General features: G+C 41.3%; 6 protein-coding genes across 10 annotated transcripts; 3 read left to right on the top strand and 3 right to left on the bottom strand.

Moving 5' to 3' along the window:
* Positions 1–4,659: 4,659 nt before the first annotated feature.
* RNF125 (ring finger protein 125) lies at positions 4,660–8,562 on the top strand. Its single transcript, XM_032181130.1, is given in 3 exon segments — positions 4,660–4,754; positions 6,059–6,212; positions 8,443–8,562. Coding segments are annotated over 3 exon segments (369 nt in total).
* A 7,299-nt stretch (positions 8,563–15,861) lies between these two features.
* On the bottom strand, positions 15,862–16,845 carry LOC116485637 (skin secretory protein xP2-like). Its single transcript, XM_032181129.1, has one exon. It carries the CDS (start codon positions 16,843–16,845, stop codon positions 15,862–15,864), a length of 984 nt encoding a protein of 327 aa, XP_032037020.1.
* Positions 16,717–27,010, top strand: RNF138 (ring finger protein 138). Of its 2 annotated transcripts, none has more exons than XM_032182489.1 (7): positions 16,717–16,950; positions 17,736–17,901; positions 19,443–19,558; positions 21,255–21,320; positions 21,812–21,917; positions 22,757–22,864; positions 24,284–27,010. In XM_032182489.1, exons 1-7 carry the CDS (start codon positions 16,844–16,846, stop codon positions 24,350–24,352), a joined length of 738 nt encoding a protein of 245 aa, XP_032038380.1. In that variant the 5' UTR covers positions 16,717–16,843; the 3' UTR covers positions 24,353–27,010. The 2 variants fall into 2 exon arrangements, with proteins under 2 accessions (XP_032038380.1, XP_032038379.1); XM_032182488.1 differs by having other exon boundaries at positions 21,252–21,320.
* A 9,235-nt stretch (positions 27,011–36,245) lies between these two features.
* Positions 36,246–61,364, top strand: MEP1B (meprin A subunit beta). Its single transcript, XM_032181128.1, has 16 exons — positions 36,246–36,308; positions 40,874–40,892; positions 41,079–41,129; positions 41,254–41,296; positions 42,335–42,414; positions 43,555–43,672; positions 48,131–48,309; positions 49,238–49,456; positions 51,847–51,999; positions 53,162–53,377; positions 55,539–56,006; positions 57,753–57,932; positions 58,455–58,557; positions 58,588–58,731; positions 61,017–61,224; positions 61,326–61,364. Exons 1-16 carry the CDS (start codon positions 36,246–36,248, stop codon positions 61,362–61,364), a joined length of 2,283 nt encoding a protein of 760 aa, XP_032037019.1.
* A 19,612-nt stretch (positions 61,365–80,976) lies between these two features.
* On the bottom strand, positions 80,977–182,218 carry GAREM1 (GRB2 associated regulator of MAPK1 subtype 1). 2 transcript variants are annotated; one of them, XM_032180949.1, is made up of 6 exons: positions 182,040–182,218; positions 159,468–159,608; positions 104,624–104,754; positions 95,766–96,944; positions 90,208–90,374; positions 80,977–87,054 (listed from the first exon to the last, which is right to left on the bottom strand). In XM_032180949.1, the coding sequence occupies exons 1-6, from the start codon at positions 182,158–182,160 to the stop codon at positions 86,139–86,141; spliced, it is 2,655 nt and encodes an 884-aa protein (XP_032036840.1). In that variant the 5' UTR covers positions 182,161–182,218; the 3' UTR covers positions 80,977–86,138. The 2 variants fall into 2 exon arrangements, with proteins under 2 accessions (XP_032036840.1, XP_032036841.1); XM_032180950.1 differs by lacking the exons at positions 104,624–104,754; positions 182,040–182,218 and having other exon boundaries at positions 159,468–159,514.
* A 6,565-nt stretch (positions 182,219–188,783) lies between these two features.
* On the bottom strand, positions 188,784–219,185 carry LOC116485517 (ras-related protein Rab-10-like). 3 transcript variants are annotated; one of them, XM_032180952.1, is made up of 6 exons: positions 218,992–219,185; positions 213,876–213,936; positions 212,554–212,692; positions 203,480–203,569; positions 197,968–198,069; positions 188,784–189,126 (listed from the first exon to the last, which is right to left on the bottom strand). In XM_032180952.1, the coding sequence occupies exons 1-6, from the start codon at positions 219,134–219,136 to the stop codon at positions 189,052–189,054; spliced, it is 612 nt and encodes a 203-aa protein (XP_032036843.1). In that variant the 5' UTR covers positions 219,137–219,185; the 3' UTR covers positions 188,784–189,051. The 3 variants fall into 3 exon arrangements, with proteins under 3 accessions (XP_032036843.1, XP_032036842.1, XP_032036844.1); XM_032180951.1 differs by lacking the exon at positions 188,784–189,126 and adding an exon at positions 189,916–190,238; XM_032180953.1 differs by lacking the exon at positions 188,784–189,126 and adding an exon at positions 196,872–196,934.
* Between the last annotated feature and the right edge of the window lie 28,776 nt (positions 219,186–247,961).

Here is a 247,961-nt window from a genome sequence, read left to right as displayed (position 1 = left end):
CAGTAATTCCTGAAAACTCTAATGCAGTCTTACCACTGTCTTCATGAGACTTCCATTCTCCATAAGTCAATGATGACAACACCGTTTTTATTTTCACATATCATTGACAAGCACTTAAGGGCTTATTTGCTTTTTTTTATGCCCTTTAAAAAAAGCATTTTGCTTTTATCCTTCATGATTTAATGTTTTCCATACATTATTCATATTTACATTGTCAGACTGTAAATTCATGTGTGATTTACCAGAAAAACTACAGTTTTAGTCCCTGATTGATTTTCTTTCATAGCTTTAGTACTTAATTATCGTACAGCAGTTAGTGACATTTTATCACATTGTATTATTAATGCAGTGTTAGAAATTAAACTTGGGTATAACTGAGATCTAACTCTTAACCAAGTAACAACAAAAATAACCCAACAACAGACAAGAGTGGAGTTCAGCCAATGGCAAGGTGTTACAATTTTCCTCATGTTTTATTTGATGCTAAAGATAAACAGTAACTGACAAAGGAAATTCATTGATTTGATTCTGGCTGACAAGATTTCACATATGCTGGAACATACTTTGTTGCAGTTTCTGTAAAAATACGTAGTGTTTTTTGATTTTTGTTAATGCTGTTGTTTTACCTAAGACAAAATACAATTCTTCTTACATTTGCTTTTATTGCTCATCAGTAGGTACCATACGAGTAAATAGAAAATGCACAGGAAATATTGCTATCCTTCTGCTGCCGTTACATATTTGATTTGGCAAGTTAATAACATGACTGTCAAAGCTGTTTATATTTAAATGTTCAGTGGAGATAATCATCACTGTAGATTCTGGGTCCAGAAAAGGGTGATATCTTCCTTCAGAAGCAAATCTGTGATGGAAATTTCCATGAAAATCACTTGACAGAAGATTACGAGTTTTACTGCAGGCCAGACACAAACCGAAAGATACTGAACATGCAGATGCTTTCATCTTGGAGTTGCCAAATCTACTGCCTTTCCTTTTTTATTTCTTACTCAAAAGTGGGTCATACTTGATTTTGCTTCAGTAAAAAATATTTAAGTTACAGAAAATGCATTAGATAGTGGAAAATATACAATTATCCTGAGACATGCACAGATGTCTTCAGTCAGTCTTTCTAACTGAGTAATATTCAGATTTGCTCAATATTTAGATTTCCTTAATATTAAAAACAATAATTTTTCATAATAGATAACACTGCCCCAAAGATACTGGAATACATTCTAACTGTCCTTAATATAGCATGTACAACTTTTAGCCAAATGAGAAAAACCTAGAGAGATTCCAATTAATTTATTTGCATTACCAAATGTGTTACAAATTTTCCAATACTTGTAGAAATAACTGGGAATACTACTACTGTTCTTGAAGTGTTCACATAACTGGGGACACCTAAAAGAAATCTGGTTTAATTTAGCTCATCACAGGCAAAAATAACCTGTTTCTTTAGTAGGTTGCTTTGACAGTTGTATTAAGGCCACTGTGTGATGTTTGTAGGTGTTCAGCTCCTACCAGGATTTTCTCCTGGGTCTTTCAAAGTCATCCAGCAGTCATTTCCACCAAGAGTAGAAAAGCTCCATGCATGGGGACACATCTGTGAGAGAACATGGCAAGAATAATCACAGCTTAGTTTCTACAGCTCAGCACTCCATCACCACTTTAGCTTCCACTGAAATTAATCCACTGATGGGGAATGTGGGCTCATGTCCATTGGCTAGCAATCGCTAACACAAGGATATGCCTCATGGCTTCCATTGCCCTATGTTATTTGCCACAGACATCCTCAGTGTCACTATCACTAGAATACCAGGTGAAGAAAGAGGATGCAAACAGGTAAAACAGAAAATCAAGGCCTTTCATAACCTTTATTAAAAGAGACTATATTTTTTAGCCATCAAGTATTTCCCTATCTTTTTTTTTTCTTTGACAATGGTACTAGAGGGTCCATCATGCTAGCAACAATCAGTTTGGACCATTGCTGTCCACATCTGAGACAATGCCATCTCCAATGCTAATGGAACTTTGTTTTAGATAGTAACAGCTGTCCGATTTATCAGTCTTGAGATAAACTTCTGCTGCCTACCACTATTTCAAGAAAATTGTGGATTACACTTGTGCTTAATTAGTAGTTAATATAGCATCACTGCAAGCTTCCTAATTCAGAAAAAGTCACAGCATCACAGAATGAGGTTGGAGGAGACCTCTGGAAGTCACCTGCTCCACCACCCCGCCCAAGCAGGGCCACCCCAAGCAGGTGGCCCAGGCCCATGTCCAGGCAGCTTTGGAAGATCTCCGAAGTGATCATCAAAAAGATCAAGAAGATCCACAGCCTGTCTGGGCAACCTGTGCCCGTGCTCCATCACCCACACATAAAGTGCTTCCTGGTGTTCAGAGCGAGCTTCCTCTCCTGTGTGCCAATTTGTGCCCATGGCCTCTTGCCCTGGCACTGGCCACCTCTGAACAGAGCCTGGCTCCATCCTCTTGTCACCATCCCTTCAGTTATTCACAAACCTCGATGAGATTCCCCCGAGCCTCCTGTTCTCCAGGCTGAGTTTTCCCAGCTCTCTCAGCCTCTCCTTAAAGGAGAGGTGCTCCAGTCCCTTATAAAATTATCATTTTGTAAATGCGCACCACAAGGAGTTACAACAAACACACTGGGCCTATTTCATTTTGACACTTGCTACACTAAAAAACTCAAGACCTAAGACCTTCAATGACTTCAAGACACATCAGAACTTCAAGACCTCAGTGTCCTGCCCATAACAGGAGACTAATCACGCAGTCATATGCAGGTAGTAAAAGGATGAGCCATCTCTCCTTGGCACCACCGCTGCTCTGGGTGGTGCTGAGCCGGGGCTGTGGAGCTCTTGCTCCATGCTTCGACATCAGCAGGGTGGGCTGGAGTGCAGCGGGCACAACACCAGCCCTGCAGCCTCCAGCCCACCCTGGGTATCCCCAGGTATGCCTGGTTTGGGTGAGGCAGATTTTCTCTGAGGTAACAGGGCCATTTGGGGCCAGTGGTAGGGAAATGATTTGAAGTGCAGACACCTGGACTGGATAGAGAGGCCTGAGGAAAAAATAAATAAATAATGGAAGGAGATGGGGAAAAACCTACTTTGAATCAACCAGGTAATTGTTGTCATAGGTAATTTCCAGATATGTAAGGGTAATAACACTGCACGCTTGCCTATGAGGACAGAGCAGAGGTAAGCAGCTCTGGATTTAACATTGAATTACATTGAGCAAGTTGTGTTTGCTTCTCTGCTGACTGCAGAGAGAAGGTGCACCCATACATTTTTCCTGTTAAATGCCAAGAAATAAGTCTAGATTCATCCAGGTAAGTGTTATTTGCTTAAGGTCTTCCCTCCATTCAGCATTGGTGAGGCCACACCTGGAGTGTGTGGAGGTCCAGTTCTGGGCTCCCCAGTACAAGAGAGACATGGAGCCACTGGGGTGAGTCCAGTGAGGAGCCATGAAGATGAGGAAGGCACTGGAGCACCTCTCCCATGAGGACAGGCTGAGAGCAGAGACTGTCCAGCCTGGAGAAATGTTGGGTTGGGGATCTCATCAGTGTCTATAAATATCTGAAGGGAGGCTGCAAAGGGGATGGAGCCAGGCTCTTGTCAGCAGAATCATCTGCTACTGACTCCCTTTACAGTCGTGGCCTCTGGCACAGACATCCTTCTGGTGATAATAACAGTCAGAAGTTAGGCTTAAGCCAGTGTTTAGGAATAATTTCCAAAAATTGTAACAAGCATCCTACTGTGTTCCTGTGCCCTTTCTTGTTTTCCAGGGCCACTTGTTTGTGCCAGAAATTACAGGCAACTTTGCAGAGTTCCTTCTATATAGAAATGCAGCTTAAAAAACAGCACCTTTTCCACTATTCATCTGGGAAGACTTGCTTTTACTATTTATTCCAGCCACAGTTCCTGGAAAATTATGTGCTTCTGGGCAGAGACATGCACACATCTGTGTGCCTAGAAATGCAGCTATTTACAACACCCTCAGTATCTTCAAGAACTAGTGTATTAGCTTTTGTTGGATTTGAGAAGTGTCCATGAAGCCTCTAACTAGAGCCTTGAGTCAGTTATTTGGAGGCCATACAGAAGGGGAAAAAGTGGGGCTTTATAGTTCAGGGGAAATATCCTGAGAGGCTCAGTTTTAATTTTTCTTCATGAACTGTTTTTTTGTATTATTATTATTTATTTAATTATTTATTTATTTACCTCTAGGTATGCAATGAGCAAATACATTAGAGAGATACACTGGGTTAAAGGTGGAAAATTTTTCGTTGGTGGTGCTGAAATTCATTCTAATTGTTTTTACAGTCAATAGAATAAATCACTGACTAATAATAAAAGACTATGTGTGTATAGTACATGGATGTAAGTGTTCTTCATCTTTCCTTGTATCCTTTACATTACTTTTTTTTTTTTTTCATGTTTTAAGGGGAGGATGAACAAATTGACAAGGGTAATCTGATTTTGTTTTGTGACATTAAAAGGGGAAAGCCGTCAGACAGCATGAGTGAACCTTGTACAGGGTATTTAGAGAAGACTATTTCATTTGGCGGAAAACAAGGAAACCTTTTCAACCCCGTCTAAAGTACAGGACTAATCCAAGTTAAAACCTGCCCATGGGCAAACCATGTATAACAATTCAGTTTATCCTTGGACAGAGAGCATGTTGGGTCCTGGCTGTACTCTCTTTGCACTTTGTGTAATCATTTATACTCCTGTGAGGTAACTGCAAAATACCACCTTCTGTCTGACTTGGTATTTGACAGGGCTCCATGGAGCTATTTGAAGAAGGCTTCCAAAGAAGAGCTCACATCTGGAATCCTCCTGGAAATGGATCACAGGCTGTTAGACATGTTAGAAATGCTGTTGTAGACTTCACTGGCAGACAAGCTTTGGAAAGCTGTTTTATAGTGGCTCTAGGTTTTGCCTCAGCTTCCAGCTTCACTTCTCTGCTGGAGTGGCTGTCTACACAGCAGGGCTGGCAGGAGGAAGGCAGACTTGTGACTGTGCAGCTCTAGTGCAAAGATCAGCATTTTAGCTTTAACTGCGAAAGCAGGTGGACTTGCACTAAAACACCAAACTGAGTAGGAGTATCAGAGAGAGAAGCACTTGAAACCTTTTGCTGCTTTGGAAGATGGGGAGAGGTGACAGAAGGTGGGTGATCTTCAGCACAGGGGCAGCACAGGCAGGTGAGAGTGGCGGCATCTTAAATTGACTCAACATGACCACTGGTACTGGCTAGTTTGTGTACGTGGCAAATGGGCACAGTGATTTATGGCTTTAGGTGTCTGCCTTCTGAAAGCTATTGCATTTAAATCTTCAAGCAGAACTACCTAAACAGGAGATGTTCCTGCTTTTACTTTTTAACCTGGTTCTGTGCAATGCCAACATCTTACTGGAACACACGTGAAGAATTATCGCAGAGGTATAAGGACTTCTGCCACCACCCTGCTCATCTGCTCATTGATCCCACACTCATCCAGGTTGAACAATGTGCTCGCTGCTGGTTGCAGTCTGACATAATAGCATCTTCCAGCTCTGCCAAAGCCAGGGCGGCTGGCAGTCAATGTGCATGCTTGCCTTTGTCCTTCCATGCAGCCCCAGGCTGCGACAGTCCCTGAGACCCCTCTGATGCCTATCTTGACTTGATACAAATCACCTTGACAATTACTGCAAGAATTGTCTCCTGTCCCATTAGCACTGAGGCTCTCCAATGGTGCTCAGATAGTGAAAAAGCAGTAATGTCTTAAATCTCTACAGGAGGACTTGCCAAAGCTCATCTGTCATGTCCATAACTTACAAAAAGCTTTCTAAAAGCAGCTGCAGTAACCAGTTCCACAGCCGCTGCAGGAACAATACCTGGAGTTTTCTTAACAGCATTTCATAAGAAGAACAAATATCCTGTAATGTTACACTGGGATTGTCATTATGTGGTGAAAATTTTTGATTTGTTTTTATATATACTCAATGATTTTAAGCGTGTTTTGGGGTGACTATCACATTTGGTTTTGTTTCTTTCTATATAGATTCTGTCACTCCTTTATTTCTATAAGTTTAAAGAATAATGCATGGACATGCCCTTACTGCCATGTTTAATATCCTTCTGAAAAATTTCCAGCTCCTGATAGTGCCAAGAAAATGAAGAAGATATACCAAAATTGCTCCCAATATCAAACACTGGTTTGCAACCTTGAACTAATTACTAAATAATTCCAGAGATTTACCCATGCACAAGAACCAAACATTATTATGACTCCTTTTAAAGCAAGTCTAAACAGAGAATCTCCACCAGCATGATGACGGAAGAATAAATGTTGTGATTTTTGCTAGACTTACCAAGATCCTTATCTAAAAGTGCTCTAAAGCATACTGCCAATGCCACTGCAAATATTAAGCTCAAGCCTAAACTTACAGGAAATGAATCTTCTTGACTCCATTAGCTTGGCTGGAGAAAGGGCAAATGGCTTTTTTTAATACTCCAATTGCCCAATTGTAAAAATCCTGAATCTGCTAAAATTGGGAATCTGCTAAAATTGGGAATAATGATATAGAATGTTGTGATTATTTTTTAATTTATTATTTTTATTCCTACCTTTCTGTAAAGCTACCTACACTGAGCCTTTTCTCTTAAGGCCTGTGAAACTTCATTTACTCATGCAAACAAAGTTGAAAATGCTGCTCTTTGAACTGGGAAATAACACGTTCATCAAAATGAGGTGCAGACCAGAAATGTAAAGATGACTTTGTGGTGAAGGACAGGGCATATATCAATAGGAAAAACAGTTAACTGAGATTTAATTCACACTCTTATTTTTTATGCCTGGGCTCTTTTGTGGGAGGAGATTGTGCAGCTTACATCTTACTTCCTCTTACTTTTTTTTTTTTTCTCTGACTGGATTCATGTCTGGCTTTTATCATTTCCTTTGTCTTGCTAACTGCGAAACAATACCCTTCAATCTTTCTTGTCTGTCAGCAGCAGTGTGAAAATAATGCAAAACGTAAACCAGCAAGTAAACATGAGAACTTCAGGAAGACTATTTCTAGGGTTGTGGGGAATAACAGAGAGCATAAGGAAAGCAGCAAAAATGGGGGGTTTGTTTGTTTGTTTTGTTATTAACACTGTTGGTTCTTTACCATGGATTTTGTAACAGGGAAAGATTTGTTTAAAACTAACAATGAAATGCATGAACTCCAATACCTTTCAACAGTAGTTAAATACTGACTTTGCTTTCAATGCTTTAAAAATCAGGTTTGGCAGAAGCACACAAATGTAACAGGGGGGTTAGGATAGTGCTGAGCCCTGTATCGCTTAGCTGAGCTTCTCTGTACTTGGTAGAGTTTGAGCACTGCTTTTCACCGGTCACTGGTAGAGTATAACAAGTGACCTGAGTATGGATATTTGCAGTGGTTCATAATCTTTATTATGGCTGCAGAAAGTGTTGACTGTATTTCTTGGGTAAAACCAACAGTGAGGCCACTAAGGTATGTTGAAATGGAGAGTGCATTTAATAGCATCAAGGTATCTCTGTGTATTGTTTCTGATATTTGGCAGACTACCCTTGGCAAATGCTCATGTGTTGTCTCAGACATATCAGCGCAGGGACTGCTGTTTTGGTATAAACCTAATTTCATTTGCAGTTTCCGCGTGGAGAATGGAAACTGCAATTAAGTGACTGAGGCAAGAGCATGTTTCATTCTGCTGCATCTGGAGTCAGAATGATCATCTGTAGTGAGGAGATGGCACAAGCATGTGGGTCAGGGTTATTTGAAATTTCTTCATTGAGATTCAGCAAGGCCATTCATTAATGTTTAAAGGTTATGAATATAGAATAACAATATTATACTTAGTATTTATTATCTCAGCAAGGTGAGTATGTATAATTTCATATTGTTTCTCTTCATGGGAAATACCTCATGACTGTGTTTCAAAGATTTGTTATATAGAAGTTCTGAGTTAAAGGAAACAGGAGAGCTTGTAGCAGCAGCAATGAAAAGCTTCACTGAGGTCAGAACTGGGCCTTTGCTTTGGAAAACTTTTGGTTTTAATGGAGTTGGTCTAGATTTTCACCATTAAAAACAGAAGATGTGAAACGGGAGCTCTCAACAAACTAGAAAGGTATCCCTACTGCCTCCCAGATTTAATTCCAAAATATTAAGGGCCAATGTAAGGAACAAATAAAATCACCACAAACTAAAAATTATTTCTGTCTAACTCCCTTTAGCCTCTTAAACTGAATGCTATTATCATAAAATATATTTGAATAAAACTGAACCAATAGCATAATGCTTGAGGAATTGCAGTAGTAGAAGGAAATGAATATTCTTCCCTAGGTACAGCCACAATAATGCTTTGAACCAAAAAAACATTCAGAGCAATACATGAAGAGTGCATGGTATAAAACTTAACAAGCTGCTGCTTCTCATTTCTTTGGTATGTCTGAGTAAAATTAGAGCTCATTGGAGAACTTGTGAAAAATGTATAGAAAAATATGGACCTGTACAGGAGCTTGGAGATGCTGTAACAAGATGATGACATTGCAAAAGTGCTTTTGAGTTTATTATCCCAATTTAGTAAAGTCAAACTGGCAGAAGAATTCTCTAATTTTTTATTTAATTTTTATTAGAACCTATTTTTGTTTTGTAGAATTCAAGATGAACTACTAGTATTTTAAAATCATAATACTTAAATGGTATATAAAATGGATGATATTTCTAGCATATGATCACAAAACAATACATTTTGTTTGCAGTTGTTACGTTTTTCTTCATAGAACTTAGCTCCGTGTGACCTGTTTTGTAGAAACAACCGTGTTTTGGCAAGTGAAGTAGCTTTTTGTTATTTTTCTTGGGGAGAAATAGGTTTGCTTTCAAAAAGTCCTTGAAAATGTTAGTTATTTCCAGAATGAATAAGACATTAATAACGTCAATGCAGTTGGTTCACTTCTAATAATCCATTCCTCAGAAGTAGCTTTCAGGTATAACCACTGTTAGTAAGCAAAATAGTGAGAGATTGGTGGAATTCCCTAAAGAAGACTGACAGCTTTTCTTATTTACATATTTACAGCATACATTTTTATAAAACATATTTATATATATTTATATACACACATTTATGTCGAAAGTTCAGATTTTCTGTCCCATTCATTCTCTTTCAGGGTAGGACCTGTTAGAGCAGGTCAGACATGTAACAATCCTAGACTGATTGAGGTCTTGAAGTTCAAAGGGCTTTAGTTTTGTCTATTAAATATTAGGAGCAATTTTGACATCATCATTAAACTGTTTTTCTGATTTATAGAATTTAAAGTCCTTATATTTTTTTGTTATTTGAATTCTTAAATGACACTTTATTTAGGTTGCTAGCTAAGAAAACATATCTGCTCTTCAGTTACTGCTCTTTTGATACTCAGAAAATCTTGAGGTTTTATCTGCACAGATTTTGCAATTTCAGTAACCTGAAAACTGTGCCTCCACCAAGAAACAAAACCGTATTTTGTACAGAAAATAATGTAGAAATCCTCTGCGAGGAAGTGTTGATGCTTAATGTGGGCTCCTGAGAATTGGTAGTTTGGTCACACATGCTCCGAGTGTATCACAGCAATTAAATGATGCATTTATCAAATGTCTATAGTTGTAGCATTCAGTATTTTCACCCATTCTTTCCTAATGTCATGAATGTTCAGAATGCTTTTTTGGATCAACATCCTAACATGCTGGCACAGTGTACATTAGCAAAGCTGACCTTTTGCTAGCACAGCATACGTCACACCTAGCTACATGTCATACACCCATGCTACATTTTAGCGATGGCAAAAGAAGTGTATAATGATGTCTTGCCAAAGAAGTCTAAACACATTTGTTATTACTTGTACTACTAAAAATGTATCTTGTATCTGCTGCCACAAACACTATCCTACCTCTTATTTCCAGATATTCTTGTTCTTTATGCCAGTGTGACATAGATGAGGATGATCTAATGGATCTTTGTCTCACTGCACATCAGAAAGGAGAGCAGTGGTAATGTGCATATTTAGATATTTTACTGTATTAACATGCTAAACTGATTAATTCTAGCAACCATTACTGATAGGAGAAAATAGACAAGCATAAAATATATTAATTACTTAATCCTTTTACACAGTGCAGGAAAACGACACCTATCTTTTCCCTTTCCCCTGCTGTCACAGACAAGCGTGGATGCACATAATATTTAAAATATTTACTTACAGCCAATACAATGAGTATTATTAGCTACAGTGACTTGTTTGCTTTAAAATCACGTGTGTGCTATTTCTCTCTAGTGACCTAACTCAGTTTCCTGTGCAGCATTTGCTGTGTATTCTAATCTGGGTTTTGGGGTTATAATTTGAGAATTTGAGAATTTGAGAACTGCTTAAGTATGCAGTCTTTCATAGTTTTTTTTTATTATTATTATTATTTTTTTAAGGTTAAGATAGCTTCACATAAATAGCTTAATTCTGAATGTTTATGAAGGTTGAAAGGTCTTATTGTGACTGTCTTTGTAGGATTGAGGCCAACTGAGTGTACAGACTCATCTCAACAAGCATGTGGGTTATTTTTTACTAATTTATTATTGGGATGATAAACAAATGGATGATAAACAAATGGATAAACAAATGGTTTGGGTGACAAACAAATGTTGTTTGGTATAAAACAAAAGTATTTGCATGTCTAATCTCTTGTTAGCTAGAGGAAGTAAATACATTAACCATAAAATGTAGAGACCAGCAATCCCTGGGATGTCTGGAGGCACAAATTACACAGCTGAGTTTAGCATAATTGATGTTGACCTGAAAGTGCATTGTCCCTAGCAGTATTCACGTTGCTCAGAGAATGCCATTTGGCCATAACAGACCCACTTATTTTACATTTGTGTTTTTTAAACACTGACTTGTTCTTTTGTAAGAACTCCAAGATGGAAATTGAATACTTCCTTCCATTTATTTAGAGTGTTGTCCAATTTATTGTTTGACACCTGGGACAGATCCAAGTAATTTCAGCAGAAATTTTATAAGGCATCTTCAACCAAAATATATATTCCATTATGAAGGCTACATAGTGAGTCTTCATATTTTGAAGCTACTGGGCTTCATTTCCGTATGTATATCTTACCTTTTGCAAACAAGAGGTCATGAAAAGTACCGAGCAGGTAACTGCACCATGAAGTCAAAAAGTGTGGCAGATGCTTACAGAGATAGCATAGTCAGGTACTCACAGATACCAAGATATGGTTTCTGTCCTCTGTTCTGTTGTTGCCTAATGGTGTGGCAAGGCAAAGGTTCTTGATTATCTCATTTCTTAAACAAGTATGAATATTACTTGTGTTTATAAAGTATTTGGAGATCCTCAAATGAAGCCCTACACAGTTGAAATGAAACTTGTTTAAACAATCCATTTGTATTCTGTAAGAACCAAAGATGACACAGTTGTACTTGAATTAAGAAAGGAGTTTCAGCTGTTGGCTGCATGGGCTGTAAGATAGAAAATGCATCACAAGCATTAACATGCTCTTAGAATTTCTAAAGGATATTAGTTAATGCTTCCCTATATTTGTGTTTGATACTCATGTAAACAAAATGCCAAAGGAAGAGATAAATATTTTATTTTAAAATGAGGCAAAAGCATTAAATAAAATGATGTCCAAGTGGAGGGCAGAGGTGAAGAACCTTTTTAATACTTTGAACCTATAATTAAAGCACATAACAGAAGCAGAACTATGTATGATAGCATTTTAATGATAGCTCGTATTACTTGAGTATTTATTTATATACACAATAATATAACATGCATCACCAAATTGGACTCTAACAAATAGTGTTAGCATTGTTTGCTTTTGCAGAATCACTTAATTCATCTGTTTCTGTAGCTGACATTCTCATTTATTTCAAGTTGCATAATGATTTGTCTTGCTCTGTGTTGTATTGCTTACGCCTACAGAGCAGAAAGTTAGACAGTAAACTTTGAACATGAATGTAAACCCATTGACACCAGTATTTTGTTGACTGGTAACCCAAACAGTCAAAATGAAATATATTAAAACATTAATTAGGAGTATCTTGATTTTCAATATAATATCCCTTTATTCTTTATTTCTAAACAGTGTCAGAGTAGTTCTGTTTGCAAGTGTGCTAGATGGGTCATTCTCAGAATATGTGTGTGTCAATACTCTAAGCAGCACATAAGGAGTACTGAATAGCAGTGGAAGAACATGTTCTGTAGATAAAAATTGAAAATAACATTTATCCTTTTGCAATGCAATGCTGGAGGTAGATGAACAGTTTTTCAGATGCTATAGTACTAAACAAATCAGAACACACAAACACACACACACACACACACAAAAAAAAAAAAAAAAAGCAAAACAGTATCAGACATACTACCTACTGTCAAGAACAGCATTACTGACCCTGTAAGCATGCACGCATGTTTCCATTTCCAGCATATGAAAGATAAGGCTCACAACTTGCAAGGTAAGTAAGTGAAAGACATCTTGAAAGAATAGCAAGGAGTGAATATTATGTTCACGATTGGAAAATAGAAATCCATTCAAGATATCAACGGGGTAATAAGACTATAAGATTAATAACACTCTTTTTATATGTGCACTTTAACATAGTAACTTTCACAGATGCAGTTGACCTGTAAGAAATTAAAATTCATGTTCATGCACAGAAGCATGAATGCACAGAAGCATGATTAAAGTAGCTCAGCGGTAATATGTTAACAAGGAAAAGCCTGGCAGGCTTTAGGTCCTTGCAAGTTCTTCTTGAAATCAGAAAGGGACTCTTTCTGGGCAGAGAAAGATTCAACATTTCATGAGGTTGAGAAATTTATTTCCCTTTCCCTTTGAGAACTGTCCTTGGGTGTGAAAACTTCCTAGTCAGAAAGATGGACAGTGCTGCTCCAAAGCATGAAATTTGTGGGAACATTTGAGTAGTTACTTAAAAAAAATATATAAAAAAATATGTTCTGCTAGAAGCAAAGTAGTCAGATTGATTAGTATATAAATTATTGGACTTACAGCTTCTACATATCTAAAAAAAATGTATGGAGAATTCTTTGTATGTAGGAATTAAGTTCCCTCTGGAGGAATGTTCTTTTTAATTTTGTCAGAGGCTGCAAGCATTCTTTGTAGGTAGTGATAGACAGCTGGCAAAAGAAAAGGATTTGCACATGGCACCTCCTGATCACTGTGCAGCTACACAGTTTTCTCTTTCCCCTCCTGCTTATATGTCTTGTCTCTGACAGCTCCCACAGAACTCCAGATAGCTGCCCTTTTCATACTGACAAGGAGATGCACTGTTGCAGCAGCAACATTGCCAGGAAAGCAAAGAAAATAACAGTTACACAAAGCAACAACTATACAAAAAGTAGTTGTACAAAGTTGTAAAACAGCTGTGCAAAGGTGGTCTAAAACATACCTTTTCAGTGAGAGTTGCCCCCAGCAAACTGCAAAATTTTATGAGCAATTCTATAAGTTTTCACTGTCAAAATTTCATTTCACAAACACGCTTTATCTTGAGGAATAAAAAGTTGGCAGGACCATTGATTTCATTTAATCTAAAAATTCTGATTTAAAATGCTTTCCTTCAAATAAATGTGTTTCATAAACTTCAGCTGCCTGATTTCTTTTTACATGTTGTCTACGTCAATGGCAAAAACTACGTAAGATTTACAAGGCTGGTGCCATGCTATATATTGCTCCATGGCATACTAGTTGTCTACTCCAAGGTCACAGCTTTATTAAAGGATTGAGATTTACAATAATGTTAGCAGCAGCATGAATGCCTTCAGACACGTCTTCCTGTGGTTTACTTCTCTGAGGTCACCAGCACAATTTCTCCCCCTGCCAAAAGCTACTGATCAATAAATACTGCGGTCTCCTGAACAAAGTTCAAATGGACCTATCATGTTCCTTTAGTAATAAATCTTTGCTTTTGTTTAACACCTGCCTTCAGAGAACGTAACCCTCTTTACCTGTGGTAATTAATTTACCTTCACATCAGACTTATTTGGTGATTAAAAGCTGTTCCCCTTTTACAAATTGAGGAATTGAGGCCTGATGACACGCTTACCTGAAGTCCTACAGGGAACCTGAAAAGGCTGGGAGGCCCACGGCTGTGTGGAAGCCTCACCTGCTGAGGCTGAAGGCCATGCTACCTCCCTCCCAGCAAATAACACATGGCAGCTCTGTAGTGCCTAAACTGGGCCTTCTATAACTCTTCCTGTTTAATGTAGCTTCATGGCATGAGTAAGGCCTATCTCAATTTGGTTATGCAGCTGTGTACAGCCCAAACAGGTGCACAGAGACATATAAAAAGTGTTCTGCAGGCTTTTTACCACTCAAGGTGTAGTCGGATGTCTTCTTCTGGCTGTTCTTACACTACCGAAGAGGTCACTGCCACCAACTGCTGTTTCCTCTGGTTCCCTCTTTCCTCTCCAAGCCATGGGCCCAGATGACAAGGGGGGCATCGCCTCTTACTGCTGATGACCAAAAGATACAACATAAATAGCTCCGATGGATGTCTGAAGCCTAAATTGTTTTGAAGAGCTGGAGGCATATGTGAACCACAAGGCTTAGTGTTTTGTACTCTCTCTTCCCTAAAAATTTAATCACGGGCTAGAGAGAGCTCCTAACTAGCAATTTCTTCTAGACATCTACTTGTGGTAGAGACAGCTGCAGTCCCAAGGAGAAAAGGAACATGAAGGTGAAGGAAACATTTATCTTCAGCCCAGAGAGACCAGGCCCAACCTGAATCTTAGTTTTATTACAAATTAATATAATATCTACAAATTAATATATTCTCAAACAAATACAATCTCTATGAATCTGTTTCTTTTTAAAGCATTGCCGGCATTTTGTTTGCTTTTTATCTGCCAAGAGGAGGTTTATGTTTCAGAGGAGGTCAATGCTAGATGGGCTTAGCAGGTCCAAAGTCTTCTCAATACAGAGTAATTTGTTGGCATAGTTGTATCACTATAATTATATTCTTACAACTTGTTATTGTGGAATAAAAGCGTGCAGTCATACTGCTGGCTTACTGCTAGAAGTTTCTGTCAGTATGATTCAGTAAGTAGAAATTGTGACCTAAATATTACTAATGCCAGTAAAACTACACATAGAAATACTGCTAGTGTTAGTAAATCTACCTATCTCTCTCTATATATATATTGTACTTGCCATTTATTTTTTTCCTATCACAAGAAATTAATTCTTAGACATAACACAGCTTTTTTATTTATTTATTGATTTATTTATTTTTTATAATGATGGGTACGTGTATATGGAAAGCACTCCATACACGAAGTAAAGTATCACAGAAAGTAACTAATTTTGGGTTATCCTGATGGTCTTTCTTGCTCAAAACTAAAGAGCTGATGTGTTTCTCGTGCTGGATGACATCCAGATGGCCACAGTGAGGGGTCAGGTGCCTTCCTGAATAGCCTGTGTGAGGTCGCATGGGGCCACCTCTATAGGCCATCTTCTGAACCTTGTTCTGCAGCTGATGCTGCTGGCGCAGTCACCTCAGCACTAGGCAGTGTGTTCCACCAGCAATGCCTTACAGCGGAGCAAAGGGCACACGCATAGTTTTTGTTTTGCGTAGGCTACGAGTTTCGTTAGGCAGAGGTATTAGCAAAAGCCAGCTTTGTCAATATACAATGCTGAACCAGCTGCAGAACATTCAATACCTCAAGAGTTTCCTAATGCAAAGTCCCAAATTTATTAGTGCTAGTCAGCATAACTGGAAAGCGTTCACCTAGTTAATAATTGAAGCTCCTGAATGTTATGACATGGATGAAATGTCTGCACTTAGCTGGGTTGGCTGTGGGTTTTTATTATCTCCCGGAGACTCAGGGTGCCCATACAAGACCTGCAGCGCTTCCCCTCGCTACTTGGGGGGCCAGCATTCGCTTTATGCTTTTCCACACCGCTGTTTGCAGCCGCACCGTACTCAAAACAGGGGTGAGGACAGGAACATGAAGCTCGCAGCACCCCAGGGGCCCAAACCCACGGCCACAGAGGGGCCCGGCGGAGCCCCCTGGCGTCGGGCACAGCCCCGCGGCCGGGGGCAGCGGCTCCGAGCCGCCCTTCGCCACCACAGCCCGGGCACCAGGCGGGGGGGGAGCCGTACTCCCTGGGGACATGGGCACCGTCCCCAAGCCCGGGGCCGGGAAGCGCGGGGCGAGAGGTGAAGGGTGAAGGGGCGGCCGTGCCGTGTCGTGCCGTGCCGGGCGGAGCGGAGCGGAGCGGGGCGAGGCGAGGCGGCCCCGCCGTGTCACAAGAGTCCCGCCGGGCCGGGAGGCGATCGCCATGGAAACCCAGGCCCGCCCCAGGCCCCGGTCCCGCCCCTGTCCCCCGGGCGAAGCCGTGGTGGCGGCGGCGGCGGCGGCAGCAGCGGGGCCTGGGCGCAGCGTGGAGCCCGGCCGGGGGAGCCGCGGCTGAGCCGCCCGCAGGCTGCGCGGCGGGGGCGAGGGCGAGGGCGAGGGCGAGGGCGGCGGCTGCAGCGCGGGCAGCGGCGGGGAGCGGCGCGGCCGGGGGGCGGGCAGCGAGCGCTGAGGGGCGGCGGCGGCGGCGGCGGCGCTTCCCGAGCCGGGCCCGGGCCGTGTCGGGCCCGTCCCTGTTCCCGTCCCCGTTCCCGTCCCCGTTCCCGTCCCCGTTCCGCCGCCGCCCACCTGGCGCCAGGTGCCCGCCCGCCATCTTCTGGTGGCCCCGCGGGGGGCGCCGCGGGGGGTCGGGGGGTGCTGGCTCCTGGCCCCCCCCGCAGCGCGCTGCGAGGCCCCGGCGCCTCGCCATGGCCGGGGAGGCGGCCGCGCAGCGCTTCGACGAGGATGATTTCTACTGTCCCGTGTGCCAGGAGGTGTTCAAAACGCCCGTGAGGACCGCCAACTGCCAGCATGTGTGGGTATCGCCGCGCTTTATTTCCCTGCCCTCCTTCTTTCCCTCCCCCCCCCACCACCTCCAGCCCGGTTTTCAGGCAGCGCCCCGAGGTAGGGCAGGTTGACAAGGGCTCGGTGCGAGGCTGGCTCCTGCTGAGGTGTCCCCAGCACTTCTGGGCTTTGTTTGTGCCGCCCCCCGTTCGCTTTCCCGACGGGAGCGTGGGTCAGCTATTCCCTCTTTCCCTTCGTCCGTTCCCAGTGGAAATCCATGCCTTCCTAGAGGAACGTTTAATCACAATTTACTCTACTAACCATACAGGTTACATACAGTAGAAAGGCAAGATACTCTTGATAGTTGGTGTACAAGGCTTCGCGAAGAAGCCTGAGGAAAAACGCAGAAGTGAACGAACTGAAATCTTTGGGAAAACTACAGAAACGAGGCTTGGCGGTGTTTTTGGCTCCACTTAAGGACAATAAACAGGAATTAACTATGATAAGATTTTCCAGTGTCACGTGCCTGCTGCACCATTTAATATCTCATTAATGATCAATCCAGTGTACAGCTCGGGAGCACTAGACAGAAAATAGTAAGATCTTTACCTGAAATTCATTGCCAGCTTCCCCTAATTTCCATATACTTCTTTGTAAGCACTGTTCATTTTTCTTATGTCTATCTTCTAAAGATTTTTGTTCAGTAGTCTGCGATGTATCGCTTTTTTTGCTAATAATCACTCATTTCTTCTGAAGGACAAATATCTAACTTTTTTCACTTTGCTAATCTGTGTTTGTGGTAACTTTTCAATTTAGATTTTGCAGGAAGTGCTTCTTGACAGCTATCAGAGAAAGTGGAACACATTGTCCTCTCTGCCGGGGGAGTGTGACTAAAAAAGAAAGATCTTATCCCAAAAGGGCTCTAGATGTTGAAAACAATATGAAGAAAGCTTCTGGGGGCTGTAGATGCTGTGAGAAGCAGGTAGAGTAAAACTTTACAAAAAGTTGAATAACCTTGTTCTTATTTTTAAACAGACACACTTGTACTGTGTGCTTTTCATGTCTGGGAGCTAAAAAAAAAAAAAAAAAGCCTGTAGTAGTTTGGACTTAGTTTTATTTGGCTTGTATATATGAGGCACGCGATGCCTACCATTAGCTACCTGTTAGGTATGCTTAACATGTAAACTGAAAGAAGATCTTGTATTGTCTACAGTGACTTTCTGAGTGGGGTGCCAGTTTTTCCTCCAAAACAATGAGAAAACTGGATATAGCTATAAAACTGGCAAAATAAAAGTTAGGTGACTGAAAATGAAAGTTAGAAATGTATGGAAAACCTCAGACACTTTCAGTAGGGAAATGAAAGTGCATAGGGTTACTTCAAAACTTAATCAAGTTGTGTTTTTTGTTTGTAATTTAATTCTGTACATAACATACAATCATGTGGATGTTTCTCCCTGCACCACAGAACATTAGTCCGTTTATTTTGTGATGGGGGCATTATCATCAGAACTTTGGGTGAAATCCTGACCCCACTGAAATCTAGAATAATCTGCCTTCTGCTATAACCGGATCCAGGATTTTAGTGACCCATTTTATTTACATCAGATTTCACCCGATCCAGGTAGTCTTTATGTTAGTTGGGTTTCAGCTGGGACTTGGGTCTGCCAGTATGTAAAGGTAGGCTTTTTGCTTTGTTCCACCTGATATGTCCAGATGGAACAACTGGGAGAAAAAAACAGTAACAAGTTGGTAAATCAAGAGGAAGAATGAAGCAGATCTTCAGAAGAATTTTAATGAAATTTAGGCACAGGCTCATGAGATGTGGTCTTGTTCAGCTTGTAAACCTGTAAGCATTTCTGAGAGTGCTGCTGGACCTGAGATTCTGATTTAGGCCATATCCAGTGCAGCTTTGTTCTGACAAAATCTAGGCAATTCATTACTGTCTTACTTGCATCTAAAGTGGATAGGCAGCTATAAGCTGTTGTTCATCTACCTCCATTTATGTTGTGTTTTTTTTTCTTTCTTCTTAAGTAGAAAACTTGTATATTGTCAGAACACACCTAATGCAAAAAGATTTCGCTCTGAATAGAGTAACAGTGGTCCAGAGAAGACAAGGAGCGGTGGTGCTGACATCCTCAGGGCCCCTCCCTACAGTGGCTCATCAGTAATTGATCTTGGATGTGAGAGGTGTAGTTCCCATGGTTTTGTTTCAGTCAAGTGGAGTTCACTCACATCTTGCACTCCTGAGAGAGCTTTCTCAGTTGTCTGGCTGTAGAGGGTTTGGGGAGTGGAAACATTCTCCAGTCTCACAGTGATAGAAGCTCTATAGGAAAAAAAGGAGTTGAAGATCTTATGCGAGGGAGGAAAATGTTCATCCTGAGAGGGGAGGCACAAGTTAAGAGTTCTTGCTGCATATCATGTCTAAATAATCCCTGCATGCATTGCTTTCTGTTGGCAGAATTCTCTTCCTTCTGTCCCTGGATTATTCAGTATAATATGAATAATTTGGCATTTCATTTACAGGTTAGATTTTCATGGATGAGACAGCATTATAAAACGTGTAAGAAGTATCAGGATGAATATGGTGTTTCTTCTATTATTCCAAACTTACAGATTTCCCAAGATTCAACAGGGAACAGGTAATCAGGGTATTTTATGTATAACTATGCATCTTTCTTCCCCCCAAAGGAATTTTTTTTTTCCCCAGGACATGTTTTCTTTTAGTAATAATTATTTTCTGTTATATTACACTTCAAAAAATTACAGTTTTTCCAGATGTTTTTCTTTACTCAGCACACAGGAGAAAACCTTTCTACATGATGGCTTGGAATGTCTTTTAGGGGCTCTTTAAAAAACAAACAACAAAAACATGTAGTATTTCCAACTTACTTTCCTTGCTTTGACAGCATTTGAGCAGCTTGCTTTGCAACAGATCTGATAATATCTAGCCCCAAGGAAGTTCCCTTCTTTTATTCCCCCCTCCCTTTTCATAAGTCTGTTTTAGTGGTTATCCTGTTTCAAAACACTACTGTGCAAGCTTTTGTTTTCAGGTTGAATTTGTTTTGAACAGATCTCTTATGAGAGGTATAAGGAATGCCAGCATGTTATACACCATAAAATCAAATGCCATTTACCACTTTGCTTTCAGACAGTAAAGCTAAAGAGCTTTCTTCCTCATACCTTCTGGCTGATGCGCTTTTTTTTTTTTTTTTTTTTGGGGGGGGGAGAAGGGACAGTGGGAGGGAGGTTTTTTGAAGACCGTTTTTACATACTAGTTTCATGGAGTTTTTATTGCATGTAGCTTGTGCTTTATTTACTGTGTGTATTGACATCCTCTTTTTAGCACACTGAACTTCTGTGTGTTTGGTTTTCAATCCACCAGTATACTGAAAGCAGAAGTTCAAACTGTTACCAGAACTAGTTGTAGCAATGTTTAACTGTAGCTTCTGGATACTGTTATACAATTATTGATTATGCCACTGTAGAATACCTTTGCCTGTAACATTATAGAAGTACGAAAAATGTACTGTGACCAGATTTGTGATCATAAATATTCATGTTCTTAGGGTGGTCAGTATATCTGAGCAGCTTCTTCTGGCATAACTTGAGGTGCATATATGGTTAAATGTACTTTATAAAATGTTCCTGTTTGTCACTCTTATTTTAGGAAATTGATATTGTGCACCACATGAGGAAATTTTTCTTGCTGTAGTTGAAAATTTTAAATGACTTGGACAAACACGTGATAGTTAAATGATTATTTACGTAGCCATAAGTCAAAAAACTTATAAAATGCTATCTGTCTTATGCTGTTATAGTTCAAAATGCCTTTTGAGTTATGTGGCTGTAAACTCCACTACCATTCATGTTGACTAAATGCTTATTTTATGGTATACCAATTTCCTATAAAATTATATGGTAGTCCACTAAGGGTCACCATGGTAACTAGATACTGAGACATGCTTTGATCCAAAAGAAAAGTTGTAGAAGTTAACATATGTGCCATTTTGTGTTTTGCCTTGAAATTCATGGGACTATACATGGATGTATATGGATATGGATATATATATATATTACTAAATATATATAACTATATATTACCATGTATATATTTATTACTACCTAGTAGTCAATACGTAATAAATACATAATAAATAAATAAATATTATTAATACTACGTGGTAATAAATATATAAATATAGTAATAAGTATATAACTATATATAATAAATTAATATATAACTATATATTACTATGCTATTACTAAATTTTAAGAAATCTTGATAGTGGAGGACAATAATAACCTAACTTTTTTTTTTTATTTCACATAAAGTAGCAGGAACGATTCAATATCTGATAACGGAGGGATGGCTAATAATCAAATACTTCAAGGAGATACAAGGTAGGCTGCTTTTTTTTTGATAGTTAATATTACAACAGATCCATACAATCAGTGTAAGCTTCTACTAACTAAAAAAAATAAGCTACAGAAAAAAAAAAATCAAAAACCTTTTGTTTCTTCTTCATTTGCATCCATATACCGGAATTTTTCAGTACTTTCCTGAAGGATTTGAACTAAAAGATATTACCAGTAAGTAAGAACAGGATGCAGTTGCAATGCAAAAAAAAAAAAAAAAAAAAAAGTATTCTCTGAAGTCCAAGTTTCAAAAGAATGCATTTAGATGTACAAGTAATAAATTTGATTTCAATTTGCAGTTTGGAAGTATCAGTGGAGCTCCGTTAGGTCCAGAGTTATGTTATTAATGGCATTTTTTTGTTGTTGATTTGTCATTATTTTCCCAAGTTCTTATAACAGATGAGTTAAGCTTTTCATAACACTATTTCCAAAACATTTTTTTTTTGCTGTTTAATGCTGTGTATTTTTGTTTACAGTGGACATCCAACCTTCAAATGCCCCCTGTGTCAGGAAGCCAATTTTACCAGGCAGCGCTTGTTGGATCACTGTAATAATAGACATCTTTATCAGATAGTTCCTGTTGTAAGTAGTCACACCCCCCCCCCCTTTTAAAATATATTTTTACTAATGATTAATGCTTTAATACTTTGCTACTTTCATTTTAATTATGTGAAAATTAATTTAAGTGTGCAGTAACTAGTCTGTATCTACACAGGTTGCTGTAGTCTTCAGAAAAACACTGTATTTTACTACAGTGTGTTTAAACTCAAACACTTGGCCATCTTCTGGTCATTTTTAAGACATTTCTCACATGACTGCCTCATTTATCTCAAGTTGAAACAAACTCAGTTTCTAAGCTTGACATTAGTTCCTTTTCACTTAGTAATTCAGATCTGTTTTTACAGAATCTCAGTTGTAACATAGTTATTGTTTCATGTGAAACCTACAGTTACTTGGGAAGTAATCTAAGGTTACTTAGGTTATCAGGAGTGGAGGAGAAAAATCTGTTTGGTTTTCCAGTCTTCTCATCTGTTTAGGAACTGTTGTTTTTTCTTTTCACCTACTTGGTCATCTCAGCCCTATGAAAATCCTTCCAAACAATAAGTAGGATTCAGTGATTGCTTAAAATTTAGTAAAGAAAGTAATGGAAATTGGCAAAGGGAGTGACAGACAGAAGTAATAATCCTTCACTTCTTAGAGAAACACTAACAAATTTGGCAAGCTGAAATTTAATTTTTGAATGTTACACTATTGAGGAAAGGATCACATCAAACTATATTTTCTGTAAACAATTTTACTGTATTTTGATAGTGGATGAGTAATAGTCTAGTTATTCCTATAGAACATGTTTTTAATGCATTCTGCATTACCAGTAACTTTTTTTTTTTTTTTTAACTCTTCTCTTTTTCTCCCAAATTCAGATCTGTCCTATTTGTGTATCTCTTCCTTGGGCAGATGCTAACCAGGTCACCAGAAATCTTGTTAGTCATCTAAATCTGAGACACCAGTTTGACTATGGAGAATTTGTGGTAAGCTTTCTTGGCTTTGATATGTCTGGGAACAAATAGTAACTTTTTTTTTTTTTTTTTTTCTCTAGAAATACAAATGTCAATTAAATTTCTTAAGAGCAGTAACACACTATGCTGCTGCTCTGGGCAGAAGTCTGAAATAGGCCTGTCTGTTGTTAACTTTGTGCTGTCTGCATGGAATGCTATTGGGAGTAGGTGTTGTCAACAGTTAAGCTATGCTCCAAACTGGTCACTTAAGTGTTTAGCTTAGTGTTCTCAGTCTGAACTATTTGTTCTTTTAAAACAGTCTCTTGCTTCTGAGGGAATCATAGATGCTACTCTGTTTTATTGACATTTTGTAGCTATTGTGGCAGAAGTGGCTAAACCATTGTTCTCAGGACTTAAAAGTGCAGCTTTACAAGCTGCTGTGCTGCTACAGCCTCTCTTCCAATATGTTGTGAGAGGGGCTGCATCATGAAAAAGAGACGTGACATTAAATCACTGGTCTGGTTGCCTTCTTTCAGGGCTCACTTGGAGTAAGGGGCCTTGGAGTAGTTGCAAAACTACATAAGCAGATTGTTAGTCACTGGGCTGATAGTAAGTCAAGCCAGCCAGATGAGTCCTCCATGTGGGATCAGGTCTCTGGAGAGTTCAAGCTGTAGTTTCTAGAGTATTTAACAGACTTTGGGGTGCACTGCTTTAGCCTTGTGTGGGATAAACATCGTAGTTGAGGCATAGGCACCCTCACAGGTTAATGAACACAAAGATAAGGTATGTTCTTTGTGTTGAGTGATCTGTGACAAAGATAAGAAGAGCTTGGAGATTGACTTGGGACTGGGCTCTTCAACATGAGTGCATCTTGCTTGGTTGAGGATATAGAACTGGTGGTTGGAATTATGGTTTGAGGAAGCTGCCAGAATTGCACTAAAAAGGTGTATTACTCTGGCATATTAACATCTTGGAATACAGCTCTCCAAAAGTAGCAGGGTTAACCACCCATCTTTTGTGATACAGGTTTGCTTTCTCAATTTAAGCAGTATATTCTTCACAACCTGTGATTACTGTTGTCTGGGGATCACATTTAGTGTTTATTAATGGAGAAGGTTATTGCTTGTTGGAAACCCTGGTATAAGAATTGTATGACACAGTCAGCTTTCCTGAGCTGACTCTTCTGCAATGTAATTGAGCCAGGAAAAGAAGATGGACCCTTCTGTTTAATGAGCCTTGTCCCAATCATCTGATTCTTCTCATGTCTCGTGGATCTTGTACTTACTTGATTAAATAAAAGGTACAGTGCAACATAAACAGTCAAGTACCACCAAGTATCACATGCCAATTCCTGTGTTAAACTGTGGAAAATGAATGATTAAAGTAAAGACTCTGGTGCATCTTGAGTATTTGAATATTTGAGTATTTTGATGATGTTTTCATTTTGTTTAGAATCTTCAGCTTGATGAAGAAGCCCAATACCAAAACGCAGTTCAAGAATCCTGTCATGTGAACTTTTAAAGTATAGGCCCCCTTCATCTTACTGACTGAGAGAAAAAAAAATGCATTAATTCTGTTGGTAATCTGAAGCATATATTAATAAAAATAGAATCCAGTAACTAGTTTTCAGGCTTAATTTTTCCACGCCGATAAGGACTTTTCGTAAGTGATTTTACTAAAACTCAAACTAGACATTTTTACTGAGATCTGTCCCTGTGGAATTAGGGACCTTTTTGGAACATCTCACAGTTGTCATGATTGTCTTTAACTTTTACTACTCTGTTAATTACACAGTTTCTTATGTTAATGACAGATATTTTAACTGACCAGTAACAATTTGAAAACAGCATGTTGGAAAGCGATGCAAAGATGCTCTGTTGCACTGCTGAATTTTTTTTAAGTTCATTTTTCATCTACTAAGATAGCTGTGAGATAATAATTTTTTCTTCTTCCTGCCTAAGGACAAAGTTTTATTTGATGTTGTGGTTTGTTTTTTACCATTGCTATGTAAATGAAAATAATGCCAATGTAAGAAATCAGAATACTTGTTTTGCGTAGATCAGCAGTGCAGAGGAGGTTTCTTTCACTTTCACTGAGAAAGAATGATGCCATTGCCTGGGAATAATTACATCTGTGTTTTCCCTTTTTGAGCATAACTAAAGTAGGACACTTACTTAGTAAACTGGATGAAGAGTTTTCTCTGTACTCCCAACTATTCCTGAAGACCGTCCTCCTGATATATTGGGTTTGCTTCTGTCCTGCCTTTCTTGGGAGACTGTGTAAGTAGAGAACTAATTGGCTTCAGACCTACCAGTGCTCAGAAATGAACTTGTTTATTTTGGTAAAACTGATGAGAACTTCAACACCTACTGCATCCAAAGACTTGAAAAAACAGTTGAGAAGAAAAACTTCTTTTAAAATAATTACCAACATATTCCTATTCTAGATAACCATAACCCCAGCAAGACAGTTATTAAAATCAGAGGAAAAAAATTACCTAGGCAATTTTGAATTTAAATAGAAAATCGATTTTTTTAAATAATGTTCAGATATTTAATACTGATGGGAGGAATGGGAAATAAAGCTGCACAGATAACTTTTTTTGAGATTCAGACAGAGAGAGTTCTGAATATGTACCTTTTAGGAGTGACTCTTCATGTTGCATTACTATCATCCATTGGCAAACTGTTGTTCTTATGTGTACTGCAAATGTGGTGAAGAGCATACCCAGTAATTTTTCTGGTCTAGTTAATGAGTTATATGTAATAATATCAGTAGTGCAGCAGAAGTACATTCTGCTTCTTGTACCCTCTCTCCCATTTGCTCTCCAAGGTTTTGATTATTCTTTAAATACTAGAACATTTCTTATTCTGTTAAGGTTGAAATGCCTCATTCTACAATGTAATGGGTTTCAAAACTGAACCCTAGTTATAGTATGTTGAGTGTTGGAATTAAAACGCTAATACACTGTAACTTGAAATTTCTATCTTCTATTTTCAAAAAGTCTAAAACATCACTGAAGGAATCATAGCTGGCTAAAATACAGCTAAAATCAGCTATTTCAGAGATCCCTTTTATAAAACATGAGTGGTATTTTTTTACTGTCTTGATATGATATTTTGACAAAAGGCCAGAATTCGATCTGGTGCTCCACCTTTCTTGTTTGCCTTCGTATTCCTATCTGAGTGTTCTCACTCTGTAAGCTCTAGTGCTTGTTCTGACCACATACTGTTTTGGTGTGGTTTTCTCCAAATGTGATCTAACTGAAAAGTTTTAGATTTTTTTTTCTCTGTTCCTCTATAAAGCTAGCTGTGAAATAGCGTCCTTAAACAGAAAGAAATTTCAAGGTAGCCTGATACTAAAGTTGTAATTTTTAAAGATAAAATGACCGTGGTGTTTGGTTTTTATTGCTGCATAAATGTTCTAAGGGATTTAATAGTTATATTAAACTTTTTTTAGATTCAGTGAAATATTTATCTGATCTGGCAAAAAATGCGTGTAGCCAATACAGATTCAGAACACCTCTTGGACACTGGAACTAGTTATTTCTGTTACTTGAACATAACCTTGAGAATTGCAAATATATTTACATCTACTTTAAAACTCTGGGAAAACGTGTTTTTCTATAGCAATAATTAGTTGTCACTCGGTGAAGAGTTGCTGAAGTAGCATTTTGGTCATGTTTAAATGCTGAAAGACTCAAATGCACATTTTAAAGCACCAAAAGGCTACAAACAAAATATAAAAAACTTGCAAACTGTTTATCCTCTTTATTTGTGTATACTAAGATCTGTACTGGTAGGCGTTGCCTTGCTTAATGTTTTATACTTCTAATATGAAGATATTGCATCCAGTACATTCACTAGGTAAGCGTTTAATGAAAATGAACCATCTAATTAAATATGCTGCTGCTGGTCATGATCTTTCTCACTGAAACTTAAAACGTGCACAAAAAAGCTGTGTATTTGTAATAGGTCATGCTTATACTCAGAACATAAAAAACCTTTACTGGGACATTGCTGTTGAACAATGTTTTTCATGTTCATGTTGCCTTGTGTATGGTTTCAATATGCTACATTATGTTGGAATTTTACCTTCTGTTTTTTTTTGATTAAAGTTATTTTATTTTCTATTTGTCTCTTTGTTGCATAATAAAGATGATCATTTCCTTTGGCACTACTTCTTCCTTTCCAGATGCTTTCTAAACTTCAGTTAATTGTCATTCATATGCCTTCATAGTATGTTGCTTGAACTAATGAGTTTGGCCTTGGCTCATGATCCTCTCATGAGCTGACAAGCTACCTTAAATCACATCATAAGATATTTCCACGAAGCAAAAATGATGATAGGTTGGACAAAACTGTTACTCATGCATCTTTTCCTCCCTCTCATATTAGTATGTTGCTGTCCCATGTGATGTTAACAGAAAAATAACCTCCTAAAAGAAGGAAAGATGTACGTAACGCTTGGCACTGGTAGCAAACCTTGTTATCTGAAAGTAGATTTACTGAAAAGAGTTAATGTTTCTCTTAGGAACGACTCGTTGATAGGTTTGGGCTGGCTGACTTACTGGACCAGCTTGGTGGCATGCAGGTGGTTTATCCTTCTGCCCCTGTATTTTTGAGCAGAAAAACTTGGTTATTTTTTGTGTTTTTACATTCTAGGATCATACACATGATAAGATGGTTAAGACGTTTGAATTAATATCTTATTTTGAATGATAGAATATGGCAAAATACATACCTTTTAGTTTTTATTAGTTTATTGTTTGTTCTCCTTAGAATGTAGTTTTGTGAGCTCTAAACAGATTATTGTACCACCTAAATCTGGTTATAAGCCCTTTGCTAGAGATTCCATTTAATTTTCTTTTACTGTAGCAAAGTATATTTCATTATGTAGAGAGAATGTACTCCATTGTGTTTAGCTCTCATTGGCAGCACGTTCATAATAGGATAAGTGAGCTCTGTAGAACTCCTCCTTGTCCTGCTCTAGTCCTAAATCAGGACTTCATTCCTGAGGAGAGAAGGGATCAGTTGTGTACCCAGGTTGTCTTCTGACAGGTCGTCAGGGCTAGCATGTATTCTGTGCTTGGAAGGCATTTTTCAGTCCCCTCTTCAGATGTTGAGACCAGTGATATTTGAACACGAGTGTGCTATAAATATTTCTATAGTATTTTTTAATATCCTGTGTTTTATGCCGAAACACACACATGAATTCATGGATCTTTAATGCACATGCTCTTTGCTGGGCCTTGTAAATGCTATGCACTTTGTGAAATGACACTAGAACCTGCAGCCAAAGTTGTTTTATTGCAGACAAGCAGAGCTACAAGGATATCTTGCAATAGGAACCTCTAAGTTCAACGAGCAGAGGTGTAAAGTCCTGCACCTGTGGGGGGAACCATCCCTTGCACACATAAAGGCTGGCGGCCACCAACCTCGAAAACACTTTGCTCAAAAAGATCTGGGATTTCTGGTGAACACCAAGTTGAACAGGAGCCAGCAATGCGCCCTTGCAGCAAAGAAGGCTAACGGTATCCTGAGCTGCATCAGGCAACGCCTGGCCAGCGGGTCGAGGGAGGTGATCCTTCCCTTCTCAGCACTGGTGAGGCCACGCAGGGAGCACTTTGTCCAGTTCTGGGCTCCCCAGTCCAAGACACAGACATACTGGAAAGTGCAACAAAGGGCTGTGAAGGTGCTGAAGGGCCTGGAGCACTTCTGTGTGGAGAGGCTGAGAGAGCTGGGTGGGACTGCTCAGCCTGGAGAAGAGGAGGCTCAGGGGGGAGCCTCCCCCCTAAGTGTCTTATCAGTGTCTGTAAATACCTGAAAGGAGGTGCCAAGAGGATGGAGGCTCTGTTCAGCAGTGCCCAGTGCCAGGACAAGAGGCCATGGGCACAAACTGGCCCACAGGAGGCCCCCTCTGAACACCAGGCAGCACTTCTTTATGTGTGGGTGATGGAGCACTGGCACAGGTTGCCCAGAGAGGCTGTGGATCTCCTCCTTGGAGATCATCCAAAGCCACCTGGACATGGGCCTGGGCACCCTGCTCTGGGTGGCCCTGCCCAGACCAGGTGATCTCCAGAGGTCCCCTCCAGCCTCTGCCATTTCTGTGAAAAGCATCTTCAAGGTTCTTCTAGAATTGTAGGAAATTAGCAATGAAAGGACAGAAACACTATATAGTTTTTTCTCAGTAAGGAACACATTTAAACTCACTTTTAAAAAGCTCTTCAATGTCCTGTTACATGTATAATTGAATACATGTCGAAGACAAAATTCAGGGCCTCTACTATAAAAAGGCTTTGCAATAGTGTTAAAACTGCCACTTCCCAGTGAATTACCAGGCTCTGGTTGACTTTTTTTTTGGAGTGTTACTGTGCTTAAACTGTAAGGCTGCTCTGGAAAGGGCCACTCTTTACCTCTTCATTTTCCCTCCCCAAGCAGCATTGTTCTGTCTGTAACACTTCCCCCCACTCACTCCCCTTTCCCAGTTCTATAGCATTGTTTCTGTGGACAGGAAAGAGCTTTAAAAAAAATAAAATTAAAATAAATATTCATATGTTTACTCCCCACCCCCCAAAGATGTTAGACTGAAAGAAAAAAAAATCATCACTGTTAAATACATTCCACAGAAATCACCTAATTCCATTTTAAATCTTTGTAGGAAATTGTATACGTTCGAGATGCGTTCCTCAACTCCATGAAGCTGCAGGTCATTGCCCAGGGCTTAGTGACAAAATACTGTTCGTATGAATTTGCTTAAACTTGTGGGAACACTTAGTCACCGGGAAAAGCATTCCTCACTATTACTTTATATTCTCTTTCTGTGTTCTTGGATGTCTCTCTTTCTCTTTTACTCCCTCTATGTCTTTCCCTGCAGCAACTCTCTGAAGTTTTCCCCATGTCAGTATTCCTCCCACTCTCCTTTCTGTCTCTTAAAGTAATCAACAATTAAATAGCTAAGATTATATTACTTAGCTACTGAGCGTTGTCTCATATTCTGTATACTTTATAAGTACCTGTGGCTCTACCCTCAGTATCCTGGGGCTGATGTCTGCCTCAGGGGTAAATAGAGTATCTAGCAAACTCGACATCAATACCTCCCAGAGTTAGCCTGCTACATTTACTGCTACGGCTGGAGCTTTTATTTCTCAAAATGTGTTTGCAGTTTGAAAGACTCAGAAAGTCTTACCAGTCAGATTTGATATTCAAAGTTGTCGGTCCTGTCCCCTCATCATGCTAAAAGTATTTGCTTTGTTGTTCTCCTTGGGGGGGGGGGGGGGGGGGGTAGGTGGTGATATCTTTTTAGATTAGGATTAAGTTTAAAATCAAAGCATCTCATGCAGACCAGCTCATTCCCCATAGCAGGCACTTGTTTTTCAAAAGAACTTGAACTGGATTTTGTGTTTCTGCAGGTACGGACCAAAGAAAATAAGAAGATAGCCCCTGCTCAGGCAGGGCCACCCAGAGCAGGGTGCCCAGGCCCATGTCCAGGTGGCTTTGGAAGATCTCCAAGGAAGGAGATCCACAGCCTCTCTGGGCAACCTGTGCCATTGCTCCATCACTCACACATTAAGCAGTGCTGCCTGGTGTTCAGAGGGGGCCTCCTGTGGGCCAGTTTGTGCCCATGGCCTCTTGTCCTGGCACTGGGCACCACTGAACAGAGCCTGGCTCCATCCTCTTGGAACCTTCCTTCACATATTTACAGACACTGATGAGCTCCCCCTGAGCCTCCTCTTCTCCAGGCTGAGCACTTCCAGCCTCTCTTCACAGGAGAGGTGCTCCAAGCCCTTCACCAGGCCCTTCTCCAGGGTAGCTGTTGAAGCTGCGGTGCCACAGAAGGTGCAATTTATGTGCCGCTTCAGTTGTGAGACTGTTCAAACTTCAATAGCTTCTTTTATGAATTTTTCTTCTTTCATATTTCAAGCCACAAGAGGGCACTGAATATTTTTGAGTTGTCTCTGAGTAAGTGTAGGATTTAACGATGCTAATTCACTAAGTAGCTGTACTCCTAGACACTTTTAGATAAATTTCTATCCAGACATTTCATAAAACATAATAAATCTTTTACACATTTTAGGGGCTGAGAGGCTTTCTGTAGATTGGAATGATTCCACTAAGAATATTTTGAATTTACTTGAAATCCTGCAACTCATAAAGTGTGTTTCATCACCTGGACAAGTAAGCTGTACTCACCCAGGACAGTGCCCTGGGAAGAACCGAGTGCTCCCCAGGTGACAAGTGGACACAGAAAGTAGCGTGGTCATGCAAGCTCTTCCCTTGCAAGTCCCCTCCTTCCCCGAATGCCTTTTTTAGAGGTGTTTAAAATGAAAGTGTTGTAGTAGTGCAGCCAGGAATCACAAGGGGGCATCTGAGGACTGTTGCTTTCTGTGCTAATGAGCAATATCGCTGATTTTTGACTCCTTGCTTTATTAAACTGCACCCATGCCATCGACCTCGCCCATCACACCTGGGCTGAGCTGCTCACAACTGCTGCGGTGGCCAGGTGCAGGGAGGCTTCGATACCCCCTTGCACTACTTAGGCCTGGTAAGCTGCTCTCTGCCTGCATGCTCAATAGTTTGGGTTTGCCACAGGCCTCCGGAGTGAAGAGAAAAATTCTCCCAGCCACGTCTCACAGTCTGCCATCTGAAAGAGAGCAAAATATCCCTGGAGTGGTCTCCCCGAGCGGCGTGATGTTTCATGGCCAGCTCCAGCCACTGTAGGGCTGCACGCAACTCACTGTTTGCTTCGCACGGTAACATCATTTGTGCTTACCTTAAAACGCACGTGTGTGAAAACATGTCAGATGTGGCTCATGAAATGGTGTACACCCAAGCTTCATCTGGGTGCTTTTTAATGTCCTAATTCCCCTGTAGCTAAGTAGTGGGAGGAAGCTGAAGGTTTGTTTCATGTTCTCGGTAACTCTTAATGAAAGCAAACATTGTATTTCATAGAATCATAGGAAGGTTTGGGTCAGAAGAGACCTTAAAGACCACCTGGTTTCAACCCCCTGCCATCGGCAGGGACACCACCCACCAGACCAGGCTGCCCAACGCTCCATCCAGCCTGGCCTTGAACACCTCCAGGGATGGGGCATCCACAGCTTCTCTGGGCAGCCTGTGCCAGGTTTGCTCCCCTGCAAGAAGACAGAACACCTGTATTTGGTATCTGTTGTAATTTTCACTTTCTTACATTTATTTCCATTAGACACCTGCTGGGTTTGTAGACATTGGAGTTTCTTAACTTGAAATACCTATGTCTTCAACTTGAAACATTTTGGATTTGGATGAAGGTCTCTTATCTTGCAGGTTTATCTGACAGCCCTTATCTTTATTGGTACTTGTGCCTCGTCAGCCAAGGAGATAGCTTTTCAGTGTTATCCCCTTTCATGAGTTTAAGTGAAAAAGTGAAGCTAATTTGTGTGAGATAACACAGGAAGTTTGAGATGGGGCAAGGAACAATCTGCTATCTGAGGGTAATAGACCATTTGAATATCCTCCTGCTCTTTAACAATAGCTCTACAAGCACTGCTAAATGCTCTACAAGCCAGCAATTTTTAAGATAACTTAATTAATTCATATCACTTAAGTTCACACTGAAACCCACAGTCAGTCAAGTTTCACCCAAATGTCAATAAGCAGCCACAAATCACAGTTGTTCACTGAGCAGTATACTGATAGCAAAATTATCAAAGCATCTGTGCTGAAACACAGATCAACAAAACTAACCAAGTATAAAACGGCCTATCAAAAATGCTCGAAAATCTCTGTCCATCTAGAGCTGTTTTTTATTGTTTTTATGGTTCTTTGTAGTTAGCTGAGATTGCATTTGGAAATTAAGTTCCTTTGGCTTTATAAATAGCACCTGCAAGCAAAATAGGACTTTTTATAGCTCTCCTGTACTTCACTTATTTTTTTTTTTCCAGTATGTCCACCAGCATTACTGTCTGTTCCTGGGTTCTTACTCCCAGATACAGCTTTACTAAGCAGTCTAAAGCAGGTGCAGCTTTCCATCTGCACTGGGCAAACAACGCCTGGTGAATGTTCCTTATTCTGCAACAAGGCAGCAGGATAAGGACTGCAGGATTACCATTACTACCTGTGGTTCAATAGTGCCCACCTGTGATGGTGCTGCCGTGCAGACACCAGGAGTCACTGCCTGTCCAAGGGAATGTGCAGCTTGCTCTGTGATGATGCCCATCTGCCTGCTGATAGAGATCCAAGAGGTCACTGCAGGACTTCTGCAGCAACCTCCACATTGATTTCTGATGTCTTTCCTTGTCACTGCTTGTACTACCAGCACAGGAGCATGTGGGTCTATGGGGCAAAATCTAATTGACTAGAATCAACCAGACCTTCTCATTCTGTTTTCTTTCTTTTCCTCAAATACAGAGCTTCTAGTCAGTGGACACTACCTGCAGATTAAAATAGGATGGAAACAACATCCTTTGAATCCACAGTTCCCCGACTGTGTCAAGAAAGGATATGTGTTACTTTTGGCTGTTATATGTCCTGGTAATTGTAGAAGAAATTCATAATGTAAGACTGCCATTCTTCTTACATATCTGAAAACTCACACCACCTATTCAAATAAGTTTCACTATCCCTCATTAATTCTTCTGAGTAATACTCAGTTACTTCCTACTGTGGACCTCGGTCTTAGAAGTATGATACAGCACATAGTGCTTTTCGTCTTTAAAGTAAAATACAGAGTCATGTAGCAAAACCCTTATGTAAAATAAGGGGTAGGTATATTGCCTGAACACAGGAAGTCAATGATAAAGCAAGGTGTTTGTCATTGTAGAGAACATGGTCACAAAAGTAGATAAGCTCCATAGAAAAGATTTTGCCAATTAGATTAAAAAACAACAACAAACAAACAAACAAAACCTTCATGAAGACTTCCCACTTATTACCATTGTCTCAGCATGTATTAAAAATCCATTAAAAAGCATGTATTAAAAATCCATTTAGCTACTTTACATTGTCAGAACTTCTGACTTAGAATTTCACACACTCTGTTGTTCACCTATTGTTTAACTATCTATTGTGTCTTGTTTTATTATACTAGATAACTGGTTGACAATCTGAATGAACTGTAAGAAAAACATATATATGGGCTGTATAACAATGCAGAGTTAGCTGCATTGGTTAACTGTGTGCAATGGTTAACTTTGTCTGTGCCTTCTCTCTTTCATGTTACCATACGCCAATTCCAACACTTTGTAATGTTTTCTTTGGGTAGCACACTTTTTATCCAGTCCTCCAAGCAGATTTATCATGACATAGAGGTTTATTGAGCCCTTCTTTGTGACCAGAAAATCATCCTTGCATCTCCTATTGTAAAGAGGTTGGTGTGAGGTCTCAGTGCTGGTTGATGCATCTTACAGGTGGGGATGTGGGAACAGAAAGCAGACTGTCTTGATTAGTTACATGTAGGAGGTACCAAAGAAGTAGAAAAACAGTCTTCTAGGCTTTTTTCCAACACTGTGACCAAACCAAAAACTGTTGTTTTTTTTTTTTTTTTTTTTTTTTTTTTTTTTGAGTTCATTACAAGGCATCTATAAGGTACTATAATCAAGGAATAATGGCGGTAGTCTTTTACTTTGGATCAGAAGTGTATTTTTTTAAACAAGTATCATAATCATCCTCACCATACTTTAGTTCACATCACAAAGCAGTGTAGGAGCATACAAACTGAATTCCTTTGGTCTGAAACTAAACCAGAATATGTGCTTCAAATCCTTGCTTAATACAGTCCAGTTGCCACCACTGAATTGCAATCCTTGAGATCAGATCAGAGCTCGGCTGGAGTAAAACCCTTTGAAATGTGTACAGCATAGATGCCAGGTTCTTAGCACCAAATCCTTCGATTTAGAAATCTGTTCCAGTTGATTCAAAGTGGTTGTTACTATAGCCATAGCCAGTATAACCTACAGAGCCTCCAGAAGGGGAATTACTGGCTTCACCCAGCAGCTGCAGAAGGCAGCAGGCAGAATTCAAGGACTGCTGAACTTGAAAAAAAAAAAAAAAAAAAAAAAAGCTTTTTAGCCTTCCAGGTACTACTGATCTGATAACAACTGACAGTGTCATTGTTGGTGGCTAGAGAACTACAATATTTAGTATTAATTTTTGTAGAAAAAAAAAGCTAATCCTGTAAGAACAATGATAACAACTGCTGCTTCCCAGTGAATCAACAGTGTAATAAGCATGGATCTGGGCAGCTAAAAACTGGCTTGGCTTGGCAATTGCTTGCGATCAACCAGTTGTTTCTTATCAGTTCTGATACTAGTGATGCTAGTATGAGAAATTTTTATATAATCATGTGAAATTCTTTTTTTTTTTTTTTTTTCATTTACATTACAAAATCTAAATGCCATTTTAGTTTTCATGAAATTCTAGCCAGATAGCTGTTCTGGGAAAATAAACAGCTAGCCAAGTTGATCATACAATAACTACAAGTACCTAAAATTTAAGCATAAGAAGGAACTTAAGTGGCAATTTCAGCCCTCCCTGTCTGTTAGTAGAGAGGAGAGAAGAATGAAGTTGGAATAAGCTAAAACTGCAAGCAGTGACAATGGTGATAGTACAATAGCTATAGCAACATTAAAAAAATATATATTAATTTGTAAGGAATTTTTACATAAAGACAGGAGAATGCCACCACCTGATTTACTGACAAGTACAGTGTCTCACATTTATCAACAATAGAAACAGCATTTCCTTTTCTGAAAGCAAGATTCTGAAACCATGTTACTGGCAGATTTTTTTACATGCACACATTTACCATTTTCACTTTCTGTCACAAACCACATAATTCATATATTAAAGATTTCCCTGCCAAGTGTCTTACTAGCTTTTAGCTTTTCTGAGTGTTTTAGTGCCAGCTTTATTCAGAGACATGTAATGGTGGGAAGGCACCTCTGGAGATTGCCGTGACCCCCCCACTCAAAGCAGGGTCACCTACGGCAGGATGCTCGGGGCTGTGGCCATCTGGGTCTTGAATATCTTCAAGGATGGAGGCTCTGCAACCTCTCTTGGCAACTTGTTCCAGTGTTTGATAATCCATATAATTAAAAAAAAAAAAAAAAGAAAAAAGTTTTCTTATGTTTAAATGTAATTTTCTGTATTTCTGTTTGTGCCCATTTCCTCTGTATTTCCATTTTCTTGTGTTCATTTCCTCCCATATTTCAGTTTGTGCCTGATAGGTGTTCTCACAGCAGTGATTAAAAATAATTAAAGAATATGCTAGTTGCCTTGATGTACTTATGATGGACTTAATCTTTAAAACAACGTAGAGGGAGGCAAGTTAATCATTGATGAAAGGACAAAGGTTTTGATTTATGATATTTGTCATCTTAAGTACCAAGTTGGTCTCAAATTCTGTCAATGCACCTGCTTGCTGACTGGATAACAACATGGACTGGATTTCTGTGCCTGTGCTCCTAACGTGGCTTCTCCTGCAAGTGGTCTGGAGCCAGGTAAGAAAACAAATCCATATCCTTTATATGCTCAAGTAAATGATGCAGCTTGAGGTGAGATTGAGAGGAAAAGACTTAAGTATGGCTGTTGCAAAATAAGAATTCTGTTGTCTTTTGTGTGGAGCAGGAGAAGATTTCTGTTTCCTTGGGATCCTAGAGCTGCTGTTTTTTATAGGCTTCGCTATACATTGGAAGAGCCAATTTGCACTCCCCATTTGAGCAAAATTTCCATTAGCATTCAAAGTAGTCTTACCAGAATGGTAAGTCCAGAGTTAGAGCCAAGATAAGTATTAAAACTTATTTTTGCTACTCCATATCTGAATAGAAATACAGCGTGCATTTTTTTTTTATTTTATTTTATCTACAACACAATATATTTTGTATTGAAATTGATGCATTTTTAGCTGCTGGATTTGCTTTTTAAAGACCGCTCTCTGTTCCTCCAGTCTAGCTAAACTACTTAATGCCAAAAGATAACAATGACAACTTTGAGATTTTGTATTTCCTGTCTTTTGTAGAGAAGGTAGTATTTTGCTGATCTTGTGATAATTCATTGTAGAGGCCAGGTGTTTTGGTGATACATAATCAATTAGTTTGGACAACAAAAAACAGTGGGTTTTTGTAAGCTCATTTCTGCTGTTAATAGCTTCAGGGTAATTTACAGAGTAAGATGTTCCATTAAGTGGAATAATCTTATCTATTTTAATTTATGCAACTTAACTGTCTGATTTTGTGAATCCAGCTCCAATATCTTGCTGTGGCGGTCACATATTCTTCCTCTCCATTAACAGATGTTCATATATCTCCCTAAGTCAAGAGTTTAACTCCAAAATCCCAAATTACATAGTTCCCTGTATTTCCCACTACCTGAGTCCTACACTTCTATTTCCCCACTCATCACAACTCCTTCTTCCCCTGTTCCCAAACCTTTGGACACTCAACCCTCAGCCTTGTTTAGATTCCTCTGAAGGCCTTTGTAAAGCATATAAGAGGCAGTGCAGACTGATACCAAGATCTACAAGCTATCACATCAAGCTGACTCCTAATACCCAGTTCCTCTGTGAGACAGGAGCTTAATATCACCAAGGCTACTTACTTATTTTACATGTTCATTATAGCCAGGAAGAGCTCCTTTTGTATTTCTGGATGCCAATACTATAAATTATATAGTCTGAAGAAAACACTAGTAAGTTAGGACGTCTTGTCCAAACTAGCTGACCATATCCCATCTGAAATCTGTGGTGAGACCAGGAAATTTTCATCAGGTGATTCATCACAACTTTGACTAGAAGCTCAGTGAGGTACATCATCTTTTAGACATGCCAGGACATCATGGTGGTGCCATGCCTATTTTCAGGAGAGATGAATTATATATACAATTACCCATTTATTTCTCCACTGATTACATGTCTAATTTTAATGACTAAAATAGGTGAGGTGTTTTTCCCAGCTGTTCAAGATGCACTTGAATTATTAAACACTTAAATGTGCTGACAAGCCATGGTTTGACCCACCTTTAAAGTAACTTAATTCACATGAATCATGTTGTTTGCCAAAGTTAGGGAAAAATATTATAAATGTTCAGAAAAAAATGTTCTGGGTAGATTTAAAAGTAACATTGGTTAGACTAAATTATATTCCTCTTTGGTAAACCTGAGTTACTGTAACCTCCTGTATGCAACTGTGAACTGTGAATCTGTTTTTTGTTCACAACATTTTCAGAGACTAGAAATTCATCGTATAGGTCTCAGTTGTCATGCTGGTGCTGAGACTGAAGCTGTTACTACTCGAACAAGTAATACACAGATATTCCTTTGGGAACTGAGTGTTTTGCTGTTCGGATTCACATGCCTAAAGACCTAATTTTGTTCAGAAACAAGTAGAAAGGAATGATGAAAGGAATTCCTTCTGCGTAAAACATTCAGCAACAGTTTTCAGATATGGGGGACCAGCCTGGATTTCAGCTGATTGCTGAATGTGGTATTCACATTCAGTAATGGACTCATACTTTGGTTTATGCACCATAAATACCACTGGGCTTAGCTACAGTTACTTCAGTTTATGAGCTTTGGCTGCAGACAGAGGAGCTTCTCCATGAGCTAGCCAGTTTTTATCTTTAGAGCAATTAAGTTTTCTGATTAGCAGATATGGGAACATTGTAGCTTGTAATTATTGAAACTGTAAAAATATTTTACTCCCTGTTAATGGTTAAAAGGTTATTCAATACATATGGCCATGATCTGATACGACCTCCGTCAACAATCTTTAGCAGAAAAGACCACAATGTGTTTTAATTTTTTAATATTGCAAAGTTTACTTCTCAATGTTTTTCTTTCACATTACCTGGAAATCTGTATGAGTGGGAGTTTAAAAGCAAATAAATTGCTCAAAGCATGCATGACACATTTTGCTTGCATACTTTCAGCTTGTTTTACAAGCTTCAGTTTCATTTAAAATCTCAAATACATGGATTAGATACTGTCTTACAGATATCTTGTGATAAAGGAACATAATGATAGGATATGAATGCAATAGAATTTCAGGATGTAAGAGGCATCTATTGACATTACATATTTATGGGTGATTTGTCTGGAAAATGTATTTTGGTTTATTGAACTGTATCCATATGTATTTACATGATTATTCTTTTGTTAAAGTCACTGTCCTTATTTCTCATGTGTCAGTGTAAACCCGAATAATACCAATTAACTCAGTGAAATATGAGATCAAATATCAATCCTTCAGCATTTGTGCTTTTGCATTTGCACAACTCTAGCAAGGGTTTTACAATGGACTCATTCACTTTTCCATGATGACACTAGGTTTTTAAGAGTCAGGTATGTTGAAACCTACCAAAATCTGAAACAACCCAAAACTGTGAGGTACTTGTTCTCTAATAACGTGGATGCTTCAGGAGAAATTGGGTTAGGAAACAGATTCTACTCAATGGTTTCTGGAACTGACACATTCAGGTAAAAAATCTTAAACTTCTAAATTATAGCCTCCAGTTGGTTAGCCAAAAAAAATGTTTTTCCACCCTTAGGCAATCAAAATAAATGATTAAAATCTGAGAAAAATGGTGAAGCAACAATTTGAAATCATTTTAGTTCAGATGAGTCAAAAGGATAAAATGAGATTTCAGGCTTTTGTATTTGCAGTAATTTTTATGCCATTTACTGACATTTTTACAAGACAGTCATTTCAGATTGAAAAAGGAATCTTTCATTAAAAAGCCAAAACAGGACATTCTGGCAATTTCAATGCTTTCTTCCTGAACATTCCCAAATGAAAAAAAAAAAAAATAAATCATTGAAATTATTTTTTTTTTTTCTGCATTTGGTTACTGTTTTTATATGAATCAAATCAGTTTTAGGGCCCTCAGTTATGTTTGCCTTCAAAATTGTTCCTATCATTATGTGCCAAAATTCATGTCAAAATGAACACATGTATTTAAATCTCTCTTGAATATTCTGGCACTACAGTTTTCTTATCCACTATACAGATGGAAGAACTGACCAAAATTTAATGTTTTTGTGGACTACATGGACTTGATTTTTGAAGTTTTTCAATATTCTGAGCTTGTACTGCTCATTGCTTTTAATGGAGGCTGCAGATATATATCACACTGGAAAAATACATTCTAAAAAGATGTTACATGCAAAATACATATAGGAAAGGTAGCAAATTATTTATACAGAGAAAGAAATCAGTCAGGAGTAAGGGGTCAAACTATAGCAAAAAATGAATGTAAAAATCCCACCCTGCTATATAGAACTGCAGTTATAACTTACTATTTGATGTATCCACAACCTATATTGTCAGGTCTTAAAATTTAAGAGTGTTGTTCATTTTCAGTTTGTGAACTTCTTTTCAAACATACAAATATAAGAGTTTTGATGAGAAACAGGAAAACCCACCCAGCAAGAACCGTTTCGAGAGTTTATTCATGATCTTACCACCTGCATGAGGAATAGTTGAATAGTGTTGTGTTAAAGAGTCCAAAACAAAGCATTTAGTCCAAGAAAAGAATATCAATTATATTCCATGGGCATGGTAAGGCAAAAAGAATGCTGTATGTTTATCTCACTGTGGTCTTGCTGCAATATGGAGCTTGGATTTTGCACGTTGCAGGAACAGTCTTTAAGTTGGTATTTCTCAAGGCACTGAAGACTTGCTGCATGGTGCTGGACCACTCACCCCCAAATTCAGCTTTACAATGGAATTCTAGGCATAACTTCCACAGGTTCTGTACAGGACCTGACTAACAGCAGTATTTGATTTCATAGAAGTAATAGGTTGAGAAAACTTCACAGGATCAGTACTGGGTGACTTGCTTTTTGGGCAACCTGGAGTGAGGAGAGTGCAAAGCTGTCACAAGCAAATGAGCATCTCCAGTCAAATGAGAAGATGGTCTGATCAGCCCAATACAAAGCATGGGTTAAGTACTGTTAAGAGCATAAAACTTATACTGTTATACTCAAACTGTTGAGAGAGTAATAGTTGCATTTCATTGTGTACCTTTCTAATAATACCTTTTTTTTTTTTTTTTTCTTCCCTCTCCCCAGCCTGCTACAGAGACTATTGGTGAGTTCTGCTTACAGATCTATTTGTATGCATAGGAGGCAGTCAAAAAAAAACAGCTGGTCATAAACATCACTAGGACAGATGCAGATTTATAATTACTGTTATTGTTATTGCATTGATTTTCACACATCATAAAGAAAACAGCAAGGGCTAACATCCTACCTCACTTGTCTTTTTCTTTTTCAGAAATAGACGTAGATGGAGGAATTGATCAAGACATCTTTGACATCAATGAAGGTTTTTTTTTTTTAATTCATTTTCTCTTTAATTGTTTTTTTTTTTTTTTTTTTTTTTTTGGGGGGGGGGGGGGGCAGCTATAGATCAATAGAATAACTGTATGTTAATCTCCTCTTCCCTTTAGCTTTAGGACTAGACCTTTTTGAGGGAGACATCAAACTTGATGGGGTGAGTTCAAATATATATATGAAACAAGAACTGTGTCATCAACTTATGCAATGTAAAGTGTTAGTAGCATGAAAGTGATTGATGCATCCTGCTCATACTAACTGTAAATACTGTTTATGTTACAATAAGCTGAAAATGTTTGGGGATAGATTTCTACAAATGTCATAGACAATGAAGGATTTGGGTGCATTTGCAGAAACATTATCCAGAATAAGGTCAGTCTAGCCATTACTCATTATTATTAGCATTGTGTTTTCTTCACTGTGGTTTTCATATTTTTACTTTTAAGATATTCAGCAGCACAGATCACATCCAGACAGGGTTATATAAAAGATTCTTAATTTATGTGCACAATATTTATTATAAGCCAATTAACTTTACAGACCAGTGCTGCAAAACCTTCATCATATAAGTAGATTCACCAAAGCCATTGGAAAATTAGATCTGTGAGTAATACCACATTTTAAATCATCTGCCCCATATCCCTGTCCAATCAATAACATCAAAAGTATTTGCATAGCTAGTCATATCTCAAAAATACCTAGTGAAAACACCACAATTGTCTTATACCCCTAAAAGGGGTAGAGTTTTCCTCTCCCTTTTGGTGAACTGCTTCTGCCCAGGCATATCAATGGAAGCAAAGAAAGCACTGGTTAAGGGCACAGGAACAAGCCCTTGCATTATGAAAAATTAGAGAGTTATTGATGTCTGTGCTCATTTCAGGACTTTAGATCTTAATGCTTCCCACAGGACCTAAAGTTCTGCTCAAATGTATCAAAATCTCAGGAAATCTGTATGGAGAAAATGCTGCAGAAATCAGAGTCATTGGTAGAAGAGAGTAAAAGGACTTTAAACCCGAGTCATAGACCTCCGAGTGATCTGTCAAACTTTTTGGATTCTTTGATTCCTTATATGTCTAAAATGGACTTGTAAGAGACATAATGCATGCTTTGCATTAGCATTTTGCATTAGCACTGTTTTCGTCTTGGATTATAGATCAGTTTGTACTGAAAACTGCATGCCTATTTTCTTTCTCATATGCAGGAGCGAAACTCCATCATTGGTGACAACTATCGGTGGCCCCACGTTATCCCCTATGTCCTTGATGATAGCCTGGGTACAGTATTTGCTCTTGACAATGTGTTTAAGTCATGTTGATTGAAATGTTAAATACAGGTCAGCAAAGATCTGTGGCATCCTTTCCTCTTCCCACTGCCATGCTGTAAGTCTAGAGCAGGGCATTTCCCACTGCAGGATTAGGCCTCTGTATGCACCAGCAGGATATATCATCTTGGTCTTTGTGCTGGGGTCCCACCTCCTTTCTTAACCTGGATGCTTCTTAACCTGCCATAACCCAGCAGATTGGTTTGCTTTGAAGGCATGTGTCTAAGACATGAAACTGTACTAAGCAGAGGAAATAAAATGGCACTGAAGATCTGTTTAAAGCCAGAAAGCTCACTTGGTCATTTATATCACTTAGAGCACTGATGGCATCTTGGTATTCTGGCCTGCAATGAAGTTTGCAATGACACATTTATGAGCACCCTACTGTGGGGCCTGGCACACATCACAAGATGGAGACCCTGGTCTCCATCCCTTCACTTCCACCCAGCTGTGGCATTGCATGGCAGAGGTGAGTGGTGAGATAGGGAGTACGAGTCCTTGTTGTATACCAGGTGAGGAGACTGTGCCCTCACTACATAGTGTGGGGTCATCCTTCTGGTCTATGTCAGAAAAAAAAAATAAATCACCCACCCTCAGCTTAGGTTAGGAGCTAAAACACTGAGGGGTTTGAAACCATGCAAGGTGCTCAGAGGAGATAAGCAAGACACAAAGTAAGCATGTTCAAGGCCTGGGGAGATTCCTTGACAGATATGTAGCTTGCAGTTTGCATGAGGTGAAATCCAATGTCTTCGTTCACTGTTTATTTAACACTTGCTCAGATAAATCTCAGCAAAGTGAGAGAATTTACAAAATTAAGATCCACGTGCTATGATGTATTATATATCCAACATATCATATTTTATACTGAAGTACCAAAGCAAAATTACAGAGAAACAAACCAGGAAAAAGATAAAATGCCACAACAGACTAATTTATGGTTTTTAGGTTCCTACTCAGGTCCTAATCTAGCAAAAAGCTTGGCTATTTTAATCAAAGATTGCTGAAGCAATATCCACCCTTAGGACTTGCTCTATATGGGTAGCAGGACAAACCAATTGGCTCAGTATTGACAAGAACTCTGTTTGCTTTGCAGAAATGAATGCTAAGGGACTCATCCTCAAGGCATTTGAACAGTATCGACTCAAAACCTGTATTGATTTCAAACCTTGGGAAGGAGAGGAGAATTATATATCTGTGTTCAAAGGAAGTGGGTAAGAGGAATAATATGATTGTAATCCTTTTTGGCTACAGAATGTTTTGATGACCAATATTCACTATAAAACTCATCTGATTGCTATTTTCTAGTTTTGTTGTGTCCTATTACTAGTTTCCTTTCCTTTCCTTTCCTTTCCTTTCCTTTCCTTTCCTTTCCTTTCCTTTCCTTTCCTTTCCTTTCCTTTCCTTTCCTTTCCTTTCCTTTCCTTTCCTTTCCTTTCCTTTCCTTTCCTTTCCTTTCCTTTCCTTTCCTTTCCTTTCCTTTCCTTTCCTTTCCTTTCCTTTCCTTTCCTTCCCTTCCCTTTCCTTTCCTTTCCTTTCCTTCCCTTTCCTTTCCTTTCCTTTCCTTTCTTTTTTTTTTTTTTTCTTTTCTTTTTTAACTTGAAATCATAGTAGCATCCAAAACAGGTATTACCTTGGTGGTAATTAACAATTTCTGGCTGATGTTTATTTCTAAATACAAGAAGTAATTAAGTCCTTAAAGAGGTAATTTTCTTGGCATGACAAAAGATCTGAGACAAGCCAATTACTTTCTTGACTGATCTTTGACTATATGGACTGTCACTTTCACATGGCCATAAAAAGCATGCCTTAGTTTTTTTTAAAAAAATAAATATTCCCAGTGGAAATGTGATAGTTTTAACTGTGGGACAACAAATTTGTTTCACTATTACAAATGGAATTGCATTTGAACAATGTCAGGTCTGCATTCATATATTTTTAAATGCTGCACAACATTGAGACATTTTATGGAGATTTCAGTTTATTTACCTATTTGATCAATAGTTATGCAATTTCACCTCAAGTTTTACAAAATAAGATTCTAGAAAAGGTGTCAAAATTGTATCCACTTTCTCAGTTTCTAAGATAGTCTCCACCAAATAGTGCAACAGAACAAATATATTCCCCAAGTAATGCTGGAATATTTCTCTCATGTTAGAAAAGAGAACAGGGAAATCCTGATAGCCTTGTGAGGAAATTTACTTTCAGAAAATAATTTCCTGATACAAGAATGCATTCATAAATGGGAAAAGGTTTTCTGATAATTGAAACATTTCCCATTCCCTTTATCTCATTCTGAGATATTTGTAGCAGATAATTGTTTCAAAATTTCTTCAGTCTCTGTCTCTTTACATTTTCTACTCTTTGCGCTATGCACGTGACATTGAAACTCAACCCTAAAAGATGTATAAACAGAGATTTGGGAAGCAATGTGTTTTCCCTGTTTAATTACTCTTTAAGCCAAATGGAAAACTCATGTAGCTAAACTCTAGAGTTCTTTGTCACATAAATCACACATTTTCTAGTAATTGTACATGAAAAAAAAAAAAAAAAAAAAAGAACCACAATATTTAGCCTATGGCAATTCAGAAACTTCTGCACTATGGTTCATTTATTAACTTATTATTTATTTCCTATTAGAAGTAAATGAGTCATGGTGATTAAAACAAGTCACATTATTTGGGTAACGTGTCTTGCCTTCTTGCCTGGCGTGTTGCTTGCCCTGAAATGATTCTATTATCTCAGTTATCACAGTTATCATAGCACTAAAATTATCCATGGTCACCATACTTTTTACAAGCCTGAAGCTAAATCTGCAGACTCCTGAAAATGGCTGTCCAGTTTCAGTGACCTAGCTTTGGGCTGTACAAAGAAATTACCAGAACAAACCCTGTATTAACTGCCTTACATTTCATTCCATTCCTATGGTCTGGTATGGACAATTTAAAGAATACATGAAACAACCCATTTCCACTCTGCCATTCCTACTTTTTTTTTTTTTTTTGTCTCCCCTGGCTGCACGCTGAAGAACTCAGTCCAGAGGGTACAGCACACATAGAAGCACAAAGGTCCTGGCAACCACAGTTAGATTCATAAAGCTTTATTGCACCAACAAAAAGATGATAAATTATTTTCACCTTTCTGATCTGGCTTGCATCTATGAAAAGTACAGAAGGTGGTGAGGAAACTTTCCTAGTACATCACAAAATCCCCTTATGGATTATCTTTTTGAATTCAAATGAAGTCAGCCACAAAGGAAACCACTTGTCATTTTGTTGTCTGCCCTGTATAAAAACAATCCTGCAGTCTCTGGTATATATACACAGTGTCATCAAACCCTACATAAAAAGCCCTCCCCTTGTCTACATAGTTTATCTAACATATGGTAGCATGTGGCTACCACTTCTATTATGTTTACAGATTTATATATTTATATCACTAAGCAAGTAGAGTTATATGTAAGGTTTTCTATCATACAGTCTGTCAACTCATCCCTCTATTCAGGTCTATGCATTTGCAGCAGAGGTTAGACTATGGATCTATTTAAAGATCTTTTCTTTCTTCCTTCCCTGTGGTAAGCAAAATACATGAGGAAAGCTTGTGAATGACAGAAATGCAGGAGCATCAGATGTGGCATGTACCCACAAAGCTCACATAACCATCTGGAAAATTGCAATGGATGTGACATTTCTACTCTTCTCATGAAAAACAGGACTTATTCAGCAAGAAAACTAGCACGGTTTGGTCAAATGATTAGCAGACCAGGGAGGATCAACCCTTGTCTCTAGTATTTCCAGATGGGAAATCAGGTTTTCATGGAGCTGTCCTAGGAGTTCACTTCAGCTCTTTGCCACTGTGGCACAGGACAAAGGAACCCATACGAAAGGGGATTGATACAGATGGTAACCATCTGTAAGAAGCTAACCAGCTTGCTGCTGGTAAGTCAAAGAGTCTGTGTGCTGACCTGGTGATCTGTGATGCTACAGGTAGTCATTTGCTAGGAGGACGTTGGTGTAAAAATGTGCCTGGAATAACTGATACTAATAATTTGTAGACAGTATCATCACTCTTGATGGCATGTATCACCTTATCACGTGTCTTCCAAAAAGCAGGCTGGTGATATTAGTGTGATCAGTTATATCCATGCTCTTCTAGCAACTAGCAGTGCAGAAAGCATCAAATTGGTGAAACAGGCTCTAACAAGCATGGAGAAACTGGCATTTTCCACCATTTTCTCCCTTCCTAAAGACATCGCTCCCATGGGGCGGCCCCAGGTGTCCCTTGTCCCACTTGCATGGTTTTATTCTCAGCACTGAGTGATGCAGAGTGCACATTTACTTCTGTGGTTGCAGAATGATGGTGGTGTAAGCATTTGGCAGACTGAAGGCAAGGCGATACTGCATCCTCTGGTGTTTGGATGCTGATATCAACAGGTGTCCAGGATGTGCTTGTAGCCTGCTGTGCTCTGCACAGCAGCTGCAAAGCCAGAGGTGTCTGCTTTGGTATAAAGTGGGCCCAGAACTATAATGGACTTCTTAGACTTTTGCACAATCAGAAAAAAATACATAATCAATATGAGGCCATGTTCAAGGGAAGCCAGTGAAATTATGTATGCTGTATATGCTCCCTCCCAGGCCTCGTGCTGTGATTTTAATGAGTAATCAATAGCTAAGGCCTGTGCTGGTTTGTGGAAAGAGAAATCCTGTAGAGTATTTTGCACTAATAAGTTGCAGGTTCCTACAGTGCCTGGTGTGCTTGCTTTTTACATTTCTGGGGTGATGGGACTGCAAATTCTATGGTGTATTTTGTGCCCTATTAATTTTATGGACTTCATTGGGTAGGTGTTGATTTATTTGCTGCGTAAAATATCAATTTAAATGTGTTTGCTAGTTTGTGGACATGGGGTGCCATTTTATTGGCTTGTGCAGATAGCTCACAGATTTATTTATTTTTTTATTCCTTAATAAAAACTTCTAGCATAGCTGTGGTTTTGCACTGTTTTGCGAGTGTGTGTCACCAACAAGTGCCCTAGCACCACCTCTCACAAATAGCAGGAAAGAAAAGAGGTTATGCAAAGCCCTGTCACACCCACCAGCCTTTCAGAAGTGCAATCCCCTGGGGTGGACCTGGCTTGACAGTCGCAACACTAAAGCAGAAGGCCAGCACAATGTGGAGAGGCAGCTGCAATGGCAGGGGTGAGAAGTGACATGGCCATGGTTTGCTTGGCTATAAGGCAGGCCCAAAGTGTGCCTGCAGTCAGTTGTGGTGGTCCAGCTTAGTAGCAGCAACTTGGTAATTTGCAGATTTACTGCAAATTGTTTTAAATCACGTTGCCATAGTCTTTGATGATTGTCCTTGTTGCTTTTTTTCTGTTACAAGTAGTTAGGCTTTTTTTTTTTTTTTTTTTTCTTTTTTTTTTTTTTTTCTGCTGCTAAAGAAAACCCATTAAAAGCATTCCAGACAGAGTGGGAGAACTACTTATTCATTGAAGCAGAGCTAAGTGTGGGAGGAAGGGATCCAGTAAGGAAAAGATCAATGAAAAAGTGCTCACTGTAGAAAATGTAACTTTAGCACTCAAAATGTACCTGTTGAACAGACTGAATCTGGAGTTCGTGTGGCACAGGGGTGGCACGTGCTTCACAGATCTATCTTCAATTTTATTTCCACATTAGTTGCTGGTCCTCGGTGGGAAACCGCCAGGTGGGCTTGCAGCAGCTCTCGATCGGAGAGAACTGTGACAGGATTGGGACCATTCAGCACGAGTTCCTTCATGCGCTGGGCTTCTGGCACGAGCAGTCGCGGTCTGACCGGGATGACTACGTGTCCATCATCTGGGACAGGATTCAGTCCGGTCAGTCACTCCCATGGGTTCCCATTTGGGTTCTGGTGTGATGCATTTTGGGTGTGGAACATCTCTTCCTGCCTTCATACCATGGCTGAAATATTTTCCCACCTTGACTTATTTTTCAAGGCCAGCATATCAAGAAATTAAATGTCAAGTGGCATCTGTCTGGGACAGACAGCCTCATTTGTTGTTGCTGTGGTTATTACTCATGTCACGGCAGTTCCCAGGGTCCTAACCAGAGATTTGAGGCCTACTGTGCTAAATGCCATACAGGCAAGCAACAGAGAAAGTAATTTCATTTGTTTGATACCATAAAATCGCTATTAGTGAGTGTAACCAAAACCAGCAGAAAATCTGGAGGGAAGGGGTTGTCTTTTCTCTTTCTCCCCTGCTTATGTGTCCGGGGAGGGCATGCAGCCTGGAGAGACCCTTTTTAGGTTCCCATCATGCAAGCTGTTATTTCGGCAACACAGCTCCCTGTTACAAGCACATTGTGGCCCATTTGGCACAAGCCAGCCTGTGGTACAGGGTTCCTTAGGGCTGTGATCGATGCCTGCTTCTTCAGCACACCACAATCCTCTGTGGCTTCCAGACAGCTTTGAAAACAAGCCTGAGCCTGGACATGGTGCTGGCTTGGCTCAGGCACACTCAGAGGACTTGCAAGCCCATCAATGTTTATGAGTAGCTTCATGGTGAAAAGATTTCTGATAGGAAAGATCCTTCCTTCATGCAGCAGAAGTCATCATGTTACATTCCAGTGGTTGAAAAGGGAAGCTAAATAAATCTAGGCTAGGAATAATATAGTTTTACAGAGTAAATACAAGCAAATGATTACCAAAATTCACTTGGGAGATTCTCTGACACTTAAAGTATGTACACCAAACTTGGTCATCTTCAGCAATAAACAATTTTTCCTTTTATTTTTCCCATTCAGGTAAAGAACATAATTTCAATAAATATGATGATAAAACATCAGACTCCCTGAACGTTCCCTATGACTATACGTCTGTGATGCACTATAGCCAAACTGCATTCAGGAACGGGACTGAACCAACAATTGTAACGAACATACCAGACTTCATGGATGTAATAGGGCAGCGAATGGATTTCAGCGATTATGATCTCCAGAAACTGAATCGCCTGTACAATTGCTGTAGGTTTCTCTATTTCCTTTAAATTCTTTGCTTCTGGTAGTTGAAAGAAATAAGGGTGATACCTACATGCTGGACTCATCCAGCCACAAGTAAAAGATATGCAAACATATTTGGAGAAGTGAATTGTGTTAAAAACACCAGAAATAACGGTACAGCTAGAAATAACGTAGCCCTCCTGTGGAAACACTGCTGTGTAGCTGAGTTTTCTGTGCAGTTCTATTTGACCTTTAGTTAAAAACCAGCTTCTCTCAGCAGCTAATTTTGTTCATCCCTTTGGTGGCTGTTTAAAATATGTGCTTCTGAACAAAGGTTTTTTTTTTTTCTTCACCCCTGTTATTCCACAGCTGTTGTTCAGACAGCATACAGAAATGAGTGTCTTTGCTGTGGCTCTCATACCTACTCAGCTCTCATGCAGTCTGTGAGACAGAATATGTGTCCATGCAAACAGCTTATGGATGCTGTTACGAAGAAAATGTGAGCATTGAAAATTTTTGGTCTTAGTTTCAAATCAGCCCCTTAGAAAAGTGGTCAAAAGAGTGGTTTTGCTTGCATGGGACTTCTTTTAGAAAGTTGAGTGGAATATAATTCCACTGGGGAATATAATTCTGAATGTGTGAAAAAATTCTATATTGGGGAATATAATTCTGAATTGTGACTGCATCAGTTGTGCCTTGGCACTCAGATTAGAACATTTACTTCATTACCTCAGTATACTGAGAAGTGAGTGAGGTCTTGCAATTACAATTTAAACCTCAAACTGATACTTTAAATATTAATCAAACCAGTTAATTAAAACAGTATACTTTTATGAGTATATGGTTCTGATGGAAATATTTCTGTTCACAGGGTCTAAACCAAACACACACTTACACGCAGCCTTAGCTTCCAGCACTTGACGCACAGTCAATTAGCTCTTACGTAAGTGCTTAAAGCTAAGGATGTCTTTAATAGCAGACAGGGTCCTTCTTACTCTCTATTAATCTTATATGCTCTCCATCATTCTCACATATTATGTAAAAGCTTCATGACATTATGTCCTGGTTTCAGTTATAAACTGAAACCAAGACACATTATAACTTTATTCTTAAACAAAAATCACATTTCCTTAGTGAAAGAAGCCCCATACATGCTGGAACTAGTGACAAAACTCCCACCACCTTCAGGGCAATCAGGATTTGCCCTTCTCCCTGTTCTGTCCCTTAGCATAGTATAGGGTGTCTGATATTCACAGAGCCATAAGTGGTCTTCAGATCAGCCACTGTTTGCTCAAGTGGCCCTTGTGCCATGGAAGACAGGTTCTTCATGGGTCCCAGCTCTCACCCACCCAGCTGCTAAACTGATACTTTCAAGTTAGAGGAAAGATCAAGAATGTTTTCCCAGAGGAATCAAAAGATTGCTTTTTTTGCTGAGCAGGATTTTAGGAAAACTTTAAGCTGAATTCCTGATAAATGCCTTTGAGGATAGGAATTTATATTAAAAATCGAAAATTTGGTTCTTAAACTGAAACAAACAAACAAAACACAACAACCTACAACCAACAGCATAAATATTCCTGACTAGTACTTTAGTTCTGCTCTGGTTTCTTCTTCAGGACATATGATAAAGATATATTTCAGAATGTTTTCCCTTTCTAGCATATTAAGTAACAGAAAAGATCATGACATTCCTCAGCCACTGGAAGCTAGGACTCATCCCCCCATGTACTGTCTTCCAGTCCAGCCTTTCACTAAACAGTGAGAAAGTATCTGTGTTTTAGTGCAGTTGTCGTTCAAAAAAACCCTTCTCCTGTGTCATTAATTAATCTAAGAAATGGATCAAATGCTGTTGGGTCTTGCTTTTCTCTCTTCTTGTCCTTCAATGCCATGCCAGCCAGCATTTTTTAATTAGTTAGGGTACAGCTTTCCTGTTTGGGCAAACTGGTTTCATGTTTTGATTTCAAAGAGTTCTTTCATTTAATAATTCCCAATTGTTCTTACTTTCTTGCTGACACCCTTGCTGGTTTTTTATTTATTTTCCTCCTCCAACCTTCAATATAACATTTACTGTGAAAACCTCCTTCCCCCCCCCCCCCCTTTTTTTACAGCGTTGTATAAATACTGTATCTTAAAAAGTACCAGTTAACAACACTCCTGATAGCCTTGCTATCTTACAGAGTATTGTTAGCTTTCTATGAGGACAGTACAAAATAGCTCAGTACAATGTTAATTGTCAAATGCTTTGAGTTCCTGAACATTAGATGTATGAATACTGATGGTATCTGAAGCCACTGATTATTTTGTGTTTGCACTTCTTAGTCTGTCTCTGCTCTTGACTTTGAATATCTTGTACTAAATGTGTGCCGTGTAACAGAGATTCACACTTTCATTTATTTATTTTTTTAATATTATAGCCTCCTCCCTAAGTTTCATGGACACGTGCAGTTTTGAACTTGAAAACATCTGTGGCATGATTCAAAGTTCAGATGATAGCAGTGATTGGCAGCGTTTGTCTCAGGTTCCTACTGGGCCTCATACTGATCATACTAACATGGGAGAGTGCGAAGGTATGAAAAAACACTGTTCTTATCTCTCTGGGAAGTTTTTTTCTGCAAAGGCAAGTGAATTGACTTTGCTCTTGGCCTTGTTCTGTGTTTATTAGTTGACAGACTACAGTTAACTTTTGAACCAAGCAATATAAAACTATATAGTTAGGGACACCATGTGACACATTCTGTTTTCTGCTTATTAGAGAAGATTCAATGCTCTTATCTCTTTTGCTCTGTTCTTTAGTCTTAGTGTCACATCCTCAGAAGAGAATTATGTAAAGTGTCCTATGGTACAGGCACATCAGAAAGACTGCTGCTTTTCTGAATAATTGCTCAGTAAATTTTTGGAAAGGATTGGGATTTAGAAATTACATATATTATCAGGGCTCAGCTGAGCAATCCACAGAGAATCATAGAATCATAGAATCACTGAATGTCCTGAGGTGGAAGGGACCCACAAGGATCACTGAGTCCAACTCCTGGTCCACACAGGACCACCCAAAACCAGACCATGTGTCTGAGAGCATTGTCCAAATGCTTCTTGAGCTCCAGCAGGCTCAGTGCCATGACCACTGCCCTGGGGAGCCTGTCCCAGTGCCCGACCACCCTCTGGGTGCAGAACCTTTCCCTAACCCCCAGCCTGACCCTCCCCTGTCCCAGCTCCATGCCATTCCCTCGGGTCCTGTCGCTGTTCCCAGAGAGCAGAGCTCAGCGCCTGCCCCTCCGCTCCCCTTGTGAGGGAGCTGCAGGCTGCCACGAGGCCTCCCCTCAGCCTGCTCTGCTCGGGGCTGAAAAGAATGTACCAGTTATTTCCTAACTTGTCAAATAAAACTGTGAGTTAGGAGCATAAACCAGTCCTCCAGAGAGAATGTCAACTGTGAATCACTGGCTCTGGGTGAACAGTTAAATGAGAGCACCCAAGTTTTGAGTACAAATTTCTAGAGACAGACCAAAAAAAAAAAAAAAAAAAAAAAAAAAGTTTGAAGAACAGTTCTGCCTCCGAAGAACATGAACAAGTAATAGCCCTTGGTCAGAAGATTTGTACAGGATCTAGCTTACCATAACCCTAACTTTACTGTCTTGTAGCATTGTTACAATATGATGTTAACACTACACGTGTACCAAGGAAAATTTTGTTTTCACTCCCCTCTACCATTCATTTCTCATTTAATTTTGACAGGTTCGGGCTACTTCATGCATTTCAATACCAGTGCTGTCACACAGGGAAGCACAGCTTTCCTGGAGAGCCGGATTCTGTATCCCAAAAGAGGCTTTCAGTGCTTGCAATTCTATTTCTATAACAGTGGAAATGAAAGCGATCTGCTCCGTGTCTGGGTCAGGGAGTATTCTTCAGCCGATCCAAATGGTACTTTGAGATTCATTGAACAGATAAAAGGTATGGAATAAAGTTTCATTTTGGTTTAATCTATACTCGGTATCCTTTTCAAAGTTTGGGAGAAAATATTGTATCAAAGTGACTCATCTAGTTTTATTCTTTTGCTTCTTCTCTGACTATGTAATTGAAGCTCTGCTGGTGAAATTATACTTGATGGATCCTCAGTCAACCATTTTCCTATAATATAATCAATTACAACAAATTACAAACTCTTGCATTATGAAGATAGTTTTCTCACCAAAATAGCTAAAATTCCATGAGCAGTCATTTTGACTGTTATAGAATTGCTGGTATCAATAGCAACAGATGAAGTTGGTCATTAGACTAAATTACAATGAATAAGAAAGAAGTAATAAAGAAATGGAAAGTATAAGTGCCCTGGAATACCTAACGTACAAAGATTAAAAAAAAAAAAAAAAAAAGTAAAATTCAGCTTACTTTTAAAGCATGGTTTGGAGTGACTTATCTGAAATACAGAATCATAGTATCATTTTAGATCATTTTAGTTGGAAAAGATCCATAAGATCATCAAGTCCAACCATCACCTAGCACTACCAAGTCCACCACTAAAGCATGTCCTTAAGTGCCATATCCAAGTCTCTTAAATACTTCCAGGGATGGCGAGTCTACCACCTCCTTGGGTGGCAGACCATGATTTTCACTATATTTTGAAGAAAATCAAGTTCTTGAAGTTTTAGGTGCCTATGGTCTTCAAAATGAGCAACAGATGTCAGTTAATGGATAAGAGGTCCTTAAGCTTAATCCAAAGTCACCTTTTGATTAAACCATATTCTCTGATATTTCACTATTATTTGATCTCCACTACAGCTACAACTAATTCAGTCTGTTAGTTACACACAGGTCTTGGGGAACTCTTTTGCACAGTAGATATAAAGTCTGCTTCTTCTGCCTCTTTCTGTGCCTTTAGGCTCAGCTACTACTCATACCTGTTTACAAACCCCAGTTTTTGCTGTTCTGCAGCAGCTTTGGTTGCCTTCAGCCAGGAGCAGGGCAGGCAATGGGGGCAGGACATTTTACACTGCACTAGCTGTTTTGCTCATTGAACATGAGTCAGAAACACCAGTCGTGCATATAATCCGTGCACTTCAAATAGGTGTTACTTAGTGCAGAAGAAAATGTGATGGAAAATAGCGGGGTGTTTTGTTCTTATTTCTGGGTTTATTTTTTCTCCTCCTAATTAAAACAACAATAATGAAAAACAGCAAAAAAATGAGATTCGTATCGGAGATGAATTATATTATGTTTAGAACTGTTAGGAAAGTGAAGTATGAGTTCTGTACTTGGGATTGGCACTGCCTAGTCCAGAAATGTAGCTGAAAACCTCACCTTCCATTCAGGTGAACAGAAACCAGTCAGCAAAAGACATTATTTTGCTGCATGTACTATTAACAAAGGATGTCCTACTTTCACTTCTTTCACTTGCCTTAAAAGGCCTGTGTGCAGAAGTCTTTGCTGCTGTGCAAACTGGTCTTGCAGTCAAGTGGGATTTACTAGTGCAGGTACTTCTGGACACACCATCAGATTTGCACTGAGGTTTTATCACATGAAGTAGGTTTTACAATTGCCTGGCTCTAATTTGAACTTAATATCATTTGATGGGTGAATACTGATTCTGCAGAGGCAAATTTCCAGCAAGCTATTTAAATATTAAAAAAAAAAAAAAAAAAAAAAAAAAAAAAAAGTAATAATGAATGAACAAATCTTGCAGTTCTAGGTACCAAGAATCCTCTGCAGCTTTTTTTTTTTTTTTTTTTTTTTTTTTTTGATTGATATCTGTTGTTATTCATTTATTTAAATATATTTGGCTCTGATTTTTTTCTTTACAATACTACAGGTGACACTTTATAAATTTAATTATCACAACATTTGGACTAATTTAATGTAATGCTTTTTAATAATATAAAAGAAAAAGCAGTCTGAAGACATTACCATTGTTTTCACTCTAACTAAAGAGCTGCTAAGCATAATAAATCTGGTGAAAAAATGAAATTAAAAAAAGTAACATCTAGAAGAAAAATGTTCCATCACTTCAGCACCAGTGGAACTGAAGAATTCATACATAGCATGGGGATAGACTCTCTAGACCCATACAGTGTTTGATTGTACTGCTTACTTAGAAATCCCCACTCTCGTTTTTCAGGTGCACCTGCAAATTACTGGCAGCTCCATCACGTTTCTTTGAATGTCACAAGTAAATTCCGGGTGGTGTTTGAAGGTGTGAGAGGAACTGGCTTGTCAAATGGAGGCCTCTCTATTGATGACATCAACTTGTCAGAAACACAGTGTCCTCACCACGTCTGGCATATCAGAAATTTCACTCATCTCCTCAACACGAGTCCTGCAGGGACAGCAGGACGAATATACAGTCCACCTTTTTACTCTAGTAAAGGATATGCTTTTCAGGTCAGCTTGTATGTAAATGGTACCGCTGATAGCCCATTTAATTTAGCAATCTACTTGCATTTGATTTCTGGAGCAAATGATGATCAGTTGCAATGGCCCTGTGCATGGCAACAAGGTACCATGATTCTGCTTGACCAGCATCCTGATATTCGTCATCGGATGTCAAACCAAAGAAGTATAACAACAGACCCTCAGAAATTATCAGGTTAGTTGAATTCAGATGTGCTATCCAATACATTTAAAACACAGCCAAAAGATAAGGAGTCAAATTTTCTCTTTGTGTAAATTAGTTCAGCTTTTTTAGCTTCTGGAACGGATCATTTCCTTGCAGCAGCAATACAATTGATCCACAGGCAAGAAAAATTTGAACATGTAAGTAGGTTAAGCTGGGACCCTCGGTTTTGAAGTAGATTCACATAAAAAAGAGATGGGTCATCCAAGCCTAACAGTTTTTTCATATGCTCCATGAAGATGCATTTGCATCTGCTTTAATGATAATGCAAATCTTCCAGAAGGCTTGAAGAGAAAAATACTGCATTAACAATATGCACAGTTGATAGCACATGAAAGTTTAGCCATTAAACACATCACCTCCCTCCTTGCAAAAGAAACTGGTGTCAGCGCAAATCCAGAAACCAGATGGTCAAAGTACTGATTCATATTACATAATCTGCACTTGGTTGAGGTGTGACAAGATAAGGAGCAATTGCCCACAATAACTTTGGAAGGAGGCAGTTTAGGTAAAGGTGTAGCTCTGAGAAATGTTAGGAAACTCTATAAAGAGAGATATTAAATTAAAGCCACATATTCAGCACTGGATAAAGATTGAATTTAAGCCAAAATGACTTTCTGCATCAATATAAGGATTTTGCCAAAAGAAACCACCTCCACCCCTGAATTAGTTTCCTGGTAATTCTGACTACAATATTCATAAAGGAAGGAATGCACTAAAATTTCTGTTTCTTGGAATTATTTGAAAAATAATAAGCCATAGATGACATTCATTATTCTCTGACACTGTTTCTACATTAAAACAATGTGGGTAAACTAGAAAGACTAAATGACCTCCCCCTGATCACACCAGGTTCCCCACAGATGGTTTGCATTTTCCCCGTGCTCTCTGCTGTTATGGCCACAGCTCTCAGCCCTTTTTGATGCTGTGGATTTGCAGTCTGTTTGTGCTCTGCCTCTCACCCCTTGTTTATTTATGTATTGCTTCTAGCCCCAGATTCCCGAGATAAACCTTGTAACTCTTACCCTTTCTCTAACCAGTAGACCTACTGGGGCAAGCAGTTTGATCTCCTTGTCAGATACTTAGACAATCATGCTCAGCTTTGAGATTTTAGATTTAAGGTCTGATGAAGACCTTAAATGTCTGGGACATCAGCAGCTTGTGACCACTTGTGTTGTTCAAGGACCCTCTGTCCTCCATCCACATCAGCAGATGCTTTTTTTTATTTTATTTTTTTAGAATCACTGAATTAATACATTTTACAGATGACTCATGTGCTACTCATCTTCTTGCCCACTATACTTGAAATGGACTAAAAGAAAAAATAACACAATAGGTTTTCAACCAGCACTCCAGTAACTTCATCTCCAGCAGGCTCTTTTCTCAATACCTCAGACCAACCCACTGAAAAACTTAATTTCCTTGTGTGTCTCATCCATGTGGAATCTCAAACAAAAAAATCTACAAATTGTAGGCAGTTCCAGCATTGTTTCTACTCCTTGAGTTTCAGGTAATTTATTCTCATCTCCCTCTTCATGACATCCATGAGCAGAACAGGCAAAATAGGGGATGGTTTGTCTTGAGTGTTGAGAGAGGACTTACTACTACTTTGCAGCAGAGATTAACTGAGAAGGAAAGAACCCTCTTGAGAAAAAAATCCAGAGTGATCACACTCTTTTTATTTATTTATTTATTTTTATTTTTTTTTCTTCTTTTCAGGGTCTTCAAATTATTTTTGGGATAGGCCAGATAAAGTGGGATCAGCAGCTTCCTTTCCCAATGGAACTGCATTCATGAGAGGTCCAGGAAGTGGAACAAGTGCATTCTTAACTCATCAGAGACTCAGAAGTCGCAAGTTTATTAAAGAAGACAGTATTTATATTCTTTTAACAATGGAAGGTATGTGAACATTAATGGTAACTGATATTCTTAATAATATAGAAGATACACAGTGTCACATACTAACTAGTCACAAGTACTGTAGATATAAATACATTATGTACTTTACACATGAGCAATTTTGGTGCTTCTTATGTATCTAAAGTCAAATCATGTGTAAATAAATGTGTGGGTAGCTACATCCTTTTTCTAATCCATTATCTCATGTGTAGGTTGAAATCTAAGTGTATAAAATGATGCTACTCCTGTGCAATTATTTTGAATAGAGTACTTTAAATAAGATTGTCTGTTTAAAAAATTAAAGAAATCAGGACATTTCCAAAATACATCATGCTCTTGAAAGTTAAGACTTTTTATCCATTATACTAGAGGAAGATGTAGGGTAGTTCGCAGGATCTCTGCTCTTTATTATTAGAACTTACAATTAAAATAAGAAGGAAAAAAAAAAAACAAACAAAAGAAAAAAAAAAGAAAAAAAAACACATAAAGTAAATGCCTTGTTTCTTGTGTTTTCTCATGCAGATATATCACATCTAGTATCAACTCAGCCAAGTGTTTCACCAACCTTTGTCACGAATACTTCCACTGCCAACACTGTTAGACCTACCACCACCACCACCACCAAGCCCACCACCACCACCACCACCACAGCTAAGCCTACCACCACCAAAACATCCATCCCAACAACCTCTGGCAGCCAGACCGAGGAGCCAGACATAGATACTCCAGAATCCTGTCCAGACAACCCATGTGAAAATGACGGTGTCTGCGTTATTGTAGATAGAAAAGCAGTGTGCAGGTAAATGTTTTTATTCACTCAAATACAATTTTAGTAATGAAAGCTTCTAGACAGACAGCTAATTAAAAATATATATATTCAAAATCTATTACTGCAAGAGACTTATGACCAGTTTGGGCAACAAAGTTCCTATCCCTAACATTTGACCATTTTGATGTACTTTGTTTGACTTTTCTGTAAATTATATTTATAATGTACTTCTTATTTTGAGTGTTATGTTAGTCCAATGTTATAAAATGGACTGCACTTCTCCTCAGAAGTCTATAGCAAAATCAGGAGTTCAATATAAATACACTTGAAACAAAATAGCATTTGTATCAGGAGAAAGTATTTTTAATATCTCTCAGGCAGTGTAAGTAAAATAACTTTATTTTAAAATTTTATTCAGAAATATTGTGTAGAGCAAATTATGACAACAAATTAACCAATTCTAGTTGCTTGCCTTTTAAACCAGTGATGAAGGCTGAGTACCAAAATGCTTGTTTACCCTGCAAGAAAATGAATAGCAACTTTTATTTAATCCTCCATGGATTCATTTATGCAACCCACCTGGCTGATTAGCATTGTTCCTGCTCTCAGAGAAACTCTAAGACTGAAGATAGTAACAACATGCTGTGAAGCAGTGCCAAGGCAGGTAGACTGGGGGAGTGCTGTGAGGCAAATGTCTAAAGGCCAAGAGCAACAAGAGCTGGTATGACTCACTGTTATATCTCCCCATTTAGGAACCTTTTAAAAAACAATTCTGTAAAGGGGCTTGTGCAACACATCAGAAAGAGGTCATGAGTGTGAGAAAATGTCAAGAAGCTGTTCCAAGAAGACAAAAAAAAAAAAAAAAAATCTGAACTTTATGCTTGATTTTAGAATTTTCTGACATCTGTGGTCTGTTTGAAGCTCAAGTGCCTATGTATCCTACATGCCATGCTGGAGAAATGTGTGACCAGCAGTCACTTTATGCTCTAGTTTTCTACTGGAAAACTGGAGGGGATGTGATAATAACTCTCTTTAAGCCTGATCACATAAAGTCCAATGGAGTCATTTTCAGGGCTGAGCATATAGTTCTGAATAAATGATTTAGACAGACAACGGAAAAACAATAACATAAAGAACAATAAAGGGTTAGAAAGATGTGAATTCATGTGTGAATTCAGCAGTACTGCACATATATTTTTTCAGTTACATCATTGGGAGCTTCACATGCTCATGATAAAAAGTTTCAGAGCTGAAGGTGATACTGAGTGAGGTGAAGGACTCAAGGCTTGGAGGCTGTGTTTAGTACAAAACCAGAAGATTGCTAGAATGTTAATCTTGCCTTCTTTAGGGGAAGGCAGAGACAGCTCACACGTTCTTAGAAAACAAGCCCCTTCTGGCAATGAGAAAGTCTGATCAGAACTTACCACATCTACTGACAGAGAAGTACTGAGCAGGGAGAGGGCAATGTGATGGGTCAGTCTTAGAAAGGGGGAATTCCTGCACCTAAATTTTGCTTCAGTTACTATTGATGATGCAGAGTCTGGCCTGTGGTCTTGACCCCATTTATCTTGCAAGTTCGAATTGCTGCATAAGGTGAGTTGAGAATTAAGAAGGCAAAGATCATAAGAGGAATCAGGAGGATGAGATTTCGTGGAGGGTGGTAGATGTGACCTGATGGGATAAGAGCAGTTTCAAGCTTCTGGACCAGTTTCCCTTGGAGTTTATTCAACTACTACCTATAAAGGTTTTCTTAACTGACTGAGTGATAGATAGAAGGGCTTTGTGTAAAAGCTGAGCGTGCCAAAAGGCAGAATTGCATCTGGATAGGAGGGCAATTAGTATGGTGAAAGCAAATATTACAGTGGTAATATAGTGGTCCTAGTGACAGGTATCAGTTTCATGGAGCGGAAAATGAGCTTTCTATCAGCAGAAGTGCTATAAACTTAAAGGAAAAGGAAGCAGATGAGTGCACTGAGTGATCCACAGGGCTTGTCTGTTGGTAGCAAAAGAAGACCATTCTGTAGCAACAGCTCTGTAGATCAGCTGTGGCCAAGCCTGAAAAAGATAAAAAATAAAATAAAGTAAAATAAAACAGGCTGAAGCTTAGGCTTTCCAGCAAAGGCTGTCTTTGTCTTGTAGAAGAGATGACCTGTAAAACAGTGGGAAGCTGAAGAAAGGGCACAGTCTATCCAGATATGTAATCTGGATATTATTTGGGATATAGAAACAGTGCATCAGATATGCAATATTTTAGGTAGTCTTTTCATATCTTCATTCTTTAAGTGAAGCCACGCATTTGTTCTTTTACTTTCTAGATGTCCAGCAGGGGACAACTGGTGGTACATGGGAGAAAAGTGTGAAAGGAAAGGCTCAACTCAAGAAAACACTATAATTGCTGTTTCTTCAAGCATAACTGTATTTGTTGTTATGCTTATTGTCACTATCACAACTGCGGTTTGCCTTAAAAAGAAATACATCAAAGGAAAGGAAAAAGTAGAGAACCTGGCTCTAGAAGAAGAAGAAGTAAGTGCTTTGCCTTTTCAACAAAGATGATATATATATTTATTAAAAGTAAGCAGTCAAATTCAGTAAAATGTAAACTGGAGTATGTCACATTTTTGAAGTCTGAAGACTCCAGTTTAGGAATTAAAGAGCTCTACTAAGTGCTACTAATTTTTCAAACACCAAAAAGCCACTTAATTCAAAACTCCTCCTCCACCCCCACCAATCTTACTGCCCTGATGGGAGCCTACATCGAGTGGGAGATTGTGAACAAATGTATTCATTTTCAGCTTGTGACTAAATTATGTCTTTCACTTAGTGAACTAGTATTTCATCTATTACTGCATTTTCTACTAAAGATATCCCCTAAAAACACCTTGATGTAACAGTAAAAGAAACCAACTCCAAATGCCAAAACAAAGATGCAAATTAATATCAATTTCCTTATTCAATGGACATTCTGTATGCAAGGAACAATGTAGCCATGGAAATCATGGCTTAAGAACAGGTAAAAATAAAGACAGCAGGTTAAAAAATGACTGGATCAGAAGTGAATAAGACATTCAGACTGGTTTTAATAGGAAGTTACATAAAGTCTCAGGCATCCAGACCCCTAGTTTAAACACTGACTTAGTCTTGGAAATAGCAAGAATGACATATCTTAGAGGGTCTTACAGGGCCCAGGAGAAATTTTGTAAGCAAATTGATGAAGAATAGCCTTCCAGAGATCAATTTGAATTTTGTCCTAACATTGTTCATGTGATGTCCTGTTGAAGTACAGTATCTCTTTGGAATGCCAGATACTGTACTGTTAATTTATGTCTTCCAAAAAATTATTTAATTTGCTTTGAAAGTAATATTATACACATACTTCCCTTCCCTATGTACTTGTCTTTTAAGATGTTTTTTTTTTTTCCTATTTAGAATAAAACATCCTTCTGAAAATAATTCAAACAAGCATCAAAGACACAAGATGAAGATCACTGAAAAACCCCAACTATGTCATCATTCTTTCTGTTGTTTTAATCTCAGCCATCATGATAAAGGTTTGTAAAGTCTGGAAGATAATGCATCATCTGGATAAAATACTGGGCTAATGCCAGTGAAACTTCTGATGTTGTGTGTTGTTGCCATGCAATGGAGAAAGATATAAATGTGTTTTGTGATATGCCTGTCTTGTCCTTTAAGTCTATCTGAACATGAAGGAAGCGTGTTAAACTGTGTCCTGACTTTGAATCTACACAGTAAAGTCCAAGTTTGCCATCTAGAGTTGCCCATCATAAAAGGGAACTGGGCTCTGTGATCAAGGGACACCCAGGAGTACTAAGTTCTGCTACAGTTGTCAGCAGTGAGAGAGTGTGGGGGGTGTGAGAACATCTGTTTCACGAAGTCATTTGGTTTTGATCTACCAAATAAAATAAATAAATAAATAAAAAGAAGTAATGAGGAAAGTGCTACATTAACCGCACAGACACACAAACACAGGAGACAATAATGAGGACTCAGAACTCTTCAGCCACCGATTGATGGGCCATTGAAGGAACTACTCAAGCATAGTCCTGAAGAATGTGAACCTGAACTATAAATAACAGCTGATAAGAAGGGGGAAACACACTTTGCATGAGTATTATGGTTTATTTGAGGCTTCTTGGGATATTGGCTATCAGAAGTGGATTATTGTGGGTTTATGTAAAACTTGTTATGGGACATTTAAGGGAAGGACAAAAGGGTCCAAAGGAAAGGAGAGGATCATGATGGATCAGAGAGGTATACATGTGAGAAAATGGTGCCAGCAACTGCAGAGACCAGCATACAAAAGAGATCTGTGTGTCAACAACTGGAGGTGAGATCACAGGTCTTAGGGCACATGAGTCTGGATGCTAGCATGCGGAGGGATGGCAATGCAAGAAGTCTGTGTGCCACTTAATGGGGGACTGTGGGCTGCAGAGCTTGGAGGTCTGAAATGCCAGTGATTGGAGGGACTGGTGTGTGTGTGTCAAAATGTCGGAGCGCCAGCAGCTGGAGCCGAGGCCATGGGAACCATGGGTGTAGGTCTAGGTGGCAGCAACCAGAGAGCCTGGGGTGCATTTGAGGGTGTAAGAAGCCTTAAGTGCTAGCAACTAGAGACCTGTGCTTTATTTCCTCATTTAATTCAAGCCTTTATTTGTGTGTGTATAATTAATTAGCAAACCTCAAGCTGGACTAGCTGGCGAGCAGGAGGAAATGCACATATGGAAAGACTTTTAGTGTGAGCCGGTGGTTAGGTTAGGGAGCCCAGGGTTCAGACGTGGATATTAGGCAGACTAAGAGCTGCTGCCTACACTGCTCTGTGTGTGTTGCAGTCTGTGAGGCCAGCTGCATTAGGGATATGCCTGTATGTGTACTATGTGTCTTGGATGCACGGTACCCTTGCTATAGGCAGACCTGCCAGCTGGAAGAGGAGCTGCATCCCTGGGACTAGGATGGAGAGATCATCTGGGTCTGGGACTGCTCCTCGCTGGGCACAGCATCCAGGCAGGAGGGGTCCCAGGTCTGATGAATTTGTTGGCTCCCTTAGCACCCTTAAAATGGGTGGTCTGCAATTCAGGTGGGGGTTTGAGAACAGGGCAGGCTTGGAAATGGAAGGGACAGAGGAAGCAAATTGTTCTTTCCAAGGATATTTTCAGGGTAAGATAGCAGTCACCATGGACAAAGATCATCACACTTGCAGCAGTTTGGAAGGGACTCCAAGAGACAGGAGTGCTAGTGATAGAAATGTCAGGTCACACCAGATGGTTGGTAGACTGGTATGTGAATATGTTCACATTTAAAGGTCAGCAGCTACTTTGATTCCCCAGAATGGATGTTGATTATCATAACATTTATTGTGTAATTTACCCTAACTCTGGGCAAGAGCAGTTAAAATATGTGGAATATATGGAGCTAGTCTTCCTCTGAATGCTACTGCACAATACAAAGCAACAAATTGTATGGTTCTGTACTGACATTACTTTTCTAGTCCTCTGATTAATATTCTGTGAAAAGTAGTTATATTTTAAGCTTTCATAGCTGGTTGTATTAGCTTTTGTTGGAACCCAAAGATTCATGAAAACAGTCAGACAAAATTAACAAAGATTTGTCAGAGCTGACAAACATCCTGGATAGGGAGATACCCTACTATAGCTGTCTTAAAATAACTTTCCTATTTTGACATGTCTTCATCAGCAGTTTTCATGCAAATAATTCTCCAAATGTGCCTTCAATTAAGATATGCACATAGATTTACATGGAGTTAAGAAGACACAAATGAGACTGTTCATAAATTCAACCCTGGCTAAAATACTTAGCATTATAAACAGTGAGCATTTCATCATTTCAAACACGAAGTACTGGATTTGTGACTGCAGAGACTGTTTGATTTTTTTTGGAATCCAAATTATATGAAGTAGCATAAATACTACCTGAATTGTAAAGGCTTTAGTGCTGTCACGAGAAGAAAGCTTAATACATAGAACAATACATTACAACACGCTGTCTAAGATACAAATTCCATAGAGTATATCCTGAAATGGTGAACTTCCATGGAAAAAAAGAAAAAAGAAAAAAAAAAAAAAGAACTTTAATCTTCTGCTTATTCATTTCAAACAGGAATCAGTGAAGAGCACAAGCTGAAACTGAATCTCAAAGTCCAAATAATAACAATTCACTTTTCACTTATTTTCTGTGCAGATTCCGTAGAGCCAAAAAGGACTGACATTTTATTAATGGCATTAACTGAGCTAAGGGTTTAATCAGACTCTGATTTTTGTGAAAAAGAAAGAAGTCTAAAAATATGCAAAAGAAAAATACATTTTTTTTCTCACTTCCAGTGCAGAAAAACTACTCAGGAAGTCTTGTATCAGATTCAGCGTTGCATTTCTTTGTATATCAGAAAAGTTATACTACTAGCTCAAGTTCCTGAACACAGAATTGTTTCTTACAAAAGCTGTAGCACAACTGAATTACAGTAATGGCATTTTCTGTGAAGAAAAGTGAGACATTAAAAATCCATATAAGTGGTTCAGCTGGACTCTTCTTTAAGAGCTGATGTTTTACTTGGATTTGTGATTTAACTGGTTGACATTACCATATCCCAGTAGAGGTCACCACATGTAAAAACAAGATTCACCAGCCTGTGTCATAATGCCCTCCTCTGGAACTGACTTCTGTGCTTTACGGAGACTTTGCCTACATGGTTATTAGGTCTGTGTTTATTATTTCTAATGTAACAGCTTAAGTTTGGAGACATACATATGGCCCCTTTATAGATGACATGGACATTTACCACAGCTCAGGTACTATGTTAGCCAGTTGGAAAGCCATCCATGGGGTAGCAGCCCTTTGCAGAAAGACTGCGTGTTTATTTTTCCTAAAGCAGATTAATTCACAGAATCTTTATTGTAACCTTCTCTTTATGAAAACAATGAGATGATAGATACCAATATGGTGCCAAACCCCACCAGCATTAAGGCTCCATAAAATTCCACTTCTTTTTTTTCACATCCTTCTCACACTTTGATGATTCAGGTTAAAATTTTTAACAAGGAATTGCTCTGCCTGTGTCCCTGGAGCCATGCAAAGCAGACACACTCCACTCTCTACCCATCAGGACTTGTGTAAAAGTCTACTGCTGGGCTCTCATCATGTATTTGAGCTGTGGATGTTGATGTCCTAGGTTGACCACCTTGCTCCTGTTCCTCATTCAAGTACAGGTCTCAGCTGGTACCCAGTGATGAACCCCCTAGCAGAGACCCCAGCTTAAAGGAATGGTAGCTTCTCTGCTCTTTTCTGCTCCTCCTGCTCTGGGCTCGGGGCTGTCAGCACAGCCGGAGCCAGCAGAGTATATCCATGTTGTACTTCGAGCTGTGTTTGTGACTCATCCCCCAGTGTGGAGTCTATCAGGAGTTACAGCATGAGCTTAGAAATAAATAAATATACAAATACATACATTTCTAGTCAGTGGTTCAGGTTTAGAGGGGAAAAAAACATGCATACATATACACACACAAAAGCAAAGGTAGGTTGCTCTATCTACTCGTCCGTCTTCAAGGATCTCAGCATTGCAGAAAATCTAGTCATGCTACCTAATATCAGTGCAAAGCATTATGCACAGCCTCCTATTCCCGTTACAGGCAAACCAGGCCAATTTCAGTGCTATTTGCATCACACAGATGGATTGGCTTGCTCAGTTTAGCTTTTGCACTAGTAAAGAAAACTGAATCATAATGCTCTGGCTGGCACTGCCCTGCCTAAATGCAGAAAAGGGACTGATCCTAGACACAAGTTATCTTATGTCAGCTAGGAATTTCAGGTGTCTAGCACCACACTTATCAGGTAGTCGAGGTTCCAGGATGCAGGGCTGGAGTCAGGAGGTGTCATTTTTTTAGGTGCAGACTGCCTTGTGATATCAGAACAGAGAAGTGGTATTTCTCCATTTTTTTCGCTGTTAGAGCTCAGGGACTTATCCTAAGACACAGATGCTATCCATCTGTTAAAAACAAACAAACAAACAAAAAAAAAAACCCTTTGATTTTCTTAAATATAAGCTGAAGTCTCCTATCTACTTGGACTGCACTTTCAGTCTATCTGTCTTTACTGCCAATAGCACAGACAGTCAGGTATCAAAAGAAGACAACTGCCAAGCAACCTGCCTTTTCTGAACAGTCATCCTGTCAATTGCTGTTTCTTAAGTCTAGAGTGGTTGCTTAGAGACTTTTGTAGCATTTGATGCAGCAATGGCAAAATATCTGTATTATGCTCTGATTGTATTTGGAAATTATGAAGAAATTAAATATATGATGATCTCATTTTCCCACTTCTATCAATTTCATATTCTAGTTTATTACAAAAAGAGAGAGCTAAAGTCAAGCATTAGTAGTTCCCTTTGTGCAAGGAGATTAGGAATTCTTTGCAGCAGACATATTCCATGTGGCTGCTATCCTTGTCCTCTCCTCTTTCTGAGAATCAACAGAATGAGCTGGGTAAAAATAACTATTACCACGCCAATTCAGACTGATCAACCCACCTACACACTAATAATTTGCTGGAGCACACACAAATTGGTCTCCTTTGTGTTAAAATTCTTCAAAATCATCCCTGGTGCCTTCTTTGTCTATTTTCCTTATTTCTTTTTCAAAAATCATGTTTTAATTTTGTTTTGCCAGTCAAGCTCATTACTTACGCCAAGCACACTGTAGCTGGTATCAAAAAGGTTGCAGACAGGTTTTCATTTTCACTTGCTCGTAATTCCTAAACTCCCTCCAATTGGGATGAAATGTTCTGTGCTTGATCTCTGCCTTTGACTTCACCTTCTGTGAAGACAAAATAATGTCAAAGATGTTTAACTTGAATGTCTGGAACTTAAAAGAACAAAACCAAACTTCACTGTTTCCCAAGGTTGCAGTGCTTAATCATACAATACATAAACATTATTGCTCTTCCAGTGAAATACTCATGGGAAAAATGTAGTTGTGTGCTCTTTATCAGATTTGAATCTTATCTCTGAACAATTTGATGGAACATTTTGATTAACATCTTAATGATAGCATTTCTGCTGAGAGGCTACTAATATGTAACTAGAACCAGCCATCTTGTTCTGCTAGAGCTCTGTGTGTGCATTTGTCCTTGATTTTTTTTTTTTTTTTTTATTTTAGCACCATCTGGATCCATGTCATCTATGCTGGAATTAAAAAAAAAAAAAAATCTCAAATCCTGTTAGCAACACGTCTCCCTCTTCATCTGTGATTGCTTTTTTTTCATACATTTCATCATGTTGTGAACACCAGAGCTTGGCTGCAGCTTTCACTCATGTAAATGATGTTTGCTCATTCAGAACAGAGAGTGATGAGTTACACAAAATAACGTCAGGACTTCAGCTCAGTTTGTTAAGCAAGCTGTTAGTTTATTAAGCCTGGTAGTTATTACGTTGTTTGGTAAACTTCAGTTTATTAATTGTGGTAAGAGTTTCTGTTGCCACTTGGAAAAGTCAGACTGCTACTTTTATGCCTTCTTCCCTAGCAAAGATTTGTCTGTGTAAGGTGGAATTAAGGAGAGGAGCAGAAAATGAGTGTATCTATTACCTCAGCTGGGTAAAGGGTCATCTCTGCAGGCACTTCTGACAACTGCAGGTTTGCCTTGGCCGAAAGAATAGTGATCATGCTTAAGGTTTGGCATCTGTGATTGCATGGATGTGGAAAAAGAAAAGCCACTGGGAAAAGAAAATATGTTTTTTCTTAAGTGAAAAAGAGAGAGACAGAGAAAGACAGACATTGAGAAAGAGAGAGAGAGAGAGGATAAAATTAAGATAGCAACCCACCACTGTGGGTCACTGCCTGGTAGTTTATGGGCCACTTCTCCCAAGCAGACGCTGTCTTGCACTGTGGAGCACAAACAGTTCCTGCTACTCAGGAGCCTGCTGGTTTGGTCCCCTTTCCATAAGTTCCCACCTCACAGCAATTGACACTATGCACCTCCATTTTAAACCCATTTCCATTAGCTTCTAGCAAAGCACACCTCTCAGGCTTGCAGGCACCACGGCTCGAAGGCTGCACTGGTACAAGCATCACAAAAACATATTTCATCCTTGGAAGCTGCAAGACTGAAGAAAAACTTGGAAGCCTAACACCTTCCAAGGCCTCTGCTGAGGAGAAAGCCAGTGGTGGCACCCTGTGCTGCCAGCTCTGCTGGCCTTGAGAAGCACCCTTTCCTCCGCAGGCTGCTGCAGGGGCAGATATAAATATTTGTCCTCTGTGGGAGGAAAGCCACCATCCCGCTCCTACTCCCCCTTGCCAGACCCTGAGCTGTCCGCCTTTCTTGGCCGTGTCCCTGAGTGGTCACACAGGCAGCCCTGCGTGGGTTGCCATCAGCCCTCCTCTGCTGCCCACAGCCCTGCCCACAACAGACAGGCAGAGCACCAGTGTGCAGCCGCCTTCCCCCCGAGAATGGAGCCTGAACTTTGGAACAGATTTGAATTTCTGAGAAATACAAATTGCCACAGACGCGTTCATTTTGAATGCAGTCCCAGCAACCTCAAAGGTACTTCTGAACTGAGCTGTGGGGAAAGGAGGAACAGAGGTTTACTTACCTTTTTTTCCCCCAAGGTGATCGGGATGAGCACAAGAATAGCTTTGAATACACGAGCAGGCTGGGATTCAGATGAGCAAGATCCAGACCTTTGTGCTAGCAGAGCTGTATAAACGCCTTCATTTAACTACAGTCCTGCCCTGGTGCCCAGACGTGATGGTGCCACTTGCTTTTCTAAGTGCATGTCAGATCACTCTCAGACTGGCTGTGGATGGACTTGCACATTTGCTTTTTGTCTTGCTTCCCACAGCATCTCAGCGACCTGGTGGAATAGGGCTGGGCTAAAAATGACATTTTTTTTTGCTCCATTCCACAGCTATTCTTTGGCTGTAAAATCCTTTCATCTTCCTTAATAGGGTGGCACTGGGACTATTTCAAGGCGTTACACAAAATACCAAGGACACGCTGCCAGAGAATAGCCAACAAGTTTAGCATCCAGGTCTGGTCTGGTGACATCTGAGACTGAGCCCAGCTATAACTTTCCTTCGTTGGGGCAGAAACACCACTGTGGGTGTAGCAAACCCATCCCTACAGCAGCAGCAGCCCAGGTTTTCCCTGGGCAGCATCTCCATAGGAAGGGATGGGCACTCTGGTGGCACCAAGACAGGTTCATGGTGCAGGAGCCAAAGTGTGCAGCCATCAGTGTGGGGCCTGGAACACAACAGGAGGGCTGTAGAGCTCAAAAGGCAGAAAGTTTGCTATCTTTGGAAATGCAAGGCTGAGAATCAGTTTCTTAATCAGCAGTTACAGCTGCTGTCAACTGCCTTCCTGGGGACCCCCTGCTCCCGGTGGAAGCGATTTAGGGAATATGTTGCCATGCAAAGATCACCTCTTAAAGGGGAACAAAAAGCTCTTCGCCATCCCTCAATTGCAGGGTCAAGGCCTTTTGCACACTAGTCTCAGAGCACTGCAAAAATGGAGTAGCCTAGTAAGCGGTAGAGAAATCCTTTCCTTTCTTTGCTACCATTTTATTCAGCATATATGTGAAAGATTATTTTCTGCTGAATGGCTTGTGGAGTATCCATGAGTGCACCATTTATTTCTCTTATGTCATTAAATATTGCAACATGTTCTCCCTCCCCACTGTGTTAGGTTTTTGTCACAAGAGATGCTGCAAGCATTTGAAATATAAGCAGGCACCAATGAAGTCAAAATATGTTTTGCATGTTTTCACCCTACCAATAGTCACTGTGTGCAAAGAGGCCACGAACTCCTGAGGGCCTGGGTAGTATCAGATGGAGCCACACATTAGCAGGACTCCTGCTGCCAAAGGTCTTGTCCCAGCTGCAGCAGGGCTGTTTATCTTCAAACCTGAAGCTCTGGTGATGTTTAACAACCCAGCATGCCCTATGCAAACACACAGGAAGCTATTATGGAGAGGGAAACATTGTGGGTCCCAGCAGATGGGGCCCTGAATCCTCTCCATGGATGTGCAAAAGAGACACAAATGGGAGGAGCATCCCAGTCAGGGACTGCAGGATGCAGGCCCAGACCTCTCAGCTGGGAGTGAGGGGCAATCATCATCCACTTGCTGATGACGGCAGGGGCTAAACACTCCAATAAACATGAATCAGGACATTCAAGCTCTGGAAGGAATGGACTTGAATGAGATAAATGTTCTTTCACTTACAAAGTATTTTTGCAATTAATTGTCCAAGTGCCCCTGGGAAAAGGGAAATCAGTTTCCTCAATTTATTGGAAAGACAGCTAAGTCAGGACTATTTGGAGATGTAAGTAAGAGCTCAGAGCAACTCAGATTGAGAAAAGGCAACGCACCAGTGCCTGGTTGTGCATTTGATCCTTGCTGCCCCAGCAATGCCTTTCAGCCCAGGCATGCCTGCACAAGCAGGGACATGGCCCTGGCTGGCCCTGAAACACTTCTTGCCCCTTGTCACTAAACCCCAATGGCCAGTGGCTCTGTCCCTGCTGATGGGTCAGGGGATGCTAACCCTGGTCCTGCAAACTCCAGAGGAGTTTGATGCAACCAGCATGCAGTTATCAAGGCAGCCAACATCGACAAGCTACCACTAGATATTTGTCATAAGCATTTTTTTACTTAGTGTTTCTAACCACCCTCCTGCAAGGAGTTATATGACTCTGAAAGTGTTGTAAGAACATCATTAGTATTAGGTGAGAGCTGAATGTTGAGATGGATACTGAGAAGTGGCAGAGTTTTTCTGTTTTTCAAGTAACAAAGATCAAAACTTCTGAAGTTTAAAGCATTCACTTAAACCTTGTTAATAAAACATTATTGGTACTTCTTTTTTTTTTTTTAAAAAAAAAAAAAAAAAAAAAAAAAACAAAAAACTTGCAGCCTTTTATTTCATATGTTATTTGAAAACACAGCTTCCATATAAACATCATGAGGTATAATTTTCAACTCCAGCTGAACTTCAGAACAGAAGAAAATTGCAAACAAATTAAATCAGCACCTTTCATTACTGCAGGTGCAGGAGCCTGCCAGGCTCCACCAGGATCTCCAAAACCACAGGTTCAGGCCATTGGAAGTAGACAAAGTATTACAGAGATACATGCTTGAGCCTTAAAGTTCCCAAAGCTGAAAGGCTCTTGTAAGAAATCCTTTGCATTTAGAGTTTAAGTTTTAGTTTGTTTTCCCATCATTTCCTCCCCAGAATGCTCCCAATTTTTAACAAACTTGAAAATCTTGCACTGCTGATTAGTTTCTAAATTGCATTAGCTAATGGTAGGGTTACACCAACACTACTGGAGTATAAGAAATATTACAGTTGCTCAATTTGGCCTCATACTAAAAAAAAAGGAAAGAAGGAGAAGCTGGCATTTCTAAGATAAAGAATATAAACATATATTTAAAAGGACCACAGCTGCTTTCTTAAGTATTTATATTACTACACTATTTTTATGTAACTACCACCCCTCTAGACATCACTGCAATACAGGTAGGTAGTACAGACTTCCTCAGAACCTGCTGTCTCAATAAATTGGAGAGAAATGCTTTCTATAAAACTATACTTTTCAAGTTCTTGCTTCAAAATCCTCCCAGAATAATATTTTTACCCTCTTTTTTCTTTAAGATCTCATTCCAAATTTTGAAGAGGTATGTCGGTGTCCAATCCAACACTCTGTTTTATTAAGGGATGAGCTTTTGGCTTTATTAAGCTTTACTAGATAGTCCTTTGGATTACAATGCCCAGCATGTCATTGGGTGCCAGTCTATAAATGTGGCTCTCTGCACACTATTTTTGGAGACATGGCAAGGTAATTCAGGCACTCAGTGAGCTCTTTTGACATGAAGTCATTGGGTAACAACAGATCATGGCAATTTCTGTCTGTACTGACATGTCTAAAATGTAGTGCAGAGTGGATAAAGAGTTGTTTCAGTGCTACCAGTAGGTCAGCATGTAAGTTGTTCTCTTCAAGAGAGAAAGGGGGTATTCAAATAGAGGATTTTGGTTTAGGTTTCTCCCTTTGTAAAGCAAGTTCTCAGAAATTTGACTGAATCTCAGTAGAACTTGATTTCTGCAGGGAAGCCAGTACATCTGCCAGAAGTTTCTCTGTTAGCAGGTTAGCATTGACAGGTTAATGTAACTCAATTATGAGTACTGAACACAAAGCATTTAGAAATGAAGTCACAACTGAACAGCCAACATGCCTACAAGTGACAGAAGCAGAACAGTTCCATCAACTTGAGCAATAAACCAAAGCCCATTCGTGAAAGCAGTGGGTGTCTTGCCCGAATAAACAGTGCAGGATTAGACTCTATTGCACTTCATGCCAACACTAGCTGGAAACATAGAACAGATGTCAAGTAAATAGGGAAGTGTGGGACAAAACAGAAATAATTGTAAAAATGTGCCCAAGGATAAAATAAATTGATCCTAAGACACTAACAAACATTCTTGTATGAGACAAAATGAGTCTTTGTACTGGTTTGGCTTTTATTTTCTTGCTAATATTGCATAACAGAACTACACTGGCATGATGAGGAGGGGGGATAATAAAATAACTTATCAATGCACTATTAACTCTACATGCTCTTACCTAATAATAAGATATTGATGTCTCCTTTAATGCGTGTCCCATTGTTGAGAACTTTCTCATTACCCTGAAGTAGCATACACAAAATAGCTTTTTTAATATACTCATGGCCATGAATGTTTGGTGCTAAAGACTTGCTTAAATGGTCAAAGATATCCTATTTAAGAAACAGCAAACACTTACATTGCACATTACCAACATTAGAGTGGAATCTCATTATCCATTAGCTGATATTAGTGCAATTTATAACTTACTTTAGTCTGAGCTTTGCAGAATTTCTTGATCTTTGCCACATCATCAGCTGAGAATGTGGGTGCTATTTCTTTGCTCATCAGTTTGATATTATTAGCCAGCATTATTGTCCCGGGTATTTTCCTTCGGATTAAGAGAAATGTCATGAGATTAACTATTATATAGGTTAACTATTAAATAAATACTGGACCATTGTTTTCATGACACCGAAAGCTGCTTAGGAAAGAGAATGTACAAGTGGAATCAAATTCAAAGAAATTATTAGGTTTATCCATTTTACTATGGCTTAGCAAGTGAAATACACACTAAAAGAGGATTTAATGAAGTTTCGACATCAGAATTCAAAAGAACCAGAACGATGCAGCACAACTGCAGAGTACAAGCGATTTCCTTCCTTCTGTACCCCTAAATGCTAGCAGATTGGTTATCTGTATTCGGTGAAGCATGGGACATCCCACCAAAGGATGTATTTTGGAGTTAGGGTTAACTTTGAGGGAATGAGAGAAGACAACTGATTTTTTTGTTTTGTTTGCAAAAGGTTGATCGGGCTGCTGGGCTTTGTCAGACGCTTTCCTAAACACTGATTGGAGAAGTCTGGTAAAACCCGCAGGGTGAGAAAAAAATAATCATCTTGGAAATTTAATTTGTAAAACAGAAAACAGGGAAATGCCACCAATGGCACCTCAGCTTCTGCTTTGTGAAACCATCATCCTGCTCGGGCACTGAGCTTGAGGGACCTGGCTCTTGGCATCCAGGTTGTCCCAGCCAGACCCAGCACGTCACCCTTTCGAACAGGAACCAAGCCCTGTTTCTGGCTACAAAACATATGGGGTCTTTGTGAGTGGGTCCTTAAGAGAAAACTCTCAACATTTTTTGGTAATAATTGACCTATTTGACACCATGGTCCTCATGGAAAGCTGCTTTGCTGACATGCCCACCTGCGGTGCCATCCGGCAGTGCCTTGGGAAGGGCTGGTCGGCCAAAAGCACCTGCACTCAAGGAGATATTTGTGATCGTGTATTCCTCCTGCACATTCTCCTAAATAAATTTAAAGTCAGTACCTTCCATGCAGTCTGTGCAATGTGGTAAGCAGATCTGGTTGCTCTTGGGATAGGTGATATTCGGATATTTCCCTGCTTGTGTCAACGAGGGCGGATGTCGGTTCCCATAGTTGTGGTCACACATATGGCGAGGAAAGGAGCAGAGCACATGATGGCATTTCAGCTGCCTGTGTTGTTATTTCCATGCCTACATTACCCTGATCTGGAACTCACCCCAGGAACAAAATGGTCCCAAGCCTGTAGGATGCCCTCCCACAGGGACAAATGCCAGCTCCCTTCTTCTGGGTAGGACCAGCGGCAGCAGCAGCGCAGATGGAAAGCGCCACACCAACACTCGTTGATTAAAAACCCCGACAAGTGGTGCATATTGCCTTTACACAGCTGAGAGAAAAAACACAGACGGAGCTACAACAAAGCTTAAATCCAAAATAATTACATTTTGTCACAATTCCTTCCACACGGCCCAAGCTACCAAGGAAGCGAGCTGCTGGCGTAGGAGGAGAGACATGATTTGCTCCACAGCTTCTTTCAATCCCAACACGACCATTTCCAAATGTTTGAAATAGGGAGAGACTAAATCTTTTAATGCTCTCTGAAAAGCAATCAGCTCACCGAATGCATCATTCAACAGCCTCCAATATAAAATAATTAAACCATGAAAAGCTGCTACAGTAATCTTACTTTAAAATCCTAAATTCCTTTACATTTTGAGGATCTGATGGCATTGAGCACAGTCAGGCACAGGCAGCCAGCTTCTCCCCACTCAGCTACACACACCTCTTCCACTCCCTGAGCAGAGACAGCTTAACTTTATGAAGATTTGTTGTTGCAGCAGAACTATCCAGGAGATACAGCTAAATCCAAATTCATTTCGTTTCCAGCCAAATTAGATTTTGACGCAGGTCGCCAGAAGCTAATCTTTCATCTCTATTTTTCATACGTGAAAATGAAAAAAAAAAAAATCAGATTCAAAAGCATTTATCATACTAAATAGAATTAAATCAAATGGAGAATTGCATGAAGAAGCTCAGTTAAAACAATCAAATTAAAAAGCCCTTTACCTGTGTGAATGTAATCTTTGATTTCTTAGAAGAGAAAAAAACATTATTAAGCAAACTTGAAAGGGAGGCTGGATCAGCCCTTTCCTGTTCCCCTGCTCTTGAACTGTCAGTCTGTCTTCACAAACAGATTTTGCTTCCTGTCTGTCAGGCAGGTTCACTTGCTTGCTTTCACACACTAGAAAAACTCGTGTTTTCAGTATTGCAGAAGTGGTCGAGCTGCACAGCAAGTAGCAGGCAAGCAGCATTTGATTTTTTATTCATGCATTTCTTTTACTTACATGCATATGCACACATACGTTCAGGTGCACACACATACACACACCTGCAGTCAGCAATGCAACACAGCTTTAGCAGAAAATGAGCTAATCAGGGGCCAGCCAGCTTTTATTGATGCTCTGACTTTTAAAGAGCTCTCATGTCAAACAGCTTGTGGTAAGTATTAAAAATTAAGAACTTGCAAAGCCTTCTAGACAAAAACTATTTAAAACGATATCAGAAATAATATTTCAGCAAAATTGAAGGAATTATAATCCATTTTTTTCAAAAAAAAAAAAAAAATCCGAATCTTTCATTACATCAATTAAAATGCATTTATGAACTTGGCTTGCGGCAAAATGGAGAGCAATAAACAGTGGCTGCTATGGAGAATGGCTCTCTGGAAACAATTTTCCTGATGTATAACACAGGCCTAAGAGGTTCAATAACGTCTTGGGTCAGAATTTGCTGATGAACATTGTTTCAGCTTCTTGGCTGGAATCCCCTTTAGCTTCAAAAGATCCTATTTCATTTCAGGGTGAATTTTGTCAGAGGAAACTCATGCAGAAAGTTTGGTTTCACAAACAACTTGAGAAGTGCTGAGGTTGGGGTCTGGGACAACGTTTACGTTGATCCTTGTATTTGGGACATTTCCTTCAGAACCACATGAATAAGTGGGTATAAAGCACCTCTCTTGAGAACCGGGAGGGCTTTTTTCTCCCCAGTCATACAATCATAGAATCATCTAGTTTGGAAAATACCTTCAAGATCATCCAAACATCAACCTGACCTACTGAGTCCCAGCACTAAACCATGTCCCTTAGTGCTATGTCCATGCGTCTCGGGCTGGGCCTCCATTGCTTCTCCTAGGCTTGTTTTTCTTCTGTGTGGGGGTCCTTTGCACTCAGAGGTGGCAGTGTGGCAGAGAGGTCTCTCATCCCTCTTAGGAAGTTCCTCCTCACTGCTGGTCTGCCACACTTCAAACATAAGACTTTCCAAAAGAAATTGCAAAGTTGCACCTTGTATATGGAAGTCCATGGCTCCAGGAAGGTTCTGGATCAGCCTCGCGGATTCAGGCATAAGAATAAGAACCTGAGGCCTAAATATAACCTTTTCATTTATGTTTTGTCCTTTAATTTTTCTATTTAAAACCGTCAGTTGGAATGATATCAATTTTCATGGGTCATCTATATGGTTTTACTTCAGGTAGATATTTTTTCTTGTAAAAACACTGGTTTAAGGAAATATGAACACAAGCTATTTGGCCAAGTTACAAAAATCAAATTCCAGCTGCTAGCTATCAAAGATAAATGAAGTGATATGTGCTTGTGAAACTGAACACCATGCAGCTAGATGGTAGCAGGGGACGACTCGATATTCCCCAGAGTGGGGAAAAAACAAACTGCTTTCAGGGCGGTAGGAGCAAAAATATCATGCCATATAGCAGGCTTGGGGATGGGTTGATTTTTTACATGAAGAACTGGGAAAGAAGTACTTTTTTTTTTTTTTTTTTTTTACTGTTTTGTATTGTTTTGTTGCTCTCCCAGTTAGAGGGCTTTGTATGCTTGGTCCACTGCACTCCTGCAGAGGTTCAGTTTCCAAGCCCTAGCTTTTGGCACTGCACAAGCAGATCAGATTGAGCTCTGTTAAGCTCAAAGCTCAGTTCATGGGGAGATCACACTTTCTTCTTTCAAGAAAAATAAAATAAAGCTGTAAAGCTGTATTAGAGAAGAATCAAAAGAATAAACAATATGTGCCTAAGATTTTTTTTTTTTCCAGGAAGGAAGGAATGGTTATTGCAAAGCTTACTGGATAGGTAAGAGAAGACTGCTTAACTGCCATTGCCTTTCATTTCAGGAAAGAGAAGAGACAAACATTCAAGTAATCAATAGTAAGGCAAGAGGACATCCATGATGTAGATGTAGATATGCTAGTCCCTATTGCAGTCCCACCAATTTGCTAACAAAGGGAGAAATGCTAATCCAGTACAATTTTCCAAACTGTTTGAGGAACAAGAATATACCCTTTGTCTTCAGGAGGAACCTGGATGGGAGGCTACAAGGATGGCCCATGCTTTGCCTGCCAGGAACAGAAGCTGTCTGGCACTAGCATTTGTGATCATTTTTATCTGTCAGATGTTTCTCCCGTTTGCAGATCTGCAGTTAAACAAATAAGGTTAGCCAAGATATATGCAGTTCTTCAGGGCTCTGCCAGTGTCAACCCATTAGAGTTTCCTCCTGCTTTCTGTTTGCATGAACCCACTGGAAACCCGGCCCTGGCATCCTGCCTCACTGACCCCTGTATTCATTAAGAATAATTGTTGCTGCTGTGTAATGGAACAGCAGCAGCACAATTAAAACAGATCCTTCTTGTGGCAGCGCATTTATGGGATTGGCAATGAGTCCTGATGAGTTCCCTGACCCCATCTGTCTTTTTCCACCACCCCTACTGCAGGTTTCATCTCCCGGCAGCCGTGTGCTGGTCTGACCCTGCGTGGCACGTACAAGTAATACATGAAGCAAGAGCACGCTTCCCTCCACTTCCTTGCCACCTCCTCAGACTTGGCATATATCATTTTTTCTTCTTCCTCCCGGTTTTCTGTTCTTTTGTTCTTCTTCCTCCTACCCCAGACTCCCTCAGAGGAATGGTTTTCATTTAATCCAAGAGTGTTTGGCACTAGATTTCTTTTGTCCCGCCTGCGAGTCAAGGGCATTTTGAGGTCTCGTTGAGCAATACATAAGGACTTGGGTCATATTTCTATTGCTCACATCGTGGTGGCCTGGATGCCCATCTTGAGCTTTCTACCTTTGAATTTCACAGTGAGAATGGGGAGAAAGACACCCTTCTGTCAAACCCACTCTTCATATCAGTTTTTCACTGCGTTGAGTGAAAATGGGTAGCAATGCTTTATCTTGGCAAATGATAAGCACTGGTTCCTGGCAACTGAATAAAAATATAAATACTAACGACGTTCAACAAAAACTGGCCTTATTTGAACATAGAGGGGGAAGAAAAAAAAAAAAAAAAGGAGAAAAGGAATATATTAAAATTAATCTTGACTTTTTGAGCATCCACCGGAGTTGCCATTTCAATGCCCACCATACAGGCAGAGGCAGCATTTAGCAAGGGATCCCAAGGGAATCCCTAAAACCCATGCTGGAGTGAGAGCAAGGCTGCCAGGGAGCTGGTCCAGCAGCACCAAGGGCCTGGGCAAAACCACCTAATGGCAGCCGCCCGGGCAGCCCAGATTTTCTGCTGTTCATTCAGCAGCTGCAAATCCCACCATCTGCTCGTGGCATGGAAGAACCATAGAATGGCTTGGGTTGGAAGGGACCTCAAAGATCACCTATTTCCAACCCCCCTGCCATGGGCAGGGACGCCACCACTAGGTCAGGTGGGTCAAGAAGCAGAATTAAGGATCGCTGTGTCCATGCTTGCAGCTATCAGTCGCACAGGAGAAGGCAGTTGTGTAGGCTGCGGGCGTCTGGAGGTATGCAGCATCTTCGTACCAGGGCAACAGAGCATGATGATTTGTGTCCCAGGCTGGCGATGACCTGAGGGAGCACAGTCAGACACAGAAAGGCACTTGAGCCTCTAGTCATGGTGTGGTATGATGGGACGGCTGGCTCCTGCCACATCCTGAAGGCCACAGCATCACAGCTCAAGGATAGGAGCCCCTGCAAGAGGGACAATGGGTTAACTGTTCTCCTGAGAGACCTAGAGGAGGTTTACTTAGCGAGTGTGCTGTACCAAGAGGGGAGGTATGCCCACAGGTGTTAAGCTTGCACTTCCCCAAAGGAAGAGGGCCACATTTTCAGGTCGCTCCCCAGCCTACAATCCCAACTGGTATATACAGGTAGACACAGTGATGAGAGGCAGACAGGAGATTGGCATCAGGGCTGATGACAGCCGTAACACACGTACACAGAAAATGCCTCCCTCCGAACAGCACTTTCCTGACAGGGAGACGGCCACATCTTGCAGCGGGTAGTCTTTCTACTTCATGCACCGAACACTTCCCATCAGACCCTTTCACACAAGCCTGGAGCAAACTGGTGGCAGCATTAAAAAATCTAAATATTTTCCTTCCCCCTCTTCAGAGATGTGTCCTAGACAGCTTTGCTCTTGGTGAGCAAAGAGGTTTTAGTTGACTTCCGAAAGCAGTTCTGCCTCCCGCCCCCACACTGCGCGCATCCTGCCTCCACACATGCTGCTCGCCTGTCCCAGATGTGAAGGTTGGAGGCAAGCAGACCCCATCTGTCTCAAATCTGAGGGCAACCACCGTGGCAGATCCTGCCCTGCTTTATTTCTCATAAACATATATTAACGGGTCCCACCACAAAACCCTCCACAACTACCGCTGTGCTGGAGAAAACTTTTCTTTTGGCCTAGCATCAGTGAGCTTTGTGCCGAAGGGGAATTTGGCACGACAAGCAGCTTATCCGCACGACACATGGATGGCTGTGGAATTGACGTTTTCCCCTGTTGCTGATATTGGAGGAAACATAAACAGGCAACCTAGAGGAGAACATTGCTTTTTCTCTAATTCTCTCCCCAGCCAATACATGATTTAGAGACCATGCAAATCAGAAATACTTGTACATGGTCTCATGCTTAAAAGCGTATCCAAACTACAAATGAATACATTTTCTAAAATATAGATAATAGACCGAGGGCTCAGGAAAATACTGTTTTAGGTGAGTGTCTGCTAGAAACAGGAAAGCTGTGTGGCAACAAATTCTTCGGGGAATGCACAGCTCTTCTTGATGCGCAGGGGATCAAGTGAAATTAAAAGACAGGGAAAACCAGCGATGCGTCCTGAGAGGTTACACACAGAAGCCTGATTGCACTTCTCAGTTGCCCCCATCCTACTTTGTGAACTCAGTGTTTGAGAAGCGGTTATTTCTGACTTACATTGAGATGAGCAGGAGGATAAGCCAGTGAAATTACTGAAGGAAAAACCACCATTTTATGTAGCATGTGCAACCCAAATGATTTAGTATAACAAACTCAGTACACGTTTAAAGTATCATGAAAATAGTGTCTTTAATATACAGTTTATATACTTACAATACACGGTTTAAATTTGTTCATATACATTACAGGGATATTTATTTGCACCTGGTTTAAATAATAATCTGCCTTCAGCCTTACACAAAAGCCCAAAACAGCACAGAATTCCACAAAAACCATGCTTTGTTTTATAACGGAAATGTACTAAGCTGAAGTTTTGGGGCTTTCTCTTTTCTTTTTGTTCTTTTTTTTTTTTTTTCTTTTTTTTCCCAAATGTTACTTTTTTGACCTACCCAAAGTGAATCTAAAGAACTAAGAACTAACAGATAATTTTAATATAATTCAGAAGATTGTCCAAGTCAAGAGAATCACTCTGCAGATTTTTGCTCTGAGAATTTGGTTATTATGCACAGAAACGGCGAAGTCTGAGCAACTTCCAGATTATCAGAAGCTTAAGACATAACAAACAAAGAGTCACTTATTGCTAGGTCTCGACAAGGGGCCTGAATTTCCTTACTGCCCTGACATCCCTAACACCGCAAATAAAATGGACAACCCCTTGCTTCGATTAAGATTTCATTCGTACCTTCCAGTTCGCACACGGAAATGCTGCAGCTTGCAGAGCATCAAAGAAACAAGACAGGAGAGCAGGGCTAAAGCCCTTGTCCTTCCCCAGATGGCTGGTGCTTGGATTTTAGGCAGCCTGGCCCATGGGCACCCCACCGGGAACTTACAGCCTCCACTCTCCCCCTGCACACAAGAAACTGGTGCCAGCAGGCTTTATGTAGCGGGGAGGCAGTCGAGGAGTTGATTCAAGAAGAAGACAGAGGAGAAAACACTTCAAGTATTTACAGACAGAATGAAAATATGCTGTTTTTGAAACAGTATTGCTATTTACACTGTTTTTCTTGAAGCTGTTGTGGAATAAAGTCAATTAAAATGGCAAATAAAACTGTTGTTTTGAAAAAAAAAAGTGCGATACACATTTATTTCAAACCCTTGCTTCTAGCTGCAAGAACACCTCAAAACACATTTTCCTTCTAATTTTGATGGACCAAATGTTTTCTGTCTCTAAATTTCTAGCCGTAGGCAATTTGCACAACACAGCAAGAATGCAAATAGGCATTTTGAGTTGATGTCAATATAACTTTGGTTAGCCAGGCAGGCAGCAATACAAAGAATCTTAATCCTAGGCACGAGTGTTTAAAGGAAACAAGCATTTCCCCTCAAATTTTCTCCCCGTTCCTTCTCCCTGTTGCCCATTCTGTTTCCAATCCAGAAAAGCCCCTTTGCTAGAATCTAGCTTTTGCAGCTGAGGGCGACATCAGTACTTGTGCCACAAGAATGTTGCATAGAAAGGATGTGTTTCCTGGTGTGGGATAACGAGACAACTCCTTACATAATGACAGGCCAGAATTTTTGCTACCAAGCCCCAGACAAGCAAGAACCCTGACAAAAATACACAACTTCAGATACCACTAATGAAATAAGCACCAGAGGCCTTGCATTTATTTAAAAGGAGGAAAGAAATCCAAAGTTAGGACTGGCAGGGCATCTCTAAAACATGAGGGATTTTCAGCCCACTGCGGCATGACAGGCATTCTCTGAACACAATGGCTACACCTCTAGTAGCAGACCAAACAGGCCGGAGCCCATTTTTGGACCCTGAGGACACCCAGCACAGCTCCCCCACCAACCTGGTTGAACTCCACTCTCTGCAAAGCAAGACTTATACCCCAGGGACCAGTGACTGCCAGCCCCGGGGCTGTGCTGCCTGGGATCACCCCGTGCATGGGCTGGTTGGCTCACACCAAAGCCAGGCAAGAGCCCACATCAGCACCTCAACAGCAAGCGGCTGCCATGAGGGTACCACTCGGTTTACTGGCACAGATGTAAGCTGGAAGCGCTGCTGGTCTTTGAGGTGAGTTACAGACCACTGGATGGCTAGGAACAGAGCTAGTACCACTTGCCAATGACAAACTGGAGTCATTAATACCGTTATGAACTTGTGTTCAAAGCACAGACCTGGCTGAGTGCGCTATTCAGGTTAAACACCAACAGGGCCACAACCTGCATCTTGTTTAGACTCAAAACACGTCAGTAACTTGCATGAGTGCACGAATCATTAAATGCCTCTAAAATCATGAGCGCCCTTAAAGGCACGTGTGGAACTAGGAAGCAGACCGGCTATAACCAACACAAGGCGACCAACACTACAATCACCAAAGGCGAGTCTGATCAAACGTGGAGTGCTGTCTCCTCTACTCGCATCAGCTGGCAGAAAGTCCGTACCACAGGGATACTCCTCAGAGCCTGCAGATCTTTCCAATCACAGTGGGAACACTGAAGTGACTTTCCATCTTGAAGTACCGTAAGTAGTGCAGCATTTTGTACCTTTTATAGATTGAAGTCTCCAGGTTTTACACCCCACCTTTATGAAGAGACTGCGTGCTCCTCTGCTGCGGCCTGAAGGACTTCTCTGCTCCTCCCCCATCTCCAAAGTGCCACCTTCTCCTTAACACTAGGGACTTGCTGTAGGACTGATGTAGCTAAGTTGGGCTCCTGTATTCAGGCCACCTTTTACAGTGCCAAAGGCACCAGAACAGAAGCTTCAGTCCTGCCTGGGCATTTGTGCAGGTGGCACGATGCTGCAGTCCCATCATTCACACAACACACTGAGGTTGGGAACACCTAAATAGCTTTAAGGGGTTTGGAAAGTTAAGCTGATGGGCTGCTCAGGGTTACAGTAAATGTCAAATGCTAACACACTATTCATAAAAGTAAGTATGCAGCGCCAAGCCAGAACAAGACTACTGGGAGGACATCGATAGCAAGTGTGCAATTAGAGGTTTCAGCTGTAGTTTTGTACCTAAGATCTGCTTCTGAAATCGTGGTACACTGCTGTGCCTTTCTACAGGTCAGCTTTATTTTGGTCTGTGGATACAGGATGTCAGTGCAGCAAACTCATGAATGCAGATTCCACCAAGGCTCTTTTTTTTTGCATGTTGAATGTTCATTAGACATACTGAGGGTTAAAAAACAAATCGACTTTAATTTGCATGTGCCTACCAACAAGCACACACATCAGAACAGTACTTGAATTTGACTTAGTCTTAATTGAAGTTAAAATATTTTAGGACAGTAATTAAAAAGCATCCAGAAAAAGCTATCGATCTGTTGCTAAAAGTCAATACATTAACAAAAAGATTAAGATTATGAACTCTTGGGGTTTTTCTATTGGGATAGATTTTGGCTCACTGCCTTCTAGTACCCACATCCAGTTGTGCTTTATTCTCTGCTTGGGAACTGGTGGTTTGCATTATTGCAAGACAAATGATGCGTCTTGGCTTCGGCATGGAGACATGACATGAAATTTGCCCAGGCAACAGAAAGCTCCACTTGCTCCACATTTGTTTTAATGAGTCCACATTTTAATTGAGAAAACAGGCAAAATTAGACTGTCTTTTTTGTCCCTGCACTCTATTTTCTCTTGACGCTCCCACTGTGTGCCCTGGAGGAAGAGACACTCTTTGTCCTTCCAAACAAGAAAGGCAGGTGATGGTGTCACCCCAGGCAGGGCTCTGATCTGCAGCAGGTGAAGGAGCCAGAGCAAGGTGAAGCTGCTCCAGCTTCCCTGGCTCTGACTCCTGAGGACCTGGGATACGCAGCTGCAGAAGATGGACTCTGCAGACTTTCCTGAGGGCCTCCACAAATCCTTGCCTTCAGCACTACAAAGGCGGGGGATCCTGGGGTTCTGAGGTTATTTAGACATATTTCTGAGAGCTCTGCCAACCAACAGCAACAGACTATCAAAAGTCAATCCTATTTCTAGCCTTCTGCATGTAAATTCAGAAGGTCTCCAGGGGCAGTGTCATACCCCCTTCCCATGTCTGCCCTCACTTCTGACTGCAACTTCTGTGTGGTGTCTATTGCAGCGAGTTTTTGCAACTGGGCAATTGAGTTGACACGTCTTAGTGATGCTGCAGTCTTTCCACTTTGACACCCGTGTTCTCCTAGCCCACTGCAAGTAAGACAGGTGAACATCACAAGCATTTCCTGAGGCATGGCCCAAGCTCTCACTTGGCCCCTTCTTATCAGCGTGGCATGTACTGCTTCTGTTCCTTCCCACCTCTCCAACGTTTTATTTCAAAGGCATCCTACAGGAGTACTATCACCTTCCCACACAGATCCGACTCCAGGAATAGCACAGCACATGGAGCACATTTTCAGATGACTGTAACAGCAGCAGAGGAAACGTAACAGGTTTCCTTTGGCCAGTGTGGAAGGGCCGCACTAACAGGCTCCTCTGATGGATGTGCTGGCAGCTGCGAGGGGCAGGATCTGCTGGGAAGGGTCTGTGCAGGGAACTGCCTTTCCCATGAGAAAGCTGCACGACCCGAAGTCGTGCTGCTGACTGCAGCCATCTGACTACAAAAGCAACTTTTGAAATCCACAGGTCATAAACTTTTAATTGGCCAGGGCAGAGTGGCTCAGTAGGAAAATCCCCCTTCTCCCTCCCCTTTGGGCACTGAGCTAAGCAAGACTTTCTTTTTTAAACAATTAACTCTTTTTGTTCAAAGTAACATGGAAAACGTCCACATTACAGGTAGTCAGGAAGATACTGTTAATAAAAATATGCTGCAAGAGTAATGTATTAGTGGCACTTCACAGCAATTCTTAACATTTTCAGATGTAGTGTCAAAACCATGTTTTTGTATATCTGAACATGCTTTTTGTTAACAGAAAAGGAAAAAAGTCACAGCATGTTGCCAAATATTATTTGAACAGAAACAATCCTGTAAGAAATACATTTTTTTTGCAGTTAACACAAAACTGTAAACTGGATTGGTATGTGTCTTTCAGCATCAAATTGTTCAGTAATAAATACGAGTAAGTCTTAACAGACTACAGAGTAAGTTCCTTTAGTGTCCAGTTTTTAGCAGCTGTTGAATGTTCAGGGATGCACAAGGCACACCTCTGCAGATTCTCTACCTTTATTATCGACATACCAAAAAAAAAAAAAATCCGTTCACCACTCAAAAACTTTTATCTGCATAGTAAGAATTTTTCTACTACTATTTACAGGAGGGGCTTTTAGTGCAAAAAACAGGAAGTGATGCATGAGCTGAAGTGCATCTAGCACATCTTGTACAGTTCCACTAAAAACTAGTCAGCATCACATCTTGGGCCTCCAGCCGTTTATGAACTGCAGTATTTTCTTCACCTGCAATTTGCTTAGTTTAAAGTCTTCTGACAGGATTTCTTCTGTAAGCTGAACCAGTAAATTGCCATCAATCTTCTCCGTAACAAAAAATGATATGACATCTTCTGACAGCCCAATGAACCTCAGCGATTTAGACACTTCCTCTATCGAGAGTCCAGAAAGGTCTGTGGGTGGCTGCCAGGGAGAACCATCCCCGCAAGACCTTGGTGCTAACTGGAGGTGGAGGGGAGACGAGAAGGGATAGGACACAGAGAATGTGTCCTGCATGCCCTTTTTAACGAGATACTGATCTTCCAACAGGTCCGGAGAACCAGTTTTCGATTCCTCCTCGGCACCATCTATTTTTAGTGGCAAAGGACCCATGTCTGTAACTGGTTTCTCTTCGCTCGGCTTCGGTGCCCGAGGAGGTAAGGCAGGACATGAATGACTCTGCTTTGTGTTGCTGACTCCCAGAGTTTTCTCATCAGTGCAGTCTAGAGAGTAACTTGCTGACTTTGGGCAGCTGGAGATGGTGTTAGTGAGCTCTGCGGGAGTCAGCTGGGAGTACCCCGCAGGGAGCTCACACCCATCGAAGTCAAAAGTCAAAGGTGCTGGACAGTTTCTCTTTGGCGTGCCTGGAGTCTTCTGTCTGGGGTAACTGTAGCTCCTGCTTGGATCGAGCAGGAAATCGCTCCTATTCAGGCCCTCCGCAGTTCCCGAAAAATGGTTTGGCCAAGATAACCTAGAAGGCAGAGCTTCAGTTGAAGGGCTTCCAAAAGGCATCGTGTTCTCAGGCTCTTTGGATTCGGTTTTCATCATGGTACAAGGGTAGCAGGAAACAGGTGTGCTGCTCTCGGCTGGGTTCGCGTTGTCGTTCTCTGTGACATTGCTTAAGGAACAAAGCAGAAAGGATGTAGTTAGTACAAAAAATAAATAAATGTGGCATTTGAATAAATTCATAAATCATCTGACAAAATCAGAGGGTGGCTGTCACAAGGAAAGAATCTTTTTTCCTCCAGCAAAATGTTTCAGATTTGAATTAACAATACGTTTGAATTCCACGCTGACAGGTCTTTTACTCTTCCTACAAGCCTGACAAGATGCTGATGTACCCAAAAGCCTCATGAGGAAGACTCATGTCTTGCTTCTTCAAGCTCAGAAAAAAAAAAAAAAGAAAAAGAAAAGATGTCTCAATTCAGTTTTGTGTCATCTCCCAAATAATTTTTTCCGCTGCTCAACTCCTGAAGGACATCACTACGGTAAAGGAACAGCCTCATGTATACTGAAGATTTTTTAATCCTGCATTCTATATTTATACTCTGCAGATGTGTCACAGTAGACAAAAGTTCACCATAGGGAAAGTTTACCATTGTGCTAGACACAAGCTTGATTAACCTAAGAGATGACCAGCATTCTGGGGCCAGCATTTTCATTTGGAATTGCACCAGTGTACAGTACAGTAACGCAGAGGACATCGTTGTTTATCGCCAGAGGAAGATTTTTACCCAGAAGGGCAAGTAGACCTAGCTGCATTTGCTGAAATACCAGTCTTTAAGCTTAACCCACAGTAAGTTGTTTGTCCTCATCTTGAAAAAGTCATGACAAAGAAACACTTGCTTTTCAAAGGCACCTAAAGAAAGTTCGCCTGACCTACTTCCAGACAGTAAATTAAGCTCAGCCTGTCCAAGGAAACTGATGGTTTATATCCAGGTTTTCCCAAAAGACTTAGATGCTAACAGAAGCATGCAATCCGTCTCCAAAAGCAAATGTTTGCTGCTTTTATGCCACTTTCTAAAAGAGAGTCTGAAGGATTTGGTTGGTCTTTGGAATTCTGGCCAATTAAGCCAGAACACCACAAAACCAATTAACAGACTTATAAAATCCTTACCTAACACAACAGAGGGAAAACAACAGTTGAAATAATTGTTTTAATTACTCACCTCTCTCTCCTGGAAACTAATTACTCAAGGAATAAACTAGGCAGCCATTCTGTGACAGCTCAATGAAAGCTGCTTGAAGAGGGCAGCAGCTTTCAAAAAAGAGCATGGTTTTGAATAGATTGCCACAGCTTTCAGAGAGTGAAAGAGGCAGCCAACCTGGACTTGCCCAGCTCAAATGCTAAGGACAGACACATAAAAGCAGATCTAATCTTCATCACTGGAAAATTAGTCATTAAACTCAGCTCCATCATAGGCAGTTTCCCTCTCTAACCACTCACTCTCCACTCCACGCTCTCCAAACTTTTCTCTTTTTCTTGCATAAGGCTGCCAGTTAAAAAAGTTGAACATTAAGAATAGACCTTTTTTAAAACTCTTACGAAGGATACGCCATCCACTGGTCATCTCTGGCATTTAAAGGCCAGTTGGTGTAACATGCACATTCAAAAGCATTTTATCACAGATCTGGGTATTGGGCTGTTCAATTCAGAGTAGATAGTCAATGAGGTGTTATAAACAACATTCACAGGAATTAAAATGATTGATCCTGCTTCTGTTCTCTAATCCAATATTAGAATTGGGAATATTTAATGATTTAAAAGATTAATGGAATCACCAAAAACTGATGAAGTAACATAAGTAACATTTTCAAAGTGCTTCCTTACTCATCCTTCACCAGAATTAACCCACTGGGACTCAGTGCCAAAGGACACGAGAAACCTTACATTTACAGGCATTTTGGTTGCAACCTTTCATGATCTAGAGAATAAATCACTGATCAAAATGGCAAGACTTGAAAAGCAACTTTCTAGCAGCTTCATCTGCAGCACTAGGTCAGTGCCACCAAAATGGAGATACCTGGACTGGACTGGACTGGACCCAAGCTGCAGATGAACATAATACAAATTTTGTGAAATCACAGGCAAATAATATCACCTGCATTCCTGTGAAACCGTACTTCTCATTGTTTTCCTGGTTTCTTGGGAGGCAGATGTACTGTTAGCTATGAGGAGAGAAAACAGCATTTGGTGGGCCCCAAATTCTGGGAGGTCTTGTGCTCAGCCTCCTGTGGAGTAGACCTTGACAGAACTACCCAACAGACTTTCATAAAAATAAATGAGTAGCCTTGATCTAGAGTGATCGTTGCCAGATACACAACACTAAGCTGCAAATATGCAGTATGGCTTAGAAAGGCAATTCCAGTACAAGTTGTTATACCAATTGCATCTAGACTGAAACAACTGTAGTGGCACTTCTGATCAATTCATAATACTTGGACAGGCATTATCCTTCTACTTTCTTAGAGACAAAATTGAAGAGGTACCAAAACTAATGGCAGCAAGACATTAAAGTCTAAAAGGAGGTAAGGCTTCAAAAGGCATATATGCTTTCTCAAGGCAAAGGAAGAACACTGCAACGGTAAGGAAAGACATGCAGCCATGTAATTCAAAATCCACCCTCAATTTTCGACTAGCCCGAGTGGATTTTCCAGTCTGTGGTTTAAGTTTGTCCTGAAGTGGGTTTGATCTACAGGCTGCGTGGCTGCATTTTGCTTTACGTCGCTTTGCATTCAGTGGTGTCTGCTGACCTCTCTGTACTCCATCACACCCACCTGTAGGTTCACATATAGCTGGCATTAAACATTTCCTGATTACTATGCCCCTCTGTGCCCCCAGTTAGCAAGAGCTGGTTGCACTGGATGCATATAGGACTGAATTTCTTCCTGAAAACTACCTTTGAGCTGATCTGGTTGGAAGATTCATGCCATTCAAAAATATACATAAACTGCAAGGGATTTTCCACTCAAACAGTCTCTGCCATCGTATGGTGAGATTAGCTACAGCAGCATGTGCAGGTATTTAATATAAATTGCTATGTTGTATGTTATAAAACATAGTTTCCGCTGGAGCTCTGCTTCCTCTTCAGTTTTTAGAAGTAACATGATAGGTTAACCCACTTCAAGAACAGTCAGCAACTCTGCCTCAGTACTGTGCCATAATAAACAAGAGCCTTCAGGAAGATTCCCCCAGTTTCAATACTGCTAAATGTAACTTTCTCAAAATGCCAAGTGCTAGCATGAGGCTTCTCACAGCTCACACACATACATGTTGTGCAGTCCTGAAGAATAGTAGGACAGAGTAGGGCTGGGAGAGCGGGTCTGTTGTCGTGCAGGTTTGACTGTGCGAGGAGGGATGGAAGGACTGGTGGAGGATGGCTTTGAACTCCGTGGAGGGACAGGGGGAGCATTCAGGAGCCTGCATTCCTCTTTCACCTGTACAAAAGAAGAACACGTAAGTAAGCAGCTAGAAAATCTGGGCAACAGCACTCTCAGCCAGATGAAGCACATCTGGTTCAGGCTTATTCTATGAAAGGAAATAATTAAAAAGGGAGAGGAAAAGAAAAATGATGCTAAGTATATACATTTGCAACAGTATGTGGCTGTCATAAGGAAGACCAAAAGAATGCCTTATTACCAGCAGAGCTACTAACAGTCCTTTTGGGTACTTTGAAGTTGTTTGATATCCACTCATTTAAAAAGCAGCAGCAATGAAACTATATAAAAAAAAACCTTCCAGTAACATACAAAACCAGACAGACTGTTCCAGATATTTTACATTCTGTAAGAAGCAATTCATTAAGCTTAAATTCTATTAGTGTTGTTTATTTAGATGTAATAAACCAAGCTTACGTAATGAAAAGATCTCAGCAGACTCCGATGTTTCCTGACTTATTTAACCAGCGATACGCAGCCATCCAGCTCTAGGATAACTCCCTGCATCCCTCCCCAAGGACTAGCACATGCATCACGTATTTACCAGATGCACCCAGGACTTATCTATCTGCAGGAGAGCGCTAAAACAGACTTGATCTTGGTGGCTACTCTCAATTCTTGCCTTTTGCTCCTCCTGAGAGTGCTGTGGTGGTTGGGCTGCTCCTCCCTTCCCATGGGCTGCTCTTCCCCTCCCAGCAGAGGCCACGGCACCACTGGCCGTGCTCCCTGTCCCTGGCATAATTCTAATGCCAACCTGATGTAGCAGGCGTGTGGAGCTGCTTTTCACTATGTAAATTATATATATATATATATATATATAACACACCACACAACAAAAACAACGAAAAGTCCCTTTTCCTTCACCCTCCTCTGTGTGTATAAACCATGAGCTCAAACTGGGAGACTGCAGTGTTCCAGTTATTTGGATGCTGGCATCCAAATCTGGAGCTTCAGTCCTTCTGCCACTGCCAAAGCAGTCCAGGATAAGGTTAACTACAAACTGTACAAGGTAAAAGGTGCGGAGTGGAAAAGGCTGCTCAAATAAGGCACCCGAAAGGATTTCAAGCAGAAGGACCTCTTGTTGCTAGCCACATTTCCAGATCTCACAAACCTTGCTTCTTGGTAGCAGTGGATGGTTTTGGTAAAGCAAACAAAATGGATTGGGGACTACAAGGACTTTTGCTGAAAAGCTGTATAAAGCAAAAACTACTCATGAGTTGCGTTATGAAAATAGAGCAGGTCTTCAGTCTACATTCCTTCAGAACTGACTTTAACATTAAACACTAGGAACAGAGCCAACAGGTCTACTTACTGTAGCCAGCTAACTTTCCAGCTCATGACCGTAGACTACAGAAAATGTAGTTTGGTCCTGCCTAGGGAGGAACAAAATGCCAGGATCTATCCCCACAATAGAAATGATGAAGACTTTAATCTTGTCAGGACATACCAAGGAGAGCAGCTTTACTTAGCAGGGCTAGATGTGTGTGAGGGTACTGAGAATTAGGCAGCAGCAGATCTCCATGGTCTCCTTGGTTGACATCATCTCAGATGCACCAGAACGGGGAAACTCTCTTTGAGTTGAAAAGTTAGAGTTTATTTTTAAATTTAACAACGCTGCAGAACTAAAAGTTATCTTAGCAGTTCTGCAACACATAATTGGCAATTAAAGTGATTTAATTTATTTAAAAACAAAATAAATGCGGAACCTTTTGCAATCCACTTCAGTGCTTTCAGAATGCAACAACCCATTTAGTGCTTAAGTAAAATGGAAAATCGGGGACTGGGACATTGTAGTACATTTTTCCCTAACTCAGAACAAGACAAAATTAGAGGAACTGCCTGACAACAAAAAATACTGACATAAATCTTGCTCTGAGGGTTCTTATTTGCTCTTTCAAGAAAAAAAAAAAAAAAAAAAAAAAAGAATCAATTTTATTCATGTTTGTTATTGAATTCAGGCATAAAACTCTTCAACCATTTTAGTGCTGTGCCCCAAGGATGCCTAAGGACTTCTTTTTTTCTCCCCAAGTCAGACTAGGCAAAGTTAATATTGCGTGCTATTGAATATATGCCCGTGGGGTTACAGAGACCATTCAGGGGAGCTCTTGGAGCAGAGCGGACGGTCAAGGGGTTAAAGAAATTCTTTCCTGGGAAGACTACTGGCATTCAGAGGTACTGGCAGAGCGAACTGTGCCAAGCTCCTCCGCTGACCTAGATTGCAGATCAGAACTGGGCCGTAAATAATACCAGTTTGCAGTCCCAGTTGGTCCCTGTCACAAGACTGCAGTTACAGCTGCCAGGCACAGCCCTCGGGAAAGGCAGCAGAGGATTGAAAAGGAGATTTTGCAGATTAAACCGACAAGAGCAAGGGGAAACTTCGCAGGAGATCCACGCTTGCAGGGTCCAAACGAGAAGTAAGGACACCGAGGAGGGAGAGGAGGGGAAGAGCGGCGGGGTGACACGACGACTGCCTGGGTGACTGCTGTTGCTACACCGAAACGCTCTTTCACCCAGCAGCACTCGATGCCATGCGGCTGCCAGACACAGATAAAGTGCATGTGCAACGATATCCCTGGGACTTTCACTCCCAGCCTCCAATGCTCCTTTCGGTGGCGATCCCAGTGATGGTGATCTATCCCGATGGCTCAAGCTGCCGCAAGGATTGTAGGCAGCACTGCAGCTCGTCTCATCCTCCGGGGTGCCACAAGCCCCCAGGGAGCCGTCTGGGTGACCCCCCCACTGCTGACACTCGCCTGTGGGAGCGTGAACCTCCGGCACGGCATGCTCCAGCCCGGACACGCCGTAAATCCATCAGGAAAACAGCCTCTGGTTTTATGCAGATTAGTGCTTTGGGACTGCAGCAATTGCTGATTTACAGGCCTGAATTCAGAGGGCATTTTCGTTCTCTCTTCCCCCTTCATGCCACTTTGATTTTTCTGAAAGGTATTTCGGAAATACTCATTGTATCAGGCCGCTTCACCCAGCAGGTGAGCAGAAAGACAGAAGAGATCCCGAAACACCTGGACCTCCTCTTCTCCTACAAATAGCTCCTGCATGCATATTTTAAATTTAGTGCATTGCAAGAATACAATTGCCTGCCAACCTTTACACAGAAACACTATGGAATATCATTCTGGAGGGAGTGATGACTAAACCTCATGTTCACCAGCAGCTACCGAGATCTACTTATTCTATAAATACCCTGCAAGAAAAGCAGGCAAGCATCTTGTCAGCCCCAGCCCACTGATGAACTCGGTCTGTCACTGATACTCACTCCAACGCTGTCCCAGGAAGCCACAGAACTAATTCTGAATTATTATCCCATCTACAGAGGCGCGATTCTTACTTCATTTTACGAGGTTACAGCCCTGCCCACCTCTAAATGCCATTTAATAGCGTTAGCAGAAATCAGTTCTCCTGCATGGCGAGGAAGCTGTGCAGAAACTGCTGACAGCACTCACAGCCATCACCTCATCTTTGGTAAGACAGACATGACAAAAATGCAGGAGACAGGCGTGTACCCCAAATGCCACCCCGTGCCCCCAGAAGAGCTCGCTGTGCTGCAAGCCGCCGGCCTTCCTCCTCGCCCTCCTCTCTGCTCCTCGGCCCTGGCCCTGTCGCTCCTGCGGCCCCACGCCGAAGTGGGTCAGCTCGCAGAAATCAGCGGGGAACTAATCGTTTTCCAGATCCAGACCTGGCTCCTTGCCCAGGCGCAGGGGTGCCAGAGCCAGTGCAAAACAGAAGCCAGGACCATGAGGCTGGGAAAGGAGGAGGAGGAGGAGGAGGAGGAGGGTAGGATCAGCCCCGTGGCGGTTCACATCAGCGCAGGCTGCCGGGGAGCCTCGTCCCAACACGGTGCAAGCGGGCGCTCCTCCAAAACCATCTGGACAAAGCTTCGGCTCAGACCTGACCTCAAAGGCAAGGAAGCACTCTTGCGCTCCAGCACTCAGATATAACACGTAAATGCTCTTTGTGCTAAGAAGACATAGCGTCTTGACTTCCCTGTCTTTGCTGAAGCTGCTGCGGATGCTTTTTGGGGAAGCTTTGAAGGGCTGCAGTTGTGCTTTCCCCACCTGTGCTGGCTGTTGTGCCTCCCCTCTCCTCACCGCAGCTCCCCAGCGGCTGCACAGCCTGGTGGTGGGAGCAGCACGTTCGTCCACTGAAAGCAAACCCAGCACAAAGAAATAAAACGGTTTTCAGCCACATCAGGTTTTCAGCCTGGGTGTGACCTGCCTGACAATGGAAAGGCTGCTGCCAGCACTGCCGAGACTGTGAGATTGCAACAGCAAAGGGATGGGGTCACCACAGTGTGCTGCGGTTTGGTAAGCCCCAGCTTATTGTTCAGCCATGGTCTTGGAAATAGTGCGAAATTTGCAAGCGGGATGTTTTTATTTAAACTCCATCAAAAAACTGCAAAATTGATTTACCGATTTGTTAAATAATAACTTCTGTCAAGATTCATTTGATCTGAGTGTGTATCATTTAATCTTGCTAAAGATCCCTAGACGCTCTTTTCTGGGGGAAGTTTTCTTCCTTTTTTTTTTTTTTTAATTTTTTCTTTTAAAATAATGTGTAGGACAATACCAAGGGACAATGCAATGGGTGGATTTTCCACCAAACCCACACAAGCTCCTATAGGCACAACATTTTTATATTTTTGCCACTGAAGTCTCCAAAACATTTCAGGTTTGGAAAAGTGATTTCTCCCGAGTTTTCATTTGAAACCCTTGGGCAGGAAACACATTCTGTTTAAAACTGAGTCTTCTATAAGGCTAATTTCTGAACTCTGCAGAGTTCCTATTTATACATACTTTCCTTCAATAAACACTACAGAGTGATTATGTTAGCTCTGTTTTGGTAAAATGTGGTTGAGGGTAACGACACTTAGTATTTCCTCAAATTTAGCAGGGAAGACAATCTCTCATTGACAAACATTGCAAGTCTGTAAAAATTCTAGCTGTCATTATTACAGCCCGTTAATCAGAGACGCACACACTAAGGTAACCTGTGGCAGTTCCAAGTGGTTTCGTGTCCCACACACATATTCATGTCTCACACACTTCAGCCATGGAAAATATGAGAAAACAGAACACATGCAGAGAGATGATGTTGAAAGAAAGGGAAGGCAGTGACCTTAAAATTCTTAGATCTTGTTTGTAGAAGCAAAAAAGCAGTAAATATCACTTGGAAGTATCAGGTTTAAGATACAAGATCACTTATATTAAATATAATCTGATGCTTTATAGGACTTACAGTTGGTAGGAGAGTGCACATCTCTTACCATTTCCTTGCCCTGCATGTGCCCCAACCCCATCGAAGTCTTCTCTAAAGAATTCCCAAGCAAACATCTGCTGAAAAAGAAACAAACCAACATAAACAACCCTGACTTACTGCTTCGGATTTGGGAGGCACTGGAGGTGGAGGTAGGGAAACATCCGAAGACTTTGTTGTTGCTCCGACGGTCCCAGGCACAGGAAGAGATGCAGTACCGCACTTTGATCGGAAAGACCCTCTGTAATTGTCACATTTGCTCTTCTCACTTAGTGAGCGAATGAGAGGCTGCTCTCCAGGCTTTCCAGAGCCTTGGTCCAACCACAGCTCTTCGTAAGGAAGCTCTGGTTTCGTAGGCAGAAACATCGATTCCTCGCTAACCTCAGGAAAAAGGTAGTCGCTGCTACTGTCCCCAGAATCCTGGTACTGAAGAGCATCGTGAGAAAAGAGGGCCCACTCGTTACACAGATCCCTGCAGCCGTGCAGGTTTACCTCGCTATTGCCGTGCAGGTTGTTTCCGTAGACACACACCGAGAGCCGATGGAAGGACTGCGTGAGCTCGTCTCGCGCGTAGCTGAGCGAGTTGGGCACGTGGGTGTGCCCGCTGCACCGGCTTTTCTTCGGGCTCTTGCAGTCCTCGTTCCAGTCAGCTTTCACATCGCGCACGGCCCGGGAATACTCATCTATGTCGAACTGTTCCTGGCATATATTAAACCAGTGCTGGATGAGGGATTCATGCCACAGCTCCCCCTTCACAAGACTGTCAGGTAGGGTGAATTTTGGAAGCGTCAAGTGCAAGGGAAAATGCATGGGAATAATTTTGTTGCCACGAAGCACGCAACAAACCACCACAGTCTTGGTCTGAATGTTGACGAACTTGTACCTGTGCCCTTCACGGATAAAATGCAGGTCGTAAGGGTTTCTCGGTGTAGGACTCGGCACAGTCACGTTAACAGGCAGCCTGGTTTTTTCTACTATATTGCGAATGGTGTGCTCACCTTCTTGCATCTGCACCTCCAGCGGGCTGCGGGTGCTGAACTTGCCCTTACACTGGAACGGGAGACTGATGCTTTCATTGGTCCTGTGGTTCATGCAGATGAGGCAGGGCATTTTGCCTCTGCCGAGCTTGCTAATTGAATTAAGTTTCCCAATTTTTTTGAAGATGGTGTTGAGTCGGGACTTCTCCTTAGAAGATTTTGCATAAAGGATTTCTGCTTGCCCCATTAAAGTCAGCTCATCCCCGGTGCTAAGGGTGATGTTGTAAACTTCAGTGTCTTCATTGCATTCACCTGAAGCCACCTGCAAAATAACAATAAAAAATTGTTTTTCCCTCGCTGAAGACAATATTCCAAATCATATCAAACCTACTAGGACTGGACTTAGGAGAAACCAATTTCATTTGAACAGCTGAGTAGTCAAGTGTGTAGTGTTTAACCCAAAGCTTGGCCCAGTAACTTTTTTATTGTTTTACACTTTCTTGCTTTTTAGTTTAGGAGAAGCAGCCACCTGGAACTGTCAAAGAAGGCATGAGAACAAACATATCCAACTTCTAAACAAAAGACATATCCCAGCAATTCAAATTCATTTGTATCATACAGCTTTGAGAGAGCCTGTCTGGATTCACTTGCATATCTTTTTCCACCCCCCTTGTTTTTGCTGTAACTTATTTGCCAGGCTCTTGAGGGAAGCAAACATTTTTCTTCCACCATCTTCAGCTCCCTGAGGAGCAGAGAAGGTGATCTCATCATTACAGATGAAGCATATCCCTTTGATATAATCTCTTCCAGGCTAGGGCGAATGACAGATGACATCTAGTCCCTGAAGGAGAAGTGAAAGATATTGGTTCTGTCCCACATGCCTAACTCCCCCTCTGCCTTGCTCTCCCAGTCATAGACTTCCTTCCTCATTTTTTGATCATAATTACAATTTGAGAGATTAAACAACATATGCACAGCCATGTGTGTGCATTTCTACTATGGAAATTGTACTGGAAAGGAAAAAAAAAAAAAAGCAAAACAGATGTCCAAGGCTCATTTGCTCCTGAAGTTATTTCCTTAACACTGGAATAACTCTTTATGCACAAGATTGCTCTGCTTCCTATTTGAGTGGCTTAATGTGAAAGGCCTTTTTCAGGGACCTAACAGAACTCGCCCAGCTCTTCCTCAGCAGCTGCAGCTGCTTAATCATAAAGGAAGGTGCGTCAGATAAGTACTTCTGGCCTGTTACAGACTGTTTTATTCAGGAATACTGGCCATATTAAAAAAAATGCAAGTGCAAAAATAAGGTAGAATAACATATTCCTTCCTCATCTACACCACCACTAGAGACTTCATGTAGCTGTGTGAAGTCCAAATTCCAGCCTTCAGAATTGGATGTCATCACAGGCCAGCCACTGCATGAAATCGGGGCTGTAATTCCAATTAGTTAATAATTGAGAAGTGCTGTAAATAATCTTCCCCTTGTAAGACACGATCTGCATATTTGTAAAGTCATGGTTATCTTCCGGAGACCTCGCCCAGCAAATGGCCAGAAGAGGTGTGCCTCCCGAGCCGTTCAGCTTCAGTGCTTCCTGACAGGAAGCCATTCAAGCCCTGAATTATCTAAACAAACACTGGTTGGTCTAATCCAGGAAACCACTAGGATTTTATCGTACATAATACCCATTCACAGCTTACACCACCGGCCAGACAATATATTGAAACGTGGAGACATGAAAGGAAGGGGCTCGGATGTCTTTGCCGATAACAGCGGGATGACGCTTATTGCTGTTTTCTCCTCAAAACCGTGACTGAGCGCTGCTGCTGGTGAGGTGGCCCTGACCTCGGAGGGCTGAGGACACACAGGGCTCTGTGCACGTCCCATTCAGTCCCCCCTTCTCCTCTTGCAAGGGCACGTTCTGTAAGAATAGTGTTTTTTAATAACTACAAATCCCCACAGGTGGCTTCTCCGGGCAGCGCCGTCTGCAATTTTCACACGAGCCAGCAATGTCCCGGCTTCTTCTCGCCCTCTGCATGGAGCGAGGGAGGTATCACCACCTCCAGCTTTGCTGCTCTGCTGCTCTGCTGACTGGTGGTTCCCTAGCAAGCCCCAAACAAACAGCCCCTGCACAAGGACGCTGCCGCGCAGGCAGCGAGCAGATCGACTGGCAGAGCTTCACCTCGAAGGGCTCCTCAAGCGTGGGCTTTATTAGAGGCATCCGTTTCTACCAGCTGGGAGCATGGGGATTTTTACGTTGGACATGTTTAAAGACAAAATTTCTCTAAATCCCCAAATCTGGAAAATATTATTGTCTTTTTTGCAATGCAAAAAAGGGTAATAAGCAAAATGTGGTTGAATGTTACCGTGCTGGAGCAAAAGAAGAATCGTGCCACTATTGTAGTTTGGCACGCTGAGAAAAATACTGTTGTGCACTCTTCTTAATGAACAAAAATCTGTTAGGCGCCAGCTGCTGTCCAAATCTGTAACAAAGAACTGAAAAAGTGAAACCAAAAGTCTACGAGTGCACAACTCTGATTTCACTTCGATTCCCAAAGCCTTGCTCTGCTGAAAGTAAGGCTACAGGTACGCCTCAACAGGCCAAGGATATTTTAAAATTTAAGTCCTGAAAGTCCAGCAAGCTAACTCCTCTCTTCTTGTCCGAGGTTGTTTAATTTTTCATTTTTATATTTACCACATGCTAGTTAACATCTACAAACAATTCACGGTAGGTAAATATTTGTTGCAGAACATTAGCAACAAACACATCCCTCATTCATACCATACATAGCAAACCCTCGAAAATCATCTAAAGACATATGAAAATCCAACTTGATCTGCCTTGCTCACTCAAACATTTTAATTTACTGGTGGCCACAAAATTTTCAAAACTATTAAAAATAGGGCCATGGACTTCAGCACAGGTTATTGGGTAAGACTTGCAGAATCCTCTAGGTTGGACAGGACCTCCAGAGGTCACCTAGTCCAACCTGCTCTTCAAAGCAGCTGTAGTTACAGCAGACTGGTCAGGGCCATGTCCAGTTAAATGTTCAGTTTCTCCAAAGATGGAGAATCCACATCTTCTCTGGGCAACCTCTTCCTGTGTTCGACCACCCTGATGTTAATAATTTAGCCTTGGGAGCATCCTGGAATAAACCCTTCCCCAAACATACTTCTCTTCCCAGTTGTTCTCTCTACAAGTGCTGCTTTACACATCAAACCAGTGAGTCTTTTAGTTTCACTCCTCCCTTACCTCTTTTTTGCCCTTCCCATCCAATCTTCACTTTCTGGTAATAGGTGAGAGCAATCAGTGCTCCTAGCTCTGAGGCAGTGTCTGCCACATTACCCTGCAAAGCCATTTAGAAATCACTAGATGCTACGATCGATCAACCCCTAACAGAAGAGGGGACCCACACAACCAGAAGCAGCCTACTCCATACCATGTTTACCCTCCACCTTCCAGATGCTGATCCATACTAATGGTCCTGTACCGATGCCAAGATGCTGACCAGAAAGGTTGCTGGCTTACAGACGTCTTGTCAAACATGTTCCAAAGCAGCGGCGGGTTCAGTCACTATGATGCTCTAAACTTGCAATTCAATAACCATTCAGAAGCCAATTTTATATCTACTGCAGAAGACAGGCATCAGCAAAATGATGAATGATTATTTAGGCAACATGTTCTTTTGGGAAAGCTCAAGCATATTGTTTCTTTTGCTTAAGGAAAGGTTAACTCAGAAATAGATTTTGATAACACCTGAGTCAATATCCTGTCTCGAGCTCCAATTGTTCTAATTTGTTATAGTTTGAAGCAGAAGTCTTTAATCACTTGGGCATGTAAGAACTCCTTATAAAAATGATTTGTAGTTTTATACAGCTTGTTATACCTGCTAGATCTTATTAGAGCAACACAAGCATCACATTGCCAGTAAAAATCCACAGTTAGGACTTCTTAGAGCTCTTTCTTTTTTAACTATGAAGCCTCTGATGCACAGTTACTGCATACAGTTTTTACTATTAAAGCCAAGGGACCAATTAGAACTTTTTTTTTTTTTACAGGGCGTAAGAAGTGGATAAAGATTTTAGTTTAATATAAAATAGACAGTGTTCAGAAGACCTATAAGCAGCAAAAATAAGCAAACTTTTTCAAGGAAGATGATTAAACTCACTGAGACAGCATTTTCCTTTCTTTTGTAAGTGTTTGCCTCACAAGACAGAAGCAGCAAGCACAACTCTCTGTGGTAGTGTATGTGTGCTTCTCTCTCAGCTGGCAGGGACTTTGCCCTGATTACTATGTTAAAAGCTGGCTTTGGTGTTGTTTTAAGGGTGTCTCAAACAAATCAATGTTCCAAAATAATGACCTGAAATGTGACAGATAATACTGCAGAGCTCTGACATGACACACCTCTCCACGTGGGATGTCAGGAAGGCCAGCACAAGGCACCACAAGGCAATGGAAGCAGCAGCTCTGCTTCTCTCTCAACCCATACTATGCACCAGGCCCTGGAGGAAAGCGGTTGGTGCTGACGCTGACATGAAGCCGCAGGGCGGTGAGGGGACTGAAGCATTCATTCCCAAGATGCAGTATTACCAAATGCCTGCAAACCTGCACACAGGCTGATTTCATAAAGCCACTGTTGCAGCATTTCAAAACGCCAGTGTAGGTTACTGCCTTCTGAGTATGTGCTCCTTGGAAGCTCAGGGCAAGTTTATTAGGGCCAGCAGGACTACAACCAAATCAGGAGATCACCTATACACTGTACGGACCAGCACAGTCAGATCAGTGTGAAAAAAGGATTACATCAAACAAATCAGCTATCAAAGTTCACACCAGCCAAATATCTTTGATGGGAAAGAAAAGAATCCCGATAGGGCTAGTTAACTCAAACTCATGTACCTTTTCCATCCTGGAAACGCTCTGCAAACAGTTTCACAGCCTCTCTAAGGAGATGGAGTGGTATCTTCAGGACAAAAATGATATCCCAGAATATTTAAAGGATCCTGGAACACTGAGTGGGATGATTAGAGAGCATCTTTCATGACTTGTCTGATGTTCTGTCAGACATACAGTTCCTTTTTAGGAGAACTTTTAGTGAATTACCTCAGTATGATTTGCAGTTTTTGTTCTCCCCCTGTCTTAATACAAATAGTTTCCTGGATATCTGCACGGACTGCTGTCTATACGGGACCCCAGCATCAAACCACAGAAACCTACTGTTGTTGGTTCAGCAAAAGCAAGGGCCCTGGGGTAGCTCAACTTCCTTCTTTCACTATTTTTCTTCCAAGCATAATGAATTAGAAAAACTTCATCTTTGTAGCGTAATGTTATTATGTACACAAAATTCCCTGCAATTATGCATTGACTATTAACACAAAAAAGGCCATCAGCTATCTGTTCAGTGAAGAATCGACAGAATGCCTCTAATTTTCAACCAGGAATAGATCAAATACCTATGGACTGAGTGCCATTAGCTTATCCCCAGATCACTCTGAATTACTGTGCCTGTAGATGCCGCTGGCTACCAGGTACTTGAGGCAACCAATTGGGTATACAAGCACAGTACCGATATATATGCACCTCCAAAGGACCTAACAGAAGTAGCCCTAGCTGTTACAAAAATGTTGGTTTAATTTAAAATTCTTGTTTGCTTTTTTGTGAAAAGTACTTGGGACTCTACCTTCTACTCCCAGCTCTGCTTGAGCATCCATTACAGCACTCCTTCAAAAATAGCACAGGTCCTAAATGTCCTGCCCCAGCACACTTTCCAGAAAGCCTGCCCAGCTGGGAAACAAGGAGGGAAAGGAGATTCATCTCCTCTGCCTCCCCTAGGGTAAGGTGGCTCATTCTTCCCTTTAACAATGAATATACAAATTAAAATAAAACCATACCCATAGAGAAGATGCCACAGCACATCATAATGAGAAGGTAGGTCTCTAAACTACAGAGCTTGCTGCAAAATCCTGCCTAAGCAGCAAAGGATTTACAAGGAAGAGCAAGGTTCACACAGAGTCAACCACAGCAGTGGCACATTGCCATGTTCAGGCAGACCTCAACAAGCACAGACAAAATTATACAGTGACTGTCCGGTGGCATCCTGTAACTCTACAGGCTCTTTCTTCAACAATTATCCATGGAAGTTTTGAGTGTTTCAGAACAAGAAAGAATTCCCAGACTTCAGGGTTCCTCCTCACCTTAAGTGCTTCATTAGACATCTTAGACATTTTTTGTTTTTGCATCAGATTAGCTATCTTCTGACATGCTTCTCTGAATTTAAACCAGCACACTGCATTGGACAGAAATCAACTGCACTCGGTATTCTTCCCTTGGCTCAAATCACTTTGACACCATCTCCCTTATACTAAAATTTTAGTGTATGTCATTCTGTTGCATATAAGGAGTTATTAAACACTTAACAAGTCTGGTTATGTTCATTCATTTTTTGGAAGATGACAACCTTGGAATAGACTTTTATGAAACTGGAAAAACTGCCAGGAGAAATACTGCCAAGATAACTGTTTAACTAGGTTAAACCTGGATTATTATTGCTGTTATTTACATGAAAGAGTATGACTATAATATCTTTTAAAATGGATTTGATATCTAACAGTAGGCTATGTTTAATCCTGAGCTTGCTAAATGAGAGAGATTTAAGGACACTTGTGCTAAACTCAAGACACAATGTTTTAAACTTTAAAACAGCCTTATAAAATCATAGATGTGTATTTTATTGTGCCACACTCTTGATTTGGTCATAGATCAACTGAGAAGTATTGGCACAGCACTGGATAGAGCTAGCAGCTCCAAGATAATACTGTTTTCCTGGGTAGAAATGAAATTTTCTTGTTGCCTTGATTTGGCTAATTATATCCTAAAATACAAAATAATTTTAACTTTCTCCTGGAGTCTTCATTTGTGAAAGGCTCCGTTACATGGCTCCAGGTTAATTGACAGCATAAATGAAAACAACCTACTGTCATGAAAGGCACGAGTCTGTGTCACCAAATGAATTAACTAATGAGCTTTTACAGTTACAGCGGTCTTCAGTAATCTTGTTTCACACCTATAAAAATTGCAGACTAGCTGATGTCCCCCAGCTCTAGCAGTGCAGGAAAAAGAAAAAGACATTAAAAGATTGTTATAAAACCCCACATCACTACACAGGAACGAGGAACTCCGTACTGGTTTTGTACCAGCAGCATCAGCAATTTTCCCTCGTGGAGTACGCAATGCGGATATGCACCAGTGCATCCTGGCTCTAAGATGCTGTTCAACCAGCCTCAGGTGGTGTAACAACAGAAGCAAAACAGGTGAATTTGAAGGCCACTCTGCTCTGTTCCCAGAGCTGACCTACCTCGTGTGGTGTCTTACTGGAAATATAGGTCAGGCAAGGGAGAGGAGCATGTTCTGTCATTGTCTTGTGCCACCTCACAACAATGTTTGGTGACAGGAAGCCCTCTCGTGGGCTTGCTGACCCTATGACGAGCCCAAGAGGTGTGTGTGCACAAACACACACACAGAACAAGCCTGTCTTTTTTGGAGTTGTTGTTTTTATTCATAATGTCACTTAGCTGCAGTGATTTTGAGAGAAGCAACCCCATCATTTCACTCTGCAGGCTATCTGAGAATAAGGCTTTCTGGACAGGGATTTGAGCAGCTGCTGCTAGCAGAGAATAAAATTCAGACTGCTGGAGGGGGGAGGAGAAAAGGGGCAACAAGCAACATTTGTTTAAAATCTGGCAGCAGCATCCCAATTAGATGAATTATTGGATAGATCATCAGGACTGCTCCCCGAAGTGCCATAGGATAGGAGAGCCCTTAGAGGACGTGTTGATTTAGCACTGCAAAAATGATCCTGAAGAGCACCACTGCAGAAGGCAAAACTAAAGACTCGTTTGTCTTAAAAATCACACTTCCCACACAGTGCCGTTGCTCTCTTGCCATGTATATAAAGGTTGTAACAGTTAATCATTTAGACAGAGATAAATATTTATTCAGGGACTACCTTAACGTTGAATGTTATTTCCTCCATGACGTAAACTCGTTCAGGAAATGCTTTAGCCACCTCCTCCACACTGTTAAAATACTGCACTGGCTCCTTAATATCTCGGTCTTGTTCCAGCAGCTTAAACTGCCCTGAAAACAGATGATAAACAGAAGAGTTGTAAGATATTTACATTGGACAACTGTCACTGTGGCAACTGCTGGCTCAACTTCTTCACTATTTTGCTCGGTCAATTTTTCCGGTTATTAGCAGCCAAAATACGAAATGAAAGATTGCAAAGAGCCTTCTGAACCTGCCATGAAAGGCACCCAGTTCCACCAGGGCAGGCTGAGAAGAGCGTGTGGGAGTTGAACTCAAATTTAAAAAGGCCCTTCTATCACATGCTGTCTAGAAATAGTAAATAACTATTGAGGCGTCTGTGTTTGTGTACTTAATTCCCTCTCGCAGTATCTATACAGATAGCATTTTTGGCCCCAAACATTAGAAGCTTTACAGAAAGAAAACACACCCATTACAATAAAACCTCAAAACAGTAAACATATTCCTTTTTTTTTTTTAATATATATTTTAGCATCATCAAACAGCTATGAAAAAATGTGGGGCTACAGCCCTTTTCCCTTAGGTTTCCCTAACGCTGGAACAGCACTGAGCTTTCCTTGGTCATGAGCTAAGGCCTTTGAGGACTTTTAACACAGCAAGAAATGAAACCTTACACGCTTAAAACTCTTTTGCAGGTGGTCACCTTTGGAAAAACATTAGGAAAAGTGTTCCTCACTGCCTTCCCCCCCAGCAAGGCCATATTCTCAGTGTTGGGAACCAGCAGAGAGGGAAGCACCATGGGCTCGGGACAGCAAGGTACTTCAGTCACTCCTGGCATGTCATGAACATGAAGTTTAAAAACTTTCTTTTATAAATACAGTGTTAATGGAAAGCTCAGGCAGATACATTTGCTGTTTGTATGACACAAATCAGTGGAGGGATCTTCCCAAGTTCAGAGACATTAGCTACTACTAGGCTGAAGGATGATCTCAGTAATCGAGCACAGCAGGACTCGTTGTAAGAAATAACTTGAGAAAATGAGTAAAAGTCTGACTGAAATTTATGGTTTGCACACCTTCTGTAAATTGCGTTTTAAAATTAGCAAGGCACCCAGCCCCTGGATTATTATTCACAGTGTTCAACTCCATGAAAATCCACCCAGTACGTCAGGATGCCAGCCACCTACAGAAATACCTTCTCGCTCCTTCAGCATTTTTGTGCACCACACTCTGCTGCTCCTACGTATCCCCATCAGACCTGAGGACTCACCCACACCCAAGGATTTCGGGAGCTCAGCAGGTCCCAAGGCCCCATGAGAAAGGCTTGTCCCAGCCCGGCCAGGCATGGGCACAGGCACGCACCCGGACAGGCCAGCAGTGCCCTGCTCCTCACCCAGCTCCAGCACCTTGCTGGCCGAGGCACACTTAACTGGTATGCCTGAACGCTGTGGTTGTAGCCTGAATAGCAGCTTTTAAGCCAAAAGACTTCCTTTAATTCCCTTCTCTACATTACTTCTTTCTGAAGTGACCACAGTAACTTTAAGGTATTATTAGCAGGGCTTGGGGTGCTGTATAGAACAGCTGAAGATGCTGACATCTCCCACTTGCTGTTTTGCAAATGTTAATAAGCTTCACCACACTTCAAAAATCAGTTGCCTTGGAGTTTTCCTAACTAACTCCGTGTCTGCTTCAGGACACGCTTTTATTTGAAGTTCAGCCAAGACAACTGAAGTACTTCAAAGACCAACGCTAACGCTTCTGTAGCAGGAACAGGCAGACCTTTGGTCTGACCTGGTGAAGCCATTCCTGTAGTGATCTACATCGCTGTAATACAGCGAGGAATGGCTTCACCAGGTCAGACCGAAGGTTTGCCTTATGCAAGATCTGTCTTTGACAGAGGTCATCAGCAGATGTGCAAGGAGGGCTCTGAGAACAATTACTCCCTCTTCCATGCCTCTAGGAGGAACCTGTGGCTCAAGGATGCCCAGAACAGGGAATAGTTACCTTTGGGCTTAGTAGCTCCAAATTTCTTCCCTGTAAGCTTAATTGCTTACTGAAGGTGTCTAAAACTTTCACCATACACGGGCTCTCTACCTGAAAATATTATTGCAAACTCTTCTTCCACAGGCTTTACAGTGCCTCTAACATAGAGGGCAGAAACTTCAGGAGAGCTAATTCTGCCCAGCAGACACTCCAGATAGCCCAAGAAGATCTACAGCAGATGGGCACTTGAAAAAAACACCTCACATGCTCAGCAGAAATCTGTCAGCATCCTCCAGCTGAATTCCTTAGTGCACTGCTCTGAGCCTGACCTGGTGCAGAGCAATCGAGGGGCTGTACAGATGCACCCCTGGACAACAAGCAGGGAGGTGCTCTGGCAAGAGAAGCTGAACTTGTGGTGTGACTGATGCACGAGGCGTGGAGAAGGAGAGATGAAGCGAGGAGAACCACACTGTTTAATCCCCATGCCACCATACAGACAAGGCAGGCCTGGTTTGGGGATTTCCCTGTCAGCCACATCCTAGCTAGGAGGAAGATGCTTTCCCCAGCTCCGCAGGTCCTCCTCCCTCCAGGATGGAGGAGAATTTCCTATAAAGGAAATTCAGGTGTGTGGGGGAACCGAGTGCAGGCACACCTGCATGGATCCAGGACATCACGCAGCAGAGGGGCTATGAGTTGCACCAGGGAAAGCCTGATAGCACAGAAAAATAACCACACCAGAGCACAGAGCCCAAGCCCATATTTCATGGATACTCACTAAGGGCAAGACATTCTTAAATGTTACAGAGGTTGTCACATAGCGGTCTCCATGGGTTGACCAGAGGCTGTTGCTCTTTCCTGCTTACATCTGAATTACTCTTCAGGGAGCACTGTTGTCCTCTTCAGCTAACAACCTGGCTGCGACCCTAACTGACTGCCCAGTTTGGGATCTGGCAGTCTGATTTGCAAGATTCCCAGCTGTAGCCACTATTCAAGGCAAGCTGTGATTACAATTTATAACAGTGTTTTATATTTAAAGTCCCCTGAGGAAAAACACAGACAACACCACTGCAAGTTTTAGTCACCTCAGACAGATCTAAACCCAGTGGGGTACCTCTGATTTAACACCCTTACAGACAGAGATGAGTTGAATACAAGACTGCATGGAAGCTCCAGAAGTTTTTGAAACTGTGAGATATTGCGGTGATAACATTTTAATAGTCCAGAAATGAATTAGGAAGTCTCACTTGAAAGTTGGAATTGAGTTGGGTGCAGTAAGAAGGAATTCACATGAATAATGAAAGAAAATATCATCTTGAATAATAGTGTTATCCGAGCAATATTCACCCAGCACTTTGAATAAGGTCTTTAATCCTAGGTTTCCTAGTTCCTCTGTCTGGAAGCATACTAATATTATTTTACTACAACTGTGATGTATTTAACAATAGATAGTTTGGTGGCAAAAAAAAAAAAAAAAAGGCAGTCAGCCACCACAGCCTAAACTTCTCTACAGAAAGTCCCAAATTCCTCAACACAGAACAAACTCTTTAGGGCTGTGAGCAACTGGGAGCAGGGCCTGCTAGCTACCGCAGACTTGCACATGTCCTCATAAAAAAAAAAATCAGCTGGAGCTTTGCTTCGTTACAAAGAGATGCTCAGAACCATGTATGTAGCTATCTGTGTCATCCTCCCCTTCCTTCAGCTGAGCTGCACAAACACAAAGCTGTCTGTGCCTTCACTGCTAATAAGCAGCAGTTCACGAGGGGGTTGACGACAGAGGAGTACATACAGATCCCAAAGCACATAATAGAAGGGCAGCATTAATCTCCTCCTGTTATGAAATCAAGAAGCATTCTGTGCATGGAAGCTGTCAGGACTGGATGTTAAAATGCTTCGCCTTTGGAAAAGATCATTTATAACTCCAGATTTTCTGTAGATGCTTTTTTCAAATTTATATCTTCACTGAAAAAGGCAGACTGTTTTATTGGAAGGAAAGAAAGAAGGGCAGAAGAGGGGCCTGCAACACACATTTAAGCCAGATGTCAAGTAACTAACTAATGGGGAGGAAGGAGACAATTTCTGATTATGTTCCTCCCCAGCCTCTACTCAAAGTGCCATAAAACCATTTGAAATACAAGTCAAATGGACGCAAGTCTGTCTCAACTCCAAGCTGAAGTGAAATTTTATCATCCTTCACCACAGACAAGGTTTCATCAAGAGACTTTACAAGACTGACAGCAAGCTTAAACAAATCACGGTACAATTTAACTGTGTCAATTTGGAATTTAACAAAAAAAAAAAGAAAAATCTAAAATCTATACAATTATAGAAGCACCCCTCCCCACTCTTACTGGTAGAAAAAGAGTAATGAAATGTTCCTCTAGTAAATCAGGGCAGGTTCAGAAAGATCAAAGATTTGTTATATCTGCATGGTCCACTGAGCAGGTATGGCTACCCCTTTGCAGCCAAGTGCAAGGGAGTAATGAACTACTACTGCAAGCTTTATATCTCTTTATCTTTCAGTCTGGCCTCTGGCAGACAGGTTATTGGAACAGTTTCATTCTAGTATATATTATCTACACAGATGATGAAATCTTATTTCCGTGTGAAGGTACTTACAGCAGAGATGGTAAATCCACTACTGATGGAAATGAATATGGAAAGATAAAATGTGGGTAAAGATCTAAACCGGGGCTTTTCCCCAGTTTATGGAAGTGTTTATTAAAAATGAGTAAGGAGATCAGTCCATCTTCCTTCTTGCCACAAGTCAGACATTTGTGAGCAGGATCTGCCCTGGGTCATTAACTAGCCTCTTCCAGACTTTCATTTGCTTCTGCCACTTCCACTGCTTAGGCTCTTGCAAGTGCAATCCATCTCATTCAGGTATTTCTGTAACATAAGGTCTGCTGGTTTTAGCCCCAATCTACTCTTCACACCCAAACAGTCCAGCTGTTATACATGCTCTCACTTGTAAATCCAAAAAGAAAATCTCCCTGTTCTGTAAATAATAAGAAAAAAAAAAAGTAGCTGCATGTCATCTGTAGAAAACATGGAAGGTCACCAAAACATCTGCTCAGCTGCGTTCATGGGTAAATGTTTCTCTAAGGAGGCAGGAGTTGTATTGTCTTTCAGCAGCTTTGGTTATTTAGCAAATCTCACATCTCTCTATGTGAGACTACACGCACAGCCCCGTGCTTCCCAAGAATGTGCAGACAGCACAGCAGGGTAGCCAAAGTACTGCAGAGGTTTATGTTTCATACTATTTGTTGACTGCTGACTGCATTTCAGTATTTCAAAGAATAGCAGACTTGATTCAAAGAGAAAAGGCTCTCTACCTGCCAGAATACCACCATTTTGGAAAAAGACAATTTCTGTCTGCATCTTTTAGCATTCCCATGCATCACGATAATAGGAAATAACTGTCTTCCACTGCAAAAGGGTGATCTTTGATAAAACTCGGCAGATATAAATAGGATAAAGCTAGAGAGTAAATACGACATGGTAAAGGAGGGTGCACAGAGGTGGCTCACTAGATGCCAGGGAGAACGTCAGCTTATTTACTCACTTTTCACCCCATCAGCTGTCACATGTTAGAGTTATTTGTCCCTACCTAATCCTCAGACAAGGCAGCCGGTCACGAATGAGCATGGCAAACCAAGACTTTAAAATAATAGACTGAACACAGTCTCAACCCCAGCCACTCCAGCCTCCTTATATATTTTTTAAACCTTTTTTTTTTTTTTTATTTTAATTTGACAATTGCCCAAATGCTCCTGCACAGAGCCCACATGTTGTTGTTTCAAGGAGCGTTGGTGTGACAGCGGTTGTAGGTGTCTAGACCTTTGAAAAGGGAGAAACAAAAAGAACCTGTCTCGATCTGTGATGCAGCTATTGTGTGATTGGAACCACAGTGTAAAGTTAGTATTGTACCACTTTTGGGGATGTGTTACTAAATGAGAAATGGTTTGGCAGACATGCAGAAGTGAGTGGGAAATTAATGCCTTTCTTTGACTCTGTCATCTTCCAGTTTGCTGTAATCCAGAGCTTGTTCACAGTTCCCCACAGGACAGAAGATTACTGCTGGGTTCAGGTGTTGTGGAGCAGAAGAACCCCCAGACCCCACTGCAGAGGAGACAGCGGAGGGAGAAAAGACTCATTATGGAGAGGAACCCCAAGTATAAATGGAATTACAGAATGCTTTGTTCAACAACGGGAGCAGACAGTAGTCCTCAAGTCAACTTGTTCAGACAGGCTCAAAGCTCAGTGCCCACGGAGAGGACAGGAAAGCTAATCCCCTGCTGCCTCACCTGGGGTTCCCATCAAAGGAGCTACCAGCTTCACCTCAGACTGGGACCTGCCAGCAAACTAACATGGGTATGATGCTATGGTAAGTTAATTGCCTCAATTAAAAAAAAAAAAAAAAAGAGGAAGTCAATCTAATGATATGGATTCATCCCTATCTGCCACACTGACAGGTTCCGAGAGCTATATTAAAAAAGGCAGGAAGGGAGGGTGCAAAGAGGGAAGAAGTTTTTCTGAGTTATTCATAAGAATTTATTTATTTGTGTATTGTGGCCTACTGAAAGCATGCAGGAGGCTTTGGAAGGGTAGAGGATACAGTGGGAAAAAACAAGAGTCTCAGGTACACAACTTCCAAAGACTAACAACCGGGCCGCAAACCAGAAAGCTACAATTGATTCTTCCCTTGTAATCACCATAAAATAGCTATCCAACAGGCTTTGAAGTACTGCCTCTGTTCTTCAAGAGCTGCCTGTCTGTACTTTTTCTTGAGGGGAGGAGGGGGTAGCAAAGGACTTCCTGTGTCCCCATCTGTCCCCAGTCTTTTGGAAATGTTGGGAATGGATTAAAAAAAACAACAGATGAAACATGAGCTAGGGCCATATCTAAGTAAACACAATACAATTAGAATTCATCAAGAGAACTGGAGCTAAACTTATGGCCCTGCAAAGCAGAGGGCAAGGCACAATGGCACATTCAGTCAGAGATTGTGCAACGCTTTATGGGGAAGGAGACCATTGGATGAATAGTTTTACTTCTCGGAAGTATTATCGAGATTTCGAAGCCTTAAATGCCTTTATTCCTCTCTGTGTTATGTCTGCTGTACAAATACACTTTCAACCATGGCAGAATGAGTCAAGCATCACAACCTAGTGAGACATGTCGAAGCAGAGCATCAGCACACTGACGCATCGCCTGCACGTATGCACACCATTTGAGAGATCAAGGGAGGGAATCCAACCAAGTTTCCCACACAGCAACACAATGCTTGCATTTCTCATCAAAACCTCTAATCCTGTGCTGCTAAAGTGAAGGAGATGATACAGTCCAGTGTTTTTTTTTTTCCAAATCTTACTTCTATGATTCTTAAGTGGAATAGCAACAACAAAAAAATCTGATTCTATTGGCAGCATAACAAAGAAAAATCAGTTCAAATGATGACTGATGACACTTTAAAGTAGATTTAACTAACAGATACTGCATGAGAGGGAAATTTAGGTTACTGATTATGTAAAAAGACAGACAGGGAAAACAAGTCTAACCTCTAACCTTTGTTTCGTAAGTTATTATCATCACAAATACTAGATTACCACAATGAAACGTTCCATTTTGTGGGGCCACATGTTGGAGTGTCTGGACTGCAAGAAGTTAACTAAATTCAACTTACTCACTGGGTTAGCATCGATCTAACTTGTAATTAACATAATTTCATTCCTTTCCCACGTGCTGCCAACAGACACCATGAATACTCCATAGGCAGCTTTCTGTCTGCGTGTGAGTTCACACACTCCAGTGGTCATGCAGAGCAGTCTGGTGACTACTGCACTGTCTGACTTTCTTAATTGTTACTAACAAAAGCTGTTGCTGGCTTCCTGTTGAAAAGTAAGATCGTACACACACAAAGATGGCATGCTCTCCTGGTGAACATCAGGGCGAACTCAGATTGCAGCACAACAAGGCATCAAGAGAAAAAGTTACAGAAAGCCCAACTGAAACAACCCAGAGCTTATGTGACACAGTGTTGAGATGACTTTATTTAGAAGCAGATGTCTGTTGACAAAAGCTTTTCTTATGTGACTGTTAGTGCTGCTCCTTCCATGCTGCAGTGGAGGCCCACCTACACCTCAGTTGTGAAAATGGTAAGTCACCAAAAGCTGACAGCTCAGATTACTGCAGTAGCATCCAGAATCTTTATGAGAATGTCTGCTGGAACTGCCTGCCACCAGAGGAGATGTGAAACGAAGGTAAAGACAACGTGTCCCTCACTTAACAGAAGCCTCCACCAAAAATTGCTGTCTTCTATTTGAAGGACTGGAAAATGACTTAGAACCAAAGGTGAAAAAGTATGTGAGAATAGTTCTTACTGTACTTTGAATCACTTGTCTTACTTAGCAAATACATCCTTTGTTTATACATTAACACTGATTTAGGGCTAAAGATCAGTCCTAACGAGTGGTGACTCAGCTCACATATGTCAAGTCGGAGTTTAGGATCGAACCTTGCATTGGATGGCAGACAAGTCCCTTAACAGACCCTTGCTTGGCTCAGAAAATTGAACATGACAGATATGACACTGAATGGAAAGAGAAGAAAAATCACCAAAACACACACACAAAACAAAACAAATCCACCAAAACCCTGTATTAATATTTATTGGAAAATATGGATGATTTTTGAAACTGTAACTTCAGAAACTATTTTTTGCATTATTCTGCCCAAGTAGATTTTTCAATTTTACTGAAAGAAATTACCTACATTTAAAGTTAAGGGGCAGCACAGACTTAATCTCCCTTTAGACTTGTTCTTAGCTAGGTGATCTCTTCCCCAGTCATCAGTATACACCAGTCTCAAGTCATTCATTAAAAGAACAGGGCTGTCTACAATAGATTAACATTTAATTAATGCACAGAAGAAAGCTAAGATGAGAGTAACAGAATAAACTCCTGGTTAACATTTGAAATGAATATTACTAGTTTCAAGCAGGCTTCAACAGGCCATATTAGAATACCTGTTACAAGTTAGCCAGGCATGCTGGAGGTTTTGTATCACAGCTGCATCAAAAAAAAAAAAAAAAAAAATTCTACCTTTATCACAGATTTCCTCATTAACATTGATTTGAGCTGATACTGCCACCAGCAATGGTGCAGCCATAGCTCAGAATCTGTGTGACTCCAAGTAAAAAACGAGTGCAGAAACCCAGCTCTCTCCTTCCCTTCAGAGGACCCCTTCTCATGGGAAATCCACAGGGGAAGAAGTTTTTCTTCCCTTCCACTCTTACCATCTTGGTTGGTATAATGGACTTTGGTTTCTTATGCAACTGAAGTGTCAAGACGAGAAACTACAGTGGTTTTTAAAAGCAGCAGTATTTCCCAACCTGAGCTCAGTTTATTAGTGTTCTTCTACTTTTGGTATCTCAATTTGTTTAAAAAGCGTAAAGAGGAATTTTGTACTGATAGTGAATTAGAGTATTTTAAACACAGACTGTCCTTACAAATAGTTCAATGTATATCCTTATTACTAATGGACACAAGTAAGTGAGAATGTTTATTTGAGGCTAAGAGAAAAGACAGCATTAAAAAAGAATTTTGCCCACCACTGGCCGTGAAGATATCTTATATGGACATATAGAAGAGACATCATTCCCAGAAGAACAACTGAGTTTGGAAAGAGGGCTAATCATTTTAGAGGACCAAAAGTTTATTGCACTGTGGAGAGCAAACTTTTGCAATAGAAACTACCAGGTCCCAGTCGTCGTATGAGGCTTGCTTAGAATTGTATCACAGCTGCAGTTACAAGGAAGAAATTAAGATGTGCTGGAATGAAGAAGCACATTTTTGGTCACAACATGGATTTGAGAGACTCTAAACAAGCAACTTGTGGATTTACATCAGACGCAAGTTTCAGGATGTGGTAGCCATCTCTGTGCATTTGACAGAACTGAAGTGGCTTTTCCAAACCTCATACATGATCTTCTTGGCAAGTCAAAGCTTTTGCTGAAGTAACAGCAGCAACTGCTAAGCTTAATCATTAACTTCTTGTTACTCAAGAACGGTTTTTATTTATTTTACAAAGCTAACGCTCACCAACATGCAGCTACACTGCTACGAGTGTTTCTGCCCCAGGTCAAAGACACTGCCTGCAGTCACAAGCCCACCACCTTCTCTTTCCGCTCCTTTTTCCTTCTGCTACTCCCACACCAGGATCTCAATTTCTATGGCCTGACTTTAACTTCATTCATTGCTATCTCGCTTGCTGAGCAGCCTTTTGTGCCCTTCAGGTTTTGACCCCGTCCCCCTCTACACAGGCCGTGGCTCAAGTGTAGGCCGGTGCGCAGCAAGGCCTCCCGGCTGACAAGGACAGCCATGTAAACAGCCCGGCCTCTGGCAGGCACGTTCAGTGCGAGACACAAAGCTAAAGAAAAACTGCATTCACGGAGCAGAAATCTTGAAAATGTACATAGCCCAGTACCGTATAAAAAGTGCTTTTGTTTCATGTTCAGGAACAGGTTTTTTAATTAACTGAATGGGAGGAGTTTTAAAAACCAGGAACAATGACTGAGTCAGCAGCTCCAGCTCTTAGTAACTTACAGGGCTTTTTATGAGGCAGAATAAACATATTTCATTCAGAGTTAAGACTTTTTTTTTTTATCAATGTGGAGAGAGACTTCAGAGCTTGGACTTGGTAGCCTGAAAGAACGTCTGTGCATTATAGAGCAGCTTATTGTTTCAAAGCTCGTATCTCATTTACTCGCTGAATACACATGTGGTTTACAATCTCTAGCAGAGTCTCTGCATTCCACCCCCCCCTCCACCGGACCCTAACTTAAATCTACCGAAATATTTCACGCAAATTACTGGAGAACCTGTTGCTCAAACAGTTCCAAACATTTGGGTATCAACAACAGAAGGCAGGCAATTTGTTTTTCTAGGCAATTTTCCTATGAAAGACACTATCACTTTTTATTTTTCAATGTCCAGCACAGCCTGTATCTTAGCTTATATATTTACAAAGTGTATAAAATAGGAGAGAATGCAATTTATTATAGTTCTGACCACCAGCAATCATGAGCAAACTCTGAAAAACAAGTTCACTTCACTTCTGGAACAAATTAGACAAAATATTTCAAACTGAAAGGAAGCCAATTTCCAAAGAAACTCCTTATTTACACAATAGATCTGGTTTATTCAGCTGAAGTCTTTTGTCAAAGAGAATATTCAGTGTTAAATATATTAATGCTACAGCTAAAACTATATTACAGTGAATTTAAACAAGCGTAAAACCAAAATAATAGACAATCTGAAAATCACTGTAATGAAATACATGTAATAAAAATTATGCCCCAAATATTTTGTTATCCGTAAACTGTAATATCATCTATTAAGCATGCAATGTAACTTACAGCAAACATTTCTAACGTTTTTATTTACAATCAGCAGCCACATTTACTTTATCACCTCAGCTGAGAAGCAGAAGGTGCTTTGCCACCTTGTATTTTGCATGTGGTAAGCCATCTTTTCAATCACTCTGTATAGACGCAGTAGAGTCTGTCAGAATCGTTTGTCTGGTTTCCAGTATAAGATAACACAGATTCAGGGTTGTACAATTTATATACAAAGTCAAGAAAGCTCAATGAAGGCAGCTTTTAAGAATGAACATTTTGGCGTATGTTCACAGCATGTATGAAAGTGTCACCAAAAAAAAATATTCATATGGGCTGAAAAGATGGGTGTAGAGATGGTGAATAAGAGCATACTGCTTCAGCACTGTCACCTCACTTAATTTCCATTTCTCCTTAAAAAAAGCAATGAAGACAATAAATCTAAAATTCAGATCTAGGCAAGATATGCATCTGCCACAGCTCTTCTGAATGCATTCCGTCACACACATTTTAGTTCATTACTTGGTTCAATAAAATTTCTTAAATAAGTTGGTTACCATCTAAAGCTCTCTTTTGCAGTTCACATGATTATAGCTGAACCCAAAAGGTTCAGCTACAAACAGGATGCCCAGCAAATTTTTCCTTCTTGTAAGATGTCTGCCAACTTGCTGAGAGACAAATGAAACCAGTGAGCAGAGTCAGCCTGGCCTAAAACTGCTTGACAGAAAATAAATGCTACAGACTACACACTGGGTGCTTTAATTTTTACAATTGCTTTTAGAAAAGCACTCAGGTGATTTTGCTTTTTCCATGTAAATGATAATTCATGATTTAAGAGTTGTACTATGCCTTGCTAATGCTTTCTGAAATTATATTGAATATTTATCTTGTCTGTATTTCCAATGAAACCTTTTCATTAATACTGGCTTGGGGCATCTCTGTCTGAAAGCCATTTTTGCACCAGTTCCATTTTGTAGTCTTTCCCAGAAAGGGCTGTGAAGTGGTAATTATCAAGGTGGCTGGTCCCCTACTTGTCTTTGAAATCACATGGACTTCCCCAGCTGCTAGACTATCATGAGATATGTTATTACATACTAATTTCTAAGTACACAGGCTAACATTAGCAGCTGCAAATACTCTACAGAAATTCTGTGCATTAAATTTCTATGAAAGAACTTTTCCTTTAAAACAAGGTAATCCTAAAGCTACCTCTTGGACTACAAGAAATACTATTAATACCTTTGGATTGCAAAAAACGTTAGTCATGGAACAATGAAACAAAACCAACACTAGGCAGTTTATGTGAGCCCACAGATTTAAAGTGGTGAAGAAGCCATGAATGCAGAGGGAAAAAAAAAATAGAGTAGGATTTCAGACACTTAGAATTGGTTACTGTATGTGTTGTGAGAGAGAAAGAGAGAACAGGTTATGTTTAGAGACCAGAAAGACTGGTACATCAAGCTAAAAGCAACTCAAAACACGGAACTGTCAAAAGAGCAGTCTTTACTAGTGTTATCGCAGAGTATCATAGTTTCCTCACCAGCTTAACACTCCTTTCAGAAAAATGACTATTTCAGTTTAGTTTTCTGAACATAGGGAGCAGAGCTGCAATGACACAGTAAGAAACCATATCTTTCAAGTGACATGAATTGCACTCCTCAAAGCAGTAATTTCATAAAAACGTCCTTTCCTTTCTTTTTCAAATACACTCCTGCACATCCAGCAAGAGCAAAGCCCAACAACACACGTCCTCCCACGCACTGAGTCTCCACAGACGCGCAGCAGTACAGAAATTACCATGCTGAAAATCATTTGGAGAAGGATCACCTGCTTCAAGAAAGCACCCCAACACTTTTCTCACAGTTTCATAGAATCACAGAGTGGTTTGGGTTGGAAGGAACCTTCAAAGACCATCTAGTCCACCCCCGTGCCATGGGCTGGGACACCTTCCACTAGATCAGGATGGGGCTTTGAGCCCCATTCAACTTGATCTTGAACACCAGGTATCCAGGGATGGGGCATCAACAACTTCTCTGGGCAACCAGTGTCTCACCAGCCACTGAAGAATTTCTTCCTTATGTCTAATCTCTTATCTTAAAACTGTTACTTTGTCCTGTTGCTACATGCCCTTGTAAAAAGTGTCTCCATCTTTCATATAAGCCCCCTTTAAGTATTGAAAGGCTGCAGTGAGGTCTCCTCAGAGCTTTCTCTTCTCCAGATTGACCAACCCCAGCTCTCTCAGCCTTTCTTAGTGGAAGAAGTGCTCCAGTCCTCAGATCCTTTTTGTGGCCTTCCTCTGGACCTGCTCTAATATGTGTATGTCGGTCTTGTGCTTAGGGCCCCAGAGCTGGATGCAGTCTACTACACTGAGTAGCCTTGGCACCAAACCCTGCCATTGAAAGTTAGTCTACCACCAGTAAACTTGGCCAGCAGTACTTGCTGGGTTCACAGAAAGTAGTCAGAGGCATGGTAGTCAGTTAGCATGGCCTGTGCCTACGGCCAACAAGTTTATCAACATACAGTTTTGATGTCCATTTAATTGATTTAATTTTACAGCATATTTAGGTCGGTCACTGGACAGACAGTGACCAGCTCAGCTAAGTCAGGTACAGTCGGACCCGTGTCACCTTACGAGCAGGATGCTCTCTGGCTGAGGGAAGTCAAAGGGCGTAATTCCAGGGTCCTCACCTCTCTTCCTTGCAGTCGCTTGCTCTTTGTGCACATTATGCAAGCTTCCCCAAATACTTTTTAGTCTGAATTGCCCAAGTCATTGGGAGACTAAATACCTTTGAAGTTACTTAAACTCTTATGGGTTTTTCTTCATCATAGCCTGGTGTTGTGCTACAAGCTCTTCACAGCTGACCATGCATCTCAGTTGGCAGCTCCAAGAAGGCTCAGCTGAGCCAACGTTCACAAAGCTGTATGCCAGCTGACCCAAGATTTTTCTTGGACAGGAGTCAGGAAACCACTCTATGTACTTTCCATCTGATTCACATTAAACGAGCCTTATGATAGCCCAACACCACAAAGTGACAAACGTCTGCAATGTGATAGGAAGGTGGCTATTTTCCATTTTCCACAGCAGAGATGACTGGTGTATCTCAACAGATTGAAGGCATATAAGCGTCACATACACTATCACAGACATCTGCTTCCCTGAACTAGCATGCCTGACAGCAGCAACGCAGATACAGCAGCACGGACTTTAATCCTCAGCAGTGCAGTCAGTCTTCCAGGGACTCCAGGCATGCAGACCCTGTTTGCTACCACACACTGAGCTGCTCCCGCTTCACCACTATTGTGAACCAGGCAAGCCAGGACATGCTGTGATCTTCAACGTTCATTGTGCTGTGTGGGCAGACCCAAAACGCCTCACTTTCGGGGTTTACCAGGGGAAAGTCTAAGGCCACATCAGAAAGCTGATCTGTAAAGCCTGCACACATCTTTGTGCAGAGCTGAAGGCCTAGCACTGCCTTTTATATGCTACTTCTTCCCTGAAAGACATTATGGGACATGCCAATTGCCCCTGTTGCCCCTCTCCCTCATGCAGAATTATTTTCCTCTGAAGAAAATGAAAAAGTAAACAAATGAGTATGTTGAAAATACTGTCTGTGATCCTCCTCTAGAAGGTGTATATCTGGAAATTGGTATGACACAAATTTCATAGTGAAAGTATGTAAAAGTATGAAATTTACAGTGAAGAAATCTATGCCACTAAAAAAGTTCTTTCTCATCTACTATTAAAAAAGTTTTAGAGTTATTATTTCTATTGAGAGTAATAAAAATTAAAAGGCTTTGTTCCCAGATAATAATAGAGAATGAGTTTATCTATGACCATATCACCCTGTAATGATCAACAAAAATAAACTGAGCCAGATACTAATCCTTCACAACAGAAAACCTACAGAATTAGCAGCTTACATACAACAGAAATAGCAAAACCACACAATTAAAGTCTTTATGCAAGATTATAGCACGAAGCACTATGGGCTAATCCAGGAACACCAAATAATTTAATTACACTTTCTACTGAAAAATTAAACCATATGCATAGCTCATAAGATCAAGCTTTCTAACATGTTTCTGCTTTTGATATCCAACATCTGTCTGAAAATGAGATTTTCACTTCCCTTATGAAATCTGATCCCACCTCCACGGCTGAACTCAGACAGGGTTGATGGAAATTACGTGAGGGAAAATGAGCAAGTGCTGGATCATCTGATCTATCCTTACAGCAGAGTTCAACCTCTAAATAGTAAAAATGTGTTAGAGTAGGACAACTCTTTCTGTACAGGCGAAGGCACTATGGTGATGCGAGAATAATCTGAATTTCTTTCCCCCGATATCATAAATTTTCTTCAGCTTCTTCCTTCACAATTAGGAGCTCATTCCTCATTAAGTAATTCCTCCAACACTATATAGTGCTAGCTCATCAGTTCGGGCTGTGTCCTCGAGAAAAACATGTAGAAGGACTGCACATCTGCAACGTAAAGACAAGAAAGAGACAACATTTCTGCTGGATCAGCTCACCCGTCATCCTCGAGACCTGCTGTCACTGACCAGCTTTAGAAGCCTTCCCATCATGAGGGTCTGGGCAACGCACAGCACTCCAGCTCCTACGAGCTGAACACCCACACTAAGGCGAACCATATGAGTAGATTCAACCAACAATTCTTTCTGTAAGTGTTATTTTTACAAAGTTTCTACACCAATAAAAGTAATGTTTTTCTGAGGGAGAAAAACAAGCCTGCATATCTCATCTGTACTTTACTCTGGCAATTTGTTTGTCCAGTTTTTCAGCAGTGTCCTTCCAAAGGATCTTAAGCTTCCTATGAAAAATATTTTGCTGAGTGCACAAAATTCAGGAGCTCAGTTAAATGTTTTTGCCCCTTGTGCAGATGCGAAGTTTTAGTGTTCTGCTGCAGAAAACAAACTATTCTGAGATGCTTTCTCAGTCCCCACAGAAGAGATGCATACTTGCATGTGCACTTGGTGCCCCCAAGTAGGGCTAAATAACTTTAAAAATTGTTGAGCAAGTTGCGTTTGCACTACACCTGTACTGTTTGCTTTGAGATGGCAATTTGAATCTAGTCTCTCCCATCCCAGCTACAGAACCAATCTTTCTGCCCCAGTCAGAACCGTATATACACAAATAGGGAGGGAGAACTGCTCCAAATAATCCTTGGGGTAGAGCAGCTGATTACACAACCTTATGGTCAGGGAACCGTGAATGTGGGAAGCAAATTTCAAGGCACTGCTTCAAATGCAGCAGGGCAGGAAATGCCTGAGTACAGACATCTTACATGTTACATGCAGCTTGCAGTCACTGATTATTGTGTGGAATTTCCATTATGGATCTGAGAAGCCTTTCGATTAAGATGGAAACAAAACAAACAAACCAAAAAAAACAAACACCCACCCAACTTCAAATTGAACTCAATACGGTCCTTCAATAGTTTCAACAGGCCAGCATGCCCCCAAAAAGATGGTGTGGCTGAAATTAATTCTGCCAACTCCGATTTCAAACTGCTATGAAGAGATCATTATGTATGTTCACTCGCAACATTCACCCATACTTACACGAATAGCCTGCATTTGACTACAAATTTCCTGGTGATGGAAATGCAATACAAAGCAACAGCAAAACATCTTACCCATGACGCTGTTGATTTAGCAGAAAAAAAAATTAACCTGCATCCCTCTGGTTAAAGAAAAGTTTCATCAATACATGTCAGGCAGCAGTATCCAGAGCTATGTATATGTTCTTTTAATGACTTTCAAGTAGTGTTTGCTCATTACAGTAATTAAAATAATAGTTCAATCCTCTCAGGGTTGACAGTTTTCTAAAAATTAAACTGCTTTATTCCAGCACCATCCATTATCCAGAGTAGGAGATCACTCTTAAACCAGAAGGGGGTTCCTTCTCACCAGGCAATGTACAGGATAATCCTCGGTTTTGCAGCGCGAAGAGCAGGCAGCCAGCACAAGGGGGACATTGTTAGAACCCCCCTGCCTCGCAGGGGCACTCTGGCTCCCCTTGGGGCAAGGGTTCAAAGGCCTTGTACAAAGCAGTGGAAGGGGCAAGCTGCAATTCATCCTCAGCCCTGCTTTTCTCCTTGCTCTGGGTGCCAGAGCTGACGCCTTGGAGACAGGTTTCAAGGACCAGGTCTCGTCCTCAACTTTCTGGGCTCTTCTGACTGGACGACAAACTCACCCCAAGGCTGGTGGCAAGGAGAGGGCTGTGGCTGCATCTCCCACCCTGTCAGGACTCTTCCTGCAGGAGCAGAGACACGGTTATGCTGTTACACGCACCAGAGTTTTGTTTTCACTTGGCATCAGAACTGATATGGAGAATCAAAGGGAGGAACAGCACTGAACATTTATTTGTGTATCAAGGGGAAATCCAGAAGCCACCGAAAAAGTTTAAAGCAGGCTGTAATAAAAAAAAGAACAAGCATTGCACTGACAGAGAGCATTTGTAGTCTAACCTCAATGCCTTTACCCTAGTTAAGTTTCATTAACATTTACATATCTTCCCAGAATTTTATTCCTAATATTTAAAATCACCAAATAATGAAGGTTTCAGAGAAACACGGGTCATTGTGACTGACTGCCACATTCCCCCCATGCCAACTTTGTTCTGTGACTGAATTAAATTTACCTGGCAAAGCAAAACAAGGAGAGACACTTTTTATTTATTTATTTAATAAACTTTGAGGAAAAATGTTCAGGGAGCATGCCAAGTGCAGTCACAACTGCAGGGAAAAAAGCAGCAATATACAGCAGAAAAATACAGACAAAGAGGAGAACAGAGTAAAAGGTGGAAGTAAAGGATGCTGCTGCACATCCCCAGGGCTTCTGTGTGACCGTGCTCCACAGAGTCCCTGCAAAGTTCCTGGCTGCCAGGAAGAGGCAAGGGAGAATTTTCGAAAAGGCAAAACACCTCCAGTAGGAGAGAGTGTGTCCAGCCATGAAGTCCATCACCTTTTATTCAAGCACTTAATTCTTCCAATTCCTCCTACATAAACTCACCCTGGCAACAGCTATACTCATTTGAAAGCCTTGTGCCTAAGAAGGTGATGACAAACCACAGCAAGGCATTTTTCCATACCAGGTACAAGAGGAAGCCAGAAGAATGTGTAAAGGGAAGGGCTTTCAATAGTCTGTAAACTTGTTTTAAGACAAAGAGTTATGAAAGCTGAAAATATCCATCCAGCAATCGTATGAATTAAGAGTTTACCAGGCAAATGCTCTCTTTCCACTGTCTCATTTTGTGATTTTCTTTACTTCTGTATCAATGCATTACCTGCTACATCACTGACAGGTCTTTTCATGCACTAGGTATGAACAGTGTAGAAATACTTCACATTTTCCCCATCCTCCATTACAGCCACCTTTTCATTCACATTAGTGTGAGGTCTGTATCTCAGACCTGTTTGATACTCTCATCCCTCAAAAACAAAACAAAACAAACACCACAAAAAGGTTGGGGGCAGGAGATGGGGAAACCAGCAAGTTTTTGAGTCTGGCCTTTTGGGTTCAGGTGTCACTCATGGAACCCAATACCCAGCATTGCTGGCAGCTGCACATCCAGGAGTGTCACCGTGCACGTTAACAGCAGGTTGAGACTTCAGATAAGATGGCTGCTAATACTCACATCAGGCTACTCACACAAACATCCCCTGCTAAAGAACACAGGGCTACAACCTGAACCTTCCTAGCTTGCTGCAGGAGGTAGGAAAGGACCAAAAAGCAGTACCGAATCTTTTGCTTTTGTGTAGTAGCACTGAAGCTAAAAATAGATTTATATAATATTTATAATCCTTAATCTCCCTTCAAATCAAAGTGATGGCTAGATTCACTAGCGATTAGAGACCCCCAAGAGATTTATTTGTAAATGGCTGGCTCAGACGCTGCTAAGTCCTCCTTGCTTCTATTTAGCCAGTTTGCTGACCTGGTAAGTATGCAAAACATAAATTTTAATGAGAAAAATATCCAGCTACCTCCAGCACAGAAAGCCTCTGTAACAAACATTAATAAGGGAAAAAAATAAGGTGTGGGTTCACAGAGCACTACTGGAGGGGGAAGGGAGAGCTTTAGCTGCAGTTGCTGAATTCAATGTTGAGAAAAGGCCCAAATCTTCCATATAGGCAGTGTATTTAGTGGTTCCCTGCACAACTAATCTGTTGTTACTTATTCTTTTTCGTTCAGTATAGATGGACCCTGTGTAGCAGGGAATGGGCTCCGGAGAACAGCCCTCATTTTGTTCAGCACAATACAGCCTTCTGAGGCCTTCGCTGCCACTTGAACTGTCAAGTTGTACGCAGGCGAGAGAAGGACAATTTTGAAAGGAATAAAGCAAATAACTCATCTTAGTCCCATTGGGGCATAATGCCTCGTTCCTGCTAAGGGATGATAAAAACTTTTTACTTAATTATTTCCACTCCTGGTGTTTTATAGAAACATGCAGTATGGGCATTTCTTCGCTTTCCAGGAAAGAGACAGTTAGCAGCATACCGAACAGATTCCCAGTCAGACGTTGGGTGAAGGTCGGAGAGGAAGGCACCAAGGGTCTGCTTCACAGGGCTCATTAGCATCCACTGCAGCCTAGTGGATAGCTGCATTTGTCTGAGCACAAGGTTTTAGGGTTCATCAGTGACATTTTAGATGACAGTCAAGGGAAGCTTGCTGATCTCCCATGACTCACACAGATTAATATTCCCCATAGCAAAGTCAGTAATACAGAGAGAAATGTAAAAGCACCCACAGGGTCCCAGAGAAAAATTCCCACCAAAATCCATTTCTGGTGCACGTCAATAGTTTTATATCTAACGCCCAAGGACACAATTCACATACTAAATGTGTTCCACTTCGATAAAGTTTTAGCAGATTTTTATCCATCAAGGCCCAGAGAAATGCGAGCGCAATTCCCAGATGATGAAGGAATTCTCATTCTCAGAGCTGGAAGTGAAAGGAGTGGGCTGGAGAGGGAAGTGCCTGTAGTTAAAATTGTCAAGGAGCCTCCAAGAATGAAAATGCATTGCCTGACCTGAACCTATTCCAGTTTCACATGGTACGAGAACAGAACATTTGTTTCCAGCTGAAGAACAAAAAAATAAAATGTTTCCATGGCTTTGCTGGGTAAAGCTATATTTGAATCTGTTTTGTGATAGGACTTTTAGTAAAATGGTTCAGTTAATATTAAATAGTTCAGGGCACTTCTAGACGGTAAAGGCTAAAGTTAGACTGCCGGCTTACTAAAATGACACTGCTTTCAAGTACCGTACAGTAAACAGGTAAAAAAAATATCTTAATTTCAAGCAAAGAAAACCATAATTATCAGGAGATCTCTGTTCATACGTCATTAAACAAGATGGAAGGTGCTGCTCAACAAAAAAGTTCAGGATGTCACACTTCTGCCATTTGCTGCAAAGCTGGATTTTGGTGCACAAAGCAGGTGTGAGGCAGTGAAGAGCTGTTCAAGCGTGCTAAAGCAAGCATGTCCCGTGAACACCTCCTGAACACCGAGATTTCACTTAAGAAGCTTGTCATCTTAAAGTGGTGCTTGTGAGCTCCAGGTTTCAGAGCCCAAATGTGCCAGAACATGGTTTTGGCACTCCACACACTCACCTCAGAGGAGGATGTATGTCTAAGCGACCCCATGGCCGTGAGACATGGGGCAGCACTCCAGAGTTCACTCTTCTGGGAAATTCTGCACTGAGAGATATTTTGTCTCATTTTCTAACAATTTTTAGCAAGTGGTGTTACCAGCACCGTAACAAAGAAATCGTGGAAGATAAAAAAAGGGGATAAAGCAAGATTGGGGATATTATTGGTAATACCCAGCAAGGAATTAAGTTCACAAACTAGAACCTTTACTATGAAGCTCTGAAATAACAATCCTTCAGCTTACAAAAGGGAAGTCTACACTGCCTGGTGGCAGTACATCTATCATACCCCAAGGGACAGGGCTAAAAGAGAGGTGAGGACTCAGAGGAAGGAAGCTATTTGGCATCTCTTCCAGACGGCCACTGAGTCTTCTCCTTCCACGCCTGCCTGAAGCCCCAGGCCGCCAGATCACACTGACGGGCTCCCAGGGAACTATGTTATGTCCTTGTTTAAGGGAAATACAGAACAGCAAGGAAGAAAACCAAGCTCATTGGGACAACTGCTCGGGTGAGCCTGAGTGTTCCTGAGTTGGGTGCTGGAGGACGTAAAGCCGCAGGATCCAGCTTTCACAAGTTAGCAGCCACGAGCACTGAGACCTTTCGGAGAGGAGGGGAAGGAGGGGGAGGAGAGCAAGCAAGTTAGCCAAGGAAGGCCATCTGTTGAGTGAACCTCAGCTATGAACTCGAGACCTGCCCATACTAGGCTTAAAACATTCATAGAAATGGCTGGAAAACACCAACGGCTAAGCAGAAAAATTCCTTTACATCAACAAAAGTGACTAAAAATCAAAGCATCTCATTTCAAAATAGTTTCGCCATGTGCAATAGCCAATTAGTCACAAATTACATAGAAAATAAACCTTACAACAAACTGCAAAATGAGAACATTCTTAGTATTTTTAAAAGCATATTCCTGTCAATTAGGAATAAGCGAACAGCTAAATTATATGCATATGCCAAATTTTCTCCTGGCAGCATTTGTAAACTTTAGAAAGCGCTATTTTGGAGGGATACAAGGAAGGAGAAGGGAGGGGGAGAGAAACCTCCCACACAAATCCCCAGCTCCTAGCAGAAATAGAGAAAGAAAGTGAATCTGAACACAGACACGTTCTCATGCATTGCCTCTTCACTGCGCACCTCTGAGAGGAGCCTGACTTGGCTTCTCTACAACCCCCCTTTGGCGGGTGGAAGACCGCCCCCGACCTTCCTCTTCTCCAGGCTGACTTTCCTCTGGCTTTCCTCAAATTTCACAAGCTACAGCCCCTGGCTATCTGACTGACTGTCCTGGACTCTGTGGGTCACTAATCCCAGGCACATTAAAATCTGTGGAGAGCTCTCCATGGCTAAAGAAGCTTGCCAACGAGATCATTTCGAAGTCAACAATCTTCCTGGACATCCCCCAGTTTCCTTTATACAGTATGTTGTTGCCATTTCCCTCAGGATGAAGTGGTCATAATTTCATGCTTCTATCTATAAATGGTTAACAAACACTGGAAATGTAAGCCAAGCCTCCTCTACCCCAAAATAAGTCATGATATATATTTAACATGAGAAATATCCACACCACTGACTGCTTGGTTCCAGGTTTTCTTTAATAGTTTATTATTATTATTATTATTATTTTTTTAGCTTTCATGATGCATTTGTACAGTATTTTCTTGCTTTTCTTCATTAAGAATGATTTAAAACTTGTATTGGTAGTTTCGTGACTCCAGAAACTGTGGTGTTAGACAAAGTAAAGAATGAAACAATTATTGAAATTAAAAATAAAATAAATAAAGCAAGAGAGCTGACAGGAATTTCTTTGATGGTAACTGAACAATCCCCTCCTTGCTCTAAGAAGAAAAGAGCGTAAAGATGCTCCTCTGACATCGCAATCAAAAAAAAAAAAATTACTTAAAAGTACAAGCAGAAAGACTGAAACAGACACTTTTAGAGAGATATTACAGAATGCCAGTCATGGGAAAACCCTCTTTCTACTCTCATGAGAGCTCCTAATCTCTCATTTAACTCCCCCACCATTTTGCAAAATAAATCATGTAACCAGAAGGAGCCAATGTAATCATCTAAGTCTAATCTCTTTGATAGCAGAAGCCATAGGATTGCAATGAATTATTTCTTCGGGGTTAATGCTTATGGATTTTTGCTTTTTCCAAAGTGGAAAAAAAAAATTCCTCCTTCAATTCTGATTGAAATATTTCCAGGGAAGGAAGTTCTACACTCAAAGTCACATTTTTTTCAAGTTCATTGCTAACATTTTGTTCACTTTCACTACTAGTTCTGCCATGACTTGGTATAACAGGCACACTCAGCTCTTACATTACATAGCTTAATTTCACAGCTTTGATAAGGGAAAGCACTTGGAGACCACAGCTAAATAAAACTAACTTCCCTTCCAAACCCCTGGAGTCTGCAAGCAATGTATTATTTTCCAGCCTATCATGTTTATGCCTCTTCTAGGAATCCTGCTTTTCCCCCAGTGTCTCTTCCACTGTGAAAATCAGCCATAAATTGTATGCCAGTTGCAGTCACATTGGTCCTAAAGAGAGAAGGAGATTTGTGTATGCCTCTGTTTTATATACCCATTGATTACATTAGGGCCACTTACCACAGAAATCAGACAATCTCACAGTGGGTAATCAAGCCGTTTTTGGAACTGGTGCTTCTTAAAATAGCGTTCCACTGTTCTGTAAGCATAACTTGCATTTCTTTGTTCCTGGACATATAATTTTTATATTTGTCTGTACTGAAATAAATACCGTTTTAGTGCAGATCGATATGTAACCTGATTTCATTTACTTCTTACGTCCTGTTCCCCAGCCATTAAATTCATTCATAAAAAATACTAAAAACACAAAGATGAGAACGAATGGGTATAAACGCAGCTTTATAGAACCCCAGTTCTTAAACAACAGAAGACCAGATGTCTACAGGTTCTCTGTTCTATCCTTTCACTTCCCTCCCTTCTCTCACTTACAATGCAGAATTTATTGTCTCTAAATTAATTCTGGTAAAAGTTGGACCTCTTCTTAAAAACATCCAGTATGGAGCATTTCTCAAACTGTCTAGACAATTCATGCCAGTATGCTGCATCATCACATTTGGTAAAGGTTTTGGAATACCTGGAATAACTCAGTTCCATCTCCCTTGCTAGAATTTAAGTCCTCTGTGCTGTCTTATGCACAGCAAAAGGAAGGGGTGGGGGAATAGTTCCTCTGACATCCTTGAAACCTCTTCACAACTCTCTCCTTCTCTAGAAGGAGCAAGCCAAAATCTCCCTCAGAGGTTGCATTTCCTAGTCTGTGATTATCCCTGCTGCTGTGTTCTGGATTTTCAGTTCTCTGCGTTTTTCTGGAGGTTAAGTGTGCACAGTGAACACGCTACTGAGCTGATGCCTTGCCAACAGCGAAGAGAGCAGAATGATATCATCCTGCAAACCAAAAGTTTTATCTCAGACACGTCACCCCTCCCCTTTCCTTGAGGCAACATCACGACTCCGTTGACTCATGTTCAGATTTATAAACAGAAGTAAACTATTACTGAATTTGTTTTCCATACTTAAATATCCAGCTTAAAATAAGGTCTTTGAAGTCTGCTGCCAGCAATGTTCTTGAAGCCTGCCTTTCAACCTTTTTTCACGCTCTCATTCTAAAGTGGATTCCCTCTCAGCTGTCAACAATTTTCCAACTGCAACCATCAGTGACTGGGACGGCTGATTTTCAGACATATCAGAGGGTCATTTTCCAAATAAATAAATGCATAGCAGAGTGGTAGACACACACCACAAATACTACTTGCCTGAATCCCAATTCTCTGCATGGGTGAAAGGGAAGGATTTACTTTTGGTTACCCCCAATCAGCTCAGCATGGCCAATGTCTTTGACACTTCTTAAGGAAAAAAGAAAATTTACCATTTAAAACAAACAAACAAACAACTAACAAACCCAACAACACAGCAGCTGATGGCAAACACAGCTTAAAAACAAACAAACAAAAAAAAACCTCAAGTGTTGTATGAAACAGGAAAAGAAATGTGTTATTTGCCCTATTCTTTGAAGTTTCAATGAGGTAGAACATCTTAGAGAACTGGACCATAATTGGGAAAAAAGTCACCTGCAATGATCACTCTGGTAAACAAGCAAATGGCTCAGTTGCACACATTGATTTCCGTCTTTGTAGCAATACAAAAATAGACTGTAAAAACCCAGTCAGGGAGCACTCAGACTACAACTCCCTAAAACATTCCTGAGTTTAGACAGCTTCCTTATATAGAAGAACAACTGTCTTCATCCCACAGATACTGCCCATCTTTTAGAAAAGCTTATAAATAATATTCACTCCAAAACTGTTTGGTAGAATAGATGATATCTATCGCTACAATAGTTTTCCATACGGGGTGCCGACACACAAGAGCAGTGAAGGCAACACAAGATGTGTAGGGAGCTGAGGAGGAGCCAAAGGAAATGTTCTGAAAATGTGAAGCAATTGGGCAGGAGAGAGATTATGCATCTGTTAGTGCAAGGGTCCTGAAGACCCTAAAGAACAGATGAACAAAATCTAGGAGGCAAGTCTTAATTTTAATAAAAAGGTTCCTAATTTTTCTGAGTGCAGTTGGACAGACAGACTGGTAGTGAATGACAATCTGTTGCTTGAAGTAGTCAAATATATGTCTTTACTTGTCACCTCCTAAGATACACTTTAAGCTCGGACACGGGCCTTGAATTTCACAAAGTAAATTAATAGAAGAAATCAAGAAAACAAAGAAAGCTCTGTTAATATCCTCCTTCTGAAAGGTGTCAGGCAAATATGTTTCTTTTTCCCCTCCTAAGGAAAGAAGTCACAAGCAGTATTAAGAATACGTAAGAGTTTATAGAAATAAACACTGAAGTAATACCATAAAAGGCAGAAATGAGCCAGAAAATTAAGAACTACAAAATGTGACATCTCAGTGATGCCTCCCAAGTAATGATTAATCTTTTCCTTGCCTCATGTATCTATCGAAGCTTTGGAAGGTGCTCTGTGCCAGGCTGTAGCCTTCTTTCTGTAAAGAAATAAAATCCCTGTATTTCTCTTTTAAAAGCAGTAAGCCAGAGGAGCAGGAAGGAGTGTAAGTGAGTCAACTCCTGCACTTGGTACATTGAGTGCAGAGGCCATCCTTAAAACAGCTTGCATCTTCAAAGCTGCTTTCAAATATTAGCAATTAGGGTAGTAGTCCTCTTGATTCTAGAAAGGTACAGCATTTAAGAAACAGTGCAGCCCGGCTGATTTCTGAATGGCTAATTAAGGCAAACGTCATTGAATAGCTCCAAACAGAGTATTTCATAACAGCATTCAAATCTGACAGGGCAAGGAAGGGCAATTTTAAACCGTAGTAAATCCCATTAAAACCATACTCATTCATAATGGAAGATGCTACTATCTTACATGAGAGCAGCAGACATGAATTGCACTTTCTGTCAATGAACGTCATTTATCCTTTCCCTCAAACATGTTTTTCTGCATGTTACTAAACACTGCTTTCTACTACAAACATAATTTTTCCAGTTTGCTTCTTGTGTTCCCAGGCTCAGCTGTAGGACAGGAATGACCTAACTTTAGCTAAGGTTTCAGAGTCCTTCATGGAAGCAATGTTATTTTGCTAAGTATACCAAGAGAAACACTTTACTAATTTCAACAGCAATCCTCTCTAGTAACAACATACTAAAGTGCTCTGAGTTATAAATATTTATAGATGACTAGCCAATATTCTTGTAAATCAAGCGATTAGCCCCCCTTCTTTCCCCTCAAAATCCATCAACAACAAGCTTTAAGAAGCTTTAGGCTCATCAGATGTTTCAGGATGCTGCCTAAACTTCAATACGACTAAACCTACGACTCCCAGTAAAGACTAATGAAAGAAATCTAGAAAGGTCAAATACTTGCTTTCTGGCATAGACTCACGACTGTGCTTTTTCCTGTATGGATACGTTAAGTAGCTCTATATGCCCATAATGCATCTTTACACACTCATCTTCACACACTTTACACACTTCATTCCCTCGTACCTAATGCTTATCACAGCTATAGTGTTTCCATTTGAATTCAATCAGAAGTAAAACAGTGCTAGGGTGCTATTTAGAGAACTGAAATTTTCTTACAGTAGATTTAAGTTCAGACTCATTAGAAGACACCAATAAGGTTTTTCACAAGGTTAAAGTGCCTAAATTAAACTCTCGCATTTGTGGCCTCTTTAATCCAGATTAATCAAGAGATGATGAATGCATGCAGTGTAAGATCATGCACCTAGCTCACTCTATGAGCCCTTCTTTTACTGGTAGCTAGTAAATGAATGCTTTTGAGAAGTCCTTGAAGAACAAAAGTCCTCTTTAACCCATTCTCAATCAGTTAAGTGTAAAATTAAACTGTAAACAACCATCTTCAACCTTCTGAAGCAGGAAGTGGTTTAGATTAGAGGTTAGGAAGGTACATCCAGTTAGACCAGGACATATTACAGTACAGAGATAGACTAGTGGTTGTTCCCCCTCCACTCCCCCAAAGCTATTAGAATTAATGAAAAAAAAAAAAATCTCTAACTTCAAAACCAAAATATAATGTGGTTATTTCTAAGAAATCTTCACTGTATGTTTTTACTACAGCCACTGGGTCCCAAATCCTACCACATCCTTCCTCGCAGTACTTAGATCTGAGACTACAGGCTACATCCCTCTTCCATGCCTCTAAAACCAGGCAGTCAGTAGGCACACCTGCAATACAAGAGGTCTACGTCTCCAGCCTGCCAGAGCAGGGACTGTGATGTAGATAACTTGTGTTCAGGTGAGCACTGCTGGCTACTCTCTACAAAGGTCTCTAACAGGGCTTTTTTCCTGCCCATAAAAAAAGGAAGCCTCCCTTTCTCTCTTCCTCCCTCTCACAAAAGAAAAAATTCCCAGATGTCAGAGCACCAAGAGTCAGAGAAATCCGTAGCAGAACGCACTACGACAAAAATAAGGGGGTGTGCAGAGCACTGACCTGAGCTCTTTCCAAACTGCTGTCTGTTCAGTAGCAACAATGACCAGTTACACAGAACCAGCGTCAAGTCTTACCCTTTAAGATAGAGATTTAATTTAGGTATCTGAATTGGCAGCAGGCACGTTTCATTGCCTCTGCAAGCTGTACGTACCCACTGGCACCACCACGCATTCCTCCACTATCTGACACCAGCTCTCTGCATGCACATTCCCAAATTTCCAGAGGTCCCCCACGTACTCCTTGTCTCCCCCACCATGCAGTAGAGGCTGTTAGGAGCTCTTAATCTTCCTAAGCCCTCCTTTTCCCTCTGTATCAGAGGCTACGTGCAAGCACCTCTTTTTCCATCTCCTTAATACTTCCATCCTCCATTTCTTCCTTCCACCAAGGACTCTGTGTGCCTCATCCCACCCATGCACAGCAAAAATAGCTGTTCCTCCCTAAGGACTGTGTGCCCAAAAATCTGCCTGCTTTTTCCAACTGTATCTTATGCAATTCCAGCTGGTCTAACAAAAATATTTTGCCTCACTGCCTAACTTGTTGTTGCAGAGAAACAACGTACCTACAAACACTACAGCTACCAGCCCTCTTCTGCTTGTATTTTTCCTTCCTTCTCACTCTTTCCACAGAGAAAGAAGAAAGAAGTTGTTCCAGGGTATCCACGTTTTAACTTTGTTAGGGCTCCGAATGCTATGCAAAAATCTGTCAGCTATTTGACCAGAGAGCATGGACCAAAGCTGCTCAGAGCGCTACCCAAAGGCCTTCTGCCAGCTGTTACCTCAGGCATCCACCAGCTAGATGCAGCATCCACAGATACATGGGGCTGAGAAGAGTCACCTGAGCCATTAAAAGTTCAAATCTTTGAGCAACTATGGAGCATCACAGCATCGTAGCACCTGCTTCTCTAAGACCAGCAGAGAACTACCCTATAGTTTACAGAAGGACCCAAATGATTCTCCTGGTCATTTTGTTGGAAAGCGTTACCAACCTCTGTTTTCCACAGAGGTAATTAGGGGATGTAGCTCTCGAACAGGGAAGTAAATGGCTCAGGTTTATGCTCCAAATTTCAGAAGTGTATCCCCCCACATTATCCCAAGGAATCTCTTTGCCTCCCAGAGAGGAGGAGCACTCTCCCTGCAGAGCCACAGTGATTTCACGGCCTGCCTGTGAGCAGCCTGCCAACCCTAACTGTGTGACCCTTCAGAAGGGGGAGCCGACCAGGGTTAGAGGGTCCTTACGGTAGGGTCCCTACGGTAGGGTCCCTACCACTGTTACCAGACCAGATGTACCTCCCTAAGCCTTATTTTCACACTGACATCACTCTTGTCCTACAACCAGGCCAAGTAAGAGTAACCTGTCAGCATCCTGAAGTCTCAGCCCCACACATAGGGCTGGAGTCTCTCCTGTGACCACAGCAGGCCAAGACCTCCTCACCTCTTCCAACAAGGTGGTGGCCACCCCTCAAAGGCTTATTTTCCTGTTAATATTCACTATGGCACATATTCCTCAATCTGGTTCACCTGGACAGGATCTCCAGCCTAAGTGCATGAACCAATGCATCACTTTCAAGCCATGACCACCCAGTTTCAATTCAGACTGAGGACAATCAGTGAATTTAAGCTCTTTGTGGATGCTCTAACAAGTCTACTTATATTTATCCACCCATGCAAAATTGTTAGACATCTTTCTTATTTGCTGCAAAACAGTTGTAATTACCTATAAACCTTAGGTCCTTAGACAGATTTTAATTAAATGTGTTTATAAACTGATTTATAAGACTACAGACACCATTTCAGTCTCCAGCAAAGCCCTTAGCAAGCATTTAGTAAAGTAAGAGAACTCACAAACAAAAACACACCTGGAAAAAGCTAGATAACAGTGTTTTGGCTGGCCCCCAACAATTCCTTTTACTGGCAGCAATCAACATACACCACAGACTGCCTCATCAACTACACCTTGAAAGTCATAAAGCCAATCCAGTATCCACAAGTACCACCTTCAGCTAAAACCCCTCTCAAATGATTTTTCCAGAAAAACTCTGAGCTAGGAAATGTACCCTTATCCATTCCTGTTAAGTAAAAGCTAGCACACACACTACAAAAACTTTATGCTTCAGAGTACTGACGTGACAAAAATCAAGTACTTGGTAGTTAAAGCTATCCTTGATTAGTCCGGAAGTAATATGCAAATACTTTAATTTGGTATAGTGTCATCTCAATCAGCTAGGCATAACTGAGTCAATATGCAATCAAGAATACTCATAAACAAAAGTTTCATGATCCAAGACTAACGTAATCCTTTTCTTGATGCAGGCACACTTCAGCCTGCACAGCAGCTACAGTTTTGATATATTAAATACTCTAAAGAAGAATGAACTCTACATCCTACTCCCACAGTAAGGAAGAATCAGACTAGCAGAGAGCTTGACAGCAAACAACATATTTAGCAAGTGAAATCTGGTTCTGTCCTCCTACTCTGCCAGGCTTCCTATTCTCACCATGTCAACATTTAGTATTGCCAGTTTTTCTCCATCTCCATCACTATCTCAACTTGATTATCATTTAAATTCTCACTTTGATACAGTACTGTAGTGAAAATCTACCCAACGGACACAGCTGGGGATGGTTTTCAGGACTGTCTAAAACTAAATAGCTCACACCTACCACAGGAGAACAGGGGGGAAAATACCCTACTTAACTGGCTTGAGGATGGGCTGATGAGTATCATGTTGCTTAACGATAAAATACTTGTTTCAAGTATGCTTAATCAGTGAGGTGTGACCCTTAATTTTTGCTTTGTATTTAATTTTCTACCAATTACCTATATTCTGCTGCAGAGGCGTAGAGAAGATGCTAGATGGGAGCATGAACAGTTCAATACACAAGTGAGTTCTAAGGAAAAGGGAAGATTTCCAAGTTTGTACTGTTTGCAACAAAGGCTTTTAATGGTCCATTGGCCACATTTAAGACAATTGTGAAAATCAGTTTTTTTGTGTGTCATTAGGCCTAAACTATCCACAGAAATACCAGGATCTTCGCTGAAAAATATTCAGATAGGTCGACAAAGACACAACATTAAGAGGAGAATCCTGTACAACTTCAGCAGCAGGTAAGAGGTCAGGCCATGCTGGTGAAGTTACAATAGCCATATCCAACTCCACAAGTCTGCCCGCCAACTTAATGAGTTTGCTGTACTGAAACAGCCTCCTGGGTGGCCCTCACGGGTTTGATGAAAGATGCTTTTCCTTAGAAGGGAAGACAGGCCATCCATGAAGGTTTCACAGAATTAAAATTATATGCATGAAAGTCAAACAATTCACTAGCTACATTGGGCAATGGTGCAAAATGGTCTTACAATGGTAAAACAGGCCAATGCCACAAAATGGGTAATGCTGAATGTAGAAAATTATCCCAGACCAGTTTCCTATTGCTATCTTGTAGAATACAGCAAGCATAGCTGCCACTTACAGGTAATGAGACGATCTACTGTTAACCTCCAAATGTTAGGTAAAGTTTGGAAATGAGGAACATGATGGTGTCACCAACCTGGTAGCTCTCCAGAGACCACCAAGTCAGTGGTGCCACAGGCTGTAACTTGAAAACCTTTTGCTTTGGAACCAACAACTCCCAGAACTAGTTAACTTGGTAGATTAGTGAAGAGTAGCAATGAATGAATGAAGTCTAAGACACCCGGTTCCATATAAGCATAATTAATGTATCCAACTATCATGCTTAGGACTGACATTATCTTGGAAAAACTCCAAGGGTCACAGGCGTGATACGGGAAAGGAAGCTACAGAAGGAGCCACTGTATTTGCTTACTAAATCTACTGCATAGACTGCTGTCAGTGGATTTTGTTCCAAGAAACTATACAAACAAAACAGTCTTTACAGACAGAAGAGAAGGAAGGGGGTGGGAGAAAGGCAAGAAGGATTTGATCTCGTGATCTCTAACAAAGTTGAACAGCTGAGCCATTCACAGACAATGTCTGTGGAACTCACGAGTTTTCCGAATTATTGTGACAAATTTCAATTTCACAACTTGGAGATGAAGACTACCGAGATTACTTTTTTTCTTTTGAAAGATGTCAAGCAAATGCCACAGTTTGTCATTTAGGCATGAGGATGTCAATGAAAATAACACTTATATTTTGTTAAGCTGTTTGCATTATGTGGTATATTTTCCATCTTTTTTTCCAAGTTAAAAGTCATTCACTCACTGTCTTTAATAGCTTTCCTAATGGAATAAATGGAAAAATTTTATACAGTCATCTTTAAGACTGGTGGAGAACTTGAAACAATCTAACATATGTTTTTTCACATTACTTACTCAAATCATTTCAGTTTAACTAGTACACTTAACCTATGTTCTCTCTGCACAGAAAAATAAATGTTAAGCATAAAAAAGTGTCTTCATCACAAGACTTCTTCAATTTAAGACCACATACACTGCAAATATAAGGGTGTCTAAAGACTAAAAAAAAAATTCCTCTTCAGTCAGCTGTAGAAGTGACAAAAGTGCCAAAGAATAATCAGTTTTCATTATATCATTCAGCTATGCTGACTTGCAGAGAAATTTAGCTAATATACCCCCAAATTGCTACTTTCATATCAGACTTGAAAGTCTGTTTGTAGGTATGACTCTTCTAGGAGTCACTGAAACCCAGCCTTTAACCTTTAACTAAATTAATTTTGTACAAATAGGGTAAGTGCTAATGGCTCTCCCAAAGTAGTGCTGAAAAAACACTTTAGACAGAATGCTCAGAAGTTCTGGTAGATGGCAAAATTCTGCATACTGCCAATTATTAATTGAGGCTTACTTTACAGAATTAAGCTCATATCCAAGTGTCTTTTGTAACTCAAACTGTCTGCAACGAGGCTTTAGCATGTGATTCTGCTGCTGATTACCTTCCCAACAGCTTTAATTGTTTTACAGAAATACTTTTTTCCTTCACTTGTTATTATTAAGGAAGCTCTCGGTATTACTACCCTGTTATTTGTCAGTTCTCTGTAACAAAAAATTGGTCTTCAGCAGCAGCATCACACAACTGCAAACTGCTAAGGATCGCTAAAAGAGGTTGCAGTAATTAGTAATCATAGTTACATATATATATATATATATATATATACAAACTTAGATATTTTTATATATGCACAAGCATATATACACACACACATATATATAAAAACATAGACCTAGCCCTTCGACCAAATATCCGACTTCATAAAACCCTTAAAAAAAAAAATCCCCCAATTTTTCCCACCTCCACACCCACCGTGATATGCTTAATTCATCTGTAGATGTCAGAATAGCATATCCCTCCCTCCTTCAACACATAACCCTGACCCACTTCACTGCAGCAAGCTAGTGAAACAGGCTCCAAATATTTCACTCTGCAGCTGGTCGTTAAGCCCTAATAACCAAGGGAGGTTGAAGTCACTCTCTAATCTCCTAATGTGTAAGAATCAACAGAGCTCCCCTTTGAGCACCCAGCCTACGCCAGAGCACAGAACAGATTGTGTCAAATGACAGCTGCTTTCTGGCAGAACACACAGATTCCCTACCAAGAAAGGGAGGCAGGAAGCATCACTCAGTTGTTGAAGAGGTTGCCAGCTTTAAAAAAAATATATATATATTTTTTTATATCAAATTATACAGGCACTCAAACAAGATCTGCGCAGCACCCAGAGCACTACATTGATGTACTCTGTTGCCACCTCCTCTTCCATGTCATGTGCCTTTAGTGGGGTGGACATTTCTCACAAGGACTATTTGGCTGTGTATCTGAGTGGTGCTCAAGATACGGCTGCTCCACAAGGACTATTTGCCCATGTATCCAAATGGTCCTTAAGATGTTATGACTGCTCTGTGAAGACAAATAATAAAGCTTTGTCCAACTCTCTACTAAAATCCAGTTTGAAATCAGATGTGATACAGATGCTCACTTCTCTTTAAAAAGAATAACTACATATTATGGCACAAAGGGTCCACACGTCGTTAAAAACAGCTTCATAGCTCTATCTTCTAACCCACTTGTGAAAGTACTATTTTAATTTGAAAATTGCCACTACATACAAATTAAGACCACTCACAGTTTAATTAAAGAGGTTTCTGAAGGTACATAACCATACTTTTCCAGGCAGCCTTAATTTTTCACAGCACAAGGTTAGAATGTTTTCAACACTGTATTTGTACTTCTGGGTGTATTAGGTTCCAAGCTGGGGGGAATAAAATCTAGCCCAAACACCTTTCCCGTTAAGGAAATCCTGAACTTTCTGTTGTAGAAATAAAAAAGTTCCTCAAGAAAAACTTGCAAGCAAATCACCAACATTTTTTAAAGGGTTATTTAAAAATTACGACTACAACTTGACACCTTTTACATTCATATACTTTAGCTGTATGATTTAAGCCCTTGTTGGGTAGATTTTAGCACTGCTTAAAAACTTTGTCAACATGTTTGGCATAAGGCAGGCTGTAACTAACTGCTACATCAAACAGTTTTTTATTATTTTTGCAAGTGCTCCATACAGACTCGAAGGCTTTTTACTGGCCAGCTTCAGCAGGAGGAAGAAAGGGATGGAAAAGGGTCTGGAATTAAGTATTTTTAGAGGAAATTAACAGTCTAGATTATTTGTTATTCTGAAAGCAGAATGTCGTATATATCAGACTCAAACCAGTTCTGAAGCTACGTGGTTGGTGGACAATGTTAAAGCGCAGACTGGAATCCTCCAAGAACTCAGAAATGGCAAAATGGGTGTAACCTAAACACACCAGACATTAACAGTTTAATTTGTGGATGAAAGAAAAGTTCCAACCCTTCAGAATAAACACACCTACAAACAGATGCTGTAATAGGAACAGTTTTGCAATACAAGATAATACTAATAAAACAGGAAGCACGGTTACAAAATCCCCTCTTGTATGTGTCCTCATTACATCATGAATTCAAGATTATAAATTATTGTCTTTACTACTTCCTCTAGTGATTTACATTCTGTTTACCAAACAGAAATAGCACACGAAGGTTTTGTAACAGGTGTCCTACTCCGGGCACCTCTGCCGACCAGTTGCTGCAGGATGCCGATGGAGATGAGGCGCGCCAACGGAGCTCCGATCCAGACCCTGGGGCTGCGCAGCCAAAAGCTGCTGCTGCTTTTGAGATGTTGGTGGCTGGACAGACATTTTCTTTCTCAGCTATGTGATGACAATGCTAGTTTTTCATTTGTGTCCATGAATGCTCTGTGACTCGGTGCCAGATTGTAACTGCTCTCACAAATATTCCCCTCTAGACTAAGCGCTTCTACATCAGGTCTCCATTCAGATCAGGCTAGTTTAGTTGCTATCCTTAGTTCTGGGTCTCTCCAGCACAAGCACACATAAATACTTCAGTTTAAAGTCAGAAATTCCTTCTCATCTTTCACCACCTGCTGTACAAAAATACAGCCTCTCAGCCTCAAGAAGCCACATCTCTAGATATGGGTTATGACCCTCCCTTGCTACAAAAGTCCAGCCTTAAGGGATTTCAGTTTCGTCCACCCTCCTGCTTCCCCTCGAAGTTCTCCATCTCCTCCCACTGGCTGAGACACATCCACATCCAAACCTCCAAGGCAGGCTCCCTGTCAGGAAGCAATGCACCCGGCAAAGAGCATCGAGAACGACCCCGTCCCATCCCTGCAAGACTGCACCAACAAATAGTCTCTTACTAGAAAGCCTGACAAAACTGAACAAGCCACGGGAAACCTACTGACAACATCTTGGACCAGAGCAGGTTTTATTCTAACACAAAGCAGCCTTTAAGACCATATCCCTGTATTTATTTATTTATTTTTACTAGGGAAGTAATAATGACCTTTGCCCAAATAACCTACAGGTCTCGTTAACTGCACAGTGAAAGGGGGAAGTGTTTAATCTTTTTACACGTGAGAGCGGCCTAGAAACCACTCTCACACTTAACGGCTATTCAGAAAGATCATTAAAAACTTCTCTAATCAGCCACAGTGTAAAGATATTATTTAATCTGTGACCTTTCACAGTTCTCAAGGTAATGCCTTTACTTAAAACCTAACCAGTAACGTACTGAACGTGCAGGATGGTGGTGCTTAAGAGATCACAGCAGAACATACATCCCTGAACGATTTCAAAACAAACGGGAGAGAACAGTCTAAAAGTGACTTTGCTATATTTAGGAATAGCACAATCGATACAATACAGACAGCAACTCCACAAATATAACTCGGGTCAGTCGCAGATGCCTGAAGGCAATACAACTGCAGGGAAAAAAAAAAAAAAACAAACAAAAACAACAACAAAAAAACAATCTGATAGCATAAGGTGGAAAAATTCTAGTAAAAGGGTCTGCCAAACAGAAAAGAAAAGCTTTCTTTCTTTCGAGATATTTTACCAAATTTCTATACAAAGTCTAGCAATCTTTTAGCCATTCTTCACATCTTTAGCTTAGTATTAGTTAACATGAGGTTGTTGCACAGTCAAAAACGTTCACGTGATACCACACACATGCTCAAAATGACAGTAAAAAAAAAAAAGCGATAATCTAACAACCTCTGCAATAAAATAATTCTGACTTTGCAGCTCAAAGGGGTATGTTGCATTATAATCTGGATGTAATCAAATTTTTGGTGGGATTGTAAATCACTACAAAGAATAATCTGTCTGGCTGTTTACACAATTTAAAAGAATACTGGTGTCAACACCCAAAGCTTGATTTTCATGTTAGTGTGAACTCCTGCATCTGTGACTGTTTGCAGACAAATTTGTCATCTTTATTAGTCAGACATTCTGGAATAGTCAAGCATTGTATTTATTAAGTGTCCACAAATTGAAACTCCAAAAGATGTTCCTAATATAATAAAAGTTCATAAATGAAACTGAAAATATAAACCCAAAATCTCCATCCAAAGATCTATCATCAGATTGAAAGAGGTCTATGGAAACAGTACTGTGGGATTTTACATTTACTGTCTAATAACTTCTGTATCAAACACATTCCCTTCATGATAAAATTTGTAATAATTTACATGGCCATGAAACAAGCAGATTTGACTACTTATGTAAAGCACCATTCTGGCATGCCCCCCCAGTTAAAGAGATACATCGAAATAATCTTTATCACCTCATTTTAATATGTGCAATTGCATCAACTGGAAGAGAGGAGCCACAACAGGGGAGTGCATCTGTTTCTAAATATTTGATTGGATATGGTTTAGTCTGCAGCCCAACCCTTATGAGAAGAGGTGCTCTTACTAAATAATAAGAGTCCTTTATACATGCTGTTGCACCTGCTCTTTTCCATGGAAAATACATTTATTCTTTACTCCTAAGACATCTCCAAGCTGCAGAAGCAAGAGTAAGGAACATAGATTTGGTGCTCCAGAACGTAATACCCAAAAATCCATGACTGTGGGTTGTGGGGAGTCACTAATTCAGTGCATTTAAAAGGAATAATTGTACTTAGTTCGTAGGCACACGTTTTTCTTGTTGCCACTATATCTGAAATGCATTTAGCATGGAATCAGCTGAACAACTGTATGTGTATTTGCTACACCCTTCCTTATGCATTACACTGATTAGCTACAACTTATTTCTACATAGATACAGATGGACATTCTTTTGTAGCTTCTAGATTAGATCATTTTAAACTTTGAAGTAGTAATCTGAAACTTCAATTAAGTTTCAAATCTTAATAGCTTCTCAAAAAGATTTGAAAACCTTCTCATTCATAACCTCTGCCCTCCTTTCATGGCAATAAGCCCCCAGATCCAGGGCAGCATGTTCAAATAACCGAAAGGCATCCACATTGCTTCCTTACATTTCTCACTTTCTGAACTGTAGTAGTATCACCAGAATGCCAGAGAACTCAAGTATTTTCAAATACTCAGAAAGAAGTTCTTCTTGAGAGCCCTTACTGGTGACCTAGCTCTGCTCCCAGGGAAAATAGAGAGACTTTTCTTACTCTATTGAAAAAAAAAATATCCATGGCTCAACTCAGGAAACATACTTCTGTAAGATTACTTACAAGAGAGAGAGTACAGAGAGCTTTCCTCTGACCTGAGAAGCCAGCTAAGAGCTTCATCTAATCACTCCCTAATGCTGCTTATTTTTTCACTTACTCCAAATATTATCCAGGAGTTCTGCCATGAAGCATGAACCATAATCACTCTCCTCCTACAGAAGAAAAAAGAAGAATTTTCTCCTCCAAAGAGGAATGACCAAGATAAAAGACACATGAACTATTTAAATGAAGATTATACTTCATGAAGAATTACCCAACGAGGGTTAGTAAGCCCTAGAACTACAAAAACGATCATTCGATTTCTGAGTTACAGCATTTATTAATTGTAGACAAATCACTCATGAAACTTGTCTAAGAAACCGTGATATGGCATGTGCTATCATGCAATAACACAGGGCTGTGGCTGCATACAGAGAACAAACCTCAAATAAAAGAAATCAGCACACAAGGTTATTTTAAAATCAGTCTCAAAAAAAACACAAACACATTTGAGGACACTGGTAACAACGCATCTTTGTATTCATTTTAATGGTTCCTCACATAAAAGGGCACATTTCTTTAAGAAAAGCATTTTTGTTTGTTTGTTTGGTACAGAGAATTCCTGGAGGGGAGACCACCACTTATAGCAACACTAGTCACAAGTGTTCTCAGCTCCCAAGATCATCCCTCCAACCAAGGAGAACAACAAACAAAAACTTCATCTGCCAAAACCAGCCAAGTCATTTCTATTGTTAATTTCTTTTGAAGTCGATGACACTGCAGCCTAAGGCAAATATTAACCAATTAGTTCCCACATTTTAGTCTTCCAAATAGCTATCCAGGTAAGATTTTGAGCTTTGAAAACACCTAAACCCACGTTTAAAAAGTTTGCTTTAACCTGATCCAACTAAACTATGACCATGATCAAGTATTACTCTAGTGCTGCCTTTCCAAATACAATAGCTGAAACTTGCAATTCAGATTTTAAAGGCTTTTTTTTTGTTTCCAAGGTAAGACCTCCATCTGTAGTTGTAATTTTTCTCCTCCACGTTATCCAGTATGCTGAACTATTAAAAACAATCAGTAGTAACCATCAACACAGATAACAGTGAATATCAGATGGCACACATTTGATTCCTATGATGCCCATAGCCCCCAAACACAGTAATTAAGTTCTTAAAGTTTTTTGACATTAATGAATTTTAGGATTTCATTTAGCTCCAGGAGTCTGAAGAACTGTAGTTTTACTGAAAACTGCATATCAAAGAGACTTCTTCTGGTTATTTTTGAGTAACCACAGATACAGAAAATTTAAAAGCCTGTTTTTCTATTGCATTAAGTTTATCCTGCCCTTTTCAGATTAATTTAGGGCAGTGGAAATAAACTACTGAAGCTTCCTGATTAGTTTATTCCAGAGAGGAAAGAATCAGTCACTACTAAGACTTTCTACCACTTAGGTTACAGTAAGGATGTAGCAACTCCTCCTTGATCTTATTTAACTTATCTTGCTATCAATGTGTACATTCCCTTTATGGTTTACAACGGAACAAGAAGCATTTTTTTAATAATAAATAAAAAAAATCCTTACATGCATCCCAGCAAAAAAGCACAGTTCATCTCAGCCACACCGGCAAAATTATGTATTGCTTTGTCAATTTTCCCTAAGAGGGAAGTGCGTAACTTCCTTAAAAACAAAATTATTATTTATTTATTTTTTATAAACACCTGCCCCCGTCTCAGTCCCCCAGATCTCAACCCACTGACACTGGATGTTTTTTACTGTTCAAGCATGAAGAAAAGGTATCTGGAAGCAGTCCGCTTTCTGGCATACGGATACCTTGGAAATCAAATCACAGCGCGATCTGGCATTTGTGTGTGTGTGTATATATATAGTGGCTATTACTCACACCTTACTATGATAATATGACTTGGCAAATAGACGGAGTCAAATGCCTTCCCCCCCCTCCCCTCCGTGCTGCCCTGCTGTAATCGGTCACCAGAAGTTTGAAGCAGCAAGGGCTGCAAGTACGCGCACAGCTGGCCCACAGCCAGGCAAGGTCTGGGGAGGCAGAGCTGAGCAGCACACAGAAGTCACATGCAGCTAGAAGAAAAGCCTGCGAGGCTGCAGATTAGCGGCCTCCAAGAAAAACAAACAAACAAACAAAAAACAACAACATACCCAGACGGTGTTGGCCAGCTGAAATCTCGTCCTCAGCTTTCAAAGCGGTCTGTCAGACGCTAGCCCTGGCAGCATCTGAGGCCAGCAGCACAGCTCCGTTCGCAGGCTGCTCGGATAACAACCACAGGGCTAACACGATGGGCTCAGAGAAGTTATTTTGAGTTGCAACAGCTAGTGCCTATCTTATCAAGGGAGCGGGATGCGCACAATCACCACTGTTAATTGCTTCACATCTTCTCGTGAGGGAACAAAAAGCATTTTATTCATGGCGCGTACTCACCAGTCACCCAGCTCAACTCCACACCTCTCCTTCTTCTCACAGGCAGCTCCACTGACACAGGTTTGAACCATAACTCTTGTTTTCCTGTAAAAATACCCACCCAGGCTCTTTCCTAGCAGTGACAAAGGACCCAAGTGAACCGCCATGTGGTGGCACTGCTCAAAGCTGCAGCCTGCAAAACAAGCCCTCCCTTTGTAGCCGAGGGCTGGGAAGCCCCCAGCTGCAAGCAGAAGGTGGCAAAGTACTTTGCACTTTCAACACAATCCTTGAGAAGCAGGGAGAAGTGTTAGAAACCACAACCAGAAGGAAAAGTGACATTGTTGAACCTTGGATGAAGCAGTGCTTCGGAGGCAGCAGCAGGGTGACGGAGCATGGCATTCCCTGTTTGTTCCACACAAACTCTCTGCACTTGGAGAACAAACTCAGATCCAACACTAAAAGCCATTGCCATAGTGTGTGGCATACTGAATATTCCTTACCAGGCGAGGTTAAGCATTGAGGGACAGCCTGACCTTGCTACAAGTTCAGATAAAGTCATAAGGCCGAATGAGGAAGCTTGGCATAAATAAATAAATACGCTGGTACTTGCATGACTCCTTATGCAGCTACACCTTGGCAGTGGATTGCTCTTAGCTCAGTCACCCAGCTATTACCAAAAGCAAAGAATGGTCATCATAAATCTTATTCTCCCATACTGGTGGCACCTATAGTTTAGGAACAATGGTCCCATCAATTTTCCACACCCACTGCTGTCTAACAAATACCATATTTTCCATTAAGTACTTCATGAACTGATTTAATATGATTCGATAGACCAGCTGCAATCCCATAGCCCTTTTGGACTACCGTGACTTTCAGAAGTCAGGCATTATGTTACTTATTTATCATTAGAAAACCCCACGTGCTGTAAAAAGGTACATACAGTACCTGACAATCAGTAAGAGGTAAAGAATGTGTGCTTTCCAGATCTCTAAACTACACTCTGGATCTTTTTTTTTTTTTTTTTTTTTTTTTTTTTTTTTTAATAGTTTGGGTAGTGAATTGCTGAAGAAGCTAGTATGAGGCTTTGTTTCCCTCTAACACATGTATTACGATCTGTTCCCCCTCTTCCCAAAAGAAAACCCACCAAAAGGTTGCAGGATTTTTTTTTTTTTCCTGGCAATAAGACGCTGCTCTAACAGTGCCACACACAAACTGGATGAGCAGCCAACTGCTGAGTGGGAGGCTCATTAAAAAGGGCCATTTGCTTGCCATATGTCTCTTTCTTCTAGACAAGACTAATTCTAGTCATTAGAGCTCCAACCAGAAATAGAGATTAGCAAAGCCACTTTTTGTTAAAACGGTACCAGAAAAGAGCTTCAGTCCCACCACCTCTTCCTGCTCCTGTTCTCCATCGCCACCCAGACTGCTGCTTTGTCTCTTTCCACCACCACCACCACCTCCCTTTCATCCCTCTCCCTCCCCAGTACCGCTGTAGCATTTCCCCTGCTCTTTCCCACACCCTGCACGATGACTGCAGCAGTGTAAGCCAACAGGATCAGCTGAGCTCGTCTGCCACCGAGCAGCCTGCACACTGTGCTCCCGGCTTGGGAAGGCAGCACAAACACATCTGCTCCCAACCGTGCACCCAGAGCAGCTCTGGTGGGCCTTCAGGTCCCCCCTGTGCATCTCCAGCAGCGTGGGTATCACCACAGCAGCGGGGAAACACGGGTAACTCAGAGGCATCCATAGGATTGCTGCAACTGTCAATTATCACAAATAAGTGTCAAAAAGAAAAATTAAAAAATTAAATAACAACAACAGAAACAGCGTAGAAAATCCACCCTAGGATTTCAAGTACATCTCTAAGCCTCTTTTTTAGATTAAGACAAGGCAGTTTTTCAGATAGGAGCATATGCACGCTAGATCTTATTATAAATGTCAGTCTCTTCTATTTACATACTGTTTTAAGACACTGCCAGTCTGAAGTCAAATTCGGGTTCTCCATCAATTTTCAGTTAGCAAGTTTGTCTAAATTCCTGTTATGTCTCTATAGCAACTGTCCTCCTGGAGGATCTGAAAGTGCTTCACAGGAAAACCGATACCATGCACAGCTACAAGAAACGACCACCTCACCCATCTAACATCTCAGCAATGTCTAGAGAAGCCGAGAGCTGATTTATTGTCACACTGAGACTCCAACTCATAGTATTTCTCATCGCACACCACAGGATACACTGCTCTCCCTCCCCTCCTCTGTGTGAGGAGCACATCCTTCCTAGTAGCTGGATCTGGGTTTCCATGTCACACCCCTAGTAATCTCTCAACTCAGACACCAAGGTCAAAGGCAGCACTGCTTCATTTTTCTTTGGCGATGCCATTTGTACAGCAAGCGTCACAGTGTCGTAATTCCCCACCCCTACTCCCCTTTGAACCCCAGCAATGAGCAGGAACACAGTAGCTAAAGAACTGGATTATGCAAGCTCCCCTGCACGCCCATCTCACCAACATTTCGTTTTTCCTATCAAGCTTTGTAGAAGTCCCACTGAGCCTACACAGCCCTTATTTACATAGCAGGGGCCTGGGCAGCGTTTTATCAGAGATGGTTTGTATTTTATCAGAGATGGTTTCCCCAGTTGCAACTTCCTCCTTCCTTTCTCCCCCACAGATATACATCCCATACTCGCTTCTGCTTAAAAGTTTATTAATGCAAAAATAAAGTAAAAAATTTTCTCTTCCAGCAGAAGATGACAACCGTGGTTCCCATCATTTCGATGAAGACCTTCAGAAACCTTCAGGTGTGACTGTGCACCCTAATAGCCTGTTCCTCTTCTTTTCTTCGGCACGTGTGCAGCCACTGTGACAAAAACAGGACCTTTCACGTGGCGAGCTGGTCCACACACCTGCTAGGAGAGGGATCAGGTGAGCACGGTGCTACAAGGCAACAGTGAACAGCCTTGAATTGTTCCAGCCACCCAAAGGCAGCCAGCCCTGGCTGGCTATTCCCAGTCTATTGCAGCATGAAATTCGTGTGAGATGGACCAGAAAAGGTTGAACAAGTGACAAAGAGACTGCAATGAAGGTGACTCCCCTGAAAAACATAACCTTTCTGGTAGATGGTCCTTCTTACTCCATGTAGGCTACGGTGGCTTACCAGGCAGGCATTCCAAGTTTGAGGACCCTCGTGAAAGCCCCCATACCATATATACAGGTGCTTTGTGTTTCCTTCTTTGTCCTGGCTTTGCTTTCCTTTGGGATCAAACCGCACACTCTGGTTCACAAGAAAAGTTAAGTCCCATGGCAGAGGAAACAAGGCACAGGCTGCAGTTTCCAGCTGTTGCTTAGGTCCCTCAGAAGTAGAAGATAATTACCTCTGTTGCTCCCAGTCAGGTAAAAACGGTCACCTTTACTATTAGCTTTAATAGCTTCCCCCCTCCCAGCACACCCTGGAAACAAGTTAATCTCTGCCACCTGAGAAGAGCGAGTCTCCACACAGCGGTTCACAGCAGAGAAAAAAGCCAGTTCTTCCACTCCTCGAAGTGTCAGAGCTCACAGCAGTGCCTTTCCCTGACACAGCAGAACTACCGCCTTGAATCACAGGCTAAATTAAACACACAAATTACATTCTCCATATAAACAGAGTTATACAGGGCTTAAATAGCACGGTTTTATTTTACTGTTGGCACCAATAGGTACAGTAGTTCAGCCGAAGCCCAAGCCGTCCGTGATGTCAGTTGCTTTAATAGGCAGCGCTGACGCGACCAGTGTTCGCTCCCAGACATGGAGTGTGCTGGTTTCCATGGGGAGGATGCTGACCGAAGAATTCCTACCACACTTCCTATCAGTTGTTTTGAGCGGCAAATACTGGCTCCAGGGAAAAAAATAAATGCCTTTTGGCATCCCGAAATTCACAAGATGACATCATCCTGTGCAGCATTTTTCTCTGCTGCTCCCCCCCGAGTGCACACAACCTATCGAGAACCCTGCTGCAGATTCCTGCCAGCTGGGCTGTGTATTTAAGGAAGGGAAAGACATTCATATTTTCTGGCTTGCTTATTTGCCATGTTAGCTCAGCTACAACAGTTCCTCTCCAAGCCTGAGGAGCAAAGGGACACTCAGTCTATAGGATCTCCTAGAGTAATCGCAAAACCTGACGGCAATTTCTTCCATCCCAAGTTCCCATGCAGATTTAGACTGTGCAACAAGTCAGAATATCAGCAAAAGGAAAAGAGGGGACAAACCTGAGGCAAAGTAAAACTATGTGCAGAAGAAACAGCCAAATAAAGTTATTTTTGTTTGTTTAAAAAAAAGTATACAATAAAAAGTATACAATAAACCATATCGCAATCCCCTAAACATTAAGGATTGTACTTCTCTGCAAAAATTTTAATCTGTGACCAGCATGCAGTACGATCCAGGTAAGATTAAGAGTCATGTGACAGTCGAAATGGTGACTGCATCATTCTTTGCAAGGATTTTACAGCAGTCATGCGTGCTTGCTTTCTTCAGTCTGCACCTGCTGCTCTAGTCATACAAAAGCACAGAACCCAACTTCATGCACTGGAGTTAAGAGATTAACAAAAGACATCATTATCGAGACAAACTATCAACTCAAAACATACCAGTTTTCAGCTGAAAGTCTTTTTTAAAAAACAAACAAACAAAAAGCAAACAAACAAAAATTCAAGTTTTGCACAGAAGAGAAGGTAAATGTATTTTACAGATTAAACTGTGACTGTGCCTTTACAACTGACTTCTCTTCATCCTCTTCTTTCATCAAGGGCCATCCATCTTTGAGGCCAGATAGATGGTATAGAAAAGTTAGGTGCCTATATGAGTCAACCACGTGCCCTCATGGCCAAGAAGGCCAATGGTATCCTGGGATGCATTAGGAAGAGTGTTGCCAGCAGGTCGAGGCAGGTGATCCTCCCCTCTCCACTCAGCCCTGGTGAGGTCTCACCTAGAGTGCTGGGTCCAGTTGTGGGCTCCCCAGTACAGGAGGGACAGGGAGCTCCTGGAGTGAGTCCAGCAGAAGGCTACGAAGATGATCAGGGGAGTGGAGCATTTCTCTCATGAGGAAAGGCTGAGGAATCTGGGCATGTTTAGCCTGGAGAAGAGAAGACTGAGAGGGGATCTTACCGATGTATATGAATATCTTAAGGAATTGCATCAAGAGGATGGAGCCAGACTCTTTTCAGTGGTGCCCAGTGACAGGACAAGAGGCACAAATTGAAACACAAAAAGTTCTGTCTGAGCATGAGGAAAAATTTTACTGCGAGGGTGACAGGGCACAGGCACAGGTTGCCCAGAAAGGTTGTGGAGGCCCAGAAGGCCTCTTTCTCTGGAGATATTCAAAGCCTGCTGCTTGGACCTGATCCAGTGAAATGTGCTCTAGATGACCCTGCTTGATCAGGGGCGTTGGACTGGATGATCTCCAGGGGTCCCTTCCAACCTCAGCCATTCTGACTCTGTGATATATTATACAGGCATGTACACACACGCGTGCACGCACTTTTCTACTTTAGGAAAACTAGTGTGAATTACAGACTAGCTTCTCTCTTTGAGCTTCTAATTATCCTTCAAGTTTTCTAACAGTATGGTTAAACCTGCCTAAAGATCTACTTCAGGGTAGGAAAGGATGAAACAGCATCGCACTTAGTTCATGTCTAGTTCCCAAATGACGCCTAAAACAGACATTTTTTCCACCTATCCCACTCCCAGGATGCAGGAAGGAGGTATTATGGCAAAGAACATAGGGTCCTGCTTTGCAGGTGTATCTCCATCTCCAGCTGTCCTATCTGGAAACCTATGCACATCCAGAAATGCTTGTCCCTCCCCAGCTTAACCAGCAGGAGGTTAACAACCAGGTAGGCTGCAGTGCTCACGTACCTCCTCCCTTTTAAAGCCTTAATTTACAGCTCACGGAAGAAGAGAACAGCTTCCTCTTGGGAACTCAGGAGCCACGTTTCCAGCTTCCTTGTAGCCAGTACTTTGGGTTGTCTCAAGTGGTTGGAAGCGTGGGAGCAGACCGGAACCTCCAGCATAGCCCTAAATACACCCTGAAATTTGGCATGGATTAGCCTTTTCCCCTGAGCTTCCTAGCAGTTGTGTTAGGCAACTTTTAAGAGCACTTCAGCCTTTCTGTTGCCATGCAGATGAGCCCAGTGCTCCACCGTACCAGCCAAGAGCTAGGGCAAAGTAATTCAAGCAATGCTGAGCAAATCCTGTGTGATTTAGCCCATCTCCCAGTCTTCTGGGAACCAGTTTCCTGGCTGCTGTTCTAACCTTCCCTCAACTGCAATCTTTTAAGAAGTCATCCTCCCCAGTTAATTTCTTTTGTATAAGCCTCTGGAGTTCTCTCCTAATTGATGCAGCTCCTATCAGTTTCTTTGCTGCCCCCAGAGATCTGAAGCAAACAAACAAAAACCTCACAGTGAATGCTTCTAAGGTCACAGCTGAATTTCAGCAAGCTGCTAGTTTGCAGACTTGGAGTAACAGCCAAGAAGCGTGCAAGTCTGAGAAGAACATGTGATACTTCAAATCAGCAGTTGTAAAAGCTGCAAGTTTTCCTCTCTCCTCCTACTCCCTTTCCCTCTCACCAATAAAACATGAAGTTCAATGCCGAGGCAAACCTCGGGCTTTTTACAAAGGGTAAGGCTGCACTCAGAAGACAAAGTGGAGAAAAGGAAAACGGCTAAAGACAAACACCTCTTTCTGCCTAATATGCCACTGAAACACTATAGAAAAATATCACTATCATCACAAGTCTTTGTTTCTTTTGAGGCACAAAGCAAATCCCATGAAACAAATTAAATTTGATACAAACTTGAGTCTACAAAACACAAACTCTTCTCCCAGGTTGGAAAGGAGGACAGAAAAATCAGGTGCTTTTTCTCTGTGAACTTCTGGGACATAATCCGACTCTCCGTCCATCCCCGGCAGAGATCCCACCCCGTGAACTAACCTGACCTTTCGGATTGCACCACAGAGCAGCGATGGCTGCAGACTCCACAGCAGTTTCAGATGTTTCAGCTGGTCCAGGTAGCAGGACTGGAGGTGGATGGGAGCTCAGGCAGAGCTGAAGGGGGTTTCACCAATATGCTGAATATGAACTTTGATACTTCCATCAACCACCCTGGAAATCAAGTGAAATCTACAGATTCTGTAGGTGAGAGACTCCACAAGTCTCTCATAGAAATTAGATCGTATATATAGAAAGAGAGAAGCAGTCTGTGTCACGGTCTGCTAATTTTAATAAGGATGATAATTTTAAAGAAACTGGACACTGCAAAAAAGGCTGGCTGACTTCAGAGATGTGAAGTTGAAAGTACTTCAGAAGATTATCAGCAGTTCAACCTGATGAAGAATGGTACACTGCTGTTCCACTAGAAGCTGCATTTGAACTATCTCCCCACACAGAAGAGATATTTCTGATCCACAGAAATACCTCTGCGTGCATCCTGGGAAGCTGCCAGCACACGATACTAGAAAGCTAGTACTGTACATGCTTAGAACTAACTACTCGGGCTCAGGACATACAACTGCTCAACAAAAATCCATCCAGCGTGAAAATGTAGTGTTAAAACACCTGTACATATTCTTAATAGGTAAAAAAAAAAAAAAAAAAAAAGAGATTCTCCAATAAAGGTGGTCAGACAAAAGGGGAATATTTCATTAAAACTTTTGTAAAATACTGCTACTTCATCTGCCTGGGTGCTGGTGGGCCGGGGAAGGATGATGGAACAGGGAGAATACGATCCTGGAGGTGTGAAAGAAATGGGAAATTTTTGCCAGAATTTTCTGTGCCTGCATTTTTTATCCTGTGACTTGACATTGCACTGATGGTCAATGGAGAAACATCTGCCAAAGGTTAAAAGGCACAGAAATGTAGAATAACAAACAGATAGGGCTGTGGTGAATCATGGCAAGTCTGACATCAGCTTAACTTTACGGTAAGTCTATGGAAGAAAAAAAAATAACACCATAAAAATTAAGAATATAGAGATTTGTTCATGTATGGAAGAGCAATTCGCACATTATTCCTCAATGACAGATTTAAAAAAACAGGAATATGAAAACAGTTGACAGACCTCAAGGCCTCGATTCCCTAGAATAGAAAAACAGAGTCTTTGGCAAGGAAAAAGAAGAGAAAAACTAAATAAGAAAACTAAGGAGATAAATACAGATTAAGATAGTTATTGCCCTGTCAGAGAAAGCAGGGAATGGTGCTCTGTGAGCAGTGTTTTGGAGACTGCTGTTCTCAGACTAACCAACAGAAGAGACAAACTCTGCAATACCCAGGCACTATTCTACAATGACACTTTTAAATGAATAAGGAAGATACATTTTTCTCTTCAGTTATGGGGATAAAAGGGTCGCAGTTCTCAGGAAACTTCACAAAATCAAGTATCTAGTGTTACAAGCCTCCTATTTCTGTTTTAAACCCATGAAGACCATATACTGGTGGCAGTGTTTTTATTAGCAGTACCTGTGAAAAAAAGCTTTCATACCTCTGACTGCTTTTAAGATCAAACAACCTTTTTGAAGAAAACAAAACGAAAACAAAACTTGAGTACTGGGAGGGGGGGGTTAAATGTGGGGGTTGTTTTTTGTCTTGGTTTTCTTCTGAGGACACACACTCATTAATCATTCACCAGCCCATACACACATGGCAGCCTGCCTCTTTCAGAGCTGCTGAATTCAGGCCCTGTTCTCTAGAAGCCGTATGCCGTTGTACAGCATAAAAGCTCCAGAACTACGTAACAGTTGGGTGCCAGGTTAAGTTCAAAGCAAAACACAAATTAAAATGCAAAACACATTTCATATCAGGGAGTGGTGTACCTGTTTGCTGGAGAGGACTCACCTGAGTAAGTTCCCTACTCCAAAGCAGTGTCCCTCCCTGTTTCAGCTCTCACCCACTTCTTTGAACTTAAAAGTTACCCCATCAGAGCTGTACTCCCCCACTTACACAAAAGAACATGCTTACCTCTTCCTGACACCATCTTCTGTTTACAGTGAGGCAAAGGTGAGTAAAAGGGCCCTATGTCCATCACTACCCGAACTGAACTTAGGCCAGCAAAGCACCCCATCTGTCCCCAAAGGGATTCAGGCTGCCAATAGCTACCCTAAAGTCATTAAGCAATGAATGTTCACCAGTCTAGAGTCTGCTCTTCTCTCCAAAGCCATGAAGAGAGCCACAGAGCATGAATAAGCAGAACTAACATACCACTAAACACCTAACAGCGTTTGGCATCATCACACTCTTCCACATCTTGGGTAGAGGAGATTCAAGGGTTGACCTGTTGTCAACACCTCAAGACAACTAGGAGATGCCTAACTCACACCACACTTCAGCACTCTCCTGTGTCCATGTTCTGACCATCCCAGAGCAGGCAGCAGGCTTGGTGGCACTGCACAACTGCCTCAGAGGCGGGCATGCCTTGGGACAGGAGGCAGGAACTGCTGCTGCACGTTGCAGCATCTCAGGGAGTCCTGCAGCTCCGCAGCTGCAAAGGCAAGTTCACTCCTGAGAAGACCTGCAGAGAGAGCCTTCCTCCGTGCTAACAGGATGCAGCGAGGCACAGCCATGATTAACAAATCAAACTAGTAGGAACAGGTTTCAGTAGGATGTTCATTCACACTGGTTCAAAAACCAGAGAAGGGATTTCTGACTCATTCCCACCAGCTGCCCCACCTGGGGAAGGCTCACACGATGAGGCCGTGTATTTCTTCATGTAAAAGACATTAAGAAAGCTATCGGTATTCTTAGGCAAGCAGCCGGACAGGGCACAAGTGATTACTCTGTATTAGTAATTGTACACCTTCACTTTGTGGCTGGGAGGCATGAGGTCACAGGAAGAGTATTTCCAACACCCCGGATATGTTACAACATGGCACACCCTGGAATAGGGTGTTACTTTCTAGTGTCTTAATAGAAGTATTTTCTTTATTACTTGCCTTGTACGAACACACAGATGGCAGCACTGATGCAAGAGCTATTTCCCTCCAAACTCTGGACAAAGCTGATTAGAAGAAAAATAAGTGGTAGGGAGGCTGAATTTTTTTTTTTTTTAAAGTCATCATTTTGATTGACAGAAGGGAAAACCCTCTAACAGACAGGACAAGAGGGCAAATGAACCATCAGTTACAACAACAGAGATAAGGCACTAGAAAACAACAGTAAAGGCCCTGTTATGATTTGATTAAACATGGGAGTATCTAGGGCAAAGTAACCTCAGTGCTGCCAGCTCATCCCACAGTATTTCTTCTTTCACTGCATATGGTCACCAATATTAGTTCAGCCTCTGAAAGAAAAGGCTGTGCTCTGTAGATAAGAGTACGGACATGCTCATGTCTCATTCCGCTGCCCTCCGTGCTGCTTTACCTGTACAGCAAGTTCAGGCAACCACATCCAGCTCCATCCAACTCCGAAGCAGTGATCTGCACCCAGTACAAACTGTGGCCACGTAGCACAGGCACATACAACAGCCTGAACCTGGGCTCTTTAGAGTCAGAGCAGGGGACCTCTGGGGCTTGAGCTGATAAAACCTCAGCTTAGGGATATGGTTTAGTGGGGACTGCTAGCGTTAGGTCAGAGGTTGGACTCGATGATCTTGAGGTCTCTTCCAACCTAGAAATTCTGTGATTCTGTGATTCTGTGATAACGCTTTTGGTTTGAGCTCTGTAGCCCCAGAACCTGACACAAGAAGGATCAGACATCACCTGAGGCCCATGGTGTTCAAGCCCTCTGACGGAGGCTTCAATCACTTTCAGTTATCACAGAATACATGCGAGCAGCAGCCACGAACGCCTGCAGCTCCCCACACAGATACCTCTGCACAGAGGATAAGAGGCATTTGTCTTGACAAGAAGCAGCACAGCAAACTTTAATTCTGTAAGATACCAAATTCAGATCATACAACAGCATTTTTCTGAGGTTACTACAGGAGACGTTTATATGTGCTGCCTCAGCCTGAACTAGTGGTAACATTTGTTGTCAGCTGGAGGGTATAGATGATGCACACATTTCTGGAGTAGAAATTTAATATTAGGGATATAGTAGCAGGAACGATATAAAGCTAGCTCAAACAGCGAGCAGGTAAGGCCTTGTTAGAAGTATCAGGTGTGAATTACGGGAACTTGGGGAGGGAAAGTAAAGGACACCCAAGCAATGCCTGTACGCCGCAGTGGTTTGCCATGGACTCTTGTGAAGTCTGCTCTCTTACAGCAAGGCAGGAGACTACCAGGACAGTAATTTTGATCCACTCTTCATATCACATACACGTGAAGACCTCCTTTGTTTTAGGAGTCAGAAACACGTTAGCCATTCGTTTTTAATTACATGAGAATTGAACTTGATGCTACATTGACTTTAGCTTTTACTCTAAAGAGAAGCAGACTGGAAAGAGTATTCAAGAGGGAATGCTTAGACTAGCAGCTGTCATATATGAGTCTTCTCTGACAGCAACAGCAAAAATTAACTGTATGTAAGTCACCCCCAAATGAAACAACTGGGGTAGTAGCTTCCCAGTAACAGGACTGCAGAACAGAGGTTCTGCTAATGAAATTTCACATAAATGTGAAATACAGCATTTTCTTTCTTTAACAAGGCTTTATTATATTTAGGTCTAATAAATGTACCAAAACCCGATTTAGCAAATAGCAAAATAAAATTTACGTTATACTAGTATTTATATATGAGACTGATGACTTTGTGGTACTTAAACACATAATCTCAGGGGAATAAAATCAGTTTCAACTTCCCTTTCTGCTAAACAGTACCAACCAAAATGATGCTACGATCTGCTACTTTAAAATCTGGAGGGGAATTAAATTATTGTATTAAATATAAAAGAAACCTGGAAGGTCATTTAATAAATGTTTATGTTCAATGTCTAAAGACCTTTCTGGTAGGCAGTATAAGCAACAATGCCAACTGCATGTTTGTAGCTGATGTCTTACTTGACAGAAGTTTAAAGTGAAAGCGTGCAAAAAAAAAATCAGCAGTCATAATCCAAAACTTATAGGCAAATGTGTGTAAACTGTATTGTTGTATGAAGACAAAAATCCCACCCCTAAAACCAGATACTAATGGCTGAACCCCATAAAAACAGCTTGTCAACTGTTCCAGTTGTGTTTTCTTCAAAGATGGGAAGTTCTTGCATGTAAACGGAGGGCTGTGTCAGCGAGCTCACAAGGCTCTGGCCAGCTGAACATCCAGCCTTTTGGTAGCAGCACATCCTGCTCAGATCCTGTCCATGATTCTGGAGCGCTCCCACTGCCCAGCCTTCTCATGGCTTACCACAGAGCAGATGCCCAGCCTGGCTCCTGAGCTAGAAGCATAAATGTATCAGGGCAGTCCCCAGCCTAAGAAGCCTTCTGCAGCAGCAACATGAAGCGTGGCCGCTTTCTTGTGGGGTTCTGGATCCCAAAACCATGCTGTGAGGCACTGCACAATGCAGCCCTGACAACTCACTTAGCGTTACCTTACAGAGCCCTGTATCATATTCCACGACAGCATAAATTTTTAGTGTATGGAAGATACCTCTAAATGCTTTTGGAGGTTAGCACCCAAGCACCTGGTTGCAGTGCTCTTCTAGCTCAGCCTTCACATCCTTAGACACATCTCTCCTTTCTCAGAGGCAAACTTGTATTGCATGATCTGATACCTCAAGTTAGCCCTGAGCATTTCTGTGAGGTTCCTTTGGCAGCACTGGATCGCACCACTTATTTAGTATGAGCCTTTACTACATGGCAACTTCTGAAGTTTTCCTGTATTTTTGTCTCATAAATGAGGAGTTTACAGCAGGGAACTTTCTGGAGATCGTTTGACAGCAAAATGTGTTCTGTCAACTAAACACACTCTTCCTGCATTAACACAAGCCAGGAAGAAAACCACATCAATGGCTTTTGCAATATCCTAAGGAACAGACTTTGAGTTTACATAGATATCAGCAAAATCAAGCCAAGCATGAACGAAACACGAAGAACCAGGAAACCCTGCCTCGCAGATCTTTGTTAAGTTCTTTACAAATTAAGAACCAAGCTTTAGTAAACCCCTTAAAAGTCCAGCCTTCTTCTACACCAAAAACCAGTTTATTTTCTGTTCTTCCAGGAATCAGTGAGAATTTTAAAATGCACCATTCAGTCTGAAAGAAGAAAGGTGTTTTTCTGGCCATGGCACTGAAGCTTATGGAGTCAGGAGGTGTGAAAAAAGAATAGTTACTAAGCACATACACTAGAAACTGCTTATACTAAAAAAGTTAAATTCATAGAATTTTAATGCCATGTACATTATGACGCTGTGTGCTAACAGACCGAAGTTTTTAAACATGTCTTAAAACATTTAACCTTCCAGAAGCCAGCTCCAAGGAAAAACAGTGCAAGTTCCATCACCAAATACAGTGCATCACTGCAGTTGCAGCACTGGTGCGATTAAAGCAAATCTCAGTCAGCTCTCGTACAACTCATCCCACCCTCATTACACCAACATCTAAAAAAGAGACAGCAAGACAACTGAATTGATTAATCAATTGACAACTGGCCGTATGGAAGACAAAGAGAAAGCACAGTACTAAGCACACACCTTTGCTCTGTAGCCATGGCTCCTTGAGTTTACACTTGCCAGCCTTTTACATTTTTGCATCTTAACTGCGGCAAGATAAGTACATCCCAATCAGACAGTACTGCTCTATTCAGCTTGTCAATAAGGACATTAAGCAGTGGGAAGTTATTAAAATAATTTCTTAGGAAAGGAAAACTAATTTGAAATTGTAAAATAAATATTGATTAGTGGTGCCATACCTACCTACTGGGAACAACGGTATTATTGCATCATCCAAAAAGGCAGGCAGCAACAAAGAAATGTCAAGGAGCGCCCTGCAGTACTGTTATGAATGCTCCCTACCTTTTAACACAGATATATTAAAAAAAAGTAAAAATCTCCTCCAGCTCAAGTATGTAATTAATCACAACCCCCATTCTATCTATGACTGATATTTCAGTGCATTTTCAAACTTCCATACTTTTGCTACCATGTTCACAGATGAAAAAGGCTGGCAATTTGTTATGCTCAAATTAAACCCGATTATTCTACATAGCTGTGTTCTCTAAGCATGCTGCCCAATGACAAACATCTATTTAGTACCTCTGGGAGTACATCAGTTTCTCTTGTGCTCAGTAGCATTATCAAAAGGTCATGGTCACCGATACCAGAGACTTAGCTTCACTCCAGCAATTAAAGTGACCAATGTAAGTGGTAGGTGATTCACTCTCTTTGAATTTGTATTTCAAGTTAACAACAACTTTACCTGCATAATGTACAGGGATTTCTATCTTTGGCCCTATGACATAGTGGCCCTCCTCCAGGCTGTGAGCTGTGATTGTTGTCCACTGCCGACATGAATGAATCAGAAGGTAATCACTCTCTCGAAGGCCTTCTACAGTTTCTCCTGCAAAACAGATGTATTTTTTTTTTAATTAATTACATATAGAATTAGGAAAACTTCACAAGAAGCATTTTATATTCTTATTACTGCACATTTTTCAGACATTTTGATATTTAAAAATCCAATTAAGTTTAATTCTAAGCAGTATTCATTTTGCAGTGTAAGCATTTTATCTTAAGAGAAACAAACCCAACACAACACAGTGCCTGCCTACAAGCACCACAGAGATGTACTCTTGATTACTCAGCAGCGGCTCTCAGGCTACTTTTTCAGTTTTCTGCATGAACAGACTTTTCATATCCCTGTTTATGTCTGCCTATCTCGCTTAATACATATACTCGAGACTTCTTAACTTTCAGATAAAGGAAAGCTATAAATAAACATATCAGTTATGAGGTTTTGGAGGTATCAAGAGGAAAGTACCTTTTTGTATGTTAAAAGATCGGCACCACACTAACCTATAGCCACCTGAAGCCAAACCTTGTTCATCACTACTAAGAAACTGGGTACCTAACCTGCAGATACAGCGATCTCAGCTCTGTCACTAGGTAGTCAGCTGTTCGCATATATCTAAAATTAATTAAGGGGGCTTATAAAAAGATGGAAGGCAACTTTTTGCTCGGTCAGATAATGATAGGACAAGGAGGAGCAGAGGGGGAAATGTTAACACACCAAAGTCGAGATAAATGAGAGATAAATGCAACCCAGAGCCCCCACAGATCATGCCTACCTCACCCCTGCAATGCCCCTTCTCATGCTCTGGTGCCTGCCAAGTCCATCCCAAGCACCACAAGACAGAGGGCTCTCCTTTATACGTATGTGTCCCAAATCTTTTGTATTTCCACAAGCACCTTCCTCTCCTCCTCCACTGACTGCAGTGCCTAACCTGGACAACACTGCTTCACTTGGCTTTCCAGTGACTGCAAGGGCCACGTTAGACTATTCAAAGTACTAGATATACATACCAAGGATGATACAGGCGCAAAATTTTATAGAGCAGGGGATACCATAGCAGAATGCTCTCCTGCATTCCTGGTCTTTCACATACAGACTACAGGACACCTTTCTCAAGGTGTCTTGAAAGCACTCACATGAACTTTCAGAAACACTTGGTAGACACTAACCACAGGCCAAGAATAACAAAGCTTTACTTTTTATTTTTGCTCTCCCCCACCGACCCTCTGCTGTTGCAGCCAGAAATAAAGCATTCGGTTTAGCCCTGGCATCACATTTGGACAAAACCCATTCCCTTCAGCTGCCGCAGCAAACTGCACTTCTTCCTCCCTGTCCTCCCATGTTTTTAAGGCAGAGGAAGAATCAGGCTTTCTGTCTCAAGCAGCAGACGTTTCCCCGCTCGGGCTCGACACCAGGAGAGAGACTTCCCATTGTGCTCCTTCTGCCCACACCAGGCAATCTTTTCCCCCGCGTGCGGTGGTTACTGCACCCTCCATTCCTGCCTGATTTCATGCTCTCATTCTATCAAGAAATGCCCTCCTACACGAATCAAAACACGGCAGCTGGCGGGTGTGAGAACTGCTGGATTTCATGTGAGGAGAGACCACTGCCACCGACTGCTCTGCCACCCGCGGACCGCCAGGTTCTGGCTGATTTCTGCAGAAACATGGATGGGGGTCACCTAAGGGCAGACCCGTCTCAGGGCTTCCCAGGCTCTGCTAGACCTTAAAACAAGTTGTTCCTATTTTGCACATGTGGGGCTTCAACTTAAAGGAGTGGGTGGGCAACCCCAAGGCACATGGAGCTCATCAGTTCCAGTTACTCTTTGCCCCGTAGAGGTCCCATTTCCAGTTTTTCTCCTTTTTGACAGTGCAGCTTTCAAAAACACAAGCACAGTCTTTCATGAGCTGGTTTCCAAGAGCTATTTGGGACCATGTCTCCACGCCTGCACCCTCACCGTGCTGGGAGCATGGAAGGGACTTCAGAAAGCTTAGGGCAGAGTGACAGAAGGGCCAGGCAGCACAGGAAAGCTCCGCAGTCCCTCCAGTATCTGGAAGGATGGTCAGGTACTTGTTAGAGGAGTCACACACCTGCTACATTTCACCAAATCATCTGCCTTTGAGCATCTTCTGCTCTCTGCTCACAAGGCGACTCCTAATAGATATAAAAAGTCTCCTCGTCTTACTGCAGCACAGTCGAAATTTTGTCGGAAAACACAATGATAATAATACATGGTGTTACTTCAAACTCCTGTTTCAGTTCAGAGACTTACGCTCCTGCTTTCTATAATCCATGGCAACAAGTAATTATTCCATCCCACAACAAAACAAAACCAATGACACCTAAGGGAAGAACTAGTATTTTACAAGTTTCACTGACAATGGTAAACAAATTTTGAAGAAAATACAAAGCATCTCTGGTATGCTTTTCCATGCCTTACAATTTGTAGTTGTAATTTCAGGCCATTACCTAAAGAAAGGCTGAATTGTACCAGCCAGGATTGCAGGGAAATAATTATAGTATGGGTCATCCTCCAAGAGTCTGAGAAAGATGTTCTCAGGAAAAACAACAACAAAAAAATACCCATTATGAAAAGGAGCTTCCAGCCGTGGCTCACAAGCCATGATCTGCTTAAGTGGTTACTCTGAAAACTGGGTGGGACAGGTGAGTGTAAAAAGATATTACCAAGGCAGGCCCACGAGTGACTACCTAATGAAGTCTGCAGCTGGAAGTAGCTGCATTTTTTTTTCCTGTTTGAACCCTGGAAACCACAATTCCTGTTACAACAATCATTCACTCACACTGATTAAGTCGGAAACGAGTTCTGCACTTTGCCATGGAGCTGGAGCGGAGGAGGGGGGTGGATGCAAGCCTCCTGCACAAGGGCAGGTCTGTCAGTACCACGTCCTGATATCCTGTAGCTGTGGGTGGACCAGCTGCCTGGGGTGGCTTTATAGAAAGATGCTCCTTGTAGGGATTAATGGACAAGCAAAACCACAAGTACAAGGAAGAGTCGAACATGAATGAGACAACAGAGTGTGGCGGTGCAAGCTCTTCTGTTTTCTTCCGTTGACTTGCTCAGTGCCTTTAGACCAGTCTCCTCCCGGAGAGATGAACCTTTCAGGCAGGAGATGTCTCTGAAGCAGGCTGTGCTGCTCAGGTCCCGGCTCAAGCACAGCCCAGGCTTCGCCCTCTACACTTCTCTCAGCAAACCGTACCTTACAAAACAGCCACACGCATCCAATCTGATCTTCCCCCGTCTCAGTAGCGCAGGTTATGCAAGCCTTTCATTAATCACATTTCAGCTATGTGGGAGAGAAGTCAGCAGGCTTCCCATCCACAAGCTATGCAACTCGGTTCTCACCTATTCAACATCCTCCTACACGACTGCTTACATAAAGCCAGACGCCATGAGAAAATAGAGCACAGGCCACTCATCTTTAGTAACAGTTTTGTCTCTTATGATCAAATATGGATTAGCTGTATCTCCTCACCCTCTCCTCCCCACCCCGAATGCCTGCAATATAATTAAACCACTACAAAGAATCTACAGGCAAATACTTGAGTACTTTTTTTTCTCCCAAATAAAAGTCAGAAGCAATGAATTATCACATGCATTTCCCCACCCCTCCTCAAGTTCCCTACCTTTCCAAAACATGAGTCACCTATATTCATAATAATGCCCGACACTAAGAAACCCATGATTCGCTAACAGCGTGTAAATCCTAAATAAAGCATCGGCACCCAACTGTGCCTTGCAATAAGAGCCTCACACCTCTGAGCTGGGAAGTTAGCCGGTGTTCCTAAACAAGCTGTCATCCTATAAGCGCTGCGACTGAGAGCAGGATGCAGGCTATTTCATCACAGATCACCTAAGCAGCATCGCAACAGCTGCTCATTTATTCATTCTGAATCAGGCATGTTGCCATTTTTAGTTATATAATTGGCAAAACTTCATTTCCGCACAGTTCCTGAAAACCATAAATACTGCAAAGCACGCTGCTGTTCAAAGGCTACTGCAGAGGGAATGCTGACCACGGAAGGAAAATTGTTCACATGTTGGCACAGTTGAAAAACGAAATAATAATAATAAAAAAAGGTAATTGCTTAATCTAGATTCCCATGCTTATTAAATACCACCTACATTAAATGCCAATACACCTTTCATAATTCTTTCCAGTTCCAAAACGGTATCATCCGCGTTTGCCAAAGCTTGGCTCTGTCACTGTAAACACTCCACTCTCAGATGAACAGTTAAAAGCTGAGCTATCCTGCTCCCGGTCTTGCTACAATCTACAAGTTCAGAGATGAATTTCTGTTCTCACTTGCAGTTTTTCAGAACCAGATGAGGAAACAGTAGCTGGCTGCGTGCTGGGCCTGACCTTGTACGTGGCAATGCTGCGGCACACAAGGAAGAACCGACCTCCCTGCAAGCTGTAGCAACCACTTACCCTCTGAGGACGTGCACTTTTATTTCCTTTGGTATTTCCCAATTTCTAAATATTTAGGGTAAAGGCTCTGAGGTAGAGCTGAAGACCCTCCAGTATTGAAGGGTCTGAGCACTGCCATCTCTTCTTCACCTCCCTCTGGATCAACAACGGGCCAAGCTTTAAATAAGTCCCATAAAAGAAAATTCACCCTGGTTTCACATAGTCTCATTTGCCAAAGATAGCAGTGACTTTTCAACACTAACCACTAAAGAAAAATAATGAAACAAATGAAAAACATCAAACAAAAAACACCAGAAAAAAAAAAAAAACCACAAACTTTTAGGGTTCTCATTCTAGTATTGAGAGGCTGACATTTAAGTCACTGCAGAATGTGCAGAATACCATGACTCATTCACTCACAGAAACTACACTTCTAAAAATAAGCAGCAATCTACACGAATATAAACATTTTTATAATGCCACACACTGCCATCCTGGCTGGGAGTTGACATCACTCCCTTTAAAACACAAGCTTTTTATCAGGAGGCATGAGAATAGTAGGTAAAGAGCGATTCAAAGAAAGAGGAAGTCCATGCAAGCTTCCATCAACATAACAGATAGCATTTACACATGCCAGATGAACTGGATACCATCAGCTCCTGCCAGGAAGATGGTTACGGAGACATTCCTCTCATCTCATTCATCACAGAGGACTGTAAAGCGAGCTTAATGCTGTCCCTTGCACATTAGTTCAAGCATGCAGAATCTGCTCTTCCTGGAACAAAAAGGCTTACAGAAAATAGCTCGTGACAATCTTAAGATCACTTCTGTGAAATAGGTGGTGAAGAAGATGCCTGCTAAACCCCAGGGAAAATTCATCAAGACTTGGTGCCATGTGTTTTCATTAAGTGTGAACTCCATCTGCATCCAGGTAACAGCTGCTGTACAATTAAGTGCATCACCCAGGCTGCCTTGGTCAGTTAAGTAGGTGGTGGGTTTTAATTACCCCATCTAATGTTCCACAATCACATAACATAACATTATACAGGAAAATCTCAGCAACATTAAAAATCACTTCAGTGGGTGCTCAGCCAGGTAACTACAAAAAGACACGCAAATGAGCAGCTTCAAGTGTCTCTTGCTGGAGCTTGTACCAGCAGTTGCTAGGACGGAGGGGTCAGTTTGAGGAAAGCGAAGAGGTGGCTGCCTGGTGAAATGTGGTTAATGTTTGGACTTGATGATCTTAGAGGTCTTTTCCAATCCAAACGATTCTATGAAATCACTAGGAAGACCTGTCAGCACGTGGCTAATTTCATGAGAGACGATCAAATAAGGCTTATTTTGCCACAATTGGAAGCTAACAGAAAGCAGAATGATTAGAAACTGGGAAAAAAAATAAAAATAAAAAGACAGGTGCTTATTTATTTATCATGCTATTATAGCACTGAGGAGCATTACTTGCACAGTATCTGCTGCACTGGACAAGCAGAAGGGACTCCTTCCCTGGCTGAGGGCCAAACAAGAAGCCATGTGTTAATATACACCTCAACTTTATCCTACAGCACCACAGAAAAACAAAGCATAGCTCCAGCCAGGATAAAATGAAATTATAATCCATTGTTATTAAAAAAAAAAAAAAAAAAAAAAAAAAGAGAGAGACCATTATTGACTTCATGGCTCTGCACAGAGATGTTTCAGGTCAGAGGGAGGTCACACTGCTAGCACAAATAGAAATGCCAGCCCTGCTTTTCCACTCCAAAAGAAAGAATCTACAATACTGTACGCCAGTCAACTAGTAAAAGTTGTCTTGTTTTTTGAAAAGGCCAACTTGTGTTTCTGCCAATATTTGCTAGTCACATAGCTCCTACAGAGGCAGCATCCTAAGATGAACTTGGTTTCTTTTTAAGTCATTGGCAGATTCACAGCAGGTAAAAGCTGCAGCTCCTCCCAGCACACAAGCACAGTGCTTCCCACTCCAAAGATGGTTTAAATACATGCAATGGAGGAAAAATAAAAGAAATGAGACGTGACAACTCAAAAGACGAACTAAACTACATGCTACTGGTTATCCAAATACCTACAGTGCTGTGGTGCATGACGATCTGAAGGCAGCTGTCAACAGACCATCAAGGTGAGGAGAGAAACAAGTGAGCAAATGTCCTCTTTGCTTCAGAAGCACTGACTTCACCTGAAGTCATCTCACGGTCATACAGTTTCAGACAGACTGAAGCTGTACCAGCACATGGGACAGATCAATCCAACCTGCAACCTACCACAATGCTACCACAGCATATATTCTTTCATCCCCAACTCTCAGTCATATTACTTTACTGGAACAGGTGCCTCTTCTCCTACAGTTAAAGCTTTCTTCTTTTGTAATGCTGAGTTTGGTCTTTACATTTAGGGGAAGAAACAGAGACTCCTTGTTAAGTCTGAATATTCAAATTAGGATAATGACATATACATACACATATATATTTATTTAAATACCAGATCATGCAACCTGCTCACCGAAATACTCCTCATGGCAAATAACTTCTATCTGAACTTTGAAGGAGGGTTGGGGAAGGAAATCAAACATTTTGTTTTCTGCATGCTGCATCATACTCTAGCCTATCTGTTGGGAATAGACCTATATGGACATAACTCAATGTCAAAGAGCAGTAAGTGTTAAGTTAGGGTGGTTTGCTTGCTTTAACTTTGGCAGTGTATTTGGTTACTGAGTCAAATCTCAATGAGCTGTTCAGCCTGCCAGTGCTATTCTTTCCGCAAAAATAAAACTTGTCTAAATGTAGGTCAGAGAAAAAAAGTTCAATAGGATGAGAACAACGTCTGAATTTTCCATTTTGAAGCAGCAATAGGGTTTTGTATGGAAAAATTTCACATCCTTCTAATTTTTCTTAACAAAGGAATGAAAGAAAACCTCACAACTATTTTGGTACATGAAGAACTCCACTTTTAACAACACTAGCGAACAGGAAATCTACAAGGATTGAAAATGTTACTTTTTTTGTCACTATGACTGAACAGAGGCTTGGAAGAGTTACTGTTGCATTAAATGTGTAATAGAAGAAAAGTAAAAGAGCACTGAATTGTAGAAAACACTACTACTGGGAAAACAAAACAAAAACACACCTTCCTTGAAAGCCTCTCCATGTTATCAGTCTCACTTTGTCATTCCATACAGACATCAAAAAAAAAAAAAAAAAAAAAAAAGTAAGAATTATCTAGCTGATCAGATAAACTTCTTTGTTTAAAGAAAAGCAAAACAACGTGCATGGGGGTGGATCATGTGTAATCTTAATGCAGACTGCCAGTGAGTTAGAAGGGTAAATATTGTAGTTTCTGGGAGCAAGGTGGAGAAAAAAACACACAACAACAACAAAAAAACACATTAACATTTAATCATCTCTGGGATATAAAGTGTAGTATACTAAATTTTTAATTTAAAGTGGGCCAATTCATTAGGGAAGCCTGACTGTGGTCTCATCTGTGTCTGAGCACAGTGGATGGGAGTAGAGGTCTCTGTCCCCAGCTGCACAACCTTCTGAGCAAGCAACACGGAGATCTGGAATAAAATTTGCAGTTTTATCAAGGACTGTTGATAATCAACCTCACTTTTCAGCTTCCTTTCTTAATTTGCTGAGTAGTTTTGATGATGTTTCTGTTCAACTATTTCATCCCAGCAGCACATTCATTTGTACTGGTTCCTGTTACCTGGACCAAGCACTATTTCTGTCATGATTCAAATTCCTATCAAACCCCTCTTTCTCAAAAGAAATACAATGCTGATTTGAAGTGTCGTCAACTGCACAGATCCACATCTTCCAGCAGCTCTTCCAGGCTTCCCCTGACAGCACAAGAGCAGCACGGCCCGGTACCAGCAATGACGCTTCCCTCGGCCTCGGATGGCGGAGGAAGGGAACCTGTGTTCGTTTCACAAGCAAGGCACAAATAAGCCAAGAACTCAACGAGCTGAATGCCAAGTAGTGCCTGGTATCCATAATCCCAAACCCAATTTTAGCAAAGGCCACAAAGCTCAAACACTGTGCTCGCTGCCAGGGAGGCCATGGAGGGAGTGCAGCAGGCCAAGGCCTGGCCCACAGTCAGTCAGTGCTCCCAGCACACCGCTCCTCTGCAGCACAGTCAGACAGCTCCGAAGCTGTCCACGGCAGGCTGCACCCGCAGCACGGCTGGGAACAGGCCACAAAAGTCTCTCTGTCTCTCTCTTAATGCTGGATCAACCCGGCTTCAAGCACCACAACACACAGCATCAAGGCGAATGCACACCACACAGCGATGCTTCTCTGTGGGAGGACAGGCGCCGCATCTTCCTGCTGCTTTAGGACAAGCTCCCCAGGAGTTTTGCTTTGGCTGGAACAACTGTTGCTGGCTACAGGCGGCCAAATTGCAACAATCTTTGGCGGTATCCCAAGAACAGGGCATCCAGTTTGCCTCACTGACCCTACCTGCAAAGCAAGGGGCAAGGACAGCCTTGCCCTCAGACTGCCCAACCACTTCTTGCAGCGCTTCCTGTGTTTCTGTAATCCCTCAGCCTCACAGCACTGTGATCAAACACTGCTTTGGGTGACCATTAAATATTTCACAATCAAGAGAAAGGAGATAAGGCTTTGCTTCTGCAATTTCCAATCCCTCTGCAAAAGACAGATACAATCAAATTGCTTCAATCCAACTGATGCTGAACTCAGGCTATCATCCACTAATACCCCAAAAGAGAGCAGAGACTCCCATCCCCCTATTCTTTTTATGCCTGCCAGCAAGAAGACAGATTTATTTCTTCAGGATTAGCATTTTGCTATTGGAACAACTAGATATACCAGTACTGTTGCAACAAATCAGCATAAACCATAATCTTGTTATAAGGCTACGGGACAGATTAATCCACTGAAAAATCCAGTTTGTTCCAATACAAGCTTTCCTCTAGCTGCAAATGCAGAGAGACATCATCTCAGAGAGTCTCAGAAAACCTGTTCGACCTACTGCGGGGAAGAGGAGCACAAATACTTCAAATAAACACAAAGCTGAATGCTGGTGGCACTGCCGTCGGTGAGGAATGCTCCACTGACTTCATCACTCCCACAGATTGAACCTTGGCATGGTGCTTTCTTTGTGTTCAGAAAGAACCAGTGGAAAAAAAGAATAAGGGTAACACCACAGATCTCACCGAGTTTTGTTTGCGTTTGTTTCAAGCCTTCAGAGCAAACATCCCAGAACAAGAAACCTTACTTTTTATGAACTGCAGCCAAGCAAGCCAAAGCACATCTTTCAACACAGCCTGCTCTCCACCCCCACATGGGGGAAAAAAATAACAACAAAACAACACTCAGAACAACAATTTCTTCACATGTGCATTCCAAAACACAGTAACTTTCTGTCACTATCGTAATTACTCTTATTAATGCTGAACATCAAACGTAACTGTATATTTGTTGTACCTGCATCACAGATTTAGCTGTAAGATTGATCCAACAGAGCAGTCCATTACCCTGGTTACTTATGAACTACTGTAGAAAGCCTCAGCAATTCTTTAAAATGCTCTAATACCCAAAAACATGTGAATAGTGCTAACTATTTATCATTGTATTTTAGACTTGAAGGGAAAAAATGATCTGAGAATTACCCAATTAATTGAAAACCAAGATTCTTGCAGAAGAAAATTTTCTGTTTCACAAATCTGAAGCTGTAAGACTAAGAGCAGAGAACCCTGCTTTAACTACACTTAAAACATTCACAGGTTCATAGTACTGAGAATGAAAAAGCTGAACAATTTTCACTGCATGCAAGGCAGGCTCCAGCCTACTTTAGTGTTAGTATAGAGACAAGGAGACAGGAATTTAAACGTAGACATAACATTTAGTTTATTTTCCCTTTTTAATTCTCATTGACAAAGCAAAGGAGATTTAAAACATTTGCTTTGCAATCAGGCAATCTATAAATTGAGACCCCAAACAGTAACTTTCACAAGCGATCTGATCAGTATGGTTAAGAGAAGGACAGCATTACCTGACCAAAAGCAAAGCACGGCAGCAATGGGACATCTGAGCAGCACGGTGCCATCCAAAGCAGCTCCTTTAAATACCTCATTGAGAGAGCTGAGGTTTTCCTTTACTAGAGGCAAGCACTCCTCATGCTAGAAAGCTCCTGCTCGGAAGCATCTATAAATATTGAGAGGGCCACTGGAGGATACACTTCCAAGTGCCTGTTTAACATCAGCTGCCTAGTTGGAGAAGCTTAATACTTAGAGGTGGGAGGTCAGCATTTAGCATTGCACTACACGCTTTCACTAGCTTCCTATTTATTTCCAAGTACAGCAACAAAATGGTTGCTTTAATTGAGGAACCAAAGGCAGCTGCACAACTTTGCTGCTGCAGAAGCTGTCTCTCCCCAGGTGGGATGGTTGGAGCCTCGTCAGGGAAGTCTGGCTAGAGCTCTCTAGGTTCAGGGTGCCCACAAAGAGACCTTTAACCCTGCCAACCTCTTGGCTTTAAGATCTAGAATGTGATTCTAGATTGCCCTGGCAGATAGAAAAGCAGCCTATTCATTCAGACTTTTCCTGGGCACAGCATGAGAGCCAGGGAGCTGCCTATTGTCAGTTATTTATAATTAGATGATATTTTAAAATACTAGCCAAGTAGGCATGCTCAGTCCTCTCATTATCTATCCAAGCCCTAAAGAGACACTGTGCTTCTTTGTGCTGCACGGCAGTGATCCCTGTTTGAACTTCAGGCATCTTGGACAAACTCCCAATTAAAAAGCAAGTAGCCAAAACGCAGGAGCTGCTCATGCATAGTTTGCTTTGGCTTTGAAAGAACTCATCTTCCAATTTGCCTTCGATTTCTGCATCCGGGCTAAGGACAGGAATAAAACCAGCTGGAAGAAAGCAAGCAAGAAGTTCAGCTCCGTGCCGAAGCTGGGCTGCCCGCTGGCTGCTATCCAAGCCGACCGCCTCATCTCCCCGGGCATCGATCGAGGGCACGGACGCGGCGCCCACTCGCTGGGGGCTGCTCTCTATCTCTGTGCTTCAGCTCCGTCAGTCCTGCTCCTCCTGGTAAAACACAAGAGTCACCAACAGCAGGGCAATGCCTCCTCTTCAAACCCAGAACCGTGTGCAGAGACTGTAGGTGTTCGAGGGTAATTAGGTACCCACCTGCTCGCTTTGGTTATGTGCGGGTACAGGAGTATCTGAGCGATATGGGAACGCTAACGTGAGAAAGGCAGCCAGAGCTGCACCTACTTCTTTTCCGGCCAAGAACAGTCCTAATCCTGAGCACAATTATTTCTTATTGTGTCAGAGAAACCTACACCAACTGTAAGGCATAAAAAGAATGCCTTTTTTTTTTTTTTAATAAAACATAAGAGATAAGAGAATGCTGTCCCTTTGGTGATACCTTGATCATCTTCACAATGCACAAAAAGAAAGAATGTACCTCCTGTGAAGAGGGAAAGCTTCTAGGTTTGGTGAGCAGCATACAGAAATGACAGTTAAGAAAACCCCATCATGCCTCACTTTCCCCTTGAGGATAAATTTATCTTTGCCCACAGGCTACACAGTCTTAAGATATTTCGTTACATATTGACAGGAACACAAATGATACTTGACAATAAAACCCATAAAGCACGCAACAAAGACGATCTTTTCCTCTGGATTGCCCTACATTCAGCTGCAGTGGTACTGCAGCTTTGCTATTTGTCTGCAGCCACATCCTGGGTTCGCTGACTGCAACACCATGCATATGTAGCTGGTCACATTTTGTATTTTCATACACAGCCCCAACAGCTCTGCGACTCACATATACAGCAGGAAAACACAGGATGTATCAGTATAATGCAGATCCATATTTGGAGACAAGGGCAGGAATAGTCCGACCATAAAACAAATGACATAAACCCATCTCAGATAGGAGCACGGGAATTCGCCAGTATGTGTGTTGATAGCCTCTTGCAGAGGGCAAAAGGGGCGTTTTGACCTTTTGCTAAATAGATGCCTGAGCAGAACTGTTAGGAAAGAAGCAGGAATAATTGAATGTTTTAGTAACCGGCCTCTCAGCAATGAAGAGTGGTGGCTTACACACACCAAATTCTCCTTCCAGCCAGTCACACCACATAACAAATGGACCAGGATTAGTACTGCTCTTACAAACACACAGTTATCTCCACTCGCTCGCTGCAGGTCAAGCAAGCAGCCAGTGCTGGCTGAGAAAAGGAAGCACAACATGCAAAACCTTCCAACTCATGCTTGAGTCCTGCCAGCAAAATCGCCTTTACTACGTTACACCAAACAGCAGGTCAACATATGAAAAAGAGTAGAAGCCAAGGGAGATCCCATGTTATCTGCACTGATACATACCGCCTCTCTGCTGCAAGGTCCAGAATACTTGCTTCCTTCCCACAGCAACCAGTTGAAGGTTGAATTTCTGGTCACAGGGACTAGAAGCCTTCAAGTTTCTAGCAGTGTCTGAAAGGACTTTCCCTGCACGCTTTCTCACTTGTGGTAGCACAGGCACAGCTATCACCCCTGGTACACCCACAGCCAAGCACCATGCTGCTGCCTGGGCCAAGAAACAAGTTCTGGATGCTCATCCCTGATCTTATCAAAGCTGGAGGAAAAGATGAGGGCACAGAGGGAATAAGAAGCAGAGTTTGCACAGGAGCTGTAAGAAGCTGGAGGACAGGACAGGACCAACAGCAATGTACCAGTACTGCTGGAAGAGGTGACAAGGAGGAATGTCCTATCTGGAAGCAAGAGAGGGCAACAGAAAACCTGCAGCAGCTCCTTGCACTGCTCCATTCTGCTACGGCTAGACTGTACTGCTTGTTTTGTCTTACAGCAACCCTGGAAATGCCTGCAGATATCTCCTAACACCTACTGGAAGCCCACCAGTGCAGGACAGTAACGCAGGGCATAGGTTGAATGGTGCTGACAGGAAAGCCAGCAGCTCCTGGAACCCAGCCATGCTCTGAGATGGAGCCATCAGAAGAGGCAACAGGATCTCTGGACAAGAAGGAAAGATCTGTGCACCTTTGGCTTTTTTTTCTTAATACCTATTAAGGAAAAAAGTTCTTGCTTGCAGATAAAAGGTTTCCTTTAGGCATCTTCCCACAAACACAACCTTCCCTCTTTCATCCTCAAAATGCTCAAGTGCCAGAAAGCAACACAAATATTCAGTGCATGCTTTTATTGGGACAATTATGTGAAAATTGCCACTGGCGGGGGGGGGGGAAAGGCAAAAATAAAAAGGTGCTAAACAGAAAAACTAATGCATGGCAGGGGGTATCTGAGGATGTATGGATTACTTTAAAATAGTTCCTGGAAGTAATCTAGTAATTAAGTATTTAGACTACATGATTCTTACAAACCTAGATGTAAAGAGACTGTGTTCTGTTTGGGTCCAGCAGCCCAGCAGCAGGCTCAGCAGCCGAGTGAGGGGCACAGGCTCCCGGATAAGGCCAGCAGGCACAACTTGGAAACGGCTGCCGAAGGCACACACAGCTACCTTTCTCCACTTGCACTCTCAGGTCAGTTTTGGGCATGCACGGTCTTTCTCCTCAGGAAAGAGGCCAACAAAGTTTCAAAGCGATTGTTCTTGAAAGGCGGACTCATAGTACAAGGAGATTTTCCAGTTCACAGAGGCTGAACACTTCTTCATTCCATTCCCAGAGAGCTCTGGACATACTATCCTGTAAAGAGGCCAGCACGTGCAAAACTATGGCACGTCCACAAATAATTAAAAAAAAATCTGATCCGGGACCACAGTGACCCACAATGAACATAGTTTAACTTTACTGTACTCATTACCCAGGGAAGCCAGTCACTCTCCACTCTCCTACAGAGTTGAGAAAGTGTTCTTGAACTGCCCTAAAGGATGAGAACTACTGTGCAGTTATGGAGTGGCTTTTATTTTATTACTTTTTTTTTTTTTTTTTTTTTTTTTAAAGCAGAGAACTTGTCCAGAAAACCACAGGCAGCTTTCTCACCTGCTTCGTTTGGCAGACAGCCCTTTAAATATCACATCACTGAGAGGTTCCTATTACATGCTGCTCAAACAGCAACCTAAGACCTCCAAAAAAGAAACAAAAAACAATATGGTCAAACACGTTCTTTTCTCTTTTTGGGACTCTCAAGGCCTCACAACACTGGGACAGAGGCCAGGGGAGAGCAGGACCCGGGGTGCACCCAGAGACTCACCCCGAGCGCTCGGCCCCTCCATGGAGGAGGGAGAAACACACCATGTGTGCCCTGAGCACCATCCCAGCACAGCAGGATTCAGCCTTTTAGCACTTTGAAAGAATTTCTGGAAGTGGTTAATGTTTAACCTAAATCTGAATACAGCTAAAGCCCTCTCAGTTCCCTGTGCCATCCTACAAAGACCAGTTTATTCTTTTTTTTCCTGTACCAGCAGTGCAGAAAACATCTTGTGAATGAACAGCTCAGGGCTGTTACTTCCCCATGCTCTCCGATCAGCCCACATCCTCCCCAAAATATCCCAGTTGCCTGAGTTGCAGAGCGGAGCCATGACCCGGCACCGCATGCCCTTGCACAGCACCCCGGCACGGGCAACTGCTGTTCAGCCAGCGAGCAGCCCCAGCCCCGGGGTCCTTTTTGGAAAAGCTGCAGCCTAGCGAGTTATTTCCTCGCCCAAACCAGCTGCAAGTTTTGTCCTGACTGCGCAGACACAAAGTGGAACAATGCGTGATCCCGAGGGATCTCGGTCTCCGGGTTTGCTTGGGTTCCCCCATTTGGGCTGCCAAGAGAAACCCCCCAGCTCCCTCACTGCCACCACTAAAGCTTCCCCTGCTCTCTTTGCAGGTATTCTTGCAGCGTGCTGTGTTTTAGATAGTATCTATGTTTGTGTCACTGAGATTCAGCCAACTTGTGAGGCAATTCCAGGATCAACTTCAGCAACCAAGCGAGCTCTCAGGCATTTCCAGCCTCTGAGACAGCGTTTAAATCTTCTAAAGAGAACCAAGGATTCATGTCTCTTCTCAATGGAGCCCAATGACATGCTCACAGGTCACGGAAACACACGTAAGTCCAAGCTTTCCGTGATTACATCTTGCACAAATTAGAGCAGGAAGGATAAACCCAACAAACAACAAGCACTTTTAAAACAATTTTGCATTTCCTGAAGATGAGCACTTGGAGGAAGCTCCAAGCAACCGTACACTACCACCAGAGCACCTTCCCTGTTGTTCTTCCAAGACCAAACCTGCCCCTTTTGGCTACGTACCCAGAAGCAAGGTCTGGGCGCAGGGGAATAAAACAGGGATCGGAGGCAGCCCCACGAGAGCAATCGGCACACGCCTTTCCGCACCAGAAAGCCCAGAGAGCAAAGAGCACAAGTCTTCACTGCACACCTTGCCACACCAAAACTCCTCACAGCAACCTCATCAGGTCCGTGCCGGGGCCCGATCCAGATGCTGAGTGTGTTTTGCAGGGCTTGGAGGCATCGCTTCTCAGACAAGGGATATGGTCCAGAGCCAAATCTTGTAGGATACAGGATTTCTTCCCCACCACCTGCAGCCTCCATAACAGATGCACTCGCGGGGTGCTGCAGGTCTGGAGGCAGAGCAGCTCTTCTGGCTGATGCCGTGCCTCACCCAAGAGCTCAGGTGCTCTGGCAGAGACACAGCATTAAAAGTTTTATGCTGACATGCATGCACCACCACGAAGACTGCAAGGCAGACGTGGCCCTGACTCTTCAATCTGCTCATCCAGCTCGATTTCATGCCCCTGCACCGTGCCTTCAGATCCCAGCATCAGCTGCTCTAACGAGCAGCCTTGGCTTACAGGTGAAGGTGCAGCGAAGTCAGCTCCCCAGGCTGCTCCTGCTATAAATGGTATGAAAAAAGCAGGCTGAACATGCCACATAAAACTCATTCCAACGGGGAGCATCATTCCAAGCCCAAATTTCAGGCGTGAAATATTGGCTCACTGCGTTTTACGGAGGTTGGTTTTTGACTCATATGCAATGCACACTACGCTGATGAATATTTTCCTATAGGGGAGAGACTTAAGCTTCCCTAATCCAACCGACTTACTGCTCCTAATGCCAAGAGGAAATGCAGCAACACCCATGCCCTTTGCTGCTGACAAACCACTGCAGGAATGACTGGAACACAACGCAGCTCTCCTCCCAGGTCACATCGAATCCTGGAGCACCAGACCACGTTGTCCAGTATCTCTCAGCACTACTTCTTGGCATACTCCCTTGGGATGCCTTCACTGGGCCATTACAGGGAGTGCCAACCCGTGTAATCACTGAAGCAGGAACACCTAGTCCCAGAACAGCATTTACAGACAAAGCATAAGAAAAAAAAAAAAAGCACAACAAAGCCCTTCTCTCCTACACCAGCCGTGTACCATTCCTCACTAGCTTATTTTGTAACAACAGCGTATGATTCATCACACCACATTTGTTTTAAGATTAAGGGTTTTAGTAACCATTTAGGACACTTTAATTATTTTCATTTTATGTACATCTTGTGCCTTATCTAAAAGCTACAAGTAATTTAAATTGAAAAAAAAAAAAACAACAAACAAACAACAAAAAGCCAAGACACTAAGCTTCCCCTAGGACTTCAGCCAAGGATTGAAAGACACGGGTCTTGAACTCTAGTTAGGAAAAGAAGAGCAACACTTCACCAGCCAACACCTGAACTGCTTAACTGTCCAGGAAGAGTTTTCTCTGGTACATATGCAGAGGCTTTGTCTAATTGGGTCAGAAATCTGGAAGCCAATATCAAGATCATCATGCACATCAGTAAGAAATCTGAACATTTATTAAGTCTGCCACAAGAGGAAGGCAACTGTTTGCATCTTAGCAGCCCTACAGCACGACCAAAGACCTGGTGCAGTGCAAATGGCACAGTGGCTAGAGAGCACACAGTACACGTGAAACCAGTGCCAAACATGAAAGCATCTCAAAAAACACCACAGATTTTTAGGTGTAAAACAGGTATGCTGCTGAACTGTTGTTTGCCTCACTTGGAAGCCAGCGTTACTCCTGGGAATGGGTGTTGCCAAGTTACTGGACTCCATCTCCAGGAGGGCATGGTAATTTTCTCAGACACCGTTCGGTAGCTGCAGATTTTAAATGAATTAAAAGCTTTTTCACTAAAATGTTTCTGGAACACATCTCTGCCAACCGGAGAAAAGGGAAGGAAAAAAAAAAAACACAAAACAGTAGCAGTGGTTAGTGGCAACCTGTCAACTGTTTTTTTCATTCAATTGTCTTGATGGAGACACAACAGACAACAAGGTAAAGTAGGAAAGAAGAGAAAGCAAGAAAATGATGATCCGAAATGATGCTTTAATGGCAGAACATACAGAGCAAGCAGGTGGAGATTCAAAGCTGCTCAGCACAACAGGATGAAATTGAGCCTTATGGATAAAACATATTGTGAGATCAGAAGGCTACAAAAAAACAAATAACAACAACACAAAACCACCACACAGATAGGTATTTTGTCCATCTGCACAGTATACGAGAAGTGTCACCTACCAAGATAACAGACAGCCATACCCAGAGTGGGAAGTCAGATCGTGGCATCTGCCCCAAGTCTGAGCATATCTGAAACCTTCTTTTGGTCTACTTGAAAGCCTCGTCCCACCCTGGCGTGATTCCTACCCCCTTGTATCAACAGCAGGCATACTGAGACACTCGGTAACAGCTTCTCGAAAGAAGGAGGTCATTCAAGACAATCAGAGCACGGACAGCAGCACCCAGACCTTAAAAGAATAAGATTCTTTGTAGTTTCCAAGCATTGTTCAGCTGCACAGATAACCCGCGTTTGTGGAGTGACGCAATATGAAATTTTCATTATGTGCACGGCCAAGCTGTCCTCTGTAGTACGATGTCTTTGATAAGATGCGAGGGTGCTCGGTTTCAAGATATTTAGAACTGGAATAAGCCCTACAATAACGTGCTGCAGGGAACAACGAGCCACTGAAAATGCCTGGAGTAGACAGATATTACAGTGAAAGGAGAGAAAAAGGGAACCTGAATACCTACAGTAAATACAATCTCTTTGTGGCAAGCAGCACAAACTCACTATTCACCCCAGCACTGCTCTTCACAAGAGGTTAGTGAGGGGTACGAAAAAGAAGCCACTTTTTTAAAAATAGATTGTCACCCATTGTATAGATCTTTTCTTTTTTTTTAAATAGCCACTATTTCTGTCATTTCATCTTAAAGCAAGCACACATTTATGCCGCAGAGAAAAGAATTTCCTTCGGAGTCTTAATGGCTCGCAGTGATCCTCAGTCTCCCTTCCAGAAAAATTCACCATCATTTTTTCATAGCGCACAGCAGGGAATCACTTCTCCACAAGCTGAGGTCTTCCCCTAGGCAGCTGAGTGCCACAGCGTCTGATCCCTACAGCACTGGTTTCCCAAGCACATTTTTAGGGCATGTACAAATATGTTTAAGCCCTGTGAAAAAAATAAAATACCAGAGGATGCCCTCTTAATCCCATAAACTTTAGCCTTCATACACAAGGCCTGAACTCTTCGTAGCCAATCTGTGGGTCAAAACTATCTTCTAGCAAAGTCTGCTTTTCAACTGCTTACAGAAACAGCAGCAGTGGCAGGGTAAAAGGGAATCCCACCAAGTACAAGAAAACAGACTCTTGGAGCCTGAAGCAGGGAGCTTACAAAGAAAAGTTTGGCCTGAAGGTCAGCTCTGTGCAAACGACATTTTCCAGATCTTAACTGTGATAGCATTTCTCTTTTACCCTCCAAAGTTATCCTTAGAAAAATAATCATCAGAAATTTAAAGCCTTGAGATAATCATAGCCAGCATCATTTCAGCATTACAAATTACCAAAAAACAGTCATGTTTTCACTTTTTGCCTTTCCTGCCGACAACCTGAAGACAGCCAGCCCAAGCCTGCACCCACATCCATGCCTTCCCAGGGACCAGCTACATGCACCTTCTGCCCTCCTGCAATGGCCAAGAACTCGGACAAGAGCTCTTTTTGCTGCAGGATCCCAGAGCGAAATCCTTTCCCTGCTGACCCTGGACACAAGCCTCTCAGTGTCACTGGGGTGGGACTGCGCTGTGACAATGCAACTCGGGGCAGCCGGGGGAAGAGGGCAGGAAAAACACAGCACAAAGCTCGCTCGCCTCTCGCTCTTTGGATCTTGCTTCTTTTCATCTGCAGCAGCCCACTCTGAATTATGCAGTGTTACATAAAGTTCATTCATTTTCTTTCGGATGGTGCTTAGTACTCTTTCAGCAGCTTTGCGTTTGAGCCGTCCCCTGGAAATATTTAAGTTGTTTATATGTTGGAAAAATATTTGCTTCCTCTCAGGAGTGACAGAATTTTCATTCTGTATTCTCTTTGCCCAATTAACGTAACGATATTCACCAGCAAAATAGTGAAACACAAAGCTGATTCAAACAAACTTGGAGGCATAGGCCATCTTCAAAATGGCCATCTAAGAAACTTAGCTTGGCATCCAAAAGAATAACCTGGAACCCAACTGTACAGTCCTAAAATTTCACCTGAAAAACAGAAGTTCACGTATTTATCATTTATAGACAGATAGGTAGGCACTGCTGCCTAATTACTTCCAACTGTACCTTCATGTAGCACAAGAGAATACTTCCTCCCATTCCTCCCTTATCCCATATCATCAAGAAAAATCCTCCCTTCCTAGCAGAGGACCAAATTTAGTGCACATAAATATTTCATAACTTCATTCTGTCAAGAAATCAAACTGAACTACTTAAGGGCATTCTTCCAGGAGCTGCACATCCAGACTCGAAGTATGAAACTGCATTCATCATACCCATCCTCCCCCTTCAAGCTGAAAGGCCTGAAGGTGAGGCAACGGTGAAAAAACTGAGATCTTGCGTGCATATTATCCAAGAACATTACCCCTACACTGCTAAACTCCGTTAAGTATGGAAACACCACAGCAAGGCTGGCCTCTTCTTAAGAAAATACGTCTCCAGTTTTTCAGTCCCTGTCTACACCCTGGTCCTCCACAAGAAATAAGTTCTGACTGTCACAAAACCTCACCATGACTGAAACAACCAGTCTCGAAACAACCTGCTGCAGCAGACAGGGTAGCCAGCTACAGCACCGAAAGGTGACTGAAGACAGACATCTACAGGTGGTTTGACTTCCAACAGCACCGAACACTTGCAGCGTCCGCTGGTCTCAGCAGGAATTCAGTGCTTAAAGCACAGACAAGGCCACTTCCACACAACCAAAACTCAGGTGTGTTGGTTATCTGCAAGCTGTGCCTTCAGCAATGTGGAGACCAGGGCTGTACCCCGACAAAAGCCGCAGAAGACACTACTTTGTTAATAGGGGTAGCCCTAAACTGCTGAAGCATTGCATGACATGCACCTGGAATGGATTTGACGTGTGTTTCCTTCAGTACTGCACCAAGCAATTCCCAACTTGTCTCCTTTGGGACACTATGCGCTGACTCGTGGCTGCTGCCTCTTATTGCCAGACAGCCTCCTTTGGAAATGGGAAAAGCATCCCCTTCGCACCACCGAGACCACGGCGCCTATGTTCTCTATGAAGTATTGATTTGTCTGCCGTCTGTAGTCCCTTGGGTTATAAAGGTATGTCTGTACAAGTAGGTAAAAGCAGACCCGGGAACCTCTGCCCATGCTCTGAACCGGCCACACCTCGGCCAGCTCCAGCCCAAAGCCTTTCTGTCACGCTAGCTCCATGCTCTATCCTAGCAGGGCTTAGCATAGGGTCAAACTTCATTCACAGGACAGCTCACCAACAGCTGCCACCCGTCTGGCCATCCCAGGACACAGCCAAAGAAAGCTAAGCGTGCTTTAAGCGTGGCACACCAGGAGCAAACAGCCCATGCACAAGCTCAGCAACATCGTGTCTCGGTTCAGAGACATTCCTCTCACTGGGTCTGACACTAGACCACCCCCCCCCCCCCCAACAACAAAAAAAAAAGGCCATGTAAGGGGCAGAGGGGAGAAATTCCTCTCCTCAAAACCCACACAAGGCTCTTCCAGGTCCCTCCCAATGAAGGGATTCAAGAGGAGTGGGGAGACTGGGAAGAAGTCTAAGACACAGAGAGGCAAATTAATAAGTCATCAATATACATACACCCTGTCAAAGCCTGAATCACTGCCAGGAATCTCAAGCAAATTGACAGCCTGAAGTGCAGTGACTGGAGGCCATCTTAGCTGCTTCCAGTGACAGGAGGTTTTACCAGGAGGTCCTCCTTGATACGGCAGCTTGGCCGCTGTCGCCGGACAGCACAAGCTCACCGATGTGCCAAAACAGCCGGCTGCAGTTGAGATGGCAAAGACGCCTTCCTTTAACCTGCTCCCGAGCACCAGCTCTGAGGAAACACCAGTACTGCACAACCCAGGGACGAAGTCACCAAAGCCCTGGCTGGGATCGCCCGCGGATGACGGGAGCTGCAGGTAGGCAATAAACCAGCCCAGGGCTCGCTGGCACAACGGGCAGCGACAGGGGACAATGCCCACACTCTCCTGTCACTTTGCAAACGAAGAGAAAACTTTATCAGGGAACCGACCCACGGCAGCGGGCACCGACAGGGCCACTCCATCAGGTACCCCCCATTACCAAACCCGGCCAAAAATCTCGGTTTTGAGTTATCGTCAGCTTTCCCGCAAAGACGGGAGAGCCGGAGGGGTTTCGGGGAGCCGCCACGCAGCGCTATCGCCAAGCGGCCGTCTGAGTTTTTGGGGAGAGCCCCCCCAGTCCCCCGGCCGGGCTGCTTCCTAAAGCAAGCACCCGGGCTGCCGGCTTACGTCCTGGAGCAGCGAGAGAGACACACGCAGACTTGGAAACTGCAGGTGGGCAGCCACGCCACCGCCGACAGAAAGTTCCCGGGGGCTCCTCACGCCGCCCCTGCTGCTTTACAGCCTCCCTCGGTGCGGGATCTGCCGCCCCCCTGCAGCATCCCCCGTGCAGCACGGCGGCTGCCGGGCACCGCTGCCCCCCGCTGCTCCCCCCCGACCATCTCGGTGCCCGATCCCGATCCCGATCCCGACCCCGGCGCCCCACACACCGCTGTCCAGCCGGGCGAGCTGCGGCAGGCGGTAGGTGCTGACGAGCAGGTCCAAGGGCACGGCCACCGCGCTCCACTTGACGTCCTTCAGGCTGAAGCCCGGGCAGGGGCCGGGGTCCATCTTCCCACCCGGAGCAGGGCGGGCAGCGCCGGCGGGACGGGAAGGAAGGGAAAAAGGAGTCGGGGGGGGGTGGGGGGGACGGAGCTCGCCTCGCTCAGCTCCGCTTGATGCGGGACATGCCGGGCTAGGGGAAGGGGGAGGCCGGCCGGGCGGCTGCCGCTGCTCCCGCCGCCCCTCGGCACCGGCTGGGGCCGCCCGCTGCCGCCGCCGCCGCCGCCGCGCCTGGCCCAGGAAGCGCCATCCCGGCACTGACTAATCAACAGGGTGCGAGCAACGCCTGCGCAGCTGCCGCTCCTCCCCGCTCCGAAAAGGAAAGGAAAGGAAGGGAAAGGAAAGGAAAAAGTGCCGGCCCGGCCGCACGGCGGGGAGCGCGGATCGCCGCCGCCGCGCTGAGCCCAGCCGAGCCCAGCCCAGCCCTCTCGCTCCACCCTCCGGGCGCTCCCCCGAGGCGCAGCCCCGCGAGTGCGTGTGGGGGTGGTTTTGGGGTGTGTGCGAGTGTTTTCGGGCGATCCCAGCGCAGGTCGTGGCCTCCTTGGGGCTGGTGGAAAGCCCCCTGCACGCTCGCATCTAGCAGATGAAGCGCGTTTCAGGGCGATCGTGTCAGGAGCGCTGCGCCTCGTCGCCTGGCTGCTAAGGAAATTTAGCTGCCTGGTGCAGGAAGTTGACCTGTGAGATTCACCCTACCTTCAGAAAAATCCAACCACAAGCCAACCTTGATTGCTAGTTTAGTTTTCACCCATGAACCAAACGGATATTGCAGGTATGAAGCACAGAGGAAGGAGCATCTTTGGCTTCTCTGTACCACTATTACCGCACGTGCAACTATTAAACATATTCCCTATTTGATGCTCTTCAGGCCATAGGGAAACTGAACACCAGCTGCTGGTTCTCCTTGCAAGGTGGCTTACGTGAAGAGGTCTCACAAAGCGCTCTCTGTCACCGTTTTTTATTGCCATGCAGGATCCCCAGCAGAAACCGAGGGTACTTAAACAGGAGCGAATAACTCACAGGTGGCTGCCCTGTACTGTGTTCAAGTTTACTTTGTTCACTTTTGTGTCAATGCTATTTCACGGCAGTAAAACACTGTATTTAAGGCTATACATACGTATACATTTAATGGCTCTAGGTGAGGCTGTACCACTGACTAGAAACGGCGCCTCCCAGTGATTTGCAGGACGACAGCAGGCATCCCCAGCTGAGTCTCTCTGGGATCCATCTCCCGTGGCACCTCTCTCCAGGATGGCTGGGTGAGCTCATGAGGAGCCGTGGCAAGCAGCCCTTCAGCCACCTGTGCCTCCTCATACCCCTTAGTAAGGGGCTGACTGCCACTGCCTGCTTTGTGGCGCCGGGTGCCAGCATGAGGAGGGCCAAGACAGATCCACTCTTGTTCTGGTCTGCTGCAAACAGGCCTCAAATGGACTGTGGAAGCCGGAGAGGATGACACAAGCCCAAGTTAGCTTGCTTTAAATGGGTCTGGGTTGCTTTGAACTGCATACTGATGTGGGCCTGTACTTCAGCTATGCAGTCTGTCTCTGGGATTTCCCAGCCCTATGAAAAACCTTCATTCTCTGAACTCAGTCATGGTGCTGTTAGATCCTACTTACCAGAATTGCTAGCTTTAAAAGACAATGTGGATGATTTTTTTTTTTTCAAAGTCGATTCCTCTTTATGAAGTTTGCAGAATGCTTTGAACTCCTTCAGTGAACTGAGCTATTGAAGTGCAAAGTGATATAATAGCTAAAAGCACTGCTGTTGAAATATGGAAAGCCAAAGAATGGTTTTGACTTGTTCAGGTTTGATGAGGTTACTGGACGCAGTGTGCAAGGTAAAGCAGATCAGGTCAGACTGGGATTCACCAGGACCTGGAGCACTAGTCTGTCGAGATGTGTTTCTAAACGCCATCTTAGCCAGCATTAATTTCAGGATAGATATGGCCTCGCGGCGTATGCTGCTCCCAGGCATCATGCAGTTCTGCTATCTGGGAAGAAACATGTCTTTCACACCTGAAACAGTTACTGCTGATTTTTCATTAAAAAATCGTTCCTTCTTCTTCGGTGTAGTCACACGTCTTTTAAGCCTGTCTTCAAATATAACCCTGTTTGTGTTTTCCCTCACCAGTGGAAGGATAGCCTCCTCTAACCCATTCCATTGGAGCAAGACACATTTTTTTAAGTGCAATTTCTAGATCCTATCTAAATTTCATTTAGTTATTTCCAGGCAAAGAGACATCACAAAGCCTATTATTATTTAAATGTCTCACTTGAGCTCTTAAATTGACTTTGTAATGTGTCCTATCTGTACTATAGCTGAACCTTTTTGAAAGATATTATTGCACACACAGTATTCAAATCACAAGAACATGCGAATCTCAGACTATTTCGTACTTTAACTGTACCTTATGTATAATTAACACTTTAGATATAATCATTTCTCTGATGTTTAGCGATGCCTCAGTCCTTTAGTATGATCTCTTACTAAAGTGTCCTCCTGTGCAAAATACTAATGAAGCCATCAGGCCTCTAGAGAAATTAATGTTAGCAAATCTGCTTCAGGATCAGGGCCTCAGTTACGCAATATCATAATTTTTCTGCATGGTGTTTCAGGTGGCATTCTTTTTTTTTTTTAATGTCTACAGGAAATTGTAGCCATAAAAGCGTAAGCATAGGCAGGGGGACTCAGAATAATTCCTAAAACTAGTCTTAAATGCATTTTGAATTGATTGGGTCTCATGTTGATTTAATAACACATTTACGCAGCAGGCTGCAAAATCCCCAGTATATTTATTCCATTGCTAATAAAATGATTTTTAAAGCACTTCAGATCATCATCAATTCATATCTACGCTAACATTTGAATTGGATGTGTATGAAAAAAAAAAACAAAAAACACCAGTAATTTTAGTATGAATCTGCTAGTTTGCTTTACACTGTAGAATGCATACACCAAATAAAATTCTGAGCCTTATACAGTATGCCTCATCTGAAGCCATTCTAGTCAGCATTTCTTTAAACTCCCCCATGAATTGGCATTCCTTCTTCCCACATGTGACTTGCCTTTATATGAATGGTCTAATTTTCAGAATAAATATTTACAAATCCAGTGGAAAACAACAGGAGATGCAGTGATCATTTCAGAATCAGATGCTAAATACCTACCTTTCTTTCAGGTGAGGGGGGAAGTTGAAATAATATATTTGGTACAGGTGACATCTGTGCATCTCACATTTTCAAAGAGAATGCAGTTCCTGCCTTAGTGGTAAAATCCAAACAATCTTTGCTTGTGCAGGGTATTGTAAGGAGATCTGAACATCCTGGAAACATTTTTTGTTGCCTGGGAACCTAACTATCTGCACCTCCCTAAGGTGGGCCAGCGACTGGATAGTACCTAAGCCACAAGTAATAGAAAACGCTATAAGAAGGTGTAATGTATAGAAGGAATTCCTATTATACAGAAAAGCAAACAAATAAAACCCTACAGATCAATCTGACCCCCTTCTATATATTTGTTTGCACTGTTAGGAAAAGGAGGAGGAATTAAATAGAGACCTAAACACGGAGAATCAGTAGCAAAATTTGTGTGAGTTCAGGACAGCGTAAGAGTTTTTTCAAAGGTCCACTGCTGAAGGCAACACTGCACAATTTGGTAAACACACAGGAAGGTGAGGAAGTGAAATAACAGACTAGCTTGGCTGAATCATACGATCTTCAGTGACATGAAAGAAGTAAAAAGTAGGTCAAATTACATATAGAACATGTACAGACAACACAGAAAGATAAAATCCCAAAATGTTAAACCATTGGAATTAAAAGATAGCAAGGAAGCTGGAAAATGGCATAGTGAGAAGACCAGGGAAAAAACTGTTCTGGAATTCCAGAGAGGGAGAAATCTATTTAATCATCATCACCCAATCACTGATGATGCTGAGACACCGGTATTCCTAATGTTATTTTTTAACCTTGGTCTTCAATTTAAGAAAGCAGATGTGATTTCACTGCTAGCACCATTGACAAAGGACTAAAAGCTTAGGCAAGGAAAATGAAGAAACTGCCTGGAAAATACTTAGATAAGTTAAAGCTTTTTGGATAGACTGGACCTGATGAAATTCCCGTATGTTTCAAGCAGTGTTAGAGCTGCAGCTTGTTTTATCTCTGAGAATAAAGAAGAATGAGGGAGGTTCCAGAAACAAACAAACAAAAAAACTGATTTGGACAGGCAATCCAACCATTTTTAAGCATACGGAAAGTAAAGCTATAAAATATTAAGCTAGATACATAAAGATATAAAGATATAAAGACATAAAGATATAAAGATATAAAGATATAAGTAGCAGCATGGGTTTGTCAGTAACAAGCAAGAGCAGATCAATCTAGCCCACTTCTACCAGATGGTAACAGGCTTCATGGTCACGGATAGGCTGGAAAAAGTGAGCATCATAGGGTTTCATATAAGTTGCTCTTACATGAAAGGGAAAAAAAATGGTTTAGAGAAATACATCATTTGAGTGCAAAATGATTGGGAAATAATTGGTACTCCCAAGCTGAAAGGATGTATTGAATGGGATTTCATGGAGATCCATCTTGAATCCAGAGCTACACGGCATTTTCATCAATATCTCGGATGACTAAACAGAATGTACTTATTCACATGCAAAGACTGTATCTACAGGAAGAGGCTCCAGCTATGCTGGCATACAGCATTACAATTCAGACGGATGCTGGCAAATTAGAGAAGCTGAAATGCCACTGAATAAGGAGAAACAGAAGGTTCTACACATCCAGAGGAATAATCAACTGCATAAATACCAGGATGGAAAAGCAGTTCTTCCGAGGAGAGATTACGGATCACAAGCTGAACAGTTAGCAGCGTTAGGCTGTCTTACATTATGCTGATGCTGGAATGCAGAAGTAGGTGTATCAAAGATAAGATAATGAAAAAATCATTTTGATCTCTCCAGCCATTGTTACTTAAACTGGAATAGTTTGCTCAGTTTTCAGTCCTGCACTCCAGGATAGTTGAAAACCAGCTCGAAAATAAAGAGGAGAGCAACAAAAATTGCAAAAGATTTAGGAAACCCATCCTACAAGGAAAGGTCAAAGGGACTGGTGTTCATTGGCCTGAAGAGGAGAGAGAGGGCAGACAGAGGTATTTCATGTATGTAAAGAGGAAAGAGAGAACGAACTTGCTTTCCATGTCTACCAGTTAGGTTAGGTATTAGGAAACTTCCTGCTTGCAAAACCAGTTCAGTAAGGATTGTACATTACTCAGAGGGACCAAAATCCCCGTCACTGCAGGTCTTTAAACATCTTCCTGCAATACAGCAGGGACAGCTGATCCGCACTTGAGATAAGAGGAGGAACTAGACAGCCTTTCAAAATCCCTTCCAGCACTATTTTCTTCATCTGCCCTGGCTGTAACTAAGGCAGGGATTATCCTTTGTTCTTTGTTTTCAGATTTTGCTCTAAATACTAGGTTTAGCGACAGGCCATGAAGAGTAGTCTTAGGAGCAGCTGTAAATACGTAAATCTTCTTGTCTTTCATGCCCCTCCTGCAAGCCTATTAAACTGCCTGGTGGCACAGTAACTTAACAGTACGCATACTAGATCCCATGTGCTTCAGAAAGCAATTTCCATTTACGCTCCCTGTCTCGATACCAAATTTGATTGGAGACAATCTGAAGACAGCCTTCAAAAAAGCTTCACAACTGTAAGCCGATGGAGTTTGTTATCCCAGATGTATTGGCATGGCTCACCACACAACCTTGCACACCAGTATTATCCATTCACAAATGGTGGTAGAACAATTATATTTAATAATCATCAAGATTCCCATCTCCCAGACCAAAACAAAACAAAACAAAACAAAAAAAAGACAATATAATCCCAACAATTCTTCAGATTTCCCAGCTAGCATTTGCTTTGTGTGTCTCCAGAAGGTTTGATTTGTGTTCGGTTTGCTTTTAATTAAAGAAAAAGAAAGTGGCATCATGATTCTGCCCTCATTCAAATTTAACTAAAATGTGGTATCCTCCCCTGAAATTAAAGCTATTATACACCAGTGTACACAGATCCACATGAGCAGGATCAGATCCCTGATGTATTTATACTTTACGAAAATAACATAAATACCTCACATCAAACAAACACTGCATACCCTTTTAATATAGTGATCATTTATGACAAAAGAACTTGGAAATAAAGGTATGCTGCTAAAACCTGCATAAATTATTCAACAGAACAATAAGGCAAGATAATTATTACTGGATTCATTCAATTGTTCCGTGTTTTCTGCTTTCCAAAGAAGGTTCTGCAACATACAGAAATTGTTTATTGTTTTATCTCAGCCCTCATCTTTGCAGCCTCCCTGTTCAAGGGTTTTCAAGTAACACATACATTTCTGAAATGGACAGAAAAGAAGCCAAGCCAAAAATTTCCAGAAAATTATCTTAGGAGACTACACTAAATATCAGCTGCCTGAAAAGATGTTATCTTGTGAATAGCATAAGTGAGTTCTTATACCAAAAGCTTGTCTGTGTGATGTCAATGTTCATTACATTACGAATCTGATATAAATAACACAAAAAATGTTAAGGTAAATGTTTTTAATACAAGAAAATTAGTGCACTTAGATTTCATTTGTACAAACATTTGTATGCAAATGCAGTCCTCCTGAGATGCATCTAATAATTCCAAAGTCAGGTAATTGTTTTAACTTTATATTAAAACTATGAAAATATAATATAAATGTGTCAAAACATTTGGCAGCAACATTTGTGTAATAAAAAGGATGCTTAAATACTGTGTTCTGTGATTACAGGCTCCCTTTTACAATCTTTTATGTTCCTTTGCAATAGTTAATATTTTCTGAAGAGGAAATGAAATAATAAACAATATTTCAGAATGCACAGCAGGTTCTCTTCTTACTTTCATTTAGATCCACAACATCTAAGTCATATAATACACAGGACTTCTGTAAAACAAATAAAAGCAAACATTTAATTAAGATAACTGCAGTACAATAGTTGAAAAACTTGAATTTTCACATATTTTAATATGCAAAAGACTCGATGGGGTCACTGGATATATTTTTCCTTTAAATGTTTAAATAAAAGATTGGAGTTTTCTAATAAATTAGAGGGAGACTGATGCCCATGCAAGTCACAGCTCGATGTATTTAAATTCTATAGCTGCCTCAAAGGTCTCTTCTTATTCTGAAGGTGACAGAGGATAGAAAACATCTTTTGAGGAGACACTACATACCATATGAGCTGATCCTGTAAATTTTTACTCACGTGAATTATTTAAGAGGTACAGGTTCTTCTGATGACTGCACTGATTTTCACTGATTTGGTGTTAACTACCCTAATCTTTGAAGTATTGAGCATGAGGTGCAAAAATCCAATTGAAAGGAATAGGGAAATATGGATCAACAGTACTCATTAGAAAAAGGCATAGATTATTATTTGTCAAAAATGATATTGAACTGGTTTGTGAAATTCACTACAGTTCTCTACTTTGTTACTTGTGTTTTTGTTTTTTTTTTTTAAACAAACAAACAACCAAAAAAAAAAACACAAACAGAAATGGCTCCAAATGGAAGCAACCTAGTCTTTATCAGGATAGAAGCATCGAAATAGCACTCCACCCTTGTAAAACATTTATTTACAGATTGCAAAAGCAGATTTAAAAAAATAAAATCAGCAAAACCAGCACTCTTCCTTTCGGCAATAAACTTAACTAGATAATTAGTGCTGACCAGAGAAACAATCAAAACCAGTTGTGCAATAGAGTACTAGTAAATGTTGCAACTTTGGACTCTAAAAATATGAATATTGAATCCTGAACTCACGGACAAAGACATTGAGATTACTGTCACATGCTTTGAAAAAAGAAAAGTCCAAACTTTTCTACTTGCCATTCTGCTGTATGCTTCTTGGCAGGTTTACCCAGTGTATAATGATATACAGAGAAGTAAGCGCAACCACTGGAATCACTGCATTCCTCTCTCAAACCAAACTTAACAGCCATAAACAACCATTTCTCACAATAACAAGAAGGTTCCAGAAAGGACAGATATCTGAGCTGGAATTCATGAAATTCAAAGAACAGGAAAAAAAGGAAGAAGAAAAAAAATTGCATCATGTAAGACAATGGCAGTCATGATTTACAATCCAGAAATTCCACATACAGTGTCACAGAGCAGGCTGACTATATCCAGAAAAGTTCACCAAAAATTATTTAATTGAATCAAAATGAGGGGAAAATAAAGGTTTCCTCATGTTAAAATAAGTACTATTCCCCTATAGCTGAGAATATTTAACACTAACTAAAATTCCAGAGAAGATGCATAATTTTTTTTTGTTTGTTTTCTGCTATGTAGGATGCTTGAATACATACAGTGGCGATTAGGTCTTGTGCTAGGTGGAGACTGTATTTGAGAGTTTTCATGTGTAGACTGTAAAGTATGAAATCCTTTTCAAAAGAAGGAGCAAGGCAGAAACTAATGTAACCAACCATAAACTTGTCACCTCAAGAACATGACACCACTCTGGTTCAGAGATAAGATAGGGAGAAAAAAAGATCTGGAAGATAACAGTACAAAAATAAATTTAAAATGTGCTCTGTTGAGAGCAAGCAGTAACGCTGAGTGTTGATTACCGTGGACGTAAGCTAAGGAGGTTTCATCTCACACCTTTCTCTTTGCAAGAAGAAAATCAGTCTAGGTAGTAAGAGTGTTCCAGAAAAATAAATATTTGAACAATTCTACTATTCAAGTTTCACTTATTTAACTTCAGAGGAAACAGATAATTTTGAAGTGTTGAGGGTTATATCTAACTTCATGCTTTCAGTTAAAGGGCAGTGATTTGCATATTCCTTAAACACTGAAAATGCTTATTTGCAAATATTGTACTGCTGGATAGTACTTTTGGGTGGCCAGTAATAGGTACAGCAAGGATCCTCAGGTGATTAATAATGTTGAAATCTATTTCACAATGAAATTGTTCATACCACCTGTAAAATCATTATCTGATAGTAGTTAATCAACAAATTATCCAGGACAGAAAGACAAGAATGGCCTCTCCACCAATAAAGAAGAGGTGACAATTTTGTTTTAAAAGTCATTGAAATGTTGATGACTTTAAGGATCACTTCAGTTTGATAAGACTCGTAAAAGATCTTCATCAAGCAGACAAGCTTGGGATTCATTTAAGCAAATGTGCTAGGCACACATTTTAAAAGTACATATTCATAACCCAAAGAGATACGAGTCCTGCATGAGGAGCTGAAGCAGAGACAGTAGTCCTGCGTAGTGCTGAGATCCAGTCAATCTCTGTGAGAGGTGCGGCACCCTCCTCTCATGAAATTAAGGAGGGCAGGTATGCAAATTTCCCCCATCTCAGAGAACAAGGCAAGCAACATTCCTTGCTCTGGGCTCCCTCCCTCTCAATACATCCTCCTAGATCACATTTCAGCTCAGCCTGTTGAAACTCACTTCCCTACAAGGCAGCCAACAAACAGCAGAAAACAGTGAAAAGGTGAGAATAACCAAAGTGGTATCGAGAAGCTCAAGTTTCTGCTGCAGCATCTTGGGCAGAACAAACTTTCGAACATACCACCAAAGAAACAGACGCCATTCTACTCCACAGTGATTTCAGTAAGACATTGAAACCTACTGGTACAAAACACTAGTTTTTCCTGCTAAATACCATAGCAGACATGTCTCACCCAACAGACAGGCATCTCTTTAACTGTTTTGAGCTCACTGCCGAATCAGTGGAGAAAATCAGGCAGAATCAGGTGCTGCCCGCAGCCATCTGTCTCTCCTCACTCGCTCTAAGCAGAGGTTGTATCACTCACTGACTTACAGTACCTGACCTCGCTGGAAATCTGCTCAGATTAACAGTGTTAAAACAAGTTGGGTTCCCCTACTCTTGGCAACAGTTCTTGATATTTTTATGCTTTTTTAGGTATTTTGGAGACGGGGTTCACCATGGATTTGAAGAATGATACCATTTTTCAACATTTCAATGCCTCTAGTGTGTCTGCTGGAAAACTATTGGCTTTAGAGAAACAAGGACAAGGGGGAACAGGCTAAAATTGCGCCGGGGGGGGGGGGTGTGGTGTGTGGTTTGGTTGGATATTGAGAAAAACTTCTTTACTGGGAGGGTTGTTAGGCATTGGAATCGGCTGCCCAGGGAAGTGGTGGAGTCACCATCCCTGGAGGTCTTTAAAAGACGTTTAGATGTAGAGCTTAGTGATATGGTTTAGTGGAGGACTGGTTAGTGTTAGGTCAGAGGTTGGACTAAGTGAGCTTGGAGGTCTCTTCCAGCCTAGATGGTTCTGTGATTCTGTGATACACAGAAGGGACTGTAATTGAAGTTACTATTACTTGTAACTTCTTGAAATTCTGACAAAGATTAGCAAAGCATAGCAGAGGACCTTGTGCAATGAACTTCATTGGACTTCTGCACCTACACAGCCAAAAGAGAGAGCTCAGTTGTTAAGATCTGTCCTACTATCTCTTTAACCTGTCTTTTCTGCAATTCTAGATTTGAAATTGCTTGTTCAAAATTCAAAACAGTCATCTCCCAACAGGAAGGGCACAAGCAGTATCAGCAAGAGCTGGAGATACGTTAGCAGGGAGAGTGATCAATGTTGGGGCAGGGACAGGAGTAGGAGAGGACCAAGAGAGGATAAGACACAGTGGGATTCCACTGCTGCAGAACACCTTCAAGAGATGGGAATGGAAGTCCTTGTTCCCAAATCCTACTATTCCACAATGTCCAGGACACATCTAATCCACTGGCAAAGTGTGGATCTCTATCTCCCTCTTCTGTTAATAACACATAGACTCTAACAACATTGTACTGCAATTATTTCACAAGCTTAAGAGGACAACTATGCTGTTACTCTAAGAAACCCCAACCCTACTGATACCTGTGTAAGGATTAATATCATCCAACCTCAAAAGCCCTATTTAAGAGAGCAATCAGGTTGCAAAGTCACGATCTTGCAGAAGCAACAAATTCCAGAAGTAAGCCAACTGTGTAACTTTACTTTGGTTTACTTGAATTTATTTAACTTCAATCATATGAAACCATAAAGGCTGTGGTACAGAGTCCTCTACAAAGTCCTCAATGTAGAGAGAAAGGCACCTCCAGAACACAATTATATCTGAAGATGTATTTCATTCCATTGAATATAGATGATTTGGCCTTTGAGCAACCTGGTCTAGTGGGAGGTGTCCCTGCCCATGGCAGGGGTGTTGGACCTAGGGAATCTTTATGGTCCCTTCCAACCCAACCCTTTCTGTGATTCTATGATTCTAGACTACATCAGACTTGTCATTTCAACTGCCTAAGGTTGCTCACTAAGATGAATCTCATCCTATATGCTCAAACATTATGATTAAGATCCAGAGATTAAGACTCAACATTTGATTCACATGACCTAATTACACGTTACTGTTTCCAGAAGAATACCTGGCTCATTCAATGTTCAGAACAGACCTTTTTGAATTAAAGTAGGTGTAGAGCAAAATTAGTCCTTACATTGCTCCAATGCTATGTGAGTTGGTACCATTTATCCTTTTTGGTTTAATATCTGTACCATGGTTCCCATGTGTGCAATGCTGAATATACTACCTACTGTTACTAAGAAGGTTATGAAGATAAAAATCTAAAATAGATCTCAAATACAGCATTAAGAGCATTATGAAAAACCTCACAAAGAAATTAATATTCTGTGGTCAGTACAAGATAAATAAAGGGTAAATAAAGCCTTGGGCTTCGTGCATGACTAAGGATAATAAATAAACACTGAATGTGCACTGCTTGAGACACAGGGATCTTTAGGACACACTAACAATTCCCAGAATCTCAGCAATAATGAAGCCTGATTTCCTATAGATTTGTGTCCTGCACTGAATTAAATTTGATATCTACAATGCGAGCTCCAGCTGGAGTAGCTGGTCAAAGCATTTTTCAGTCTCTCTCTGTGTAGTTACCTCTGTCTAATACTGTATGAACTATTGCCGAAGACCTTCTTTCTGCAGAGTGCTCTGACTCTCCTTCACCCAGCACCTTATTTTCAAGGAAGTATAATCTCAAAAATCTTGTTGCCTTGGAAAGGAAACTAAAGAGATCAAGGAAGAATAGAGTTGAGGCCCACCACCTTTGAATATTCATCTCAAATTACATCTAACTGTTACACTTTCCGTGTTAACCTCAACAGCACAAGGAAAGTTCTTAAATGGGTTTTGGCTGTTCTGTGCTCAGAAGATATGTATTTATTTAATATAACATTAAAACAATCTTAGCAGTTGATCGATTTTGGGATGTAGGCAGAACATAAGTTTCGGATAGTTTTATAGCAGTCTTCAGAAAAGAGCAAGAACTGCATTTTTTTTTCTTTTCTTTTTGTTGAATACAGTTTCCATCCTTCTGCTCCTAGTTTAGAAAAATACCAACCACCACACCCACAAAGACAGAAACACAAAGGCTTGTTACATTTTTTTAAAAGCTAGTTGAAGAGAGTACTGCTCGTCAGCCATGAAACCAAACAACACAAAAGCGCAAATGCTAACTGCATTCTGGGTGGTATTTCGGGGCTTTGGTTGTTTTTTGAGGACTGACTCACAGGTACAAATAGTTCACTGGCAACCTGAAGAACTGTTAAGGAACAGCTGTCAGCAATTAATAAACAGGTTTAGGCAAATCTTAAACTTGCAAGAATTGTGAATAATAACAATAAAAGTTATTTGTCAACGTGTCTAAGCAAACCTCTGGAATAAGTTGTAAGTGCCATTAACATTTGTTTCCACTACAGCCTTTCCAATACAATCAAATCAGTTATTATTTGGGGTTTGGAACTAGATGATCTTTAAGGTCCCTTCCAATCCAAGCTGTTCTATGTTTCTATGACTCTATGTTTTTATTTTTATTAACTGAGAACGATTGAAAACTGAGTTAACTATTCTCAAAAATATGTCATGACTCCACACCTGGAACCAACGTAAGCTTTCAAATAATATCTGATTGTTTTAATGAGATTTTCCATGCAAATTAGAGCTGTGGGTTTGAAACTCATCAGAGAATGTTTTTCATGGATTATAAATATCTGAAAAGTTGACCAGTGCTTTAGCTATATGAATCACTGGGACATGGAAGTCTTCTCCCTCCCCTAAACCACATAAAAGTAAAGCCTCAAAAGAAGACATAGCATGGTCTTATGTAAGTAGTCTGTAGGCTTAAATCCACACTCTACAAATAGGAAAATGCAGGACAAAATAATGACAATATAAATCTGCCCTTTAGGTCTGTCACATTTTAATGTATATATATATATAAATTTAATTGGGAACTCCTTCGAACTGCAACTTGTTCTAAATTTCAAGAGAATAAAGAAGCTCATTACTTCTATATGACCTCTACATTTCCAGACATTGATCTTCCCCATCTACATGTGTATTTGCTGTATAACTAGTTAATAAAGAAACGCCTAGATTGTAGATGGTGAACAAGAATGTATATAGAAAATCCTAGATTTCCCAAGATTAATGTAGCCTATTACAATGGATCTGAAAATGGTCTATTGTCTGCCTGTCTGCCTGTCTTACTTCTGAATGGCCTAAGCCCACTTCCAAAAGACATGGCCATACTAGACTTTTTAAGAGAACTCCTTCAAACAAGTTTTCTGGTAAAGCAACGGCATGCTTCCACTGAAGCATCTCATCAGTCTGGGATAGATGGTCCTACCACAGAAGTAAGCAAGGCCCTGCTACCTCAGATATATGTGTCTTGGGCCAAAATACTGTGCAATGATGTATCTCCTTTTTACAATCAGCAACTACGTATTTTAGCATTGCAGAATGGATGTATGACTGAAATCTCAGACTGGCAGCTATCATGTCATTTTTCACAGCTACTAGTCACACTTCCTAGCACATTTTTCCTTCTCCAAAATTTCATCAGTTAGAGGAAGTTAAAATTCAAGTAGTACATTCAGATTTCACAGTTTTGTGAACAAGCAAATTATTTTGTTGAACCTGAAAACCGTGATGAGACTGTATGGTAGATTTATTTATTTTTTCCCTGTGAATTCTTTCTTATCAGGCCAGTGGCAAAACCAATTGGGCTAAAGGAGTCCTTGTTTAAATCAACAAATGTCTTTCACTACAAATAACAAATGACACACCAAAGTAATGGCAAGTGAGGCCCCAACAGGGATTGCAAACATTTCTAGATGGAGCAAAATGTTACTACAGACAAACTTGACAAATTCTCATGGACATATTTTCCAAACACGTGTACACAGACTGTACAATTGTATTTTCAAGCAGTTCTAATTCAAGCCATGCTGGAGTACAATGGTCTGAATTTGTTTGCATGTCCACACTATAAGAGCCATGGATTTTCATGAAGATTAGTAGGAATACTAAAATTACAACTAAAGTATAATGAATGCAGACAATCTTGGAGTGAGAAATACCCAAACACCTTTTCTGCATGCTGCAGAGAACTCTCTCAGATCTTATCCAAATGCAATATGCAGAAATGTTAGCTTTGCAGATATTTGTCTTTGCAGCAGTTATGATCATAGCTATTGCTTTGTATCTTTCATGCTGCATACTAACAAATATACTATTTATTTACAGTAGAAAGTGTCTTTTTCATTTACAAGAAATTCAAAGTTATCTTGAGACTTTTTCTCAGCTATTCAAAGACCTGCCATTCTCCTCTTCTAAATGATATTTGGCAGTTGAGTTTCATTTTCATGCTAAGGGAGTCAAAATCATGTATTTTAAAAACAAAACAAAACAAAAACAAAAAAACAAACAAAAAAAACCACACCCACAGCTTGTGTTATTGTATATTGTATAGTAGGACAGGACCTTGATTTAGAAGCAGTCCAGCCCTGAGCTATTATTCTGACCATCCCCTACGGCTATTTAATCAAAACACTGCAACTTGTGACTTTGTCAGTAATTTTGCTCATTTATCTTTATTATGCCTTCAAGAGTATTCGGAATGGAAGGCTAGTTTTGTATAACTAATATTGGTGATGAATGGCAATGATAATGCATTGCATGAAGAACATCCATTAATGTCTAAAATAATATTCTACTGTCTAAAAATAAATTGCAATGCAAAACGTTTTCATAGCTAATTAACAATAATTCAGTCCTACAAAAGAGTTTTGTATGGCAACTCTGAGTAGCAAGGACCTTTACACCAACACAAGCTAAGTGGTTAGAGATGCCAACTCTGACAGCTACAATATTGATTCTACCACTAATTAACTCAAATCTTTAAGTTCTAAGATCTTCAAAAGCACTAGTGTAAATCATCCAAACAAACAACTATGATCTTTGGATAAAACATTTGATTGCTGTACATAAAAGGTCTGCTCTTTCCATCTGCATGTGACCTCTTCACAGTATGCATATTCTGAGGAAACCTACAGAAAAAAATGAATCTTCCTGGCACAGAAGTGGAACTACAGTGTAACACTCCCCCCCCCCCCCAGTATTAACACTTCTGTTGAAGGAAACTGTGGGAAGGAAAACCACTAATGCAGATTTCCTGAATTTTCACCTTCTCCTTGAACAATATTATACGTTTCCTTCTTCTTCTGTTCTCTCCTCCCACAATTCTTCTCCCCCATATCCTCCCCATACGTCTACAGTTACAGGATCCCCCCCAAATATAACTACATAATGCAAAAACAGTCCTGGTTGTGCTTTGCTAAAGCTATCCTGTGTTTACAATCTTGTTTACCCGATCTCCCCTTTTCTTTCTGCTCAGCCTACCTTTTCCAGTATCTCCTTAGTCAAGAGTGAAAATGCATCCTCAATGTTCACATTATCTTTGGCACTGGTTTCAAAAAAGTGTATCCCATGTTCCCAAGCAAGCTGAAAAACAAATGTAGGCAACAGGATAAAGAGTCTTTAGGAAAAAATAAAATATTTACTGATACCAATAGCAATAGATATGTAAATGCTTCTGACAGTTTCTAACATGTTATATAAATGTTATATTTAATGTCATGTTATATTAAGTAAATGTTATATTAAGTAAATGTCAGCTCAGTGAAGTACACTGTATTCATTCTCATTTCATAAATTTCAGGTAAGTCTTAAATCAGTCTTCTTAAATTTCTCTATTTTCAAAACAACTTTTTGATCTATCTTGTAAATAAGAACAAACTGTAGTGGGTCTCTTCTCAATGTTTTGACTGATTTGGAAAATGAATCATCTCCTAGGCAATTATTTAGAGGAAATTAATGGAATGCCTGCAGAAGAGGATAGATAAAAATGTGACAAAAATGTATAAAAACAGTCATGATGAAATAAAAAAAGAGATGTAGCATTTCACTAAAGAGACAGAATAGCACACAGATAACAGACACACAAAGAACTGATGTGTATGTGAAAATATATTATGGTAATAGGAGAACCAAGAAAATACTTAGAATAAATCTACAGTACAGATATTATGTTGGTTAATTTTATTTATTTATTTATTTTTAATTATTTTATTTTTATTTTTATTTTTATTTTTTGTGTCCCCTCAATTCCAGCATACCTCTCTTACAGCTGGATGGATACATATTGGCATGAGGAAAAAGGAACTACAAAATTCAGAGCTTTTTAAGGTCCTGAACTTCTTCTAATTTATACTGTCAAATACATGGAGAAAAACAGTTGACCATGGGGAGAGGCTAAGTTGAGAATATTTGCCAGAAAAAAAAATAATAATAATAAAAAAAAAAACTTAGTAGAAGGCCTATTTTATTCCCTTTGCAATGAAAAATCTCTAACTACACATCTGGAGAAGGCAATCTCAGTGAAAGAAAATACTCCTACTGCTTATACTGTATACAAAATCCTGTAATTACTGACCACTTAATTTATTTGTAATGTTCTTCATTAGGATAAAAAGTCTAATGCTGGCAGTTATACTTGTGTTCAATGTGCTCTAGAGCTAACTTTAAAAAATTCAAAAATAAGGCATGAAAGCATAAGAATTGATATGCAGAATTTTAGTAATGTTATAATGAAGGCTATTTTAAAGGTGGAAAAAGGTTAGCAAAATGGTTTATTTTCCAAAATACTGTAATGAAATATAATTTTGAAAATGAAGAACATTTCTGTTTCTTAAAACAGACTGCTTCATGAGAGATTCGAAACTCCTGCTGACTGCAATGAACAGTTTTAGATACTGTAGCAACTTGTAGCAAAAAAATAAGATCACATTACTGTTAGCAAGTGTCAATGGTAAACAATGATTCATTATGGTTCATAAGGAAAAATACAGGTAGTTAAAATACTGGGCTAATAAAATGGGGAAGACTGCTTCATAATTTATAAAGTACATGGGTTCTACTATTAAATATTCCTTTTTTCTTTCTTGTGTCATGTAATAGACATCTAGAGTCTACCTGTGTAGAAACTCTGATAAACACACACCATTTGAATCGCGGAATCACAGAAATCAGTTGGAAAGATAACCCCACTTGAAATGGGACTACTGCCCATATAACATAGGGTCAACCATAGCTTTGCCTACCTGACCCTTGAAATCCCCCAAGGATGGAGATTCTGCAAGTTTTCTGGGACACTCTTCCATGGCTAGACCACCCTTTTAGTGAAATTGGTTCTCCTCATCTCCAACCTGAACTTCCCAAGCCAGGATCTGTGTCCATTGCCATTTGCTTTATTGTCTGCCAGTATTCAGAAGAGTCCTTTTCAGCCATCCTTTTAACTACACGTCAATTGCTGTAGACCAGTAACTGCTCCTCAGCATCCTCTTTACCCAGCTCCCTCAGCTCTCATGCATTGCTTCCACTGGACCTCAGTTATTTGTCTGACCTTCTCTACTATCTCAGCATCATTCTTGAAACGGGGCAGCCCGAACTAACTCAACATTCCATGTGGTTTTGACAGCACTAAAAAGACAGGGGTAATAATTTCTCCAGATCTGCCATCCATTATCCTCCTAACTGTAGTCCAGCATGCTTTTTTGCAATGCGAGGATACCATTGACTTATATTTGAGCTGGTGTTCATTGTACATTGACAGTGCTCTGAAACAGAGCTGTAATTCAGGCAATCACTCCCTGCTTGTACTGATGCCTGCGATTATTCCCTTCCAGGTGGCAACCTTTGTACTTCTCTGTACTGAATTTCATCAGGGTCCTAGAGAATTGAAGTTCTACCATTTGGTGTGCCGGTAACAACCCTAAATCTCATATCACATGCGAATCTCCTTCTGTCATCAGATCACTGATGTAGATGTTGAACAACCAGAGTCCCACCACAGACCTCTGATGTACTCTGCTCATTACTACCAACTACACAGCCTTCAATTACTACCTTTTGCATCTAGTCCACATTTCCTAGCTTTCAAGTGAGAATGCCATGCGAGGAAGTGACAAAAGCCTTATTAAATTCAAAATGTATCAAAACCACTGCTATTCCCTTATCCACATCCTCATTTCCTGGTATCATAAAAGGCAATCAGGGTGGCTCACGGGATTTGCCCTCTGTTGAACATTTCAGATCACATCCTTGTCCTTTAAATGGTTGGATAAGGATTTAATAAATCAACAAGAATGAATAAAGAACACCGAATAGAGAAGATTAATCAGAGAATCACAGAATGGCTGAGGTTGGAAGGGACCTCTGGAGGTCACCTGGTCAAACCTCCTTGCTGAAGCAGGGCCATCTGGAGTAGGTTGCACAGGACCATGTCCAAATGGCTTTTGGACATTTTTGAGCCAAATGGCTTTTGAGCCTCTCCTCCAAAGAGGGAGACTCCACAAACGTATGCATTAATGTATGTACTGTTCCAATTCTACTAAGTATAGTGGCAAGCAAGTTGTCTACAAATGTACATAAATGAAAAAAAACAACCCATACCATCAGCCCAGTATTAATGCAGCAGCAAGTATGAGCTTTGGCTAATCTACCTCAAACAACCTGGAAAGGCACACTCTAAGAATTTTTACCTTTTTTTTTTTTTTTTTTTTTTTTTTTTAACTGTCAGGAATATCTTGAATAAATCTGTAAATAAAACTAAATACCAAACTGGTGGTGATCATGCTACTTGGAAACATTATTTTATATCATCCTTGAGAACAGTTTGGAGATCTCAAGTGAAATAAGCTCATGTCTCACAAAATAAATAAACAAACAAATAAATAAATAATTGCCAGTATCTCTTCCAAAGCTAAGTTTAATTCCAACTGTTTATTTCTTTTAACTAAAAATATGGTAATTCCTAGTAAAATGCTGCTATGATTTCTTAGTGTTGAATCACAGAGATTTGTCTGTAATATTCCTAGCACTGTGGAGTATTTTTTTTTCACGCATATTTACCTGTAAAATCAGTTCTGAAGTCAGGCACATGAAGAGCAAAAAGGAAAACAAACAAGCAAACACATTTGTCTATTTCTGTTAGAAAGATGTGACAAGAAAAATGGGCACATTCTACCAAATTATGTAACCTTCAGCTTTTTTACTTATTTTTCAATGAGAAAAATAATGTTATTTGTTTGGGGAAGAGGGGAATTGGAGGAGGAGCCCCAAAAAGGTTGAATTCAAACTTTTCTCAAAATGAATAAATAAAAGTTATTAATCTAAGAAAATACTTCATAGTGTTAAAATTAAGTATGTCAACTTATGAGTGACCAAAATGATACAATTACAAAAACAAGCTTTAAAAATATAATTTCTCTGTATTAAATTAGTTTTTACACGGGCATACCATGACCACTCAGTTATGACAGCTTGTTACGGAAATGCCAAAATCCATGGTAAGATTCCCGGAGAATCCTTTGATCTGTGCAAAATTCTGAGCAGAACAATGCTTACAGCTTATACTCACAGGGCAATATGAAATATATAAGTGCGAATTATTATGTGGCAGAGTTTGCATTAAACCATTTTCCCCTCTTAATATGGTATTTCCTTTCTCGGAGTGAGAGAAGAATATTAGCTTACCCTCTGCTAATGCAATCTTTCTCCAGCTAGCTCAGTCAGATTCTCTAGCATTTTAACATCACATAAAAAGAAAAATAGTATAACTGAAGAGCTGCCTCAGAACACAGGAGAAATCTGGAAAGCAGACACAGTGGTGAGGGGGTAATGACTTGTTTCTCAACAAAAAGACTGCATTAAGAGAAATTTTGATTGCATCGTTAAGGATGCAGAAGTCAGAAAAAGTCATTGTTAATACCATATGCAAAACCCTAATACTGCCCTCTTGTGCACATGCATCCAGTGAGCCTTCAGATTTATAACATTGTATTCCTTGAGTTAGAGTATACATGTATTTTTCAGCAACCTTATTCCGTGTACACAGATACAGTACACCTTATGCTATTTTTTAAAGTTTCTTAATCTGGAATTATATAATTGGCAAGAAATTATCAGTGTTCTTTTCCTCAAACACAGTATAACCTGCTGACTCACCGTGCCTAAATGCATAGTAGAAGGGTTTGTTCCAACATACATACAACAGATGCATACAATTTTCAGCTGCAAAAATTACTGGTATATACTCCAAGCTAAACTGCAACATTAAGTCAACACCACAGTTTCTTCTGCCACTGCATGCCTCCTGGATTTCCTGACAGGTTCTCAGTGACGGTCATTTGCCATCGCCTTTAAAACAGTACTCCCCACTTACCAGTTCTTCTTCTATAGTCTAAACTATATTATACTATAATTAAACTATAATCTTAGCTGTACAACCCACACAGTTAGAACTAGGAGGGTAGCTGGATGTCCCCTAAATGTATCTGTACAGTATTATTTAGAGCTATTTATAAACAATGAAGATCACAGTGCACAGGCTGCCAGAATAGCTCTTTACAGTCAGACTGTAGCAAAAAATCATTGATAAGTACATCAAGTACTATAAAAATGATGCAGAATGTACTTTGCATTATATTTTAGCATTCCACATTACAACAGTACTCTGGAAATGTAGATTCTAAAATCTTTGTAAATATAATTTGAAAAATACAATTTCTACCATAATGCCTGAAACTATTTAAGTTCATTGTAACTTTTAAAATAAGAATCAGTATTCTGAAGAGAGCAACTAGGAGATATTTAATGAATTTCTGTACATATATTTAAAAACAAACAAACAAACAAACAACAAAACACAAAACACAACGAATGACATTGTTCTTCTGGAGCTATTTCTAACAGAGTTTTTGGAACCCAGGAGCCTTTTATCACTTTCAGTGTAGTAGTTCATAGTCACATACTAAGATACTCAGCAGAAGAAAGCACCAATGATCAATGATACCTTTTCTCCTTTACGTTTTGGAACTACACGTTCAGACTCCTTATCACACTTGTTGCCCAACAGTATTATGTCCACTTCATCACCTGCTTTCTGAAAGAGAACCAGCATTAGTAAGTGTCATGTTAGGAAAAAAGCAAACAACGTAAGCCTTTCACCTTCAACTCACACTAACCTTCAGCACTATTCCCTTGAAAGTAAAGGCTAAATTCTGTCCTGACCTTTTCATCTGTGGAAACATTTTTCATGAGTTCACAGGATTCTGAGGAAAACATCAAGACTGCACGGAGCAGAGAAAAGCCGCTTACAAGCACAGGGCATAATTTGGAACATCTTTCAATGCGGTATAAAGTATATGGTGCGTGGGTGCTGTCTTCTGATGAATGCTTGATCTTGAGGTTTTAAAGTGACTGGAAATGCCCCAAAGTCGCAGACACTGCCCTCCCTGAAGTAATGGGTTCATGGATTAGCATGTTAGTCAGGTCTACATCTGGCACTCAAAGGGAAAAAAGGAAAGAATTTGCTGCACCTGAAAGAGCACCTCTCTGTACTTCACTTTTGCACACAGACAGTAAAATTACATTCAAGGTGCTCAAACTCAACATAAAAGTTTGATTATTCCAAGACACTCAGAAGAAGGCAATAGATTTTTAATGAAGTAAAAATTTTAAAACCTCATTGATTTCAGAAGGAAGAAAAATCTAGCTTTTTGACCTTGTCTCTATCCTTCGTTCCACTAATCCAGTTACGTACATGATGACTCTGGATGCTTTACATCAGTGTTATTTTAAGATAAGCCATTGTAACTCTACATGACTGGAATAATGACAGGGAAACGGAACAGTTCAGCAACAGAATGTGGAAATTGCAAACTGACAGTTGTTGTGAAAAACACAGTATTTAAAACCACTTTTGATGCTTCAATGGAGGAAGCTGAGGGTCTTAGTCTAGAGACAATGCACATGTGATCTGATCCCATGACATATTCTGAAAGTAAATGCTCTCACAGCTCCTCTGACGATTCAGATAGTTTGATCTCATGCTACAGATCTCTCTACAAGGATGCTGATGAAATCTCTGATCCCTAATAAATTCTTAATTTTTATAATACTAATAAAGCCGTAGGGTGTCTCTATCTCTTTCAGAGAGGATTAAAACTAGCTAATAGCTTGAAAATTTTTCTGTGGAAAGACTGAAAGGAACAGGTATATGCAAGTATATTCACCTACCCAATGTGACAGAAGATGCCTCATCTCCAAATAAGCAACAAGAGAACACTGATAATTCATCATTACAGCTGCACTACAATTCCGGTATCAGAAGAAGCCAAACACTTTGAGCATTCACAACCACAATTCTCAGAATCTGTACCCTAAGACAAAAACAGGCACAGACAACCCTCTTCCCCAGAGCACTCACAGCTGCACATGGACACAAGTACCCCCGACAGAGAAATTTAAAGAAAAATCTCTATTCATTAAAGGATGACAGAATCGTTATTTTTTGTCTTTTTTTCCCCTCTCTTTTACAACTAAGTTGCCTCATTTGAAGAGTACAGCAGTGGGCACAATTTATTATTAAGGAACACCATTTCACTTTTTTAATCCACTCTCATTTTAGAGTCAGCTAATCTCATTTCATAACCACAGCTGATGTTCAAGACAATGCAGTATTAAAATGAAGTAAGCTCATCATAAGAGTATAAAGTACAGGCCAAAAATAATGAATCAGTCTAACCTGGATTAATAGACCAAAATGTTGGCTGTTCCAGAATGCGCTGGAGCTTTACTCATTAAGGTGAATGGTTCTCCTACATAAAATTGCATACATCAGTCCTTAAAATAGGGTAGAGTAAATAGACAATTTAATCTCATCATGTAATCAACTTTTTATTTGAAAGAAGGCTGTATGCAGCTGAGGGTTTTACCAGTGACATTTGACTTCACTCTGAAGCAAAAGGTCAAAAGAAAATGCTAGCATCCTTTCTGTGCAAAAACATGAAATCCATCCTGTTGTGTATTTCTGCACAAACAGCACAACTTTTTAAAGTGGAAATGTTCTTTCTACACAATTTCAAATAATAAAAACATCTGAAGGGTCTAAATACCAGGCCTTTCAGTATTTACTTTCATAAATAACTGTATTTCTACATTAATACAATTTCATTATGAATTTTCACTTTGACTGGATTTTTTTTAAAGTTAATATCTTGAAGTTTCTTCCTTTTAGAAAACTAAAGGATATAAACAAAAATTACCTTAATTTTAAATTTTGAAAACTGATTGTGCAGATGAAGTCTTAAAAAAATACCTCAATATGAGTAGGCAGAAGCTTGACCATGTGCTCAGTTGGCATAAAAACTGCAGAGGTACACTGATTTCCATCGGCCAAAAATATGGCTCTTCAGTGCTTCTAAAAGCTCACTGTGTATTTTCATCCTCTTTTATTTATAGCGTAGGAATAAGCCTTGCAAATGCAAAATCTATAGCTAAAAAGAGGATGATTATTTTACAGTTGTTAAGACGCTATTATGTAAGCCAGCTAACGGAGTCAGGAAGCATTTCTCCCATGTCATGGAAAAGTACTATCAAAATTTAATCAAGGCAAAAAGAAAAAAAAAAAAAAAAAAAAAAGAGAAAATTTCTTTTTTTGAGCAGTGAAAAAAAAAATGTTTTGTCTTGGTATTTCAAAAATACATCCAGAGTTTTGGTTGACTCTCCTCAGTTTTTATTCTGCTTTTAACATTTCAAAGTTCATATTCCACTGATAATTCAAATTAAAAAGTACAAACTTGGAGAAAACCTAGCCTATATATATATATATATATAAATGTATTTTATGTCCAAAAAGGCTACATCAACACCCTATTTTTCTCCGAAATTTGAAGTTGTGAGATTTATTGAGGCCAACCAAGTGTTTTGACCAGTTTGGAAGAGTTTGTAGTCACCAGGTTTTGGCAAAAGCTGAAGCCAGGCTGCTGCTTGCCAGCTGCTGTGTTGGGTGGCCACATGAGGGAGCAGCACCATAGCCACAATCTCAGTGGTGCCACAGACCAGACTAGGAACATGACTCACATCAGGTAACACCATCGTGTGCTCATGCAGCCTGCTCCAGCAGCAGCCATCCATCCCTGGCCCTAAATAACTACAGGACCGCTTAACTTTTACCTAACCTGTGTGTTCAACCTGGTAAATGCATATTCTAAGTCACCTTGACTATGTAGGTAGTAAGAGAAACCAAGAGTGCAATATGGAGAATGCCTTGCTCATTCTTTTTGTATGTATTCTTTTTTCTTTGATGTTTTTCTGCACTTTTTCTCATTCTGCAGAGAAACTTTTCACAGACATGTGAATTTATACGTCAAAAGTAGCACAAACATCTGTTTGGAAAGAGAACGGCATCACATGTGTACTTACAGCTTACTGGGAGACCATCCCTTCACTTAAATGGTGAGAACAGACCCTACTGTGAACGGGTGGCCTCAGCCTGCCCCCTGCAGCACGCTGAGCATTATTAATCCAAAGCTCATCCAGACTCCTCTTTGCATCTATCCGGTGAAGCATTACTTTTTCCTTTTCCTTCCACCATGTTTCCACAGCATAGCTGTACAGGGCTGTACTGTTTTGGTAATCACTGATTACAGCTTGAAAGGGAAATGGAAGTTTGCTTGCAGGTCCAAACAGTGAAACAGAACCCAGATCTGATAAAAACACTATTGTAATGCTTCACTAGTTTGTATGTAAGGAAAATGAGTAGCATTAATGTAATTTTTCAGATATGAAGATGAGATCAGCATGCAGCGAGATGAAGGCAGAGCTGGGGAAGGTCATAAGGCAAGGAAGTTTCTTCCTCCTACTTAATAGACAACGATACAAAGAACTTACCCCTTCTACTAATGAAGAATAATTTGTTAAGAATACAGTGTCCCCACATTCTCTTTGACAGCATCATTTGCAGTGTTCAAATTACGATTCTCACAGATAACTCTTTCCACATATTTTTCCAAGGGCCATGTTTTGACCTCAGTTACAAATGCCTCATTTCTGGGTTTTGGTGGAATTGTACAAGTGGTGGAATTGGTTTATCTATTAACAAACTTAGACTTGATTGGACATAAACCAATTTATCCTCAAACCAATCTGGGATTAGAGATAGAGCAATTTAGCAAAATGACAAGGACAAGAAATTTTCAGTTCTAATCAGAGTCGTAACAACAAACTCATCTACGAATTCAATCCTTTTGGCACCAGGCTTTCCCATCTGAAGAAGAAAAACTCAGAGCAATTTGAAGTCAAACTAATTTACATTTGCAAAGCATTTTGCTGTGGAGCTTTTATTTAAATATGATGCAGATATACTTTCCAAGATCCTAACTCTCAGATGCATCGCATTGCACAGAACCAGAAAAGGTTCTGTTCACCACACCCATACATCCAATATCCTGGTTGAGGGGTCACTTATTTCAGATACCACAAGAAGAAAGCCAGTGTATTATAAAAACACCAGATTACATCAACCAGTTCTTGCACATGATTTCCAGCACAAAGGTAATTGTTAGGAACTGGTAATGCCATCTTCATGGCCACATCAGGAAACTAGCACAAAGAAAACCAGGGCCTGCCATCTATGTCAAAGTTTCTGGTGACCCATACCCCATGTGTGAATCATGGAGTGATTCAGGTTGGTAAGGACTTCTGGAAGTCATCTGGTCTAACCCCGTGCTCAGAACTGGCCCAACTTTGAAGTCATGTGATGAGGTTGCTCAAGGCCCTGTGGAACTGAATTTTACACATCTCCAGAGATCCAGATGCTCTCTGGGAACCTTTTTAAGGATTTACTACTGGGAGTAATTTTTTTGCCATTATGTTAACTGGGATCTTCTTCAACACATCCTGAAAAGAACTGCTTTCTGCAAATGGATTTGGTACACAGTTACTTGTATTTGATTTTTAACAGCCAAATAGAATCAGCCTTTCTGAACTCAACAGTCTAGAGGAAAAAAAAAAAACACAACAAAACGAAACAATAAATACGGTATCACCTATGAATAAAGAATGGTTGCAGGTTCTAAAGTAATTTTCCTGCAATGATCATGCTCCTAATGAGTGCATTACAAATCCAATATACCTGTACTGGATTTGTCAATGAAGTCCTACAATGCTCAGTTGTGAGTATATTATTCTAGTAACCTTTTTATATACAATCCTGTTACTTAGTTCTGCTCTAGTACTGAGCACAAATGTTAGAACAATACAGGTACAAAACTATAGTTATGTCTTGAATTTCCTTAAACAATAATTCATTTTTAATAGGAGAGTTGCCATATTCCAAACTTAAAATAATTTAAATACAATGATAACATTACTGGCAATCTGATTGCAATAGCACTGACTGACCAGTTTTTCTAAAATCAGTGGAGTTTCTAAGAATGCTAAACTGCTTAGATTTTTACAGCAGTTGAAAATAAAAATAGCTTAGCGCACTGAACAGATTTTTAAAAATCCTTCAATTTAAAAGCTCTGTGTAAAAAGAATTAAAAAGCAAGAGTGCAATTGTAATAACTGAATCACCTCAAAAATCCTGTTTGATTGGTTCAGGTATAAACTTTACCTAACAATCTGTCTTTTAACAAAACCTGTACCTGTTTCCTTTTTTATTATTTTTTTTTTTTACTATTTTTATTTTTAAGGATGCTGTAGTAACAGCCACTTTGATACTGGGCATCTGTGGGGAATTAAATACTGGTTTGCATGTACAGACCAAAGCAAATTCAAGGAATATTGATATGCTCCAGCAAGTAATTAATTTTCATGATATGCCCTATGTTGTAACAGTTATTGCTTAGAAACACTTCTTTTACAATGAAAAGTCCCACATATTTACACCAAGACAGTTCAGAAATTGATACTACACTATGATTAAATTATTTTTTATTATTATCTAGCTCCATTACAACACTCACTAACTGCTAGTTTTAAGATTGGTACAATCAATCATGCAATTTACATTCCTAGAAATTGTTTGATATATTTTTTTTTTTATTTTAAAACAAGGAAGTAATTTTGGGGATAAGATTAAACAATGCAATTATTAATAGCTTGAGCATGTTTACATGAAAACTTTTACATGTCATGACCAGAAAGCAGGCTCATGCAGGTGTGATTTCCTGATGGATTCGAGCAGATCTAAGCTTTACCACTGTAGGACTCTGGCTACAAGTGCTCTTCCCATCCTTCCCTCCCCTTGTGAATCAACTATCTTGTTGATGTATTAAAGATGATAGGGCAAAATGACCCCTTTGGAGGCAGTATGAAGTTAGATAAATATTTCATACATATATATGTGTATATATATCACGGAATCACAGAATGGCTGAGATTGGAAGGGACCTCTGAAGATTATCTAGTCCAAACCCCTGCTGAGCAGGATCACCTAGAGCACGTTGTGCAGGATGGCATCTATGCTGGTTTTGAGTATCTCCAGAGAAGGAGACTCCACAACCTCTCTGGGCAATCTGTTCCAGTGCTGTCACCCTCACAGCAAAGAAGTGCCCTGCCATATTCAGCCAGAATTTCCTGTGCTTCAGTTTGTGCCCATCGTCTCTCATCCAGTTGCTGGGCACATGACCGGCTCCATCCTCTCGACATTCTCCCCTCAGATATTTACATACATTGACGAGGTCTGCCCTCAGTCTTCTCTTTTTCAGGCTAAACAGGCCCAGTTCTCTCAGCCTGTCCTCATACAACAGGTACTCCAGGCCTCTCATTGTCTTCATAGCCCTCCTCTGGACTTGCTTCAGCAGTTCCATGTCCCTCTTGTACTAGGGAGCCCAGAACTGGATGCAATACTCCAGGTGAGACCTCACCACAGCTGAGTAGAGGGGCAGGATCACCTCCCTTCACCTTCTGAATGCAGCCCAGGATACCATTGGCCTTCTTGACCACAAGGGCACATTGCTGGCTCATGGTCAGCCTGCTGTCCAGGCTGCTCTCTCATTGGGACTGCTGTGTCAATGCTATCCATGGAGATATATCAATGGATATATATGGATAATCTACACTTTCAGCTTCAGGTAACAGTAAGCCTACTGTCAGATTGTGTGCTCAGTTAAATCATAGCTCATCCAGTTGTTACTTTTGTTGGTTTGCCTAACAGAAGGGAACATGCTTTCCTTAACATAATGATAAAACATGTGTGAAGTTGTGTGCAGACAAGCCACTTAGGATATTTTCATCAAGTCTCCTTTGTAAAACATTATTTAAGTTACACTCTGTTGACAGTAAGACTTCTAAGATAGCCATAAGGTCAAGGATAATATTGTACTAGGTCATCATAGATAGTAATGTTCTTAATACTGAAGCAATGTAAATGCAATGTCCTACCAACAGTATAAGATACCCAAAGTACGTATTATGGGATATATGACCATACATAGTTCATTAATTCATCTGTATACTGAAGGTGTGACAAGAGAAAAGGATGTCTTCGATGTTTTTCTTTCAGAGCCTGCTTTTCCAAGATGAGCTCTTCCTTCCATCCATCCATCCATCCATCCATCCATCCATCCATCCATCCATCCATCCATCCATCCATCATGTCATATTCCTACCAGTTTGCAGAGGCTGTAAGTATTATAAAAAAACCTGCCTGAATGTTTACTTGATTTTAATCAACAAAGAGCATTATCTTGTTTGGATTCTTACGCAGCCATACTAACTATAAACTTTTTGTGTCAATACATAGAAAATAGACCTATCTCTACCCAACAGCACACATCAAGAGGGACTGAGAAATATTATTCAGACCGCTAATGGCAGAAAAAGGGGGAATGATTTTAAATTAAAAAAGGGAAGATTTAAATTATATGGAAATTAGGAGGAAATTCTTCACTCAGAAGGTAGTGAGGCACTGGAACAGTCTGCCTAGAAATGTTGTGGATGCCCCATCCCTGGAGGTGTTCAAAGTGTTCAAGGATGGATGAGGCCCTGGGCAACCTGGTCTACTGGGAGGTGTCCCTGCCCATGGCAATGGAGTTGTAGCAAGGTGATCTTTAAGGTCCCTTCCAACCCAAGGCGTTCCATGATTCTATGAATACAGGCTCCTGGCACTGGTTTACAGGCAGCTCAGTGATCTGATGCCTGACAATTTCCTCCCTAGCTCCTTCCTGACCTTGTTCCCACACATTCTTCTCCCAGCCTTCCTATTCCTCTCCCTTATGACAACTCCATAAACTGCCAGACCTTTCTATGAACCTCTTAAGCTCACTAACACAGCGGAAAACTACACAACTGTTTTTGCTGTGTTAATTTTTCACCACATTAGTGAGGTGGAGTGAAGCTCAGAGGGGTCTAACAAGCTCCAGAAGCAGCACAACAGGAGCAAACTTTCACATGCAGGCAAGTTTGTAGGAACATGCTCCCTGCCTGGCAGTCATGCACTGCTGAATCCCTTCCTATGTCACATGCAAACAGACTTTTCTGGCTGCAGTACCACAAGCAGATGAACTAAACCAACAGTTTGCTGCACCAAAAAAGGGCTGACCCTGCTCTCTGCTATTTCCTCCCATTCTCACATGGGAATATACAGCAAAGAAAAACAGGATGTTTCATTTGATTTGCTTAATATGATTTTTGGGATGAGGTGATGACATAAAAAGTAATACAATTAGGAAAGGGCAATCACTGATTATTATATGGAATTTTGACATTGAAGCTAATTAAAATCCTGGGAGAAACTCATGGAGATTGGCTTGTAGGTCTTGTGAACAGCCACACCGGTGACAAGAGCACTGTAACATAGTATATGTGAAACTGGATTTGAAGATGTGTTTTAAACGTACTTCAGAAAACACTCCTGTATCAGCAAGGGGTTGCTCTGGATAATCTACCCGGTCCTTCAGTTTCACATAACATTAAGCTTACTATCATACCGTGTGCTGAATTAAATATAAGAAATTGTGGTTAGAAACATACAGCTCCAAGAACAACAATAAATTTTGTGCAGTCATTTAAAACATTAACTGCAGTAATTCATTAACTACCTTCATTAAAAGGTCAACTGCTGTGAAATATATTTACCTCATGGATATCTTTCATCCAGCTTGTGATGCCTTGAAAACTGTCCATATTTGTGATGTCATATACAAGCACAAAGCCTTGTGCTCCACGAAAATAGCTAGTACTAAGCGTATGGAAACGTTCCTGGCCAGCAGTATCCCTGAAAGAAACCATAAAAAGTCACCAATAAATACATAAATAAATTTAAAATCAATGAATAAACTGTAGAACCCCTCCCTTCAAGAAAAATCACTTTATTTTCCAGAGCTGAATACATTTTGAACCATGTATGGAAGGAACAAGTGAATATAAGGATGGGAGGAAATCTGGGTGCCAGGTTTCAAGTATGTTTAGCAGTCAAAGAAATACACTGAAGTTTAGGTTGAGTAACACAGCCCTACTAGGAAAGCTAACCCAGTGACTGAAGTCTGAGTGTAACTTCAAGCTCACCACTTTATACACAGTTCAAGTTCACTTCCTTGTACATAGTTAATCAGCAAGATGAGTTCAACTCAGGTGGCAAAAAAAATAAATAAAATCTGGAGTACAAGCACTGCAGGTGTCAGATGACATCCTACACTCTGACTAGTACTTTGTAAACTGTGACACAGAAAGTGATCTGGTTTAGATGGAAGACAGGTATTTGAAATGAAACGTAATATACTGGGATGCAGAGATTCCTACACACAATTATGCCTTGAGAAAGCTGCCAACAAGCCTTCAAAACTTTTGTATTAGAACCTGAGATGGAGTAACTGTATATCTAACACTGGTCAGATAATTCAGATACAGAGTTACTCCTTGAGAATTAAATACTGATAACTATAGATAACTGTCTGTATTGGATGCCTGTAGACATAGCTGTCTGCATTCCTATATACCATTTAGAAAAGCCTCAAAAACAAACAAACAAAAAAGGAGTGTAAGTTCCCAAAGATTCATCTGAATAGTTTTCAGTCATTTGAGCCTGCATTTGTTGGGTAATGAAACATAACATTTTCTTGCTTTGTCACTTCCCTCAATGTTCTCATACAATTAAATATACTTAATATGGTTTGTAGATCTGCATTGTGTGCATGCTGTTAACAGCAAAGTTTTATTGCTAAAGCAATCTAGCAACAACTCTCTTTTTATCTTACTTTAGTTAAAAAGAAAGTTAATGCAAAAAAAAAAAATTTAGTTAACGCAAAAAATATGCTCCCCTATCCGAAATTAAAATTTTAAAATGACCTGCTACATAACAGTTGCACTTAAATGCAGGCACACACATAAAAGCAGATGAGATTTTTCATGTGGTAATGCACGTTAATTGGCTTTCATTTGTGATATAAATTAAAACTTACCATATTTGAAGTTTCACTCTTGTATCATTAAGTGTTATAGGCTTTACTTTAAAATCAATGCCTAGAAGAAAGAAGAAAATCTGTAACATTTCTTGTAACATGGATTTGCTTTTGAAGAATGTTTCTTAGCTCTAGTTATCATGCAATTTTGAACAGAAGGTGAAAAGGAACTCTATCAAACAAAGAAAAACTAACCATATACATTCAAAATGGAAGCTGTAAAAGGAAATTATTCAGTGGTGAAGACAACCACGTGCCAATAAATACAATGGAGGGGCAGGTCAAAGCAAAGGTGCAGGTATTCTGAAATGACATGTGCTTATTTCCATTATTAGACAAATGATAGGACAGCAGTTGCATGGCTTATGCACAGTAATACTTGGCAAATACATTGGTGATTTCAGTTGTTTCCAGTTTCATCAAAAAGGCTATATATAGTTGGCAACAAATGCTTACAAAGCTGTTACACGCACAATACCATTTCTCAGTCTTCAGTCCCAAATCCCTAAAAAAAAATAATCTAGGGTTACATGAACAGGAATAGAAATTATTTGCATTAGTTAAATGCAAAGACAAGCATACACTGGATTTCATTCAAATCAACAACTGTCTCTGCTTTCTCTGTAGTCTTTATCTCTGTGTATCTCAAAGCCAGAGTGTTAATGCTAAAATCAGCCACTAGCACTTGAAATCACTGCTGAATATCATCTCTACATACATTACAAATCCTTCCTCAAAGATACTTTCCTTATAATTTATAGTGCTTTATTATATTATCAAATTAGGATGACAAGTGTGGGAAATCACACCTGGATTCGTGCCTTGCTGAAGCTCCAAACTTAACATTAGAATCTGTTTGCTATCACCTGCTACCTTGGAGTGATGTATTTCCTCACTATCCTGCTGAAATTTGAAATACATTTCACTGATTTCTCTCCTTCTCTTTTTTTTTTTTTTTTTTTTTTTCTCCCTGAAAATTAACCAGGCAATTCAGGCAATTACATTAAGTCAACTACATTAAATAAAGGTAAGGTAGCATTGTGGTAGCTGGCCCTACTGCATTCTCCATGGCCAAGAATCCACAAGGTCAATACAAAAGGAAAGCATTCATGGCAATAAAATATCAATGCAGTGAAGGAAATGTTCCCTTCTTTTTATTTCTGAAAGCATTTTGTGCAAATCTTTGCAGAGTACATGTTCACATGCAAGATTCCAATGGTAGTAACATTTTCATGTGCATGTGGCAAAAGAGTTTAAAATTATTATGATAATCATGTCCTTCACTTGATGAATTTTTATTGAAGCTTCAATAGCAAGGGAAGATGAAATAATATAATTGGTATCTGTAATTAATATTACACAAAGCTTCCTTGATGGAATTAATAATAATGTCTGGAAAGGTAATTTAAGCCAGATTTGCTCATGTGCTCATGTCAGTTGAAATTTAAACGTTACAGAAAACATTTGCTCCTGAAATTCACATGGTTTTGTTTAATTATCTGTATCACTTTCTACAATTGATGTTAGAGCACTTGAGAGGGACAAGGCACTTACTGGGAGGCTGGAAAGTCACTTTCAAATGGTGCAAAAAATTACACTCCACCTAGGGATTCCCAGACCCATAAGAAACAGTTTTTATTTGACATACACTTTAATAATAAATTGATATAAGATTTTTTTTTATTATTTATAAAAAGGGAAGCAGAGTGCTGAATCAGACTAAAACTTAATCTAAATTAAAATAAGGCATATTGACTTCTTAAGTCAACTTCAAAATTTATTGACCTAAAAGGTCAATGAATGTTAGTGAAAAACAGAAGTCAATATGTTCTGCATGCATGAATTGTTCATGTCTTTATATGAAATTTCATGCAAACTTAGCAAATTGAAAAGACAAAAAAGAAAAATGAGAAATAAAATGCCAAAGACAGCTCACAGATTTCAGATGCTTTTAGGCCCGTGTACTATACAATATGATCAACATAACGAAGCTAGCATTGATTACTGCTCTTGAGATGAACGTTATTTGAATGCAACAGCTTGTACTTGCTTCTTCTAAGCTGTCAAATAAAACCAAGAATGGGTACACGGGGTACAAGCTCAAATTCTAGTTGTTATTTCCAAGTTTTATATGCATATGTTTTATAGCCATGAGAATAATTTCTTTTCTTTACTTGCAAAATAATAAATGTGGACGTATTAGGACTGAGAGACCTTGAAGACAACTAGGTCTAAGAAGCATTAAAATAGTTGTCCACACAGGAATTCAGCTGTGAATTGCCCATGTCCTCCCTCAGCATCTACGAAACAGTCTTTGACCATGTGCAAAAGTCCTCCTCAGAGACGTCTTCTGCAGCTGGCCTACAAAATTACAAAACACTTTTCATCCCAATATAGCTGGCAAGGTCCTGATATAAAAGGCACAAAAATACGTTTATACAGATAAAAATGTGAGTTTGAGCAACTCAGACAGACAGCAGTGTACACCCCGGTGCAGCTCCTAGCCAGTCATACAGCATCTTCAGCTTTCTCTGGGAAGAGATAAGGAGCTGGTATCAACTCCCAAGCTCCCATTGAGATAAACATAACGTGTTTACCTTCAATGTAATTAATTTCTGTTGATAAACTCTACTTTGTTTCCTTGTAAAGTAAGAATTGGGGTATCGACACGTCAGAACTGGCTGTCATAGTGCATTGAAAACAAATGCATAAATCACTTCAATTTGCGATTTCACTCTTTGGTCTTGTATTTTAGGCATAACAAATCTTTATTTATTTCTTTATTTTTTAATATGAGCATTTTGCATTTTAATATAAGCAAAAGTTGTGTTTTGAATAAAATTTCAAAATGAAATTATCTTTTTTTTTTTTTTTTTTAATCCTAAAATGGGAGTTGAACCACTTTCAACTATGAAAGTCTGGAGTGACTCACAGCTCTACAGAAGTTTTTCCCTTCCTGTTTGACCACAGCCACTATAATCCAGCAAAATAAAAACCTTACAACTGGTGAGATCACAATCCTGTTCACTTGTATACAAGAGGGTTTGTTTTTGTTCATAAACTTTCCCTATGCCGTTATATGCAATGCCATTGTTTAAACAAAAACATTTATTCTTTATAGTCTACCATTGCCTACTATTCATAATACAATGCATCTGCCTTATGGTGCATATAAGTTTAATTAGAAAACTATAACTGCTTATAATTTACCCAAACTGCATAATTGAGGAGGAGGAAGGGCACCCATCCTTGAGCATTTAAGTGCCACATAAACTGCTTTCAATGAAAATTTACTGTGGATACATTTTTTGTTTCATTTCATAAAATACATTATTTTAGAAAAATTCACTACTGGAGCCTACCAGAAATTTTGTAATTTTGTTTCCCTGCAGTAACAGTAGTTTTTGTTTTTGTTTTTTTTTTTCTTCCTAGTAATACAAACCTGTGAATCATGATGACAAAGAAATGAGACTCTGCAGTTCCAAGACAACCTTTAACTTCTGTGAGTATGACCCTCTGTTGCCCAGGAAGGAGGTGACATATGATTTTGTCAGGAAACTCAGATGGCTGAGAAACCGAACAGCCTGGATAATCTTCCCTCTACTCTAACCAACGTTCCAGCTGGACAGGTAGGGTGAAATATCAATTAACATCAGACGAACGTTCAACAGGCTGCATGACAGATAGGGTTCATTTGGCTGAGCTTGTGTGAGACAGGCATGCAAGTGAAAACAGTTATTTTGATAGCATAGAAAAAGAGGAAGAAGACATCATGAACAAAAAAATCTGAAATGTTGCGATGAGTCTTCTTCCTTTACACCATTACCGACCACAACCATGATGCAAAGACTCAATTTTCTTGGTCGTAGCTGTCCTTGTGAGCAAGGAATTTCCACCTTCAACATCACCACTTCGATAGCCCTCACCCACAATCATATTGATTTTAAAAGTCCATACTCTAACATGCTTCATAAAATAGAATTAAGTGGGATGCCATGTTTCAGAAATAACTTGAAAAATCATATGGAGTTAACAAATACCAAATTTGGGTGATTCATTTATAATTCAGATAAAATACATGCTTTAGAAGTTTTTAAATAACTCAGGAATAAGTTTCAGGAAGAAGTTTTATTACTATAAATTACTATTACTAAATAAGGTTAATCTTGGCCCATAATGGTTACAAAGCTGTTTTATCTTTGCTATTCTTTATAGTCTTTTAACCCACAACTGGGGAAATATATTCTTAATATCATGATATGCTGGGGTTTTTGACTCTGTGATAGATTGGATTAAGAGTACAAAAAAAATCTGTGTCAAAATTACAATCTCACGGTTACGTATCTAAGTTCCAATAGAAAATGGATGAAGAAAACTGATGTTTATGATGTCCATGATGTTTCTCATGGATGTTCCTTGAACCTCTTTCTTGTTAAACCTCCTGTAAATTATAAGGATCAATTTCACTACATTTCTGCTAGTTGCATCCTTCCCTTTTTGTCAGTGTTGGTTTCAGAAGATGCTTTGCAAGAAGATGCAGAAAAATAAAGGGTGGGTTTAGCTTCATCAGTGCTCATGTGGGCAAGTCAAGTAATTTCATGTAAGTCCAGTATTCCCTGTTACAAAATAGGACCAAATGCTGCCATAGATACTACCTATTATTTATTGAGTTAAGCAAACCCTTCCCACACTGAAAAATATATAGGGCTGGGGATGTTTGAAACATAGGAAGACGCAATTTCTTGTGCACACTTTCTGTTAAAGAGCACAGAAAATGGGTTAAAAAAATAAAATACGGACACAAAGACTTTTAAAAACAAAAATTTCCTGCTCAAGGGACCCGTAAAATTTCTGTAAAAAGCAAAACCACTGCAGCCCCATGCAAGCCTTCGCACCGATGACCACCTGCAGCATGAGGAGGGCCAGCTTTGCTGCTCCCCAGGCGCTGTGAGCCGGGACCACGGTGGCAGGGGATGGCTCCTGGCACCCTGCTTCTGTGGGGGTGCAGGGTTGGTAGCATGGGGACACAACCCCAAATCCCCTGGGTCTACCAGCGCCAACTGCTGCCGCCTACAGCGGTGGCTCCGCTTTAATAACCGGGCGGGCGGGCACTCACCGATCGTGGCCAGGTAGGAGGAGGAGCAGGCAGGCGCGCCGGGCTCCGTGTAGCTCCGCACGATGGAGGTCTTCCCCACGCAGGACTCGCCGGCCATCACCACTTTGACCAGCAGCGCCGGCTGCCCCTGCCCCAGCACCGCCATGGCACGGCCGGGCCCTGCGGGGGCCGCGGCCGCAGCTCGGCGCCGCCACGGGGGCGGGCACCGGCGTCCCTCCGCCCGCCGAGCCCGTCAGCGGCTGGGGGCCGAGCCGGGCCGGGAGGAGGGCCGGGAGAGGCGGGGAGGTCGGGCTGAGGGGCCGGGGGTGCTTCCCGTGCCCCCAAAGGGCTCCTCTGACGGATCGAGGTGCCGGCCATTGGGGTGGTGGTGCCTCCACCGCGAGGCTGGGCTGTGGAGCAGGGCTGTGTTAAACCTCCTGCCGGTACCACGCAGCCTTGAGAGAGCATTATGAAATTCTGGAGAGTTGTTGTGATTTATTTTGCCATGTGGTTTCATCACAGGGGATGAAAGAAGGAACTTTCACAATGCCCCGTAACACTTCCTCAATGAAGCGCAGAAGTACACTGTCTGGTTTGTCTTTGCTTCCTAGTGTTAGAGACAGAGGAAATAACGTTTAAAGAATTTCCTCTCTTTCACTTTTGATTTGTCTGTCACGGCGGCTTGTGGTATAAAGAACAAACATCTATCGACCACGTGGATTTGCTGTTTATGTCTGGATGTTTTAACTCCCATACACACTGTCCTAATAGCAAGGCCCTTAGCCGCTTGCTGATGCACACACGGGTGTGATAGATTGAGGAGTGGGACATGCTCTGGACTAAAAGTGCTGTTTACAAATATTTGTCTTTATCTAAGCCTGTAATAACTCCTCAGACATTTTCATCTTCACCCCTTCAAGCAACCTGCAATCAATTCACATACCACTGAACATCAGAGTCAACGTACTCACTTTTTTTTTGTGGAGGACAAATTAATGAAGCACACAAATTAATAAAGCACAGTTTGGGAAGTCTTCTTATCAAAGGCCCCATCGGCCCCCTCTGAACCACATACAAACCTGTATCTCTGCTAGCCAGAATCAAACTGGTTCACCACAAACCTTTAGGACTTTGTGGTAGCAGATTTCTAAAGGGGAGCAACAGCTTGTTTCTCGATGCATGCAGTTCCTGTGATTGCTAAAAGAATGAGAATTTCTGCTGTGATTAGCAAATAATCAGTAGGAAATGACTGATAAAAACAACTGCTGAGTTAGCTGGTCTTTTCAGGAGTCATTTCTGAGACATGACTGTGTAAAAAAAACACCACTGCCAAAGAAAGTATCTGTCCAAGTGTTTCCATGGGGGACAGAAAAATACTGTGCGTTGATAAGACATTCTTGAATGACATTTCTGGGAAAAGTCTTTATGAGATACTTTCATCTGGCATGGTCATATGATGAAAGCATTTGTAGAGCTCTTGCAGTGCAATAAAGCTGCAAGTATGCGACTTGTTCAACAAAGTGAAGACTTGAGGAGAACAGGATTTCTGTCTATCAGGGATTAAACAATAAGGATAAGAAAAGAAAAAAAAAAAAAAGAAAAAGAAAAATAAAAAGAAAAAGAAAAAGAAAAAGAAAGAGAAAAAGAAAAAGAAAAAGAAAAAGAAAAAGAAAAAGAAAAAGAAAAAGAAAAAGAAAAAGAAAAAGAGCTGTTTAAACAAAAGGATAATAGAATGAGCAGATACACAGTGACCATGAATGTGGCTGAACTAAAAAATATGAAGTTTCTAATGAACATTCTTTCAGCTGAGGTAAGCAGGAGATATCTTGGTAGACGGAACATGATGGGCCTATAAAGGATGTTATAACTTCCAGCAATAGAGGAAAATTGGGCTTCATGAACCAACATACTTCCTATGAGAAACATCCCCTACTATCTAAGCAATTTTGTAAAGTTCTGCTTCTTCATTCAGAGATGTGAAGCTACTGTTGATTGTCCCAGATCTGAACTATGGTAGGGTTCTAGCATCTTCTGGTAGCTCTCATGGATCAGAGATGGTGATGTGTATGGGGAATCTGTAACCTGATTCTATGATTTATGGATAATTTAACGTTTGCAACACCAGCTACGTCTCTAGTCAGCTATGAATCAATACCACTTCACTCCCTCCACCTCCTGTCTGGCAGGGATCGGCAGGGAATTCCCCTGCCATCCTGCAGTAAAACTACCTTGCTGCATTACAGCAAATTTGCCCAGAAGCAGAAGAATTTAATCCACCTGTGCTAGATGTATAGCTTGCCAGGAGCAGCACTGGCCAAAAGTGAGGAATCTGTAAGACCACAAGTTCTTCTGCTAAGCTGTCAGAGTGACTAAAAGTGCTTCTACAGAGCAGCCCAGAAGAGCAGGACGGTAGGGCCTTTCACTTTGGTTTCTGGTTCAGTGCCTACCCAGCACCTCAGTTCAGTGGTGTGCTAAGGGCCTCCAGGCAAATCCTCCTGAGAATCAAGAATCAGTGAACAGAGCCATGCCAAGAGCTGCTGGAGGGGCTGCAGAAGCGAGGGCAAGGCTGGTGAGTGCTCTGCCATGTAGACTGATGCGCTGACATGATGCATGACACGCCCATGTGTGCAGCACATTAGTTTAGAGATATACCTGAAGACTTTGTCTTTATGGTGGAGCCTTCTCCAGTTCTCTGCTCTGAAGCTGTCCACAAAACTGCCTTCTCCAGGGGAGGGTAATGCTGCGCTGCCTGAAGCAGCTAGGTTTAGATGGTAGCGTGGACTGATGGTGTTAGCGGTGATGTTACGTTAGCTCATTCTGTACCCTGTGTTGTCTGTCATGCCAACCTATTTAAATTAAAAAGTATCTCCAGAAATTTTGCACTTTCGAGTGTTGATTTATGAGCAATATACAAGGCTGAATTCTAATTAATTTCTTAATGAACTGCCTAATGCCCAAGGTTACCATTGCTCTCAGTGGACTGCACTATAGCTTTCCTCACATTCCTATCCACAAGGGGACAGTCTTTCCATCTCTTACCACCGACTAAAACAATTTAAAAGTTAGCTCCTTGAAAAGCTACCATGAAATGAATTGAATCTCATTTCTTTTAAAATAGATGTTCATACCTTATAAAACATTCCACATCTTCGTCAACTATATGAAGTTACTGAATTTATCGAACTAGTCATAAGTAAAGTTAGTTTAATGAACCTAATGACTTGAAAATAATGAGTGTACAGCTACAAGACAATCAGTGCAAAGCACAAAATAAAGTTGCCGTGATGTACTTTGAGATATTCTTGGAAAAAGATGTCTTTTCCTCTCATTCATCTCTTTTTTTGGATGGGTTACATACATTTCTTTGATGCTATCTTCCCAATAATGTGATAAATAGTAATAATAATATCAGCAGATTTTTTAATAGAATTTTAATGGGAGACCTTTTCATTTTAACACAGAAAAATGACTAGAATTATTAGAAATTAGTTTTATAAAGTGTTAGATTATCATGACATCACTTTAATTTCTCATTAAATACTCATGAATTGTTAGTATTACTAACAATGATACTTATATCTTTGTTTCTTATAGGAAAGGTTCGGTTTAGGAATATCTTAGTTTACTCCCATAGTAACAGCGGGCTTCTGGCATATTTTTTAATTCTCGGAATGCTTACATACAAATGTTGGGATTCACCTCCTAGTTTGCCTTAGAGTTTCCTACTACACAGAATGTGCACTAACACCAGTCTCTTATGATGAGCCGGAGACTTGTTACAATAGCTGATTTTTAATATAGCCAAATGTCCACAAAAGGTGGGCTAACTTTTCACTGCAGTTACAGAAAGTACTGTAACTTGCTTTGAATGTAAGGAGGAACCTAGTGGTACCATTACAGATGCCACAGCCTCCTTAATGAAATAAAGCTTACCAAGTATTGCAAAGAGGTTAAATATTATTTTCCATTTGAGATTATTTTGGTGTAATATTAGAATACTAATTCAATTAAACAAATTAGCAACATATTCATGTACTTTTCCCTGGGCTCAAGGTCTAAGATACAAATGGTAATGAGAAGAAAGAGCAAGGTTTAATTTGGATTTTAAATCCTCAGTTATAAGTCACTGCTCATTCCAAGATTACTAACTGAATAGATTCTGTTAAGTGACAAAAGTGAAACTCTTTGGTTTCATTAGTGTTAAGATAAAATCACTTCTGAGTGGACAAAAGTGAGGTAAATTATTCGTGTTAGGCAAAATAGGGTTCACTAATCCCTAAATTAAATTTCTGGGCAAACTGTAAAGTATCTTAGTTATTTAAGAGACAGGATTCATTCTTATACTGGAGCATAACTGGAGTATAATGTTCAAGATTTCATCAGAGAACAGTACATCTCTCAGTCAGAATGACTCGAATATTGGGTTACTGATGAAAACTGTTGAAAAGTGATTATGGTGAGATACACGTTCTTTATAGCTGCTTATGTCCTGTTTTGGAGTTGCAGGGTCTTTTAATTTTATTTTCCTTAATAACAGAAGTCATCATTACTTGTTGGGTTAGCTTATTACCCTCAGTTAGCCCATCTCTTGATACCTCCTGGTTCAAAGTCACAGTTGTGACTTAGTGATAAGGACAGATATTAACAGAACAAAATAAAATAGTGCAAGACCCCCTTACATCAGGGGTCCTGACCTCTTCAGAAACTTAGAACTGAGACAAAAATAATGTTGCCCTCAGTCTTGTCTCAACGCCATTTTTCTTGGGCCCACAAAAGTTGTTACTTTCAGATATTTAGGGAATTGCTAATAACAGCTTTAAGAACTGCTTTTATAGTTTCCATTTTAGAAAAAAAAAAAAAGTACTCTTCCTTCTGCAGCTCCTCTTGCAATGTATGTTTTTTTTTTTTTTTTTTTTTTTTTTAAATCTGGAGTAGCAGAAGGACCAGCTGTTCTAGGAGAGCATAATGACTGCTGTCTGTGTAGTTAATAAAACCCTGATTGTACCTGAGGTTCACTCAGAAAAAATCACAACATTATGGTAGGTAGGGGCACAAATGTTTTTTTTTTTTTCTTAGCTTGAACCTGCCTCACCTCTAATATTGAAATATCAGGACGTGGTAAGTGAAAACTGAAACTTCTGACCAGTTCTGGTGTCTCAGTGATGGACAGCTGTCAGTCACTTACTCACTGTCAGCCTTGCTCATTGAACAGCCTGAGAAGTGAGAGCTTTAAATATGAACACTACTTCCAGAGTGGCTTGGACTTCCCTGTTACTCTAAACTGTGCTTTCTGTGGGTCATTGGTTAATTATCTGTCAAAAGATTTTCAAAATCATTGTTTAGTGTTACATTTCTAAATTAATTTATAGGAACCTAGGAAGTTATCTAGCTGCACAAATGGTAAATGGAAGCTGCTGGATCCTCAGAAATTCTGTAATTAATTTTGCTGCCTACATACAGCTTTAGAAAATAACCTATTAGAAACTAATTCTTTAAAAAATGTAGTTACCAGAGATGGCTATACTTTTATTAGATAGAAATGTTTGAAATTTTCCATACGCTAGGTTACCAGTAATTATCTCTGTGCAGGTGCTTCCCTGAGCAGCAGGAGCAGCGTCTCAGGGCAGCCAGTTGCCCATTGTCAGGAGTGAGCAGCTCCAGCAGCCGCTGCACAGCCCTGGTGAGCACTTCCAATTACACACTCCAGAGTCCCCACACCACACCACACCGCACCGCTGATAAGTCTTTCAGGTGTCTCAAGCAATATATGTACGTCTCATATATATTATATCATATTTGCTTTCTCCCCTCCCAGGAATATCATCAGAGTGCATGTAAAAACACACAAAAATACAAGGAGTGTTGTCTGGGGTGCTTTCCTGTTCAAGTGGCCACTTACTGTAATGGGAAAAGGAAATTGTGTTTGATATGACTTGTCCTTGGCAAAACTAGGTTTTCAACCCTAAAAAAATATTTATCTCCGTTTTTTGGATGTTGAAAGTGTCAATTATCTATAATTTGGCATTTTCACTCTTAGTCTTTTTTTAGATGCATACTTTGCCCATCTATGGGATGTGAGTTAGCAGCTTCTGTTTTATCTAAGTTTCTAGGGAAGTTAGTTAGGTTGTTCCTCCTATGGTCTGCACTCAGTTCTCTGTATTTAATAATAATTAAATGTTTTGTTAAGAATTACCAAATAAGCATTTTGTGACTCTTTGAAACAAAACATATTGTAGTAACAACAGGATTCACTTGGAACAACCAGGCCTCAAAAATTTGGTGAGTGCTAGTGTTGTGGGAGAAAATACATTTTCAGAGAGAAATGCTGACATGATCATTTGATGCAGGGTTTCTTTGGGTATTTCCAGGATCATATTCATCCTGAAAATGACTACTACAATAAGGAAACTACTACAAGAGAAAACTCAAAGACAATTATTTAACTAATACTGATGAAACTGTGTGGTATCATGCTAGAAAAGTAGTTGAGGTTTTCACAGAATGTTTATGGGAGGATCACAGGCTCTATTCCTTACTCTGTAATACCAATTTTATTAGATGGTTAAATAAATTATATTGGCTCCGAAGTAATGAAAGGCACTTCCTAGCAGAAGTAATGCTGCAAAACTTTACAAAGTACAGTTTATTTGGAAGACAAATGAATCTGAGTAGTTAAGAGAGTTAAACGCAAGGAATTCAGTCTGGTTGTGTAATAGGCATGCAGTGCACATTAATATTGTCTCCTCAGTGCTTAGAACGTGCTCAGGTCTACGAGACGAAATAAACACCTCTCGTGATTATACAGTTTACGGGCTGAAACCCAGAGACAAGGGGCTGTGGTACATTTGAGACAGAGCTGCGTGTGTGTAGGAGCAGAGCAGGTCAGAGCCAAGCGAAGCACGCTGGACACATCCCGACACGCAGCTGCGGGAAGGATGCAGGGGAGATGAGAGCTCAGTGGAGCAGAAAGCCATAAGGGCTATTTGCCCTTGATTATTTCAGAGGGACCGGGAAGTGTTATTAAAATATACATGTGTTATTAACGCATTCCTCTGGCCATAGTGAAAGCAGTGATTTTTTTAGGAGAGATTTGGTGGGTGAGTGGCTTAATGAACTGGAGAAAGGAGAATATTTTGCATAGAAAGTACTGTTAGCAGTAGAATGCAAAGGGTTGTGAGAACAGGGCAGGTTAGAGGCACTTGCCAGTTCTGTGGAGGCAAAGTCAAGAAGTCAAAGCTGATAAACCAGGGAGAGTTCCTCATTGTGTTCAAAACAAGTAGTGCAGTGATCACAGTGACAGGCAATTTCAGCTGATTGAAGAGAAGTAATACGAATAAATGAAAGACAGGAGGATTTCTGTAACCAAAGTGAAAGACAATCGAGGCAGAGAGAAATTAAGAAAATAATTTAAGGTATAGTAGGAGTAATTTATAACCATGTGAATCCCTTAGACTCAAACAACTACAGCAATTTATTTATTTCAGCAATTCAGTTTATTTTGGGTTTATGCTGATGTGTGTGTATTATAAAAGATAGTTTAGGACTAAAATTATGCATTAGTTTGGTTTGCACATTGAAAGTTACCACCCATATTTATCTCCCACATCTCCTTAAATGAAAGTAAATGAAAGTATCCTGATAAACAGCGTCACTGCCTGTCTTCGTGTCATTATTTTTTAGCTAATTCTCATATGTCTGACTTCCAGGTAATGCTGGCTATGAGAAGCAAAATCTGAAAGTGTTCTTACTTATGCAGCCAAAAACATCAGCCATCCTATCCCGGTCTTTTCTTGTAGAAAATGTCTGCTGAGGACTTTGCCACAGGAATATTTATTATTTGTGGGGAAAAAAAGGGGAGGGGGGAGAGAGGGAGGGGCAACAATCAGCCAAAGAAAAAAAAAAGGTGGAATAGTTTTCGTTTTATTTTTAGATGACTGTTTTCTGATTTAATGGATGCTGCTGTTTTTACACGTTTTCACCAGTTTGAACATATTTTGCTGTATATCAAAAGCACACAGAGTTGTGGCTAGACCTTCATTATGTATCATATAAATCTATTTAAGTGAATAAATAAATAAACACTGCCATGATGGACTAAGAGTGAGAGATTGCATTGATGCTATTAGGAGTAAAAATGTTTTGGAAGTACCACTATCATATCATCTGTGAAAATGTAATATAGGCACATGCACACACAGCACCTGCAGAATTTTTTCCTTAAGATAAATGTCAAAAACACAGAAGTCCACTTTCATTTGAGTAACCAACTGACATGTTCTTCAAACCCACAGAGAGCCTGGCAGATAGCAGTGCATCTTCCATTACTCCTTAAATTTTGAATATCAGCTTATTTAGTATTCTGAAAGCACAGTAAAAAACAATATGAGTATTCAATGCCTAGATCTTACAAGGTTCTTCTTAGAAAAGAATGCTGTAAGAATAAGGCTAAATCAGTATCAGCTAAATCTGTGGTAGATAATGTAATTTATGTTGCTATGTATCATGTTAACGACTCCAAAACAATGTGCACATTATATTTTTTTCATTTGCAATTTAGGATTCTCAGCATAGTGATGCAGAGACAAGGATAACCCATGTTTTCCATGAGAGATTCATGGAAACTGAAAAATAAGGTCTTTTAATAGTTCATGATAACTGTTTTTCTTGGCTTAAGTGTAGGTTTTAAAAAATGGTGCTCATTGTTTTGCTTGTAGTTCTTTCATGCATGGACAATCATGCTGATGATGCATTTACTTCAAGTGAATTTTCCAATTGAAAAAGTGCTCTTGAGTAGTTTAAGTACTATGAATCACCAAAAACTCATCTAAGTCCCATAAAAGTGCTGGCTGCAAAAACCAGCCCTGAAAAGAAGACATATTGGGATTGTTCTGCATGATTCAGCTAAACAGAAATATATTTTGTTGACACAGAAGAATGTGAAGAATTTGACAGTTCTGTAAAAATGAAATTATAATCTGCTAGAAAGACAGAAATTAACTCTTCTGGAACCCCCTGGTTATATCCCTCAGTCATTCCTCACTGGTCTGAAGCAGAGATTCTGGATGTGAGGACTTCAGCCCTTGAAATACGGCATTTGTATGGGATATATTTCATTCCTTATGTCTTTCTCTACTTTTTAATTTGGTATGGTCTCTCTTCTTTCTCAGTTTTCTTTGGCATAGTCTGATTATTCGAAGTTTTTTTTTTTTTTTTTCCCTGTGATCATTGCCTGCACCATTTGGATAACCAATGTTTCTGAGACAGTGTCTGGTTAGTATGAATGCAATTTATTTATTACATATATGATAATATTTCCACTGAAACAACTTTGAGTCATAGGTAGTTGTCAGGGAAACATTACTGATTTTCAAGTTATTATTCAATTCTTTTGTAATTTTTACTTAAGGCTACCTTTGGAAGCAGATAAAATTAGTAAATTATAGCACTCAAGCCTTTCAAAAATGTAAAATATTTATTAATAATTTCAAAATATTAAGCTCTTGTCTTAGATTTTTTTTTAAACTTATGAAATAGCTTAAAGTTGCAATTAAAAAAAAATAAAAGCAATTTAAATATACCGAGAATTTTTAAAAAGCTGATGAAGCTTTACGTAGCTCGGATAACACTGTGTTACCTCAGGTGAGCAACGAAAGTGCAGGGGCTTCCTCGTGGTTGGAGTCTCTGTCAAGATGAAGGGCCCTGGGCCCTGCATCACAGACTGCTGGGCCCATGTGGTGCTCCTTAGGGCTTAGATGGTCGCGGTGGTCGCAGCGTGTTTTCTGCTTGCCCTCGCTTACACAGCTGTAGGCCACCTAGTATTGTGGATAAGTTTATATATATATATAAATCAGTCCCTGGGGGCATTTAAGGAAAGGTTGGACCTGGTGCTTAGGGACATGGTTTAGTGGGTGACATGGGTAGTAGGGGGATGGTCGGACCAGATGTCAGCGAGGGGAAAAGAGCTGTCTCAACCCAGTTCTGCAGACTTGGCGTTCCTCAGGTCATGAAGTGCAGTCCCACAGAAAGAAAGTGCTCAGTCCTGAAGCACGGGTGCTACTGCAGGGATTGGGAAAATTCTCTCATGCAGATATATCCATAGGCAATCACAAAGCCTCTGATAGCTGCCATCAGCACCACTCCCGTTGCGGTAGGCAGGGCAGGTGGCAGGAGCATCCCTGTACAATATGGTGCTCTGAGGGTTTTGATCCATACTGTGCCATCAGAGGGAGCCCAGGTGGGCCACAAAACCCACGGGACAAGGAGCCTGAGCTCACTAGCCGTGTCGAGCCTGTGGCCACCCCAGCGTTGAAGAGAGGTTGAGCCCCAGATGGTTCGTAGCAGATATTTTCCCCAGGAGTATTTTCAAGCCAGTGTTTGTTGTAGATGGCTTTTAAATTATTAATCAAGTAGCCAGGAAAGGCCTAGACGAAGTTTTGGAACTGAACTTTGAACTTGAGGAAGCTTTGGAACTTTTTTGAACTTGCCGAGGCAATAAGCTCCAGGGCAGACACGTTCTGAAGCGGAGCAGAGGATTGGACAGGCAGGGCTAATTTTTCCGGCATCGAGCCCACTCGAGGGAGCCACCAGGACCCGGCAGCCCTCACGAAGGAGGCAAATGAGGTGTGAACGAGGCGTAGGCGGAGCCAGCATCACCCCCTCCCCGGCCATTCAAAAGCTGCCCCTAGGGAGCGCGGGCAACCAGGAGCGCAGTGAACAGGACGGGCAAACAGGGCATGGCACAGCAGAGGGCAGTTAGAGCAGGAAGGGCAGAGCGCTCCCCCCCGCCCATTTGAACACCTCCTCTAAAGGCAGTCTACCGCTAGCTCAGCTGCAATGGTCTCCACCAGGCACAGTGCACTCTTCTGGAAGTCTGTACACACCCAGACTGACTGCACACTCAAAACTGCGTCAGTTCAGGTCTCTGGGTGCAGGGAGTGCCTGAGCCTGTTGCTACCACCTGCAGGGGGCACACAGACTGTGTGCGTGAGGTGCGAGCAGGTGGACGACCTGGTCTGCCTCATGGCAGAACTCAAGGAGGAGGTCGAGAGGTTGAGGGATATCAGGGAGTGTGAGCAGGGTTATCAGAGAGCAGGAGATAGACTTGTGGAGCAACTCCCTGCAGGGCCTGAAGAACAGGTACAGGGGTGAGACACCCCAAATGGGGGTGGGCCCCCTGCCCTGTTGCTATCGGGCAGAGGGAGGGGACCTAGGAGTTGAGGAGGAATGGAAACAGGTCCCTGCTCGACATCTCAGGCGATGTCCCCCCCCACTGGCCCCACCTTCCCAGGTGCCCTTATGCAACAGGTTTGAGGCCCTGGAGCTCGAGAGACTGGTAGCTGAGAAAGAGGTAGAAAGTCTCCCCAGGAGGATGCCTAGGGCGAGGAAGTCAACTCCATGCCTCAGGACTGCCTCCACCAGGACAGAAAGAAGGGTGATTGTTATGAGTGACTCCCTTCTCAGGGGAACAGAGGCCTATTGTCGGCCTGACCCTACCCGTAGGGAACTCTGCTGCCTCCCTGGGGCCAGGTTCAGGGACATTGCCAGAAAGCTTCCCAACCTGGTTCTCCCCTCTGACTGTTATCCTCTTTTAATAGTCCAGGCTGGCAGTGATGACATTGAAGAGAGAAGCGTGAAGACTATCAAATGGGACTTTAGGGGACTGGGACGGTTAGTGGATGGATAGTACAGAGAGGACCTGGAAAGCCCACCTGATAAACACGTGGCTCAGAGGCTGGTGCCAACACTGAAATTTTGTGGTTTTTTTTTGACAATGGGGCGCTTTACTCGGCACCCTGCCTGCTGGCCGCAGACGGGTCCCTATCTCTAAGGGGAAAACAGATCCTAGGCCAGGAGCTGGCGTTGCTCATTGAGAGGGCTTTAAACTAGGTGAGAAGGGGGAAGGGGCTGAAACAAGGCTTGTTAGAGCTGTGCCAGGGGGAACAATGGCAAGGCTGGGAGAGAAGGCAATGGCCCAACTGAAGTACATCTACACCAATGCACGCAGCATGGGTAACAAACAGGAGGAGCTGGAAGCCATCCTGCGGCAGGCAGGCTATGACTTGGTTGCCATCGCGGAAACGTGGTGGGACCACTCTCATGACTGGAGTGCTGAAATGTCTGGCTATAGGCTCTTCAGAAGGGACAGGCAGCACGGAAGGGGTGGCGGTGTGGCTCTCTATATTAGAGGCACTTTTGACATCGTGGAACTTGAGGCTGGGAATGATAAGGTTGAGTCCCTATGGGTTAGGATCAGTGAGAATGGCCAACAAGGGAAGCATCCTGGTGGGGGTCTGTTATAGACTGCCAAACCAGGATGAGGAGACTGATGAGGAGTTCTACAGGCAGCTGACAAAATTTGCGAAATTGTCAGCACTTGTTCTTGTGGGGGACTTCAACTCCTCAGATACATCTTGGAAGCATAACACAGCCCAGAGAAAGCAGTCTAGGAGGTTTCTGGAGAGCGCTCTGCACCTGGGGCACAACAACCCCAAGCAGCGCTACAGACTGGGAGATGAGTGGTTGGAAAGCTGCCTGGCAGAGAAGGACCTGGGAGTATTGGTGGATAGTTGGCTGAATATGAGCCAGCAGTGAGCTCAGGTGGCCAAGAAGGCCAACAGCATCCTGGCTTGTATAAGAAGCAGTGTGGCCAGCAGGGCTAGGGAAGTGATTGTCCCCCTGTACTTGGCTCTGGTGAGGCTGCACCTTGAGTACTCGAGTAGTGTGTTCAGTTTTGGGCCCCTTGCTACAAGAAGGACATCGAGGTGCTCGAGCGAGTCCAGAGAAGGTTAATGAAGCTGGTGAGGGGTCTGGAGAACAAGTCCTACGAGGAGCGGCTGAGGGAGCTGGGTTTTTTCAGCCTGGAGAAAAGGAGGCTCAGGGGCAACCTTATCGCTCTCTACAGGTACCTTAAAGAAGGCTGTAGTGAGGTAGGGGTTGGTCTATTCTCCCACATGCCTGGTGACAGGATGAGGGGGAACAGACTAAAGTTGCACCAGGGGTGTTTTAGGTTGGATATTAGGAAGAACTTCTTTACTGAGAGGGTTGTGGGGCATTGGAATGGGCTGCCCAGGGAAGTGGTGGAGTCACCATCCCTGGAGGTCTTTAAAGGACATTTAGAAGTTGAACTTAGCAATATGGTTTAGTGGAGGACTTGTTAGTGTTAGGTTAGAGGTTGGACCCGATGATCTTGAGGTCTCTTCCAACCTAGACAATTCTGTGATTCTGTGAAGAATGTGGAAATTTGGCTGGGTAGTTACAGTCCCAAATTCTGGGAGTTTGGTTACAGTTTCTTGCAAATCTGGAGTAACAGTGTCTGAAATGTCCTTCAAAGGTGAAAGAAACTTGAGAAAATTTGAGCATTTATCCCATGTTTTATTATTTGCTAAATAAGCCAGTTAGCCATACTTTGAGTATTAACATTCTCATGCTGTTCTTTGAAATAAAACACTCTATGAAGGTGAAATGTAATTAAGTAGCTCACACCCTCTGATGAGCTATGAGAACAGTAACTGTAGAATAAGCAGGAATAAATAAATAGTCTTTTGGCCTCTACAGCTTCTTAAGCAACACAGATGATGTCTTCCTCTTCCCCACTAAAAAAAAAAAAAAAAAGAAGTTTTTAAAAAAATGTTGGGGGAAGATATTGAGGGAAGGAAAGCTATATGAAATGAATGGTTATTACCCCTTGAAGAGACAAATAACAGAAGATGCATTTATATCACAAAGTGAAAATGATCAATGCTCAGTTCTAACTCTGCTTCATCATCTTGAAGACATGACTCTCTTAAGTACAAGCTCTGTTTTAAATCAAGAACATTTGCTTTGATTTGCAGTTAAACCAAATCAAGCTTCCATCTAGGTCTACAACGCACCAAACCCCTACTCCTCCCCTCCTCCCCAAAGGCAAAAGAGTGATTTTGCATAACATTTGAAATATTGATCAAACAATTAAATGGTATTTGGGGAGAGAAAACAAAACAAAACAAAACAAACAAACAAACAAAAAAAAAAAAAACATTGAGAAAGGCCCATATGAATTGTTCTGCAAAACTCCTACACTGGGGCACAGATTGTGCAACTTTATGACAAACTCACTTCCCTTTTCAACATAGAACAAAGAACTAAGTTTGTTTTTCTAAAATGTTTCTCTTTGCAGTTTGCCTGTTAAGTTTGAATATTGGCACAGAATATTCAAATGGTATCAAACTAATGCTTTTGGAGAGAAAAACTTTTTTTGTTTTGTTTTGTTATTTTTTGGTGGTTATTTGCACATCAGGAATTTTGAGGTCACTGTTAGGACTTTCCGAAAGTCGAATGGCCAAGAACTACTTTTTGTGCTGTCCAGTCACGTGCATATTCCCTCTTTCCTACTCTGCACAACTCTGATTACACTGTTTTCACAGCTGCCTCATCCGTCATCTCCCAACACCCTTCCTGGGGTTTCCACCCTGCTTATCTTGCCAACATTGTGCTTCACAGGGCCAATAAGGTGGAAGAAACCAGGATGGGTGATGTAAGGGCTGGAAGGAAGGGGAGGATCCTCAGTACTGATACCTGACATGCTCCTCTGGATGAGCAGGGGCTTCACGGTAAGCGTATTATGGACTGACATCTACATGCAGGACTGTACTTTTGTATTCCCAGTCTTCCTGCCTGAGACTTGGTTTGTCACCTGTTTGCTGTCCTGCTTCACTGCTTTTCCTCTCCACTACACAGGCCTGCTCCCCAGCACCGTATATGGGGAACAACTGTGAGTTAGAAGGAGAACTGAAGCAAACTGTGAAACCCCACTCTGCTATTGTTTGCAAGCTGGAGTTGTTTGTGCTATGTTAGGGACATGACTTTTCTTAAATTAAATCAAGACCTGAGAAGTGACGTACCCCAGAGATGACTTTGTTTGAAATTTGGAGTTTGTGGCTGTTTAAGCTGAGGAACAAAATTACTCCAGACTGCTTCAGGTTGTGGCTAACCAAAGCAGTGCTGACAAGTCAATGGTGGTGCTGTGGTTGTGGAGACTGAGGCAAGTATGGTGGTAGTTTATCCACAAGCGTTTGTCCACAGTGGTTTCACTGAAATAAGAGTAGTTAGCACTAAGGGTGCGCTTCAAAGCTCTTCTGGAGCCATTTGTAACACACATTATGCAGGCCATAAGAGTGTGTCAGCTTAAAAGAGTACTGCAGAGAGGCTGACCAAATCTCGCCTTCTGAATAACCTAGAGATGAAAACAAGTAATGAAACACGTAGCAGGTAAGTTACAAGGGATAAGCCTGGAAAATGATAAATACAAGGTTTATCTTTAGAAAGCAGGGAAAGGAAGAGCCAGAGACTTATAGAACAAATAATCAAACTAGCTGCAAAGACAAATTGGGTTATTCAAGTATACAAATTGTACTAAACCAGCCTAATTTCCTTCTATGACGGGATAACAAGACTTGTGTATTAGCAAAGAAGGAATAGAGTCCATAAATCACAACTTTGCCGAAGCTTTTGTAATGGCTACATATGGAATCCCCTTGAGTATATAAAGGAAATATAGTTTAGATAAGTCAGTGCTAATCCATTTTGAAACCTAAAGGATATAGTTATTAATGGTTCACTGTCAAACTCGAGCCTGGTTCAAGGGGGAATGTCCCAGAGGTCTGTCATGGATCTGGTAATACTGAGTTGAATATTCATCCAGAATAAATTTCAGTAACGACATTGTTGGTGAAATAAAGAGCATACTTGCTAAGCTTGCAGCAGACAGCAAGCTGAGGGAGCTGCAAACACTCTGAAGGGCAGAATTAGGATCCAGACTGTACCTGGCATTTTGGGGAATGTGATAAGAACAAAACACTGTATAACTTCATAAGGGAAAACCCTACTCTTATCAAGAAAAATTTGTACTCCAAAACCATAAGAAAGGGAATAAATGACAAGGCATAAAAGCCACGGGGAAGATCTCGGATCTAAAGTTAAGTCAAAAAGTTAAACATTGTACTGGCCCGTATAAAATAAGGCATTTTGTCTTCAACATACATGAAGTTTTCTTCCTCTGCTCAGTGCAGGTGTGGTGTCAGCTGGAGAATGGTGTCAAAATGTTTTCAACACTTCAAGCCCTTATAGAAAGATGCAGGTGAAGTGAGCTGGATCCAGCCATTTTCCTTTTCTCTCATCTGGACTCACTGACAAATGAACTGGGCTTGTTCAATCTAAAGAGTAGAGAAATGAAAGCAGACAAATTAACCATTTTTAGAAACATAAATAGCAAAGCGGGCAGGAATAACCTCAAAGAGGTCAAACATAACCTGTCAACAAGTAGTAAAGAGTCTACAATGCATCATGAGAGATTTACTTTCAGTATTAGGAAATGTCTGAGAGCTACAGCAATGAGCCAATATTATACATTATCTAGGCAGATGCTGGCATCATCATTGTAGGGGTTAGGGCCTGGTTAGAAACTGCTCAGGAAAGATTAGGTATAGCTGATGAGTGGATAGATGGCCTTTCCAAATCCCTTCCTGTGTACTATGACCCTATAAATGTGTTGGATTAAATATCAGTGTAATAAAAGCAACTCAAAATAGTCTTCAGCCAACAGATGTGATAATAAGATTTCAGCATCCCAATTTCAATGTTGTTCTTTCAGGTCCTCAACAAAGCAGGTCAGGACTGGCCCTTGGCATAAGGGCCTGTCTAAACCATCAGATCACTGAGACCAGCAAAACAGCACAGTCCTGCCCTGTGTCCTGCTTATGCCTCAAAAGTCAGGTTGGAAAGTGTGAGATCATTAGACCAAGCTCATGTCGAGGTGAAGAAACCTTTCCAGGAGCACCATCTCTATCCTCTGGAAGAAGAGAGAGTGGCAACACCTTGGCTCCAATCCAGCACTGCCCTGCTCTTTCCCTTTATTTTATTTTATTTTTTCTGAGGCAGGAGTAGAAATGTGCTTGCATTTTGCTCACCCTATTGAGCCTGTGCCATCCTTGCAGAAGAGAGCGATACCAATCCCAGTAAACTTTCTGTGACTATCTCAACAGCCCAAATTTTAGTAATTCTTTAGCTAAAGTCACCTTTGTCTGGGGAATACAGACATCTCAAGAGAGAATTTGAGGATGTATAATGAAGTCCTTGTGATCATCTGTTATAAGCCAACTGGATTGTGAATTGAAGATAATTGGATGCACTGATATAATGAGCTGAAGACCCATGTGACAATTAATAATTCTATCTAAATAAAGTTCTAATTCAATATTTTTGGTAATGTAACACTAAGTGTAATAGAAGAGAATAATATCTTCCTTCTCAGTTTTTCACAGATGAGTTAGACTGCAAACTCCTGCCTGCATGCTTAACCTGACTTTTCCAGAGCTGTTGGCACATATGTGGTCTTAAGTGGATGGACAGGCAGGGATTTAGAAGGGACACTGACAGGTGTCAGTACAATAAGGTAAGCACGTTCTTGTGCCCTGTAATGTATCAACAGTCGTATAGCCATATAGCCCCTTTGCACTTCCCCTTTTGGTCAGAGGTGCAAGTCTTCATACGTACAGTAAATTTACTTAAAGTCTAGCATCACTAAGCTGTGATCTGAACACCTCTCATCTCTAAATAAAGTGCAGGCTTTTCAGCAGAGTTCTCTCCTCTCTTCTGTAGCCACAAACATGGTTCATGTTTGTACTGCAGTAATATGGGACTCCTTGGGTCAGAGTATTGCAAAGAAGGATAAAAAAGGGATCTGAAGCTCATGGTTCTAGTGGTTCCCTAGTGGAATCACAAGACAAAGAGTTTAAAGCCTGAATAAATTTTAAGTTTTTGAAGTACCTACTTGGTGATTAAACATTTCAGGTTTTCACTAAAGCTGTGGATAATATTTCTAACATCAAAACTCTCTGAGAAAGATGGATATGTAATGGATCAATAAGAGGAATGACTGTCACATTGCCAACCTGTGCTTTACAGTCACATGCTAAAGATGAAGTGGAGATATTTTCTATTAATCCATTGCTTTTGAGAAATTGCTCGGCCTCCACTGAGTCACTTATCTTTGTGGCTGTCCCATCATTAATAATTATATGTAAATAATATAGATGCTTCACTCATGCAAAAAGAACCCCAAGAGCACGTTAAGCCTCTCCAGTATTCAGTTCCCATCTTCTATCATTTTATGTGCTGTGTAAATAAATTCTGTTCCACATAAATACAAGGTTGAACACATACAGTCCACGATTCAAAGATGATCTGAGGTGCATGCTTCACACCCAAGAGTCCAGCTCTTGAGCAGTATTCCTTCCAGCAGACCCAGATCACGTGCTAAGTAACTAATAGCATGATACATTTCTCCTGGCAGCTCTGCACCCGGACACGCTGGATGGCAGGACACATCAGTGCTTGCTGCTGGTGCCTTCTGGAGGGCCATGAGGAGCCCGTGGTGGCTGCAGTCCCACCAGATATGATGGGAGCAGGACAGGGCAAGGAGAGAGCAGCAGGAGGTGAGTGGGGAGAGGAAGGGAAAACGCTCACTGCTCCCCCACCTGTAACCCCTGCTGGGCTTTAATTTGCCCTCAGTCCTCTGGCACCCCAGCTGTGCTCCTTGTTTGTAGAACCTCCTTGCTGCCTCTGTCTGCAGGAGCCTTCAACCCCATTGCTCTTCTTCTATCAATCACCATGCCTCCTACATCAGGCAGGCAGCAGGCACCCAGCGATCGCCTGCTCTGCGGGTGCTAATTAGCAGCCATCACTTTCCACCTATGCAAAAGGTAGGAGAAGGAGCAACACCACAGCTCTTCGCTGAGCACAAGTTCAAAGCTGTTCTTTCCAGGGAAACACTTAATGAATCAAAATCTCAAGCAGGAGAGACAAATTAAGCAGAATGAATCCTATTGCTGTGAAATTGGTTCAAAAATGCAAAGAAAGGCAACACAAAATACAAACATTCCTTCTTAATGCTAAAGTAAAGGATTAATATTATGAAAGGAGTCTAAGGAGCTATTTAATCCAGGGCAAGTTTTTAAGTCACCTGTTACCACTGAGAGTTTGGTGACTCCACCTTCTGAACAGTTAGCTCAAGTCCAGGAGAAGCACATCAGCTCCTGCATTAACAAGACTTTATTTTGATAAAACACAGTCTAACAACCACTATTTTGATCTCTTTTATCTAGTTATTTAGACTTGAACTTGTGCTAAATGTAGAACTGGGAAAATTTTAAGTGCTGAGTCAAGTTCATAATGAGGAAAATAACAAAAGTAGTAAAGAGGAAGAGTCCTCTCTATTGTTCCTTTGCAGTAAAACTTCACTTTTACTTACAGTAAAGACTGGGGGTAAATGATAAAGAGGATGTAGCACTGCTGTTTTGTGGCATGGCTGGGTGGGGACAATGCAGCTGGTGCACAGAGACTTCTTCATCCTGTGGCTGCTTCCACCTCTGTCTTTCCCTTTGCACCGTTCTGGGGTGATGGTCCCTAAACAAAAGCATCAGTTTCTACAGCAAGCTGATGCTTGAGGAACAGGGCATTTCACAAGGCGGTGGTGGTGCTCCAACTATCTGCACCCTGGGGACTGTTTTTGTGGAGCAAAAGGAGTCATCCTGTGCCCAGAGTAAGGGCTTTGCCCTGTGCACAGCAGCTCAGCGTCCTAGCTGGTGCCTGGCTCCTCCTATTCTAGGAAGCCAAAGCAATATTGCTCTCCACTGGTCCTGAAACTAGTTTAGCTGCTAATGTAAGTTGGACAAAATCATTGTCTATCCCATCAGGGGTGCTTTGGAAGCCAGGCTGGGCTTCCCGAGCTGTGCTAGTGCTGTTCTGTCTCTGCTAGGAGCTCTCGCTTTTTAGCACCAGTTGCAGCAGGGGCTGTGGCATGGCAACGCCACTGGAGTGGGCACCCACGCTCTGCAGGAGGCTTTTGGTCAGGGGATTTGTTGCTCAGCTTCTGCTCAGAACAGGTGGGAGCTTTGTTCAGAGTGAGCTCTGCAGTTGTCCACCACAAGCCTCTCTAAATAATGGATTTGCTGTCATCAAACAGCAGTGTCTCTATCTCAGGAAAAACCCCCTAATACTTCAGGTCACTAAGGCCTGCAGTATTATGCACGCCTTCATTTTAATGTATTACATCTGCTGATCCTCACTGGTGGCAAGGAGGAGGTGAGAGCTTACTTGTAATACCTCTGACCACACCCTGCTGGCACTGGCTCTAAGGCAGAGCAAGGCCATCATCAGCTTTGGCTCTGTGCAATTCCCGAGTAACAGAAAGGAGATAGCTGCATGCTAAGACCAAGGGAGGTGAAATATTTCCCTTGTTGTACTGGAGTCTTTCACTTGCCTGCTGGTGACACTGGGGAAGCAGCTAGATAGGTATTTCTGGGATGGTGATCCTCAGTGAAATGATTAACTGTCCTGGCATTTAAGTGGTCATAATTAGGCTTCCTGAGAACAACCCTTGGAGATAAATAATAGAAATTCACACCTATCTTGGTCCTACATTTTTTCAGCCTATTTGGAGGCAGGCTCAATGGGAGAGTGGGAAATTAGGTGTGTAAATCTCCTAGAGCACCTTGGGCACTCAGCACTTGTCCTAAGGAGCTTTGGCAGTCGCTATCTTGGCCTCACTCATTCAGTCTTTTAACCTGCTGTTCCCAGCATCACCTCCTTGAATAAAAATGTTCCTGCCTTGCAGTGCATGCTTCCCTGAGGGCTGCTCTTCTAAAGACCAACAAATCTTACTTCCATCCTTATGTGGATGCCTCTGAATATGGCTTGGTACACCTAGAATATCAGTGGGAAATGAGTTCAGGACCACAGTGTCTGGTTGAAGTACAAAAGATTTTAATATCAATACACTTACTGGAAATCACCACACATAAGAATAACTTCTTTAATTTCCACCATCATTTTTTTTTTCAGTGGAGTTTGAAGAGATGCATGAGAGCAGCTTGGATTCCAGAGAGGTTTCTTGCAGAGTCGAGGACTTAATTTTAGAATAATTTCCAATAAGTCACCAGGAAAGATTATGAGCTGTGAGGTCTTGCAGGATATTAAGAATTATATCACTCCTTCCAAAGTTATAAGCAAATCCTATGTTGGTGTGATAAATAACCCTATGGTTAACAAAAGACAGGGAGCAACAAATGTCCTTGCAAACTAGAAGAGGTCTGTTTTCCAGACACTGAGGTAGTGAGAGTTACAGTTGTTGTTCTAATGCTGTTAATGGGCGACAGTATGCTAATTAGTCAGATTAACTAAGCGGGTGAGTCATGCACTAACCCTTCTTGAAAGAAAGTGCCCATTTTGAGATGCTAAATGAGAACATAAATGCAATCAGGCATACAATTCTTGAAAGATAAGACGAGTGCAGACCTGCTTGTTAATGTAGCCAGTGAAATTAATTCTGTTTTGAAGAGGGGTGCACTTTTTCATATTCAGGGTTCATTTTAATGGGAAAGGGTACAAAACCTTCAGATACATACAGTGCATTTCACTCAGGTCTAAGTGTCTTTAATGACTTAACATTACAAAGATATTTCTGATATTCTTTGCTGTGTTTGCACCTTCAGAAAGACTTCCTTTTTTTTTTTTTTTTTAATTAGAGGCATTCAAATGTTTCAAATGAAGACAAAACTATAATATCTGAAAAAACACAGAGCCCTCTCATCCATAATTGACGCAAAAATCTTAAAAATGTTTATTGTGAATGCTCAAGACCTTATGCTGCATAAGTGCTGTCTCCCCACATTTGAAAAAGTGGCACTGATGTGTGCAGGGACTGAAGCTGTGGTATGGTCATGGTGCTGAGTGAGGAAAGGTGCTGAGTGCCACCCCTACAGGGAGGATTGGGTTGTCCTTCTGTGGAGGAGGTTGGTGCTGTTTTTTTTGGTGTGTGAGATCCATCCTTTCTTGGTGGCCACCCACTACCACTACATGCATGTTAGCCTATTGTAAACTTTCTCTTCATCGCTCACAGAATCTCAGAACGGCTGAGGTTGGAAGGGACCTCTGGAGGTCATCTGGTCCACCCCCCTGCTCAGTCATGGCCACCCAGAGCAGGGTGCCTAGACCCATTTCCAGGCGGCTTTTGAAAGTCTCCAAGGAGGAGATCCACAGCCTCTCTGAGCAACCTGTGCCATTGCTCCATCACCCACACTTAAAGTGCTGCCTGGTGTTCAGAGGGAGCCTCCTGTGGGCCAGTTTGTGCCCATGGCCTCTTGTCTTGGCACTGGGTACCACTGAACAGAACCTGGCTCTGTCCTCTTGGCACCTTCCTTCAGGTATTTACAGACACTGGTAAGCTCCCCCCTGAGCCTTCTCTTCTCCAGGCTGAGCAGTCCCAGTTCTGTCAGCCTCTCCTCATAGGAGAGTTGCTGTCATCCCTTCATCATCTTCATGGCCTCCAATGGACTCCCTCCAGTAGCATAATGTCTCTCCTGTATTGGGGAGCCCATAACTGGACACAATACTCCAGTGCTGAGCGGAGGAGAAGGGTCACCTCTCTGGACCTGCTGGTGGTACTGTGGCTAATGCAGCCAAGAAAACACTTGTAATGGTGTGGGGATCAAGAAAACATATAAATGTGTCGTGGTTATACTCTGGTGGGAAGCCAAGCTCCACTACAGCCACTCTCTCACTCCCCATCGTCAAAGGGAAAGGGGGAGAAAATACAATGCAAAGGGCTCAAGGGGTGAGATAAGGACGGGGAAAACACTCAACAATTATTGTGACCAGCAAAACAAACTCAGAGCAGGGAGACAGTAAGATGTTTGCCTATTACTAACAAGCTAGAGAAGTGAGAAACAAAGGAAAGAAACCAAAAATGCCTTCCCCTCATACACCCTCTTCCATCTCCTCCACCCAAGCAGTGCAAGGGAATGGGGATTGGGAGCTGTGGTCAGTTCCTAACGCTTCATCTCCACCACTCCCTCACGGTCCCTCTCTGCCCCTGCTCCCCGTGGGGTCCCTCCTATGGGATGCCGTCCTTCCCAAACTGAGCCTGCGGGGACTGCCCACAGGAAGCAGCTCTTCAAGCACTGCTCCCACACGGCTCCGTACCATGGGGTCCATCCCCCAGGAGCAAACTGCTCCAGCATGGGTCCCCCACGGGTGGGCGGCAGCTCCCCCCAGACCCCTGCTCCTGTGTGGGCTCCTCTCTACGGGCTGCAGCGCCGGCCCGGGGCCTGCTGCTGCGGGGGCTCTCCATGGGCCGCAGCCTCCTCCAGGCCACATCCACCTGCTCCACCGGGGGCTCCTCCACGGGCTGCAGTGTGGAGATCTGCTCCATGTGGGACCCATGGGCTGCAGGGGGACAGCCTGCTCCACCAGGGGCCTCTCCACAGGCTGCAGGGGAACTGCTGCCGCATGCCTGGAGCACCTCCTGCCCTCCTGCTGCACTGAGCTGGGGGCCTGCAGGGCTGCTTCTCACTCCTCTCTCTCGGCTGCTGTTCACCAGCTTTTTTGTTTTTTTCTTTCTTAAATCTACATTCACAGAGGCACAAATAACATCACTTATTGCTTCATCTCCAGCCAGCAGCAGGGCCCTTACCCAACACGGGGCAGCTTCTGGATTCTTCTCACAGAAGCCACCCCCATGGCTCCCCTGCTACCAAAACGTTGCCACATAAACCCACTACAAAATGGCGCTAACAGCCATCACACACTGTCAATGCTTGAACTAAACATGGTATCCAGACAGAAATCTCTGTCAGTTTTCCAAGCTTCTGGCATGGAGATGGGAGGAGGCACCTGCACGCAAAGCTGTGGGCCCAGCTCTTAGCACCTCTTCGGCCATCACACCTGCAAGTGGTGTTTGCTTGTGCCAGCACCTGCAGTAGCCCTGCTTCCCGGTGGGGTTGGCAGATAGACAGCTTTTGGGATGAAAGCTGTGTCTCTGCATGGGCTGGGCAGTCAGACTGTGCTGTGAGGAATATTTACACTGTGCAGCTCTGTGGGAACAATGCCTGTGAGGTTTCTGTGGCCATCAGGACCCTCAGAAGAAAATGAAGGCCTCACCAGAGCTCCAATAGGCACCGAATTCACTAGCAAAATATTCTGCCTCACGCTTGGTTTTGCTTGTGTTCTGTCACTCATCATTTGCCAGAATTGGTCATTTTTCTTAAAGATTTCCTGTACTTCCAGTCTGATTTCGAGACAGCTCCTGGGCAGTAGGATTGCAGGAATGAGGGCTCCATCAGTCTTCTTTGCCTCCTAACCCCAAATATTTCCAGTGCCGTTGTAATGGCTACTGTTCCCATCCTAAAGGTGGCTGCACTTAGGTGACTGGCGAAGTGATCCCCATATATTTTTGCAATTCTCTGAAGTGCCTTGAGGCTTGCAAAAGGCACTATATAAATCAATTAATAACAATATCAGAGGTCAGTCAGCCAATAAGAATACAATTTAGTTTAATGAGAGATAAATAAGACAGACAGAGTGAGAGGGGAAAGGAGCTACAATGCTCCGTGCTCAGTGCCAGGCTCTAAATATGCTAGCTCCTCGCTTTATCACAGTGATCATCAGAAACACGAAAGATAATTGTGTCATTGCCATTTCTTAGTCCAGTGTAATATCTATTACTGGTTTTGATGTCTTACTCAGCTCTGTGCCAGTATGATTTTAGGAAGAGTGTACATTATTTTCATGAAAACAAATATGAGCATGAGGAAGCATTTTTCCCTTGCGTGCAATTCCTACTAAAGAATTTACATTCTTCTAATTTACTGGTTTACTGCACCACTTAGTGCACTCCTGAGATGTGCAGAATGTCCTCGCAGTTAAGAATGTGCAGATGAAATTTACCCTTTTTGCACTGAATCACTCACTCTTCCCTTGGAAGTCACCATGCTCTTTCCTCCCTCTAAATCTCCTTTAACTGTTCTAGTGAAGAGTAGATTATTCTGCACAGTCACAAAATGGATCCAAAACACTGGCTGGTGCTTTATCTGGAATTTAAGACAGATATTTTTGCGACCAATCTGGTTTTAACCAGGTGAGTGGAAAGACATTGCTTTACATTTGATTCTTCCTAATATATGGGACTGCAGATGTAGAAATAAAAAGTCTCCACTCTAGCCTCAAACAAAAAGCTGGGCTGCACCATCCTCATCAAAAGCACTGTTTGGTTGGACCAGATGATCTTGGATGTCTTTTCCAACTTTAATGATGCTATGATTCTGTGATTCTGTGATTTAATAAGTTGTTAGATGCAGAGGATATGGGGAAATATTATCTAATGGGCTAGGGGACAGGATGGAGGAGGCCTGCGTGGCAAGAAGTGGAGGTGCTTTATGTTCGTGCCCCACCAGCACACAAGCTGCAAAGCCTCTCAATGTATCCATGTCCGCACAGACCTGGTGGGATGTGCTGGGTGATGCTGAAGAGCTGCTGGGGAGGTGGCAACTCCTGCCCAGCTCCTGCACGTGCCCTTCATGGGAGCACCCTGGGGCCCTGACAGGGTGGGAGCTGAGAAATGTTCCAGGGCTCGGTGTTACAGAAACTGCCATTAGCAGCAGAGCATGAAACATGTGTATAAAGCAGAATAAAGCAGAATGAAGCAGAGAGTGAGCCCATAGCTATAGGGCAAGGCTGACTTGGGCTTAAATTTGACACAGCTTCATGTGGCATCATTACGTACAGCTCTGCTCACCTGGCTGTTCGCAGAAACCTCTGCCTGTCGCTGCAGCTGCGCTCACTGCAGGTCTCTGGCAGATATTGCTACATCCTGTGATAACAGGGGTCTTGTTCACACCCTGTGGCCATGGTCAAAGGAGGCAAAGAGTGGAAGAGATGTTCCTAAAGCTCTTTGGCAAAAGGTAAAGCCAAATGGAGCTCACCATATACATTAGCACTTCCAAGGTTGCATGACACAAAATGCAACTTTTTATTAGTGTATTTATTAGTGTCTTTTCATGTGCCACAGAGTAACTGCCCATGCAGACATGGGGGGCCTGCTTCACACTTACTTAATCCACATGCAAGCAGCTCAGATTTAGATATGAAAGCATTGCTTCTGCAAGAGAGGCTGCTTTTTGTTATCTGTCCTCTATGCCCCCCTCCAAAAAAAAACAGCTCCTGGAAACTCTAACAAAAGATTAGCTCAAGCTGAGGCCAGGCTGTAATGTAAATAGCCAGACAGTGAACAGAATGGCTTCTTTTATCAAACTTAACATCCCAAAGCTCTACTGATTTCACTGTCATTATGGTAGTGATTAATTTGACCCAGAGTACTGCCACCCACTGCTAAAGCCTTCACTGCATCCCTGTTGATAGCTCTCATGACAGAGATTACAGTCTGCCACTGTGCTGTCCATAATTAGTACTTGTCAAAATGAGATTTGCCTGTGGTAGCCCACTGCCCATGAGAAACCCATTCAAAATTAGACCATGCTTTGGAAAATAGAGGACAGTTCATCCTCTAATTGGAACCAATGAGTAGAGAATGAAGACTCTTTTTCTCATTTATCAAATGTTCTTCCAGATCTCAAACATGATATTTTTGAGTCCTCTCTGTAGCTGTCAATACCTGTCCTCTGGCCCAGGGAACACCTCAAGCAGGGGTCACACCACGCGGGGCACTGGGGAGAGCTGCACATTTCCAGGAAGTGGAGGAGGGAGGGGAGAGGGAAGCTGTGAGGTACCCACTTGCCTTCAGTGCTAGTATAGGAAGGTAAGGGTCATAGTGACTGGGATGTATGAGTCTGAGACTTCATTTGTCAGCATTTCGGGCTGGACTGGAAATGGAGTTTGATAAACCATTCACTACAACCCTTTATTGCTACTACCCACTGCTAGAGGAATGGGAAGTGCTGCAACCCTGAATGCAAAGGGTCTGTAACTACAGCCAGTATCTCTAAGGGCTGTGACAAAAGTCTTTTGTTATACTTTGAACTGCAGGGATGGCGCATGGTAGTTGCCAACACGAAACATGCACTGAGGCAGATGTATCTGGTCTTGCTATTGGCAGGTCAAGAAGTTCACACATGGTAAAACAAGGGATGAACAGAGAAGGGAAAACAGGAAAAAAAAAGCAAATAAGAATAAAATATGATTCAGCATCTTGGTTATATGTAACTCCATTTTTCTCTAGTACAGTAACTCAGCAACTACAAATGTACTTTGGTCTGACCCAGCTTGAGCAGGGCTGGGCTTTGCTTTATCTGAAATAAAGCTGTCCCTTGGAGAAGGACGGCTGCCTTTCCCTGCCAGACCTTGGGAAGGGAATGGAGAGCAATGCAAGCGTTGGCAGGTATGTGCGTGAGGCTCTGCTGGCATCAGGCACCATTTCCTTCGAACAGCAATAGTTTACATTTGATGGGAGGAACTTGGGATGGACACAGAACTGGTAAATGAATAAGCAACCATAGTGGGATCAACGTCCAATGATGTTTTCCACAGAACAAGCAGGACAACTGGTATTTTTGTGATCAGAAGCATAAATCCATATGGCTACAAGACTTGTTCTCACTCGAGACCCAATCTAAAAATAAAAAGAAAGAGCCCAGAGAATGGCAGCCTTGTGCTTGCCAAAGTAGACTGCTGTCGGGAAAACTTTCTGTCTTTTCATTTGAGCATTGACAGTGCTCAGAAGCTCTTGAAACAGATGAAGAATGTATCATGGCAAAAGTGAATCCTTGGAGAGTATTTCACAAGAGGTGGTGGCGTGCCAGACATACTTCTTCACAAATGTTTTTCATATTTTTTCCACTAAAAGAAGCAGAAGAGCTCAAAAGACAGCAGTATTTTTTGCTAAGTGCCAGTATTTTTTTGCTAAGTGCCCAGCCACTGATGAAAGTGCCACACTTCCCCGCAGCAGGTGAATCAATCTTTGTGCAGTCCTGTACGTAAACACCATGCATTAAGCTTATCATGCTGGACTCTGTTCCTGAATCCTGCACAGCCAGATGATGGCTTTCACCCTCATCACCAGTAGAAATGCTCTTAAGAAGAGGATGTTCTTCAGTGCCACCATATCCTTCTGATCAGCTCTGACCCAGGTGAGTTACAGGGAGACTCACTGCTAAAGCAAAGAAAGCCCTCACTGCAAAGCTGCAACCCATCACAGCTCTGCACTGTCAGTGAGACAGAAACCTTCTGGCCAAAGCGCAGCTGAAGGTGTGGGCCAGCAGGACATCATCTAAAAAGGGAAAAATCAGACTGCTCTCAGACGTAAAATTCATAATCGGGGAGCAGAGACTGAATCGCAGAGAAAAGGAAAGTCTAGAGAAAAACAAGGTCTGGTAGTCCTCAGGTTTGCAAAAAAAAGCTATTGCAAGAAGAGTTGGAATAAGTTTCCTCATCCACTGAGCTAAAGTAGCTTTGAAAGTTGTGCCATTTGTGCAAGTTTTAGATGATTTAATTGTGTGCTTGATTTTTTTTTTTTTTTTTTTTTGAAAATAGTTGTCTTCTCTTTTAGTGTTTTCCTGGAATCATCTCTTTAAACTAATGAGACATTAAAGCCAGACATTAGGAAGCATTTTCTAACGATGACGCCGCCTGTATCCTGTCACACATCGCTACAGAGGCTGGCGAGTCAGCAAACGTCTGCCGGGGCTGCTCCGGGTATCGCCGACCCCACCGTGGCGTGGGGAGACCTCGGCGAGCCCCAGCCGCTCCTTTCCCTATCGCTTTGGCAAGTCCAAAGATTTACTTCCACCCTGAAGGCAATCACTCAGTCGTGATTTTGACCTACAGCTTAATGTGCCCCCTCGCTATAGTTACAGCCGTCCTCCTTCTGGTTATGCTCCCTGCTGTGACTAATGGGATCTCTGCAGTTAAAGAGGTGATTTTTAAAGAAAAAGATCCAAGTTGCAGGGCTGTTACCAAGTTTACAGTTTTAGTGAAAACAATGGCACAATACTAACGATAGCAGTCCTGACTATGGCCTATGAATTTGACATTTTTAGGTGTTCATTTATACACCTCTCTCCAGACCTACAGACCCCTAAATACACGGGAACAAACGATCTTTTGTTACTGTTTATGCCATGGGCAGTGAGTACCAGTTTAGGTATTCACTATTCACAGTGAAATAT

This window comes from Aythya fuligula, chromosome 2 (genome assembly GCF_009819795.1).
Source record: "Aythya fuligula isolate bAytFul2 chromosome 2, bAytFul2.pri, whole genome shotgun sequence".
NCBI classification, from domain to species: Eukaryota; Metazoa; Chordata; class Aves; order Anseriformes; family Anatidae; genus Aythya; species Aythya fuligula.
The sequence above is the reverse complement of the archived record's forward strand: the minus strand, read 5'-3'. Positions and strand labels throughout refer to the sequence as shown.

Coding starts and splice junctions, on each gene's coding strand:
- RNF138 (XM_032182488.1), top strand. CDS start 16,844: ATGGCCGGGGAGGCGGCCGCGCAGCGCTTCGACGAGGATGATTTCTAC. Junction 19,559..21,251: donor CAAGATTCAACAGGGAACAG/GTAATCAGGGTA, acceptor TTTCACATAAAG/TAGCAGGAACGATTCAATAT. Junction 21,321..21,811: donor ATACTTCAAGGAGATACAAG/GTAGGCTGCTTT, acceptor TTTTGTTTACAG/TGGACATCCAACCTTCAAAT.
- LOC116485637 (XM_032181129.1), bottom strand. CDS start 16,845: ATGGCGAGGCGCCGGGGCCTCGCAGCGCGCTGCGGGGGGGGCCAGGAG.
- MEP1B (XM_032181128.1), top strand. CDS start 36,246: ATGGACTGGATTTCTGTGCCTGTGCTCCTAACGTGGCTTCTCCTGCAA. Junction 43,673..48,130: donor TCTGTGTTCAAAGGAAGTGG/GTAAGAGGAATA, acceptor TTTCCACATTAG/TTGCTGGTCCTCGGTGGGAA. Junction 48,310..49,237: donor CTGGGACAGGATTCAGTCCG/GTCAGTCACTCC, acceptor TTTCCCATTCAG/GTAAAGAACATAATTTCAAT.
- GAREM1 (XM_032180949.1), bottom strand. CDS start 182,160: ATGGACCCCGGCCCCTGCCCGGGCTTCAGCCTGAAGGACGTCAAGTGG. Junction 159,609..182,039: donor GCTCGCCCGGCTGGACAGCG/GTGTGTGGGGCG, acceptor TCTGTTTTGCAG/GAGAAACTGTAGAAGGCCTT. Junction 96,945..104,623: donor AAATAACATTCAACGTTAAG/GTAGTCCCTGAA, acceptor GTTATTTTGCAG/GTGGCTTCAGGTGAATGCAA.
- LOC116485517 (XM_032180951.1), bottom strand. CDS start 219,136: ATGGCGGTGCTGGGGCAGGGGCAGCCGGCGCTGCTGGTCAAAGTGGTG. Junction 203,570..212,553: donor GGATGAAAGATATCCATGAG/GTAAATATATTT, acceptor GTTCTCTTTCAG/AAAGCAGGTGATGAAGTGGA. Junction 198,070..203,479: donor CAAAACGTAAAGGAGAAAAG/GTATCATTGATC, acceptor TTTGTTTTTCAG/CTTGCTTGGGAACATGGGAT.